Source organism: Trichosurus vulpecula, chromosome 8 (assembly GCF_011100635.1).
Source record: "Trichosurus vulpecula isolate mTriVul1 chromosome 8, mTriVul1.pri, whole genome shotgun sequence".
NCBI lineage: Eukaryota > Metazoa > Chordata > Mammalia > Diprotodontia > Phalangeridae > Trichosurus > Trichosurus vulpecula.
This window is the reverse complement of record NC_050580.1, coordinates 42782109-43070466: the sequence shown is the minus strand read 5'-3', so window position 1 is coordinate 43070466 and position 288358 is coordinate 42782109. Positions and strand designations below refer to the sequence as shown.

At 40.1% G+C, this 288358-nt stretch overlaps 3 protein-coding genes across 15 annotated transcripts; all 3 read right to left on the bottom strand.

Annotated features, from left to right (window-relative positions):
• Window positions 1-14454: 14454 nt before the first annotated feature.
• MARCHF8 (membrane associated ring-CH-type finger 8) lies at window positions 14455-122974 on the bottom strand. 7 transcript variants are annotated; one of them, XM_036734470.1, is made up of 9 exons: window positions 122848-122966; window positions 118956-119109; window positions 88015-88194; window positions 50310-50360; window positions 29529-29608; window positions 28407-29258; window positions 26501-26681; window positions 23013-23160; window positions 14455-19059 (listed from the first exon to the last, which is right to left on the bottom strand). In XM_036734470.1, the coding sequence occupies exons 3-9, from the start codon at window positions 88114-88116 to the stop codon at window positions 18752-18754; spliced, it is 1722 nt and encodes a 573-aa protein (XP_036590365.1). In that variant the 5' UTR covers window positions 88117-88194; window positions 118956-119109; window positions 122848-122966; the 3' UTR covers window positions 14455-18751. The 7 variants fall into 7 exon arrangements, with proteins under 7 accessions (XP_036590365.1, XP_036590368.1, XP_036590369.1 ...); XM_036734473.1 differs by having other exon boundaries at window positions 118990-119109; XM_036734474.1 differs by lacking the exon at window positions 122848-122966 and adding an exon at window positions 121807-122178.
• A 12071-nt stretch (window positions 122975-135045) lies between these two features.
• Window positions 135046-187891, bottom strand: ZFAND4 (zinc finger AN1-type containing 4). 2 transcript variants are annotated; one of them, XM_036736046.1, is made up of 10 exons: window positions 187654-187891; window positions 177774-178074; window positions 172093-172168; window positions 170900-170967; window positions 165572-165758; window positions 156483-156630; window positions 154116-155282; window positions 153577-153631; window positions 137428-137545; window positions 135046-135994 (listed from the first exon to the last, which is right to left on the bottom strand). In XM_036736046.1, exons 2-10 carry the CDS (start codon window positions 178033-178035, stop codon window positions 135859-135861), a joined length of 2217 nt encoding a protein of 738 aa, XP_036591941.1. In that variant the 5' UTR covers window positions 178036-178074; window positions 187654-187891; the 3' UTR covers window positions 135046-135858. The 2 variants fall into 2 exon arrangements, 1 of the variants encoding a protein (XP_036591941.1); XR_005008986.1 differs by lacking the exon at window positions 153577-153631.
• An 11600-nt stretch (window positions 187892-199491) lies between these two features.
• LOC118828120 (WASH complex subunit 2-like) lies at window positions 199492-248439 on the bottom strand. Of its 6 annotated transcripts, none has more exons than XM_036734531.1 (30): window positions 248167-248439; window positions 246614-246778; window positions 241155-241217; window positions 239443-239616; window positions 238526-238619; window positions 238345-238406; window positions 237450-237497; window positions 236423-236524; window positions 235774-235861; window positions 235297-235371; window positions 229863-229975; window positions 229382-229439; window positions 228726-228755; window positions 228308-228367; window positions 227728-227895; window positions 226203-226324; window positions 223974-224063; window positions 218270-218380; window positions 216475-216609; window positions 214940-215106; window positions 212719-212821; window positions 210697-210843; window positions 207786-207902; window positions 207587-207685; window positions 206884-207012; window positions 205573-205635; window positions 205017-205217; window positions 202667-203272; window positions 200705-200885; window positions 199492-199991 (listed from the first exon to the last, which is right to left on the bottom strand). In XM_036734531.1, exons 1-30 carry the CDS (start codon window positions 248269-248271, stop codon window positions 199849-199851), a joined length of 3819 nt encoding a protein of 1272 aa, XP_036590426.1. In that variant the 5' UTR covers window positions 248272-248439; the 3' UTR covers window positions 199492-199848. The 6 variants fall into 6 exon arrangements, with proteins under 6 accessions (XP_036590426.1, XP_036590427.1, XP_036590429.1 ...); XM_036734532.1 differs by having other exon boundaries at window positions 206884-207009; XM_036734534.1 differs by lacking the exon at window positions 205573-205635.
• Between the last annotated feature and the right edge of the window lie 39919 nt (window positions 248440-288358).

The following is a 288358-nucleotide window of genomic DNA, read 5'->3' as shown; positions in this document are numbered from 1 at the left end:
CACTGGCTGCCAGGAGGATGAGGAAGGATTCCCTGGATTAAAGGCAGGTCAGAGGATTCTGACAACCCCCCCATCTTGGGTACAGAGAGCCAAAGTGACAGGTGGTGGGTGGCAGATGTGGGAATCCAAGCCAGGACTTCTGCCTCCAGCCCAGCTCTCTCTCCTGTACGTTCCACTGCACCAACTTGGCTGTACTGAGGGCCTGGTCTTGGGGGTGCTATCAGGAGCAGGAAGGAATGGATAGGAAGAAACCCTGGGAAGGCAGGGACACATTTTGGACCTGACCAATGTAGGAATCTGCTTCGCTAGACTATGCGTATTTGTTATGAGGATTTTGTTTTTCTTTTTTTTCTTTAAAATTGGGAATGAGATGGGAGGGAAAGAAAATAAGTGCTTGTTCATTGAAAAATTAAATGAAAAAATTAAAAGAAAAAGAAATATCAGGATTTGGACTAATTGGATGTGAAAAGTAGGGGAGACGAAAGAGTGAAAGCTAATTCAGGGACTGAGGGTTGTCCCAGACTCTGTCTGGGGGGAGGGCTGGGGAGGTGTACACACATCTGCCTGCCTGGCAATCCATCTGCTGTCAATAGAAAGAAAGGAGACAAAAGAAATGGGTATCTTCTCCCTCCCCACACCTCTGGCCACACTCAGAGTGCACTTACCACTTTCTTCAAAGGCCTGGCAATCAGGTCATTCCTCAGGATGCTCCTCAAGCTCCCAGGGATGCGCTCGGCATCTTTAAAGAGTCTGGGGGCAATGAAGCCAAGCAGCACATCATAGAAGCTGGCATGTGGGACCTGGCAAGGGGAGGGAGGCAGCCTTCAGCCCGGGTACCCACTCAACATCTGCCATTCATGGCACAGAAATCACAGCTCCATCTTTTCCAGGGGAACCAGGCACAAAGTGCTCAACCAGCCTCTGCCTGAAACCTCATCCTGAACAGGAGCTAAGAGCAGAGGTGGAGCCCAGGCATTAGCCAGATTGGCACCAGGGTACAGCAACATGGGGCTGGGAGTCTCAAGGGCACAGGCCTACACCTTGGGCATCTCCTTCTCTCCCCCTTGGGCCAGGCTCCCATGGGAGCTTCTACGGGTCAGTGACCTTAGATGACCATGTATGGCGTTCTATCCCAGCCAGATGGGGAAGCAAGAGGAGGGGGATGGGAAGCCTTGGTTGGTGAGGTACTGACTAGGGAATGATAGTCCAGGCCCAGCTGTCCTTGGCCCCAGAGGAAACTGGGTCACTGGCAGTCAGTCTTCCAGCCTGAGTCAGGCTGAGATTGGCCTCTCCTGTTTCCAAGGAAGGGCTAATCACAACTTAGAGGAACCGCCTCAGTTGGCCAGCCTGGACTGCCCTCCAGACAACATCTGGGCCTTTGCAAGGTGCCCTGTGTGGCAGCTCAAACCTTTCTTGGAAGAGAAGGGGTTTTTTGATGGAGCTGGAGGGGAGAGAAAATGGCGTGATGAATAGCCACTGGGCTCACTCCATCTCTGCCTCCTCAGTCCCAAGCCTCACTTCTTTGTGACGACACAGGGAATGGCACCTGGCTCTTCCTAGGCAACAACCCCTTCCCACCGCTTCCACAAGAAGTGTCCCTAATGCCTTAAGCAGGGACCATTTGGTCTTCAAGCCAGTTCAATGCTGAGTCAGTCAGCCATGACTCAGGCTCCTCACTATTAAAGCTGTCTGTGTGGCAGATCAGGATAGGAAGGAGGAGAGATTAAGCCAGCATATATCCTACCCTCCCAACCCCCTGCACACCCTGGTCTCCTCCCCTCATCCCTCCAATCTGGCTCAGGGTCCGTGGGCCCCTCACTCACACCCACTCCCCGTAGCTCCTGGGGCAGGATGTCCCAGCTGGATGGCTGCTGGATGAAGGCGATCAGGCTGTCATAGGCTTCATTGAAGTTGCTGGGCTTAAATGAAAAGAAGAAAGATCAGCTCTGCTTGGCAGGGAAGGATCACAGAGTGACCCTAGGCCAGGCATCAAAGTCCGTTCTTGGGTTCTAATAAGCAACGGCACAGACAGAGAATTTCACAGGAAGAGGGTCTGCAGGCTTAGCGGGAGTCAGGAATGGGATGCAATTGGAGCCCCAGGCCTGGGCCCCTCCTGCCCCCAGAACCCCTTCAGGAGGGCCCACAGGGCTCGGGGCATTATCTCTGTCGAGCCCCAGGCTTGGAATGGTCTCCCCTCATCTCTGCCTTGAGGTTTCCCAGGCTTCCTCCAAGCTCAGTTAAAATCCCGTCTTCTGCAAGAACCTGCCCTGCCCTCCTGGGTCTTGGTGCCTTCCCTCAGGGCCTACCCCGACTCTAGCCTAGACAAATTTTGTTTGTGCATGGCTCCATTAGACCCTGGGCTCATGGGGGTTAGGGAATGATGTTTGCCTTTCTTTGTATCCCCGGGGCTTAGCACTGTGCCTGGCACACAGTGGGACTTAATAACCACTAGGTGACTGATTGACAACAGTATTCAATACCAGGGTTGGGGGAGGTTCCAGAAATGACCATGTTGTTAAAAAAAAATCAGAAAACCATCTAAACCAGCAAACAACAAAGGGTCCCGTAAAGTTGTCCCCCTGCCCATGTCCCCAAGAAAAGTGCTAGGTGAAAACCATAGGGGTTTCTGAAGAAGATTCCTGGAAGCCACGCCAGGCCTGCTCCCTTCAGGGTGACATGGATAGCCATCTTTGTCCCCACCTGCTTCTCCCTAGCTCTCTGGGGCTAATTTTCCACGTCTGGTTTGTCTAGGCTGGCTCCCCATAAGGTCAGGGCTTAGACAAAGACTAAGACTCGGCCATCAGAGGCATAGCCAGTGACTCTCAGGCCTCTCTGAGGGACCTTGGGGCCATCAACTTTGATCAAGGTGCTCCTCCCAAGTGCCAGGCACTGAGTGCTGGAGATTCAGAGACAAACCCCAAGAGGACCCGCCCTTCAGGAGCTTGTATTCCACTTGGGACCCACTCTAGGCAGCATCTTACCTCTCCACTCAAGGCGCAGGTGAGTCGGCAGAGCATGCTTTCACTGATGACACGAGCTGGACACAGCCCCCTGGGCCTCAGTGGGGAAAGCTGCAGAAGGCAGTATGATCTTTGGGGTCTCCACTGCTCCAACACCAAGCAGCACCCCTGCCCCCGGCTTGGAGAAGCCATTCAGTGCACCCCCAACAGCTGGCACAATTTCATTGCCAGCTTTGCCAAAAGTGAATTCAACTCTTGCTGGGCCCAGTCTCTGCCTGGCTTCGAAGCAGCCTGGCCCCAACTGCAGGTGGTGCTACAGCACAGAATGAGGGGACAGATATTCCTTGGGAGTCACTCGGCTGCTCACAAATTTTCCTCCAGCCTGGCCACATGCTGAACTGCTTAATTTTGGGCAAGGTGCAGGGAAAAGATCAGAAGATTGGGAACCAGAGGACCCAGGGTGACTCCTTGCTCTGCAATTTACTGCTTATGTGACCCTAGGCCAGTCACCTTACCCATGGGGTCTCAAGATATTTCCTCTTCTGTAAAATGAGGGGACTGCAATCATTTCTGGGCTCCTCTCAGTTCTAAAACCTGTAGGCCCATGACCTTCTCCTCCCTTCATTGGTTCCCCTGCAGAATAAAGGTGGGCCTGTGATGTCATTAGCATGGAGAAGTCCCAGGTGAGGAAACACTCTCTGCTGATGCTGGTCATATCTTCTCTGCAGCTTAGTCTTAGAGAGTTATCCAGAGCAGTGAAAGCCCAAGAGCCTTGGCCAGGGTCATACAGTCAGGAGTGTCCAAGCTAGGACTGGAACTCAGGTCTTTCTGAGCCCAACTCTCTGTCTGCGACTCTATTCTGACTCTCAGCCCCACAGGATTTATGGGATAGTCTTACTATTTATATCACACACACACACAGAGGCAGCCTGTGTGTGCATGAGAGTGTGTGTGTGCACACACACGTGCGCGCGCGAGAGACAGACAGAAACAGAGACAGAGAGAGAGAGAGAGAGAGAGAGAGAGAGAGAGAGAGAGAGAGAGAGAGAGTGAGTTGCAGGCATCCAGGAGGGGATTAATAAACATTCTTATGAAAGACTCTCATTTCAGCCCAATTTTGTTCTGGGGTTTCACTAGTACACGGAGCTCTTAGTGAGCAAACTTCCCCTCCCCACAATTAGCAACTGTCCTGAAATTTGTAATCTTAGGAATCACCTAGGACACTGAGGTGTCGAATGACTCGCTGAGGGGGTCACTTGGCCAACATATTACAAAGGGAGGGTTTAACTCAGGCCTCCCTGACTCTCTATTCCCTACATCCAGGATATACATATATACACACACATATAACCATACACACATGTATACACACCACATACGTGTATACATATACACACAGGCACACACAAATCTGCATCTACATCTCTCTCTCTCTCTCTCTCTCACAGTAAGGAGCAGGCTGAGACCACCATGTTAAAGGCAGGCTAAGAGTCAGATGCCTCCATAATTCCTGCCAACAGCTCTTCATGTTGCATGTCGATGACTCTGATCTCCAAGTCTTTAGCAATCCAGCACAAGCCATGGTGGCTTGACCTGGCTGGAAAGGCTTTATGATTCTGGCAATAGCTGGGTCTGCTTTCTGAGGAGAAGCCATGATGAGTGCCAAGGGGCTCATTACCAGGAGCCTCAGTTTGACAAACTGTCTGGCCATGGCACCCCAGGAAGCAGAGAAATGCACACCCCTCCGCTGCTTTTTGCAGTGCTGGTGGGTAATTTGTAGTTTTTAAACCCTTTTATCGATGTTAACGTAGCCAAAACTATTCTACCTATGAGATCCCAGGTTCAAGATCTTGCACTGGTTGCATGACCCTAGGCAAGTCTTGGATGGGGCATGTTGGGCATGGCGGGAGGGAAGCCCCAGGAGAATCAGAGCAGGCCTCAGCAGCTGAGGTCTAGCTCTTCAGGAAGGGAGATTCTACTTGCTGACCTCTGTCAGCTTCCTAAAGGCTGGACCTGCTTTGTGCTGAGCTTGGGGTACTGGTTACCCAGCCTACAGCTTTTAGGTCTGGGAAGCACTTTCTCGGGAGTGACCCATTTTACAGATGAGGAACTTGAGGGTAGAAAGGTCTAATGAGTTGTCTAAGGTCACATGGTTCCTAGGCACCAGAAGCAGGATTGAACCCAGGCCTCTTGACTCCCAGCTCCTTGCTCTTTCCATGGGCGGCCTCACCTCTGCGCCTTCAATGGCAGGTGTTTTGTTCCATACAAAGCCCACATTTCTGCAGAAATGAAGCAGGGCTGCCACGCCCTCAGGGGGCTTCTGACTCACCCCAACTGTGTGGAGCTCCTTGGTGACCTTCTCCCAAAAGGAGGACTGGTTGAGGGATGCCACCAAAGCATCATAAATCATAGTGAAATGGAAGGGTTTCTGAAAAAGAAAAGAAGAAGAAAATTATTTTTTTCACTAATAGAAACTTTCAGAGCCCTGGGTTGAATCTGTTAGAATGATATTCAACAGAGATAAGTGTAAAATCTTACAAAGGATTGAAAAATCAGCTTCCCATGTACAAGACTGGGAGTGGGGAAAGGGTGTCGTTAGCCAGTGGTGGGTCTGAAAAAGATCCACCAGAGTGAGTGGACCACAAGCTACTGGCTTAATTCTGGGCACCACACTTTAAAAGGACCTTGGTAATCTGGAGAGCACCTGGGGAAGGGGGGAGGGGGGACCAGCATGGTGAAAGGAGCTCAAGTTTAGTCACACGAAGAGCTGGGCTTACAAGGGACCAGATGGCTGTTTGCCAGTCATTCCAGGCCCTCATCTCTTGGTGTGGGCTGACCAGGGCTCAGGGCAACAGAGTCATCATTTCTGCCATTGCTGGACACTGTGCCCTCCTCATGGCCCCTAGATCACATCAGCTCTCTTGGCTGCCCGGGCATACTGTGACTCATAGTGAGCAGCCCCTTGGCCACACCTCCTGCTCCCCATCTTTTCAGATGAACATGCTACATAATCACACCCCTCACACCTTGTCCCTGGGAGCCTGGTATTGTGAACCCAAGTGGAAGACTCTAGATTTACTCCTGTTACACCCATCTTTTCCCCTGTAATCTCTGGGGAGCTCTATTTGTAAGAAAACTAGGAACGGGGCTCATTTACCTACTGCACAGAAGCTCCTGTCTTTTTATTTTTAAAGATGAGAAATTATGCCCTGAATGTGTCCTCACTCCACGTGTGGCTAAGGCTTGCTCTCTGCCCTGAGTTACAAAGGCCCAGTGCTGCCTTGCCATGGGCCTGGGGATGCCTGAGCCAGGAACCCAGGGTCACCTGTCTGCCATGATGAGGCCACAGAGAACTTCAGTGGAGTCTCCCTCCACAAGAGGCATCTCTGGTCATCCTCCACTCCTCTCCATTACCTGTCCATCCAGCATAATCAGTTTCTGTAGCAGGTGCTTTCCAGTGTCTATTAGGTAGGACCTAGTGGATTCTCTCATCAAAAGAACCTGCAAGAATTGATAATCACATATGGAACTGCCCTGCTGGTTGAAAGGCAGATACAGAAGGGGTTGGTTTGAGTTCTAAGCCACACTCCTCACCCTGCGACTGCCCACCTCCTTAGCAGAGAATTCAGAGAATTCTCTACCATTAGGAATGGCAGCATTGGCTTTTCCTTCTCTTCCTACCCAATTTTCAAATATTTTTGTTTTGTTTAATTTTTTTCATGGAAACGTATGCATCATAATAAACGAAGGTAGCCAATTCTTTCTCAATAATACCAATTTCTACAGCACCTTCTTCAATTGATTAACATGTATATTCAGTAAGTACCCACTGTGTGGCAGACCCTGGGTATATATAAAGACAAGAGAGTCCCCTGCCCTCAAGGAGCTTATATTACACAGAGGAAGATGATACGTGTCTATGTGGTTACATACAAAAATATACACGAATACAAGATAAATTTGACACTAACACAGGGGAACCTTCTAATTCACAACTTTGGGAGTTGTGAATTAGCTAGCTACCATACTCAATTACACAATCTTACCTCCCCAACACCCCTCTTGCCATCCCCCCTCCATCTCCCCCAGAGTCCTAGCCTTTACTCACCTCTACTCAAACCTTGACTCAGAAAACTTCAGTGCAGAGGGAACAAGCATGCATTAAGGCGCTGGACTAAATGCTTTACAAATATTACCTCAATGGGATCCCTGTTGCCTCCAGAACAAAGCACACCCTCAGTCTGGCATTTCAGGTCCTCCACAATCTGCCTCCCATGGACTTCAATAATTGTATTTCCTGCCACTACAGCCTTTACACATGTTCTGTTCCAGTTAAATTGGCCTGCCAGCTGCTCATCACACAGGATGTGTATGTTGGCCTCCTGTGCACAAGGGCTCCCTCTATTTCTGGAATAAAGCCCCTGCTCACGCAACCCTGGAGGGAGTCGCTAGCTTCTTTCAAATCACAGCTCATGTGCAGCCTCCCACTAGAGACATTTCCTGATTCCCTCCAGGTATCAGCACTCTCTTTTGAAATTGCTTTGTATTACAATGACTGCGACAATGTAAATTAAAAGGAAATCTCCAAAACTTAATACTGTGCAATTGTAACAACCAATCTTTTCCCTGAAGAATGGGGCAAAGGGGAAGGGAATAAGCATTTATATAGTGCCTACTGCACACCAGACACTGTGCTAAGCGTTTTTATATTCTCTCTTTTGATCCTGCCAACAACCTTGCCAGGTAGATGTTGTTATTCTCCACGTTTTGCAGTTGAGGAAACTAAGTCAGTGATTCGCCCAAGGTCACACAGCTAATCAAGCATCTGAGGATGGATTTGAACTCAGGTCTTGACTCTAAGCCCAGCACACCACCAGCAAGCTGTCTCTAAGAGAAGAAAAGAGGGACCCACCTCCCTCCCTTCTTTGCAGAGGCCATGGGTGTGGAACATTGTCTACACAATCCAACTGGGCTGATAAGTTGGTTAATTTTGCTGAACTGCTTTTTTCTCCTCTCAAAAAACCAACTTTCTAACTGATGGGTCTCTAGGTAGGGCAGGGGAGAGATATATTTGGAAATGAAAATAATATAAGGACAAGGGATGTCAGTGAAAATACAAAATCATTTTATACCAGTTTGTCCATATCTTCAGCATGTCACAATGGCGCCTGGCTCCTAACAGACACCCAGTAAGTGCTTGCCAATGGATTGATTGCTTATGGAAGAAGAGGGCTTTGTGGGTCATGTTTGTTTTTGTTTTTTTTATCTCCAGTCTAGCACTGTGCCTTGAACACATTGGCTGAAGAATAAAATGCCCAAAGCAAAAGGTTTATCGAACACTTTTGCCTGTTGCGTCCTATGAAATGCCACACAGAAGAGCTGCTGGGGGCTGATTTTAACCTTAAAGCATCATATAATTCTGAGTAATTATTATCATTAAACTTTTTTTAAAATAATCCAGACCAGGACCTGTGATTTCATCAGTGTAGACAATTCTCTCCCAATGAGGATCAGTACCTGGGCTGCCACTTACTCAGCTGAAAAGGTGAATGATTTGTGTAGGGCCCCACAGCCAGGATGCCTCAGGGGCAGGATGAGGGAGCTGGGTCTTCTTTCTATCCACCGTCTATGCCTCCTCTAAAGCAGCAGCAACTAGAAGGCCCCTGATGCTCCTTGAGGACTTTGCAGTTTGGTAAATTTTTTTTATTGATTTGCTTGGCAGTGATAGAGATATAGGCTTTGACACTAAATAGCAGTGTGACCTTGGACAAGGCATTTAGCTTTTGGTTTCTCCAACTGTAAAATGGAGATGATACGATACTTGCCCAGCTCATGGTGTTGGTAAGGACCAAAAGACAGCACGGGTAAAATTCTTGATAACTGTTAAGGTTCTTAGAGGTCAACTCTTATCCATCCTCCTCCCTCAAACCTCCACCCAATAATTCCTCTTGGTTCTCATCCTGGATCTCCCACCTACTAATAGACCTCAGGTGGCTGGGTCACTTCCTTGCTCGAGGGCCTCCATTTCCTGAGGTGTATTTTCCAGTTCCTGTATTATCGGAACTTACTTCCAGCGCCTCCCGGATGAAGTGCAGCTTCTCCTGCCAGTCCTCTTGGCTGAAGGGCTCTGATGGGGGGCCAGTCATGAAACTGAAAATTCAATACAGACACCTTGAGGGTGATGATGAGGCCAGCTTCCCGATCAAAGTGTACCAATCAATCCTAAGGACTCCCTTGGAGAGGTAAAGGGGCTGTCTCACTTGAGCCCGCCAAACCCATCTTGGGACTGGGCAGAAGACTCACCACTATCAGACTTTCTTTCATCTTCGGTGGAACCTGTACCATATGCCAATACTGGAAACTAATCACAAGCCCTTCCCAGAGAGAGTCAGGTACCACTTAACTGGGTCTTGAGAATCACTAGTTGTAAATAAAGGGGGGCTTGGAGGAGAGGGCTGTGGGCAAATGGGCCTCCAATTAAAAACTGAGCCTATGCTGTCTCAAACATTAAAAATGGAAAACTCCTGATCAAATAACAGTTATTGACTCAGTAATTGGCTTGATGACACTGGTCTGGTGTCTAGTTTTGGTCATTTGGGAAATACTCATTTCTCAGGAAAGCGAATGAATGAATTGGAGAGTTATGCAGGTTTTCTGGCAGTGAACAAGGCCAGACTTACCCCAGAAAGCATCCAGGAGCCTGGCTATTGGACAGTAGATGAAGGCACACTTATATAGGGTTAAGAAAGAAAAGCAACCTTCCTATGAGCCTTAATCCCATTCCTTTGCTTGGCCCCAGAAGGCAGAACTAGGAGCAATGGACTGAAGTTATAGAGGAAGGAGAAAATTCTTAACAATTAAAGCTGTCCAAAAGTGGAAGGCACCTTCTTTCCCTGGAGGTCATCTATTTATTTATTTATTTTCTTAACCACTCTTTTTTTTTTTTTACTTTTTTATTCCCTCTAAATTACATGTAAAAATAATTTTTAACATTTGTTTATAAACCTTTGAGCTCCAAATTCTCCCTCCCTCTCTTTCTCCCCTCCCCTCTCATTGAGAAGACAAGCAATTTGACATAGGGTATAAATGTGCAGTCATGCAAAACATATTTCCATATTAGTCATGTGAAAAAAAAATTGACCAAAAAAAAACCCCAAGAAAAAAACATTTTTAAGTCTGCATTCAGACTCCATCAGTTCTTTCTCTGGAGATGGATAGCATTTCTTATAAAAGAATTGTCTTGGATCATTGTATTGCTGAGAATAGCTAAGTCAGTCATAGATGATCATCATACAATCTTGCTGTTACTGTGTACAATGTTCTCCTGGTTCTGCTCACTTCACTTTGCATCAGCTCATGTAAGTCCAGGTTGATGAGTATCTTGCTCATCGTTTCTTTTTTCCCCACTTTTATTTAGAATTTTATTTTTCCCCAGTTACATGTAAAAACAATATTAACATTGGTTTTTAAAAATTTGAATTCTAAATTCTCTCTCTTCCTCCTCCTGCTCACCCTCCCCCTCATTGAGAAGACAAGCAATTCAATATAGGTTATACATGTATAGTCATGCAAAATATATCCATAACAGTCATGCTGTGATAGAAAACAGAGGAAAGAAAAACTCAAGGAAAATAAAGAAAGTTTAAAAAAAGTATGCTTCAATCCGTATTCAGACCCCATCAGTTCTTTCTCTAGGCATGGATACCATTTTTCATCATAAGTCCTTCAGAGTTGTCTTAGATTGTTGTATTTCTGAGACAATCTGCTCATCATTTCTTCCAGCACAATTGTATTCCATTACATTCATATACAACTTGTTTAGCCATTTCCTAATTGATGGGCATCCTTAAATTTTCAATTCTTTGCCACCACAAAAAGAGCTGTTAGAAATATTTTTGTACATAGAGGTCCTTTTACTTTTTTTTTTCTCTCTCTCTCTTATTTGGGGGGAGCGGGGAAAGGCAGGGCAATTGGGGTTAAGTGACTTGACCAAGGTCACACAGCCAGTAAGTGTGTCAAGTGTCTGAGGCTAGATTTGACTTGGTCCTCCTGACTCCAACGCTGGTGCTCTACTCACTGCGCCACCTAGCAGCCTCTCCTTTTTGTTTTTTTATCTCTTTGGGGTGCAGACCTGGTAGTAGTATTGCTGGGTCAAAGGGTATGCATAGTTTTATAGCCCCGAGGGCATAGTTCCAAATTACTCTCCAGAATGGTTGAATCAGTTCACAACATCACCAACAGTGCATTAGTATCTCAATATCCCCACATCCCTTCCAATATTTGTCATTTTCCTTTTCTGTCATATTGGCCATTCTGATAGGTGTGAGGTGATACCTTATTGTTTTAATTTGCATTTCTCTAATCAATAGGGATTTAGAGCATGTTATATGACTATAGATAGCTCCGATCACTTTGAAAATTCCCTATTCATATCCTTAGACCATTTATCAATTAGAGAATGGCTATTTTTTTAAAAAAATTTGACTCAGTTCTCTCTCTACATAGATGAGAACTGAGGCCTTTATCTGAGATACTTGCTAAAAAATTTTTTTTAGTTACAATTACTATTTCCCTTCATTATATTTCCTCCTGTTCTCTCTCCCCTTTCACCCTGTCCATTCTCAAAAGTGTTTTGCTTTTGACTGCTGCCCATGGAGGTCTTCAAGTAAAGCCTTGGATGACCATTTGTCAGGGATATGGTAGAAAGGATTCTTATTCAGGCATGGGTTGGACAAGATCGCTTCAGAGATTGTTTCAATTCTTGAGATTGTAAGCCCCAGGCCCTAGAAATCTCTCTGACTTGCTCCCCAGCCATGTGGCATCATGCATGGCTTCCTAGGCACCACTGACTCTAAGGCTAGGAACGACATACCTTTCCATTTCTGTGGTTCTCGACGGTTGGCTAGGAGGGCACAAGTACAGCTTCTCAGACACCTGCTTTCGAAAGGCCGAAGAAAGAATTAGTAGGCATGGAACAGACTTCTGATTTGGCTAATGGATCCTGCCATTGCAGTGACTTCAGGTGAAGTTAGGAAGACTTAGTTAGCTATTCTTTACTTGCAGAAGTTGGTTCTGTCCATCATCCCCTCTCAGCTGCCTGGCTTTTGTTCTCTGCAGCTTCCCTATCCTCCCAGGCAACCCCTAATCTGGACCCCACCCCAGCACAGTAACACTTAGATCCAAAGATCCCCAGGGTGCAAACCACCACCACCAGTTTTGAAGTTTGGTGGAGGAAAGTCCCAATTTAAATTAAGTCCTGGTTTTGTGCTTTTTTAATGCTATCCTGCCTGCATGAAGAGTTTTGACTCCAGAAGGAAAATCCCTCCTCCTCCTTAGATGCCAGGCAGAGACCAAGAAGGATATATCACGTGATGAGGTCAGAATTACTCCTCAAGCCCAAGCACTCAGGTACCTTCCAGGACCCATGAGATGCAGCTCTGAATTGGCTGCCCTTTTCCTAAGGCCAACTCTTGAGGCTGGGCCTTGTCTTGCTACGAAACCAAACCCTCATCTATGTTTTCCCCTCCATTTAGAGTGAGAGCTCCATGGTACAAAGTAAGAACTTAATCATAAATTCCTTCCTCCCTCCTTCCTTTCCCATCCTTCCTCTTCTCTCCCTTCTTTCATTCCTCTCTTCTTCACTGCCTCCATCTTTTTGCCCTCATTGCATATAGGGGTTCTAGACCAAGAAGTTTTTAAAGGAAAGATCCCATCTCATCATTTGGGGGGTTGGTGCAGTGACCAGCACCTACAGAGACTCCCTCTCATTAGTCTGAGATCCCTTCTCTAAGTCCTTCCATCTGTAGTTGAATGAGTCTTGGGTGCAGGGCCTTCTTTCCACCTTCCTAAAGACATCATGGTTCTTCCTCCCATGGGTCACACACCTCAGAAGAATCAACCAAAGATGGGGTCAGCTCTTCAACTGCCCTTGGTGGATGGGGCTGAAGCTCTCCTGTGCCTTGGTGCCAAGGGAATCTGGCCACTCTCAGCTCAGCCAGGAATATGGGCTCCCTTACCACGCTGGGCAGGGGGAACATGATCTGTTACTCTCACTTCTACAGCAGGGGTCAAATGAGAATAAACATGGCAGGAGATTGGTGATTTTTTCTGTAGTTTCAGTGTCCCAAGTCTCCAGGGACACTATTATGATGCATGGAATCATGGCACCAGAACTGGTCACCTGCATCACCAACCACAGGTTCTGGGGAAAATTTATCCTCTCTAGAGGGTCTCATTCTGAAAGATTCAAACTGAAACACTTTGGGTATGTTTTCTTTGACTTCAAATGTACAGATGGTATCATGTTGTTTGCCTTCTCAATAGGTGGGGGAAGGGCTGAAGAAAGGGAGAGAATTAGTAACACAAAATTTTTAAAAATGCAGGTTAAAGTATAATTACTAAAAGAAAGAGAAAACCAGACAGAAAAAAGAAATCCTTTGGGGATTCCTGGTTGACCAAAACGCTATTCAATGATACTGTATGGAAATGCTCCCTAGGTCATCAAACCTTATTGATGCTGGTGGTGAATTTCCTCAAAGTTCACATCAAGCAACTTTCTAGCCTACCGTATACCCCTGCTGACCCAACAGGAACACAGACAATAATTCATTTTAACCGAGAATGAGGGTTCACTGGGCAGGGGTTTTTGGTGGTTGTTGTCATCGGTTTTCTCCCCCTGTATAGGAGCAAGCAGATTACTGAAGTTCAGTAAATGTTTAAAAGGTTAGGGATAATTAGAGTGTACTGACTGTAAAATTACAGTACTCCATTTTCCATCCTCAGGTTTAACTTTGTTTTTTCTAAACATAAAACAGTGATTACTACCAGAATTTGAAGGCTTTAGGTAAATATGTTTATTGAATCTATTTTAGCTCTCAGCAGACAATACAGAAAAAAAAATATGACTTAGGTAAGTCACTTCAATTCCCTGAAACTGTTTCTGCCTTTGGAAAATAAGAGGGTTAGATTAAATAATCTCCGAGGTTCTTTTCAACTCGAGTCCTTATGATTTGGTCAGTCTCTCATACTGATTTTTCTTATAAAGTCACTGACATGCAGCAATTTTAAGAAGGATGAAGGCAGCCTGGTATACTGGAAAGAACATTGGCCCTGGAGTCAGAGGACCTGATTTTAAATTCCCCAGGCAAGGTCTTTATCCTCTCTGGGCCTTAGCTACTCCATCAACACTCAGTACAGGCGTTAGCCTGGAAGGCCTCTTATGATTCTTTCCTCCTTTAAATCTATGGTCCAATCACCTGCAGCCAGACAGGTACAAGAAAGAGCTCCTCAACTGGAATTCTTCAGAGGGAAAGACTTTGGAAGGGGAACAGGGAGGGAAATAAAATCCCCTAAGAACTGAGTTTTCTTCTTTTTAAGCATGCAAAGATCAGAAACCTAAAAATGCACATCTTCATGTGGCTGGTGAAAGAGGGAAACTTTTCTGTTCATGTGACATTTTCAGTTTCCTCTTAGAAAATTATCATGGCCGTGATCCTTTTCATAGAAATATTTTATTGCTGCAGTCAACAAACCTGTGTGTCACAGCACAAATAACCAATTACAGTTTAAGAAACTAAGAACTCTCCAAGTGGTAACACTGAGAAAAGATTAACATACATAAAAGGTTACAAAACTATACATTTAAATTACTAGAAATTTCCTAAGGAACTAAAAAAATTGGCGACTGTCAAATGTCTTTTATAAACTACATGACCCATGCCAGTGTAAATTCGATTTTATTAACAAGACACAAGTATCTACAAAGGTTGCACCTAAACATCAGATCAGCTGTAAAACGTGAGCGATTATTTCCTAGAGAAAGTTGAGTACTTTTTGTTGGGGGCTGGGCTCTTCCTTGGTCTCTGTAGATGCAGTAGTAGCATTTCAAACTAAATTCACACGGGAGACTTATGCCAAACGTTTGTCTACACGGGATAATGCCGTTCAACAAAAAAATAAATAAGAACAAAACATACTTGCTCTTGGACCTTCCTGGGCAACAGAATTCGGGACTCCAATGAGGGCTGTTTCTGATTTTCCTGACCCTCTCCATCTACCACTAATCCTGATTCCAAAAATGTCAGAAGACTCCTGAGATGTATGAAGATTAAGTGAGACTCTTCCTGGCTGAGCTACCTCGTGTGGTTAGAGTCTGGAAAGCAGGGCCTAACTCTGAAACTATACATCGAGATGACAGGATGAGGTGTCTTCTCACCATGGGATGGAATAGTAGTTGGGGCAGGGACTGGCTGCACACTCTGGTGACTCTGCCGCCGACAACAAACAATCAACAGTTGCTGTTGGGAGCACCTATAAGAGAGAAACCAAGGAAGCTGGGGATGGGGCATGTAGAGATCAGGACCAATAGCAGGGAGGAACTGTGACCCCCGTTTTTGTCCAATCACTCTTCACCTTTTCTAAAGCCAAGGGCTTCTGCTAAGTAATGAAGGGACTTTAATGCATTAAGTGGCTTAATATATGTACATATGACCTGTTAGCAGGGCGTAGACACACACAAAAAGGCTAAACGCACACACCTGAAGACAGTCCTGGATTCTGTAGCAGCCTGGTAAGCAAACTACAGCTCTCTCTGGCTGGTTTAATGGAACTTGGTCCTCTGGTGCTCTCCTCAGTCCAGTGAATGTCCCAAATAAAAACTTAAAGGGTTTATTACTGCCTGCGGGTTGATCCCAGTTTTGTGGATCATTTATAGAAATACATTTGGTGTGTCAGTCTCACCACTAAGGTCTGGTGTCTGTTGTGGGGTGAGGAGGGCAAGGAGAGAGCAGTAGTTCTAATCAATCAATATAACAAAATTAGGAAAACACATTTCTGGCCAGAAAAGTTAAGAAAGTATTCATCTTTGCTTCCATGAGATGGTGTCATGGTGAGGCATCGCTTTTGGGGGGATTAAGAACACTGTAAGCAAGTGGAAACTGTAGAAATGACCAGTAATGGGATTAGGGATTGTAAGTACCACAGTAATTTATGATCATCTCAGTGGAAAAATTAAGGAAGCAGGATAAGTAGGAGGCATTTTTTCACAGGCAAAGTCCTTTTTGGGGGCGGGGAGCCTACATCAAAGTCACAGGACAGTTATAGGCCTATGAAAAGATATGGGATATCTTGCCACACCTTGTCCATGCCAATTCTAGCCCTGACATAAAAGATCAGATTTACAAAGAAACCCTTTGTCACAAACATAAGAGAAGCTTGGATTAAGGTAGCATACTGTACTTTCCTAGGTTACCCAGCTCTGTAGAGCAGTGCTTCTCAAACCCCATATGGCTGAAGTACTGAAGGGGCTGTGAGTGGATAAAGTTTAAAATGCCTTGCTGTAGAGAATGTCTGATTTTTGTCCAAAGTTTATATGTACTTGCTCAAGGGACTTAAGAGGAAGAAAGTTCACAGGGCACAACATAAAGAACTTTGTTAAACTCTTTTAGAATGTGCCAACACAAGAGAGTAGGCAGGTCTCACCAATTTTAACCCTTTTTTCTAAGGGTTTATTGTCAGAAGTGGTAGAAAGAAGTCACCTGGGCTATGGAAAAGGTGGTTGTTTAAAAGGCTGAAAGTCTGGCAGACCCATCATTTAACACACCTGAGCAGACAATCTTTGAATCACTGTGTTCACAGGTCAGGCCTGATGAAGGAGCAGGAGTAAGGGCACTTTTAAACACAGAGTCTATACAAGCATAGATTTTGACTGGCCTGGGATAAGAGAAAGAGGACAGGAGAGGGAAGTTTCACCTGCTTTCACAAAAAAGGAATGAGAGGGACCAAGAGAGTCACTGCCAGGCCAGAAAAGAATCTGGTCAGACATATTAGCTGGAGGTTTGTGAAGCTGAAAGCATCCAAAGAGTAACGTGACTGAAACCGGGAAGCTCACACACACAGTGGATTACACTGGGAATTTGAAAGTCCTTTGTCTTCCTCCTTTCTTGGATGGCAATAAAACCATTTCTTCATCAATCAAAGGTCCAAAGAAGATGGGATCTGGTTTTTATGCTGTACTTTAAGGACGTAAGCTGTACTCTGGGATCTTTCTGTCTAGTCTGCCATTCTGTTCAAGTTGAGTTATAGGAGAAATTTTTTTTTTTTCCCAAAAAGCTGGATTTCAAAATGGAGTTTTCTAAGCAATCAAGTTTATTCCATGCTATGTTTTTTTCTCTTTTAAAAATACAAGGAGGGTAAGGACCAGGAATAGGCTGGATGCTCTATCGGCTATAATATATTTAATGGTTTTCTTTGATTCAATTTGGTCAAGGTACTGTCTGATCATGGGTCTTCTGTCCCTTCAATGGAGGCAACAGAAGTTGTCTTCCAAAACTGAGGTCTAGTCAGTTTGCCAGTCAATTTGATTCAAAACAATTGGCTTCCTGGTGTGAGCTCAGTCCATGTGTGCTAGGGTTAGTCATTCGGACATCATGCCACCAGTTTTCCATTTCAGGGTAAGAGCTGTTAGCTAAATAGTCTTTAGGAGGCCACTAAGCCAGACTCCTCCCTTCTCCATCATAATACCTTATCTGCCACACCCACAGAGGTCCCCAACTTCCCTCTTCCATAAACCTAGTAATCAGGTCAACTTTCAGAAGCTTTTTTCATTGCTTTACCTGCTAAAACACACATATGCACATTCACAGGCATGATAAACATTTACTTCTTAATTCAAATTCATTCTTCACAGTAGCACAAATTGGAGAAATTTGAGTACAAGTTAGCATCAAAAGAGAGTCAACCAACTTCTGATCATTCACTCCCTCGCCCTCCTGTAAGGTCACAACACACAATCTTTTATTTCTGTAGCTAAGACTGGATAGTCTAAAAGTACATGTGTACAGCTGTCATATATAATCTTGATAAAAGTAAGATTAAGCCCATAGGAATCAAAATTTCAAATAAACATCTTACAGCCATGAATTTCAATGAATTTGTTCATGTGATAGCTCCATGTTAGGGTTTGTTCCCATTATGGTCACAAAGATTCTGCGGGGATGTATTGGAAATCACAAACATTTTAGATATCATAAGGCAAAAAGGTCTGTAGAGCCTACAGGAAAGGGCCAAGTGTATTGAAAGGACTATTTTTGAAATGAGACATTCTTTCAAGTTTCAATCCAATTGGACACACATATTACAAAATAAAGATTTTTAAAAGTGCTGTTTGCTTTGTGAGTCACTCATCTTTATATGTAAAGCATGATCGTAACCTGACCACCTGAGAGAGATCTTAATGGCAGATATTAGCAGAGGCTCCAAGTCCAGATTGAAAGTCTTCCAGTGCATCTCTCTCAGGCTCTCCTTGGGTAATGGAGACATTGCATGACAGCTGGCTTTTTCCCAGTGTTCTTGGGGGTAGTATCTGATGTTAAAGTGAAAGAAAGGACTCTTTGGAAAATCCAATTCCGGCTTCATGGTGTGGCCACTCATAGATATTCTGTATTTTGCTTTCCTTCTATTCACCTTTTAGGTTTCACAACTTGGCTGACCATGAATGAGCCGGCAAAATGGCTCCCTCTCAGTAGCATCAGTCACCTACATTTTCCCATTCCTTCTCATAGAGCACACCCATAAGATACTCAACATAAGAGGTATGCCACCATGATAACATATTAAAAGATATGTCGAACATGATTTAGAAAAACAGAACGTAATAAAAAATTCAACTGCCCAGTCTAAGCTGTTGGCTGATTTTTTTCAAGGTATATAGTTTGTGGTAAACAGTGTTATCTCAGCTCTTCATGAACGTCTGGGAAAAAAATAAACAGTCTCAGACTTGAAGACTTCCCTTGTCAGACTTGAAGGATTTCTGCTCCACGGTCTTCAGGTTCTGTGTAATGGGAAGAGTTTGTGTCAGAGTGGCAGGCCCCATGCCGCCCATCTTTACTTTCGAAATTTGGCTCTGTTAGTGCAGGTTTTTCATAGATATTCTTTTTACTTGTTTCTGGACAGTTCTGGACATAGATCACTCTGTTATAAGCCTTAAGTCTCTTCCATAATTGTACGTATACTTTGCACTGTACGTACATAAAGAGAAGTCCACCAGTGAAGCCTATGGCCACGACTACCAGTTTAGTCCAAAAGGGCCATTCTAGAATCCCTGAGGAGAGAAAGAGCTAGGTTAATGAGTTATCAGAGCTAAACAAGACTCTAAACTCAATGATCTTTCTGTCAGCAAATGAAATTTCTTTAACATTTCTGCCTCACGTTTAGTCCTTTTACTACATTCTTTGTTGGTCTTGTCTAGCACTAACACTACCACTCTTGTCTAGCACATTCCACTTCTTGCTTTTGTCTTCAGTCTCCTCTACTGGTAAAAGTCTACTGATTAATGGAATGATTCATGGAATGATTCAGCCAGATTCTCAACAAGCTTGAAAACTAAGCTTTCTTCTTTCTTTCCTCCCACTTAACTACTCTGTGTATTGTTAACTCCCTTTCATTTTGTGGTCACAACTTACAATGATAAATGGTTAAGGTTTGTGAATGCAGGACATATGACTTCAAAATTGTGTTTCTGCCACCATCTCTAAACAGACCCCAAAATAAAGGCTAGATAAATTGTCCTTTTCAAACTTAATAAGCAATAACAGCATCAGTAGCAAAAATACCTGTAAAAGCATCTAAGACTTACTTACAAGTAATGCAGACCACGACATCTACAAGTTATTCACTGAGTCACACAATGCTTTATCAGGCACTGTTCTCTTAACCCCTATTACATCCCGCAAAGGTAAGCCACCATGTGGCTCATTCTAGTAATGGAGGAATTAGAGGTGTGAGATGTTTATTGCAAATGACATTACGTAGTCACTGCTCACCCAGCTTTTTGGTTACTAGTTCATACTGAAACACAAGGTACCACTGACCATAAATACCAGGTCCCACTGAGGGCTGTGGGAAACCTCATGTTCTCAAGACACAGTAAGATAGGCAGAGAATCTTGAAATCTATCACTTAAAACGTGAAAGAGACTTCGTATCTAAGTTAGTGAAATAAGCAAAAATGAAAAAGTTTCCCAAGGAATGTGAAGCATTTAAAAAATTCTCAGTGGATTTTCCCTTCCTCTTCTCCTACACTGTGATTTCTCTGACTTATATTATTCCTTGTGAATGCCTGTTGTGTTTAAAATAATGTAAGGTCAGTGAAAACCATCCCAGTATTGTCTTTCACAACTAATTAAAATGATTCCTGTCCAAAGGGATGTACACGCTGCATTCACTGCCCATGTGTAAGCAGTCGCTTGGGAGGCCATTAGAATTCTCCCTGACATCTTCAGAGGTTAAGTTTTTATATCTGGAGCTGCAATTTGGCTGAACAAGTCTAAATAGCAACTCGAACAGCTCCACAACAGAGACTTCTGAGCATACACTTAAAATATTCTAGTCTGATAATGACAATTTACACAATTTAGGATGATGATCTGGTGCTGTCCAATGCAGATGGATGGCATAGCCTGGTTCCAACGCCTGTGAAGTCACAGGGTTTGAAGGATTCTTAGGGAAGGAGAGTGTAATATGGAAAATCTACAAAGGAAGTTGGCAGGAGTGAGTCCTGATCTCTCTTCTAAAATGTGTGAGCATGCAACTCACAACAGGCTTTGGGCCCAGAATTTTCTTAACACTTTTTTTAAAAAGGAATTTTCTTCATTACAAATTGGGCTGCTAAGGACACAGAGCAAAGGCAAGTAAGATCTAATACTGGCCAGATTTTAAAATGGCCAAAGTATTTATATTTGTATTTAATAAAATAAATTTGTATAAAATTTAGCAGGTGATTAGGCCTATTAAGTAACATAAATTTGGTATCAGATAGTAAAATGTCCTTTAGACTCTGTCAAAGGTGGGGTTTGCCCCACCTCCCTCCACCAAAAAAAAAGTCAAAGTAACATTGTTATATGCATGCATTTAAATAAATATAATACTATTCTAGATCTGGGCTCAATCAGACGTCCCCAAAACACATAAATTATTATTTTTCACGTTGTTGCTGTTCTGTCCAACTCCATGACCCCATGGACCATGGCATGCCAATGTTGTCCACGAGGATTTCTTGGCAAAGATAGTAGAGTGGTTTGCCATTTCCTTGTCCAATGGATTAAGGCAAACAGAAGTTGAATGACTTGTCCAGGGTCACACAGATAGTAAGTGTCCGAGGCCTATTTGAACTCGTCTTTCTGGCTCCAGGCCCAGTGCTCTATCCGCTGAGCCACCCAGCTGCCACATTTTAAAAAATACATAAAAACTAACTGCATGGAAGAAAGGTCACTTATTTAACAAACATCCCAAACTCTGAAATGAGTTCCTGATTGGAGGATGGGTTGATCTAGGGGATCTGTGGGGTTCCTTCTAACTCCAAAATTCCAAGACTGTATCACAACCCAGCTTCCTATCCATTTATCTCTTTCATCCTCTGAAACTTCTTTTTGCTCTCATCAAGACATTTAAGCTCTTGACTTCTTGCTACTATTTGTGTGTGGCTTCATGTGCCTTCCTACCCAGCATGGATCTCATGGTCATTCATGTTTATAACATCCTCCCTTCTCACCCTAGAATCTCTTCCCCTTCAAAATTTCCATTACCCCTGCTCCTTGCAAATCCCCAGATCTAGTTAAAACTCTATCTCCATTCATTTTCTTTGTTCTCCCACCAGGTGCCAAACACTGCCAGGTAACACCATTAAAACAACCACATTGGCTTACCTATAAATTCATGCTCTTTACACTCAGAGGGTCGGTCTCTCAACACTAACAGTGTTCCTTTTGTTCCCCGATTTTTAGCTCTTCATGATAACAATCAAACCAAACATCCCACACCACTGACAGCACCTTCAAATCCCAGCCTCCCTCCCTGTCTCTGAGCAGTGGACCTCATCTCTTTCTTCCCTTGCTGAGATTAAAACTATCCAAAATGATTTCCTTCCACAATCCCTCCTTCATGTTCTTAAAATCCTCAATGACAAACTTCCCTGTACTTCCTTCCTTATTCCCTTCAAAGGCTAAACCTTGAGCACTTCATTCTGTCACCTTCCAGCTCTACTAGGACTTTTGCTGCATCATATCCCTCCTCTCTCATGAACCTTCTCCCTGGCCTGAAAATATATCCCAATTTTCTCTGCCCCACAAAAACCTTCCTTTGACCCTGCAATTCCCCCAAACTACTTTGCTCTCTGAAAGACTGACATCGACACCAGTAAGCCCAATAAGGCTCTTCCCAATCCTATTTCTCTGATTTTACTTCTGCATCTGACAGCCCTGACTACTCCTCTTCTTGGCTTCTCACCAGTTCTGCTCCTGTTGTTCAGTCACCTTCACTGAGTTCTTTTTGCTACTTCTGCCACGCACATGTCTTCAAACCTCTTATTTTCCTTATACATGATGACTTTTCAAATGTCATCCTTTCTCATGACTTCAAATATCAAATGTGTGGATCATTTCCCAATCGTTACCCACAACTCCACCCCCACTATTGTGCTCGAGACTACAGAGTGGACCTCTCCATCAGGATGTTTTGCCAACAGTCAAACCCCAAGTGTCCAACACTGACCTCCAAAGCGGGCTCTTCCTCCTCCCTTTGTGACTCCTCTTAGTACCTGGTTGGGTGTGCCTTGTTGCTACCTGACCTCTCAGATACAAGGAGAGTCTCATACATTTGGCATTACTGGTGTTGACACTTCAGTCCACAGCACACATTCGAGAGCTCCACCACCACAACATACAACTTAGGTCATTCTTTCCTTTAATGCTCACAACCAACCTGGGGAGATCTTAGGGAGGATAAGTATTATAATCCCTACTTCACAGATCAGGAAACAGCCTCAGAGAGATGACAGGGCTTTTCTGAGGTCAAAATGTTGAAGTCAAAACTACACATTTGGTCTCTGGGCTCTAAATTCAGGACTCTTTATGCCACATTGAGATCCATATTGTAACAAGCTTCAGGCTCAGCCTGAAATCACCATATGTCATCCAAAACATCTGTAGTAACTTAAAAGACTTTGTGAAACAGGGTGGGGGGGGAGGGTTGGTACTAAATGGTCTACATTTAGACATACCAGTTGTCTGTCCCTGCTTAATCTCTTCAGCAGTCCGGTCTATGAGGACATACAAGGACCATACCACACAGGTGATTGCAATGACATGGAATGTTACAGAGCACATAATCTTCCTCCGTTCACTGGATGTCATCTGCAATTTTTCCCACTGACGAGAAATAACAGAAAACAGCATGAAATTTGAGTCTTACATTGTGAGAATATTTCCTATAGGAAGCATTGCTTTCTCCCTTCTCCTTTACAAACAACATTCATTCTCCTATCAAGGAATAATCTATCTGCTTGTTAGTGTCCATTTTTGGAACTAATTTTCTGTATGATAAAAATATTAGGATTAACGAGGAAACAATACACTACTACCTGTCAAACAAAAATTTTCTCACTAACTAAAAATTACTCTTATAGATATCACTACATGGATCCCTAGATAATACTGTAAATTGGAATGCAATTTGCAGCTTGGGGTGGGGAGGTATCTTTTGGAGACTCCCACTTTTTCCAATGCCACAGGTAAATGAGAAGGGGGTGTGTGTGTGCGCTGAAGTGAAAACACACAAGTAAACTGAGTCACAACTATGCCACAGAGGTCAGTATCAAAAGAAGCTCACTTTTTTGTTCTCTATTACATTCACAATAAAAAGTAAACAAGCTTGCACCTGAAGCTAATAATCTCCAGACATGAATAACCCTGGCTCTTTTTATCCTTCTCCTGTCCTGCTTCATCTAAAAGCTCACTGATGTAGCCCAAAGTTATACTCTCAGTGGGAGTGGGGAATGAGAACAAAGCCTAAATAGCCTGTTGATTGTTGCATATTTATGTTAGAGTTGGCAGAGATACTAGAGATCGCTGGGATTGATACTGCTCATTTCACAGATGAGGAAACCAGAGAGGAATAGTACTTTACCCAAGGCTAGGAAGAGCTAGATCTTAAAACCAGATCCCCCAATGCCCATTCCTACAGCAACTTTCACTGTCCTTTTCCGTATAGGATTCACTATCATTTAGTGATCACTTTAGCTCCTAACGACTAAAGGTGGTACATAGTGAAATGAAAATGGATCCTCCTTTCTTTTCATTGATTTGAGTTTGGAAGGATCACATGATTTTGGTGATAGTTTAGAATCATGGTCAGTTTTCACCTTTGAGGGACATCTTTTTTAATGCTATAGTTTTAGTTCATAACCACTGAGTTTATTTTTTATATAATAATGAAACCAGAGCCTCCACCCCAAACTTCCCCTTTCCTCATTCTACATGTCAAACTTCCAGCTACTGTCTAGAACCAGCTACTCTATTCTAACCAGGCCAGTTTACTTAGTCTTGTCAATAGAACATGTTCAACGCCTGCCTTTGATCATATTGTTCCCTGACCTCAACATGGCTTTCCTCTCATCTGTTTCTCCAATTTTTCTCCATTTTTCTCAGGACCATTCTAATTCTATGTTCCCTATGAAGTTTTCCCTAATGATACCAACCCATAGCGATCTCTTCCCTCTCTGAAGCCCTCTAGTACCTGATAATGTGTACCATACAATTTGCATTTGATTTTATACTCTCCTGGCAGAGTTTTGTAAAAGTGCTTTAAGTTAGTGCCTTTGCTCCTTCAAGGCAGAGATCAAGCTACAGGCTGCTTTTACGTAGCCACAACACAAAGCACATTTTGGGACACAAAGGAAGTGCTCCATACACATTTGCTTACATAACAAATTTTGAGATAGGAGATGGAAATCAGAGGGGCAGTTTGGTTCTGGACAGAACAAAGAATATAGATAACATTTCAAATGTCTATAGTTTTTAAGGTTTACTAAACTTTTTTTTCACAACAACCCTGCAAGATGGATAGGTAGTAAATGCACAGTATTATTACTTCAGTGCTATTTCTTCTACCCCGTGTTGTTTTTTGTAGTATCAGTGTATTTCATTTATTTCTTAATTCACTAATTCATTCTTACTTCAACAAATATTTATTGAGTATTACACACTTTGGAGCTACTGTTTAGCTAGGACTTTTCTCTTTCACTTTAGAACAAGTGATAATACATGTTTATATTGCTACTATTTTATGAGTATGTAAATATGGTATACATACATATATGTACATATATGTGTGTGTGTGTGTGTGTATTAATATATATATATATATATATAAATACCTAACTTTTTCTCCCTTACTCTTACTCATGCATTTCTCTACAATCTTGACAAATGTCACAGAAACACATATTTAGAACTAGAAGAGAACTGTGAATCTAGCAAAGAATAAAAAAATTCAGGAATGGGATTAAGGTGGTTTCTGGATAATATCCCCAGATCCTGACCTTTAAGTCGCTTGCCTCTATATGAGGACCAGGCAGATGATGTACTTGTACGATGATAGCAGTGGCTCATGCTAAAAAGAAAAATACCCTTCTCTCCTAGGCATTGCCACCCCTTGGGTAAGGGTACTGGCCACCAAGCAACGAGTCTCTGCTCAGCCTATACACTGCTGCCCTACAGGGATAGCTCTATCCCTTCCTTTCACCTTCTCAGACTTGTTCATCTGAACTTTAGATGGTTTGCACAAAAGTAAAAATATGGAGTTTTTGGGAAGAAAGTATAAGCTGAACTGAGTCTCGAATCCCCCTTAGCTGTGAATGGGATGAACTTATACAACCTCTGTGCTGAAACAGACATATGCACTGATCACTTCCTCTCTAGTGATATACACCTCATACTGCTCTTTCCACGTACAATGAATGGATCTAAGTCCACGTATGAGTAATTCTGGAGGAAAATGATTTACTACCAAAGGAGCTGCAGAAGAGCTCAGCACCTCAGTAGTTTCAGCACTACAGACCCCTATGTCTTCAGAGTGTGTCCCTTCCTGTACCTTCTTAGCATACAGAGAATAAACAGAAAAATCTGTTTGGGAAAGAATGAGATGAACTAAATTACTGAAAAGGGAAGCAGACACTAGCCTTAAGACTGACAGTAATGGCAGGAAACAGGAGAGCATGTTTGACATGTTTTGGTTACAGGCAGAATAAGCAAAATGGCATTCAATAACTACGTAATGGACAAACAAACCAGTAGTTGGTGGGGTTTTCTCATTACGGCTGCTGTTTTAAAGCAACTCAGCAATTGTTCTGTACTTTTTAAGAAATGAAATAATTTTATCACTCAGTACAATTCCTTTTAGCAATCACTCAATCTATAAGCCAGAATGATAGTGGAATCAAGCTATTTTCTATTTAGGTAACATGATTCACTTTTCCATCACCAACAATATACTTAATTTGAAACAGCGGTATGACTTAGCAGGCAGAGTAAAAGGTAGGGAGGCAGAGGACCTTGTCTTGAATGCCAGCCTAGTGGGACAGTGGCCATAGCTTAGCACATCTCTAAAGCAAAGTTCTCTCAAACTCTTGTGGGGGTTTATTCATTTTAGTAAAATTCCACACATTCCAGTGGGGCAAACTTTCTTTTAAAGTACTATGCGCACACATACTTTTCTTAAAGGCTTTAATTTGGTCTCCATTATGAACTCGTATTTGCAGAGTTCACAGCATCGTGTGTCCGAACTTTTGATCCACTGCTGCAGGCAGGCTTGGTGGACAAAATGAAGACTTCCTGTGCAGTGACAGGGTGTAATAAGAGGATTCTCATCATCTCCTTCACAGTGACATATCCTGCACCAGAAACAAAATATATTCATCACAAACAAGCAGACTTACAGTTAAAGTGAAACTCCAGCGGGAAATCTAAGAAGCAGCTCTGTGACCATGGGCAAGCCCCATGTGCATTCTTACTCAATTCACACTGAAAAACACCTTCATGTGAAGGAACTACGGGCCCACATACAGGCACAGCGAGCACAAACACTGCTAGCTCCAATTCTCTCTACCTCACTGCCGTCATGCACAAGGCTTGGAGGGCATTCAGCAATGGTGAGGAAAAGGATGGTCTGAGGAATTATGATGCAGCCTTTCATTTGTTTTTAGAAGACTTAGATACTATATTGAGAGAGGCATTTAAAGCCATAAAGAAGTATTTCCAGGAACAAAATTCTTCAAATTCACAGATGTGATTTATTTAAATTAAAAATAAAATCAGCAATCATTCTACCTTACTCCCAAAACAAAATGTCACACTGACTAAAAAAAGATGATTTATCTTCCAGCTATGAAAGGGTACCCATAGCAACCTCTGTTTGCTTCTCCTACCAACAGGCAGCATACCTTATAGGATCAAAGATCTGAGGCCATCTAATCCAAACCCCCTATTTTACCATTGAGAAAACTGAGGTCCAGAGAAGTTAAGTGACTTGCCCAAGGTCATACAAGTAGGAAGCAACAAAGGCAGGATATGAACCTCCTCCTACCCTGCCCCCCCTTCAGAAAAGTTCTAAGCTGTAAGTTGAAACCCGCCCACAAAAAAAGTGGCTACGACTTAAAACCATTTCTTATGTCTAAGGCAGCATGCAGCACAACAGGATTACTAACCTCAAGTAACATGGCTCATTAAATGGATTTTTGAGAAGTAGAGAAGTGTTTTCTAGCAGTTGGAAAAACAAGCTAGGACGGGCACCTTTTCTGAAAGGGGTCCAACTGTGTGGCCCAGGACATTGCGCATTCCCTCTGATGCTGGCTGCTGATCCAATCATTAGGAAAAAAAGAAACTAGGAAAGAGTGGTGAATTGTGTGAAACCAGAAAAGGGAGGCTGATGATTTCAGGGTAGAAAGCTCTGGCCAATAATAATAAAAGACAAAGGAGAAAATTCCAAAGGAGTTTTGAGGAAGGGAAAGTAGACTTTGGAAAAGGCACTTGAGAAAGTTGGAAGGTAGAGCTATTGCTAAAAGGAATTAGGATTTTGTTGGGAATGGCTAAATCCATTTCATCATAAGGAAAGGAGGAGCTGCTGAAGGCACTTGCTCCATAAACAGGATATGCTTAAAAAAAAAAAAAGACATCCTTTAATAGTCATAAAGAGGTAAGGTTAGAAATGGTAGCCTTTGCTTGAAAATGAAATGATCTTTAGAAATGAATAAGCTGTTAAAAAAAAACTTGAGAAATCAAGTTGGTAACACTTATTTTCTCTCTTCTGATTTCTTTCAGCAAAAATATACTTTCAGTTTAGAAAGGTCAGCTTGAGCTTTAATATTTGTAGCTTTTTCTTTTGTTTTGGCATCAACAAATAAAGACAACTTAAGATTCATGGGGGTTTGTTGTTGTTGTTGTCATTTTAATTAAGGAATTTGGTCTCAACAAAATGTACTATCTATATTTTAACCCCGAATTGGTGGCCTTGTCCTTCATCTTTAACAAGAAAGAAAGACTGGAGAGGCAAGGAAAGCAGAACAAGTCAGAACTAACTAGAAGGGTGAATGAAGGAGGGTGGTTCTTGGTAAACCAACCTGCATGTGTCTCCTGATGTTGACACAGGGGATAAGGGGGTAAACTTTTCAGAGAAGGGAGAAGGGCAATCCAGGTCACTATCTTTCTCAGTGGAGCAGAGTGGTGCCCGTATCTCCTTGTTTTTCAGCTTGGAGGATACACTGTCCTCAAAGACATCATCATCCCCCATATCATCTGAGCAGAAGCCTGTGCTCCCCACCAACACACTGGAAGATTTAGCTGCCAGCAAGCCAGCAGAGCAGCTTTCCAGCTCATGGAACTTGTGCAAACTGCTGGTGCTTGAACTGTGAGAGAAGGAAAAGAGGTAACAGAGCAATCGTTTGCTTTTCAAGGCTGCCTCATTATCTGCTTTCTCTTCAAGGGATGGGATGGTGAAACTCCCTTGGTTGGCTCCTATTCCAAAGGTGCTTGAATGATTGGCTGAAAATGATGGGACATATGAGTGTTTATAATTGCCAAAAACAAGAGGCTTCAGATTGAGAATCTGTTTTTCCTTATGGTGAAATTTGTTCATCCTGAGGCACTGGTCTTGAGGTGGTGCTAATTTTCCTTCAGAATAAGTTCTTTCTACACAGTCAAAATTCTCCATAGTATTCTGGGCCTTCTCGACCACATCATTGAGGGACTTGGAGAACTTGAGAGTTCTTCTGGCTTTGGTATTCTTAGGAGGCTTTAAGGCCTGGATCCATTCTGGACCAGAGGAGTTTTTCTTTGAGGCCTGTAATGTGTCTTTACAGATCACTGTCACAGTGACCCCTTGTGTCAGAGAACTCTGGCAGAGAGCAGATTTCAAGACAACAGCTGACTGCACGGGACTGTGATGACAACATTCAGAAAACACTGCACTGGAACTGCATGCAGAACAGTGGAATAAAAGGACAGAAAGTAAAAACAATTAAAAAAGAGAAAACAGATATATCAAAGTGAAGAAATGAGAATAGTGTGATAACATGGCAAGCAAACAGTGCACAAAATCAGCATTAAAAGTGTGAATCAAATGTATACTGATCAAAAAGTTAGAAAATGATGAAGCAAAGCACAATGGTGCTTTTCAGGACATATTTTTCAAGAAGAACTGTCCTTCAATGTGGATCCTAGCGGGTCTACAAGCAATACTCTACCTGCAGATGTCTTGGTTAGATGGGGTAACAGATGTGCGAGAGAAGCCATGGGGAGCTGATGGGCATGTTGGACTTCCAGCCTGCAAGATAACATCACCAGTTAGCTTCAGAATCAAAGTAGAGAGAACAGCTCTCCTGACACCTTTTGTGACTGAAGTAGTGAACAATGCTACTGGGAACTTTTAACTCTGTTCAATAAACGATGTTGATATAAATGAGAGTGTGCACATGAACCTCTTTTCTTACCTCCCAACTTCAAGGGTATGGCTACTCCCTCCCACAGTTATGCCTTATAACCTCTCTGAGCTGCTGTAGTTGAAAAACAGCCAAGCTTCTGTGAGTCTCTGAACCTAGCTAGGCTAGTTTAATTCAGATGACACACCTAGCATCAGTCACCTTCATATCATGATCATCTGGAGCAGGGCTTTAGTAAAGGTAAACCTCAAGAAAATATGAAAAAATAACCCCAACAATATGATCACCTTTTATAACACAGAAAACCAACTGAAATCATGGAACACTAATGAAGTGTAGAAGATTTTAGCTAATTCTGTATAAGCCATATATAGGTTTTTTACCCTAGAAAATCTCAAGTTATATAAATCCACCCCTAAGTCAACTTAACCAATCCAGTTTTTATTAAGCATTTATATCTGGCTAGAAAATTCTTTTTAGATGGCAACGAATGGGAATCTGAAGGGGCACTCATAAATCATGGAAAGGCCGAATAACTTATGGTACATAAGTGAAATGGAATACAACTGTCCTGAAAGCAATGATGAAAGAGATAGGTTTGGAGAAACCTGAGAAGACTTGTGTAAACTGCGACAGTGTGAAAGAAAGAGAGTAAAGACAACAAACTAAACAATGACAACATGGTTAAAAATGAACAACTTTGTAATGAGCAACCATGATTCCAGAGCACTAACGACCAATCTCATGACAGAGAGGCAAAGGACTCAAAAGTGCAGAATGAGACACATTTGCGGGGGTGGGGGGGAGACATGGTCAATGCAGAAAGTTGCTTTTGTTTGACTATGTGTTTGTAACAAGGGTTTCATTTTTTTTGTCATTCCCACTGCGGTGGGAGGGAGAGAAGGCAATTTTTTTATTTGGAAAAATATATATATATATTATGATGCACATAATATCATGTATAAATATATTATTTAAGGACCTGCAAGCAATTTATGAGCACTTTATCTTAAAGATATTATTCATCTTTTTGCTTTTCAAATTTTTACTCCTTTCTTTTTATCTTTCTAAATATAGTACTCCCTTGTCCCATATCAGAGAGCCATAATTTAGGAACAAGAATAAAAAAATAGACAAAAAAGCAGTTGAGCAAGCTAATGAACATATCAACCAAGTCTGACAATATTTATAATGTTTTGCATCCACAGACATCCATCTCTTCAAAGAATCATTAATAAGGTCAGTATATTTTCTAATCTTGTAATCAGTGCCACTACTAATTTTTAAAATAAAATTTCATATTTACAAAATTCTGCCATTTCCCTCAAAACATGCAAGCACATGTTTCAACAATCCGGCTAGCAGCTTCTGTGGGGGTGTAAGATCCACCCACAGCCAGCACCACCCAGAAAGCTGCCAACAGCACAGGTTCTTTTGATCTTCTTAACTAAGGAAAGCAAGGCGAAGGGGTTGACAAGTTTACTTTAATCCAGCATACAGACAGCATTCACTTAGTTCAGGGGAAAAAGCCAGCATCCTGAACTTCAGAACAAAATACAAACAAATTACAAATATCAACAGACAGACCCAATACAATTCATAGTTACCAACATCTAGGTTCAGCCCGGGAGCTCAGAACAAGGGCTGGCCCAGAGTCACGCGCCACCACTGCTGTGGCAAAGAGCTCCAAAGAACAGACAGCCAACCCCTGGTTTTTATATCTTTTTCAGCATCAGGGGTGAGTCATACATGCGACTCACCCACGTGACCTAGAATCGTCACAAAGAGGCGATCTTAAACCCACGTGGTCTAAAAGCCTCTTCTCTCCCAGACATGTAAACTAGGCCCTCCCTGGAGTCAGCCCCACCTTGGGCCCCACCTTAGTTGCCAATCCACACCCACTAAGGTTTTACACCTAATAGGGGTTTGGGCCTGGGGCTTAGCACCTAGTAAAGGCTCAATGAATTACTCAAAGGGAACAAAAGCCAAACTATTCAAGGGCACTTGTTGAACTAAGTGCTAAGGAGCCCATTTTTGCTTACTAACACAGCACATGGAGAGAGGGAGAGGGAAAAGGAGAGGGAGAAGAGGGGAGAGAGAGAGATGGGGAGAGAAGGAGAGAGAGAGAGAGAGGGAGGGAGGGGGAGAGAGAGAGAAGCAGGCTTTCTCCTAGTTTTTCCATTCTCAGGTTTTCATATCTCTGGTCATATACTCTTACATACACTATTTCATTATATTATTAGTACTGAAAATTGATTTCAAGTCTCAGATTAGCTCCTTAACACGTGTATATTTTAAAATGCAAAGGCTGAAAGTCAACATATTTAAAAATATAATATAAACTATTACTCAGAAAGCACTGCATTATTGTATAGAAATAACTGCTTGCTAATAACTAAAATAATTTATCATGAAATAATTAACAAAGTCATAACAAAAAAGAATGCCTGGTTAAAGATTTAAAATTTCAATAATTTTATTTCATTCTCCAAGTATTGGGATAAGATGTGAATTGTAACTTTTTGAAAAACATTAACATTAAATGTATCTCTGCCGGACATCATTAATACATTAATGACTCCATACTCATCAATATGGACAGTGTTACCAGTTGTGTAGGTAATCCACATTTCATTCTCTAAGATTCTTGTCCATGTCCTTGAACAAATAATTATAGAAGACCTACCTAATGCACCCGAAGATAGGCTAGGTTTTAACACTGCTTGGGCACCAAAGGGGATGACGTAGGGAGAGGGAAGAAGCATTTATTGAACTTTACTACGTGCCTAATATGTGCTAGACATTGTGTTAAGATATTTACAATTATCTCATTTGATGAGTCAGGCAGTTAATAAATATTTATTAAACACTTATCTATGTGTCAGGCACTATGTTAAGCACTGAAGATACAAAGAAAGGCAAGAATACAGCTCCTGTATTCAAGGACTCACAGTCTAATGGGGGAGATAACATGCTAACAAGACATATACAGGATAAATTGGAGATAATCAACAGAGGGAAGGCACTAGCATTAAGGGAGCCCAGGAAAGGCTTCCTGTAGTCAAGATGGGATTTTAGCTGGGACTTGAAGGGAACCATGAGGCAGAAAGGAAGAGGCAGAGTCCTCCAAGCATGGGGGGGGACTAGTCAAAATATCTGGAGTCTGGAGATGGAGTGTCTTCTGGAAGGAACAGCAAGAAGACTGGTGTCACTAGATCCCAGAGAAAAGGATGGGGAGTAAGGTGTAAGAAGCTTGAAAGGAGGGGAAAGAGGAGGTGAGAAGGAGGTTTCAAGTTATGAAGGGCTTGGCACCAAACAGAGGATTTTCTATATGATCTTCGAAGGGATAGGGAGGCAGTGGAATTGAGTGAGAGTATGTGTGTGAGATGAGAGAGAGAAAGAGAGGGGGAAGGAGGGAGAAAGAGAGAGGGAAAGAAACCTAAGCTTTAAGAGAAGTGAAAAGAAACAGGTCATGATCAGAAAGGGGAATTTCAGAGTTCATGATCACGGAAGAAGTGCATTTGTGGGTGATGGCAAGATCAAGGGTATGAGGATCTCTGTGTGTGGTTGTGGTACAGTAGAGGAGCAGCTCATGGGAAAACAACAAATTGAAGGTCTGGTAGGTATTTGGGGGAGTATCACTAGCTGAAGCTCCCAAATATGAGTACTGACAGCAGGAATCAGAGAGTAAAGACTGTGAGTCAAGCACTGTACTCACTGAGGAAAGAAGGCAAGCATACAGGAAGCTGATAAAGAGCTACCAGAATTTTAACTGGGTGGTATATATAGTTGCATGAACTTCAAAGGTAGAAAAGTTACTGAATAATGGCGGTAGAAGATGAGCTTGGAAACAGCAATGGGGGGGCAGAGAGTGCTATATTTCTCCTGCGCTCTGACCAATAAGTAGTGAGCAATGAGTGAAAGTAAAACCAGGGCTGGAAAGGATAGCCAGAGAAGCTGTGTGATCAGGAGACTGGGAAAGGAAAATATTTAAGAAGAAAGCAGATGTTACTTCTAGAACAAGTATTACAGAGAGTACAATGAAAAAGGTGGGTAGCTTTAGAGGGAACATTGGGGAGCTTGGTTGAGAGAAATGGGAATAAGGGAATGGACAGTGTGGGACCAAGAAGGGGATCTGAGTAGTGACAGTTAGGCATTCAGTGAATTCACTGGGATGGGGAGGGTATGACTGGATGGAGTAGTTTAGTCACTGACAGACTAGGGGTTTGGCCTCAGATGGAGTCATTTGAGGGTGCTGGGCTGTTAAGAGGAGGGGCTAGTGAAGGAAGATGGAATGGCAGTGAACTCCTTCCTCTGTAGACAGGTCAGGTCAGCTCAGCACACAGGCAGTAGGAGAAAGATGGGATGGCTCTTCTCTGTCTTACGTTGGCAGAAGGGGTCTCCTTCCCGAAGTCAAGTAGGAAGAATTTAGCTTAGGAATCCACAAACAAAATGGCAGATTTTCAAGTATTTTTTTTTACTCCTTAGTAATATTTTTTAAAAATGTTCTTATTGATGTACTTGTTTCTTATATTACCATAGCTGCCCCAGTAATCCTTCCTTCACCTTCCCAGAAAGTCACCCAATAGTGTTATTAAGACAAAAGAAAAGAAAAAGAAAGGGGGGAAATGGCATAACTGATTAATACAATGAAAAAAATCTGAAAATATGTATAACATTTGTGGGCTTCCCAAGTCTACAAAGGCGTAGGATGTGTCTTTTCATATCTCTTTTACAATTCTGCAACATTCATTTTTGATGTTATCAGAGGTTGTTTTTTTCCATTTACATTCTTGTGGCCACTGTGTATATTTTTCTTGGCTCTGTTTATTTCATTCTGCATCAGGTCATGTAACTCTTTCCATATTTCTATGTATTTCATTACATTCATCATATCTTACAACACAGTAATATTTTATTACATTCATGTACCACAATTTGTTTAGCCCTTCCCAAATCAATGGTCATCTATTTGTTTGCAATTCTTGGCTATTATAAAAAGCACTGCTATAAATAATTTTGTGTATGTGGGAACTTTCTTTTATCAATGGCCTCCTTGGGGTATAAACTTAGTAATGGAATCTCTGGGTCAAAGGATATGGACATTTTAATATTACTCAATATCTTTCCCCAAAACCCTCCCCCCTCTCCTAACATCCCTATTTCTTGTCAAGAGCAATACCACCCTCCCAAGTTCTTCATGCTAGCAACGTAAGATGTCATCTTTAATCCGACATTATCTCTCAAGCCCCATATCCAATTTGTTGCCAAGGTCTGTTGATCTCAGCTCTGCCACATCTCTTAATATGCCTCCTTGTCTCTTCTAACACTGCCACCACCCTGATCCAGGCTCTGATCGTCTCCTAGTTACTGTTGCAATAGTCCTCTGGTTAGTCTGCCTGCCCCAAGTTTCTTCCCCATACTGCTTCCTCCCCCATTCATCCACCAAAGTGATTTTCCTAAAGTGTAGGTCTGATCCTGTCACCCTCCCTCTCTGCCACCTCCTACACCCACTGAATAAACTCTATTGGTTCCCTATTGTCTCCAAGATCAATTACAAATTCTCTGCTTAGCATTCAAAGCCCTTCATAACATAGCCCCACCTCCCTACCATTACACTCTTCTTACATCTTACTCCTTATCACCTATTCTTCAACCCAGTGACACTGGTCTCCTTACTCTTCCATAAACAAGGCACTCCCTCTTCTCAGCTCTGGGTATTTTCTCTGACTATCCTCCATGCCTGAAATGCTTTCCCTCATCATCTCTACCTCTCGGCTTCCCTTAAGTTTCAGCTACAAACCCATCTTCTATAGGAAGTCTTTTTTCAATCCCTCTCAATTTCTAGCACCTTCCCTCCTTTGATTATTACCTACTTATCTTATACACAGCTTGTCTGTAACTGGTTGCTTGTTGTCTCTCCCATTAGATTGTGAACGCCTTGAGGGCAAGGTCTATCTTTTGCTGCTGCTTCTTTTTTTTTTTTTAATCCTCAGCATTTAGCACAGTGCCTGGTGTATAACAGTCACTTAATCAATGTTTACTGACTAACTCTTACTTGTATGATTCCAAATTGTTTTCCAAAATGGCTGCACCAATTCACAGCTCAAGGTACTAGGACCATCCCACAACTCCAACACTATTACCGTCTTTGGTCATCTTTGCCTATTTGCAAGGTGAAAGGTTAGGATCGTTTTGATTTATATTTCTCTTATTAGTAATGGTTTGGAGAATTCTTTTATGTGGTCATTAACATATTATAATTATTCTGAGTTTTTTTGTTTCATATCCTTTTACCAATTATTGGGGAATGTCTATTGGTTATACACACACATGTGAATACATACATGTATGTGTATGTTTATCTTTTTTTATTAATTCAAATTAGTTAATGCTTTATCTGTTTTATTCTCTCTCCCCAAAAAAGCTCCTGGTATTATTTATTAGTTCAATGGTGTTTTTTACTTTCAATTTTAGGAATCTTACCTTTTATTTTCCGAGTTTCTATTTTGGTATTCAATTATTAAGGAGTTTTTAATTTCTTGGTTTTCTATTTTTTCAAGTTGTATGCCCAATTCATTGATCTGCTCTTTCTTTCTTTAAATGATGTAAGCATTTAAAGATAAAAAATTTCCCCTAAGTATTACTTTGGCTGCACCATACAAATTTTGGTATATTGTCTCACTGTAGTCATTATTTTTAATAAAATCACTGACTGCTTCTATGATTTGTCTTTTTACCCACCCATTATTTAAAATGAAGTTATTCAGTTTTAATTAATTATTAATTTATGCTTCAAAGGCTCTTTTTAAAATCTAATTTTTATCACATCATGGTCAGGAAAAGTATGCATTTAAGATTTCTGCTTTTCTGTTGCTGTTTGTCAGGTTTTTATGCCCCACTATATGATCAATTGTTGTGAAAGTGTCATGCACAGCTGAGAAATAGGTATATATACGTCTAGAGGGGCCAGCTCTGAGAAAGTCCATTCTGGGATAAGATACAGGCCAGGTTTTCCCTGAAGCCTGTTCTTACCCTTGGGCTGATAACTCAGCACATGGGCTCTCCAAACCCCGCCTCGGCACACACGTGCTCTCTCCAAAACCTCCACAGCACCATGTGGTAAACACCACCCGTGGGCTATTAACAAAATATTGTTTAAGGCAAAAGGGGAACAAAGCACGAGGAAGTCATGCAATGCAAACGTTTTCGCACGTGAACTTGTTGATCTGCTTGCCTAAAAAAGTATATAAGCTGATCCCTCAGTTTAATAAACGGAGCTGTCCTTTACTCTTCTGCCTAGCCCATGTATTCTTTTCACTCTCTGCGGCTTTTGGCCATCTCCGGCCAATTCGGCGCCACAGCCGCTGATGGCATATATGCCTTTCTATTTCCATTGATCCAGAGATCTATCATATCCAACTTTTCTAAAATTCTATTTATCTCTTTAATTTCTTTCTTCTTTATTTTATGGCTAGATCATGGTTAGACCCCCTGAGGGTCTTCCCCTCTCAGTTTGATTTTTTTTTTAATTAAAGTGGCCATCCCTTTTTAGAGGCCTATTCACTAAATGGGCATTACCTCACTCAAAGTGAGGCCTTAGCCTAAAAGGGCCAGGGTCTCCCACTGCATCTTGGGTCATCTCCAGTCATCCTGATACCTGGCCACTGGACCCAGATGGCTTTGGAAAGAAAGCGAGGCTGGTGACCTTGCACAGCCCTCCCTCACTCAAATTAAAGTCAACGCACATCATGTCATCATTTCCCTCATGTCATGGTCCTCTCTGAAAACAAAGGGCAAACACAACAACAATGGTTTGAGAGGAATAAATTGAATTCTCCCACTATTATAGTTTTATTGTCTATTTCCTCCTGTAACTCATTTAACTTTTCCTTTAAGAAGTTAGATACTATGTTGTTTGGTGCACATGTTCATTACTAATATTAATTTACTGTCTATAGTACCTTTTAACAAAATTTAATTTCCCTCATCACTTTTAATTAGGTCTATTTTTGCTTCTGCTTTCTCTGAGATCCTGCCACTTCTGCCCTGTTTTTCCACTGAAGTATACTAGCTTCTGCTCCAGCCTTTTATTTTAACTCTCTATGTATCTTTCTGCTTCAAATGTGTTTCTTATAAAACAACATACTGTTGAATTCTGTTGGATTCTAATCCATTCTGCTAACCTCTTTTGTTTTATGGGCAAGGTCATCCCATTCACATTCAGTTATGATTACTGTGTATTTCTCTCCATCCCATTCACTTATATTTATCCTTTCTTTTTTTAACCTTGTACCCTCTTTGTGAGTTTCTTTTGCTTCTGTTCATATATCTTGAATACCAAACTTTTATCAGAGAAACTTACACAGAGATTTTTTCCCTATTTGATTCCTTCATATCTTGGGTACATTAATTTTATGCAGAAGCTTTTCAGTTTTATGTAGTCAAAGTTCTCTCTTTTATCTTTTGTAACTGCCTCTACTCTCTGTTTAGTTAACAATATATCTCCTACCCATAGTTCTGAGAAGTATATAATCTGTTTCTCTTCTTATTTTTTAATACTATGATCTTTAATATTAGTCATATATCTATTTAAAATGTATTATAGAATACAGTGTAAGGTATTGGAGTGGGTCTAATTTCTGCCAGAATGCTTTCCGGTTTTCTCAGGAGTTTTTTTTTTTTAAAATCAAATAGGGAGTTCTTTCCTAAGTAATTTATGTTTTTTTCTTATCAAACACTAGGTTACTGAGTTGATTTTGTTTCTGTTTCTCCCTTGTCTAATCTGTTCCACAGATCCTCCTCTCTACTTTTAAATAGTACCAGATGGTTTTGATGACTGTTGCTTTTTAAAATACTCCAAAGTCTGGAAGTCCTATCCCCCTTTGTCCCTCCTATAGTAATTTCATATGTAATTTCTCTTTTTATCTCTTGCTGCTGGGTTTTACTGGTATTATACAGAAATGCTTATGATTTGGTTTAATTTATCTTACATCTTGCAAGTTTCCTGAAGTTAATAACTGTTTCAATTAGGATTTTCTGTTGTTGTTTTTTAGGGTTTTTAGGGTTAAGTACACCATCATTTTCATCTGCAAAAGTGATAATGTTGTTTCTTTTTTAATCTATACTTGTTCCTTTTATTTCTTTTTCTTGTTTTACTGTGATAGCCAGCACTTCTAGTACTATACTATACTGTAAGTGGTTACAGTGGACTGTTCATTTTAACCCTGATTTTATTGGAGAGGATTCTAGTTATTCTCTGTTACATATAATAGCAGCTCTAGGTTTTACATATGTGTGTTTAGCCATTTGCTAACTGATGGGTGTTCCCTTAGTTTTCAGGTCTTTGTCAATAGAAAGCGCCTCTAATCTTTGTATATGTGGGTCCTTTCCCTCTTTCTTTAATCTTTTTGGGGGTATAGGCCAGCATATTGCTGTGTTAAAAGGTAAATATATTTAGCAACTTTTTGGTCACAGATTCAAACTGCTTTCCTGAATGACTGTAACTAATTTTCAGTGCCACTGAAAGTGCATTAATGTGCCTAATTTCATTTTTTTGGAGGGGTCAGCTTCGCTAATCTGATGGCCAACTATTTAATCTTATAGACAAGGATCAGAGGACCAGAGATGTTATTTGCATAAGGTCACAGAGCTGGCAAAAAACTGTGGTAGGATTCAGTGAATTTTTGTGTCTCTTTTAGCATTTGACAAATTCTGTTTTTTAAGGTGTTATTTTTCTTCAGCATTTTTTTTTGGGGCCTCCTTTACCAAGCTGTTAAATTCTCTTCATAATTTTCTTGAATAACTCTTTAGTTGTAGTCAATGCATGTGTTCCTATAATTCTGGTGTCCTCATTCAACATCACATCATATAGGTCTTTCTATCTTTCTTTTTTAGCCTTGTAATTAGTCATTTCTATGTCACTGCTTTATTATATTACTTTATTAGTGATGGTGGTATTATGTGAGCTTGGAGGGGGCAATGGGGAGCAAGGAATATTCCAACTCCACCAATATTTGATTCCAATATTCAACTGCAGTGAATATGGGGGAATGAGTAAAAAGTGCAACCAATGCTGGAAAAGGGTGGCCAGCAAATGGATTCACAAGTGAATTCTACCAAACATTTAAAGAACAATTAACTCTAATACTATGTAAATTATTTGGGAAAATAGGCAAAGAAAGAGTCCTACCAAATTTCTTTTATGATACAAACATGGTGCTGATACCTAAAACAGGAAGAAGTAAAACGGAGAAAGAAAACTATAGACCAATTTCCCTAATGAATACTGATGCAAAAATTTTAAGTGAAATATTAGCAAGGAGATTACAACAATATATTACAAGGTTCATACATATGACCAAGTGGGATTTATACCAGGAATGAAGGGCTGGTTCAATATTGGGAAAACTGTCAGCATAACTGGCCATATCAATAACAAAACCAACAGAAATCATATGATCATCTCCATAGACAAAATACAGTACCCATTCCTAGTAAAAAGACTATTGTACTAGAAATGCTAGCTATAGCAATAAGACAAGAAAAAGAGATTGAAGGAATCAGAACAGGCAATTAGGAAACAAAACTATTACTTTTTGCAGATGATATCAGAGAATCCTAGAGCATCAATTAAAAAATTACTTGAAATAATTAACAACTTTAGCAAAGTGGCATGATATAAAATAAACCCACATAAATCATCATCATTTCTATATATTATCAACAATGTCCAGCAGGAAGAGATAGAAAGAGAAAGTCCATTTAAAATAACTGTAGACAATATAAAATGGTTGGGAGTCTACCTGTCAAGACAAACCCACAAATATGAAACACTTTTCACACAAATAAAGCCAGATCTAAACAATTTGAAAAATATCAATTGCTCATGGGTAGGCTTAGCTAGTAAAAGAAAAATGACAGTTCTACCTAAATTAATTTATTAATCATTGACACACCAATCAAACTGCCAAAAATTATTTTATAGACCTAGAAAAAAATAATAACAAAACTCATCTGGAAGAACAAAAGTTCAAGAATATCAAGGGAATTAATAAAAAAATGCAAAGATCTAAAACTACGTTATAAAGGGGCACCCATCAAAACTATCTAGTGCTGGCTAACAGAGTAGTGGATCAGTGGAATAGATTAGGTACACAAAATGTAACAGTAAATGACTGCAGGATTCTAGTTTTTGATAAGCCCAAAGACTCCATCTTCTGAGATAAGAACTTACTATTTCATTAAAACTGTTAGAAAAACTGGAAAACAGTAAGGCAGAAACTAGGTATAGATCAACATTTTATACTGTATGCCAAGATAAAATCAAAATGGGTAAATGATTTAGACATAATGGGTAATACCATAAGCAAATTAAGAAAGCAAGGAACAGTTTATCTGTCAGATCTACGCGGAAGGGAAGAATTTTTGAACAAATAAGAGCTAGAGAACATTATGAAATGCAAAATGGATAATTTTGATTATATTAAATTAAAAAGGTTCTACACAAACAAAACCAAACTTAGAAGGAAAGCAGAAAGCTGGAAAACAGTTTTTAGAGCAAGTAACTCATTTCTCAAATATACAACGAGTGAAATTTATAAGGATACAAGTCATTTTCCAATTGACAAAGCTATCTATAATCATATGAAAGAATGCTCTAATACCACTTCACTCCTATCAGATTAGCTAATATGACAGAAAAGGAAAATGATAAATGTTGGGCAGGATGTGAGAAAAACTGGGATACTAATGCACTTTTTTTTTTTGCAGGGGGCTGAAGGCAGGGCAATTGGGGTTAAGTGACTTGCCCAAGGTCACACAGATAGTAAGTGTGTCAAGTGTCTGAGGCAAACTTGAACTCAGGTCCTCCTGACTCCAGGGCTGGTGCTCTACTCACTGAGCCACCTAGCTGCCCCTTACTAATGCACTCGGTGGAATCGTGAACTAATCCAACCATTCTGGAGAGCAATTTGGAACTATGCCCAAAGGGCAATAAAACTGTTCAGACTTTTTGATCCATCAATACCACTACTAGGTCTGTATACCAAAGAGAACATAAAAAAGGGGAAAGGACCTACGCATACAAAAATATTTGTAGCAGCACTGTTTGTGGTGGCAAAGAATTAGAAACTGAAGAGATGCCCATCAACTGAGGAATGGCTGAACAAGTTTTGGTATATGAATGTAATAGAATACTATAGTGCTATAAGAAATGACAAGCAGGCTGATTTCAGAAAAATCTGGAAAGATTCACATAAATTGAGGCAAAGTGAAATGAGCAGAACCAGAAGACCACTATACACAGTCACAGCAACATGGTACAAAGACCAATTATAAATGACTCAGCTCTTCTTAGCAATTCAACAAGCCAAGACAATTCCAAAGGACTCATGATGTGAAATGTGATCCACATCCACAGAAAGAACTGGTGGAGTCTGAATGTAGATTGAAGCATACTTTTTTCACTTTCTTTTTTTTTCATGGTTTTTTTTTTCCCTTTTTGATCTGTTTCTTCTTTCACAACATGACTAATATGGAAATATGTTTTACATGGTTGCACATATATAACCTGTATCAAACTGCTTGCCGTTTTAGGAAGTGGGGAGGGGAAGGAAGCAGAGCTAAAAACTTGGGACTCAAAATTTTCTAAAAATGAGTATTTAAAATGGTCTTTACATGTAATCAGAAAAAAATAAAATATGATTTGAAAAATAAAAGAGTGGCCAGGGAAGCTGGGTCATCAGAGAGGAGGTCTCAGGGAGAGTGAAAAGACAGAAGGAGTGGGAAAGGAAAAGATTGAAGATGAAAGGAAGCATACAGTTATCCCTTCCTCATCACGACTTTCCTCATTGTAGTTTTGATATACTGCAGGTTGGCATAAAAAATGAAATGGGAATTTTGGAGGAGTTTTGTGGAAGCCACAGATGACATGCAAAGGCCAGCAGACAAAAAAGAAAAAGTTTAGAAACTCAGAAATATATAAAATACATGAACAGCACTGTATAATATCAACCCAAATTTTATAATAAGGTACTATAAGCACCCCATAAAAGAAAAGAAAAAAATCAGACTTCTTCTCTGGCATGGAGGGCCAAAAAATTTCATGTGGATTTTCCAGATTGCATGGACTGGACTGTCTATTTAATTATATGTCCTAATTTGAACAATTACTCATTCTTCATGAATGTGTTTTTTCCTATGTGTATTCTTAGTCCAGCTTCTTTAAAGTAATCATGAGTCTCCTCTTTTTCCTTCTTTGTTTTATTTGGTGACTGCTCACAGTGTCCAGTAAGATACTATGTATGTTGTTGTGCTTTGTATTCAAAGAGAATGAAAATGACATCACTATATTGAGGTCAATGTATAATGTGTCTGACTGTGACTGATCAGACCAGGTGGGCACAAAGCATCCATATGAACATTTGGAATGGAGACGTCTCTAAATTTGCACATGTCATCTTTCTTTGGAGCTGCAATTCTGCTTTGTCAGAGTACAGTGCCTTCTTTGATGCAGGCACTCCATGCTGGATGGTCGTGTACCAGTGTCTCCCATGTCTTACAATCAAAAGTTCTTCAGAGAGACCTTGAGAGTATCCTTGTATTGCTTCTTCTGACCTCCATGTAAGAGCACTTGCTTCATGTGAGTTCTCCATAAAATAGCTTTTTATGCAAACGTATGTTTGGCATTCAAACAACATGGCCAGTCCATTGAAGTTGCACTCTCTGCAATAGAGTTTGAATGCTTGGCAGCTGAGCTCAAGAAATGATTTCAGTGTCTGGTACTCTATTTTGCAAGGCAATCTTCAGAATCTTCCTGAGATAACTGAATAGAAACAATTCAATTTCCTGGCATGGTGTTGGTATACTGTCTAGGCTTTGAAAGCAAACAAACAACGAAGTTAGCACAACAAGCTCTGTAGACCTTCAATTTGGTAGGTTGTCTAATATATCTTCTCTCCTACACTTTACTTTGGAAACTCTCAAACACTGAGTCACCTCTGGTAATGTGTGTGTCAACCTCTTCATCTGTATGTACATCTCTGGAAAGTATACTGCCAAGGTAAGTGAACTCATCCACAACATTCAGTATTGCTCCATCTGCTGTAACCAATGGTTCCACATATGGATGGTGGTAAGGTGCTGGTGGCAGAAAATCGATTCATGCTTTGTTGTACCTTAGCCTCAGAGGCTGCACTGAGTACATAATCATCTGAGAACAAAAAGTCACGCAGCTACACTCCCCCTCCACTTTAGTCTTGGCTCGCAGCCTTTTCAATTTAAATAATTTACCATCAATGTGGTAGCTAACTGTGATGTCATTTTCATCGTTGAAGGTATCTGATAACATCACTGAAAACACGATGTCCTCTCTATTACCTTCTTTTGATAATACTGTCCATAATTTGTCTAATTATCTGGCATCCTCCCTGTTTTCAAATATCTTGAAAACTGACCCCTGCAATGCCTTCAAAATTGGATTATGTCTAGCGCCAATTTTTTCTATTTCACTGGTCAGGTCTAACCACTCTTCCTATTTTTATCTTAAATGACATCCACACTTCGTTAAAAAGCACAACGGGGACCAGGGGACCAGAAATCCTGGTTCAACAATTCAACAAAGATTTATCAAGCACCAACTATGTGCCAGGCACTGAACCAGGTGCTAGGGATGCAAATGTAAACATAAAATAGTCCCTGTCTTCAAGGAATGTATAGTCCACTGGTGACAGGAGGCACAATATAACATTTACAGAGACTAGTAAATGCAAAACTTTTTCTGGAGGGAGAGAAGGCTAACAAACTAGAGCAAATCAAGAAAGGCTTTGTAGGAGAGACTGTACTTCATCTAGACACTGAAAGAAGTTCATAGAGTATACTCCAGTAAAGAGCCTGCACAAAGACATGGAGACAGAAAACCAAATTTCAGGAATAGCTCTTAGGCAAGGTTAGATGGAACATGGTGTTTTTAAAGCCATAAGCTTAGAAAAGTAGGTCAGAAATAGATTGAGAAGAATTTTATTTGCTAGGTTAAGGAATTTACATTTATCCTAGATGACGCTGAAAATTTTGGAGCAGAGGAGAAGCAAAATAAAAAAAAAATGTCCTTGGGGTAACCTGGCTAAATTGGACCCCATGCCAAGCTTTCTATAGGCTTATTTTCCCATCTTTATATTCTAAATGTATGTTACTAGTGGCAGCCACATTCTTGGCAAATTAAAAAAAAATCTGCCACTCAGTGGCCAATTGAACTAGGTTTTAGGTGTTCATTGGGGCCTTACTCAAAACCCAGAACTTGTTCATTATAGGTACAGCTTTCAATAACCCAAATATAAAATAAGACTAAACTGTAACAGAAAAGAAACAGCTAGTTACAGATATGGGAATCACTTCATAATTAGGAGTAGTTAGACCACATACTTAAGGTCAAAGATAAAAATGTAAAGAGTCTAAAGAAAACAATACTGCATTCAGTTACAGCAATTCTAACTTCGAATATTCAAACAAGCTATTAATGGTGAAAAATTGGAAATGGACAAAGGAAAAGGTATTGGCATGGACGTTTACTGTCTCCTGTAGAACCCTATAAAGCAACTAATGAGATACAAGCCACAAGAGCCCAGGAGTCACCTTAACCACTAAAGAGTTTAATTTGTCAATCAGAAAGACAAGGCTGCCACTAGTAACATACGTTTAGAATATAAACATTTTAAATGTTGTAGAGAAAGACAGTGTAAGATTATAGGTGGTATCTTCTCACAAAATACTGGACAAAGGTGAAAAGGAAAATAAGTCTGTGGAAAGCTTGGCAGGAGGCCCAATTTAGCCAGGTCACCCAAGGATATTTATCTGATTTTTGCCACTTCTCTGCTCTATGAAAACAATGGAGTCATATTATGAGAGACTTTCTCTCTATATACTTACCTGAACCAAATCCCCCCAAATACATTATGATTAAATGAGGAAAGTCAACTCTTTGACAGTTTTAATAATGGTAATTATTAGTGAAGGGCAGAAATATTAATGAAACCTTCAAAAAGATACTATTATAACTAAAAGGATTCATTTTAAAATATCACTAAAAATATCTAGATGATGGTAGATGGTAGATAGAAATGGAACACAAATTATTTCTTTAATTTTAAACCACCTTCCACTAAAAATGCTGCCTCTCAGCTGCCTTGTAAGTAGCATGAAAAACTAAACTTTTTAGTTAGTTTTAAAATTTGAATAGAAATATAGTGCCTTTGCCTGGTGAGACAAAGACTCTTTTCACCATGCACTGATAAGCTTGTCTATGATAAACTGCAATGAGTAATCTTGCAAATATGCATGTTTCAATAAATTAAGGCAATGACTGCTATTCCCAGGTAGACAGAATTCTCTCTCCATATGCTTTCAGGCACTTGGAAACTTAGGCTCTTAATGTTATATATCTTAAGAAAACCTAATTTATAAAAAATATGAATTATCAAAACAGATAAAGTAGCATATGTGCTTTGCTATGACATATAACAATTCTCTTGTGTTTTAATACTTCCTTTGGATATATACTTTTCTGATATAATTACAGTGATTTGATCTTTTAAAATTCATTTTACTAAAAATTAAGGTACATCTCCACTACACAAAGCAGGGTATGCTCCATAACTACGTGTTAGTTGATCCAAAAGACAATAACTTTATCCTCTTTAATTAAGCATTACCACATTATCTAAAAACTTAAAGTTCATGAGAATCTTCTAAAGACAATATATAAAAGAAATAATCTCTACATTGTTACTGAGCCACTTTAAGCTATTAATCCAGCCCGAGTTCATGATTGTCATTCAAATAGGCTTAACTGATGGACCAGAACTTGCAGGCAGCACAAAAGCATTTCCAGAGGGCTCTGGAGTCTGTTGGACTTCTCCAGGAGACTGAGATAGTTCATCCATAGATACTATATTTTGATATTCTGCTTGGTATTTTATTCTTACAAATGAATCTACTAAATTAAATGAAAAGAATATTTATAAAGAATACTTCTTCACTTTAGTGCTGCCAGATTCATAAATTTAATTTCAGAGCTAAAAGGGATTTTAATTGAAAAGGATTATTTAATCCACTCCCTTTATATATGATCCAAAGAGTGACTATCACAAGGTCAAACGCAAGGTAATAACTAAAGGCCACATCTCCTGACTCCTATACCACTATTCTTCCAGAATATATGCTGCCTGCCTCACTTCTGCTACATAATTTTTATGACATTTTGGCGTCAGAAGAACATAGCATAATCTTTGTATAAAACCTGTAAACACATACCTGGAATCTGAGCTGGTTTGACAGTCAATCCTCTGAGATAGTTTCATTATTTCTCAGCCAAATAACATTAAGTAAGTCTTATTGGCCAAAAGTCATTACAGTTTGCTAGCCACTTCCATAATAATGTATTGTAATACAGGGAAACTTGGATCATTTGGAATCTGGATTCCAAAAGGGACTCCACTAGACTTTATCACTTGTTAGCTCCTTGGGTTAAAAGGCATAAGACCAAAGTCATCAATCAACCAATTAATTAGCAAGAATTTAAGTGCCTACTGTGTGCCAGGCCTGTTGCCAGGCAGTGGGAATACAAATCCAAAGAGTAAAAATATTTTTACTTGCAAGAAGCTAATATTCTACTCTAATGGGAGCTGACAAGTACATGTATAAGTAGTATATGCAGCATAAATACAAAGTAGTTAAATACCAGGTAGTCTAGGAAGGAGGACACTAGCAGTTGGGATCATGAAATGTTTTATATAGAAGATGATACTTAAGTTGTATCTTAAAGGAAGAGGGAGGCAGAAGTAATGAGTAAGGCCATTCCAGGCATATGTGATGACCAGTGTCAAGCCACAGAGATGAGAGCTGGCTAGTTTGGCTGAATGGCAGACTTGGATGGGGGACAGGTTCTCCACTGAGGCTAGAAAACAGATTGGAGCCCAATTGTCCAGCATTTTAAAAGCAAAACAGAGGAGTTGAGAGTAGCATCCCTGGTGGACTAATAGCTTTGTTTCAGAGTCCACAGACTATACTTCTATGTTTGGCAAACCATCTTACAAATGTGTCAAAAAGGAGGACAGGTAAGACATGGTGGATAGATGATCTGGGCCAGCATTAGCTAAGGCCAGTCTAGTATTTCAGGCCTGGAAATGAAACATACGATGTTCATGGACCATAAAGTGTAGTGTCAAATGATCAGTCAACAAGCCGTTCTCCCCAAGATGCTTATATTCTAATAAAGAAGACAATAAATATGTACATATAAGTATATTGGTTTTGATTTTCTTTGTATCCAATAGCAGCACCTAGCACAATGACTGCCATACAGTCGGTGCTTAATAAATGCTTGTTGACTTGATGATCTGACATACATAGCATGTGAAAGGTAATCTTAGAAGAGAAAACAGGCTAACAGAGGAACAACAAGTATACTGCGATATACATACATACAAATAGCCACACACACTGCTGTTCAATCTCTCAAGGAATCTTATACAACAAACATTTGCGGCGGCATTTTGTTGGAGAGGCTTTAAAGCAACATTTTATGCTATTAAATCAAAAGCATTTCAATAACTGACAAACAATAAGCATACTAGAATCTGGACCCTGCAGAACACATCCAGTCCCTTTCCACATAGCTGTCTTCGAATTCATGAATCAAATCTAGGCGGAGATGATGGTGACTGAATCTATATGACCACATCTTTCTAGTCATACAAGTGACTGTAAGGTACAGAGAATTTGAGATCCTTAGTTCAGAACAAGGAACTCGGAGTGATAGCTGGAAGTTGCTAGGGGGCAGATTATGGCTTATGTGTTGGCAAGCAAAATGGGCTCTTAGCACTCAGTTCAACCAAGTGCCCTGGAAGAATTTGGCTTTTGTTTCCTTTGAGTAGTTCAGTGTATTTTATTGAGTTTTACTAGGTGCTAAGCCCCAGGCCCAAACCCCTATTAGGTGCTAAGCCTAAGTGGGTGTGAAGCTCCCAGGGTACTAAGGGGAGGTGCTAACTCAAGAGCCAATCACAGGAGCCTAAGTTCTGGTCATTCAGATGACGTCTGAAATGCTATAAGAAGAGAAGGCAGGGCCATTTGCGCAGGAGTCTCACTCTTGATGGTGTGTGATGATGCAGAGACTCCAGGCAGCTGTAGCTAAGAGCCCTCCAGCTTGTAAACCCGGATATTGGGACTTTGTTAAACACTTGTAACTATGTATTGGGATTTGAATCAGACAAGGTCTGTCTGTTGATGTTTGTACTTTGTTTGTATTTTGCTCTGAAGTTCAGGGTGCTGGTTTTTTCCCCTGAACTAAGTGAATGATATTTGTATGCTAAATTAAAGTAAGCTTGTCAACCCCTTAACGTTGCTTTCCTTACTAAAGCAGATCAAAAGAACTTGTGCTTTTGAAGCATGCTGGCAGTGTTCTTGTTGTTGGGCTTGTGTTGGTCTTTCACCCCCACAACAGCTGCTAGCCGGATTGTTCAAACACTTATTATAAAGAAAAACTTCGCAATCTGTCCAAAATAGTATGCATTTCTTCTCGATGTTGCAAATTCCCCTTCTCTAGAAGTCTTCACAGGGAGGGTGAATGATTATTTGTTAGATTTTACTGAGGAATCCTGACCAGGCATAGGTGAATGTGTGGTGTCCTTCTAGCCTGCCTTTAAAATTCATAATCTGATCATGCAGCTGTTTCTTTCCAGTCAGAACAGTAGAATTTACATATGTTTTTTGAAAACAATGGATTTCCTGTAGTCTTAAATTAATATTCTCTTTTCCATAGTGGGGCAGGGTTATGACTTCACATATTTCCCTTTTAGTTAAGACTGTTCCTTCAAATTCTGTGTTCTACCTTATAAGAGGGCAAATAATATACAGAAATAGCATTTGGGAAATGACGAAAATTTTCCCAAAAAAATTCTTCCTAGAAAAGCTGAAATGAAGCTAATCATTTCTTTGTAATTGGGGAAACCATGGACAATCCCTTTTTAAATTGCTTCTTTCCTGGCTTTGATCACAGAGATCATAGGTTTAGAACTCCGTATGGATTTTAAGAGACTAAACTAAATGTCCTCTGAAATTCCTTCCCACTCTAAGATTCTTACATAAGAAAGGATTTATGTAAGAAAGGACTTCATTGTATCAGTGCTGTTAAAAATCAGAATGCTCTGCCTCCTTAAGTAAAGAAATCCTCATCCTTGGAGAAGTTGCTGAGAAGTTGGATTACCATGTGTCAAGACTTGTAGAAGCGATTTGTTTATCAAAGGGATTATTGGACTAGATGTCCTCTAAAATTCCTTCTAAGATTCTGAAATCTCTGGGATCCAGTCTCAATATAAAATTATATGACTCTTACTACTTCAAAAATTATTGCTTCTGTTATTCCAACAAAACTGTTGCATATCTAGTTTGCTGGCTTTAAAAAGTAAACATAAAATGTATGTTAAGGGTTTTATGTTCTTTGGAGGAAAAAATAGTAAAAACACATATTGCAGAAGAAAAAACTATCACAAGACCACAAAAGGAATTACATAGAAATAAATGATTTGACAATACCTTAGAAATATGACTTGAACAACTCATGGAATGCCTCAAAGTCTTCTCATTCTGCAAGAAAAACAGATAGATATTAGGGGGACCTTATTGTGGTAATATAAAAAATAAGCATACACTTATCAAATATGTTTTCAAAGTGATTTATGGAACCATTTATTACCTCACTCTTTGAGCCTACTTCCAACTGAACAATAAAAAAAACCTTCATGATAAATATATATAATCCTGCAAAAGAAATTCTCACATTAACCATGTCTAAAACTTATCTTATTCTCCATTTTAAATCCATCATCTCTCTGGAAGGAGGTAGGGAGTATGTTTTACCTTTAGTCTTTTGGACTTCTGATTTATCATTGGATTGATCAGAATTCTGAAGTCTCCCAAAGTTCATCAAATCATTATGAGAAAAATGTACCAAATGTTTTTGTATTCATTTCATAATTGTTCACTGATTACCTACCTGCTAATGTTGAAAGTACAGAGCTGGCATAATTTGGGGGATACAAAGATTTAACTCAAAGGCTAAGAAGCTTCTATTGTGCCCATGGCACTGTCTTAAGAGCCAGGTGGGAGAGAAAACTGGCATGGTCAAGACCAGGGGCCACCCTGGTCAAGACCATCATTAAGCTTACAGTTCAGTGAGGAGATACAATGTAAATAAAAATACTCGAAATGCATTTAAATACTTAAGAGGTATTAAAAAGTACTATGTGTAATCAATTAAAGTTTATTTCCAATATGTGGACTGAAAGAAAATCAGAAAATGCTTTCTAGGATTCTGAGTTGGAAGGATGGTAGAGAGGTCTAGTCTAATCTTTCACCCCTACCATTTTACAGATGAGGAAATTGAAAGTCAGAGAGAATGAATGAAGACATAAAAGTTTTGAGGCATGGAGCAAGAGAGGCGAGAGAACCCACAATGGATAGCTTTAATTTTCCCAGTAAGGAGAAGGGTGTTCAGGGAGGACCAGCACCTCTGGTATGAGGGCTTGCTGAGCCCTTTTCAGGGCTATTGATCTACCTTTGGTGGCCACCTTCACCCAACTCACTTGTGGCTCCAAGAAGCTGTAGCATGCACAATGATCACACCCCAGTAAGCCGTCTTGGCAGATGGGGCCAAACCAAGCTGAAGGTGACCGAAAGGCCTCAAAGCTGTCAATGAGCTAGGGAGATATCTACTCCAAGCATGGGAAGACTTTCCCCTGGAAGAATGAGTGGATGAGAACAATCTGTTCCAATGGCCACAAAGGTGGCTGAAGCAGGTGCTGTGGAGCGCTCAGAGCTTGGTCAGGTTATCCACTGCATCATGAGCCATGCCAGTTGTCTTGATTTCTGTCCTGCTACTGGACTTTGACGACTCAGGAAGAGAGCATGAAGCTGACAACTTTGTGCAACTCTGCCTCACTTAAATCCAGTTCATGAACACTCCAAAACATCACTCTGTGATGTCACTGGTTGTCTTCAAAAATGGATGAACAATAACACGTAGAAGGATATCTCCTTCAAAACAGGAAATGGCACTGCAGGCTTGGGGAGACAGGACTTTTCAAACAATCCTTTGAGGATTGAGGAAGAGAAAAGGCCCACTGGGCACCAGTAAGGCAGTAACTGGGACTAAATAAAATTAACTTTTGGAAATGCAGCAATGGCCTTCAGAAGCACAGAAGTAGAGCGCAGCCACAGCATGGCATCTGGCCCAGCATGGAAGGGGATGTGAAGGGTAACTGAGAACTGACAACGTATAAATAGTAACTACAGAGAAATGGAACAAAGGATTCAAAGGTAGGGTACAGTATATAGTTGGACTGATTTAACATTGCATGAGGGAAGAAAAGTGAGGCCAGAGCATGAGTGATAGACTCAGAGAAGAAGGGGCAGATGAATTAGAAGATGGAAAAGAGAAGTAAGAAAGAGGAAGAGACAGAAAGGAGAGGCAGTAGAAAGAGTCATTTTTTGGGAAGTAGAGAACCTGGGTTCAAATCCTGCATCTGTCACTATGTGGGTAACTTTGGGCAAGTCACTTAAATTTTTTGGCTCTGGAATAGATGGCATCTGAGGTGCTTTCAAACTCAAAATCTATGAAGCTATAAGACCATGGCCAGAGAGGGGAATTTAAGAATTCAAGAATATGGCTATGTTCAAGTCTTGGTGAGATGTAAGGGATGATCACCTCAATGGCTTGTTGAGGTAGAGCAGAGTGACTTGGCACAGAGCTAGTATTTAGTAAATGTTTGCTGATTTGAAAAGGAAGAGTTGGCATTTATATAGAGCTTTAGAGCTCACAAAGCACTTTACAAATCCCATTTGACCCTCCCAACAACCCTGGGAGGCATGTGTCATTAATGACCCCATTTTACAGATAAGGAAACTGAGTAATACAGAGGAGTGCTATGACTGAGGTCACAGTTCATAAGTGTCCAAGAAAGCTTGAACTCAGGTCTTCCTGACTGCCAAGTCCCGTGCTCTGTCCACTGAAGAGGCTGATGAAGAGGAGGAGATGTTGGCAAAAGATTGGAATGTTGACATTACCAAGAATAACGTCAGGGGTTTGTGTTGGTAACCAAAAATGGGCTCCTTAGCACTTAGTCAACAAGTGCCCTTGAATAGTTTGGCTTTTTCCCCTGAACTAATTGAATGCTGTTTGTATGTTGGATAGGAGTAAGCTTGTTGGCCCCTTCACCTTGCTTCCCTTGCTTAAGCAGATCGAAAGAACCCGTGCTTTCCTGGTCAACCCCTTCACCTTGCTTAAGCAGATCGAAAGAACCTGTGCTTTCCTCGGCGTACCTTATACCCCCACAGAAGCCGGATGGTTAAAAACAGCTTCCATTGGAGCCAGAGGCTGCTACAACTACAGCCACAGCCGAAGCTGAAGCAGGAGCTGCTGGTAGCAGAGCTGACCTATGCGAGGATTGAGGAGTGCTGAACAAGGACTTGAGGCCAGTGGGTAATCTTTTTACCATAGAGGGGAAGCATGTATATGATTTTGCTTTATACTATCATGCTTCTCTGTGGCCTCCTGGTTACTCTTGTGAGGCGGACTTATTGGGCCTGGAAACTTTTGATCAAAATATCAAAATGGGGATGCTGGTTTGTGGGTTGGTTACTGTGGAGCCTAAATATATGCTTTGATTCTTCTGCCTCCTACTTTGATGATTCCTTATATCTCGCGGTTCCAAACCTTTCAGACATATATATGATCCTCTTTGAAATTATAAACTCTGCCCTCCTATTACAGGGTTAGAGTAGAAAAAGAATGAAAGGAGTCAGGAACTAACCTTCTTAAGAAAAGAGGGAACGTGACCTAAAAATTGCTGATGACAGCAACAAGTATCTGGAATAGAGAATGCCAAATGCTGGAAGGAGCTTCAAAAGACAAGAATGCTGTGAAGAGATGAAGGCAGAAGGCGGATCCTGAGGCATCAATAAGGAACAAGAACCATGCAACTAACTCCTCTGAGTCTAGTATGGCAGGGTGCAAGGGGGAAGGAGCAACTAAACGGGCAGCCAGGGATGAAGTGTCTTCTGAACAAGGCCTGGTCAGGAAACAGAGATTAAAGAAAGAAAATCCACAGAAATAGAGAAGAAGAGACCAGAGAGGAAAGAAGACTGGGAAAGTACACTGTAACAGAAGGCGAAGCAGAAAGGAGCACCAAGGGGGGTGGGGGCGGGAGGGTGGAATGTGGTCAGCTAGTATTAAACACTGTAGGCAGGTGAGGGTTAATGAGGAGTGAGAAAAAGAGATTCAGGATCACCAGTGACTTCTGAAGGAATGGCTTCTGTAGCATGGGAGAGGTGGAAGCCAGACTTCAAGGGCTTGAAGAGGTTATTGCTTTGAACCAGGAGGCAGCAGAACCATGGTAGTTTAAACTTTTTTTTATACCTATGTCTAGCATAATGAATATTTGTTCTGTTGTTGTACTGCAGTGCATCACTAAACAGTATTTACTGAGGGCTCTCACAGACAAGGCACCTTGTCTTGCATTTTGCAGAGCATGGCACCATGCTTTTGCCAGGACCACTATCAATCTATGTCTTAAGTCTTACATGTGTAAAATAAAGATAATAGCTGGCTGGCAACAAGGACAAGTGACAATATATAGAACTGTTCAGTACTAACACAGCCAAGTGACTCATCTATGTTCTAGGTGCAGAGAGGTCTCCCTCCTTGAAGGGAGGGAGAAAGACTGAGGAATGTATCTCCATTCTCCAAATGATCAGAGAGAAATGTAAGGTTCCTTTAAAAAAAAAAGACCTTTGTAATGAAACCAAGGACAAAAACAAATCTAAAGGAGAAGAGAGGAATCTTGGCCTGTGTGTCAGAAAGCTGGAAAACAGAAGGATGTGACGAGTGAAAAAGGAGAACAATCCTTATAGCGAAGCAACAGATAGGATGTTCTTCCTGAAAAGGAAGGAAGTAAAACCTTTAAAAATTAGCTTCTTATTCACCGAGGAATGATGCTGCTGATCTACAGGTACTGTCAGGTGAGAAGTCACTCAGTAGGGGTAAGGGGAGAGGACAAGTAGTGGTCTTTAGTGATTGTGCTGACAGGTATTAACACTGAGCATAATATCTGTCAACTTAGCAGTAAAAGAAAATCTGTCATCTTTCCAGGGCACGTATCCAGGATGTGACAGGGAAGTTCCTGAGACTTGTCCACCAAACAACTAGTACTCACCTCTGGTGATTTGGATGTGCAAAAATGACATGGCCAGAAGGAATCTGGAAAGTACTACTAATATAAAGTATTGAGCATGGCGGGGGGGGGTGGTTCCTTTGTTTTTTTAAATCATTGCTGCCAAACAAAGCAAGGGCTTCATAAGAGAAAGGTAGATTTGAGTACTGCTGCCTAAGAAGATAGTATCTGAGAACAGAATGTGGACAGGGTCAAAGTTGGTCTAACAAGGGCTAGTAAGAATGAACGGCCTGGAGTCTTCGATTTAGAACTAAAAGGAACCTCAGATATCATCTGGTCCAAGCAGATGAGGAAACAAGCCCATAAAGGTTACTGCTTTGATGTACAACATGATCAGTCTGGGACCTGAACCCAGAACTAGGCATCTTTCCACAGCACCAGGGGAATCAAAACATTTAAAATGAAAGCTGGGAGGGAGGACAGCGGAGGGAAAACTGCCCATGGATATTAGGGTAACACATCAACTGCTTTCTAGCCACACACTCCCCCATCTGCTACTTGTCAAGTTGATTTTTTGAACCCAAATACAGGACTACATTTATCACTACTAAATTTCATTTTATTCATAAATTCTGCCAACGTTCTAGCCCATTAAATCATCTTTTTCTCTCCTGTCATATTATTTATTTGGTATCTCTTGAGGTTTTCAGTCATCCATAGCTTTGATAAGCTTGACTTCTGTGCCTCCACTCAAGTTATTGATAAAAATGTTACACTGTGCAAGGCCAACCACAGATGCCTGGGCCCTGGGCCTCTTCCTGGAAGCTTCCTTAGGAGTGAGGCCTGCCCATTCAACTGCTTCTTAGTCTGCCCAAGAGGTATGAGCCACTTGTCCACATGAAGAGCAGAAGTGATGCTGTCAGGTGATCTGCCGCATATACAGGATTCTCTAATCCTAACCATCTAACAGCCCTGCCAAAAAGGACGTGTAGTGAGTCCAACACGACCTGTTCTGGGGGAAGGCCTGGCTCTTTATGATGCCTACTACCTTTCCTAGAAGTTGTCTAACTGTGCTTCACATAATAAATTCCAGAATTTTTCTGGTCAGGAATCAAGATGACCTATCACTGGCCTGTTATTACTAATTAAAAGAATTAGAACTTTTGCCCTTCTATCAGACTGTTGTATCTTTCCTCTTCTCCACAGCTTTCGCCAGGCCCTGCGGCATGCTAGAACAACAAGAGATACCAAACCATACAAGATCACTGCTAAGGAGTCAGGAGAGGGACAGGACACTAGCAGCTAGAGACCCCAGCAATGGCCTCAGGAAGAGGACCACCCTCATGAGGAATAGCAAGAAGGCCAACCAGCTGGACCAGAGAGTGCATCAAGAGTAGTAATGTACAAAAAAGCTGCAGTGACAGATCAGGACCAAGGTATGAAAGGCTTTAAATACAACCACTTCAGTACCAACTTAGTCATTTTGATCGTCACGGTTCCACAATATCTGGTACAGGCCTCCCTTGTTCTCCTTCAGATAATAAGGAAGAGCTCTGAATTCCAAAGTACTCCACTATTAACATCATGTTATTATTTCTCAGGCCCTTGGTAGAGAAGGCCTTATTACAATCCAATGTAGGAAGCTTTACCCCGGGACACCAAGAAAGATAGAGAAGGCAAGTCAAACTGGTAACCACAGTCCTCACAGCTGCGATAATCCAGTCACAAAGGAGTCTCAACTCTTACTGTCCCTCCTTTCATCATACATAAGGGACAAGAAAAACAGTAAAATGATACAGCACAAAGAAAACAACATTAAATGTATGTTTACCAAGTGGCACAGAAGCTACCTTCTTTTAAGGGATGCTAGGCAAGTTGCAAAAAAAGATACTAAATAGTAGCATAATAATAGTAGATTTCAATATTCCTTTTCGACACTTGAATACAAATTAAAAGGAGGGAAGGACTGAGGGAACAGGCATTTATTAAGAACCTACTATGTGCCAGGCCCTCTGCTGTGCTTAATATTAACCCATTTGATCCTTACAACAATGCTCTGAAGTAGATGCTATTGTTAACTACATTTTACAGTTGAGGAAACTGAAGCAGACAAAGGTTAAGTTACTTGCTCAGAGCCATACACCTACTAAGTGTCTGAGACTGGATTTAAACTCAGTTCTTCTTGACTCCAGGCCCCATGCTCTAACCACTCTGCCACCTAGCTGGCTCCTTATCCTCTTCAGCATCAAATATAAAGTCTTCCAGTGTTCAAAGGCCTTTATAACTTACTCCCACCCCTACCCCTACCTTTCCATTCTTCCTACACCATGTACTCTGATCCAGTGACAGCGGCTTCCATGCTCTCCTCAAACAAGACATTCCATCTCCTGACAGGCCATTTTCACTATCTGTCCCCCATGTCCAGAACATTCCCTCCTCTTCTTTCTTTCCAGCCTCAGCTAAAATGCCACCTTCTACAGGAAGCCTTTCCTGATCCCTCTTAATTCTAGTGCCACCTGTCTTTTGATTACTTCCTATTTATTCTGTATACAGCTTGCTTGTACATATCTGTCTGCCTGTTGTCTCCTGAAGGGCAGGGACTGTCTTTTGACTTTCTTTGCATCCCTAGTACTAAGCTCCGGGCCTAACATGTACAGGCACTTAACAAATACTGAATGCCTGACTTGGTGTTTATATGCCAAGGAGCATCAGAAGATCATCTTCTGGCTATGACAGAATCAGAGAGTACAAAAGCTAGAAAGGCCCTTCGATACCATCTAGATCAACATTTTCACTTTAAGACATATAGTTAAGTAACTTATCAAAGGTCATACATTTGTAAAAGCCAAAAGAAGGGACCAGGCCTTCTGATGACAAATTCAGCGATGTTCTACCACACTGCTAGGACCTCCCCTTAGGTGGGTATGAGGAGCTGTGAACAAATTGCTGGATAAACCAGTTTGGATGCAGTGTAAACTTCTAAAAGAGATTACTAAATAATATCAATTTCTAGCAATTCTATGATACCATCACAAATCTGACCAAATGTTAAAGCACAAAGAAATCATAAAAGATTACAAAGGCATACATAATAACGACAATAATTACCAGCTCTTATATAGGGTGCCAGGCACCCTATATAAGCACTTAGTTAACTTGCCCAAGGTCCCAGAGCTAGTAAGTGGCTGAGGCTGGATTTCAACTTGGGTCTTCTTGACTTCAGAACTAACACTCTATCACTGTGCCACCTAGCTGTCTAATGAGCAAGTAATCTATAGAGTGTAAAAATAAAATTAGTAATGAATAAAGAAAATAAGAACAAAAGATATAAATGGAAACTAAGTAGTGGCATCAATCCTGAATAATGAATAGATCAAAGACTAAAACACAAAAACCACAAATAATGATGTTAAAGAAATTGATAACGTTGAAATTATATAACAAAGTTTTCTGGATACAACTAAAGTGGTTCTCAATTGAAAAATCTATATCTCTGAAAAATTAACAAAACAGAAAAAAAAGAATTAATGAACGGAGAACCTAATTTAGAAAATTAACAAATTAGATACTCTAAAAAAAGTACAAAGGATTAGTTTGTAAATTAAATAGAGAAACTGAACAACAAAAAGATTATAGAACTGATAAAAATAAGTGCCTTTATAAAACACTGACAAAAATTAAGAAAAAGAGGAAAATCAAGTTATTAAAATGAAAAATGAACAAGGTACATTTGCAACAGAGGAAATAAAAAGAATTATCAGAATTGTTTACTAAAGAAAATTATGTGCCATCAAAACATAATTCAAAGGAAATTGAAGAATATCTATGGAAAAACTTGCTATATTTGACAATCACAAGCGAAAACTACTCAGATCTATTAAAACTGGAAGGCAAACTGAAAAATAAAAAGAATCTACTACTTACTTCCTGAAAGAAACCCCAAAATGAAAACTCCCAGGACTGGCAGAGCCAAAATTCTCAGTTCTTATGTCAAAAGCAAACAAACAAACAAACAAACACCTGCAAGCATAGAAAGAAGTCAAGTACAGAGAAACTACAGTCAGCGTCACACAAGACCTGGAAGTTCCTAATATAAACAAGGAGATTGGAATATAGTATCCCATAAAGCAAAATACATAAATCTACAACCAAGAATAACCTACCACGCAAAGCCAAGTATAATCCCAAAGGGGCAAAAATGGATCTAATGGAAGAGGATGTCCAAGAATTCCTGATGAAAAGAACTGGGAAATGAAAAACAGAGAACAAAAGGGGAAGGAAAAGAAGCATTTTTTAAGTGACAAGCACTATACTAAGTGTACCATGCATTTTATTTCATCTGATTTTCACAACAACCCTGGGAGATATTCCCACTTTACAGTAGAGGAAACTGAGACAGACAGGTGAAATGAGTGCTTAGCATCACAGAGATATTATCTGAGCTTGGATCTGAGCTTCAGGGTCAGCTCTATATGAATACAGTGCAACATCCCCAGCACACAGCAACTTGTCTGGCACATAGTAGGCATTTAATAAATGCTTGCTGACAGACTGATCCAGCTCTTTAGGAAGAAAAAGAAAGAAACCTAGAAAATTAAATTTAAATGTGCAGCTGGAAGGGGCTGTAAGAGGATAAAGAGCTAACTTTCTAATGGAGGGAGAAGAAATGAATGTGCCTTCAGAACCATACTGTCTTTAAAAAGTACTGACAATGAAAAAAAATGCTCTAATTTACTATCAATGAGAAATATAAATTAATGCAACTCAGAGGTTCCACTTCACCCCCATTAGATTGACAAAAGAGGAAAATGCCATGCTGGAGAAGCTATGGGAAAATAGGCACATTGATGCACTGTCAGTGGAACTGTGAATTGGTCCAGCCCGTCTGGAAAGCAATTTGGAAAGTCACTAGACTTTGAGATAGCAATAGTACTACATACAGGGTCAATACACTAAAAGACATGAAAGAAGAAAAGGGCATATATGTACAAAAATACTTACAGCAGCTCTTTCTGTGGTGACAAAAAACAGGAAACTAAGGAGGTGTCTACCAATTGGGGAATGGCTGAACAAATGACAGCATAAAAATTGAATGGAAATGTGTCATAAGAAATGATGAAGGAAATACTTTCAGAGAAGCTCTGAATGACAGTGAGCAGAACCAAGAGAACAATGTATACTATAAAAACATAAAAATGAACACCTTTGAAAGACTTCAGAACTCTGATTAATGCAATCAAACAAGACGCCAAAGGACAGATGAAGAAGAACACTATCCATCTCCTGACAAAATGGTGATTAACAAAATATGCAGGATGGCAAACACATTTCTGGACACAGGCAAAGCAGGAATAGTTTTGCTTAATTGAAGGGCATTTTTCACAATGGGTTTTTTTTATTGGGGGGAGGAGGGAGGAAGGGGGCACGAAAGCAAGGGGACCTGGAAGGTGAGCTGGTTCTTTTCTGAGGGTTTTAAAAGAAGAATGAGAAGGGAGTATAAAAAAAGAAGCTGTTATTATAGAAAGGAGGAAGAAAGGGGGTGGAAATTCCTATTTCGCATAATTGGGATGCATGAGAAGAATACACAAAAACATGGAGAAGGGTTGGGGCAAGTTGGAAGTACATGAACCTCACTCATCCGAAACAGACAAAAGAAAGGTTGAACACACACAATTTTGTGTAAAAATACATCAAACTCAACAGGAAAATTAGCAGAGATAGGAAAGAATGATGGAGGCTAAATTGGGGAAGAGAAAGTAATAATCAAAACAAACTTCCTGACCTGAAGGAGGTATTAAAAAATGTGAGAAAAAAAACAAAACTAAGGAGTGCTGCCAATCAATGGGTGGAATGGCTGAACAATTGTGGTAAATGGATGTAATAAGAAATGATGAAAGAGATGTTTTCTAAGAATCCTGGGTAATATAAACTGACAAAGTCAAGTGAGCAGACAGGAGAACAATTTATATAAGGACAACGAGTTTATAAAGAAAAATATATCTGTAACACTTAACAACTCTGATCATGCAATGACCTGTTTCTAGAGGACTTACGAAATATGTCACCCACTTCCTGAGAGTGACAGATTCAAAAGGCAGAAAGAGAAACATTTGAAGACATATAAAACCTGTGGATTAATTTTGTTTGACTATGCCTATTTGCTACCTGTTTTTTTTTGAAGATGATATAAGGTATCTCATAGCCAAAAGAACTTGAAAAAGAGACTGAAAAGAAAAACTATCCGAATGCTATAATCAAAGAGAAATGCCTGGACATCATATTTCGAAAATGATAAAAGAAAACTGTCCAAATCTCTTAGAACCAGAGAGCAAAATGAAAATAGAAAGAATCCTCTGGTTATCTCCTAAAAGAAAACCCAAATGAAAACTCCAGAAACATTATAGCCAAAATCCTGCATTTCCAGGTCAAAGAAAAAATATTACAAGCAGTCATAAAGAAAGAATTCAAGTGCCAAGGAACTACTGTCAGGAATCATACAAGATTTAGCAGCTACTGCCCTGAAGGAATATACCAGAAAGCAAAAAGATAGGCAATCAAGAACAATTACCTAGTAAAATTGAGTATAATGCTATGTAAGGGAGGGGGAGAGAGGGAGAGGAAAAGGGAGAGAAGAACCTGAAAATGAAGAATGATGCCACCAAGTCCAAAGAGATGATGCCAGTTTAAGATCCGAAGGATAGCCCAGAAGTCACACACCCCAGAAGAGTCCTATATCCCCAGAACCCTGTCCAGGAATAATTTGCCTGAGTCATGTCACTGATTACCCATAATCATTATCCAGCTCCTCCTTGATTCTGATTGCGACAATGTGTTCTGATTCATGACCCCACTTGCTCTTACTCAGTTTTGTTCATTTGGTGTTGACTTCTGGCTCAAGTATATTCTCAACTACAATGCTCATCTAGCCCTCTGGTACCCTCTGTGTATTCTGCAGAAAGCCTTTTCTGAACCACATTGCTAAAGCCTTCCCTCTGATATTACCTCCAATTTACCCTGCATAAGTATCTTGTATATACAGATTGTCTTCTCCATTAGAAAACGAGCTCCTTGAGGCTCTTTTTGCCTTTGTTTGTATAGCCAGAGCTTAGCACAGTATCTCAAAGATAGTAAGCACTTAACAAATACCACTGACTGATCCTTAAGTTTTTTTTGGTATGTGACTGGTATTTTCAGTATCTGGTCTTCTTGTACCTTAGCTATTATCTTAGAGCTCTAAGGAAGTCCATCAGCAAGGTGCTGAGCTCAAGTGCTTCTGTCCTCTGTTGGCCTAAGGAAACTCTGGAAAACCTAGGAGTCCCATTTATGTTAACCTGATATCCAAAAGTATCAAAATTCTGCTTGGGTTCATGGCAATTGAATCACACCACGAAGCCGCCACTACAAATACTAACTACTGTACTGCAATGTGTCATCACAAAAAGACTAGAAAATGATCATGTTCTCTTTAAGAAGCCATGAAAATGTGTAATGCATTTTATATTTCCACTGAGAGGGTTACAAGAAAAAATTCTGACTGCTAGTCAGAAAAATTTCAGCTATCTAGAAAACTCCTGTCCATGGAAGATTTCCTTTCTTGAAAAATGCTGCAGAAATAAATTCTTCACCTTCTTCACTTTACCAGTATGAAAAGCACTAATTAGCAGGGACTAATATTTATTTGAAAAACAACCGCAAACTTAAGTAAAACCTTCATTAATAAAGAATATATACTTCAATGATGAAACAGAATAAAAGAGAAGGAATACTTTACTCAATGTCAGAAAATTGAATTCAAAAGACCAAATCTTTAAATAACAATGGCTAACATTACATAGCACGTTAAGGTTTGCACACAGTTTCACACACATGATCTTACTTTTACTGGGAGGTAGAGACTACAGGTATTAGTTATTCCTATTATATAAATAAGCAAACAGCTTAGACATTCAATTTTCAATTCATTCAATAAAGATTTATTAAGCACCTCCTATGTGCCAGGTGCTGTGCTAAGCACTGGGGGAAACAAATAAGAAAAAGAAAGACAGCCCTGCTCTCAAGGAGCTTATTTCATGGGATAAGGCAACATACAAAAGGAAACTGAAAAGCAAGTGGGATGGGGGAAACCAGTAAAGGAAGAATGGAAACCAAGCAGAGATGCTGATGGAAAGTGAAGAGTGTCCTGGAAAGGGCAGATCTGAGCCCTCTGTAAAGGAAGGCTTTGAGGAGAGAGGTTCAGTGACATGATCCCAGGCACTTAAATGTGTCAGAAGAATTGTAACCTAGGTCTCTCTGGACATTAAGTTCATCTCTCTTTCTATTACAATGCTGCCTCCTGACTTGAATGTTTCATAAAAACAAAATCTGCATCCTAAAATATCGGGACAGAGGACAGAGGACCTATCTGAACTTAGTCAAGGAGCTAAATAAGAAAATATGAAATATCTCATTTGAAAACCAACTAACCTGGAAAACAGATTGAGGAGAGATAATTTAAAAATTATTGGACTACCTGAAAACCATGATCAAAAAAAGGGGACTAGATAATCATATTTTAGGAAATTAAAAAGGAAAACTGCCCCAGTATCTTCGATTCAGAGGGTCAAGTAGAAACTGAAAGATTCCACGGCCAAGATTAGAAGGAAAGTAGGATACTGAGAAAAAAGTTTCTCTGAAAAAGGCCTCATTTCTCAGATATATAGAGAACTGATTCAAATTTATAATAGTACAAATCATTCCCCAATTAATAAGTGGTCAAAGGATGTGGACAGGCAGTTTTCAGAAGAAGAAATCAAAGCCTTTTAAAGTCATAAGAAAAATTACCTAAATCTCCATTGTTTAGAGAAATGCCAATTAAAAGAACTCTGAAGTATTACCTCACACCTATGAGACTGGCAAAAAATTGGAAATTGAAGGGAAGGCTGAACAAGTGGTGGTATGTGATTGCGATGAAATACTATTGTGCTTATAAGAAATGATGAGCAGGATGTTTTCAGAAAAACCTGGAAAGACTTACATGAACTGATGCAAAGTGAACAGAAGGAGAACATGGTACACAGTTAGCAGCAACACTGTACAATCATCAAATGTAGATGACCGAGCTTTTCCCAGCAATACAAAGATCCAAGACCTGAAAGACCTATAATGGGAAATGCAATCCACCTCCAGAGAAAGAACTGATAGAAAGAACTGAATGCAGAACAAGGCATACTTTTTAAAACTTTATTTTTTTTATTTTAGGGGAAAGGGGTGTGTGTATCTGTGTTCTCTTTTGCAACATGGCTAATAAGGATATATGTTTTACCTGACTGCGCATGTATAATCTATTCCAAAGTGTTTGTCTTCTCAAGGAGGGCGAGAGCAGGGAGGGAGGGAAGGAATTTGGAATTCAAAAATGATTTTTAAAATTGTTTTTACATGTAATTGAGAAAAAATAAAATTAAAACATTAAAAAAGAGATACTGTACACAAAATAGCTCTAATTAACATAATAAATGATATTGTCATTCAGTTGTGGAGTTGTTCCTGCTAAAAGCATCCTTATTAGTGTTGCCAGTATGAGTCAACTGTTCTTTTTGAATAAATAAGCAATCTTATTAATTCAGAACCGGAGGGACAGTGTAAAGAGAGAGAGGGAGAAAGATAAACAGAAGAAAATAGGACAGAGGGAAATTCAGAGTTAGTAATCCAAACTGTGAATACAAATGAAATGAACTTACCTACAAAACAGAAGTTGATAGCAGAATGGATTGGAAAACAGAATCCAACAATATGCTGTTTAGAAGATACGCATTTGAAAAGGAAAGACACACCCAGAATAAGGGACTGGAGCAAAATCTATTATACTTCAGTTGAAGTAAAAAAGGCAGGGGTAACAATCATGATTTCAAGGCAATCAAAATAGATCTAATTAAAAAAGAGAAGCAGTGAAAAATGACATTTTGAGAAAAGGTACCATAGACAATGAAGTAACAGAAAAATTTTTATAACAAGCTTCTCTGATAAAGGATTCATTTCGCAACTACATATGGAACTGAGTCAAATTTATAAAATAAGAGCCATTTCCCAACTGATAAATGGTCAAAGGATATGAACAGGCAGTTTTCAGAAAAAGAAATAAAGCTATCTATAGTTATATGAAAAATACTCTAAATCATTAATTAGAGAAATGCCAATGAAAAGAACTCTGAGATACCACCTCACACTTATGAGGAGTGAGAAATGTTAGAGGGGATATGGGAAAATAAGTACACTAATGAACCATTGGTGAAGTTGTGAACTGGTCCAACAATTTTGGAGACAGTTTGGAACTATGACCAAAGGACTACCCTTTGACCCCAAAATATCACTAATAGGTCTCTATAAAAGATCAAAGAAAAAGGTAAAGGAAAAGGATTTATATGAATAAAAATATTTATAGCAGCTATTTTTGGGGGTGGCAAAGAATTGGAAATTGAGGGGATGCCTAACAATTGGCAAATAGCTGAACAAGCTGTGATACATTATTGTTGTTTTTCATTTTCAAAGTGGACCACTGACATCGGGGTGATGTCTTGACTTCAACGTGAATGGAATGCAAGTGAGGCTAAGGTGCACAAAGTTGAACAGCCTCATTCTCTCTTGGGTGGCAGGGTAAAATCATGATGACTGGCGATAGCCCAGGATGCAGTGAAAGACCCTGGCATCTTTGATGTCAGACCAAGCTCTAAGCATTCCATAGCACCTGCTTCAGATATGATTGTAATGGAATACTACTGCGCTGTAAATGAAGAGGGTGACAGTTTTAAGAAAAACCTGGGAAGACCTTTATGAACTGATGCAAAGTAAAGTGAGCTGAACCAGGAGATCACAGTACACAGTAACAGCAATATTGTAATGATGAACATTTCAGATATACTTCCTTCCTAGTTCTACTTATTCTTCTACCCTAGATTAGAAGGCAAGATTAAGAAAGACTGTTGACATTGGTGATCTTGTTGAATTTTGTTAATTTCATTTACCAAGACATTTGGTGAAGTGTTTTCATTCCCCAACCTAATAATATAAAGGTTGGAATAATCTGTTCTGGACACCAGTATGAACTAACCAGCAGAAACCACACACTTGACTAGGAATCAAGAAATAGAAGCGTAAGATGTTAAAATTGTAAAGAAGGAGTTGTGGCTAATGTGGAAATAGATTTTGTAATACTTTGTATGTATAATGGGAAGAAAAGAATTTAGAAATGAAAATCAAAATAAAATATAAAAATAAAGAAGATGAATCCACAAACGCGGCCTTTACAAATATTTTCTCATTTGATCCTAATTGAATATAAATGTTAAATACCATTTAATCCTCTCATAAGCTCCTTCAAAACAGAGTACAAATTGTTTTAATTAATTACATTAGCACTTATTTGCAAATTACTCAAGCCTTTAACTCGGAAAGGTTTTTCCCTGCCCCTTACAAAAAAAATTCAGTAGCTTATCAATAGAAAAGAAAGTCAACTTACATAATATAAAAGTTCTGTAACATTAAGATCTAATCCCCACCCCCTATTTTCTTTTTAAAAAAATTAAGAAAAAAAGTCTACTAGTTTTGAAGGAATGGATTAAAAGGATACTCTCCAAAGTATAACAAAAGTTTTCTGTACTAAAATGTCAAATACTGGTTTTAAATGTGATATAACATTTAGACAATATCTTATCATTCCAGTTTAGCATGGAATAAAGTTTACTGTCAAAAAACAAAACAAAACATAAAAAACTCAAAATCTAAGTCAGTAATTTTTTAAAATAGCCTTTTCAGTATGTGGACCAATATCATTTCTGCAGACTAACATAAAACAGATCCACTAAACTCTGTACACTATCACTTTAGACTGCAAACATTCCCATGTGCCACTGTGTGAACCAATTCTGCTTATCGTGAACTCTGGTGACACATTATGATCAACTCCTACCTTAAAACATTAGGAAACCCCCTTCCAATCAATCACCCATGATTAGCACGATCTAGATGATCTTGCTTCAGGAGTATCATTTCACATGTTAGAACCAACTCACATTTTCATGAAACCAATTAACAATGTCAGATACAACACACTTAAATTTTCTTACTATGTTTGATGTATTTATCTACTTAATATTTAACCTCAATGTAAGACAAACCAATTTATTGGCAACTAGAGAAAGGAAAGTGAGGGAACAAAGCACTCCTTATCAAAACTAACTGTAATGCCAATTCACACTCAGCATTCTTAAATTTAAGCCAGAAACCATGAGTGTGGATTCCAGTTCCTAACCTCCAGCTATTCATATAAAATGTTTTAAATTTTTTTATTGAATGGTTGGCCTGTAACCATGACATTCTCAGTAACATACTTATAAATGCTATCTTTTTTCAAATACATTCTCATTTGAATACTGGTCTTCACTTTGTGACTATGAAATAAGTTTTTAACAAATTAATGATGCTTTATGTTCATTGTCGATTTAAAAAATGAACTTTAACTTAAAATCTAAAGTAACCATTTAATAAAGTAAACAGAAGATACTAATTTCAACTGTTCTTATGTTCCTAGGTAATGAATGGCTGATCACAAGCCTGCAAGTCATATAAAACAAAAATATGATAGTACATATTATGATAGATTTAAATTACAAAGTACAATAACTTAAGAAATTATAGTGCTGCACACAGATAAAAATTATATTTTTACAATTAAATAGTCTGAAGAAAGAATACAAAAATTCATATATATTATATGGCAGAACAGGGCATATGATCGTTTATCGATTTTGTAATATAGATAACGATGAATTTTTATATAAGTAGTATTTAGTAAATGCTAGACTTTTCAAAATTATAAATAATTTAATGATTTTTTTAAAAGTCCATCCCATTTGGTCCATAGTCTGCATATTCTCATCTTTATTCCCGGGTTCCAATAGGTCCAGGGTAGCACAAAGAGGGTTCAATCAGCCAGACAAAGCCAATGGCAAAGCAACTGTTAGAACATCCTTAACAAATGAAATTACACATCAGTGCTCAGCAAAAATAAAAAAAACACTTCACAGTGCTGAAAATAATACAACAGAACAAAGATTCTTTGGTTCTACCTTTGATAAATCTCCCATTCTTTTGAGGCTAAAACATCTCCACAAAACTAATACGCATACTATGGTCCCAAGTAGATTTAACTAGGTTCCAAAACCATGAACACAGGAATATCCTCTAGGCCACAGTCACCAAGTCTACAGCTGTGTTCACATCTATGAAGTGACTCATTTTTCCCTTAGCAAAAATCCTGTCTTTCAAAATGCTGATCTCAGGAACAATGCTCTTTAGAACAGAAGGCAAGTCTATTACAGAAAAAAAGCAGTCATTTATATTTTACATGGTTATTGACCTAAGTATTTTTAACATAACTTTAAAAAATACCTTTGTTAGCTATTTTTAAAAATAGAAACAAAGTTCATATTGGGAATGAAGTGAAACTATCATGCTTCTTCCTCTGTGAATCTTAATGTAGACTCTTGTGGCAGTGGGCCAGATTATACCTATTTATTTGACAAGGCTTAAGGGCATCCCTAAGTAAATGATAAACCAACATACTCTGGACCAGGCATTCTCCTACCTGAAGCTTCATCTTCCAGCACAAACGAGTCTGTGTATCTTTAATGCTGCATATCCTTGCGGCATGTCTCTTATAATCCAGACTAAAGGGATGGTAGCCATGCATACACAGCTGCTGAATGCCCTACGTTTGCCTGTAGATGGAGAGAGAGTTGGGACGATACTTGCTGAGGCTTGTTCGTGCCCCACACCATCAGTGTGATCAAACTGGACTAACTACTTCCTCCAGCTGACTTCAATGAAAGAGGGAGCGAATGAATAATTCATACAAATCCATTCCCGGCAACAAATTTTTTCTCTTCCACAAAATCCCCCCTCCCAAAGCAATCTGTAATGGAAAGATCCTAAACCCTGCTTTACTCAAATGAGAAGAGAGGAATTGTCACAATGCTCTAGGATAGCAGGGAATGTAGACTTTGTAACAGGCCTTTTTCTTCCTGACATGGTTGGTTTATCCCCTAGATTTAAATGTAATAGTCGAGGAGTTTTTTTTAACATAGAAAAGTAAATGTTTAACCACAGACATATTGCTAGAACAGAGTATTTTTTATCAAGCCACTTAGCAGGTTATTAATGAAGCAAAAACTACACTTAATGCCAGCTGACTGGGACCATTTATTATGCAAACCACTGAAAATTATCTAGGAGAGTGGGGAAAAAACCACATTAGATAGCCTGGCTTAGTAACTGACTACCTGCCAAACCTCACGTATGTCACCTCATCTCTCCCAGTCTTCCTTTCCTCATGAAAAAGGGAGTGGAGGAGTTGTTTAATGATACAACCTCTACAATACCAACAAGCTCTAAACCTAGGATGACTACGATCAATGGGAGGAAAGTGTAGGTTTAAAAAGGGACTGCTTGTGATTTTCCCAGTTACAAAGAAGTGCTTGGCTTCATTTCTGGTTTTCTAGGAAGATCCTTTTTTGGGCAAGACTCTCATTATATCCTAAATGGATCTCTGTAAGTCAGTTGCTCCTTTATAAGGAAATGTTAATTATAAATCATTCTCATCTATTAAATAAAAATTTGGTCACTCAATTGATCAATAAACATCTATTGGGTTTCCATTATATGCCAGGCACTGTGCTAAGACACGGGGATACAAATGAGTTGACATCCTATTGGGAAAGACAGCATTTACAAAATGTACAAAAATAGGGAACAGAATGGAAGAATGAAATAAGCATTTGTACGGCACCTACCAGGTGCCAGACACTGTGCTAAATGCTTTACAAATATTATCTCATTTGATCCTCATGGAAGGAAACGGAGGCAGATGGAGGTTAAGTGACTTGCCCAGGGTCACATGCCCAGTAAGTGTGTGAGGTCATTTTTGAACTCAGGTCCTACAGATTCCTGAGACCATGCTCTGTGCTCTGTGCCACCAGCTGTCTCTAAAAATAATACAAAGTAGCTTTGAGGGAGGTTCTTGAAGACAAGATCAAGTCCTCCTGTAGGAGGTAGCATTTGAACTGAGCAGAGAAAACTCGAGGTTCTGAGATGGAGGAGACATGAAGACGCACTCAGGTACAGGGGTCTGCTTGGGCAAAGGGATGGAGGGAGGAGAGAAGAATGTTGGGCAAGGAATGGCAACTGAACCAATTTTGCTGGACTGTAGGGAATCTGAAAGGATCCATGAGTAATAACATAATAAGCCTAAAAGGTAGATGGAGCCTGATTGTGAAAAGCCTTCAAGGTCAAACAGAGCAGTCTCTTAGAGGTTACTGGGGGCCAAGGCAGCTTGTTGTTCAGTTGTGTCTGATTCCTCATGCGCCCATTTGCCATTTCCTTGTCCAGCTCATTGTACAGATGAGGAAACTTTGGCAAACAGGGTTAAGTGACTTGCCCAGGGTCACAGAGCCAGTAAATTCTGAGTTCACATTTGAGCTCCAGTCTTCCTTACTCTAGCCAGGCCCACAGCGTTATCCACTGTGCCACCTAGTTGCCTAGTGCATAGGGGGCTGGGCCTGCATTTAAATGTGACCTCAGAAACTTGCTAGTTGTAGATCCTAGGAAAATCTCTTAATCTGTTTGCCTCAATTTCCTCACCTGTAAAATGAGGATAATAACAGCACCTACCTCTTAGAGCTCTTATGAGAATTAAATGAGATAATATTTGTAAAGTATTAGCACAGTCCCTGGTACATAATAGGTGCTTAATAAATGCTTGTTTCTTCCTTCCTTCCACAGGTGTTAATTATTATTAAGGGAATGACATGTTTATTATTATTAAGGGAATGACATGGTCAAATCTATGCCTCAGGAAAAACATCTGGCAGCTGTGTGGAGAATGAATGGAGAGGGGGGAGATCTGAGGCAGGTGCTGAATTCTGAAACTACTACAATAGTCCAGGCTAGAGCTGATAAAGGCCTGAGCTGAGGGGCGGGGCGGGGGGGGGGGCTGCATGAGTGGAGGGGAGATGGATGTGAGAGAGGAGACAAGAAAAAGATTCACTGACTGAACTCTGGAGGTCAGTGAGAGTGACCTTGGACCTGGGCAACTAAGAGGATGGTGGGCCATCAATAAGTTTGAGTTTAACAAAACTGATTAAAGTTAAAAAAAGTGATTTTTGGAGTTTATTAGATATATTAGATATATCGTTATAAATATGATCAGAGTTTGACTTTTCTAGTAACTATAATTCCTCCTATAAATGGGACATTTTAAGCTACGTATGAAGAAACTGATTAAGGATAGACAAGCATCATCACTGCTACCACTATCCTAGAAGCAAAGAAAGTTAAGAGCTGAAAGAGTCTTGAGTTGATCTCATCTATTCCTCATTTAATTGATAAGGGAACTGAAGCTTGAAAAGGGGAACTGATTTGTCCAAGATCAAACAGGAAGTTAAGGGCAAAGCTAATGCGTGAACTCAGATGTCATGACTACTGGGTTGTCTCCCTTTCCTTCAGCTGTCCACTGTCCCTATTCATATTACTTAAAAGGTAAAAGAAGGTAATATGAAACCATTTAAGGGGGAAAAAACACACAAAAAAACACTGCTACCCTCCTTGTAATTTTATTTTCCTTCCCTTAGCAAACCAGATAATTATGAATCAAACTACACTGTCTATAAACATTTTATATTCTAAGTAAAATGCATTTAATCAATAAAGCCTTCCTTTTCAGAAAAGCAATACAAAGGAAGCACAATACTATATGATTTTTCTCTAAAACTAGGAAAAGATGAGTTTCAGAATTTATGGTTAATATAAGAAACAAAAAAAAACCACTTTACAAGGAAAAATTTAGAAATATACGGTTAAATTCACATTCTTCTCTACATTTTCAAAAAATTATTTTACTTCCCCATATGATCTTTATGTACTCCAGCCAAATATCTGAAAATACTCTTCTTTAACATACACAATTATAGCTAAAATTGATGCAATGAGCAGAGATTTTAAACTTTCTACCCAATAATAATCACACCAATATAAAGTGTCAACTGGGGAATATTACCAATTCCAAATGACACTTTATTCCATCAATTTTATGCATAAATGCATAACTTAATCACAGACCCATGCTTTACTTAAACTTATCACATAACATTACTTTTGGCAATTTTTAAAAATTTCCTAAAATTTTCTCCTCCTCTCCCTTTGCTATTTATTTATTTTTGTGTCTTACCCTAACATTCTTATTTCAATTTCTTCTTTGGGACTTGGTATTTCTGGTTTCTGAATACCATTTTCATTCTTACTGTAAAACTATTTATTTTAGAATCACAAAATAGATATGGAATCATCTAGTCTTGCTGACTCAATTTACAGAAGAAACTCTGGACCCTTGATCTTTGGCACTTTTTTTTCATGCATTCTTCTTCTACTTGTTCCAAAGACATATATTGGCCCAGCGCCTCAAATCTTCCCTAATTCTGTGAACTTGACATGTTCTCTACTCAGACTTTCAATTGCTTCTTCATCCGATCCCTGCCTGGTTTACTTCCAGATACTTCCTGAGATACCCAGCTCCATGTCACTCACACTCAGGTATGAAAATATTTCCTTCAGCTAGAGCCTTGCCACAATTTCCACATCATGTTTGAAAAGGCCCCATGAGGTAGGAGCAGAATCTATTCACGGCAATAGAAGCACATCTAGAAACTCAGCACACATGACCTAGGAAGGCTGGAAGGTCCCTGCTATACGAGCTATAACGGCAATGAAACACTCCTCAAAACCTAATTGGTCCAGGAGACTAAGGCTTGAACCACAGAGTAGTTTCCTAGTTGTCTAAGGCATAAAAGCCATGAACAGGCGTGCCTACTCTGGAAGTTTGACAGCTTTCCCCCTGGGCCAACTCAATCTTCTGACAGAGTGTACCATTATGGCAAATGCACCAGACTGAACCAAGGCTACATTTGCTGACTACCCTTCCCTTGACATTACTGCATGAGCTTCCTTTTGTTAAAGGTTACATGGTCTACGAGTGCCTCATTTTGTTTTAATCTTTGGTTTCCTAAGTCATGCCTAGCCAAAAACATTTGATGCAGCCAGGATTGGTTAGGAATAATCTTGTGGTTGACCTTCATGTCTGCACAGCCTGACAGTGGAACTGGGAAACCTGTGGATATTGTGCTCTTGGCCTTATAAAGCCAGTGTTCTTACTGGATGAAAGAGGGGATCCCCACTGACCAGGAGGCTTAGCCCACCAGGTGGTTATAGAGAATAAAGGTACTGCCAAGGCCAACATTCCCTGTTAATGGCCCTGAAAAAAGCTGGATCAACAGCGTAAGGAAAATGAAAGTAAGTTGCATCCAGAAAATGGAAAAGGATGTGAAAGTGTTCTCGATCTTTAAGGACTATGTGTGCCCTGAAGGCAGAAGGACAACTCACTGACTTAATACATGTAAAAATAATCTTTACTACATAAATAAAAGGGGATGATAGTGATGGGGACAAAGACTAACCACCCACAGGTGACAAGTATGACATCCAACCTAGGAGTCTCACTGGAAAATGTACTGAACCCTGCTTAACTGAGGGCTATAGAAGAGAGTGGGAACAGAAATGAGAATAAGAATGGGAACCCACCTGAAAAAGAGAATTTCAGGCCTATTCTGTTGCCACCCTCTGGGGGGACAGGGTAGTTTCATCCATGAGGGAGGCAGAGGGTGAATTGGTTTTCACCTTCAAGGAACTTGGGAGGTTGCAGGACACATTTAAACAACCTGATGAGTCACTAGAAAGCTGGCTGCTGACCAATGGAGTCCACAGAAAGTTCCTCCGGGCTTAGTTACTAAGCCTTTGCAAAGTCAGGGCAGTCTGTCACAGGTCCTACACGTGCACCACCCTTTGTCTTTTTAGGGTGCTAAGAAAATGAGTTTCACATATCTTGGCCTTATAAAGCAATTGGTTTCCTTATGCGTCAGCAAAACAGGTGATGAAATCCTAAAATAAATGGATTTATTGACTGGTTCTAATCTCCTCTACCAGGGCACCCACACCCTATGATGAGCTGCCACCAGGAGCCTTAACTGAAAACCATCAGGCATTAGCCACAGGCCTCCCCCTCTGAACTGCCACACAAATATACAGATAGGCCAAATGCTGAAATCTGGGTGGGAGGTCACCCATCAACACAGTGACTGGAGCTGCCACCACAAGCAGTGAGAAGAGGGACTCTAGCTTTAGCTACATATTTTCTCTTTTGTGTTAATGTATTTTTGTATTTTTACATGTTCTGGAGACTTCCAGCAACTTCATGTTTTTGTATGTGTGCATGATAATAAGGAAAATGGCTTATGTTTAATCATCATTAGGTGTATAATAAGCCATTTTCCTTATTATCGCGCACACATACAGTATGAAGTCGCTGGAAGTCTCTAGAACATGTAAAAATACATTAACGCAAAAGAGAAAACATGTGGTCCTAGATTAACAAACAGTATGCTACAGTGGAAAGAGCATTAGCTCTGAAGTCAGAGGGCCTGGGTTCAAATACTGCCTCTGAAACTGTTGGACACAGTCACTGAACCTTCTTGGAGCAGTCTGAGCCTCTTCCTGTCAAACATGAGAGCATAGCACTGGATGGTCTCTAAGGTCCTTTCAACTCTAGGAGGAACCTCTGAGTTACAACATCTATGGTTCAAAGCCGTCTGATACAGACTAGCCTCCTACTCTCATCCCTCGGAGACAAATTACTTTAGCACTCAGTATCAGGCCTTAAGCATAGCCGCTAGTTACAAATAAAACCATATGTACAAAAAACAAGACCATTATGTGTGTATTAACCCGCTCTGTTATAAGAAAACATTCAGAGATCCGTGTGCTGGCAGTAATCAAATTAAATAATGTACTGAATGTATTTTGTAAACTTTACAGTGCTATATACAAGTCAGTTGTCCTCCTCCTTCTCTTTTCTAGTGTGACAATTTTATAAAGCATGATGACATCATAATTATTTTTCTAAGGCATAAAAAGCGGGGGGCAAAGTGGACACACTGCTGAACTTAAAATCAGTAAGACTTGGGTTCAAATCTGGGCTCTGACTCTTATCAGCTATGGGCCCATATGGCCACAGGCAACTCGCTTAATTTCTCAGGGACTGAGGGTAACCCCTTTCAGATTTTAATTTCTAGACAGGCTGCCATCTGTGGCAATGGAGGATCTATGACAAAAACAAAATAACTTTCAATTACACTCCCACTATACTATTTTTTAAAACAAAATTTTATTGATATCTTTTGTTTTTGTATCTTTTACATTCCTTTTGTACCCCTCCTCCCAGCGCCTCCAAGACAACCAGATTATCAAATAAGGCTGACATTTGGAGGTGTCTTCTCATATCTCTCTTTAGGGCCAAGCGTGGTCATCAGAATTTTGGAGCATTGGGTTCTATTGTTTTTTGTTTCTTCCATTTACATTGATGCATCATCATGTAGATTGTTTTTCAGGGTCTGCTTACTTCACTTTAGAACAGTTCATTTAAGTCACAAGTTCTTAACCATTTGTGTGTCATGGATAAGTCCCTGGGTTCAATTAGTATCTTTTTGATCCAACAGCAGTTTTTGGCTTTTAAGGATATTACTGTCAATATTCAATCAACTGTTTAAATAGATGTGGCCCGGAGTATAGTTCTAAGTAGAAATATTGATCCCTGGTCAACAACTATCAAGTGTCTGCATGCTCCAATTTGAGGTATAATCTGAAGATTGTTTTCTCTCAACCCCACAGAGAAGCTAAGGCATTATTTGGGACTTTTTTTTTAAAAAACAAGAAAAGCTCAACTTTATTTTTATAGACTCACAGATATGGAAATGACCCTAGAAATCATTTCATCCAACATTCTACCAACCACCACAATAATCCTTCCCACAATATCCCTGGAAGATGGTCATCTATCTTCTGAACAATTTTCAGTGAGAGTAAGTAAAGGGGGCACCCTATTTGAGTGTTAGCCAGCTAATTTTTCCAAATTATTCCTTATAAAGAACCAAAATCCTACTCTGTAATTCCTGAAAATCAGTACTAGTTCTGCCTTCCCGAAAAGCACATAATCGGAATATGTGCTCTCTCTTACATGGGGTGATATGAGAATAGCAATTTTGTTTTCAAGATTAGATATCTCCATCATTGTTTAACAAGATAAACCTTCAATAACTTCAAGACTCAACTCAGTCTTCTTCAAGCTAAACAGCCTCATGTCCTTTCAATTATTCTTGAAGAGACACCGGTTCCAGACCCGATTCCTGTTAGCTTCCTGTTATTTAGTAAATGAAAAGAGGACTCTTCATTGGAGTAAAGACTTCTGCAGATTCCAGGAGAAGAATGAAGACAGAACAACAGCCTGCTATATTTATTTTCCTTTACAGCTACAAATTACTTTTGTATATTTCTTGATTTTATCAATATGGTATAACAACAAGGATATTACAACTTTCCCCATTCTAAATCTATGTAAGATGCATTACAGGTACCTACATCTTTAACATTAAGGCAGAACCCATGAAAATAACGGACAAAACATTAATTAAAGTGCCCTGGCTTCAGCGGTGTATCAGTAACCAGGCTAATAGGTATAATGGAAAGAGGGTTGGTATTGGACATACCAACAGATGTACAGACATGAGCTGTAATTTGGTTTCTGTTGCTTCATCTTTGTGGCCAAGTTATTTATATTTTTTAAGTCAGTTGATAGATCTATAAACTGAAGAAATTGAATTCAATAAGCTCTCTTTCAAGCTTTAAATCTGTGATCTTACTATGCCATGACTTTTAAAAACAATTTTTTAAAAGTCTACGTTGCTGAGAATGGATCAGACATGGTTGACATGTTTTACTGAACTGATTTTTTTCCTTCCTTCTTTCTTTAAATCTTTCTAACAAAGGATAGCCCGTGGAGGGGGACATATTTGGAACTGAATGTGATGTAAAATTAAAAGACATCAACAAAATAAGAGAAAATTGCCTTTAAAGTCTACATGGCAAAGAAGGCCCAAATTCATGATCAGATCTCAATGTGCTACAATCTCATCCTTCTAGCAGCTGCATAATTAATACTATACACTTGGACTTAAACACAGTGGTCATTTTAAGCATTAAGAATTCTCTCTGAAGCAATGGCCTAAAAACTTGGATTCTCCTGGCAGGAAGTTCGTCAAAAGTAAAAAATATATATTTTAATGTCAGGAAGAGTAAGTAACTATAGCCGATGATGATAGCACTGTTACATCAATGAGGAGAAATTATCTGCCAAAATAATGCTACTGTTTATATCTAAATAATGTAGTTATGGTACACAGATTGGAAAGGGAGTAACTAGGACTTTAAGTTTGAACAAAAATGCCCTCCAAAATGCCCCACATAGCACTCAGTGTTTTACAAACAAATAAAGGATCACACTGTCCACATGAAAACTAGGCTACTACACGTGCTTCAAAAGAAAAAAAAAAAAACACTGGTAGGGAAATAATTTCTAGACCCTTTCTGGTTCCTCGCAGGTAACTTTCGCCTTGAACCAAAAGAAAGTATTTAAACTACCAGATAAGGTTACTTGCTCCAGTGACTCAGAAACATCAGTCAACATTAACTCCTTTGACTAAAGCCAGGTTAACCCAGACTTCTTAGGCTTTCAATCTTAAACCAGAGAAACACTGAAAACGAGGTCATCTGGAAGAGAAATTTCTGGAAAGAATAACAACAAAACCCAACAAGTTCTTTAAGTCCCAGATACCTCGTTCACTCTCCAATCCTCTAGTAACTTTCTGATCTCAGCAACACTAGCATTCTCTTCAAAAATACAAATCAAAGCTCCATACAAATCTTTTCCACATGCTCCCTAAAGTTTGCCATAAAAGATCCACCCTCAATTTCTCCTGACATTCTGAGGATACCCTCAAAGAGCAGCAGCTATCCATATGGAATCCCTCACTCTTTCTACAAGACTGGCTCATGTTCTTTACAACCTATTTTTATGACATTTTGATGAGAGTACGGCATGGTGAGCAAAGAGCTGGGCTCAAAGCCAAGAAAACCTGAGTTTGATCCACTTCTCACAAATACTGGCTGTGCAGTCCTGGGCAGGTGACATAAACTCTCAGTGTTCTGGGCAACTCTCCGACTAAGCTGTAGAGAAGGCGCCAACCTACAGAATGAAGGAATTCTTTATACCAATGAAATCACAGATCCAGTTCTGATACCTAATGAATCTTTATACCACTTCTTTGTAATCCCTTGCTTGTGCTGGAGCCATGATGCCTCTCCATGGCCCTTTAGATGATCCTCAACTTCAATTCTCAATAGACAGTAGTCTTCTGTAACTTGCAACCACACAAAGTCAACAGAAGAACATTAGTGTTTGACAGGTTTCAGGGAGAAGCTTGGAGTTAAAAAAAAAAAGAACTTTGCAAATTCAATGTACTAAAGAATTTCAGAATGAAAACATCAATAGACATCTAATTCAACTCATCTGAAAAACAATACTCTCTGCAATACACATTTGAGATATTAACAGAAGAAATCCATCTTGCCACATAATACAGGAGTCCCCTCTATAATACCTCTGACATGATAGCCTATTAGTCAAGTAATAAAGCCTCTTCTTGAACACTACCAATGAAAGAGAAATGTGGTGGGCTTCTCTCTCAACTGAAAAGTATTAAGAAATAGACATTTTTAATTGAGAATCCTTTCCAGACTTTTACCTTTAGAGGAATGCATAAAAGGTCAAGAACAAAAGCTAGGGCCCTTGCAATGGTAACCAAACTTAGAATAAGAGAAACATTAAAGAGTAAAAATGAGCAAGCAATCACAAAGGTCTAAGTAAGGATTAAGTGTTTATGTTCTCTTAGGGGTAGATGATACAAGTGTACCACTATATTAATGTCATTCCAGGGTCACAGAGGGAGTTAAATAAGACAGGGAGCCTAGCCATGTTCTTATTATATTTTAATGGTCTTAAAGAAGGAAGGGGGTGGGGGAGGAGGAGACTGGGAAAAGATAAAGGGCACAAAGAGTAATTATATAAATAAGGAGAAGGGAGAGAAAGAGAAAGGGAATAAGTATTTACATAGCTCCTACTATGTGCCAATCACTTTGCTAAGTGCTTTACAAAGATTACCTCAATTGATCCTTACAACAATGCTGGCAGGTGGGTGCTGTTATTTTCCTTATTTTGGAAATGAGGAAACTGGGGCAGAGAGAGGTTAAGGGACTTCTCCATGGTCACACAGTTAGTAAGTGTCTGAGACTGGATTTAAACTCAGATCTTCCTGACTCCAGGCTTCATGCTCTATGCACTGGTGACAGCTAAACCTCAATAAGCCTGTTTCTCCAACACCTTTTCTTCTTTCATTCTTGTCCATTTAGAAATAAATTTCTTAATGGTGCTTCTCTTGTTATTTTGTTTTAGCTGTTGCCCCTGGCTATCACATTTATTTACTTGTCTTGTATTTCTGTTGTCTCAGCTCTGGTGTTTTTTTTTCCTAAGAATGTATCAAACGCTTATGTGTTACTGAATATCTACCTTTTTACACTTAGGATTAGGTTTAGATTTGCAGGGTCTATTATGATGGGATGCATCTTAAGCTTTTTTTTTGCTTTTTGGAACACATTATTCCATTCCATCCTGAAGTTTCTGGTAGGTACAGAAGTCTTGTGTTATTCGAATTTCTTTTACTTTATATTTTCTGGGTAGCTTGCAGAATTAATTGTTTACCAGTAGAATTCCTAAATTTAACTATTATATATAGGGTTTTTAGGGTTTTTTCTGGAGGCAATTTATGGATTCTTTCAATTAGCACTGTCTTCTGTGTTCAGAAGTTCTAGACATTTTTCTTATGTTTTTTTCTTGTATGATGGGGTTCAGGTTTTTTGATTCATCATATCCTTCTGGGAGACCTATAATATATAATTCCTTAAGTTGCCTCTATACAGCGATATATTTTGCTTGGATGAAAATCATGCTTTTTTTTAACATTATTTCTTTGTGCTTCTCTTCTTCCAGATTGTCTTTCACTTCCATGAAATTGCATTCTTAATTACCTCTTTTTTGTTTCTTTGGCGAGACTTAACATTATGGATTTGGGTTATTCTATTTTGCCAATTACTTCTGCTTTTCCGGCCATAAATACTACTCTCACAATTCTTATTTCTCTTTCGACCAATCAGGGACATCCTCCTATAGTCTCATGCTCTCTTAAGAATCAACAGGTTTGGAAACTTCTGGGGGCAGAGCCAAGATGATGGATTATAGAAAGCAGCTTAGCTAGTCCAACAATCCCCTCAAAACAACTTTAAAATAATGCCTCAACTCAAATTCTGGAGTCACAGAGTCAATAAAAGGTGAGACATTTTTTCCAGCCCAAGACAACTCAAGAGGTCAGAAATCAAAAAGGAAAACTGCCCTAATATCCTAGAGAGGGCTTAAATAAAATGGGAAAAGGACCTACTTGTACAAAGATAAGAATGGCAGCTCTTTTTGTGGTGGCAAAGAACTGCAAATTGAGGGGATGCCCATCAATTTGGGAATGGCTGAACAAGTTGTGGTATATGATTGTAATGGAATACTACTGTGCTATAGGCTATAGGAACTGACAAGTGGGCTGGTTTCAGGAAAACCTAGAAAGACTTAGACAAACGGATGCAAAGTGAAGTGAGCAGAACAAGGGAAACATTGTACACAAGTAACAACAATATTGTACAATGACCAACTGTGAATGACTTAGCTATTCTCAGCAATACAGTGATCCAAGACAATTCCAAAGGACTTAGAATGAAAAATGTTATCCACATCCAGTGAAAAAACTGATGGAATCTGAATGCAGATTGAAGCATACGGTTTTTCCCTTTATTTTTTTCATGTCTTTTTTTTCACTTTTGGTCTGTTTCTTCTTTCACAACATTACTAGTATGGTGATGTTTTTACATAATTGGACATATATAACCTACATCAAACTGCTTAACATCTCAGGGAGGGGAGGAGGGAGGTGAGAGAAGGAGGGAGAAAACTTGGAACTTAGCATTACTTTTAAAAAATGAATGTTAATTGTCTTCCCATATAATTGGGAAAAATAAAATACTATTCAAACACAGAAAAAAAAGAGGGCAAAACAGAAATTGAAAGAATCCACTAATCACCAACTGAAAGAGATCCTAAAATTAAAATTCCTAGGAATATTATAGCCATATTCCAGAGCTCCCAGGTCAAAGAGAAAATACTTCAAGCAGAGCGAAAGAAACCATTCAAATACTGTGCAGTCACAGTCAGGATCACACAAGATTTAGCAGCTTCCACATTAAAGCAACAGAGGGCTTAGAATATGGTATTACAGAAAGCAAAGAAGATAGGATTACAGCTAAGAATAACTTGAAACTGAGTATAATCCTTCAAGGAAAAAAATGGATTTTTAATGTAATAGAGGACTTTCAAGTTATTCCTGATGAAAGGGCCAGAGCTGACATAGTTGAATAAATAGAACTCTCCTTAAAATGATAAAGCAATATCTAAAATCATCAGCAAGCATCTGGGGATGCATAATAGGGATAAGACAGAAGTCTTCCCAATAAGATCAGAGGTGAAGCAAAGATGCTCATTATCACCACTATTATTCAAGATCATCCTAGAAATGCTAGCTATGTCAGAGAAGAAAAAGAAATTAAAGGAATTAGAATTAGAATAAGCAATGGGGAAACAAACTATCACTCTTTGCAGATATGATGGTATACTTAGAGAATCAACTTCACCAAAGGTACAGGTTATAAAATAAGCCCATATAAATAACCATCATTTCTATATAATACTAACAAAGTCTAGCAGGAAGAGATAGAAAGAGAAATTACATTTAAAATAACTGCAGACAATATCAAAAACTTAGGAGTCTCCCTGCCAAGACAAACCAGGAACTATATGAACAGTTACAAAACACTTTTCACACAAATAAAGTCAGATCTAAGTAATTGGAGAAATATTAATTGCTCAGCAGGCTGATCAAATATAATAAAAATGACAATTCTACCTAAATTAACTTACTCATTCAGTACCATACCAATCAAACTATCAAAAATTATTTTATAAAACTAGAAAAAATAATAAAATTCATCTAGAAGAACAAAAGGGTAAGAATATCAAGAGAATCGATGAAAAAAATGTGAAAGAAGGTGACCTAGCAGTACCAGATTTCAAATTATATTATAAAGCAATAATCATCAAAACAATCTGATACTGGCTTAGAAATAGGATGGTGGATCAGTGGGATAGATTAGGCACATAATACACAGTAGTATATGACCATAGTAGTCTAGGGTTTGATAAACCCAAAGGTCCTAGCTCCTGGGGCAAGAACAAAACAGCATTTGACAAAAATTGCTGGGAAAACCATGGAGCTGTCTGATAAAGACTAGGCATAGATCAACACCTCACAGTGAATACTAAAATAAGGTCAAAATGGATATGATTTAGAAATAAAGGATGATCACAAGCAAATTAGGAAAGCACAGAAACTTTTACCTGTCAGATCTATGGATAAAGAAAGAGTTTATGACCAAATGAGACAGAGATGATCGTACGAAGTAATGGAAAATTCTGATTACATGAAATTTAAAAGGTTTTACACAAATAAAATCAATGAAGACAAAATTAGAAAGAAAGCAGGAAACCAGAGGGAAAATTTATAACAAGTTTCTCTGATAAAGGCCTCATTTCTCAAATATATAAGGAAGTGAATCAAAATTTGTAAAAAAAAAAAAAAAAAAGAAAAGAAAAATAAGAGCCATTCACCAATTGATAAATTGTCAAACGATATGAACAGGCAGTTCTCAGGCAAAGAAATCAAAGCTATTTACAGTCACATGAAAAAATGCTCTAAGTCACTACTGATGAGAAAAATGCAACTTGAAACAACTCTACCTCATACCTATCAGATTGGCTAACGTGACAAAAAGGAAAATGCTGGAGGGGATGTGAAAAAACAGGGACACTAATGTACTGTTGATAGAGTTGTGAACTGGTCCAATTATTCTGGAAAACAATTTGGAACTATGTCCAGAAGGCTTTAAAACTGTGCATACCTTTTTGACCCAGCCATACCACTCCTAGGTCTGTGTCCTAAAGAGATAAAAGATAAAGAAAAAGACCTGTACGTACAAACATATTTTTAGCTACTCTTTGTGGTAGCGAAGAACTGGAAATTGAGGGGATGTCCATTAACTGGGGAACGGCTGACAAACTGTTGTATATGATTGTTATGCAATACTCTTGTGCTATAAGAAATGACAGGATGCTCTCAGAAAACCTGGAAAGACTTACATGAACTGAAGCAAAGCGAAATTAGCAGAACTAGAAGAACACTGCATATGGTAACAGCAATACTGTATGATGATCAACTGTATGATGGTGACTTAGCTATATTCAGCAATACAATGATCCAAGACAATTCTGAAGGACTTATGATGAAAAATGCTCTTCACACCTCCAGAGAAAGAAATGATGGAGTCTGAATGCAAATTGAAGCATATTTTTTCTTTATTTTTCTTGTGAGTTTTTTTGGGCTATTTTCTTTCAGAACTCAAATTTTTTAAACAATGAATGTTTAAATAAATTGAAAATTAAAAAACCCTCAACAACAATGAACTGACAGGGTCTTATACCTCATTTAGGTATTGATTTATTTTCCTTGGTCTTGCAATATTTGTTTATATTTCTGAACTATTTTAGGTTAGCAGAAGGCTAAATTCCCTTCTGCTATTAATATCCACTTATCTGATTATGTTAAAAGTCTAACTGTTTTTCCTCCTGAGAACTTTGGTAATTTCAGTTTTTTACCTCCTGTTTTCCCCTAATGCTCACTTTCTGACTCCTTCCCTTTTGATAGTGATTTCCTTGAGGATGGGATCTCAAAACTCCTCAGCCTCCTCCCACACTACGGAATTCAAAGTTCACCAGTCTTGGTCTCTTCTCTGACATTTGGGGAACCAAAATTGGCCTCAGCTAGATACTGGGCTTTCCCTTAGGCTTAGTGGAGTGCCACATAATTAGAGCCATAGCCACAGCCACACACATCCTACTCTTTTTCCTATATTCTCTGGCTGAGTTCTGTTGTGACACTGAGCACTGTCATCACAGCCTAAACAAATTTCTGCTGTTTGGATCTCCACTGCATTTGAGATAAGGCAAGAAGAGTGAGAGTTGAATTCTGTCGGGTTAGTTTGTGCAGCACCAACTGCCAAGAGCATGGCGGTGGTGGGAGAGAGTACTAAGTGAATGTAAGGGACTCTTCTCTGTTGTTAATTCATCAGATTTCTGGGGTTTGTGTTCTTGGAAACACATGAAATTGCATTACCTCTTGCATATAATTCCTATTTTGGAAGATCTGAGAGATCATGAGGATTGGGGAAAATATTTAGTCTTCTACCTGGTTGGTCACATGATCTAGAAGTCCCAGTTATATGCCGATAAAACCAAAAAATTAAATGAAATTTATTAATATTTACAAAAATATAAAATGCCCCAAATGACACAAGAGATTAAATAATCTGGTCCAAAAAATTTTTAATAAGCCATAAAATGATCTCCCAAATAAAACACAACAAAAAGACAACAAAAAACAAATCCAGAATCAGATCAAGTAAATTCTATCAAACATTCAAAAAACAATTACAATATTATATAAACTCTTTGAAAAATAAAACAGAAAGGGATCCTACCAAATAAGGTCTTGATACCTAAACCAGCGTGAAATCAAAAAAAGAGAACTATTAGCAAAGAAGCTATAGCAGCATCACGAAGATTAAACTATGACCAGGTTGAACTTATGCCAGAAATGCAGTATTGGTTCAATATTAAGAAAACAATTAACATAATAGACTCTGTTAATAACAAGAAAAATATATAATTATATCAACAGATGCAGAAAAACATTACTTTTTTAAACACATAGAAAACATAGGAATAAGTGGGTCTTTCTTTAATATGAAAAATAGTATCTACTTAAAATCAAAAGTTATCAATATAAATATTGTAGATAAATTAGTGGCCTTTCCAGTAAAAGTAAAGATAAAGAAGGTATGCTCATTACCACCAGTACTACTTGAAATAGTGCCAGGAATGCTAGCTATAAAAATAGGACAAGAGAAAGAAATTGAGGGAATAAGGACAAAGAGAAAATGAAATTCTGCAAACGATCTAACGAGGAAATGAAATTCTACAAATGATATAATGCTATACTTAGAGAACCTTGGAGAATCAAATAAAAAATTAATTCAAACTAATAATTAACAATGTCAGCAAAATTGCAGGATGTAAAATAGATGTTAAGTCATCAGTATTTTTATATATTACCAAGAAAACCCAGAAGGAGGAGACAGAAAAATAAGCTATTTTAAAATAACTATTGAATGAATAAATCACTTATCAAGATTCACACAGGAACTATATGAACACAACTACAAAATACCTGCAAATAAAGACAAATAACTAGAGAAATGTTAATTGCTCATGGGTAGGCTAAGTCAATATAATAGAAGTGACAATATCACCTAAATTAATTTACTTATTCAGTGCCATACCCATAAGATTATCAAAAAGCAGAAATAATAACAAAATTCATCTGAAGGAATAAAAGGTCAAGAATCTCAAAGGAAATAAGGTGGGGAGGTGGGAGTGGTAGAGAACTGGGAAGAAAGTGAACCTAACAGTATCAGATCTCAAACTATACTACAAAATAGTAATTATTAGAATCCTTAGTCCATTAGAATTATTAGTCCTCATTAAAAAACAGAGAAGTTGATCAGTGAGAGAGATTAAGTATACAACATATAGAAGCAGATGAACACTGCAGCCTAGTGTTAAATAAACCCAAAGACCTTAACTACTGGGGTAAGAATGGACTATTCGATAAAAACTGTTGGGAAACTTGTAAAGCAATTTGGCAGATATCAAGCAGACCAACACCTCACACCATATAACAAGATAAGCTCTAAAAGGATGTACTAAATGGATATAAAAGGTAACATCACAAACAAACTGGAGGAGAAAGGAAGAAGTTACCTTTCAGATAAGAGAACATTCATGATCAAACATGGGACAGAAGGGACCAAGAAGATATAATGGATCATTTTGATTATATAAAATGAAAAGGTTTTGCAAAAAACAAACAAAACCAACCAAACAAAAAATAATGGAGGTAGAATTAGAATTGAAATAGGTAACTAGGAAAAAATGTTTGCAACAAGTTTCTCTGATAAGTATCTTATTTCCAAGATATATAAAGAATTGATTCAAACATGTAAGAAAAAGTCATTCCTCAAGTGATAAATGGTCCAAAGAAGAACAAGAATTTTTCAAAGGAAGAAATCTAAACTATCACTGATCATATGAAAAATGCTTCAGATCACTAATAATTAGAGAAATATAAACTAAAAACAATTAAGAAGCTCTACCTCAAACCTACCAGATTGGCAAAAACAAGAAATGTTTGAGGGGCTGCAAACCAGTGAATTGTAGAAAGCAATGTGGAACTATTCCCCTAAAGTCATCCACCTGGGCTTGCTACCTTCTGACCCAGTGATACCACCACAAGATCAATCACCCCCCCCCACCCCGCCCCAACATCAAAGAGATAAAGGACCCACATAAACAAAAATATTTTTAAGTAGCTCTTTTTGTGGTGGTAAAAAAAAATAAAACTTTGAAACTAAGGGAATTAATTGGAGAATGGCTGAACAAATTACAGTACATGAAAGTGCTGCAATGGAATACCCCTGTGTTGTAAGAAATGATGAAGAGGATGGCTTTAGAGACCTCAGTACGAACTGATTTAGAATGAAATGGCCAGAACCAGGAAAATATAATAACAATAATATCATAAAGACAATTTTGAAAGGACTTAAGAACTCTGATCAAGTCAATGACCAACCATGATTCTAGAGGACCAACGACGAAGCATGCTACCAACCTCCTGACAAGTGATGGATTCATTATATAATTCATATCATTATATGAAGCCTAATACTGATCAGAATTATATATGTGTATACACATACATACACACACATATTATTTATTGTAAGTTTAACCATCAATTATTATATTATATTATGATAAAGATGAGACAACCACGTCTTGTGCCACTCAGAAACAGGTAGGTATAGGTGGCGGTCAAAGACACCACCGGTTTAGTGTATAAGATTTTAAACCACATTGGCAGGAGAGAGAAAAATGACCCTTCAGCAAGCTTGGTCAGCATGAGATCCAACAAGGCCAGATTGTCCCAAAAGAATTTTTTGGATGAAAATGGAAGGTCAATAAATACATGCAAAATGAAGAAGATATTCCGGTGGTTTGTAACACTATAATCACATCAATGGTGACACTAGAAGCACTACCTTAGAGTGACCTAAGTAAGCATTCTGTAGGCATTATCTAATTTGATCCTTACAACAATCCAACAAGTCAGGTAACACAAATGTTATTCTTTTACTTTAGCAGAGGTAGCTGAAGCTTAAACAAGTTAAATGAAAGTGAGCATGGTACAGTACCCTAAGCACTCAATGCAGAGTGAGAAGCCTGAGGTCCAGACTAGGAGCCCTGGCCAATCCCTGCACTTCTCTGGGCCTGTATTCCCATCTCTAAAATGAAGGGCTTCGACCAGATGACCTCAGAGATTCCTTCTATCTCTAAATCTAGATCCTAGGACTTCAGTAAGGCCATGTGCATTCAAATGTCAGAACTCATGTCTTCTCAGTCAAAATACGGTGTTCTTTTCATGCTGCCTTCTCAACTAAGGAATAAATTAGCTTATAGAACAATTTTTTTTTTGCATCACATAAGTGAGATAATTATACAGCATTTATATTTAAAAATGAAAACATATCAAAGTACAATTTTCCCTAAAGCTTTTATCCCACAATCTTAAAATCTGTATGGCTTTGCACATTTGATCTGAGAAAACATTAATTATAAAAGCCTCATATTATATCTAATGAAATTTAGAAATAACTTAACATACCTGCTCTTCCCTATCTTTTTCTTTGGTCTTACTCCTGGAGACCCTGACAGAGGTAGCATCTCGAGCTGGAATGACAGAGATCTGATTCAGTGGCATGTTCATCACAACCTCTGGTTTGGTCTTCTTGTTTAAGGATGAGAATCTTCACTGTGAGGGTCATTTTGTGTCATAGACCTGAAGCTTTAAAAGAAAGCAAGAAATAAGACAATTTAAAACTCCATATGACACATCTACCACCCTGATGCAGGTCCTCTTCACTTCACAAATGGACTATTGCAGGTTGGTCTTCTGGACCTCAAATATATACCTATTGCAATCCATCTCCCACTCAGTTGTCAAACTGATCTTCCTAAAGGACAGGTCTGACCATATGACCCTACCTCTCATTCAATAAACTCCAGTGGATCCCTATTACCAACAGGCTCAAATATAAAATCCTGTCTGGCTTTGAAAGCCCTTCAAAACCTGCTCTCCTGCCACCTTTCCAGTCTTGCACTTTACACCCCTCCACATCCTCTGCAATCCAGTGACACTGACCACCTTGCTTTTCTCAAACAAGACACTCCATTTCCTGACTCCTGGCATTTTCACAGGCCCTCCCTTATGCTGGATCTCTCTCCCCCCTCATCTCTGCCTCCTGGCTTCCCTCAAGTTTCAGCTGAAGTACCAACTTTTAGAAGAAACCATTCCCAGACTTCTTTAATCTTAGTGCCTTCCTTTTGGGACTACACCCAATTTATCTTTAATATATCTTGTTTGTACAAGTTGTTTATGTGTTGTTGCTCCTAGAGAGCAGGGATTGTTTTCTGTTTTTATATATATATATTCCCAGAGCTTAGCACAGTGTCTGGGAAATAGCAGAAGGTGCTTAATAAATGCTAGTTGATTGACTGACTAGTTATATTTTGTAATTTATAAACAGACTAATATTTGAGGGATGATTAAAAAACCAGTCTTCAAAAATTTGTAGATAAAAATGAATGGAGCAACAAAAGTCTGTATTATTTTCCTCATGTAAGAGTCTTCCTTTAGAATCCTATTCTGGTGCCTCTATGGCACAAAAATGAACGCAGCCCTTTTTACATTTCTACTCTCCTCCACACACTCTATGATACAGTTGCACTGGCCGACTGGCTTATCCTCGGAGATGACGCTCTATCTCCTGTCTCCGTGACCTTTCACACTCTGTCTCACACAGATGAAATGTTATTTTGCCACCAACTGTTAAATTGAGTCATTGATATTCTTTTACTACAGGACTGTATTCAAGTTTTAGTTGGCTTTCTTGAACAAATCTTTGTTACAATGAAAAACAAGTATCAACCTGTAATGGCAAACAAAGTAGGGCCTTTTGCTGTTTTTTTCTTTTGGAGTGCTTCTCAGCACTAAGGCAATCAAGTGCCTTTGACTGAGTCTTCCCTTTCTTTGAACCAAGAGTCTTTGATGACCTGCTTGAGTCACATGGTTGTGATGCCCTCTGACCCTGAAGAAGCATGTGTGTGTGTGTGTGTATACTCAGAGGTTAGCATTTTGCTTTGGGGCTCACTCACTGGAAGAGTGTTCACGGTATTTGGCCAGAAGAGACTCTGGGTAGCCATTAAGGAGCCCCCGACTTTGAAAACCAAGATGTTGGTGCTTTTCTCTCTGATAACTATGTATGTACTGCTGTGGAGAGACAGAAGCACTGTCTGCTGATTTGTGTTATTTGCTCTATTTATATAAATTCTGTTTGTAATTTCTGTTTGTGTTTTCTCTGAAGTTCAGGATGCTGATTTTTTCTCTTGAACTAAGTGAATGATACATGTATGTTTAATTAAAGTGGGACTGTAAACCCCTTAAAGTTGCTTTACTTAGAAAAGCTGATCAAAGACCTGTGCTAGCAAAGAACTCTCCTGTGTGCTGGTGTTATTGGCCTTATACCTCCACAGCAGCTGCAAGCATCATTGTTGTTACACAACCTTTAATACCAATTCTGATCACAGGTATTTGCTAAGATTGTAGCATCCCTATGCTCGATATAACAAACATATATGAAGTTAACTAATTTATCATTTACATGCAATTAATAAGGACAGCCTTCTTGTCCTACTCTATTTCTATCCTCCCCGGCCCCCCGCCCCAGCTAATTTGATTGCTTCCTTCTGACCACCCTCACCTGGCTCTAACGTTTACCTTCTCTGCTAGCCTCGGTAAAGGCTCTTACTGATACAAGTGTTCTGTACTTTTAATGGGACAGAAACCTTAAACGAGGGTTTACTTGGAGCCCATGAACTTGGTTTTGTTTTTATTAGTTTATTTTGATAACTATTCCAATATATATCCTATATTGTTTTATATAATCCTATATGTTTTATTTTATACATTTAAAAATACAAAAAGGGTATACATGTTTCACCAGACTGCCAAAGAGGGCTGTGCCACAAAAAGATTAAGAACCACTGTCTTAAACCAAAAGAAGGGGTCTCTTATACTGATTTCAGGCATCATTCATCAAATGGAAGGGTTGAGGGAAGGAGAAAGAGGAAATGTCACAATATCAAATACTGTCTATCTATTCTCCTTAATGCCTCCAGAATCAAATACAAAAATGCTCTGTTTGACATTCAAAGCCCTTCATAACCTAGCCCCTTCCTGTCTTTCCAGTCTTCTTACACCTTATTCCCCACTATACTCTTTGATCCAGTGACACTAGCCTCCCGGCAGTTCCATGAACTGGGCATTGTCTTAGGCACTTCCCCAAGTCTAGAATGCTCTCCCTCCTCAACTACCTAATGACTTCCCTGACTGCCTTTAAGTCCCAACTAATCCCTTCTGCAGGAAGTCTTTCTCAATCTTTCTTAATTCTAGTGCCTAACCTCTATCAATTATTTCCTATTTATCCTGCACTTAATACTTTGTAAATATTTGTATGTTGTCTTGCCCATTAGACTGTGGGCTCCTGGAGGACAGGGTCTCTCTTTTGCCTTCTTTTTATATTCCCATAACTTAGCACAGTGCCTGGTAAACAGCAGGTGCTTAATACATGTTTATTGATTGCTTGATTATCCCTGTGAGAAAAGCATACATTTGTAAGACAGCAGGATAGGGTTAGGATACCATCAGCAAAATTGAAACTGGCTTTCTCAATAAATACAGGAGTGCACTGGTAAGTCAGGTGGGGCCAATGAAGGGAGGTCTGATTATATCCTGGCTCCCAAGTAGGCCCAAAACCCCTAGCTACTAGGTGCTAAGCCTATGTGGGCGTAAAGCCCCCATGGTCCTAAGGGGAGTTGCTAAGACCAGGGCCAATGGTGAGAGCTTAAGTTCTGGTCACTCAAATGACATTTGATGATGGTTAAAGCATGCATAAAAAGGGAAGACAGAGCTATTTGCTTAGGGCTCTCACTTTTGGCGGAGTGCTGATGTGTAGATTCTGGGCAGCTGTAGTTAAGAGCCCTCCAGCTTGTAAACCCAGATGTTGGGACTTTGGTAACTGGTAACTATGCATTGAGATTTGAATCAGACAAAGTCTGTCTGCTGATGTTTGTATTTGCTCTGAAGTTCAGGGTGCTGGCTTTTTCCCCTGAACTAAGTGAATGATATTTGTATGCTGGATTAAAGTAAGATTGTTAACCCCTTAACATTGCTTTCCTTAGTAAAGCAGATCAAAACAACTTGGACTTGCAGCGTTCTGTGTGCTGGTTGTTGTTGGTTTTACACCCCCACAGCAGCTGCTAGCTGGGTTGTTGAAACAAGGAGTAAAACAAGGATGCCCATTCCTCCCACTATCATCTGATGTAGTTCTGGAAAATGCTAGTAATAACAATAAGACAAGAGAAATAAATTAAAGGCATAAAGAGAAGCAAAAAGGAAATAAAACTAACTCTAATTGCTGATGACACTCTGGTATACTTGGAAAATCCTAGCAGCAAATCCACTGAGACAATTAACAGCTTTAGCAAAGTTGGCAGGCTACAAAATAAACCCTCAAAAATCAACAGCAATTCTACATTTTAGAAACAAAATTCAAGAGGCAATAACAGAAAAGGAAAATCCCATTCCAAATATCTACAGAAATGCATGAAGTATCTGGGGATCAGTCTACCAAAGCACACAAAAGACTTGAATAGATTTCAATTACAAAGTACTCCTAAAAGAAATAAAGCTATTACTCATCACCAAACATTTTGAAACTTTAAAAATTGAGAACAAACCAGATTACTGTCATAGTTCCTTGTTTTTAAATAACATTTTACTGCATTTTTTGTTCTTTACAATTAGGATCTTTTCTTGTGTCTCCATGTTTTATTTGTTTAAATACCTTTTGTTTTGGGGAACAATATGTAATTTTGTATATTTAAACTTTTGTGGACAAAATTCAAAAACTGTATAATCAGTCTTTTTATGTTATGTTTTTTATTGATAAATATTTCAGACTTTTCAATATGTAATTACCACATATTGCTTGATGAGTTTTATTGGAATGTAGGCATAGTTTTACTACTGAAATTAATTGTAACCCTGTTCACCAATATCTATGAACCTGATTATGAATTAAATTTCTCCTTTTGGGCCAATGATTAAAAAAAAGAAATAAAGAACAACTTAAACAGCTAGAGGAATATTCACACCTCCTGACTGGCTGTGCTGATATAATAAAAATGATTTTAAAAATACCAAAGATACAGCTTTAATACTATATCAATCAAAATCATCAAAGAGAACTTAATAGAACTCAATAAGATAAGAAAATTCATTTGGAAAAATAAAAGAGCTAGAATATCACAAGTAATGGTGAAAAGAGGTAGGGACAAAGGAATAGCATTTCTAGACCTCAAACTATTATAAAGCATCAGTCCTCAAAACTATCTGGTATTGGTTAAAAATAGAAAGATTAATAGAACAGACTAGACTAGGGAGAATCAGAAACAATGGAGCTCAAAAACCCAGTGTTCCACAAACCGGAAAATAAAAATTACTTAGAAAAAACTTTTATTGGGGGGGACAACAAACCTCTAGGAAAGCTGAACATCAGTCTGGCAGACATTGGGCTCAGTTCAATACTTTAAATCATATTCCCCAATCCACTCTGGATGAATGACCTAAATATTAAAGCTCATTCCATAAAAAAATTAGAAGAGAAGCAGATCATATACTTCTCACAGTTATGGATGGCATATGTATTCTTAACCCAACAAAGGAAAAGGCAATTACATTAGATAGAACAGGTAATGTTGACTACATGAAACTGTAAAGTTTCTGGACAAACAAAATTAATTCATTTAAGATAAAAAAGGAAATGGTAGAATAGGAAAATAATCTTTATATCTTATTTCTCTGATAAAAGTTTAGTATCTAATATACAGCAACAATTAGCACTTATGTATTGCATATATGTGTATATACATAACATATGTAATACATACACATATATTTATATGTATAACCAAAAGCCATTCCTTCAAGAGACAACTGGTCAAAGGAACAGTTCTCAAAAGGAGAACTGCAAACTATTAACAACCATATTAAAGAATGTTCCAAATAAGAGAAATGTAAAACAAAACAACAATGAAGTTTCACCTCACACCCTTAAAACTGGCAAAGATGGCCATGGAATAGAGTATGTTTCCATATTCTGATTAGTTTTGCTGATTTTTGTTTTTCCCTTTTTCATGAGGGATGTCTCTCTAAGATGAGGCAGAGGGAAGGATATAGCAGAATGTACAGGAGACGTAAAAACATAAGCCATCAATACAAATTTCCTTAAAAAAATAAACAATCTCTAAAACTGATCTCATTAGCATGACTTCCTATAAATGTTGTGGAGAGAAGAGACGGAGAAAACCAGCACACATAAAAAAACACAAGCTGAAAAAAGGCTAAAGCTAAAAAAGACAGTCACACCTCAGTGACACCTCATTGTCTCTAGGATCAAATGTGAACTTTTCCATTTGGCTTTTAAATATATGAACAATCTGACCCCAACCAACCTTTTCTGACTCATGCATTACTCACTCCCCGCGGTCCAGCCCAATGGCCTTGTTGCTATTCCTCACACAATTCTTTTCCCATCTCTCTGCTGCTGCATTTGCCATTCCTCATACCAGGATTGCACACTCCCTCCTCACCTCCACATTATAGAATCCCTCCTTCTACATGACACCTTTTCTGATGTCCCAACTGCCAGTGCTCCCCTCTCTAAACTATCTTCTATTTATCATGTAAATATTTAAATATATACATGTCTCCTCTCTACCCCACTAGAACTTGAGCTCTTTGAGGAAGGACTGTTCATTTTTCTTTGTACCCCCCCATGTCTAGCAGTGCCTCCTGGCATATAGGAGGCAATTAATAAAACTTGATGACTGACGATCAAAAATTCTGTCAGCACTAATATCCTTCATTTGTCCAAACAACCAAAAAAATATTACACCAAATTGGATTATGGGGTAAGATAAGTAACCAAAAAACAGGAAGCCAAATGTCCATCTCTTTTCTGCATATCATCTACTCAACTCTAGACCTGTGGTGAGTTGGCCATCCCTGCATATGGTGATCCTACTTCAAGTACTCTGAGGATCTCAGGGCTTTAGAGCAGGAAGATCAGGGTCCAGCCATATCATTTACTGATGAAGAAAGTGACACTTAAACAGGTGAAATATCTTGCCTAGAGTAACCCAGGTACTAAGTAGCACCCAATGGCTTTAAATCCAGCCTTCTTTCTGCTATAAACATGCTGTCTATTCATTACTCTGTGGAATATGAAAGGTCATTTCTTACAGTGCTGTGCTATTACACCCCGGAAGGTCAGAGGAGCTGGTGGTGGGCAGTTTCTCCACCACTAACATGCCATGGGTGACAATCTCTTGGCATGTTTAAAGAGTCAAACTAGCCATACCTATATGCCAAGGACAGCAGTCATCTCAATAGTTACATTTACTGCTTCGACTACGATAATCATTGTTACATCACTGACACACATCCTTGAAAATTCTAGGAAAGAGACACATATTTGCCAGAAAGTAGAATGGTATATGATAGTACCTAAAATGCCCACCTCTTGGCATACCAAGTGACAACTATGACCACAATACCATTCACAATCACCACCGCTAGTCTCGTAACATTTCCATCATTCCAGAATCCTGACCACTCTTCTGCTCCTATTAGGCAGTAGGCAGGACTACCATGACCATGGAGCAGTCAGCTCACCACTTCTAGGTGTCTGTATTTATAGTCCAGTCTAAGGAATTCGACAGGGGTCCAGAAGCACTCAAATCCAATAGTTTATTTTATAATCTTGAGACACTGGGATTTTTTCACCTATGCCTCTTCTCTACCACAGGATACGCACATCAATTGTTGCTGCCCACTTATTGTCTAGGAGGCATGGATAAAATTATGTTACTAAAGTATATTTAGGTGACAGACACAATGATTAAAAAAATAGACTACACAGTTACAAAAGCAATAAAGACTTTCTTCTTTAAAAGACCCAAATTTGAAATATTAGTCCAGAATTCAACATGATCATGAAAGCATTAAACAATAACTTTATATTCAGACTCCTAGGCCTAGCATTGAAGGCCCTCTTCAATTTGATTCCACTCACTCCCTCTAAGCACAGGTGGCCAGAGCAGATTTGGCCCTCAGGCTGCATGCAGTCTGTCCACTCTTAGTCCAGAACAAGGTTAACAAAGGTATTTATATGAGGGAAGTAGATGAAAGGCACAGCAAACCAACGCTGTACCACTACCTGTTCTTTTAGGAACGTTTTTTCCCCCTTACTAATGAAAATTATGTTTGCTTTCCAGACAGTCAAGATAAGAAAATGAAAAGAAGTGCCAAAGTGGAGGAAAGAACCTTAACTCCTATCCTCGACACAGGTTTTCATGAATTAGAGGGACTGGGCCCCAAGAAAACAGACAAGGAGCAATGAGTAGAAGTTCGAAAGTGGAAGACAAATGTGGAATGGGCAGCCTCAGGAAACTGCTAGTTCTCCCTCACTAGAGATCTTGAAACAAAGACAGGACGATCCCTTGTTGGGGCAATTACAGATGAGATTCTTTGAAAACTATGGTTTGCATTATCTGCCACTCTGGCCAAATCTCTTATCTCTCAGTCTTAGACTCTCCTGCTCAAGTAGATGGTCAGTTGATTTCTAGTCATACAGTGTTTTCCATGTTGATTGATCTCTTTACTCATGCAGATAATCTGTTGTGGCTAGTGGTGCAGGGAAAAGAGCCCTGGGTCTGGAGTCAGGAAGATCTGAGTTCAAATTCGGTCTCAGATATCTGTCTTCCTCAATTTCCTCAACTGTAAAATGGAGATGATACTAGCATCTACCTCACAGGATTGCTGTGAGGATCAAATGAAATATTTGTAAAACTCACTTAGCTCAGTGCTTGGCACATGGTAGGCACCATATAAATGCTTATTCCTTCCCTTTCCCTGAAGTGATACTCAGAGCCTGGTTCTCAAATGGCCTGTAGTTCCAAAAACACACTTCAAGATTTCTATAGGCTATATTAAAGGCTCCAATTAAAGGCTCCCTGGGCAAGCAAAGGTACATTTCTCATTGCTGCCCTCTGCTGGCCACTCCTCTCTCCTCTACCTTCCTTTATTATTCCTTCAATCTCATGTCTTCTGAACTTCTGACTTTCTGGGAAAAGGCTGGTCTAGTGGAGACAAAGAAAACTAGGCAAAACCTCCTTCATTTCTATTGAAGTGACTAATTTCTACATTTTTAATTTAAAAATGTAAAATAATTTATTTTGACTGCACCATGATGGAACACATGACTAATCAAGCTAAACTTCTATGGTGACTTTTGCCTTACCAAGTCTGGATAAGTCTGAATACTTACAAATGCCTCATTTATTTCAGTGTTGACTATTTACTACAAAACCAAGATGAAAAAAGGTTCAGAGGGAAGCCAAAATACATATTTCAAGATTTATACTCTAAAGCAAGGATTCTTCTTTTCAAATTTAATTTTTTCCAATTAACAAAAATATTTTCTCTCCCTCCTACCTCTCATCTCCATTAAAAAGGAAGAAAAAAATTATTGTAACAAATACACCTTTAGTCAAGCAAAACAAATTCCCACATTAGTCATGTCCAAAAAACATCTCGATCTATAGTACTTTTTATCTGCATTACAGCAGTTGCTTGCTGGTTGGTCTGCCTGACCACTCCAGTCCATCCTCCACTTATTGTCAAAGTGATCTTCCTAAAGCCCACGTTTAAACAAGTCACTCCACCTCCACTCACTAAACTTCAGTCAAATCAGTCAATGAACATTTATTAAACATTATATGGCCAGCACTGAGTTAGGTGCAAGGGATATAAAAAGAAGCAAAAGACAGTCCTTGCCCTCAAGGAGCTCACAATCTATTCCAGAAGACAAACAAACAAGCTATTTACAGGAGAAACAGGAAATAATTAAAAGAGAAAAGGCAAGGCTTCAAATAGAAAATGAGATTTTAGCTGGGACTTTAAAAATGCCTGGGCCAAGAGAGTAAATGTCTAGTTTGTGGAAGAGCCAGGAGGCCAGTGTCATTGGATCAAAGAATAAATGTTGGTGAGTAAGGATGTAAGAAGGCTAGAAAGATATGGGGCTAAATCATGAAGGACTTGCAACGGGAAAGTGATTCTGCATTTGATCCTGGAAGTTACGGAGAGACACTGTAATTTATTGACTAGGGAGGTAACTCAGTCAGATCTGTGCTTTAGGAAAATCACTTTGCTGACTGAATGGAGGATACATTGGAGCGGGGAGACTTGAGGGAGGCTGGCCCACCAACAGGCTATTGCAATAGTCCAACTGTGGTGTGATGAAGGCAAGCACCAAAGTAGTGGCAGTGTCAAAAGGAGAGAAGGGGGCATATTTGGAAGATGCTGCGAAGATGAAATTAATGGGCCTTGGCAACAGCTTGGCTATTGGGGGGAAAGGGAGGGGTTAATAAATAGGGAGCAATCCAAGATGACCTAGGTTGTAAGCCTGAGGGACTGGGAGGATGGTGTTGCCCTCAACAGTAATAGGAAAGGGAGGGGAGGGGTCTAGCATAGGTTCCCAAAGTGGTCAATACCACTCCCTGGGGGAGCTGAAAGGATGGGGGGGGGGGGCAGTAGTAGTTTGAAATGACATGATTTAAAAAAACAAAACATTAAAGGTTTTTTTAAAAAAGTAGCTTTCCAGGGGGTGCTGAATAATTTTTTTTTAAAGGGGACTGTAGGGCAAATAAGTTGGGAACTTCTGGTAGGGAGAAAGACAATGAGTTCAGTTTTAGACATGTTGAATTTAAGATGTCTACTGGACATCCAGTTGGAGATATCTGAAAGGCAGTTGGAAATGCAAGATTGGAGGTCAGTGGAGAGTTTTGGGCAAGACAGGTAGATTTGACAAATTACCAGTATAGAGATGGTCACTAAATGCATTGGAGCCGATGACATCACCAAATTAAGTAATAGAGAGGGAGAAAAAAAGAGGCCCAGGACAGAACTCCAAAGGGACTATGATTAGAGAATTACAAAAAAGTCAAGAATATCAAAGTAAATTTTTTTCTAATGTAAAGGAAGAAGGTTTTGGCAGTACTACATCTCAAACTATATTATAAAGCAGTAACTATCAAAACTATTTGGTACTGGCTAAAAAACAGAAAGGTAGGTCAATGGAATAGAGTAGATATACTATTTATGGCAGCAAACAAACATAATAACCTTGTATTTGCCAAGCGTAAAGACTTAATATTTTGGGATAAGAATTCACTATTTGGTAAAAATTATTGGGAAAACTAGAAAGCAGTATGACAGAAATTAGGCATAGATCGATATCTTACACCATTTACCAAGACAAGGTCAAAATGGATATATGACCTAGATATAAAGAGAGATTTTACAAGAAAATTAAAAGAATACAATACAGGACATATTACTCATCAGACTTATGAATGGGTGAATAACTTATGAATAAGAGAAAGCAAAGTTATGTGTAAAATACATAATTTTGATTACATTAAATTTAAAAGTTTTTGTACAAATAAAACAAATGTATCCAAGATCAGAAGGAAAGTGGGAAATTGGTTAAAAAAAAATTATAGACAGTTTGTCAGATAAATATCTCATATCTAAAATAAAGAACTTTATCTAACCTATAAAAATATAAGTCATTCCTCAATTGATAAATCAATTGATATGAACAGGAAGCTTTCTAATGATGAAATCAAAACTATTTATAGTCATATGAAAAAATGCTCTAAATTTGTGGTCAGAGAAATGCAGATTAAAACAACCTTGAGAAATCATTTTACACCTGGCTAAAATGATAGAAGGGGAACGTGACAAATATTGGAGGGGATGTGGAAAAATTGGGACACCAATTCATTGCTGGTGGAACTGTGAACTGATCCAATCATCTTGGAATCATGCCCAAAGAGTTATTAAGCTACCTATATGCTTTGGCCCAGCAATACCACTGCTTGGTCTGTTTCCAAAGATGATCAGGGAAAGAGGAAAAGAACTTACATGCTCTAAAGTGTTTATAGCAGCTCTCTTTGTGGTGGCAAAGAAATGAAAATTGCAGGGATGCCGATCACTTAGGCAATGGCTGAACAATTTGTGGTATATGACTGGGATGAAATACAACTGTGCTATAAGAAATGAAAAGCTCAATGATTTTAGAAAAACATGGAAAGACTAGCATGGAAGAATGAAGAGCAAAACAACCGTAATCAAGAGAACATTGTATATAGTAACAGAAATATTATTTTAAGAACAACTCTGAGCAAATAAGTTACTTTGACTATAAATAATCAAATTAACTACAAAGGACGCAGGAAGAAAGACACTATCTGCATCCAGAGAAAGAAGTGCACACACACACCCCTATTTGTGTCTAATGGTAGCCATTTCCAGGGTAGGGGGATGGAAGAAAAAAATTTACATGATAATTTTGTTGTGTATTTGAAAGGAATAGCAAGTTAAGCATAGTAGATTTGCAATTTCATGTGTAATCATCTTTTTTATTGTGCTATGTTATAGAAATGCTTATTTTACTCCATAAATTAAAAACAAAATAAAAATAAACAAAAGGAGTGTTTCCTCCCTCCCCCACCAAAATGGAGTTACAATGGTTTCCTATCATCTCTAGGATCAAATATAAAATCCTGTTTAGTATTCAAAGCCCTTTATAACCCAATCCCCATTACCTTTTCAATTTTTTAATACTTTATGCTCCATCCTATATAGCCTTCTGGCTCACCATCCACATATGCTGTAGACACTGTAGACCTTATCCAAGATAAAAATTAACAGGCTAATGCAATATGTCCAAATATATGTCGCAATCTGGGAAATAAAAGTTATTCATTCACTTTGGTTTTCGAATGTGCACAGCCAGACTGAGCTATTAAAAATGACTATGAATACAACATCACTGTGGAGAGAAATATTTAGAGATCTTCACCATCAGTAAGGAATTGTTCTACTGTTTAGATTATGTGCCAGACCCAGAGAAATTTGTCTTTTTACATGGTCAATGTAGGAATTTGTTTTTGCTTGACTATACATGTTTCTAATGGGGATTTTGTTTATCTTGATCTCTTAATTGGGAGGGAGAGGGAGAAGGAAGATAAGGTGGAACTTCATGAAAATCAAATCCAATTTTTAAAAAAGTAATTATAAATAAGATTTAAAAATCCTATTTCGATCACCTCATGAAAAAAAAAAAACTCCTAAATGAAAACTCCTGGGAATATTATAGCCAAAATCCAGAATATCCAGGCCAAAGAAACAATACTGCAAGCAGCCAAAAAGAATTCAAGTACCAAGGAGTCACAGTAAGGATCAAACAAGATTTAACAGCCACCACTCAAAAGAAGTGTAGAGCTTGGAATATGATATTCCAGAAGACAACCAATCTAGACTTACAAATAAGAAAAACTTACCCAGAAAAACTGAGTATGACCCTACAAGGGAAAAAAAATAGACCTTTAATGAACTGGGGAACTTTCAAGCATTCCTACAAATACGGGTATTGAGGGAAATACGAATAAGCAATTATAAAGGATTAAACTAGGATAAGCTATGTACATTCTAATACGGGGAAACAACGTGTCTCCTCAGAGCTCTATCTTTATCAGTGGTCACTGAAGGCGTCTAACAAGACAGAGGATATGGGAATACTTTTGTTATGTCTTATGAGGAAAAGTAATAACTGGGTAGGAGAAATGAAGAGGAAAATGGGAAAAATTACAACATATAATTTGAGTGTACAAGAAGATGACTCTATAAACAAGCAAGAAGGGTTAGAGGGTGTAACAAACAGTTAACCTCACTCTCATCTGACCTAGTGAAAAGAGGAAATATACACACACATTTGAGTGCAGAAATGCATTTTACCCAACAGGAAAACACACAGGAAAGAGGAGAAGGGAGAATAAATTAAGGGAGGGATGAACCATCAGCAAAACCAACTTTAACCACAGACGGTGGATCATGAAGAACAATTTAAAAGGAAAGAAAAAAAGAGTAAGAACCTGTATTTGGATTCTGGGCAAGAGAACTTCTAAAAGGTAAGGGAAACAGAAGCATATTGCATCATACCTAGAGTACTCACTTGTACAGAAGACATTTCTTCTTTCTCACCATGCTCGTCTTTATAAACTGATCAACGCAATGATTAATCATGATTTCAAAAACTTCGGATGAATCATTTCTACCTACCCTCCTGACAGAGAGGTAGGTGATAGACACATGTAATGTATACATGGTGTATACTGAAATAGTACCTTTCTTTTTCCATGGAGTATGGGAGGCAGAAAAGTAGCTTTTCATTGATTAAAAAATAAGATTAAGGTTTGTTTGTTTTTTTAAAAGGGTGTAGGTTGGATGCAACTAAGATTAGTATGGAAACAGATAAGCAGAAAGACAATCTTTGCAGCAAGTTTCTTTAACAAAGAAAGGTCTCAATTTCAAGATATACAAGAAACTGATTCAAATGTACAAGTATAAAAGACATTTCCAAACCGATAAATGGTCAATGGGTGATGAAGCAGTTCTCAAATGAAGAAATCTAAGTTATCAATAGTCATATAAAAAAATGTTCCAAATCACTGATTAGAGAAATACAAATTAAAGTAGCTCTGAGGATCCAATTTAGACATATTTGAAAGGCAAAGCTGACAACAAAAAGGAAGATCACAGATGCTGGCACCCTAATGCACTGTCAGAAGAGCTATGAACAGGTCTAACCATTCTGAGAAGAAATCTGGCACTATATGCCAAAAATTACTAAACTGTGTGTATCCCTTGAGACAGTAATACTGCTACTAAGCCTCTATCTCAAAGAGGAAAAGGATTCATATGTACAAAAATATTTATAGTGGCTCTTTTTGTGGTGGCAAAGAATTGGAAACTGAAGGGATGCCCATCAAGTGGAAAATGGCCAAACAAGTTATAGTATAGGCATGTGATAGAACCTACTGTACTGTAAGAAATGATGAAGGGGATGTTTTCAGAAAATAACTGCCAAGTTTTATATGAACTAATGCCAAATGAAGAGGGAAGGACCAGGAAAACAATCTCCCCAGTAAGAGCAATATTGAAAAGATTTGAAAGATTTAGTGATTCTGATCAACACAATGACTCGCCACAATTTCAAAGCCCTCAAAATCTAGAAAGGGTTAATGAACTGACTGCAATTAGGAAAAAACCAACAAGTAAGTCCCAAAGTTGAGAATTTTGAAAAATATGTGGAAAAACAGATAAATTGTGCACCAACTGATAAACAAACTAGTAGTTCTTTGAAAAATATGAAAACAATGTACTCTCAACTATTACTGGTTAAAGGGGAAGAGAATCAAATTATTTCAAAAAATTGAGCAATGTAAAATCCTAAGAGGAAAATTATTATTAGGCCTACATATGCAATTACATACCAACAAAATGCAAAATGTCTAAATTTAAAAGAATGTGAAATAGAAATGTTAAGCAATTCAATATCAGAAAAAAGAGCAGCTAGGTGGCACAGTGGATTTAGCACTAGGTTTGAAACCAGGAAAACTCATCTTCCTCAGTTTAAATCCAGCCTCAGACATTTACTAGCTGTGTGACCCCTCCACAAGTCACTTAACCCTGTTTGCCTCAGCTCCTCATCTGTAAAATGAGTTGGAGAATGAAATGGCAAATCATTCCAGTATCTTTGCCAAGAAAATTCCAAATAGGATCACAAAGAGTTGGACAGAACAACAACAATCAGAAAAAAGAAATATGATGAGCCACAAAGGTGAAGGAAGAAATCCTGGTCCGGATGGATTAACAGGAAACTTCTATAAAACACTTAAAGAAAAATTAATATGTTATAAAAACTGTTCTCAAAAAATTAAGAAGTCTGCTATACTCCTTATATGGGACAGACATAATCCTAATAACTATAAGAAGGAAGGACAAAGCAAAGAAAGAGAACTACAAATCGATATTACTAAAAAATATCGATTCAAAATTTTAAGACAAAAATCCTAGCAAAAGGACAACTACAATACAGAAAAAAATTATTCACTATGGTCAAGCCAGACTTATAGCAGGTATGCTAGTGTGATGATTTAACATTAGAAAAACAAATTGGATGCGATAATATCAACAGATGGAGAAAAACCACTTGACAGTATGCAATATTCATCTATGATAAAAATCCTACATGGCGCTAACATACGCTCATTAAAATAATAAAAACATGATAAAAATTATATATCCAAAATAAAAGACCAATATTATTTGCAATGAGAAAACACTAGAAGCTTTCCTAATCAATACAGGAGTACAATAAGAATCCCCTTTCCCCCACTGTGATCTGACATGGTTCTAGAAATGCGAGTGATAACAATACAACAAGGGAAATAAACTGTTAACTACAACTAAATGAAGGATCACATTCAAAATTACTTCCTGTTAACCTGAAAATCAATATCTTTAGTTATAGAAGGACAGGCATTTTTCTTCTCAACAGTATTAAGCATTTTTCATTTTGTCTGTTTTTTAATCTTCAGCATATCCTGATATGTTCTCTGAAGCTACTTGGATAATAATGGAACTCATATATACCACTTGTCCATTCACAAATGAAAATTTCACCTCATACTTCAGTAAAAACAAAACAAAACAAAAAAACCTGAGACTATTTGAAAGCTTAATCTTCTCTCCTCTTCTCACATTACTCATATCACTTCATGCGTCGTCACCTCCCTCACAGCCACTATCTCCTCCTTACATGAAAGGCAGCTGTCTCTTTGCCAAGGCAAAACCTATTTAAGTGCCCTAGTTCCCATCTTCTCCAGCAGACTGTCCCCACTACGATCCTCATCTTCTCTCTAATTATCAATCCCTCCCAATCCAATGGCTCCTTCCCAGCTGCTGGTAAACACATTCAGATGGACTGTCCCACCCCTCTCATTCTTTATTTAAAACAAACAAAACCACCACCCTAACTGGACCAACCATAGCTCTCCTACCTATCATGGCTAAATTCTTGAGGAATGCTGTCTACACTTGGTGTCTCTACAATTTCTTTCACTCTCTTCTGAACTCTCTACAATCTGGTTATTCTACTGAAATAGATTTCTCCACAATTACCAATGACCTCTTAATTGCCAAATCTAATGGTCCTCATCCTTTCTGAACTCTAAGAAACCTATGACACTATTGATTACCATCTATTTCTGGATCCTCTTTCTTCTCTGGCTTTTCATGACATTACCCTCTTTTGGCTCTCCTGACCACTCCTCAACCTCCTCTGCCGAATCTTCATCCAGGTCACACCAACCAGGGGTGTTCCCCAAGGCTCTAACCAGGGCTTCTTCTCCCCCTACACTATCTCACTTGATGATCTTATCAATTCCCATAAGTTCCATGACCATCTCTATGTAGATGATTCCTAGATTTATATTCCCATCTATACACACACACACACACACACACACACACACACACACACACTCACACTCACTCTCTCTCCCCACCCCCCCACTCCAAACCTGTTATTACCAACTGTCTTTTAGTTATAGCTCCCATGGATCTCCCATAGGCATCTCAAACTCCAAATCTTCCCCTCTTTCCAAATTCACTATTACTCTCAAGGACAAAACCATCCTACCCTCATAAGTCATCCAAGTCATCCAGGCTTTTTAATATCACTGTCATCCTTGATTTCTCACTTTCATTCACTCTACATATCCAATCTGTCATCAAATTTTGTTAACTATATTGTTAAGTATATTTCTCATGTATTTCCCCTTCTCTCCATTCATATTCTCTCCACACTAGTACAGGTCCATATCACCTCCCACCTGAACTATGACAATTGCTTTCTAACTGGTCTCTCTGCCTCAACTTTCTCCTCACTCTACTCCATGCACTACAAAGTCATCAGAGTGATTTTCCTAAAGATCAGAGCTGATCATATTACCTCCTACTCAATACATTTCACTAGCTTCCTACTACCTCCAGGATGAAATCTAAAATCCTCTGTGTGCATACAAAGCCTTTCACAAAGAAAAAGAAATAAAAGAGGGTCATTGAAACACGTTTTTGAAGTAGGAGGAAAAGACCAGAAGGCCAAAAAGGAAGAACAATCAGGCAAGGAAGCTTTGAAAGTAACTTATTGAATTTACTGTATAATTAAAAAGAAGGGCAAGCTGTACAACACAGAGACTCAAGAGTTTCATGGAAAACTCTTTCTGTTGTACTCTGTATATAGAAGAGTTAATTTTAGTTGATGTTGGTTAAGTTCAGAAGGGGGAAAAAAAGCTTTTTTTAAGAAAAAGAAAAAAAAAAATAAAGCCTTCCACAACCTGGCTCCTTCCCACTTTAATGTTCTGTCTACACTGGCTACCTCTACTTCCTCTTCTCTCAGTCACTCCTCAACCCTGTGAAACCTGACTTTTGATATTATCACTCAACTAAAACTATTCTCTCCAAAGTTACCAATGATCTATTAATCACCAAGTTTTATGGTCTTTTCTCACCTTTCTCACTTCTAATATTATTCCCTCCTTCCAAGAAGATAGATTCAAATCACCCAACAGTGATATAACATGACTTTGATATAAAATCTACATGATCTCAACTCCTACTGTCCTTAAACTACCTTGACTTTATTTTGTATTTATTCTGTACTTAGGTAGATGTTGTTTCTCTTGACAAAATACAAACTGTAAAAGCATCTGTTTCATTTTTTCATTTCGTATCTTCCAATGCCTAGCACATATAGTACATGTTTATTTAATAAACACACCTTAGTAGGAAACAAGAAAGTCATTCAGGAATCTTTCCCATAACTAACAAGACATACACCAAAGAAGGACAGCCAACAGCCTACTCTGGAGCAGGTCTTACTTTTGCCCTAGCCCCTCACAATAATTCTTTGAGGTGAAGGATTGGGGACAAAGTAGGTGCAAACAGGTATAGCAAACGTAATTCCACTTCTACCTTCTATAGCTTAAAGAAAAAACTGTCAAGGAGCCGCCACCCCTACTTTCAAATGAGATGGCTAGGGTAGACTTTCAGGCAGTTACTGTGCTCCCTCTCGCACTGGACCATCTCCTAGATTCAGAATTGTGGAAGAAGAGAGAAGCCTCGTTCTAGGGTAGCCAGGTAAGTGATAGCGATCTGATGACCATAGAAAAGGAGTTCTATCTGCTGCTCAGCAATTAAATTCAACATTTATTATTCACTTACACTTATTAAAGCACTTCTTAGTTCTAGGGAAGACACAATGTTTAGATGAGACACCACCAACATAGAGCTTATAATCTTGTGCAGGTAAAACTCATACACAGATAAACTAAAATACAAAATAACATAATGAATGTGAACTATATCCCAACAAAAACCCTAATGAAAAACACAGTATTAAATAAACGCAAAACCTATCACTCAAAGAGAGCTATAAAAATATTTTCTCACCAAAAAGGAGGAAGAATATTGATAAATATTCTTAGAGCATATGATCTAATAAACAGGTCAAAACCTAATGAAAATAGTTTTGGAACAAGCAGACCACTTCAACAAGCAAGAGTAAAGGCTGAATCAGATTTCTTCAATTTAGCAGCAAGTAGTTTTACCTCCAGATGGAGCCTATGGAATGAATAATAACCCCAGATGTCCTCCCTCCACAGGGGACATCTGAAGAAGCACCAAACAGAAGAAGTCATTAAAAGTTGCTTGGAGAATGACAGGGAGAAAGTGAAGAGAAAATAAGACAACTAAAGAAAGAGGGCTTATAGAATACCTGCCTAAGATGGTTGGGAAGAAGAAAAAAGTGCAAGGAAAAGAGGGAGAGTAGTTGAGAAATAGGATAAGAACCAGGAAAATGCATCTCTCTGAAGCCAAAGAGAAAGCATTACCTTCCCTCCCCATTTCTCCGCCCCACCTCCGCCACCCCACCCCAAAAGGGTGACCTACAATATCGGATGCTTCAGAGAGGAATACTGTCTTCTCAGTCCTAAGGGCAGGGACTTTCACTTTTGTGTTTGTATACTCAATACTTAGTACACATAGTAAGTGATCTCTGCTGACTAATGATCGGCCCTCAATCTGTCTCATCTATCATTATACTATCTGAACAAAAATCCCTTCTACAGTACAACCTACAAGTGGTCATCTAGTCTTTGCTTGAAGATCTCTAGTGATGGGGAATCCACTGTCTCCCAAAAGAAGTCATTCCACTTTTGGATAATAACCCTATTAAAAAGAAAAATTTTCCAAACTGCAAGCCTAAATTTGCCTCTTGACAACTTTTTTCGCTGAAAAATTGGAGGCCATTTGCAGAGCACTCCCTCTCAGTCTCACATTACTCAGATGCCTTCTGGCACTATTAACCTCTGTTTCACAAGAAGAGGAGACCATGCTTCTGGCCAAGGCTAACAAGTAATCTGAGACCACCCCATCTTCTCCCAACAGATTACCCCCCCCTCTATTATCCCCACACTCTCACTTACCTTCAACCTCTCCCTGTCTATGGACTGCTTTCCTACTGCCTACAATCATGCCCATGTCTTCCCCCTATCATCAAAAACTGCTCACTTGAACCAACCATTCCCACTATCATCCCATCTCCCCCCTCCACTCCTTTTGTGACTTAACTCCTTGAGAAGACTGTCAACAATCAGTGCCTCCACTGCCTTTCCTTTCACTCTCTTCTTTATTCTTTAGTCTGGCTCCCACATCATCACTCAATTAAAACTGTTTTCTTCAAACTTACTGGCTTTTTCTCAAACCTCATCCTTCTTTGCAATCTCTGATACTGTTGATCATCTTCTCCTCCTCGATATTCTCTCTAGGTTTTCATGATAATGTTCTCTCCTGGTTCTCCTCCGACCTTTCTGACCACTCCTAATCTCTGTGGCCAGATCTTCACCCAGATTATATCTGTAACTATAGGTGTTCCTCAAGGCTCTTTCCTGGTCCCTCTTCTCTTCTCCCTCTATGCTATTTCATTTGATAATCTCACCAGCTCCCATGGATTCTATCATCATCTCTATGCAGATGACTCTCAGATCTACTAATCCAGCCTAACCTCTCTCCTAATCTCCAGTCTCACATCTCCAACTGCCTACTAGAGATCTCTAACTCAGTGTTCCCTGGACATCTTAAACTCAACATAGCTAAAACTGAACTCCTTCTCCTTCAAACACTCCCCTCTTCCTATCTTCCCTATAAATGCCAAGGGTGCCACCATTCTCCCAGTCACTGAGGCTCACAACTTAGGTATCACCCTCACTCCTCACTCTCGCTTCGCCCCATCTACTCACTATTACTATTTGATAAACAGAAATTAAATCAGTAGAACAAACCAAATAAGCAAAAACCTGAAATAAGCAAATACAGCATTATAGCATTTGGTAAAGCTAGAACACAAATTATTGGGGGAAGAATTATATTCAGTTAGGACAGCTGAGAAAACCAGAAAGCAGTTTGGCAGCAATTAGACTTAAACCAGTATATTATACCACATACCATAGTAAGTTCCAAATGTATACACATCATAAATATAAAATGTAAAATCATGAAAAAAAAGAAATAGAAGATAATGGGAAGATGAAGATTATGGGAAAACTTTTTTTTAACCAATCAATCAAGGGATAGTGATGATCAAGAGAAATAAAATAGGTATTTTTAATTACATAAAATTTAAAAGGTTTTACCTGAACAAAATCAATTCAGCTAGAATATAAAAAGAAACTGTTGTGGTGTGAGGGAATTTTTGCATTAAATTTCTCAGAAAAAAGTCAGTTATCATTTACTGTTTGTGTTACCATAGTAAATCCTTTAATCTCTCTCAACCTTAGTTTCCTCATCTGTAAAATCAGGGGTTGAACTTGATGACCCCTAACATCTCTTCCAATGCTAAAGTTATGGTCCTATAATTCCCAGTTACTTAAAAACAATTTCACTTCTCTCCTTCCCTTACCCCCACTTAAGATCACATTCTGATCTACGTTTCTTCCCTTCAAGTTTCACACTTCCCAGCTCTGCTGTCCCCTGAAATCTTCACTCAATTCTGGGATCATGATCTCTAAAATTCAGTTTTACATTATGACAACTCCTGCCTCAAAGTGGCTAAGAGTATATTTAAATACCAATATATTTGGGGGGGAAGGAGAAGTTTTGCCACAGCCAGTCTTCCTCAGTTTCTAAAGGGATCCATTTAATTTGGTCCAGGCCCAAAGTAGCAGAGAACCTTCCCAGGGCACCAGCTTCTTCCTCCATTCTACTGTACTTCCTGACCATTTCTGAGAAGCAGAGATGTACACTTCAACACTGAGACACTTATCAAATCAGGAAAAAAAAAAAAACATCTTAATCTCATGATTCAAGTTTCCTTTCTCCTACCACAGAAGACCTTTATCAAGAAAATAGGCTGGAAAAACTTAGAAAAGAATCTCTATCTCAAGGATTTCTGGCTGGTAAAACTGGATAACACAGTTTTTTACAGTACTTCATTAATAATCTACAGTAACAAATTCCATTTACATATACTTAACTTACACTGTGCTGTCACATATAAATATGAAGAAATATAGTCCCTCCATTTGGAAGGTTTGAAAATTCATATGAAATGTTCCAATTCTCTAACTCCTTTTCCACACTCAAAACTAACGAAGGACTTAAAACTTGTGTGAAGCTAATTTTTTTAAACAAAGAATCTTTACAGACTTCCCATTTTAATATTGATTTCTCTTGCAAAAAAAACCTCAAGCACAACACTGCTGTAACAAAAAAGGAAAAAAACAAAACAATGATGCTTAGCTTCCTCTGTTCAAAGGTGAGTTTTAACAAGGTGTATGCCATCATCATCACCACCTCCAGAATAAAATCAGACTCTCCTATAAGGACTTTAACATCAAAAAAGAGAATACAGTATTTGCCTTTTTGTCTATAAACAAAAAGGAAAAAGATTTGGGATTTTCCTTTTGGGGATCAAAATCTATAGAAGTTCAGATACAAAAAGCCTCTATCTGGATTACTCAGAAATTAAAAGTTAGTAAGCTCACATCCTTCAAAAAAGGCTGATAGGAAAATCTCAAAAAGTTATACCAAAATAAACTATTTTTTAGTGTTTTATGAAATGGCAGAACATAAAGTCTACTCTCAGTACTCATATGGCTTTATTAAAAGGGAGCATGTAATGTAATGAATATAAATAAAAAAACCAACATTAAATGCACAAACATCACTGATTAACTTTTATTAACTTCATTTCTCTCTAATATCAATAAACTTAACCACAGCTTTCATTGAAACATAAGCATTCTCACTAGTATGTTCAAAGCTATTCGCTGATACTTTCAAGATAAAGGAAAATTTTAAAACAAGTAACTTCACAGTCCTTGAGAATTAAAATTCCTATACGTGACTTGGAACTTGTATTTCCTTTTTGGCTGGAATCCTAGAAGCACAATAATCCTAAGCATGAATAAGGCTTGCTGCAGTCTTTACCTGAGTATTTGAAAACCACCAAATTTATTGGTACAATTTAATCATCCCGAAGGTTTCCAAGTTAGGGATGGTCTGGTTAGCTTTAATTTTAATCATTAGAAATAACACTCTTTCTACCTGTAATGTTGATGCTGCATTGTATCTACAAATACTGAATAACTTAATTAATTTTTATACAATGCATAGCATCAAGAACCAGTCATACATGACATAATCTTGTAGCTAATTCAACCTTTTAAAAACCAATGTGTACTTTAAAAAATGACAGAGACAAAAAGCACCTGCCCTACTTTCCTCTATGGCATTTCCCTGGGATGTTTACCCAATAGTGTCTCTCACTAATTTTTTTTTAAATAAATTATTATAAATTCAAATATATCACAGAAAGGCAGGCAAACATAGTACAAAAAGTGAACTGGAGAGCAGGAGACTCAGGTTTGAATTCCAGCTCTGCCAGTTTGGGCAAGTCACTTCAACTCTCTCCTGACCTTTAAAAACGAGGGGAGACTGAACTGCTAGACCCTAAGGTCCCTTTCCAAGCTCTAGCTTCTAAATGTTTCTATGGGTTAAGTCCAAATACAACAACCATTCTCTTAATCAGCATACATTAAGCACCTACTATTTGCCTACTGACACACTAATAAAACAATCCCTATTCTTGGCAAGGAGCTCACATTCTAATGAAGAGAAGGACATACAGAGGTATACACATAATAAATTTAAAGAATACAAATATAAAGTAGTTAAATACAAGGTAGCTTGGGAGGAAGAGCACTAACAGCTGGGTGAATGATCAAAAAACGTATAGAAGGTAGTAACTGAGCTTCTTAACCAGCGTTAACAAGTGGAATATGAAGCAAGCCAAAAGAATAATCTAATTCTGCAGACAAGAGGCTTGAAACACCTTCTCTTTCAAAAAAAAAAAAAATCAAGATGAAAGCCCTAAGTGAACATAACTCTTAATACCTAAGGCTAGTCTCACACAATCACCTACCACTTCAGTAAACACCCATTAACACAGAAATCCACTTCATGACCCTAAGATAAACAGAACCATTCACATGAAAAGCTAAACAGGAAGAGCTTGAGTAGTGAGGCTAGCAGTATGTGGTAGTGCATACCTGTCTACTGCTGTTTGTGGGGTGCTGCTGGTACCACCACCTGCTACCTTCTGTTCACAAGTTCTGAGCAAACGAACCATTAAAAAAATATTCTTAATCATCAGATGCCACCTAAAATTGTCACACATCTATGTGCTACAAAACCAGTTACCACCCAGCACTAACCACACCTAATAGTGCTCCTCCCGCAGCACTCCCTGCTGACCCTGCCTTCCACTCAGCAGACTGCTGACTCCCATGCCTAATTAACAATGAAGCATCCATCAGCTAAACAGTAGGCAAAGGCGGGGGGAGTTGGGAGCACAGCTGGACAGCAACAAGGGACTGCAGGAGGAGAAAATGGTGTCAACTGGTAGCAAATAGTCAGGAAAGAAGACATTAACCACAGAGGGGGAAACACTGCTGGAACGTCATTTCATTTGGTACGGTCATAACACAGAGAGATGAGGCAGTTTCATAAACATGCAAAGGAAAAAATCACACAGGAGGTGCTAAGTTTAGGAGACAATGAGGGAATCATTGACTTGACATTCAAGCTCCAACTGTAACCCCAGGGAAGGAACCTAATAAGGTATAGCAACACCTCTCTACAGGCTTTATTCCTCAAGTTTTATAACTTTGTAAACATAGGCACACAGAGTCTGTGTGAAGAAGATAGTATTATCACTACTATGCGGCCTGGTAAACAGCTCCACAAAACTTGGCAGCTTACCTACCAACGAGACTGCCTGTCTCCAAACAAAACCCAAGAATCCCTCCAGCTTCCGGGGTCCACCTGGGTCAAATGGAATATGTGAGGTGAACTCCTGCCCTGATTGCTGCAAGGCACAGAAAGGACCCAGTTTTGCTTCTCTCAGATGATGACCTAGCAGAAACCTGATTCTGCCTCAGTTACAACCCAGTTCTGACAAAGCTAAGAAGTTGGTTTCCACTAAAATTAAAAAATGAGCTGTATAGTAGAATGGGGGTCCTACATTCTATTCCCAGATTCACTGCCTACTACATGGGGAACAACTGGTAAATAATATCTCAGAGCCTCAGTTTCATCATCTCTAACATACATAATGCCTGCCCTGCATTAGCCCACTTCAAGGGTTGTAGTGAGGATCAAATGAGATTATATAAATTAAAGTACTATGAAAACTAGAAAGTACTATGCCAAAAATGCCTGTAAAAGAAAAAAAAAACTTAATATTGTAACCCATGATATATTTTCATCTCTGAATATAACTACAGACAATAATATGTTCAATTTCCAAAGGTCAGTTCCCCAAATCATTTAAATAAAGGAATATTCCAGATTTCATGACTCTAGAATTCAAATAGTCAAGAACAAACTGAAAACAAATGACTGTTTAGGTAAAAATGCTTATTTTCACTGATTTAAAAACAAAATGTACTGGTATGTCCCATCATTAAAAAACAATGTTACTGTTTAAGGTGATTTTTTTCTAATTGATTTTAAAATATTTTAGTTGTTTCATTTATAAAAATGATTTAAAACACATGGAAAAGCATGTAAATTTCACTATATCTCCATTTGGAATACAAATACTATATAAATACATTTTGTTTTATAAAATGCACATATTTGGGGCACTATGAGTATGAACTTCCATTTATATCATTTCTCATTTTGTCCTAGTATGGAAAACTATGGGCAAAAGAGGTTTAAAGACAAACTCATTTGTAAAACTCTACAGAAGAGAACAGCTGAAGACCATGAGCAGTATTGCCTCATGCAGCTCTAAGGCAGTAGAGAGAAGAATAGGTTTATGAAAAGCTTGCCTAGAGAGGTAATTATGCCAGATAATCCCAAGAGTATTTAAAGAGCAAACTGAAAGGAGGAAAACAGACCCCAAAATGGGAAAGATCATTCTCAAGTACTATAACAAACTATTTTCTCCATTGATGACAGTGAAATCACCAGACTTAGGCTAGTATCCTACGCCCCTGAAGCTCTGCCTGAGGAAAAGGCAATAACTGAAAAGAAAACAGAGATGAGAAGAACAGCTAGACCAAACAAGTATATGTGTATATACACATGCACATACATACAGGCACACATCCACAAACAGGAATGAGGTCCCTGCTGGAAGCAAGATCATTCTGAGGGTGTTCAGGGGCCTATTTTCAAGATCTACGAAATATACTAAGTGTTTGAGAAACAAATCAAAGGCATTACTAATATTAAAAAAGGTAACAGAAAAGATCTTGGTAACTACTGAACCACAGGCCTGTTTTCCCATCTGTACGAAATTTCTGTGAAATAATTTACATACACATCTTTAGCAAACAATATTCTATAACAGATTACGCCTTTACAATCAGATCTCTACAAATGACTGAGTTGTAATTTATTGCCTCTAAAAAGTAGTTGATTCAGTAGAATCACCTCAAAGGCTATCCTTCATGATTCCTTGAAAGACACAACACACATACTGTCCAATCGTTTTTCAGTCATGTCTGACTCTCCATGACCCTGTTTGTTGTTTTCTTGGCAAAGATTCTGGAGTGGTTTGCCATTTCCTTATCCAGCTCATTTTACAGATAAGGAAACTGAGGCAAACAGGGTTAAATGACTTGCCCAGGGTCATACAGCTAGTAAGTGTCTGAAACCATATGTGAACTCAGGAAGATGAGTATTCTTGACTCCAGGCCCCAAGCTCTATGCATTATGGCACCACCTAGTTGCCCTAACAACAGAGATACTGTGGTTCAAACCCCTGACATAAAACAAGACATAGGCTCACAAGGGGTGTTTGCCGCTGTCATTTATGGTATCCAGCACAAATTCTAAATGGGAAAGAATTACTACAAATTATTTCAGATGCTCTTAATTGCAAATTATAATGTACTTAATGCTGAAATCTCCTAACTTGATTCAAAAATCCCTCAAAGAATTAGGTCTATCTACACAGGAAAAACCCAGTGGATTAAGAATGCCTCTTGTCCAGACAATATGCAGCTCATAGAGCTGTCCATCAGTCCAAACATCTTGTACAGTAGGCAGACAAAGTACTAGGCCCAGAATTGAAGAGGAGGAAAAGAGTAGGTTGGAATGCATTTGGGAAACTATGTGGTGCTTTTAATGGGACCAAGCTACTTCCTAAAACAAAAGCCCATTTTTTTTTCCCTTAACAGTAATATTCCTCTAACGAAGCTATAGAAGTAGAAATCCTGGAATGCCAATGTCTCTTAAGAATAAAGATTTCATGTCACCAGAGGGCAATGGAGAAATGCATAATGACAAGGTAACAAGGCTGGAGCCTATCAACAACAAATGAGTGCACATAAGAAGTGGCATAAAGGATACCCAAGAGACAGATGCCTAGCTAGAAAGGAGGTGGGCAAATCACATAACATGAGAGAAGAAGAGGTGGACAGATTGTGTGCTATCCTGCTACTTGAGTAATGTCAACAGACAAGCAGAAAGTCCATCAGCATGCTAGGTAGAGAGCCCTTGGTGGAGAATTTATAGGAGGGCATAAACATGCCAAAGCATGGATGGGTTACTACCCACAGGAGGGAGTACACGCAGAAGAAATTCCTTTTGAGAAAAAATAAAAGTTTTTCTCAACAGTTGTTCATTTTTGGATGCTTCGCCAAATGAGAAAACAAGTCTAACAAACAACATCATATATATCGTATAGATTAAGTAGCCATCAGGAAACTATGCCTAACCTAAAACAGGCTGTTACACCATATGGATTTTGATTTATAGAGAAGTACTATTTAGAAACCACTTATTTTCAAAGAATTAGAATACAATAAAATATGCTTGGTGCCAAAACAAAAATGGACATAAATGAATTTTTCTTTTATGACTTTAGCAGGCACTTCAGGATCTTGAAGATATGCATCTTGGATTCAATATGACAAATATCAATTATTATCATACTAAAAACGTATAAAAGGCTGTTTGAGAGACTGCTGGATAAGAGATTTAATTGTAGGTTAATATTTTAACTATTGCTCTTCACAAATGCCTATATTAAAAAAGAAAAACATCATAGATCCCAAAATGTCTGTCATCACAGGCAATACTCTATAGGCCTAACTTTCAAAAGGTCATCTTTTTTTATTAGCTCCTTTTGAAGTTAAAAAGCCGGAAATCCCAACTAAAAATAAATGATTACTTGAGAATATTTTAGGGTTTCAACTGAGGTTGTTGAAAACCAAAAATTACAAAAAGAATAAAGATTTTTGTTATATACTGGCGAGGAATTTGAAAGAACCTCTGGTCTACTGCAATGATCACCATGAAAATTTTCCTTTATCTTTTAAAATAAAGTCCGATATGAAGAAAGTCATAGATTTTTAGAGTTGAAAAAAATCTGAGAAGTCATCTGCTCCAACTTCCTCTCTTTGCAGAAGGGGTTACTGTGAACAGAGAGCTGAACTGACTTGGCCCTGGCCCCACAGTGACCTGCTATTTGCAATATTTAGAGGACTTGTCTCCTTAATATTTCAGTGTCTGAAGAAAAGACTGAAAAACATCAAGTATATAAAATATTTAAAATGAAATAATGATTAACAGTTTTCCATTTTTATAAAAAACCAAGAGAACAGGCTAAAACTGAAATGAGAATTATTACAAGGAAAAGTCTAAGGAGATTGTAGAATACCTTTACTTGTGGACCTTTAAGAATAGGTCATCAGCTTTCTCAAAGAGAAAAGATATGCTTTCTCATTGAAATTAGGACTGTTGTGTACTGCGGTGAGTAGTTCTGTTCATCAAATCTTGTAATACTCTTCTTCCTGTAATAGATCTAAGTTTAGCACAAAAGAAAGTTTTGCATATGGAACTAATTTAATTATCAATCAGTTGATATGGAAAATTTTATACAAATAGTTGATTATTAAGGCTAATTATTTAAGTTGTGGTATAGGTTGATAAGAAATTTTGGATAACATGCTGAATACATGATGATTACTGAAACAAACAAACTAGAATGTTTGCCCTGGTTTATGTATTCCTGGAGACAAAGAACTGAACTGAACTAAAAAATCTCCTGAGGTCACCCACAGAATCACAGAATTTAAGAGATTCTAAAGCAGCCTGTATAGAAAAAAAAAAAGCGGGCGGGGGGTAGGGAGAAATATGATTAGGTTTAGATTAATTTTTTAAACTATGGCAAAAATCTTTGCTTTCATACATATACATAATTTCATTCAATATTATAAATCTAAATAGCTCAGATAATCATTATAGCACTGACACTAAGATATATGGATTAAAGTCTGAAAACGACAAAAACAATTTTCAACTCCACTATCTCTGCGCTAGACACAAAGAGGAGTCTGGACTCGTTAGCACAACTGGTTTAAAGCACTGGCCAAAGTAGTGAGTTTAGTAGCTAGACCAGAGAAACCATCCCACAGACCATACCCCTATTATTACCCAGCTGTTTTGAAAATGTGCAGTTAGGGTAACTATGAATGGCTCGGTTCAGAACTTATCATGACTATGGAAAAAACAACTAAAATCACCTGTCCTACAGACAAAGGATAAGTAGTATCTCGGTATATATGAGAAACAGAAAATGAAGAGACAAAAATGCTTTGTTATTTTCAATTCAAAACATAAGAACTGTCATACTGGATCATAGCTGTGATCTATTCAGTTTTTAGGGTCTGTTTTGACAATGGCAACAAAGAAATATGAAAGAGGATGGTTCTTTCCAAGGTCAGGGCCATATTCCAAAACATCCCAGTTTGTTTTAATAATCATCATGTATTCAGCATGTTATCCAAAATTTCATATCAGCCTACACTACCACTTAAATAATTAGCCTTAATCATTCACTATTTGTATAAAATTTTCATATCAACTGGCTGATAATGATTAAATTAGTTCCATATGCAAAACTTTCTTTTGTCCTAAACTTAGATCTATTACAGGAAGAATATTACAAGATTTAATGAACAAAACTACTCACCACACGACACACTAGCCGAAATTTCACTGAGAAAACATATCCTTCTCTCAGCCATCTTTGCTAGAACCAGAGTCCTAAACATTTTAAATTGGCCAGTTTAGAACAGCCCTCCCATCACCTTGATCACTTTAGTCACCTTTCCCTGGACATCTTTTTTTTTTAGATATAGAAACCAGAACTACACAAATAGAATATTTTGATTAGGCTTCTAATTTCTGGCATCAGAATTTCAGGGCATATAGTCTAAGAAGGATCCCACATTAAAACATTAGAGAGGAAAAGCACTGAGTAAATACACATTGAAAGCAGTCATGTTACAACCTAGATATTTTTAGTTACTGCCTATTCACTTCATTTAGAGTTGAAATCTATCTTAGAATTCATTCTCGTTCAACTGCATTTTGCAGATGAGAAAATGAAAGCCCACTTCAATTAAGCAGCCATTAATTACCTATTATTAAGGTAGCAAAATAATCTGGTGGAATGAGCCTGGGTCAAGAAGACCTAGGATGAAGTGCTACCTCTGACATGTGCTGGTTCTATAATCCTGGACAAGTCACTTAACCCCCAGGTAAGATTATAAATTGTGTAAGCTGCTACTCTGCATTAGAGGAAGTTTGTTCCCTACTCCAATAAAATCACACATCTGCCAAAAAAAAAAAAGGGGAAGATATTTCCCAAATCACAAACTTGTCTTATTACATTATTACATTACAAACCTCGGGATACATTTCACATGAAGAACCAGACAATACTGGTTCCACATACTGCCTTATAGTTCCTAAGGCTTTTGCCTAAAAGGTCACTCTTGAATCTACTGTACACACATCCTTTCACATCTTTCACATCCATCCCCTTCTTTTTACTCCACAACTGTCCCCATCCTAGGTCAGCCCCTCATTACCTCTTCCCTGAAGCCTTGTGGTAGGTCTCCCTACCTGCAGTCTCTTCCCTTCTCTAATCCATCCTTCAAACTAGAGCCAAAGCAAATCTTCTGGAGGAACAGGTCTGATCACATTTATTCCCCTGCTCAACACGCATCTGTGGCTCCTGAATGCCTACAAGATCAAAACAAACAAATAAAAGCCTCTTTAGCCTAACATACAAGACTGCACTACCATCTATCCCTGACTTTCCTCCCTCCCCAAAACCATTCCCTTGCACTACTTATCCTTCTCCAAATGTGTCCTGCCTTTCCTACCTCTGCATTTGCACTGGCTGTTTCCCCACCTCCAAGTCAGCAAGACTCTCCTCCACATTTCCATCTGATCAATTCCACAAATATTATTAAGTACTTTCTCTAAAAAGCATTTAATTTGTTAGAAACTAAGAAAAATAGAAAGTTTACATAAGTCATGATGATTCCTTCCATCAAGGCCCATCTCACTTGGTACCTACCCCATTCCACAAAGCCTTCCCCAAAAAGCCTATGCAAAATTTATCTGGAGGTTTTAATGTTTCTATGGGACAAATCTCTCATCTTGGTCTATCTGACTTCTATTACCAGAAATTGTATGGCACATGGCAGAACAGAATGGATTATGAAGAAAGGAGTCCAGAATTCAAAGTCTATCTCTCTGACAATGGGCAAGTCACTGATTTTAGGACCTTAGTTTACCCAACTGTAAAATGGGGATACAACTACTTGACTAAAATTTAACCCACAGGAGTGTTTTGAGGAAAGCACCTAGCAAACCTAAACTCACTATGTCAGTGTGTTATTATTAACTGTATTCTAAATTGTATTGCAGCCATTTGGGTAAGTCATTTCACTAACTTGTAAACATTATGTTCATGTACAAGCACTTCTGCCCACCTCTGTATTTTCTGAAGCCCAGCTCAGCATCTTGCAAGAGGCAAGACACTTAAATATTTACCCAACTGAAAGACTCTGGAATAACAATGGCAGACGTAGAATCACAGTAGCGGATTTAAAATTCTGCTCATGAAATAATTTGACTCAACAAACACTTATTAATTAAGGGAGCTCCACAAACCACTAGTATTTCATAAATCAATAAGCATTCTGTGCTAATGTATTCGTATCTGGCCCATTTCATGAGAACATTTCCTGTCTCACACACTGTTAATGTCAGGGCCTAATCTGCCTCCTGGAACCTTTATTCCTTCAAAACAAATCATGTAGCAGTTTGCCTTATCCAATTCAACATCACTGGGGCTAAAACACGAAGTTTAAAAGTTAAAAGCAAAACTGATACAGGTGAGCAGGATTTCAAACAAGTTCACGCAGAACAGGGATTCTTCACCTTTCTTGTATACTGGACCCCTGTGGCCCAATCTGGTGAAGTTCATGGAGCTCTTCTCCATGTTTTTAAATGAATAAAATGAAATACTTAAGATTACAAAGGAAATTAATTATACTAAAAGTTATCAAAATATAAAAAAATCACAAGTTCACAGACCACCAGGGTCTCTGAACAAAATGACAGAAAGAGAGAAAACTATTAATTTTTAAAAATGAATCAGATTTCCTAAAAATCATCACAAGATCATAGATTCAGGGCAGGAAGGACCCTTACAGTCATCTAATCCAATCCCCTCATCTTACAGCTAAGAAACCTGAAGCCCAGAGATGTTAACTGACTGGCTCAAAGTCATACAGGTGGTAAATAAAAGAGCCAGGATGCAAATCTTGGTCCTCTGGTTCCAAATAGTAGGTGCTCTTTCCAGTGAGCAACAGTTTCTTTGAAGACCAGATTATAATATTTTAAAATTAAATAGAACCTTGGAAACAGGTCAAAGAATCTCAGAGCTGACAGACCATGAAGAAGCCAATGGGCCTAAGCCTCTATAAAATTTCATACAAATAGGAATACAGTCTTTGCATGAGACCCTCTAGGGAAAGGGCGCTCACTTTCCTTGAGGCAGCTCATGCCACTTGAGGATAGTTCTAGCTATTAGCAAGGTTTTTCCATATAGAAAATCTCTCTCCCTCTGCATCACCCACGGCTTCTAGTATGCTTGCTGGGACCAAATGGACCATATCTACTCTCTTTTACACACGACACAATCCCTTATGATAATTGAACACTGCTATCCTGTGCCTCACTCCCCCGAAGATTTTTTTTCTCCAGGCTAAACATCCACAGTTCCCTCCTGCAATCCTCCACTCAGATACCCTCCAGTTCCCTCACCATCCTAAATAGCCTCTTTTGGCCTCCGGGTTCTCAAAGATGAGACAGTGTTTTATGGTGGACAGCACAGTGAACTTGGATCCAGAAAAACCGGACATTCCATACATATTTGAGGCCTGCCTTCAAACCCTACATTTCCTTTGAAGTAGGGATTGAAATGTTTGTCTCCCAGCTCTAGCAACCAGGATCACTGGAGCTGGAAGGGATCTCAGAGGTCACCTGGTCCAATCTCTTCATTTTACAGATGTGGAGTCTGAGAATCAGGGGAGTTGTGACATTAATCATTTGACCCTGAATAAGGCATTTAAACTCTCGGACAGCATTTAACGAAACTGTAAAATGGGGACATTCGTTAATAGGTCTGCTGTGACAAAAAGCTTGAATTGTTAGGAAGTTCGAGTCTAAAGCATTTAGATCCCTTCTAAGCATTCATCCAAACTCCAGGGAAAGGTTACTCACTCCTTCCTGAAGCACTGCTTCCAACCTCACTTTGGGAGTAGGTAGAGATGAGTTTAGAGCCTGAAGTTCTGGATTATGATTATTGCTAATAATAGCTAACATTTATATAGCCTCTTACATATTATCTCATTTGATCCTTACAATAGCCTTGGGAAGCAGATGCCATCAGTGTCTCCATTTTACTGATGGGGAAACCGAGGCACACAGCAGTTCAGTAATTTGTCCAGGGTCACACGGCAGCTAGGATCTGAAGCAACATTAAAACTCAGCTCTTCCTGAGGCGCAACATTCTCTCCACTTCACCACTTTGGCTGTTTCTGTGGCCAGGCATCCTTCCATTGCAAGACAGCCTGAACATTTATTAATCTGATCGATCCCCGGCCTAGTCCAAGGGGCATTCTGGATTTTAAACCAGTCTAGAACCCGGGTTCACATCCTAGCTCTGGCACTTCCTGTGTCACCCCTTTCTGAGGGCTCTGCTCCTTTAGCTGCAAAGGAGAGTCAGTCAGCAAGCATTTATTAAGTGCCAACTGTATGCTAAGCAAGCACGGTGGATCTAAGGGAAAGCACAAGCCAGTGCCTGCCCTGGAGGAGATGCCAGTCTAAAGGGGGATGGGAAACAGGGAGCCGGGTGCTCCCGACAAGCAAGAGTGGGGGGCTCGGGGAAGGCTGCTCGTGGGAGGTGGGGTCTCAGCTCGGACTAGAGGAGGGAGGGCCTCTCCGGCACGGGAGGCAGCCTGGGAAGGTGGAGAAGCAGCAAGGAGGCGGGTGACCCTGCGTGGCAGAGGGGACGGAGGAGGAAACGGAGGACGGCCCCTGGCTACTCCTGGATTCCGGCGTCAAGAGAGCCGGGTTCAGATGCGGGCTGTCACTCACAAGCTGGGTGACCTTGGCCCAGTCCTCCCTCTCTGGGCCTCAGTTTCCCCGTTTGTAAAGCGCCGTTGTCCGGCCTGTCGGTGGTCTCCGGGCCGGCAGAGGACGGCCACGGTCCCCGGGGCTCGGGGATCGCACCTTCCGGGTAGGGGGTGGGAAGAACCGGGCAGGGTCTGGGGCGGGGCCGGCCCAGCTCCTCCGCCCTCTCCCCCCGCCTCAGGCCCAGCCTGGGGGGCGGGGCCGGGGGCGCCCCGGGCCGGTCCCCGGGGGAGGGGCAGGGGGAAGCCGGGCAGAGGGCGGCAGCGTTACCTCCGGGTCCCGGGCGAGCGCGCTCCCCGCCGGTTCCGGCTTCGGCTCCGGCTCCGGGAACTCCGGTCCCTCATGACGGACCCGGGGACGGGCGCCACTGCGCCTGCGCTGCTTTTCACCTCGGGGGGGAATAAAGGGACCAGCCGGGGGGCAGGTCCACCTGGGAGTCACGTGGTGAACATCACGTGGCCGCAGACCGGAGGCGGGGACAGCACCAACTCCAAGGCAACAGCTTGCCCACCGGGGCCTAAAGGGGCGTATCCCGAGCATGCGCAGAGTTCTTCTGAAGGGGCGCGGCCGGCGTAGAGGTGATCGATGTTTCACTCCCCCACCCACCCCTCCATCCAATCGCTGTGCGCCTGCTGCGGGTCACCTGGCGTGGCCGCCCGGCGTGGGCGAGGCACGGCTCTGCCCTCAGCTGCCAGGCGTCACGCGGTCTGAAAAAATTCCCAAAGCGCTTGGCCCGCCTTCCAGTCCGCCCCGCGAGGAGGCGCCCCGGAGCAGCGAGCCTCCCAGCAGCCCGGCTCCCGCTAGAACCGCGAGTAAAGCCCCAGCAGACCCGCCAGCCATCGTGGGCCGCGTGGTCGGGTCCAGTGGACGCTTTTCCCTGTGCAGCAAGGGACCGCCCTCGGCAGCACCCCCTGTAGGCCCCCCACTCTGCAGAGATCCTCCCTTTGGAGCCTACGTTAACCCCACTTTACTTCGCACGGGCGAAGTGACTTAACCCGGGGTCCCCGCACCAGGTTTGAGGCAGAATCCGAACTCAGGTCTTCCTGACTCCAGGCTCAGGGCTGCCAGCTTTCTCCACGAGCTCTTAGACCTTACCACCACCAGTGGTGTCAGCCTCATCGGAACATAGGAACCCCCGTGGGGCCAACCTACTTGGTTTTAAAATGTAACATTATCTCTGCCTTATTGTGTTCATATTTACTATGTTTGATCTAGTTCCTGGCACTTAACGGGGGGGGAGGGGGTCTCCCACCGCTGCCTTCCTCCACCCTCCCCTTGAGTCCTGTGACTCTGGCCTCCTGGTTGCTGCTCAAGAAGACCCTCCCTCTCTTGTCTTGGGGCATTTTCCCTGGCTATCCCCCATTCCGGGAGGGCTCTGTGCCTCCTGGCTTCCTTCCAGCCCCTCCCCTTGTATAGGATGCCTTCCCCAACCCCTCCTCATTCCAATGCCTTCCATTCTAATTATTTCCTATTTACTCTGTGGCTGGTTTGTACCTATTTACATGATATCTGCCCCGTTAGATTGTGAGCTTCTTGAGAGCAGGGATTGTCTTAGCAGCGCTTAGTTGGTATTTAATAAATGTTCATTCGCTAACTAAGATTAAACGGACAAGCATTTATTAAGCACTTGCTGATAGCTGGGATCATCATGAAGGTGGCCGGCTGCATCTGGAGTACCAATAACTTCACTGATCTGGTCCCTCAAACCTCTGTAGGCTGTTTTCTCTCAATAGAATGTAAGACCCTTGAGGACAGGGCTGCTTTGGTCTTTGCATCCCCTGTACCTAGCACAGTGCCTTCAGTCAGATTTAGAGTTTGGAACTTTAACTTGTTCTCTATTAAATAACATATTAATGGACTTTGTCCCACAGCTAGATCTCTTTGGCTTTGACTCTGTCATCCAACTTGGTGGTTATTCCTTTCAGCGCCATAGCATGTCACTAAACTCCAGATCTTTCACTATCAGTCAATCGATCAATATTTATCAAGTCTCTACTATGTGCCAAGCAGTGTGCCAACCACTGGGTATACAAAAAGAGGCAAAAGACAGTCCCTGCCCTCAAGGCCATTACATTGTAATGAAGGGAGGTGACAAGCAAACAAATATATAAAAGAAACATTCTCTCTCTCTCTCTCTCTCTCTCTCTCTCTCTCTCTCTCTCTCTCCCTCCATATATATATACATATATATTATATATAATATATATGTGATAAACAGGAAATAATTAGCAGAAGGAAGGCAGTAGAATTAAGAGAAGTTGGGAAAAGCTTTCTGTAGTAGGTGGCATTTTAGCTGGGATTTGAAGGAAGCCAAGGAGTTCAGTAGTGGGAGTGGAGGAGGGAGAGTGTTCAGGCAGAGAGAACACCAGGTGCTTAACATAAGAAATTTGGATAATACGACACTGCTGCCCTGATGGAGCTCAAAGTCTAGTAAGGGGGATGCAACACATGAAAATAACTATAATGCAGAATATTACAGAATAAAAAACCTTGGGTACAATATATTTGAGGTTTGGGGAGGAAACTGTTGATAGCAACTTTGTAGTTTGGGTTAGGAGACTCAATAAGGCTTTAAGGAACATCTAAATTGGGTAGGAATTCAAGAGGTAAAAAGGGAAAGGAAGGAGATATGCAATCAGAGGTACAGACAAAAGGACAGATGAATGGATGAATGACTATATGGATAAATCCTAAGCAACAGGGCAGCTAGATGTTGCAGTGGATAGAGTGTTGGGCCTGAAGTCAGGGAGACTCATCTTCCTGAGTTCAAATGTGGTCTCAGACACTAGCTGTGTGACCCTGGGCGAGTCGCTTCACCCTGTTTGCCTCAATTTCCTCATCTGTAAAATGAGCTGGAGAAGGAAATGGCAAACCACCCCAATATCTTTTCCAAGAAAACTCCAAATGGGGTCACAGAGGGTTGGACAGGGCTGAACTACAACCAAACTTGTTTGGAAGGGGGGAAAGAACAGAAGTGGGAAGATCTGTCCAGAGACCACTACAGTCAAATAGGCAGACTGAAATGAGGGATTATTAGGGAAGGAGCAGTAAGGAACAGTGAGGAGGCAACAGATGGCAGAGGTAGTGTGGAGGTAAAATTGACAATCCTTGATTGATCTCCCTGACTTCCAAGCATAGCTGAAGGCATGATGATTTCACCCACTATAAATGTGTAAGGCATAAGTTCACTTTGGCCCTAAATGTTGCTCAACAATTCTCCTATTCTCAACTCAGTTCTTCCAAAACTTGTCACCAACTACACCCTCATCCTACATACTTATTGGAGATGAGTCAATCCCTTACTTCATGGACAAACTGAGATCATCTTCTTCAGCTCCCTCAGCTCTCTTCTTCCAGTCCTCAAAGACAGGAGCTGGTCAGCTATGATGCTCTGCTGGAGGACCAAAGCTGCCTGTGGACTGTTTGTGTGTGGCCAGTGAGCTAAGAATGGTTTTTACATTTTAAAATGCAAATCTCTAGTAGTAAGAACACAGACATAGAGCTAGAAGGTCATCCAATTCAGTGGTATCAAACTCAAAACAGAAATGGATCTCTGTGGGCCCCATAATTGACTTAGAATAACACAGATGATCCTTCTCTATGCTGTTGTATTTTTATTTATTTTTTAAATATTTTCCAATTACATTTTAGTCTGCTTCAGATACTCAGGAGTGGACATTAAGCTAAATTTGTATCTTTGCAGCTTCTATCCCTCGCTCCTAATTTTGCCTTCTGGGGCCAAGCAGTACAAATCTAATCACTCTTCCTCAATAAATGATTGAAGAGGGTTATTAGGCCCCCACTAAGTCTCTTCTTCTCCAGGCTATTATATGCAAATACATTGGAAACCTGAAGTGGACAACTAAAGAAAAATACAAAATGCCAAAACTGATACAGCAAAAAGGAACAGATTAAATAAGTAAGCCAACAACAAAGATGAAGAAAGAAAAGTTATTAAAGCCCTTCTCCTCCTCTTCCTGTTCAAGTACAGAATTTTCCTAACAATAACTCCTTCTTGATTAAATTGTTTCTAAACAAAGAAAAAGGTGATGTGACCCAAGTTAATTTATGAGGCAAATATAGTCTTGATTTTAAAACCTAACACAGATAATGCTTTAAAAAAGTATAGGCCAATTTCATTCATGAATTGAAAAAGTGACCATCTAACCATGTATGTCCTTCTCTTCTTAGGTTGCCCTTGCCTCCACCAGGATCTCCTACCTCCTCTGGGAAGAGGATGGCCTAATAAACATTTTTGCACCTAGTCATACCCTTCACATCCCAGTGATTTTGATTATCTTCCAAACCCAATACCCTACCCCCACCCCCATCACAAAGCCCTTTCACTGGAATGCTTGCTCCATATGTATCAAAGTTCTCTTTGTCTTTGATCTTTTCGTATTCTACTCCTTCCATCTTCTAGCTATTACTGAAACCTGCCTCCCCTATGATGACACAGCCACCATGGCCACCCTTTCCAGTATTGGCTCCACCTTCACCCATTCTCCTTGACTCACTGGTTGTAATATCAATTAAGTTGGGTGTCTTTGATTGAGTCTTACTAGGTGCTAAACCCCAGGCACAAACCCCTGTCTACTAGGTGCTAAGCCCATGTTCGCGTGAAGCCCTCAGGGTCCTAAGGGGAGTCCCTAAGACCAGAGCCAATAGTAGGAGCCTGAGTTCTGGTCGTTCGGATGACATTTGATGATGGCTAAAGAGTGTATAAAAAGAGAGAACAGAGCTATTTGCTTGGGGCTCTCCCTCTTGCAGGTGTGTTGATGTGGGGACTCTGGGCAACTGTAGTTGAGAGCCCTCCAGCGTGTAAACCTGGATGCTGGGACTTTGTTAAACCCTGGTAACTATGCATTGAGATTTGAATCAGATAAGGTCTGTCTGCTGATGTTTGTAATGTCTGTGTATTTGCTCTGAAGTTCAGGGTGCTGGCTCTTTCCCATGAACTAAGTGAATGATATTTGTATGCTGGATTAAAGTAAGATTGTTAACCCCTTAACTTTGCTTTCCTTAGTAAAACAGATCAGAAGAACTTGTGCTGGCAGCATTCTTGTTGTTGGGCTTCTGTTGGTCTTCCACCCCACAGCTTTTGTTGTGTTGCAACACTGGTTGAGGAGGGGGAGTTGGAATACTTCTTGCTCTTCATTGTCACTTTTAGGTTTTCTGCCTACCAAGTTCTGGAGGTAAAAGGGTATGGAGTGGGCACAGACATCAGAGGTGATCTAGTCCAACCCTCTCATTTTACAAGTGAGAGAAACTGAGCACCAGAGACATTGAGTGATTTGCCTAAAGTTACTCAGGAAGGCAGTTAGCAGACCTACACTGCGTCTTCAGATCTGGTGTTCTTGCTACTGTGTGCTGCCCACGTGGCTGGAATGTGCCTCCTGTTATTTGGGGTGAACACCAAGCTCCACGGCTCAAAGGCAACGTCAATCAGAAACTGCTAATGTCTGGCCTTGTTACAGAAACATGCTCAGCTAGCGTTTGGGAAACCTGTTGTTGGTGCATGATGTACCCTCTTGGGCAAACCTAAGATGCCTCATCCCCAAAAGCAACTACTGTAGTGGTAGCTGCCAGGTAGGAATATGATTGTGGCAACTAAGTGGTGCAGTGGATGGAGACCTGGGCTTGGAGTTAGGACGATCCGAGTTCAAATTTGACTCCAGACGCTCACTAGCTGTGAAACAAGCGATGACAGTGAAGGTCAGTTAAATAATGGAGTTGGTTTGGTGTGAGAACCTATCAGATTCTATCTCACGAACATGGACTCCATCTTGTGACGCCATGTGTATCATCTGCCATCTTGCTGTGTTTCTGCAAATCATCCATGGGAAACAGATGGTATAACAAGCCATCTATTGTTTCATAAATGCAGGTACACGCAATTAATCAGCATCTCTCAGTTCTGGGAAAAGAAACCTACTCACCCTGTCTCTTAACTACTGAAATGCACTCTTCCCTCCTCCCAACTCAGAAAACCCCTAATTTTCAATTGGAAGTTATATCATCTAATTTTCTCTCTTGGTTTGTATGCTATTTTCTTTTAATTAATTGGCCTTACTTGTTTTTAATACATAAGAATCTGTCTCCCTCTTTTCAAGGACTTTGGACTTGATTGGAGAGTCCTTAGGCCCATTTATTATGCCTGTTTTGTTAACAAGTCAAATAGCTCAGATTGTGTTTCCTCGATTACTATAAATTATCCACTATACCCTGGGCAAGTCATTTAACTTCTGCTTCAGTTTCGTCTGTAAAACAGGCATAATAGCATCTCCCTCCCAGGGCTGTAGTAAGGCACCTCGGAAGCCTAATAGTGCTACATAAATGCTAGCTGTTATTGGGGATGATGACTCATCCAGAGTACCTTGTCAGATCAGCTCATGGTACGTCTTGCTTGTTGTTCAGCTGGTTTAAAGAAGTGATTTGTGTAACTAGCCAGAGTACCATCCTCCCAAGAGTATTCATGAGTCTTTGTGCTGCTGGCACCCAGTAGGAATATAATGGGCATATGCTTCTGGCCTTGGTAATTCGTTGGGGCATCTCACCCTGTCCTTTGCCTGTTGTGGTAGGAACAGCATCCAAAGGCTCTATTCCATGCAGTATAGGCTAGCCTAAAAGGTACTGAAAACCGTCTTCCAAACTTGGCCAAGGGGACTAAGGTTTGAACCACTGATGTGGATAGCTTCTTGGTGGCTAACCACAAAAGCCAGACCAGGAGGAGGGGGAAGCTTCTGTCTCAGGCTTCTTCTGGCTAGCAGAGCAGTCCTGGTCAGGGAAGCAGTACTCGACTGAATCCATGTTGGATCCTCGTTACATAGCCTTTCCCTTCTTTTGTTTTTTTTTGTTAACTATTAGATGCCCTATAAGTATCTCAATTTCAGCATAAACCTGAAGAACCAGATAGGCCTGAATGAAGTCCCTCCTACAACAGCTGCCTTGTCTGGAGTCCCAACTGTTCAGTTCACCCTGGAACAGCCTTAGGTCTCATTGTTTTTTAGCCTCTATCATATAGCTTTAGAATCTTGATATCTTGACCAATGTTTGAATAGTCAACAAAAAAGCAGGGGTGGGGGGTGGAGGGGTAAGCCACAAAGGGAGGTGCTAATCCTTAAAACATCATCAGGGTCTACTGAATCAAGGGAGGCCGAATCTGGCACTCAGGAGTTATTTAGCAAAAAGATTTATCTTGGCTGAGCAAGTTAGCCAGGGGGAAAAAACAAAACAAAAACATTCTATTAGAGTACTGTTTGGGTTTAATCTGCTATCAAGTATCTTTACACACACACACACACACACACACACACACACACACACACACACACGTAAAATCTCATACTAATTAACTTCTGAATTATCAAGCATTAGCCATAATAGTGTTTATCAACCAAGAATATGTCAGATTTTTTTCTGTAAAGACTAAAGCAATATGGTAAAAGGTAGAGGAAAACCCTACTAATTTAAACTAATGGGGGCAGAAGGGAGAAGTCCATCAGATTTAGGAAAAAGTGAATTCAGTCAGTCAGTCGATCAACAAACATTAAGCCCCTACTATGTGCTAGGTGCAGAGAACACAATTCCTGCACTCAAAAACCTGACATCCCACCCAGAGATACACAATTCTATGCCTAAGAGGATTCAAAATCAAAAGGTAGTTTTGTGGGGAAGGTACAAGCAGCCGGGCATGGGGTATGAGCAGAAAAGGCCTCATGTAGGAGGTGACATCCAGCAGAGCTTTGAAGCAAATTAAGGTGTCTAAGTGATGCCCCTCAGGCACAGAGGACTGCCTGTCCAAGGCATGGGTTGGGGAGAGCCGTCACGTGTAAGGAAGAGCAGGTCCAGTTTAGGAAAGCCAAGGGTTCTCAACCTTTTTCAATTCACATACCCCCTGGCTTTCAGTAAACCTTCCCATAATCCCAATTCAACATAAAGGAAAAGAAATTCTAAAGTTTACATAGGCATTATGTGCATAAAAGATTGATTTTTCACAAGGAAATTATTTGTAACAACATGTAGCCTCAGTTGTTGAGTGTCTTGTTAGAACACTAAGTAGGGAAAGATCCTGTCTCTTGTCAACAGATAGCTTTATTTTCAATAGTTTTTGAAAGAGATAACCTTACAGTGTGTTTCACTTCCAGGCTGAGAATCATGATTCACAACAATAAGCAGTTATAAAGCAAATTAAACCTTGTGAGCATATTTAAGTAAGACTGGGATATGCTTTGGCATCAGAAAGGTTGTAACTTCATCGATTGGAAACCAATTCAGTTACAGGTTATTACAGAGCTCAGTTAGCTAAGCTTTCCCTGGACTGTTGCTGAGTTTCTCTAGTAACACATGAAGGGTTTTGTGTCCAACCTTTGCTTACTTTGGGCAAGCAGGAATTATTCCAAGTGACTCAGAATTTTCAGATGTTCTTTCTTCCATTTCCACCCTTATCCCTTTCTTTTCACTGTACTCTCTACGAATCCACGTTTTTACTAACACCACTATCCCAGGAGTATTATTTCAATAGTTTAATATCAGAAGTTCCCAAACTTATTTGACCTGTTGCCCCCCTTTTAATAAAAAATTGCTCAGCACCTCCCAGAAATTAACTTTCTTTAACCCTCTAACGGTTTTTAAAATTTGTGTCATTTCAAAAGATATATTTTTAAAATCATGCATTTTAAATTTAATAACTCATTGTAAACTTGTGGTTTTTTCATGCATTGCAGTTTTAATGATGCAATATTGCATGATGTCCGTATATGGTAAACAAGTCATTACACGCACATATTCCTGCTGATGTATGCTGGACTTCCCAACAATGTGCAGCATGCTCACCTGTCAACGCTTGCTTGTTAAGACCTGTTGGTGGACTTGACCACTGACCAGTTATAACTTGCATTTTGTGTGTTTATTTGGAAAATAATGTAATCATTATGACTTTAACTGTTACACAACGGATGAAACATGTACAAACTGTTTTTCAAAATTTTCTTTTCCTTTCCTTATGTTTCCACCACCCCTTTATTTTTATTCAGCACCTCCCAACTGCACCTGAAGCTACTACTGGCCCCCTTCCATTGTTCCAGTGCTCCCCAGAGGAGGGTATCGCCCACTTTGGGAACCTATGTTTAATATATCTACTAAATATTCCATGTATCCCCTTGACAAGCTCCTAATAGCCCCTGGGGTATGTGTGTCCCAGGCTGGACCCTCCTGAGCTAAACTCTAGATTATGTGATGATGGTAATGTACGATAAGACTGCAAAGATAAGTTGGAACCAGGTTGTAAACGTTCACTTGGTAGACTTCTGAAATTCTCTCACTCAATGGGAGGGCCTCTCCTGACACCCCAACCCTCCCCCAATGTCCCAGTAGCTAGTGGCCTATCCACAAAAATTAATTGGACCATTTTGTTTTTATCTATGTATAGGTGCCTAGGAAATGCTTGCTTAATCTTGTTTTTCTAGTCTATATCCAGTACCACTTTTCATCATTATTGCATAAATTTTGCAATCTGGTAGGGGCAGTTCTCCTTCCTTTTTTTTTGCTAGCTCTTTTTGAGATTCTTGCTCATTTCCTCTTCCCCATTAATTTTATTGTTTTATTTAATTCCATGAAGAGGCCTGTTGACATGTTGCTTGGTACTGCATCAATCTATGACTTAATATATTTACAAAGTTGGGAGCAAAAACCTGAGGGCCAGCTGGTATACAACCATCAAGAATCCCTTCTATGATATAAATTATCAATGAGGAGCCATTCAATCCTTGTCATAAAAGGACTTAATATACTTTACCTCAAGGCAGGTCACTTTGGGGTCCCTATAATTGTTGGGATATTTTTTCTTACGTTAAGCCAAAATTTCTTGTCATTGAATAGCATATTTAGTTTTGCTGGAAAGCTGACTATGGGTTTGCAGTCCTTGGGTTTTTTTGTTTTATATATAGTATGTCAAATCTCCCTTGCCATTCCTGGAAAAACAATGTAATATTTATTGACTGATGTCCTTTGCCCTGTCACATCTGTCTTCTTGTAGCATGCATGATCCTTCCCCCCCCCATTATGCTTAAGTTTAATAACATGGGAGACAAATTGTAAGCTATATCTCATTTGACATTATATATAATCTATAAATTATTTTAATAGCTGCAGTTTTCCTTAACTGATATTTTTGGAATATGGTGTTTGTGTTTTGGGTTTTTTTTTTTTGTCTCTATGACAGTAGTTCTGAGATTGTATCTATCTGTCACTTGGTCTTCAACTTTAGGGCCTGTGCTCTTTATTCCATCCATAGATCCAATAGTTTTCCTTGGAGGATGAGGTGAGAGATTATTTTTGAAGATGTCCTTAAATTCTTTGGAAAATTTATTTATCCACTTGGGGATTTCTCAGGATATTTTATTGTTTCTTTTTCCATCTATATTTCTTCTAGTGTTGTTTCATAAGTTGGTCACTTAAAAACTGTGTAGGTTCTTCTTGAGTTTTCTCATTTTCAGTTTGTTCAACTGAATTTTGGGGAGTGACTTTCAGTTTCTTAAATGGCTTTTTAGCAGTTTAGCTTTTCTTAGTTCTTACTGATGAGGGGAATGTAAAGGGTCCCACTTCCCTCACAAGCTTACTCCACCAATTTCAAAGAAGACTTTATATTATTTACTCCTATTGTCCTTATACATGACTATATATGCATACACATGTATATATACATTTCAAAAAAGAAAACTCTAAGCTTCTTAAAATAATTTTTCTCCTGTTATTAAAAATGCTTGTGACCACATATGTAGTGTATATAACGCTAACACTTTATTATACATGAAGCATGAACTAGTTTCCTTTTCTGTACAGAACTGAAAAAGTAAAATCAACAAATTATTTTTTCAAATTGAATCCCCCATAACCAAGTATTTGGACCTTCTTTTCTTTTTTTTTCTTTCAGAAAAAAATATTATAGTTCCTCTCATAGCTTACTGTTCAGGGAAGAGACTCGCATAGGGTCACAGACTATTAAAGCTACATTTAAAATAATATGGTCATTCCTGCATCTTGTTTATAGTTATCAGTTTGGGGGTTCTAGCTTCCTACATTTACACGTTAAAATCTTTACTAGCAATGCCTTTTCCTATTTTTTTTAAAAAGCAGAATTTACAAATGGAGTTGTAAAAAGTAATGGAATATTTTATCCAATATTTTCATTACAAGAAAAAGGTATTTTCTCTTAAAAGTGAAAAAAGAAACACCTAAGAAGAAGTGACTCCTTTCCATGAAGGGTGGGTCAGTGAGGAAAAATAATTCTAAGTTTATCCTCTTTGAGGCTACCAAGGGAAGTCTCTTCCACAAGATGAAACCAGGCCTTTTGCATTTTTATACCAAACCTTGTGTCATCTCAAGAATAGACATAACCCTTTTTCATGGTTTGTACTAGAGGACAAGTCCAGCCTTTGACACCTCATTAAATAGAACAAATCCAGTTTCTATTATTTCTTTATAAAAAGCACTTTTGCCCCACAGATAAGAATCTATGAACTTTATTCTCAGGAACATGCTAGTCATGAAAAGAAATTCTAATGGGACACAGATGAAGCCAATCAAGAGAAGAAACCGACTGAGCTTTGTAATGTTTGATACATTGAATTGGTCTAGGATTATGAAACCTAAACCTGTCATTGAAAACAGGAAGCTGTATCCAAGTCCTTCCATCATTTATTGTCCATTCTATATAACTTTCCATATCTATATGGTCTCTAGTGTCAGGCTCATCTGTCCTAGATCTAACACTGGGAGGTTCTACAATGATCTAAAGTGTAAGACATCACCACCAGGGCATGCATTAGCATGGATGAAGGCATGTGAGCGTGAAGCTTCTCTAGCTTCATGTTAGGAGTCACATCTTTATGCAGGCAGCTTTGGATGGCTGCCTATGTAAAGCCACACCATTGCTGCCCCCTCACCCCACCTGGATTTTTATTTTCTTCAATGTTCCCCTTCTTCTACTTTCTTCCTAGCTTTTTTCCCTTTCCTACTTCGTGGATCTTTTCCCTAATGTCTTGGGGTGTGGAGAAGGAAGAAGTTCTGGGGACATGGTTAATCAAGAAAATACTAGTTAACGTGAGAAAAGCTAAACTAATTGGCATTTAGTGGTAAATCAGCAGGATGCATTTGTAGCTGACAAGATGCTTCTTAGCTGCTTGGCAAAGTTGCCCTTCCCTTTATATTTACACATCATCTCATTTGATACGGTAATAGCCCAGTGAAGTTCTAAACCCAGTTGGACCTTGGTATTTTAAGTAGTCCAGATGCATAGAAATATATTTCTAGTTGCCCCTTGGGCTTAATTGACCTGTTTCCAAGAATGAATTTAATGATAAAGGTTGATTATTTTCCAAGTGTTTTAATTTCTGCATTCACTTCAGATTGGCTTATATAAAAATTGAAATTACTGAGTTATTTATAAAAAATGCATCAGACCCATAATAAAATTGAATATTTATTTGAATTTCTCTTGGTAACAGTATTCAACATCTTAGCAAAACAAACCAAGTTGTGAAGTCTTAAAAAAATCTATCCATTACAAAAAAGTTAAAATAAGCTGTTTTCTGTATTTCATGGCAAAAAGTGGGACATTGTCTATTTAAAAAAACTGCCATACAGAGTTTTAAGAAATATATATTGTGATTCACATGATATGTTTTGTAGAATGTATACACAATATCTGAATGCCAATCTGAATGGAAGAGAAAAATGTGTAATAAAACACCACATAACAAATTGAATGCTCTTAAAATATGGTTTGAAGGGGGAGCTTCCTAGTGTATTAACTTATGAGATCACCCATGGGATTAAAAAACAAAATAAAATAAAACAGTAACAGGTAGGATTGAATATAGAAGACACTCCATGACATGAAGACCTTCTATGACACTCTCATTTAGCACCCCCTCAAATCTAGTTGGTTCCACAGTAAAATCAACTTAGTAAAGTGCATCTTTTAAAGACTTGTCTAGTGAAACAGCATTTTCAAATATAAAACACTTAACACAAGACGTGCAATAACAAAAGTTAAATCATTATAGTGTAAATTTTTAAAAACTACTTTTAAAACTTTTGATTCACTAAAGAATAAAGATGTTAATGACAGTAGTGTTCACATTACTCTCCAACAGTATGAATTGTGTACTTTTTGTTACTGGGCAAATCATTTTTTTTGGAGTCGAACAAAATTAATTCAGTCTAAGCAATACTTCTTCTGTCATTAGTAATCCATTTCCTCTGGCAGTGCCACCATAGTTAGATTTTTGGAAGTTTTGGTGCACTGACAACAGGATTTGCCTCCTGTAAATATCTCCTTCCTGCACTCTTGTAATCATAAGTGCAGCCGTGTGTTTCTGCGTATCGATGAGTTGCACAGAAATTGTTTCCACATCTAAAGCACAAAGAAAGTGTGTATGAATAGTCACATTTCTATGACAGGCACATGAAAGCAGGGCAAGAACTCCTAGCAGGCCAAATGGAACCTCTGGTTTTCTAGAGCCGTGTTGGAGCTGCCATTTTCTTCCCACTTAGGAAAACTATAACCACAAAATCATCCTCAAACCCCCTCACTATGCTAGCTCAGGAATATGACATTTTAAACTGAAACATTTTTCAGGTGATAGAATGGGGGTCTAATCTTCTAAAAGAATATTAAAACCACACCATACTAAAACAATGTTCAAAATTTCCCTTGTAGTCTGTAAACTTAGAAGAAGGGTAGTATCTTGGGGATTTGGTTGCGGGTGAAAATCAAATAATTTAAAATCTACCCAACACTGACATTTGAAATGTAAAATACATATATGAGATGGCTTTTCAAACATGGCTCAGTATAAATGAAAAGATTGCTAAAAGTAATGGCAAAAGTAATGCTGAACCCAGAAAACAGATCTTGAAAAACACCTCCCCACGTTGGCAGGGGGAAAAGGGAACCTCTGAACTCAGTACTTGTATACCCTGTCAGGGGCAGCCACTGTATGGATTTTGCTTAACTGGTTCTTTGTTATAAGGGAAGGTTCAATCTGGAGAGAGGGTGGGAGGGAATAAGGCCTCTTCAACACAACTTTTTAAAAAAGAGGGGTGTGTGTGTGTGTGTGTGTGTGTGTGTGTGTGTGTGTGTATGAAATCCTGTTAAGCAGTCTCAGTTACATAGCCTGAATGAGTCCAAGGGAGGCAGTTCTCATTGGACTAATTAGTGCTTATTTGGATTAAAAAAATAATAATCATCATGAAAAGAAAAATCAGAATTCAATACAAATGCAGAATTAAAATGCACTTATTTTCCCACCCTTCAGCCTTCATCTCTGATCTCTTCAATAGGAAGGTTCATTTTTCAAAAAAGAAAATATATTGTCATACTAAGTTTTGAAAAGATAGAAATTTACATTGGGAAAATAGAATTGGAAAATAAAAAAAAATTATGAATATGCTTCCAAAGTTCACAAATGCAATTTTCCTTATTTTCACAAATTGATTATCAGCTCTACAAGTTTCTTCTCTAATACAGCATATCTTCCTATGCTGAGGTCTGGGCTAAAAACTAATGCCCTACATTCTTCTGTTAATGCATCTAAGAGTTTCCAGGGCCCCAGTCGCTTTTCAAGGACTTACACATTCTCTCTGGCTATTATTTCAGGCCAGTGATGAAGGCAGAACATTGTTTGATTAAGGTCACTTAATTTAACATCACCTAACAATGGAAATGTAAATAGTTAAACTTGAGCTTTTGGGGAGTGGGGTTTGAGGGGTGGGAATGGGGCAGCAGAATCTCAAGCTGGATCACTCTACACAAAATATTTCATTTTTTCCAACTAGGCAACCTGCCTGCATTCATAGCTGGTGGCTAGTCCCGTTTTCTTGCCACAAAGAAAGCAATGCTTCGATGTTTTCTTTTTGGTCTGAACAGGGGCTTTCACAGGGGGAAGATGATGAGTATTTTCACCTGTTTTGAGAGAAGATATGTAGATTAGCTTAAGATAAAACAAGATTATCTTAAGATCCCATTCAGCACAACGTACTTTCTGAAAACTCACCTAGCAGTTTCAAAGTTATGGTAATCCTTTTACAATGTAAAAAATCATCAATTTATATTATTTAATTTAGCCTAAAATGATCTGAATGAACTTACACATGATTTTAGTATAGAACTCACTCTACATTTTCAGAAAGATTCCATAAACTAAGAACTGCATTTCTTTGATAAACTAACAACCTTTGATTATCCATTTCCAATGCTTTTCAGTTGCTGGGAAACATCTGGAACAATGTTGCCTGAGAAACAACTCCTCAATTCTATTCCATTCACATTTATTACGCATCTGTGTGAGAAGCACTGTTATACCTGGAAACACAAAGATAAAAAATACCAGCCTTTAAGGAGCAGACAGCTGACTGGGAAGATAGGCAGGTACATAATACAGCAGAAGTAAGACACCAGATAGGGTGTGATGGGGCAGCCCCAAGTGTTGACAGCCTACAATAGAAAAATGTGAAGAGAAGGAAACCTTTTCAGGAGCATGTGTCTGTTTTGTGTGACTATTTCTAGGAACTGGATCAGAGAGAGCCTGACTGAGGAGATGGCTCTCGAAGTAAACCTTAAAGGGTAAGGCCAGTCAAGATTTGGGAACTAACACTCTAGGTAGGGTGTGAAAATAAACCTGAACTACGGCTAGGGAGGGCCTTAAAAAGGGTTGATGCCATCTTAGAAGGTAACTTCTGAAGAAGATAACCGCTGAAGGATTTCGAGCAGGTATGCCACATGGTCAGACTATGCCTTAGGGAGATTTAGAGTAAGACCAGGTAAGAAGCTGTTACAAAAGTCTAGGCAAGGAAGGAGGAATGAATGAAAGAAGGGAAAGGAGTTATAAAGGGCTTCCTAGGGGACAGGCAGTATGTAGACTGGAACAGAAGTATAAGAGAATCCCATGATCTCCACATGAGAGCAGACAACACAGAGGGAGTGGTGAGTCTGAATGAGGGTGGAGGCCGTATGAATGGAGAAGGAGGAATGTATGGAAGAGATGTGATTGGACTTTGCAGCTGATGAGTTATGGGGCTACAGGGGAAGAAAAAGCTGATAATGGAATCTCATTGACAGGGGATGGAGGAAGAATTTAACACATTTAGAAGTGTTAAGTTTAGGAGGCTGATAGGTCTTAGAGATGACCAGCAGGCATTTGGAAAAAATTCAGGCCAGGGCAGATTTGGGTTGGATGTATGGATATGGGAGTTATTGATGAAGAAACTGAGTCCTGGGGAGTGCATGAGAATCCTAAAGGTGAAGGTATAGAAAAACAAAGAGGGGCTAAGACAGTCTTAGGGGGCCAATGACAATTTAGGTGGCTACAGGAGTCTGATGAAACAGTGAATGAGACAGAGAAGGAGCGGTTAAAAGCTATCTGAGGAAAGCCATGAGAGCAGCATCACAGGAGCCAAAGAAGGAGAGAGCATCCAGGAAGAGGAAATGGTCGATAATGGCAAACAAAGGAGGGTGAAGCCTGAGAAAAAGACCAGTGGATAGAAATAATTTTATATTTAAATGTAGACTGAAGGATAGCTGCATATACTAAAAATCCCGTACAAAGCAAAATATTAAACAAAAAACTATGCCTTAAAAGAAGCTGATACTGACTACTGGTCATTTCCATGCTTTCTCCCACTAATGTTTTATAAACATCTGCCTCTGGGTGCCCTTGGATTTGATGGTAAAGCCTAACAAAGGAGCTCTGCCCTGGACAACCAAAGGCCTCTTTACAGAATTGTCTTCCTATCCTCACTGCACAACTTAATCTGGGCAAAGCTGGCAAGTCTAGTCTCAATCTTCTTGACTTCAGGTGTACATCTGAATGATGGAGATATGGATTTTGCTCTTCTCATAGGATGATGACTGTGAAGACTAAGAGTATATAGGAAAGAATGCCATGAAATGATAAAGAATCATCATACACGTATAAAGGAGTCGCCGTCATTCTGATTCAGCATTTTACGGACCATATATGCTCAGAATACCAAAGAACATCTTTCCAGAAAGGCTTAGTCATCAGAAGCAGCTGAAAAGGATTCATTTCAGCACTATGCATTCTTTTCCCAGTCTTTGGAGTTGCATCTCATTTAATGTTTCCCAAAACTTTTTATTCCACAAATTAGGAAGTGATTTTGCCAACATGCAAGAGTAAGGATGAGAAGGTAGTGCTTCTTCACCTAGTTAACCATCCATCTATCCATCATTCATCATCCACTTAAATATTTACTGACTGCCTACTCTGTGGCTAACACTTCTCTAGCATGTGTACTTCCATTTCTACCCTTCCACATTATTAATAAGTCCAGGCTACTGTAACACACCCTGAACCTCTTTGGGCTTGTGACGCTGTCCTAAAATACCAGAGCATTCCAATGCATTAGGGCTGGGAAAATGCAGCCGAACAAGCACCCCTTGAACACTTACTATGAGCTCAGACATTTGCTGGGCACCCTCAGTGATAAAGTACCAGTACTAGTACATGAGGCCCTTGCAATCCAGGTGAGGGGATAAGGGACACATTTCAGGGGGAGAAAGACCCCAAACAGAAGTAGATAAAAAAGGAGTATGTATTTTAAGAGGTTTTTAAAAGCATGTTAATTATATGTAAATGAATCTTTAAAACCACTCATTAACACTGATTTAACAAAACCTATACTTGACAAAACTAGGTTAGTGACTATCTGGAGTTTTAATATGCATTTAACAGCTTTATTTTAGCTTAGTCTTTTTCCCAAATTAGTCCAAATTCATGTGGCTTTACCATTCTATCTGCTTTTACAATTCTAGACTTGTGGCTTATCATGACACATTAGGCAAAGTCCTAAATGACTAAAAATTTATAGCATTTAAATCTCCTGATTACAATCGCTGATTACACTCAAAGTCAGTGACAAATTGATTAACATTTACCTTTCCTCAATTTTGAATAAATTGCTCCCTCCCCAATATTATTTACTTGGGTTGCTGAAGTTGGCAGGATCTATGCCAAAAGCTTAGGAATGGCCTGTTTTTTTTCAAAGGCAGAGAGCACCTGTCACTGAAATTTAACTTACTTGCATTCTCTTATGAGGCCACAAGATGGAGTTTATTTCCAATTAACATGGAAATACTAACGTGTCCAGATTTTGTTGAATTAGGTGGATCTTCAGGTTGGAAGGGTCTTCAGGAAGGTCATTGCATCTAGCCCCTTACTTCAGAGTCTCAAGAGTTGGAAAGGACATGAGAGATCATTCAATCTCATCCCCACCTGAGGCACAAATCCCTTCTACAACATCCCTTTCAGGATGGAGCAAATGTCTCATGAATCTCCTTCTTAAATAATATTCTGTAGTCTAAATAACATCCTGGTCCACAAATGGGATCAAGTGAAGTAACTTTAAGTATAGGAAGATAGTAAAAATGTTCGAATTTTGCTTCCTTGAGGCAAAATAGAGAAAATAGCTTTGTTGGATGGTTCTGAATTCATTGAAGGTAGAAAAAGATGAAAGACCCAGATAGAGAAACTTTCATTTGTTCAGTTATGCACTCATCTGTTAGCAGTAGGTGACATATGTGATACCGATGTGATACCTGTGAATATATGAGAGGTTTCTTTTATGGGAACCTGCACACACATACCACAAATCAACACATCCCCAGAAAGAATGGGCAGGAGATGTTGAGTTCCCCCTCATAAGAGGTCTTTAATTAAAGGCTAAATGACTGTCCAGTTATGATATAGAAGGAATTCTTTTTTAGGTACAGAAACTAATTTGGACTAGATAGCTTCTGAGATCCATTCCAATCCTCAGATTCTGGGCTTCTTATAATTCAAGCTAGAGACTTGGCTTACACCTGCAAAAGGTAGAAGCTGTAAAGTTGCTTAAGTACATCAGTTTCACCAGTATTGGAAAGCTATTTAGGAGGTAGATATAGTTTAGCAGTAAGTTCTTGAAAAAATAATTTTTATTAGCTACTATCTAGACTCCAGTTGTATCTAAATTTGAAATGCTAAGGCCAGCCTGAAAATACACATGAACTAGGAAGTTGCATTTGCTTATGAGGAACCTTTTGTCATTCCAATCAGCACGGGGGTGGCAACCAGAGGCATCTCTGGATCTTTCTGCAAAGGTACACTTCCTGAGAATCCAATCCGAGCTGCTCTAATTTAGGCAGCGTATTGATGTATCACTGCCCTATGTTGCTTAAGTGATTTTGAATTTGCCAAGGACTTCAACAGCAGCTGCCCCTTGTCAGCCATGATCCCACACATCACCATTTTCTTGAGCCCTCCCTTTTTCCCCCAGTTTAAGCCTAATGCTTCTGCGAAGGTTAGCACGATCTTCCTTTTACTCTTTGCCTTCTCCCAGAGGATCGCTCTAACTAGCTCGGCTATGCTGGGGATAAACATTGCTGCTCTGCTCCCCTGGCTCAGCTTGTCACTAGAGAAATGTCTCACTCTTTCAAAAGCCCAGGATTCAAAAGTGCAGAGGCTCAGTTGTTTCCATGACTGGGCCTCCAAGAGAGAAAATACTAGGGTTTGCATGCCTGCCTTTTCTCCCTCCAAATCAGAGAATTGCTCTCATCCTATTCCTAGCTCTCTTCTCTGCTTTAAAGGTATCTTGCTATTTAACCATCTTCTTTCACTTCTGAGCAGCAACGTAGGGCTAAGGATAGGGCACTGCAGTTGGAGATCTGTGTTCAACTAGCTGCATGTGTCACTGAGGCAAGTCCTAGAAAGTCTCTAGATTTGTTTCCTCAGAAGAAGCTGGACTAAATGATCTTCAACGTTCCTTTCAGTGGTAAAACAATGATCCTACAAATCAGAAGCATTACTACTATTAAGGATATCCCACCCACTGCCACCCTTATTTTGTGATTTCCCTAACACAAAGGTCTGACCATGCGTAAACTCTAGTAGCTCTCTATTGCCTCTAGACTCAGTGAAAAGCTCCTCTGTTTAGTCTGAAAAAACCTTTCCGACCTTAGTATCCATTACTCCTCTTTCTCACTGATGACCTTCCATCTTTTACCTCTGGGCCTTTGTACTTGCTGTGCCCCCTGTCTGATATACACTCAATCCTTCACCTTTGACCCTACAGAATCCCTTGGTGACTTCAAAACTCTGCTCATGTTGAAGCTTCTACACCAGGCCTTGGCCAATCTCAATAGAGGTACAACACAGTGTACCTTGTATTGATGTTGCATAGACTTCTTGCAGTACATACAGGTTGTCTTCCTTGACAGCCTAAGTTCTCCTAGCACAGAGATCATTTCATTGTTGCCTTTCTACCCTCCATGACTACCAGGTCCTGATATATTGTAGGTGCTTATTAACTGCCCATTGATTGGTTTTCTGGGCTTTTTATCCTTTATCTTTTCGATCTCTTGTCACTTCTCAGCTCTCCTGTGAAAAGCCTGGCCCTCAAGAGCTACTGACGATCAGAGTATGTTGGACAGAAGCTTTAGGCTGTTGGATCTTCTCAGCTGGATTCACAAGGTTGGCTCCAGACTGCTTCTTTGTTGCCAAAGAGGTTTGGGGTGTTTTCCCTTCAGCCACTTTCAGGTTCTGAGCCCTTCTAGAAGTCTGAGGGTTCAGGGAGGCTACTATCCAGAGTCAAGGCTTGACTATAATGTAGCAAACCAAAAATGGAAAGGGAAAACTGGGGCAAATTCTTTGTAAAAAATGAATATTTAATTCATTATCTTGCTTTTTAAGTCTGTATTTTTAGATCTACTTATGGGTTTCCCTGATATCAATAAGACAACTAATAGAACAATAAAGATTCTCTGAAATTATCATGTAATTTTATCAGAAAATCTGATTTAATCTACAGAAATCAAGTTTACACATCACATTTCAGAGTACCTTCTATACTTTTGTGTATATACACACACATAATTATGTAAAGTATTTTTGGCTAGATATATTATTTCACTAGTTTAGAGAAATCCCAGTGTAGAAACTCAAAGATCAGTACCTTCTCTGCAAATGATAGCGTAAGAGAGCTGCCTGGGGGCACTGAGAGGTGGACTGTCTTACTCTAGGCTTCTGAACCCAAATGGGTCAGAGGCAGGACCTGAATTGAATCTAGGTCTTCTTGACCTGAGGACCACCCCCCGCCCAACCACTGCCTTTCTTGATACATATACACATACAACATGTGATGTAGAAAATGGGGACCACCCCCCCAACGGCTGCTTTTCCTGATACATATACACATGACATGTGATGCAGAAAATGGGGTGCACTTATGTAAGGAAAGGAAAAGGCAAGTATCCATAACTTACATATGAATCCTTGAAAGCTACAGATTTTTAGGATTTAGAATCGATTGATATTTTTCCAGATGGATATTTCCATTTTGGGGATAAATGCATGATCATTGTTTTTCTTTTGACTCCTTGCTCTCTTAGCACAGCACCTGGCACAGAGAGGGAAGGAGAGAAGGAAGAAGGGAAGTAGTGAAGAAGGGGGAAAGGACAGAGGCAAGGAGGGAGAGAGGGAAGGAAGAAGGAAAGGAAGCACTTATGAGGTGTCTACTATGTGCCAGGTACTGTGCTAAGCACTTTACAAAAACCATCACAAAATCATGTTGTGATCCTCACAACAACGCTAGGAGGCAGGGGCTATTCTTTATCTGTATTCCGCAGTTGTGAACACTGAGGCAGTGAGTTTAAGTGACTTGCCCAGGATCACACAGCTCTAAGTATCAGAGGCTGGTTTTGAACACAGGTCTTCCTGACTCCAGATTAAGAGAGTGGTGGCAAGCTCAAATAGAAATGGGGGCGGGTGGAGAGGAGAACAAAGCGGACACGAGGATCCCTATGGGCCACACACTGACTTACAAAGCCTCGTGCTAATATTATTGATGTTCTAGTATATTTTTATTTACATCATTAAATGTTTCCCTATTACATGTTTATCTGGGTCCAGGTACACGCAGCCCCACCTGTGTTTGACATGCCAGGTTTAGGAGGTTCTCTCTTCACCAGAAGAAAGGTGTTAAGAATGGAAAGAATTCTAACTAAGCTCCATCTCTGGCTCTGTCATTAGCTAGCTCCATAATCTGGGGTTAGACACTTTTTATTCTCCAGCCCTATTTCCTTATTTGCAAAATGACAGGGTTAGACTAGATGCTATCTAAGGTTTTGGCTCTAATATTCTAGAATTTTAGGAGCTATATTCTAAGTTATAAGACACAGTCTAAGGAGAAGCAAGAACATTTCTCAATTCAAGTTAACTAATAAAAAGAGTAAATTAAAACTCAACTTTAAGAAACATAGAATTGCTCTGTTCCAAAAGTCTTAGTGTAATTTTAAGCTATAATAACTTCAGAAGTATAAATATTACAAACTTACAAAAACTATTTAAAAGGTTTAAAAATACTGATGTCTTACTAAAATTCAGTATCATTATCTTGTATTTTATAGACTGCACTACTCAATTTTCAAATTTTATAAAAACTTTCAGCAGCTGCTCCTCCTCAGTGACTGAAAAGTTTGCATTTGCAATCTCAGCTTTAAAAAGATCATCCAAAGAGAATGAGGTTTTGATGGGTATGTGACAGTTTGGATGTGACCTCCCCCACCCCCACAAGAACAAGTGTAATGGAGATAGATCGGGGGCCAAGCACAAGGACCTCCAACTGATCTACCAGTCTGAGAAAGTGTCATCCAGAAACCACGTTGTGCAAATGCATAATGGCAGGCTGCCCTATCCCTCTTGTTAAAAAAAAAATTCACAATGCTTAAGTAAGTGTAGAACAAATGTAAATAATTGAGCTTTCCAATGACTTTTGGGTATGTGTGTAGCATTTGAACTTCTGAAGTTATTAAAGTTTAAAACTATACTAAGACTTTTAGCACATCCAGTATTTGGTAACAATGCACACATGCCACAAAATGCTTCTCAATAATGGGCTTGTCATATCTGGAAGTGATGTTACAGTGGGTCCAGCTTCCTTATTTTACAAATATGGAAAAGAAGGTGAAATGGCTTGTCTTAGATGACAGGGCTGGTAAATGACAAAGCCAGGATTTCCAGTTAGGTTTCAACACCCCAATGTGGTGCTCTTTTCACTAGACCAAAACCAAAGAAATCTACACTTCAAAGAATAGGTTTCAAGAGGAGAAGTAGCATTAATACAGGGTGTGAACTTTAAGGTTAAAGTGAGAGATGAAAAAGAGAAAGAGTGCAGGAAGGGACTGGTTTCAAACTGAGACACAAGAAAGAAGAGGTGGGCAAAGGGAGGACTAGATGAATGTGGAAGCACAGCTGTATCTTTGCTAGAAGTGAAGCTCAAGATTTGATAAAATTATAAGACTAGATCTATGATTTGTTAGGTTACAGGGAAAGCCAAATGTGGGAGCTCCCTCTTCAAATGAGATGAGCACCTGCCTTACAAATCATAGTCTTAGATTGGCTGGTGAGCATGGAGAGAAAGGTCAAATGACTTAGTCTGGGGCACACACCCTGGGTTTCAGAGACAGGACCAGGTTTTCTCAACTCTGAGGCCTGCCCATTATCTCCCATGCTGCCTCTCAACAGAAATGTAAATAGGTATATAAAAATGGAAAACAAATAAACATAGATTGACTTCTGGTGGATAAATTTAGGATTTTCTGGCTATTAAGCAGATCAACAAAAATTACCATTTGACCTTACCAGCAAAAGACAAGAAATATCCAAAAAGGATGACAGAAATATCATTAGCTATGGGAAAAATATAGCTCATAAAAGACTTGAGAAATATAACAGACTCTAATGTTAAATTTGAATGCCCTAAAGCTCCTCTAAAAAGTTATAAATTGAATTAAAAACCCAATCCAACAATACACTGCTTACAAGAAAAGGCAAAATCCCACATGGAGACCAAAATGAAAAGGGTGGAGCCAAGATCTGTCAGGTAAATGCAAGTACATGAAAGGCCCAGATTTCAATGAGTGTCTGATGAGGTAAAATTTAAACCAAAAAAGCATTAAGGGTAAAAAAGGGAAAAGATATCCAAGTACCAACTCTTCCTTCCTTCCCTCTAACCTCTACCACCACTGGCACCAGATGGGTTTACCAGAGAATTTTTTCCAAACAACAATAGTCTTTATGTTACATACGTGACTTTTAATACAGAAAAATATGGTATATGGTATAATTCATTTCATGAGGCAATAGTGTTCAATTCTAAAACTTGATAAAGACAACACCAAAAACATTATAAACCAATTTCGCTCATAAACAGAAATGGAAAAATGTTAAATGTAATTTTTCCATACAAAATATAGGAAATACATTAAAGGTATTACTCATCACAACCAAGGATGCTTTTTTCCCCAGGAATACCAGATGGCATTGTGTAAGAGAATATGATTAATATAATGTAGGAAAAAAGGAAAGAAAAAAAATCATTTGCTATTATAAGCTGCAGAAAAAGTATTTAATAAAGGTGAAAATCCATCAATGACTAAAAATCCCTAAAAGTAGTAAGGTCGTCTTCTAACATGACAGAAAGTATTTACTTGAAACCCAGAATGAACATTATCCCCAGTGGGGGAACCTTATCCCTTAAAAACAGAATGAAGCAAGAATAGCCTGCTGCCATTTCCGTTCCACACTGTATTGGAACTATCATCATTTGCAATGATGTATGAAAAAGAAACAAGGGATTTCATGATTAGGTACTTAGGAAATCAACAAAAATTTTATTAAAAGTAATAAATGAATTTAGCAAATTCAATTCACTTCAAGCCAATTTGGTTGAAGGTTTTAAGATAAAAATGCACACAAAATCCAATCACATCCTTGTATACTATCAATAATCAGGGAAAAATAAAATGAAAAATAAATCCCTTTTATAATAATAACCAATAAAACATGTTTCAGAGCAGTAGAAGATTTCTCTGATATTCAATACAAAGTCAACTTAATAAAACATGCTATGAAGGAGGACACAGTCTACTAAAGAATTTTGAAGCAAAGGAAAATTTAACATCCTTCAAGAAAAATGTACTAAGTGTCTATTCTATTTAAGGCACTATGACAAATGCTGGGCATAAGAAAACAAAAAAAAATGACAAGTGTCCTAGGTCTCCTGGTAAGGGAGCAATTTGTAACTATGTCCCCCAAATGATGAAACTGGGCTCCAAAACACCGGTACTAGGCCTATACCCCAAAGAAATCAAAGAAAGAAGAAAAGGACCTACATATACAAAAATATTTATAATAGTTCTTTTCATAATAGCCAACTGAAAATCAAGGGAAACCAAGTCCTCCTATGGGAAGTTGGCTAAACAAATTATAGTATCTGAGAGTAATGAGATAAATCAAGAAACAGACAAGCTTTCTGAAGAAACTGGGAAAATATCTATGAAATGATATGTGGTGAGAAGAACTAGGAAAAAATTACATTACAGAGAAAAACAACTTCAAAAGACTTTAGAACTTTGAGCAATACAATGATAAATCATGAATCCATTAGACTGAAAATGAAACATGACACTCACCTGCTGCCAGAGGGGTGATAAAATTAGAATGTGACAGATACATTTTCATGCATGACCAATGTGGGAATTAATGAAGGTTTATGATGAATGTTTTGATTATGCATGTATATGTGTGTTTTCTCAACTAGAGGGGCAATGCAATGAAAAGTACACAATATAAATACATTTAAAAATAAATGAATAAATTTATTTTCTAAAAAGAAATCTCTGTTCAATCAATACGCTTATAACATCAATGTTGTATACTTGGCACACAGGCATTGCGCTAAGTGCTCTGGGTACAAATAAAAAGCAAACAGGCATTGCCCTCAAGGAAATCAGAATATATAAGATTAATACAGAGAGAAGATAACTTTGTAGGAGATGGCATTAGTAGCTTGAGGGACCAGAGGTTGGAGCTTAAGCTGAGTCCTAAAGGAAGCCAGGGAATCTGAGTCAGGAATTAGGAGGGGGAGCATTCCAGGCAGATGAAACAGCCAGTGCCAAGGCATAGGGATGGGAGGTAGAGTGTTGTGAGGCATGGAAAGTAGGCTAGTGGGGGTGGATAGAATGTAAGAGGGTTGGAAAATTAGGAAGAAGCCAGAATGTAAAGAGCTTTAAATGCAAACAGAGGACTTCACAGCTGAACCTGGAGGTAATAGAGAGCCACTGGACTTTACTGAGTTTATTGACCATTTTCTTATACTTTAGGAAGAGTATTTTGGCAGCTGAGTAGCGGATGGACTGGAATGGGGATGGGGAAGGATGAGGCTTGGAGACCAACCAGAAGACTCTTGCAATAAAGTAGGCTACAGGAGGTAAGGGAGCCAAGTAGGACGGTGGCTGTGTGAATGGAGAAGAGGAGGCACATACAAGAGATGTTATAGAGAAAGAAATGACAAGATCTGGTAACTGACTTGCTATGTGTAGTGAGTGAGAGGGAGTAGTAGAGAAGGACACCTGGGTGCCTGGAAAGATGGTGGAGCCCTCAAAAGTAACAGGGAAAGAGACCAGTTAAGATGGTGGAGAGGGAGGAAGCAGTATAGTCCTGATCTCCCTCACACCTAGTCCACAAAGACCTAGAAACCACATAAGACCAAGTACCAATTGGGAAATCCTAAGGAAAAACCACAGTGAGTCATTTTTAAAGCTCAGGTTGGCATACAGAGACAAAGCTCTGTGTACACTGGGGATGGGGTCTATCTAGGAAGGAACCACACAGAGCCTTCCCTTAGGATTGAACTAGGACATGCCACTGTGTACTAGAGAAAGAAAAAGCCCCAGATCTAGCATGGGTGGGGGTGGGGGTGCACGCTGTGCAGGGAGCAGGAACAAGAGCAGTCAGCAGCTTGGTCACAGATCCACCACATCAGGGTCACAGATACAGTGCAGATTGAAGTGGGTCCGTGCCCCCAGGGGTGGAGGACCAGTGCCAAGATAGTCCAGGGCAAGGAATGGTCAGTGCCTGAGGGTAGGTACTGGACAATGAGTAGGAATAGAATGGAGCAACATCTGTGGGGTTCTGAACCTGAGAATGAAGCAGGGTTTCAACTTCAACCCCTAGCCCAGGCTGAAGCCTGTAATCAAATGACCAGATAAAAGTGTATCATGCAGAACTTGCTTTACAGTGGTTGGGTCCAGCAGCAGTCTACTGCAGCTCCAGCCAGGAGCAAGCACTCAGCTGTGTTACTCAGAATCAACTCTGGTCAGGAGCTTGCAAACCTCGACCAGGAAGGCAGTGAGCAGACTTTGTCCTTTGTCCTTTATCAGACAGCTGTGGGTGCAATGAAAGCTTGCTTGAGATTCACCAAGAACACTGAACTCTATATTCAGAGAAAGCATCAATAAGACCCAAAAGAATACAAAACAGGACCAATTACAACCCAACCACTGTCTCCAGAAGGGCTGGAGCATGGCCTTAACACAAAGCCAAAGGCCAGGGACTAAGATGAGAAGGCATGAACAAATAAAGAATTCCTCAATAAAGAGCTATGATGATGACAGGAATGTCTCTAAAACATCAACAAGCAAAGCCTCAAAGTAAACACAGATTAGGTAAAAGTTGTATTAAAATTCCCAGAATAATTAAATCAAGAGTTTAAAAATGATTTTATAAATGAAACAGAGGAAAGAATTGGAAAAGAAATGAGAGCTAAGGAGGAAAGATAAGAGAAATAAAGTTAATAACTCCATGATACAACAAGAAATGTTAAAGTCAGAAGACTGAAAAATACAAGAAAATGTAAAGTATTATTTCAAAAGCAAGTGACTTGGAAAACATCAAAGAGAAAGAATTTAAGAATCATTGGACTAACATGAGCAGAACAAGAGCCCTACAGATGGCTTCAGCCTTCTTGGTAATTTAAATAAACATTCATTCCTCAATCAGCCAATAAGCATTTATCAAGTGCCTACTTACTCTGTGCTGGGCACTGTGCCAAGTACTGGGGTACAAAGCTTAAGACAGCCCCTCCTCTCAAAGAGTTCACAGTCTAATGGGGGAAACAACATGCAAACAACTAAGTACTAATAAGACATAGGATAAGTTGGAGGTAATCAACGGAAAGAATGCACTGGCACTATGGGGGCGGGGTTTGGAAAAAGCTCCAGAGGCAGACATGAGGAAGGAGAGAATTCAGGGCATGGAGAACAGTTAGTGAAAATTCATGCAATCAGGAGATGGAGAACAGCAAGGAAGCATGAGTCACTGGGTCAGAGTGCGGTGAGCAGATGGTGTAAAAAGACGAGAAAGACAGGAATGGGCCAGGTTAGGAAAGGCTCTGAATGCCAGACAGGATTTTATATTTTGATCTTGGAAGTGACAGGGAGACATTGGAATTTATTGAATAGGGAAGTAGCATGTTCAGGCCTGCACTTTAGTGGAGGATGCACTAGAGGTGCCAATCAGCAGGCTATTGCAATAGGACAGGCATGAGGTGATGAGGGCTGTACCAGATTTGTGGCAGTGTCAGAGGAAAGAAGGCAGCACATGTTTATTACGAAAAATCAACAGGACTTGGCAACAAACTGAATATGGAGGGGGGGCAGTGACAGTGATGAGTCAAAGATGAAAGTCTAGATCACTAGGAGGATGAGAACAAGGGAACAAAGAAGAGAGTTTGAATAATACAGCCAGGGCAGGGCTTCAGAATTTCTGGAGTGGGGAGGGTACAACCAGGTGGAAGTTTGTCGATCTTTGACATAGGAGTTCAGATGGGTTATCAGCATCCTTGGGGGTCTGGCCTCAGCATGGAGTCCTCTCAGGATGTTAGGCAGGTTAAGCAAAAGGAACAGTGGGGGAAGCCAGTGGAGTGGGGATTCTCTCCTTTCCCTGCAGGCAGATCAGGCCAAGCTAGGCCAGGAGACCAGTAAAGGCAGCATGATGGAATGATGTTTCGCTCTGTCCATATATGCAGGAACCACGAGACAAGCAGAGGGAGCAGGATGGAACGGTGTCCTTCTCTATTCCCGGGGTGCAAGGTACCCAGGACAACAACACCACTACCACCACAACCACAAACAAAGAAACCTAGTCCCAGCCCTCAAAGAACTTACACTATACTGTAGTAAGAGGCATAGGAATGAGCTGAGATGAAAGTGCTAAGGGTGAAGTTGGGGCTTGAGAAGTGAGGGAAAGTCTGAAATAACCATTTTTGGAAATATGATAGGGAGATCATACAATTACAAATTTAGAGCACAAAGGACCTCGGAGGTCACCTAGTCTAATCTCATTTTACAAATGAAGAAACCGAGGCTTGGGAAAGTTAAAGAACTTGCCAAGGTCCCAGAAGATGTGTAATTCCATTTATAATAAAATAATCCCTAACTTTAAATGTTTCTAAAATAAACAATAAAAACATATTACTTTAAATAGCAAATTACTTTGATAGAAGAACGGATTTATCAAATATCTTATAAAATGAAACACAGCAGCTTCATTTAATCCATCTTGTTATCAAAACACTTAAGCATAACTTGAATTAGGTGCTAACAGGATTCAATCAATAGGATTGAACATATTATTTTGATATTAGTGGGAGATACATAAAATATCCAAAATGTTAAAAATCTTACTGACAAATATTAAATGAATAAACTAAGGCCTAGTTAATTATCTTCAATCATGAATGAAAAGACTTTGTATAGAACTGTTCATGTTCACTCCTTTGCTTAAAAACCTTCACTAGCTCTTTGTTGCTTAAAATGCTGAGCATTACTGAGCAATCGGCACCCGCCACCTGCCACCTGCCACCCACCACCCACCTTTTTAGTCTTATTTCATATGCTCCCCTCATCCATGTGATCTATACATCAGCCAAAGGAGACTCTTCTTTGTTTTCCAAATACACCTTGGGCTTTTTCTGCCTCTATTCTTTAGGCTTAAAATGTCTTCCTTCCCTCTATAGTCCCATGTTAGATTCCTACCTATTTTTAAAAGTAACTCAATACCTTCTTCCTGAAGTCTTGCCTGAAAACCTGCTAACAACTCTCCCTCTTCACTTCATGTTGTACTCTGTTTCAAACCCAAGACATTTCTAACATTTTTGTGTATTATAAGTTATATGCGTTCGTGTCTTATTTCTCCACCAGACTGTAAGCTCTGAAGGAAAAGACTGTGATTTAAATATCCCCTGTAACTGCCCCAGCTATGGGCACAGTGTTCTATGCAAAGAAGCCCTTAGGAAACATTTCTTGAATTATTCCTCATTGGAGTATCGGGCAATTGTCCTAAAGTTCTTGGATCTATTTGACTGGTTAAGTGATCAATCTGAAAACAGTAGACATTTCAGCAGTTAACAAAGGCACAGTTTAGGCCTGAGTCTTTGTAGCTAGCTTAGAGTCTACCGTTCTGTGGATCTCACTTTTTTCTCCCTGAGACAGTAAGGCTAGGTATTTATCAATAGTTCTTTAGAAGCAGCAACACTGACATGTGACAAAAATGATCACAATAACAAAATTAGCTTCAAGTCTGCTATATCACAGGTCATTTGCTTCCCGCTGTGATGACACAGCCTGTGTTCCCTAGAGTTCCCAAGTGGACAGGAAGTGATAACTGGTCAAAGGATCTTCTGAACATTACTGCGGCCACAGTCACGGCCACTACCACCACCACTGCTGTGGTTTGCTGTTACTCCTAGGGAGACCAGCTGGGTTGGGGTGCGGAGCGGGCAGTGCATGCACTTTTTGAGGGTGCGGGAGGTTCCCTGTATTCTAAGGCAGCCCTAATTTGCCTCTTGGCTTGACTTTAGGAACCCACACTGCCAACGTTCCTTTGTATCATCGTTTGAAATAGACTAAAAGCACCTTGAAGACAGGGCCTTGTTTACTCTGTGTTGTACCCGCACTCCCCCCGCTCTCTCTTCAGACGAACACAAACAAACACATCATTTTAGCCCTCCGTGCTGCGGGATGCTTTCCTCCTGCCGGCTCATTCAGTCACGTGACACAATCACACCCTTATAGCGCCTCTACGTTCTCTTGAAGGTGCTTACCTACTCTTTTCCCTGCTGATGGATTATTTCCATTCATTCCAAGCCCATGGGGAGACTACAATTAAAGAACAAAACAACATCTACAGAAGTGAATCAGTGGGAAGAGGAAAGCACATCAAGTACCAATATTTCATATTTACAGTATTGTCAGGCTTTTAAAAATAAAACAATGCCCATGAAAGTTAAATGTAGCCAAACTATCCATAAGGCTCTAGATGTACTTCATTTAAATTAACCCAGAACAAATCTATGAATGCACTTTGATTTTTGAAAACATTTAATGACTAGATAATATACTGAAATGTGATGACCTAAAAGGAGGTTCCTGAAGTGGAATAAAAATAAATGAATTCTTTTACACTAAATTATATAACGATAAATTTGATAAACAGAATGAAATATAACTTCATAAACACTGCTTAATATTATTTAATTGGAATTTAACCATAAGCCTCCTTATTCAATTATAATATTAATATATTTTCCAACTCTATGCAAATTAAGGAAGGAGGGAAAACACTTGGAAAGTCAATACTTACTAGAAAAAAGTCAGCAGGTTCAATTTGGGGAGAGCTTTTCCTAAGACTTTCTTCCTGAAAATGCTGGAGATTTGTAGATAGTGTAATGGCAGAAGTCCGAAGCCTGCCAGCCCCACACGAGCTCTGTAAACTGTCTCTGCTTGCACTTCGTGCCAGTGAAGCAAGAAAACCTATATTGTTTACAGAACCCACAGGCTCTTTGGATGCCTTGTTAGCCATTTCTGTGATGTCCCTAGCCTCGCCTTTGGAAATAATATCGGATCTTTTACCAGGTGAGTCGACTTTAACACCACGAAATCTAGTAGTCCTAGGAAAGGAAGGATCTGCTATATTTCGGACATCCAATGATCGAAACACATTTTGTGAAGCAGAGGACCTCAGGCTGCCAGTCTCAAAGCATTTGGACTGTCTCTGTGGTTTCACTAGAGAAGTGTGATGTGTCAGTGGTGCAGAATACCGAAGAGGTGACAAGAGCCTGTTCTTTTGTGGGCTTAATTCACGAGGGTTCAGAATTGAAGTTTCCATGGTCTCTGAATTCAACATTCTTGCAATAGGCTTATGATGCTGCTCGGGAGTTTTAATATCTTTATCCCCATTGGTCAGTACAAGGTCTTGGTTTACCTTCTCTGTGCCATCCAGATCACCGTATTGTTCCATCACACTTCCTTCTGCTAACAAAGCAAATGCATCCATTTCAGGTGAAAGAGAATCTTCAGTGGCACACAACTCCACATTTGGAAATATGATCGTGTCTTCCTCTGTTTTAGATATTAAATTTTCTGAAAACATTTCTGTCTGTGTGGACAGAGGTGACACAAGAGGGAGGACAGCATCTGGGATGGACTGTTTGGTGCTTTCTAATTCAACCTGAGATACTTTAGCTGGTGATTTAATGCTACTGATTGAATGGGAAAGTGTGGTGCTCTCCCAGTTATCGCTTTCCTTAGCAATAGACGGTATAGGTCGACCAGCGGTGGCCAAAGTAGCCAAGGCTGAAAGTGTGTTCTGGGAAGGCTCAGCAGGATATGAATTTCCAGGTGGAGGCAGGCAAGACTGTCCAATGTGGGGGAGTACTCTCAACAATCTGTGACGAGCAGCTGCCATTGAACCACTGGAAGGTCGAGGAGCCATAGGTGGACGAGGTTTTACCTTGACAGTTTTCTTAGGCTAAAAGAAACAATTCAAAACATAATATCTTACAGATATGCATGGTTATTAGCTCTGTCCAGTTAGCAAGAACAATTCAATAAGAAAGAAGTGACTTACCAGCTTGTATTAGCTGATACCTCAAATTAATGTTCAAAGATATGAATATCCCAACCTATTAATAGCAGTTTGGATTACATCACAAAGACAATGGAATCTCCTGTATTAAAAATTTGTGGAGAAAACTGCATTTTTCTTTTAAACCATTTTGATGCTGTTTTGATTGACAGGAAATAGATAGACTGGGTCAGATAGTTATCTTACCTATTTTAAGTACCTAAAAATCAGATTGACTCAGATTAACTAATGGATGAGTCAGGTGACCTCTAAGAGGCCAATTCACCATGTGAGTCACATAGAGAGGCTTAAAGGTCTTGACTCTTGTTTCTCCTAAAAATGTGGTCACTTTGGATATGGAGGAAGATCTATGACAGCCATTTTAAGTAACTTACTATTCTCTTTAGAGAAAAAGCCACTTCCTCATGTTGCTGAGATTTTCTACCTGACTTAGGGTGCTATGATAGCTTCAAAGATTCCAATATGGGAGTTGAGGGCAAGCAGCTTTGTCTAGTTCCAAGTTGGCACCCTTAAAATTTAGGGACCTTCAGAGAGGGAAGCACAAAGAATATGAGTCTTTCTGTCCTCACTTTATTCCCTTAAACAGGATTGTAAAGACCAGCCTGGTCAAAACAGGAAGGAAAGAAGATAGGGCAAAAGTTGCCCTAGGCAGATGAAAGAGCATCCCATTTGAAATGTAGGATTTAGGATCCGTAACAAATGTGTTTTGGGACAGCATTTAAGAAAAAAATAATTTCAGTTCTGGGCTAGATCTAGAGATATAGTTCTATAACCCACATAGACACATGCAAATCATTAAGTAACTTAAATGACAAATGTAGCATATAGTCACATTAAAATAGCACTGTCAACAAACATATTACTTTTAATATCTTAATAAATGACAGAAGCCAATAATCCAAAACAATGATATCTAAACATAAATATATGTATACAATAAAAACATACATAAACACATATATTTATTTAGGTAATATAAACACAAATAAAAATATACAAAAGAATACAAACAATAGGATGGTGTCTTTTAAATTTTGCTATGGTAAACAATGGAAAAGCCTGGTCATATGGTGACTGCTTCACCTTTTTGCTGAGGTTCATGGTCTCCATTTTTGCTTTCAGCAGCTTCATTTTGTTCATAGTGATTGAATTTTCAATTATCTGTTGCCCAGAGGGAGAAGGTTCAATTTCTTCATCATCATCTGTATATAAATTATAAACGGAACCACCACTACAAAAACAAAAACACAAACACCCTGTTATCCAATGCACAGATAAAATAAATTCAGCTGCTAGTACTGTGTAAACAAAAGGAGTATTTTTAAAAGTAAGTTTTGGGAGGAGAAAAAAAATTAAATGAGTGTTGAGACCATGAAGTAGAAATGCTAAAAATATAGGGTTAATTGAGCTTCTGGAGTTCTTTTACAGTGTGATTTCTTCTCCTTTGCACTCACTATAGTATTCCCACAGAGGCAAAATCCAGTTCCACAAGGGTCTCCTGCTGGCATGGCCAAAGCTGTTAAGTGTGAAACCCAGACCACAGGCTGTTCAGCTTTTCATTAACCAGACGGTGGCATGGAAATCCAAATTTCTATCCATTCCGAGGGGGTTGGCACCATATAGGAACTGACACTCTCGTGTGGATATGACATTCTATTTCTACTCTAAAGAATAAAACAAAACAAAACAAAAAAAAGATGGACAACTTAAGGATTTCCTAAGTGTTACTTGGATATGTAACCAACCACCCAAAATGCTCAGGATTTTGAAGCATGAAAAATTTCAACCTTAGCAATTCATGACTTGAATCATGTGAAACATTTTTTTTAATGCTTTGATGGAGAGAGTGGAATAGTGGAAAGAGCACTAGATTCAAAGAGTCTGAGACCTGGGTTTGAGTCCTGACCCAAATACTTACAAGCTGTGTGACCATGGCCAAGTCACTTGACCTCTCTGATCACCATTCTCCTCATCTGTAAAATAAGGACAATATATGGACCTTCCTCACAGGACTGCTGAGGAAAAGTGCTTGTAAACCATAAGAGATTAAGACTAATCTGAAATATTATCACATACTGACTCTAGGAACACATTAAATGACACGATCTCTGAAAACAGAGTTTGGAATAAAGTATTACTCCAATGTCTTATTATGCTATGCTATGAGACTGTAAACTCTAACCCATTCTGCCAAGACGGAGAGGCTTGGAGTATGGACATAGCAAGAGAATACGACTAAATCATTTAAGGACTAGCTAAATTTCAGAAAGGCTCATCCACTGAAAGCTGACCACCAAGTGAATTTATCTTTGGTGGGGGGTGGGGGTGGGTATGCATAACAGCTCATAAAGACCACCATCTTGTTTATTAAGGTGTGAAGACTGTACTGTCTGCAACAACGGTATGAGTGCCCATGATGACCAATTCGTGGTTTTGCACAAACTTTTAAATAAAAATCATCATAATCCTCATTCATAACTTTCTAAAAACTTCACTTTGGTTAAAACTCACTGTGCAGGAATCTGCTTCCAAGCCCAATTCAACTATTAAGCTGGGGGAGACTCCATTTAGATTTTTCAGTACCGAGGATAGACAGAAGAAAAGAGGAAAACCATGAAGTTTGGTTTAACAAGGAAATATGCAAAGAGATATGAGAGTTCAAATTGATAAGGAATGGCTAAATTTTAAATATACTGGAATGGAACTGAGTAGGTATCAAGTTTGGTTGCTTTTCTTCTTTAGAAGGATCACTTAAGAGTATACATCTGCGCAAGAAAAGTTTGCAAATGCAAATTTCATTATCGTCTATGGCTGAATACGATAGGATAGTGGCCATAGGCCACTAAAGGCACATTAGATAATACTTCTGAAGCATTCACTTTTACCCAAGGGAGGAAATCAGGCAGCCCACTTCCCTTATTTCCATTTAGTGAAAGTGATAACGCCATGTCTAAAGAGGACGTGTTCATCAATTTTCCAGAGAAGGTGAGAGGAAAGAGGACTGCCCTACCAGTTCATATGTAGAAGTGGTAGCAAAATATGAGAAAGGGGCATGAAATGGTTGAACAACCCACTTCCCGGAAGTGGAGGTGATATGGTTTTCAATTTCGAAGGAAGTGATCTCAGCAGCTATTCTGATGTACAACGGCTTTCTGAATCATAGTTGTTACTGCTCATTTGGTAGCATAGCCTTGCAACTGTTTCAAGGCTGCTGCAGGCTAAGTGGCATTGACCAAAGATGAACTAGACAATGGTCTTTAAAGTCCCGCTTTGTCACTTTTGTGTATTTCACTCAAGGCATGGGGCTTGTAGCATGTACAGCTACTTCATTTCAGTTTCTGGGAACTTCTGTATCGTGGAAGGGGATTGGGGAAAGATTTTCTCCTATGTAGTTCAGATTCATTCTGTGGAGTCAGAAAAGAGATGTTTTTAATCACCATTTAGAATTTGGTGCTTAAGTTCAAAATCTGTTAAGAGTTTCATCTTCGATGATGAAATTCAGGCTGTTTTGCTGTTCCTAGAAAAGGAGATATGGGTATATACCATATAGATGCACATGAAGAGGGAAACTGCATCCCTCCAACATGAAATATACAGCATGCCAGAATATTAGTAACATTCCCACAAATTTGCTTCTTTTGGAAACAGCATGATTTCTGAGATCCTTAGCAGTTGTGAAGAGCACAAAATTCTTTTACATAGAGGAATGTTGCTACTTTATTTTCACACACTGGTAAATAATCAAGAGCTAAGAAAATTTTTTCTGCCTACCAAATATAATTTTTTTAAAAAAACTTGTATTTGAAAATACAACAAAAAGAACTGAGGTAAAGGACATACAGTCTCATTGAATTGGAAAGATCTAATTATTAAATTTACATGACCCAGAAAGTTTTGCGAAGCTTCTATTCATACAAGACCATCTTTTCACAATGTCAGATGGTCTTTCAACATGGCTCTTATGGCCAAAAACTTAAGATTTTTTTCTCCACTTAAATAATGAAATCATTAACATTTTGAAGCAGCAAATTAAGTACCTTCTCAAAAAAAAGGGGCTAATTTTGGTCAAATTTTAGACAGAATTAATCAGGCAGAACAGAATCACAGAAGTTTCTCATTTAGAAGAGATAAAGAGCATTTAGACCAATCCTTTAATTAAATAGAAGAAGAAATTGAGATCTTGAGAAGTTAAGTGATGTAAAGTCATGTTAAGTGGCAAAATAAAGATCGTTAATCTCTTAGGATCAAAAATCATAGATTCAAGGCCAGAAGGAACCTTAGAGTTCAAGTTCAATGCATTAAAGATGAGAAGTAGAACTAGCGAACTGCCTAGAGCACAGAGCCAGTAGAGTATCTGAGGTGGGATTCGGAGGTCCAGTGTACAATGACATACTGCCTTTTAATAAGCATCTGGTTCTCCCAGATTTTTCTAAGAAATGCAAAATCACCAACACCCATTTGACTGGAATATGAGTGTTTTCTAGGTTGTGATCAGATAAAGATTTCAAGTACTTTTTAAGACGTCCCTACCAGCTCAGAGAGTTACAGACTTGGTAGGTTAAAGAATCCTTTGTGAATTAGATCATCGAAACGCTTCATTTTACAGATGAGGAAATTGAGACCCCAACAGATCAAGTGACTTGATAATGTCACACAAGTAACAACTAGCAGGAAAAGGGATGTGAATCAAGGTTCTCTGAATCCCTTTACTTCTATGTCTTTCCCCTTTTTTGTTATGTACTCCTGATCCTGTGGATCTGGGTCAATTCTTATAAATGAAAGAAAAGGGAGAAGAGGAAAAAAAAAGGTCAAATAGTATTAATATTCAAGGAACAACAATACAATCTTAGCATAAAACCTGGTATGAACCATATATTTATAAAGGCAAACTGTAGGAATATCATTTGTAAATACCTATTTGATTTTATTTCATATCCAATGGCAGTAAATAGGAAAAACCATTAGATCTTAAGTGCAGAAGAGCCTGTTTAGAAGCAGATGGATAGTTCTGCTAACCCAGCAACACTGATTCTTTCATTCGTCAACATTTATTAAACTCCTACCATGAGAAAAGCACTGTTCTGGTTACTAGGGGAAGACACATGAATTAAGTAATAAGTGGTCCCTGTGCTTAAGAGCTCAGTTTGACAGGAAGACATGACACATTCATAAATAACTGTAATACAAAATAACACACATTGAGTGCCTGAACAAGTTTAAAGATATCAACAAATGTTTCTCTCCTGTCTTATCTTTAATACTCCTTTCTATAAAGATAATACAACAAGGAAAAACCACTTGGGGTGAATGGTTAACTTCTGTAAAATCAGATCAGATAAAGATTAAAAGTAAGTTCAATTATGAGAATAGAAAACAGTGGCATCCCTGTTCAAGCGCAACTGTTCCATTAGAGTCTAGCAACACCTACCAATTTTGGTAGTGAACCACTTTTTCTGGGCAAGTCTATGCCAGTCATATGTCACGATCATGGCTGGTATTCTCACTAACAAAGTGGCCCTGGCCCTCTGCAAGATAGATGACCAGATGCTGTAGCCTCATTATGTTGTCTTCACAGGAAGTTGTGTGAAGAGGAGAGGATATTACTACTACTGATACTTGTTGTGAGAAAATATGGCCAAATTACACCTGTGGACATCTATGTCCAGAGGTGCCCTGGCAAATATTACAATCAATAAAATAAATTTACAATCCTTTCAGATTATTTGAACCCCAATAAGATCTAAAACCTGATTTAATCATCCAAACTGCTTTGCTCTACTCTAAAAATGCCCTTTCTTGTGTCAGCAACTTCAAAGACCAGATAAGACTGACAAGGGGTATCTTTCCTGTTGGTGATCCGAAGTCTGCAATCAGAACTGTGGGATTTCTCTTATCTTGATATTCTAGGGACATCTGCATCTTGGGATCCTAATCTCTAACTGACACTACCTTGTCAACTGTCTTGTCTAACTGTATCTATGACTCATGTGACTAAGAAACTTCCTTTCTTATATGGAGACCATAAACTGGAGTTGGGATTGTTACCTAAACCTTGTCAATCTTCTTTCAGTCAATCAGAAGTTTGTTTCTGATTCCATGATCATGTATCTGCTAGCATTAAGGGAATAAACAATATGAATTTATATATCACCTAGCCTGTTTACCTCCTTTGACCAAACTTTCAGGTCGACAAAATCAAGCTCTGATTTGTAGCATTTGTTGATTTCTGAGGTATAAATGCTCCCAATGAAAATTTAACAAGTAGCTCTTGCTGAGCTGGCTCTGACACAAACATCTATGTCCTAGACTGACCACCCACAGCTGAAATTCCACTCTACCAGGATCCTACAGCTTCAGAAGATCAAAGCAGAGAAAAGCCTCAGAATCTGGAGGTAGCAGCTTCTGTTTGTGTCAAACAGTTATGCCCCCTGGCCAGGAGTGCATCTATTTATTTGTAATAAGATGCAAGCTGCATGAATATCAATAAAATGTCCTAGATAACAGATGCTGTTGTCTCCACTTGGTAATCCTAAGATACCAAAGGGCAGCACAGAGCATTCTTCAGGCCACGCCTCACATCATCTGGGCTCTGCCCCTTGGGGAAGTCTCTTAATTCTGGGACTCATTCTGTCTTCTCATCTACAGAATTAAGACACTGGATTAACTGCCTCCTAAGGCCCCTTGAAGTTCTTTAATCTGGGCAGGTCTGTGCTAATTTCAGACATATTAAAGAGATCAGGATCACGAGATGCATGTAGCTGCAGCATTTCTGGGATGTCATCTTGTAAACACGAAGAGGTCAATGGGCACTGGGTGAGAACAATACATCTCCCCTGCGCCAAAAAAGAAGTTGTGCTGTGACCAGATGGCCATGATGACATTCACATTCACATTTGATCCCCACTAAACACAGGCAAGAATGTGTCCTCCTGAAGGGACTGGACTGAGAGTCTACAGATTACAGGTGGACTTCATTTATATGATGTGGGTAAATCAGAGGTTAGCTGCCCACAGCCCATAGCCCGTAAATACAGCCACTGCCTGTTTTTGTACCTGCCTTGAGCTAACAATGTTTCTTACATTTTAACATAAAGTTTTATTTTATCTAAAAATGTAAAAAAAACCCCCACCACATTCTTAGCTCAAGGCCATACAGAAATAAATGGCAGTCCCAATTTGGCCCTCTGGCTATAGGCCTCCTGGTGTAAACTAAAATGTTGTCAATCAAATAATTCTAATGTGTACCAGGAGAGCTCATAGTTTCAAGGAATCATGGTGAATCCTTTCTTAAAATGAATTTGATATAGCAGAAACTTGATAAATGCTTACTGGTTATTAAAAAACATATACAAAAATTTTTAAATACTAAATTCAATTATTTCCACAAGAGAAGAAACCGACTATTCAAAGTAGATGAATCTTTACCCAAAACAGAATTCACCATTAAGTTTCATTATGAGGTCACAGTGAAACTTCCTTTAAAGTGATAAACAGCTATAATTTAACATAATTGTTATCCATCTTAGACTGAATATAGTACTTTACATTAGTGTTTTAGAGCAAATGGCAATTTTAAGAAATGTCAATATTTGAAAACCTCTGGGACTTTCCCAATGGAGTTGCTTGCTCCAAGGAGATGCTGTTTCTAAGCTTTCCTGCCTTAATGAGTGGCTATGGACAACACATATTATTGCCCCACAGAGCACAAACAGGAGATGGCTGGGCTCCCACATGGAGCCGCAGATCAGAGTTTGTTACTATGCTGTCATGGCTTGTAAGGACTCACTTGAAGATCATTTCCATGCTTTCATGAAAACTTGGTGAAATTCAGCATGGGGGGCTGACATTAAAACAGATGGAATTTATTGAACACGAAGTAGGTTAGTAAATCTGGTCACAATTATTTTCAAAAGCCTTTAGGTAACAAGCTTTCTAGTTCACCACTAGCCTTGTGACATCCCCAGGCTAAGTACATCAACAGAATATAGTCTTACTTCCAACAACACCCATCAGCATATGGCCAAAGCAGTGCCAGTACCCAAGTCACGATGTCCACGTGAGCTGACAAAGATTCAAACTGCCACAGTCACTGTCACACTGCATAGCCTGCGTAGAGAGGTGAGGGTGCTCCCTGCTTCTCATGGGGCGCTGGTTTCCTGCAGACAGAGGCCCTGCCAAGTGTCTTATGAGAACGATCAGGCTCTGTGAGGGGTTTGCAGCCTGTCCCCAGAGCCTTGCTGCTTATTCGACCCTTGTCCAGTCAATGCAGTAATTCAGTCCTATGCGCTCAACCCACCTGGGGATTTTAATAGGGAAGAGGAAGGAAGGAGAGGAAAGCTTTGAGAAATGAAATGATGCCGAGAAGAAAACTCCAGTATTAGGCTAGGGAGGGAAATGACAAGAAAATAAGCTCATATCCAGGTTTTACTACTTCTCACCTTGCACTAATGCAAAAGCCCCTGCCAAGAGTATTTTGTCTCTCCAAGCCATCTTATACACCACCGTCAGAATAGATCTGGCTAACACCCAAGTCTGATCATGCCATTTCATTCCTTTGAAACTCTTCAATCATTCCCCACAAGGCACTACATGAACAAAATTCAAGACTCACTAGCTTGGCATCAGAGCTCCTGCACAACTCATACTTCCAGCCTTTATGCACACACTCATGTCCTTTTGTCCAAAATAGCCGATTTATTACTCCCTCAACAAATATATTTTGTCTTTGAACTTTTGCTTATACTTTTCTTATACCCAGATTTCCTCCCTCCTGATGTAATTTTATTCATACTTAGAGGTTGAGCTCAACTGTCATCCTCTCCATGAAACCTTTCCTGGCCACCCTAACTAGAAACAGTCCCTGCCTCCTAGGAACTCTCGAGTGCCTTCTTCGTGTCCTTCTCTGCATTTACAATCTACTTCATTTTTTAGCAATCTATGAAAATATATCTTTTCCACTATCTGACACAGAGCCTTCCACATTGTAATATGTACTTCTTGTACATCCTGTGGCCAGAACACATTCACCCCAACTTCTTTCACACTTATACACATAATGAAGATAACCAATGTTCATATGTATAACCCAGAAACGCAAGGCCCTCAAATCATCAAAGAAAAATTCAATTATGCTCCACATATTGGAATTACTGGAGAGATAAGATATACTAATTTTGGAAAGACTTCAACAATTAGGTTTGAAACTACAAGGTTTTCTAGTTTATCCTTGGAATTCTGGTTCTGTCAAATAGTAGATGGAGAACTTTGGGTAAAACATGTCACCCCTCTGAGCCTTGTCAAGGGAAGCATCTATAAAAGCTTAGAGCAGATGATCTCAAAGGTCCACTCTAACTCTCAACCCTATGAACCAGAGGGTTTATTTCACCCTAACACCTAACCAAGATAGTAATGTCTCACAATTCTGTTTTCCAAAGAGCTTTCCTTAAAGGAGGCATTGTATTATTGAATCTACTTAATGATTAAGGAAACAGAGGCACACAAGGTTAATTAATTTGCTTTTGAGCACATGGGAAAGTTGTTGGGGCTGGCATTTGAACCCAAGGCCTCCAACTCCAAAATTAGTCCTCTTTCCATAATACCATCTTTTACAAATGTCTCACCTCTTTTGAGGTTTTTTTTTTTCCGAGGTGCTTTTAATAGAAATCCACTGGTCATTCAGTACTTACTGAGCACTTGATGCATGCTGATCACAACAGAGCCCCCTTTATAAGACCAGTGAAAAGAAATTCCCTCTTTGTGAAGTGTGCTGAATTTAGCTTTTACTGAATAACATGCTCTGATCCAAAATGTATCTGAATTATGTAAAAATGCAACCTTTTCATAGTTTTTCTAAGGGGATGGGAGAAGGGGAATCGAACTTAATGAAACAATTTCCAGGTTAGGTTTTCAAGTACCTTTCTAAGAGCCCACTATAAACCTTCAGACTAAAGAGGCCAGCATCAACATTAACATAATCTAAATTAGCAAACTGACAGTATGCCTGGAATTTCTTAAGCAATTTTATTCCTTGGGCAAAAGTGAACAAAAATATCTATCCATATAATGAAATTATCTGGACAAATCTCAGTAAATTTAAAAGATTTATCATATATTTAACGTTCTACTAACTTCCCCCTTTCTGAAGCAGGCAGAGGGATCCGAGCCCATTTTACCTTAAGGATTCAGATAATGGTGTTAAAGTGCCATCTCCCCTATCTACTACTCGGAAGAAATTCAACTGATCTCCTTCTCGGTATACCAAAAAGGTGACTTGTTTGTTGCATGAGGCCTTCTCCCAGACCTCATCACGACTGGAATCCATGTATTCAGCCATTTCCCTAAGAGGGTCTTCCATTGGAACTACAAGGGGAAAAAAGAATGATAAACAGGCTCTCAATTTCTCTTTGGTTTAAAGCATCTCAATACACTCATGAGACCTGATAAGAAGCTCTATCGAAATAATGTCTTCTTGTACTTAGTACACATGTAATACTCTCGTCTAAGCAAGTTTATGGCATTTGGGACCTTAATACAATGTCCTCTACATTCCACAATGAGAAAGGTAAAGTTATAATTTCCAGTTCTCAGGTTCCATCGGTAGCATCTTCAGGCACAACAGGTTTCATTATGTCAGTGCAGTGTCTAAGACAGAGTGCCTAATAGGTCAGTACAGATGATAATTTTAATAATCATCTCGCCCCTCCTCTGTCACTGGAAGTAAATCCCAGTCACCAAAAAGCAATATGTAACATACCATGTACATTATGCTAGGGTACAGATATATGGAATCAAAAGAAGCAATGGCTCCACAACTTTGGCTTACTTTCTTGAAGAGCCTGGCAGAAAGTTATACAAATGAGAAGATGCATTAGTCATATCAGGGTCCTGTTTAATGCAAATGAAGCTGAAATGTAGTAATTAGTCAATATCCTAGTCAATCTCTGTTCTGCCTCACGGCTGGGGAGGGGCCACAGGAAGGGGATGGAGACTACCACAAGCTGTCCCCAGGGAAGTTTATCAGGGTCTGCTTTTGGTATAGGGCAGTCTTGGAGATTCTTTCAACGGCAGAGTAACCAAAGGGAATCTGTTCCCAAGGTCTTCAGCCATTGGAGGTTTCAAACCAGTTAAGAGAATTCATAGGCTGCACTGTCCTCCCCAAGTCTTATAACAGATTATTTCTATGAGTTCTATAACCTAAAAGCTAGGTTTGCGGTAGAACTGCGGAGAGCTTTTGTTTAGAGCCGGAAGGCCTTCCAGCTTAAAATCCCAGGGTTTGCGATTTTATGTGAGGATCTTGGAAAGATGTTCCCCCAAAGCACATCATTACCATGGATACTTTGTGTCATGCTGCAAAAGGACCACTGTTGTAACTGACTCTCATGTTGTGGCAGAAAGTGTTCAATGACTAAATTTCACCTATGTGGCACTGATTTCATTTCGAAAGAATTAACATGATTTCCAAAGATGCTTCTACGCTCTATTCTTTTTCCTGAGGATTACTCTAATTCTAAGGTCAGAAGTCATACCTCATACTTGAGGTGGGGATTAACATATTGCCACTTGGCACTACTGGCCTTCTTGGAAGCTGCTTACCCAGCCTCAATAAAGAAAGAAGACAAATGGATTCATATATTGTAATACAGCAATAGCACAAAATACCCAAAAAGCACACAGCTTCCTAACAAGGCACAGGATAAGTGAGGATTCATGCAAGAGAGAATAAGTTCTTGTTTTTCAATGACAGGCACTGTTGATTTCCTGCACATGCAATCCCCTTGAGAACTCATTTGGAGTGTCAGGACCAAGATGTTATTACCTTTTTAGCCATTATCATCCTCTTGGAAGGTTCTTCTATCTGGAAGCTGTGCTAGTAAGATTCGTAATGCTGACAAAATCTTTACAGAAGGCTACACAGGGCTGTGACTGAGACTGGTCACACAGGCAACATTAAAGGAGATATGGGGACATTATATTGAATTCCCAGCACCTGGACAGCAACCCTCATAGGCTTGACTGACTAGGACCATGGATAACAGTTATAGTCATAAGCCTAATTTACATGTAGCTCTACCTGGCAGTCCACATATGTATAAAATCAAATTTTTGCAAGAAGATTTTATAATCTGAAACATTTAATAATAAAAATCCCTTAAATTCTTTGAATATAAGCAAACAGAGGCAGGTGTCTGAAGTCAGACCTGAAGTCAGAAGGACCTGAGTTCAATCCCAACCTCAGACACTTATTAGCTGTGTAACCCTGGGCAAGTCACTTTACCCTAATTGCTTCCAAAAAACCCAAACCAAACAAGAAAACAACAAGGTATCAGCAAATACATTTTGAGACTCCTTGTCCAACTCTCTGAAGGGCCCACGGGCCTTATAGGCACATGGGGGAAAAAACCTCCATCAAACACAATATACATAACAAATAAACCTTAACAGATAAAAGAATTATTTTAAGAAATTCAAGTGTCTAGATTCAACATCACTTATGGATAACATCGCCAATAACCAAAAGGATAGACTTATGGTTGCAATCTTTCAAATGAACAGTAATTAAAGAGATAACTATCTTTTAAAGATACTACATGTATTTCTGAGTTGCTATGTATCCCACAAATCCATTTATTATTTTAATGCAAAAACATTTTTATTTATTACAAGGGTGGTTTTTATTGGCATGGAATAGACACAGCAGAAAACAATCATAATGTGAAAAGCATAAAGCATGAATAAAACTTTCTGAAAAACAAATCATCTTATTTAGCATATATAACTCTTACTTCAATCTTTCAAGAGTATAATTTAATCATTTAATTGTGACAAAAGCAAACCAACCAACCAACCGAACACCACAATTCTTCCCCTAGCCCTGCCCCTTTTGGCACATCTGGCAGAAGCCTCTCCACACTTAGTTGGGCAATAATCAATCCTATTACAACAATCTATTCCAGAGCTTGTAGTCCACTAGCCTACCATCCTAGAACCTAGGGTTATGTCTACTCTGTCATGAGCCAATGGAGTAGAGAAGGTTAGCAATTCTTAAGAGCTCTCTAATTTTATTGATGGATACTGGCTCCACCAAAGCAATTCATCACTGGTCTTGCAGAGTTGCTATGACTGAAAAATTCCTCACCTTGTAGTCAACCTGTTGTTGAGCATCTTCAAATGTAGCCAGGCTGGTGCTCGGGTAACAGAGACAGCTTTTCCAGCTTGGTAGGACCTGCCCAAGTAGGAAGTCTAATGGCTCAGACTTCCAGAACCCAGGGTCACCTCCAGGCACAAGGAAGCACTTTAGTGGAAGTAGGAATGTGTACAAGAAATGAAATCTTAGTGCATTCTCAAGGAGAAATCAAAATTTGGGGAAAAAAATTTCCCTAACTGGCCCAAGTTTAAAATGAAAATTGCTTAAGAAAACTCTTTAAGGTAACAAGTGAAATATTAGACAACTATTTTAACCATAAATGGAATTCAAAGAAGATAAATACATGTGTATCCAAACCAAAGAGGAATTGAAGACTAAAAATGGTATTTCTTAACTGTAATCTTTTACTGGTACAAAGATTCGGTATTCATCAAGGAGAATTCCTGTATCTATGTACAACTTTTACACTCAGCCAGGTTTATACTCAAGTATGGTTGGTCTAATCTCTGATTTAATTTATGTGGGAAATTCAAGTTTTTACTCCGAATCACAGAAAACATGCCATGTAAATAATCTCTAACTGCTTGCTGAAACACTTATCCTTAATTAAGTCACAGGAAGCTGCAGGGAATATGCATAACAGTTTGATGTTTCAAAAAGTACTTTCTGGTCTTGCATTAATACAGGAGAGTAATTTTGAACATGCTCACAGGATGAGAGATTTAGAACTGGAAGGAACTTTAGAAGTCAACCAGCAGAATCCCTCATTTTAAAGATAAAGAAATTGAAGGCAAGAGACGATAAATCAACAAGTCAAGTCAACAGGCATTTATTAAGTGCTTACTATGAGTCAGGCATTGTGCTAAGTGCTGTGAATACAAAAAAGACAAAAACCAGTCAAAGGCAAAAAGGTGATCTCAAGAAGCTTATGGACTCATGAGGGAAGACAAAATTCAAACAACTACACATAAACAAGATATAAAGGAAGCCAAAATTTATTAAGTACCTACACTGTGCCAATCACTTTACAATTACGATGTCATTTGATCCTGACAATGACCCATTATCATCTCCATTTTCCAGTTGAGGAAACTGAAAAAACAAGTTAAGTGACTGACCCAGGGTCACACAAGTAAATGTCCGAAGATAAAACTCACGTCTTTCCAACGCCAAGCCCAGCACTCAATCCTAACTGCTATTTGTCTGTATATATGATATAGGTGTGCATATACACACACATATGTGTGTACATATATATATATGTAATGTGTGTATAAACACTGGAAAATTACAGATAACCTCTTTCCTGACTTTCATCTTACACCTCTTATTAGGTATCTTGAACTACATACTCCATGTATAACTTTGTAATATCAATTAAATTGGGACTTTTTTACTGTTTTAGAATGATAAATTAATTAAGTGTCTTTGATTGAGCCTTACTGGGTGCAAAGCCCCAGGCCCAAACGCCTATGTGTGCGTGAAGCCCTCAGGGTCCTAAAGGGAGCTGCTAAGAACAGACCCAATAGTAGGAGCCTAAGTTCCGGTCGATCAGATGACATTTGATGACAGCTAAAGAGTGTATAAAAAGAGAGAACAGAATTATTTGCTTGAGGCTCTCACTCCTGGAGGTACAGGACTCTGGGCAGCCCCTCTTAAGTGCCTTTCAGCTCACCCAGATGTTGATGGTTTCTTGGTAACTATGAATTATATTTGGTCTGTTTATACTGTATCTTTGTAATTTGTTTGTATTTGCTCTGAAGTTCAGGGTGCTGGCTTTTTCCCCTGAAGCAAGTGAATGATATTTGTATGTTGGATTGAAATAAGCTTGTCAAACCCTTAACGTTGCTTTCTTTAGTAAAGCAGATCAAAAGAACCTGTGCTGGCAGCGTTCTTGTTGTTGGGCTTGTGTTGGTCTTTCACCCCCACAGCAACTGCTAGCTGAATTGTTGCTACAAACTTAAATTCAGTTCGTACAAAACACAAGTAATTCTCTCTCCTCCCTCCAACCTTCGATTTTTCTAATTTCCCTGTTACAGTCAAGGGTCTGTCATAAGAAAGGGGAATGAAACTTGTTTTGCTTAACCCCAGAGGTCAGAACTAGGACTGATGGGTGGAAGATACAAAGAGGCAGATTCAAGCATCACATCCCAAACGGGGTGGGATGGAGGGGCCTCCCCTTACCAGGACTCTACACAAGGGCTGGATGGTCACTGGTAGAACATGTCCCGGGGGAGTCTTGTTCATGTGCAAGTTAGATTAGAAAGACTCTGAGATCATGTCTCAAGCTGAAATTCTATGAAAACTAAACATTTTTTAAAATTCATATTCAAATTGTTTTACTTCATGTGCCTACCTCTTCTAGTATTTATTGGTCCACCACGCATAGCCAATACCAGTTTCAAGGTACAACCTTCTGAAATGCTGTGGATAAAAAACAGAAGAACATATCACCAAAATGTATTTAATGCTCAAAATACACATAATATCATGCTGGTTGGCCAGACACAGTACCTATCTTTAAGAAATTTGAACTAATATGTTTCAAGGTAGAAAAATAAAAGTATATGTGTTCAACTGCTTGAACATCAAAACTCAAATATGATTTGTATAAGTCTTTAGTATTTATTTGCACTGGACCTGGGATTTCATAGGAATGCCTGGTGAGGAAGCTCCCTGTATCAATGCAAGTCAGTCAGTACCAGCTCTGCAGCTTAAGGGTCTCTTAGGGGATAGACTGGGTGACTGAAAGGTTGGGGGAGGTAGCCAGGGTCACAGCCAGCATGTGTAAGTGACAGGACCTGAACCACAATCTTCCTGACACCAAGAGCCGTTACCTTATGCAGACTTTTAAGTATGTATATTATGTTAGTGCTTCAGCAGGGAGAAAGGCAATGGGAGTCTTTTCTTTGAAACAGTATTAAGTGCTGAAGACTGAAAGGTTTTATGGAATTATCCTTTGACTACAATAAAAGGGAAATAACTTGGCTACCTGTGAGCAGGAAGTCATTACAGACAAATTTCTAGAAAATAAAAGGATCACAGACTTGGGGGTGGAAGAGACCTTATACAAGACCCACTCCAATCCCCTCATTCTACAGATAAGGAATCTTAGAGGGAACACATGGGTATAAAGGTAGGATGAGCTGGCAAAAAGAGTGGCCAAATAGTTTTACAAAAGTGAAATGCAAATGACTGAACATATATAACCTGTATCAAATTGCTTACCAATCTTTTGGGTGGGTGGGTGGAACTTCGAACTTAAGAAATTTTAAAAAAATGTTAAAATTTTCTTTACATGTAATTGGAAAAAACACTATTTAAAAAAAAAGCAAAATGAAGTCTGAACACAGGAGTAAAAGATGAATCTCAAGTAAAGGACTTGAACCTTATGACAAATCTGGATCCGATGCCTAGAGGAATTGTGAACCTCTGTAAAAATGCAGGAGGAGCTGGGGAACATAATTAAAGCAGTAGAAAGAAAAACAAACTGGCATCAGTGTGATTACTCTTCAATACCATCAGAATTTTTTAAAAATGTGCACTCACTTGTAATCATTCAAGCAATAATCATCTTCAAGCTCCATGCTATTCCAAATTAAATGTTGCTGACAGATAGGAATGCCTTAAAAGGAGAAAAATCACAATGGTTAAATAATTTGATACCATTTCCAAAACAAGAGGATAAAAAAGCAATTTTATTTATAGAATTATATATGGGCAACATTTTTAACAACCTTCATATTTTCTTTATTTTCATACTGCCTATCTCTTTCACATGTAGGTATTATGGCAGCACTCCCGTGGCCCTTTTGAAAAACTAGACTGCCAATCTTAAAACCATGTGTAAAGAAAGACAAAAGGTTCTCTGATCTTACTCACAACAACAAATGCATCTGTATCTTGCTTCATAGTGCACAAAGCATTTCCCTCAAGACAATACTGGGGGATAAGTAGTACATGAAGTCTTCTCTGTACTTCACAGATGAGGAAGCTGGCTTAAAAAGATTCATGCCTGCTACTCATGGGCACATGGGTTACTAAGAATAGTTGAGGGGACTCAAGACCAGATTTCCTGACTTCAAGTTCAGAACTTTTCTACTCCTATGATTTACCCTGGATTTAGCTATTTCAGCTACTCAGAGACCTTTTTGGCTTACTTAAAGATTTTTAGATTATGTTCCAGATGTTTGAGAATTATGGGAACTCTAGTCTCTGGGTAAAAAGGGATTACATATATATATATTTATTCTACCTCAAAATTTAGTTTGGTTCAAAGGTGCACAAAGTTAACTAGTTAGAATTAATGTTAACTAGTATTTTGTGAATTACTTACCAGGAAAAAAAACTGATTCAAATATTCTCAAACTTTAACTTGAATCAGCCTAATACTTCATTTGGTTTAAGTCTCAGTAGTCAGGGTCTATGGGATTACTTTATACAGGACTATATTGTTTTGAGTTCTACTTAACAGCTGCAGGATTATTGAATAGGTAAGTTATAAGAAAATCCAAGATGTAATCCACTGTTTGCTGAATTAAATTCTGTAGCAGTAAAGTTCCATTGTGTTTCCAACCCTAACCCCAACAATTATGAAGAATTAAAATCAGTTTATTAGCAAAGAAATACTCATTTCTCATTACTTACACATTTATTATCTGGGGAAAGAGACAATGGATAAAAGGCATTATTAATTATTATTAGCCACCCAGTACTTGATCTGTTGAACTGGGACAAATGTATTTTTAATACTTTGTATTGTTCAGATCTATGATTATACTGGTGTAGAGAAGTCACAAAGCAGATCACCAATGGTTCTGCAACATCTAGTCCAGTCTTAGCCCAGCTGCCAAGCTCATTGAGGCACTTGCTCACAGTTACAGAGCCAGCATATATCAGAAGCAGAAGCTGACATGGGCTATGAAATAGGCTGCCCCTGGACATGGGAGTTTCCCTCTCCTTTGAGGTCTTCAGGCATGGCCTGAAGTGACCAGGCTGATTAAGTTATCGTTAACTAGTAGACTAGCTGGAAAGGACCAGACTGAGGGCAGTGAAATCAGGGATGGAGTAAGAGTCAAAACCAGGTATCAGAAGATCCAAGAGGAGGCCTGAGGAGAAGCATGGCCGAAGTTTTAGGGTCCAAGTGTTTAGGAGACAGGGGAGGGGTTGGGCTAGACAAGAAATAAGAATGTAACTTGCCACACAGAGGTTCAGGTGAGTACTAATCTTCCACTCCCAACTGACACCCAAAGCCTTCCTCAGCCAGAAAGCTGTTCGTGCCACAGCTGTCCTCATCAACAGCCCCAGGAACGGTCAGGTGAGAGAAGTCCTTCACCAACTCAGAGGCATGGATGATGTGAAACACACACTAACCCTTCTCCTTTGGCATGCATCACTGCATCTTCCCCATCATACCAACACTGCGGATGGCCCCAACATAATCCCTACTGTAGTGGGTCGACAAATGGAAATAGTGAGCATGTATCTAGTAGACACAAGGCCACTGGACAACGGAGCAGAGAATAGGGTAGCCTGTGCACAAAGTGAGTTGGAGATGGAGGCCATTAGATAGATTGCCCAGACAATGTAGAAGAGTCCAATTAGTGAATTTGCCTGTTGCTTTGAAGTTTGTTGTGTGGAGTTTCTGTGTATTCAGCTAAACCTGGTCTGACATTTGCAGAGTCCCCTGGAGTTACATGGATAACTGATTACTGTAGGCCACACTTTGTTCATATGTAACTTCTCTTGTAAACTGGCCTATGTTTCCACTTCTATGAGGGACAAGTATAGTTAGTAAGTCACCAAGGATTTATTAAGTGTTCACAGTGTACAAGGCAGTGAGCTAAGTACTGGCAACACAAAGAAAGGCAAACAACCGCTGTCCTCGAGGGGCTCATATTCTGTTAGGAGAACAAACAAGATACACAGAGAGAAGCTGGAAAATAACCTCAAGAGTGGAAGGCAATGGCAGCTGGAGTACTGGAAAAGAAGGAAGGAAACAAGTGTTTATTAAGCTAAGAGCTTCATAAATATTACCTCATTTAATAACTAACTAACATTCAGAGTGCTTACCATGTGCCAGCCACCGTGCTAAGTGCTTTATGAATATTATTTTGCATGGTCCTCATGATCTTCTTGGGGGGAGGTAGGTGCCACTTCTTAAATTTCCATTTTGTAGTTAAGAAAACTGAGGCAAATGGAGATTAAGTGACTGGCCCAGAGTCACAGCTCATAAATATCTGAAGTAAGATTTGAACTCAGGTCATCTTGACTCCTGTGCTCTACCCACTGTGCTGCCTAACTGTCCCTGAAGAAAGGGGGATCAGAGGTGAGTCCTGAAGAGGCAGAAGTGAGAAGGGAGATCATTCCAAGCAAAGTGGGGCAGCAGTGCAAAGGCAGAAAAGGGGAACAATGCACTGAGGGGGAGCAACTGGATGCTGGCCTAGACTGCAGAGTTCATGGAGAGGAGGAAGACGGAAGGAGACTGCAAAGGTCGGAAGCAGCCAGGTTCCTAAGAGATTTAAGTGCTAGATGGAGGGCTTTATGGGTGCTCCTAGAGACAAGAGGGAACCAGAGTTTACTGTGGCCTGGTTAGATCTGTGCTTTAGAAAAATCATTTTAGCATGTGATGGAGGACAGACAGATGGATAAATGGAAGGAAGGAAGGAGTGACCGAAAGGGCAGAAGAAAGGAAACACTCATTTATTAATGGACTGGATTAGGAAGAGCCGTGAGGCAGGGAAAGGAATTAGAAGCCTAGAGCAATAGTCTGGTGGTTGTGGTTCCTCCATGACATCAGGAAGGTGATGCTATGACTTGCACGTGAATTGGATTCAAGTGAGGAGGCTGTGCAAAGTCACCAGCCTCACTGCCTCTTCCGGAGCCACCTGGTCCAGAGGCCAGATACAGATCAGAACACCTGGAGACGGCCCCATAGCAACAGTCTAGGCAGGAGGTGAAGAGGGCCCGAACTACTTGTGCAAATGCAGAGGAGACATGTGAGAGAGCTAGTGTAAAGGGAGACACAACAAGATTTGGCTAGCCTCTATTGGCTTCAGTTTCTTCATCTGTAAGATGGGGATAATAATAGTACTGACCTCCCAGGGTAGCTGTGAGGAGAAGATGAGATGTTTATAAAGCACTCTGTAAATGCCGGCTACTATTACCTGTGGGAGTGACTCAGAGTGCAGAGCTGAGGATGACTCTGACACTGTAAACCTGGGTGACCGAGAGGACGGAAGTGTCCTCGACAATAATAGAGTTCAGGGGAGGGTGGGTTTGGAGGGAAAGACGAGTTCTCTCCACTCTGAACATGCTGAGCTCGAGATGTCCAAGGGGCAGCGAGTGATGCGGTGCTAGCACACAGGACAGAGTCTGGGGGCTGACTCAGTATCACAGAGAAGTGGAAGCCTGGGAGCTGATCAGACCACCGGATGAGACGGCACAGAGTGAAGAAGAGTCCGGCAGGTTGGGGCACACCCACGGCTAGTGGGTGTCACACGGATGGAGATCTAGAAAAGGCTACTGAGAAGGAGTGGTCCGATGGGCAGAACGAGGAGGGAATACTGTCATGAAGACCAGAGAGGAGAGGGGATTCAGGTTAGGTGATCAACAGCATCAGATGCTTTGGCGGACAAGGCAATTCAGAGATCAAGGGTAAATTTGAGAGCACAGTCTCATACAGAGGGTTAAGAAGAGCACGAGAGGACAGTAAGTGGAGACGAGTGGTACAAATGGCTTTCCCACAGTCAACAAGCATTAATTAAGGGCTTGCTTCGTGCCAGACACTCTGGCAATCATTAGGAATACACAGAAAGGCAAACACATGGTCCCTGCCCTCAAGGGGCTCACTAGCAAACGGGGGAGGAAATAGAAGAGCCAACATGCATATAACCATGGACAAACATACCAGATATGTACACAGGATAAAGTAGAGGTAAGAGAAAAGGAAAAGTGAGATGTAAGTGGAATCTTTTTGGAAGGCAATCAGGATTAAGTGACTTGCCCAGGGTCACACACTCTAAGTGTCTGAGGCCAGATCTGAACTCCGGTCCTCCTGACTCTAGAGCCGCTGCTCCCACTTTGCCACCTAGCTGCCCCAATGCAAGCTGAATCTTGAAGGAGATCCCTTCCAATTCTGAATCCTCTAAACCTAGCTGTGAGTTTACAAGTGCTTATTCAACAAAAATGTCTAAAAAATACTCGCTCCTGAGACTATGTGTAGATTATTAAGCTCATCACAGGAACCTAAAAGCAAAATGGGATTATTATAGAATTATGCCATTAGATCTTAATAGTTAAACAAAGAAAAAGTTTCTCATGTTGCAACTAGCAAGTCCAGATTGTACTATCTAGAAGAAGCCCAGATTTTCTCCACCTCTCTCTGCTCAGGTGTCAAAGTTCTCTTAGGAAAAGGTGACTAAAGTCCCTCCCCCGTGAGCCCCGGACCTCTGACAGAGCTGGAGGAAGACTCTATTACTTCTCCACTCTAGAACCAGAGCTGGCTGCACACACACTGAAGGAGGAAGCAAGGAGGCCACTGATGAAGCTGATCCTACTTAATCTGATGAGAAAAACATGAATTCTTACGTCCTTTTCAGTAGCATGCAGAGTCAAGAGAAATGTTTCAGGAACTTAAAGGACATATACAAAAGCTAGAAATTGGGGGTGGGGTGGGGGTGTCAGGGCCTAATGACTATCCCAAGCACATAAAATGTAAAAATCAGCAGTTGTAAATGGCAAAAAAGTTTTGACAAAATGTTTCAGAAAGCCACAACTTTTTCTTGGCACAATTCTAAGACTATTTCCATTAAAAGTGAGCCAACAACTGAACTGGGTTTGTTAAAGCAGTGCATTTAAAAAGAATCAAAAACAAGATATTTACTATGGGGTAATAAGATGAGGAAATAAGTTATTTATTATGGGCTCATTGCAGAGATGACAGGCAGAGTGAAAAAGCAGACACAATGGCCTTGGAGCAAGGAACACACATTCAAGCTGTATCTCTGAGACCCTGGGCAAGGCATGTAACCTCTCAGGGACCCAGGCAACTCTGCTACTCTAAGTTACAGAAAATCTGCTGAAACTTCGTTGGTGGAAGGATCATCCCCTCTGGAACGTTCCTCTACCCCATCCACCTACATCACTCCACTTCAAAAACATTAACCTACACTGATAGCGTGAAATGAATTTTCATCACTCTTAGTAATAAGAATTAAGAATACAACTACCTTCTAATCTTTGAATTTTAGCTTTCACAGAGATGACAGTTTCAAAAGGTGAAACCCTCAACTCAAAGCATGTCCCCGTCAGTGTCTCAATGAAGAGCTCCATAGTCTCGTAGAAAGGCAGCTTGTAGTAAAATGGTCCCACGTTATCTTCATTAAAGAACGGAGGTTCTTTCTTGTTAGCCATTAGATTGGCTTTTCCGATTCCTTGTGGATATGCTGTCGACAATTGTATTCCAGTTCTAGCCAAATTAGTTCTGAACATTGGCTATGTATCTTGTTGGTCATGTTTTGAGTTCTGCACCTAAAACATAAGAATAATGGTATCAGTCCCATCTCCAGCCAAGCCCCTCCTTCCAGCACTCCTGAGCTTACTCACGCTCACTTTTCAGACATCCCTAAACCCACCTTCCTGCACAAGTGATGAGCAGGCTGGTTTCCAGAACCAGACAAGAATAGGAGGCAAGACTCCTCTGGATACTGTGGACAGGAGGCAGAGAAAGAACTGGAGAGAGCCCTGGGAAGCCAGAGAGCGAGCTAAGGCTGTGGGAAGGGGAGTGGCTGCCCCAGCTGCAGCAGGAGAGGGAGAGGCGCTGGGGGCACAAGTAATTTATGTGATTAAGTCATTTCTAACCGTGTTCATAAATTGGGCAACTTCTTTAGCCAAAGCTGGGGGGGAGGGGAAGGGGGGGCTGGAGTTTAAGGTTCTCAAGATCCAGGCCAGTCATGATCAGGATTTGGGGGGCACAGAGGGACACTGGAACTAGCACGATGCCAGAGAGAGAACACTGTGTTTTAAGGTCAAAAGACAGGAATCAAGACACTGGCTCTGTGACCTTTGCAAGTCTCTTCACAGCAGCAGCTTCCTCATCTGCAAAATGAAAGAGCAGGACTATGCTGGACCCGAGGTCTCTTCCAGCTCTAAGTCTTTTGATCCTGATTCAATGATTCCTGGAGAATCTTTGAGGGTTGGGAAGCTTTCATTTTTGTCTTTGTAATGTCAGCACTATAAAAAAAGCAGGTACTTACTAAATGCTTTTTCAGTTGAATTCTATAAAATTCAAGCAATACTGAGGGGGGAAAAGGATCTAGTGGGAAGAGTGCTGGATATGTAGTCAGAACATCTGCATCTGAATCCTGGTTCTGCTATTAGGATCAGGACCCAGGGGACCTTTGGCAGGTCACTGACCTGGCTGAGACTGTTACTACATCTGTAAAATGACAGGACTGGTCACATTCCAGTTCTAAAACCCTCATGCCCCTTTCCTCAAGAACTGGGAAGGGGAAGACTTAGTGTTACCATACTGCTTTGAGCTTGACTTTTTGGCAGGATGCTCAGTTCTACATACAATGACCACAGTCAGTAATGTGCCACAGAAAAGGAAGGACACCAAAGAAGTCGGTAATCTCCAAGTAGTAGAAAAAAATCAAGGAATGGATGAACACACCAATGAAATGGGTCCACAGGGAGAAGAGGAGTGGTCTGAGTAGAGAACCTTGGCTGTACTGGAGCAGCCATGATGAGGGAGACATAACCAATTAAATAATAAAGGAGCAAGGCTTTATGTAGGCCAAGAACCAAGAGGTCTAAGTGACAGATGCAGAAAAGCAGTGATTGAGAGCAGAGCAACAAGCAGAGGCAGCAGCATTAAGAGGAGGTCTTTGTACATGGCCACAAGCCACAGCAACATTTTCCCTCAAAATGTGTCCCTCCTCTGGCTTTTTGAATCCTGTGAATGCCAATACCACTCTCTCCAGTCAGCCTCAGTCACTCTGTATTCTGTTCCACACTGCACATTTTGGAAGGATGAGGGAGAGGAGCAGAGTATATACAATAGGATCCGTTAAAGAAATGGGGCATGTTTAATTTGGATACGAAAAGGCTTAATGGAGAACATGGTAGCTGTCTTCAAATATTTGCAGGGCTAATGTGTAGGAGGGTTAGATTTATTCTGTCTGGCCTCAGAGGGCAGAACTAGGAGCACTGAGAGAAGGTCCAAAGAAGAAAATAAGGCTGGATGTGAGGAAATGCTCCAAAGGAGGGGTCCAAAGTACAATGGGCTACCTTGAGAGGCAACGTTGGGCTCCAAAGTAGGAAGGATAGCCTCAAGAGGCAACGACCCCTTGACTGAGGCCTTTAAACAAATGCCAGGTGACACTTTCTTGGATATGCTAAAGAAGGGTTTCTCATTATATGGTGGATCAGATGGCCAACTTGCATATTTCGTGATTCTTTGACTGCCAACACTCATCAATGGGAGCTAAGTCTTTGACTACACATCTGAAAACTCCTTTCTTTTCCTGCCTACTGCCAAAATTCTAGTTCACTCTCAATTCAATTCAATTCAAAGCAGTTCATTGAAAGCATCTTATATTCAAAGCACTGTTGGAAGACACTGGGGAAACAAAGATTTAAAACAGAAGTGTCTATCCTCAAGGAGCCTAAAATCTAATACACGTATACACTGAAGGAAGGACTAGAAGGAAACAAGTATTTGTTAACTGCCTAGTACTACAGCGTACTAAGCACTCTACAAATACTGTCTCCTTTAATCCCACAACCACCTTGGGAGGTAAGTGCTATGATGTCATCCTCTTTTTACAACTAAGGAAACTGAGACAGCCTGCAGCTAAATAACTTGCCCAGGGTCACAGAGCTAAGAAATCTCTGAGGCTGGATTTGAACTCAGGTCTTCCTGACTCCAGATTCAGCACTCTATTTACTCTATTATTTAAAATGAGAAAGTCCCTGCCCTCAAGAAGCTTACAGTCTAATGAGAGATAGGATATATATCCGGGTAGTAGTGAACAGGAAATAAAGTTATGGTCTGAGAAGTCACCAAGATGGTGAGTGGAAGAAAGTAACCTATTAATGCACTCTTTCAAGTGAAAATGGTAGTGCTGATTTGATCATAGTTTTCAGAGAAAAGGGTTAGGGCTGCCTGGGAAGGTTGTGAACGGCTGCAGTGGATATGAGGATGGATGGCCCCAGGGAGCCTAGGTATGGCCTCTGGTGGTCTGCTTTGGAGGCTGGAGGCACACGGGCCACAGGAGCAGCACTATGGAAGATGGACAGGGTTGAATAAGGTCTCAGTTAAGACAAAGGAAATATTGGAGGAGAGGGGAGAGGGTGATGCTTACACCAGGGAAGCTGAGCACCATGAGGAAATGAAGGATTTCAATAGGCAAACACAGCAGGAAGGAGTTCTAGGCCTGGGGGACATTCTGTGAGGAAGAAGACAAAATAAAAAGGAAGCAGTCCATTTTGGATGAGATGTATAATAAGTAAATAAGACTGAAGAAAAGCTGAAACAGTAGATTAGAGCCAGACAGAGGGCAAACTTAAATTAGAGTCAGGCTAAGTTCTTAATTTACCCTATGGGCAAATAGGGGCTCAGACACTTCCTAGCTGTGCAACCCTGGGCAAGTCACTTAACCTTGTTTGCCTCAGTTTCCTCATCTGTAAAATGAGTTGGAGAAGGAAATGTCAAACTACTCCAGTATCTTTGCCAAGAAACCCCCAAACAGGGTCATAAAGAGTGGCATATGACTGCAAAAATGACTTAACAGCAACAACAAAAAGGACAACTGGGAGCTATTGAAGGTTTATGACCAGGGGAAACGTGCCCAGCTCAAAGCTACTCCAAGAGTCTGTTAGTGCTCATCTGGATCATTGTAATAACCTCTTCACTGGTCTCTGTCTTCAGTTCTTCCCAGTTCAGTCCTCTCTACAGTACTACCATATCAATCTTCTGAACGAGCAGTTCAGTTAATGACATTCCTTAGGCTCCAAACAGCCTAGACACACTCCTGCAGGCCCTCCAATGTGGCCCCACTCTGCTCCAGCATCTTCCCTTCCGCTCCTTACTTTATGCTCTATAGTCTAGACAAAGTGAATTACTCTCAGTGAGATTTGTCTCATTTAGTTTAATTCTATGCCAGCATCCTTCATCACAAGGATTCTTAACCTTTTTTGGATCATGGATCCTACCTCTTTGGCAGTCTGGTGAAGCCCATGGACCCCTTCCAAGAACATCACTGTATTTTAAAATGCATACAATAAAATATATAGGATTACTTTAAAAAATTATACTGAACTACAGTTATCAAAATGTTAGAAAAAAAAGTTCTTGGGTCCAGCCTATGGGCATCACTAGGGCTATTTCTACCATGGACATGTGCTTCTTTGATGTTTTAATAATCTTGTGAACTTGGGATCGTTTAACTCTGGCAAAGGTGTGCTCTTGGGACGACTGTACCCAATGACTCAAATTTTCACGTGTCATTTTGAAAACAGAAGTATAATATTTGTTTCTTTTCAGAATATGCTAATAAGCTCAGAAGTATCATTAAGGACCATACCTTAGCAAAGAAAACAGGGACAGTGTCCTGCTAGATTCTGGTCTGGGAATTACAGCATGAGCCTGTATAGTTTTGCTGGGTCTAATTTCTTTTAATTTCATTTTGATTTTGGGCAGAGCTTGGACTTTTTTTGTGCTACTAAAAGACATACAATGTTCTGTCACCATCACCATGAAACATGCTTCTTGCTAATCCTTCTCCCCATTCCTAAACATCCACTTGGGTCTGATTCAATAGAAAGCTGTATTACTCAGGGCCATTAGCGCACTTTTTCTGTCTTTCTTAAGCAAGTATTCCAGTAAGAAGCATACCAACATTATTTGCTGACTCTCTGTTAACATCCTACATATTCTTGTTTCCATGTTTTTGCTTCTATTCCTCCTTCTCTAATTCCCTCTCCCTCATCTCTGCCTGCTTTCAAGGTGAAACTCCAAAGACTTTCACAAAGCCTTCCCGGGTCCCCAGGCCAGAAGTGATCTCTCTCTCTTCTGGGCCCTCATAACACGAAGTATCTTTCTTATGCATTTAGTGTGCTCTAGGAAGTATTCCAGGTATTTATGCATGTATTCTGTCTGCTCTCGATGGCTTGAAGCTCTTTGTGGGCCGGGTTTGTTTCTCACACTTCTCTGTAACCCCCTCGATACTTAGCTTAATGTCGTGTACATGGTGAGCACCTAAGCCAAGGTTGGTTACACTGATTTCTGGTGGTGAAAACACATTGTGCCTGGGCATGCAGCCCATGTGCAGCCCCAGAGATGAAGGTTCATAAGAAGATGCAGAAAGTGGTGAGTAAAAGGGGATACAGTCATAAAGGACGATGGACAGGAGCAGCGATGTAGAAGGTGAGCTGAGAAAAACAAGCCTTCCCAAGGGGTGTCTCCATTTGCAGGCCATGTTGCACCAAGTGGATGCCATGCTGAAGCAACTTCTAGGTTCCAGATAATTATCTGAAATAATAAATCAACCCCGGTTTGTTGTTTATCCTTTGTGTCTTCTGATGGTGGATAGAATGCTCAGTGAAAAGGAGTTGGTTAGATTTATGCAGGAAGTCTGTATACATCCAGGTAATAATGCATGACTCAGCAATTAAAACCTGCATAAAGAAAGTGAAAAACTTCCTTTTCTTTACCTTAAACTTAAAAAACAAAACAAAACAAAAACAACTGCTTAAAGAAAGATGAGGATGAGGCTGCCAGCTTCCCCCTTAACGATCACCTGGTGACTTGATCCCTGGGGTGAATTGACATCCAAGTACTCTGAGCTATCCATGATGCATGGCAACAGCTCTGCTCCGATTCCCTCCATTCAGCGTGGGCTTTGCGAGGGTTATGGAAAGAATGTTTAACAGGAAATTCTATTGGAGGTCAGGACTGATAGGTGTAACAGGCAGACCTCCCCTAGCCCTGGGTAGTGTGGAGCAGCAATAAACCAATGATTACCTCAATTGTCTCGGCCCCCAGATTTTTCCTAGCAAATCTAGAGGGACTGATCATACCCACTTGAGGCAGAGATGACTGTAGCAGCTAAACAAAACATAAAATAAGGAAAAGGGGAGGGAGAAGCCATGGACCTACATGATCCCAAAGCTTACTGGAACCCCAAATCATCAAATTATTGATAAATGGAGCTTGAATACATGACAACTCTATATCCTCCAACCTCAAAAGTTTAAATTTGAACATTTCATTATGGTAAAATCCAGCAAAATAATCCAGAAGGGCAGAGTTCCTGTGAGACTGAAGCAGCTGATGGCCCTGACAGAGCCCATGATGACCCCAGCCTCAGAGGGGAAAGAACATGTCCCAAACTGAAAACACACTTTCCCAAGGAAGCAAGGTCATAAATGGTGGCTGGGGTCTATAGTACTACTGGGTAAAATGGGTTCTTTCAGACTGGCCTAGGAGCTTGGATACCATTTCTAACTCTCTGTGGAAAAAAATACATTCAATGTTTCAAACCACAAACTGGAACTGAACCCAATCCTAAGTCATTCACTAAGGCCCTTCAGCCTCTTCATTGGTTGTATGAATCCGACCTATCCAAAAAGTCTCATTAGTCTTCAAAACCTTCCCTGCTCATGTTAGCCAAGAATGTATTCTCTCAGCACTAAACTCTTTCGGAACAGTTTGCATTACTTGTTTGCTCTTTCCGTAAATGTGTATTGTAGAATACCCTTTCAAGTTTAGAGGCTTTACCTATACTTAAATAATTTGTGAGCACTGTGGTTATTGTTCAGTCGTTTTAGACTCTTCATGACCCCATCTGGAGTTTTCTTGGCAAACATACTGGAGGGGTTTGCCATTTTCTCCTCCAACCCATTTTACATATGAGGAAACTGAGGCAAACAGGATCAAGTGACTTGCCCAGGATCACACTGCTAGTGTGTGAGGCCAGATTTGACTTCTGGCCCAGAGAACTACCCACTGTGCCATCTAGCCCCTATGAGCACTCAGTGGTCATAAACTTGGAATGAGGAGCCTGGCTCTAAAACCCACAAGTTTGAGGCAGTGCAACTCTGGGGCTTCAGATGCCTCATGTGTAAAACAGAGGTAATAATAACAAGGAATCACAACTGGCAACATGTAAGTAACATTTTAAAATCTGCAAAGTCCAGAAGCTCTCCAACAACGCTGTGAGGTGGCTCCTACAGCTGTTCACAACTGCATCTTACAGATGGGGGAAAATGAGACTCAGCAGCCAGGAGACTTGTTTATGGTCACATATAAACAAAGCGGGGTCTTTCTTAAGGCAGGTCTAGGCCTCTCTCTACCATGCCACAGGAACAGAGTTGCCCTAACCTAGCTCACAAGATTACGGTAAGGCATACATCTGAAACACTTCAATGCTTTCTAAATATGTGAGTTACCGTTACTGCAGGTTCTATGCCCAACACAGAAATATCCGAATAACCATTAATCCCTAGTATTCATAGCTTCTTACTTGGAAGTATCTTCCTTCTCTGAAGGACTATATAAACGAAAAAGCTGGATGAGACAAAAGAACTACAGGAGAATCTGAGTGAATGTGGATTTCAAGCACACTCATATCACAGAATTCTGCGTACACTTTAGTAACTATTCATTATTTGTCTCCATCTCCAACTAAGAAACAGCAGAATCTACCTTATCTATAAATATTCCCAAAGAATATTTCCTCACCTTTCCCCATTCTAATCTCAAAAGAATAATCCGAACCAGCAAAATAAAGACAGCCAGGTACAGTGGAAAGAACTTGGGTGTGGAGCTGGTTCAAATCCCACTTCTGGTAGGTCTTGAATGGGCCTCAGTTTCCAGTTCTATAAAGTGAGGATTTTGGATCATATGGTCTCTGGGTGCCCTTCTAGCTCTAAGAACCTAAGATTCTAAATCTTAAGTCAACGTTTTATCAGGATGGAAAGTAGCCAACCATTATTCTCCATATCAAGTTTTTTTGTTAATGATTTTCATCTGAATTCTGGAAGAACTGCTGGTCCTCACTGCTTTTGGTTTATTAATAAGCCTAGCTTTTCTGGACTACCTTTAAAGATCTCAGGAGAACCCGAAGTCCTCCAAATCCCCAAAATGGACATTTTACAGTTAGTTTAAAATATCAGTGCACCTTCCCTGTTTGACTGGAGAATCCTCCAGGGACTTATTCAAGATTACTTTCTCATTTTTTTTTTCTATAAAGTGGCCAACGAAGCCCTTTGTAAAGTCCAGAACAAACTCATTAATTCACTAGAATTGCTAGAGAACAGGGGTGAGATCGTTCAACCCAACTACACATTTCAGGGTTAAGAAAGGTTTTGGGCTAGGCACTGGGGATAAGAGAACAAGCCTGCCTTAGGAGAAAGAGGATTCCATTCAGAATCAGATCTGGTTTGAATCCCAGTTCCACGTGCACTAGCTGTGGGACCTGGGTGGGATTTCCTCATTTGTAAAATGGGGGATAACGACTGCACCATGTACCCCACAGGGTTGGAGCCCTAAATGCACGCCCTAAAAATGGGCTATTTTGCTCTACAGATGTGGTATGTACCCCGAGGAAGCAGGGAGGTCTACAGAGGCAGATAAAAGAGCATTGGCCAGTGAATGTCCCCAGGCACCCAGGTCATTCTCTTGGACCTTTCCGACCGAGGGGGCCCGGTGCAGCCAGCCCTGGGAACCAGGCAAATCACCTCCTCTCTAGAGGCTTCAGTTGCCTCCTAGGTAAAAAGACTTACTGGGTCCTTCCTAGCTCTCTACAAACCTTTATTAAATGCCTACTATGTGCAAGGCTCGAGAAGCACCAGAATGCACCAGCTAGGGCTCGCCCCAGGCGCCTGGCTCCCACCTCTCGTCTCCACACGCGGTGTGCCCGAACAGCTGCATGCACCGGCGGGGTCACCGTGCAAAGCCATCCCTGCGCTAGACACAGGTGATGGGCCCGGCGGGAGCCTCTGCCCTCGAGACCTGCACTCCCGAAGGGCTGGGGGAAGCAGATGCACAGTAAGGGGCTGAGGAGGGCTCCAGGAAAATCTCAAGTCCCTAAGGTTCCCAAGAAGCGATCGAGGAACGCCAGAGTGGAAGTGCTCCCCAGGGGCCCTCCGGGAAATGGGGCGGCTAGTCCCGCGGCGGCGGCGCAGCGGAGGAATCGGCCCAAGGGGGCCACCTGCCCTAGAGAGGCTCAATCACCGCGGGGAAGGGACCTGGGGGAGGCTGGTCCCCCGCGGGCCAGTGCAGGTGCTCCTGCCCTCGGGGGGGCTGCACGTGTACATTAAGACCGCACCGCACCGAGAACGCGGCTCGGGAAGGGGCCTGGGAGGAGGATGGTCCCCCGCGGGCCAGTGCAGGTGCTCCTGCCCTCGGGGGGGCTGCACGTGTACATTAAGACCGCACCGCACCGAGAACGCGGCTCGGGAAGGGGCCTGGGAGGAGGATGGTCCCCCGCGGGCCAGTGCAGGTGCTTCTGCCCTCGAGGGGGCTCACAGTCACGGCGGGGAAGGGACATGTGTACATTAAGACAGCTCCGAGAACGCGGCAGGGAAAGCGGACTTGGGGGTAGGGGGTGCGCTTGGTTTGGAGAACGTACCCCGAAGGGAAGAGGGGTCAACCCAGGCCCTGAAGACCTGGGCTTCCTCTTCGAGCCTGCGGTGGCCGAGACTGGCCAGGAACGCGATCCGACGGACTCGAGGGGGTGCTGAAAAGCAACTGAGCCTCGGTTTGCCCACCAGAACCGTAAAAAGACGAGTGCAGGAGTTCCTGCCATCTCTTGGCCTTTACGATCAGCACCCTGGGGAGGACTGCGGTCGGGGAGAAGGTCTCAGGTAGGAAAGGTGGACTTGGATGCAGCACACGGACCGGAGGGGAGGAGCGCAGTGGGAGGGCTAGGGGGCGGGGCTTGGCTCTTGTGTGAACGTCGGGGCTGGCGGTGGCAGGAGGTGGGCGTGTTCCTTCACTGCTCTTGGGCAGTGCCAGGCCGGCCGAGGGGCGGGGGCGGGGGCGGGGCCCCGGGGAGGACGGAGCCGAACTAGGGCGGAGGAGTGGGGGGAAGGGCTGCTCACCTGCGCAGACCCGCCGCGGCGCCCAGGACTCGTCTCCTTCTCAGAAGGGAGAAGCGGCGAGACAGCCTGGGGCCACCTGCTCCCCGGGTTTAGTCGCCGGCCCCATTCAGCCCGGCCCCCCGGCGGAGGCAGCCCCTCGGACACTCAGCTCTCGGTTTCGCTCCCGGAGCGGAGCCGGAGGGGGGACCGGCCAGGCCAATTCTCCAACCCACTCCCCGCTCCCACCTACCCCCTTTGTGACATCCCTTACCAATCGCGGGCCCGCGCTCACAAAATCGTCCAATCAGCACCGGGCTAGGGAGGGGCTTCGGTGACCGGCGCGGGTGGTTGCTCGAGGGGCGGAGCCCCCGTTCTACCTCGGAGGCTGTTGTCGGTTACGAGAGGCCCGGATGTTGACTACATCGCTAACAACAGAAGGCATCTGACCTGGCGTCGCTCGCCCTGAGGTCAAAGGCCATGGGGGTTGAAGGCCAGTTGTAGCCCTGGGATTGGGCCTTCCGTCTTCGCTTCTGGTCGGAGTCGATTACCCTCCCGGGTAGGTGACCTCGACTTCTCCCCGAGGACCCTCACCTTTCCGAGCTGGGGAGGCGTAGAGGGCCAAAGCGGCGGCCGTAGAAGGCTTCCTGGAGGAGTTAACTGCGCTAAAAACGACCTTGGACCTTGGAATCAGCGTTACTTTGTACCTAAAATTGAGGGGCTCCTCTTTTTTGGAGTTCCAGATTCCCTCCTTTCGTCCAGCCCCTCCCCACCATTGAAAAGGCGAGCAACATCGCCCGCATGACACGCAGGGATTCTGGCAAACTTATTTTAAATTGGGCTAGATGACGCCCTCGGTTCCTTTGCATTTCCAAAGCGCGTTACAAATCGGATGCCCTTTGCTCCTCACTACAACCCTGGGAGGTGGGCGATAGTGAGCCTCGTTTTACGGAGGAGGAAACTCCCAGCGTGAATCGCCCAGGCTAACGGGTTACCATAACACGGCTGGATCTAGGGTCTGACTCGAAGGCTGGGTTGGGGGGGCAGCCAGCCGTCCCTCTCGGTTTTAGCCCCGTGAACCCGAGAAATCTACACCGCCCTTAACCCAAGAAGAGGAGAAACACTAAGGACTTGAAAAAACCCGCACACGCACTCTGTAATGACCTGTTGCAAAGCCCTAGCTCAGACAGGAAGTTAAAGAAGTGACTCATTGGAAACCACAAAGAAAACCTTCAATATACTGACAAGATAAACAAAAAACCCTTTGTGGTCAAAACTAGTATAAAAGGGTGTGCCAAATTTTATTTTCTTTTTTAGCATTTTACAGCAAGATGATGGAGAATCATCTCACCTGCTTTCGAAACAAAACACATTTAAATAAAATATTATGAAGATAACCTAATATCCAGGCTAAATCAGTATATTTTCCTTGTACAGTTAATCGGCTACCTTATTGGGCAAACATTTAAAAAGTCTTCAAGTAGAGGGTGGAGTATGTAGTCAGGGATATTGTGGGGAGGATTCCTGTTCAAGTATGCATATTAGACCTTTCAGATCCTTTTTAATGGAGGGATTCTTAATGAAGGGAGTTGTAACATAGGCTTGCAATAATCTTCTCAAGACCCATTGTAATTTGTCATTCTGTTATTGTGACCCATGGGTTCTCGAGGGCTATACGAGTTACATACAAGCTCTAGTAGGAAAGGCTTTTTGTATGGTCCCAGTGATGGACTATTATCTGATGATGAGTTTAGACAATTTGGAGCTCATCTTGGGGATTCACCAAAAGATGAAGAACTTTCCACTGCAGCAATTCTGGGAGACCTTCTACTAAAGTCATAGAAAATATGTAGGTAAAGAAGTATGCCTAATAAAATTCCAGAGCCCAAGACTCAGCAGAGATAGAAGTTTTCCCAAGGGGCGCTGGCAGACACCACTAAGTCACATATTGCTGCCAATGAAAGAAATACAGATAATGAGAACTCTTTTTGCCTAAATGAAAGGCTTAGCCCAATTAATGGTTCAGGCTGGAACTTTTCCGTTGATAGAATATATTGAACTGGTAAGGACAAAGAGTGCATATTGACTTAGCTTAAAAATACAGTATCTATTTTTATTGTATTTTTTTCTGTATTTTGGTAAATATTTCCCACAAAACATTGTCTGCTGTGGGGAGCCAGCTATATCCTGTTTAGGCCTCTTAGACCTCTGCAAGGCAGGGTCAATGGAAAATGGGCCTATGCATGGCAAGGCCAGTTTTAGGATAAGAAGACTTGGCAAAGAAATTCTGCCTTTGTAGCTGATTACCCACATGGGTGATGATAGAAATGTTTCAGCCTGGTTATCTATATGCAAGAGAACATAAATGTTTCCATTTTGTTAGCCTTGAGTAAAAATAGTGTCTCACTCCTAGGAACAAGGAGATAAAAAACTTAAATCAATGCTTTATTGTACTTTTCTTTGAAGTCAGGATGACTCAGTAATTAACCTGTATAAAATACTGTCAGTAACTCCATTAAAATCAGTCTATAGCTTGACTATATGACTTGCCTAGCCCCATGTCTTTGTCTTTTTGTGTCAATTACTTCCTCATATATTCACGCCACTGCAGGCACAGTTGGTGCAAGGAACAGGCACAAGTCTGGGCCTTGAGATGAAGTAATATCTTACCAATACAGGCTCCAGAGCATACTCAAATAAGAGGTAAGAGGATTACTCCACTAGGCTTACTGGGGGATTGTAGAAATTTTAGAGATTTAGAGAGTTAGAAAAGTAGATTTAGAAAATTTAACCATGGGACAGATACAGTTTAAGGATAGGGATCTGTATCTGCAAGTATTAAGAAAAATTGTAACAGAAAGAGGTTTTTGTATAACAAGAGAAAAAACAAGAAGGTACAATTGATTTAGAAAGATGGGAGATGATTGAAAAACAAATGAGTAAGAGATTAAGGGAGGATGGACCAGAATACTTCCCAATGTCAGCCTTTTCCATATGGAATATTTTAAAAATGTCTTACTCCAGAAGGAAAAGTTCCTATGGTACAAAGAATAATTAAGCATGATATTGGGGTTCGGGAGAGATCTTGTGAGCCTCAGCCCAGGGATGGATGACAATAACCCACTGTGGGTAGACTAGCTAATTGGGAATTATCAAAGTAGAAAGGGAAAAGAAAAATGCTGGATTTCTAGAAATCCTTTTTGTGCGTCCTGTCATTTTCTATCTGTATCTGTTTTGTGTTATGTGTCTCTGTGTGAAGAGAGTATGTTATCTGACTCTTTGTTGTTAAAGCTGTTGAAATAAAGAAAATGCTCTTTCTTTCTCCCTTCATTCCAATTCTGGCCAAATTTGGAATGTGAAGAGAGATAAGAAAGAAAACAGGGATCTTTTCCACTTAGAGTTAAGTGAAATGTGTTACTCCTAAATTTGATGTTTAAGATAAAGTCAGAATTTATTATACTATTTGGTATTAAGACAAATTTGGAAAATGCATAGATGCATAGAAGGGATGAGGCACCACTGGATCTTTTCCAGAGTCCCACTCACCTTGGCTGGAGGATTCAAGGTTCTCACTTTCAAAAAAGTTTTTAAGGAGTAAACACAGAAGTAAAATTTACTCGACTTAAAATTAGAACCATTAAGATCTTTTCACCTGTCTTGGACTAAGCCAGGGCTGCAATAAATGTTAGAGCAGCTAAAAATTTTTTAGCAGATTCTGTCTACCATAGATAATCTGATGAAGCATATGAAACCTTTTTCAAAATAATAATACCCTTATGAATGTGAAGAAAATTCAGTTTAAATGACAAAAGGTACATATTTTTATAAACCCCTCCAATCTATCTGTAGACTCCTTGGGGGGTTAAGAATTCCAGCTCAATGTCAGAAGTATATACAAAGGTGTTTTATTTTTTGTGTGGTTAATAAGAATCACCATGAGACTAGTATAAACAAAAAACTGGAAAAAGGACTTTAAAAAATCAAGAACGTGCTTTCCCAATTTGTACAATTAAGAACTTTAGTAATGATCTTATAAACAGAATTGGAAAATATTTAATAACATAAAGGTATTAAATAAATCAGTAGAGTTAATAAGTAGTTTTTTTATATACAACTACAGAGATCCTTATGTGCAATTTAGTGATCCTCATTCCTATTTGAGTTTGAAACAAGTGGCTTAAAGCTTCCAAAATAGAGAAATAAAAGCAGAGAATGAGAGCCAATTTGAACATATCTTACCCAAAAGACTGTTACTTACTACATTCCTGAGAAACAAAAATACTTCTTAGAATAGGAATTATCTCAATAGATATATATTTCTAGCTTGCTATGATCTTCCTAAATTTGCTACTTGGAAAGTTTAAAAAGTGATTCAGCTGTGAATATACAATAGAGAGTTGGCTCCTTTTCAAAATAATTGCCGTTTATTAGCTGCTTTTTCTTTTTTAGGCCCTTTATTTTGATGTTTTTTCACCTAAAGTCTCAATGTAAATTAAATTATAACATTGAAACTACAAAAATTAAAACATGTTGCTACAAAAGCTCTACTCCTTGTTCTCTTCTTTGCTACTTTGTTGCCTTCTCATACCCCACTTGACAACAGCCCTGGACCCCCGGAGGCCCTGACACCCACACTTCTAGGCAAGCAGAGGAACCTCTCCTCTCAAACCCCCAAGTCCTTGCCCCCACACCACCAGAGCCTGGAATTTTTGTTCCAAGTTTCCCAAAGCCCAGCAACCCCTATTAGGAAGCAAAGGTTCCTCACCCTCCTCAATGACTCCTCAGATCTTTAATTCAGGTGCTGGGCTCTACAGCTTCCCAGCACTCCCCGGTCCTTAGTCTCCCTCCCCTTTCCCAAATCCCTGGCTTGACCACCCCCAGTCCACAGCCAAGCTCTGAAACTGTGGGGAGAGAAGAAAAACCTCTATGCTTGGTAAGCCCAATATATGTAATGATTTGGGAATGCAATTAATGTCATCTGAAATTTTTCTGTTTGTATTATTATTGTACTTCTAAATTGTAGTAAAATTCTCCTATATTGTAAAACTTCAGTGAAAGTTGTGAGGTAAAAATAGTGTTAGACAAAGAAATTTTTAATCTGAATTTTGTTGAAACTAAAAAAATGAAAACAATTGTGTAAAACTGGTTAAGTTACTTTCTCAGCCCCAATAACCCTGTCTTATGTTTTACAATTGCCATTTAGAAAACTAGGTATTCCTACCTTTACCTGTAGTTAATAGAAGGTCACAGCTAAAACAATTCGGCCAGCACTTTTGAAACTTGTAAGATTGTTAACTAGGTTTTTTGGGATCACTGTTTTAATGTTAAAAACCAATAAAGTTCCAGAGAGAGAGAAGGAATTATGTCCTCCCACCTTTCGGGCTAGATTCGTGGGTGGGTTCTATTAAATCTTATATGGATGTTGATTAGGGTAAAGCTATTGATTATTGTGAGTTATTATTATTACTGTTCAATTAACTATCAACCCCCTCTGCCTGGAAGGGAAACTGACTATACCTTGTTAGCAATGAGTCAAATTTCTTAGGCTTCCCTTTTAACTGGGCCAAAAGAAGTAGTTAGAATATTAGCCCAGCACATTTAAACTGACTTGCTTATAATAGGTGATTCGAAAGTGTTTATAAAACTTTCCCAAGAAAAATCTGAATGGAACTTAGAAATGTATATTGAATAATTAAAAAAGGGGTGCATATTGTTATTTGGCATTGAGAAATTTATTAACTATATAACCCCAAGAAAATTCTATTGTGGTAATATTGGATAACTACCGAGATTTACTGATTATGACATAACTATTGAGACTTACTATGACATAACGATTGTGACAGAACTATTGAGATCTACTGGTTGTGACATAACTATCATGACTTACTAATTGAGACCATTACTATTACTATTAATGTAAATACTAGTAAAACATTATATATATATGTAAAATTTGAGACTCTGTGTTGTCAGAAAAGCAATTTCTTTTATAATCTAAATGTTGTTAGGCTAAGAATTGTACTGAGTTAGAAAACTTTTAAGTCATTCTAATTGACCATGTCATAATATTTTGTAGTGTTGTAATTTAAAAAATCATAAATTACCAAATTTTGTCCTTAATTGTTTTGCTATCATTTAGGAAATTTGTGAGATTGTTAATAAAGCTTAACTCTAGTATTTACAAAATTATGTTTAGTTTTCTCTCTTTTTTTTTCTCTTTATGTGGAAAAGGTTTGGTGATCAAATTTAAGAATTGTTTAATACTTAGAAATTAATAATAATATCAGGATAAATTGTAAGCTGTTTCTGAGAAAGAGAAATAAGTTTATGAAGAAAAGTTTTGTAAAATCCTTTGCATGATTTTTAGAAAGCCTCGACCTTGAATAAGTGTGCTCAGAGAAAAGGCAAAAGATAGCAGAACAGGCAAGGTTTTTCTATTAACCCCTTCCTGAGATCCATGTTACTGCTCCTTATTTTGTAAAATTGCCAAGACCCCTGTAAACCATGTCTATGGGCTAGTCATCAGCCCCGGAAAAGAACTTGTTTGATTTATGTAAACTCTAAACAATGAACTTGACTTGCTGAGAAATTGCAAGTTTACCTACAATAGATAAAAAGGATTCTAAGAGTAGCAGTATTTTTCCTGTGATCAGTCTCTTACTGCTAACAATGTGAGATTCTGTTACAATACCTTTTTGATTAAGAAACTTTGTGATATCTAAGAATTTTGTAATAACCAGAAACTTTGTTACAATACTCTGGAATTAGTGTTACTTAAGGACTTTTTCACCAACTTAGTGAAGTTTTATCAACAAGGGTAGAAATGCATGCGAGCCACTTAGGGCTTGCTTTGTAAATGTTCCTTAAGCAATGTGAGAACGTTATTTTGTTATTTGATTAATATCATGCTTGTCTAAAGTTTTGTTAAAATTAATGATGTAAAAAAAAAGAAGAAAAAAAAAGGAAAAGAGGTTTGTGGTTTACTTTGTAAATGCCATCAAAGAAACATGGCATGACTAAAAGGTCAAGATTCTATATGCATTGTGTTAAAAAATGACAATTTAATGTATTTATGTATGTACTGAAGCCTGTTATTAACTCCTTAAGTGACATCTCATCCTCCTAGTGAGGAAATTAATAATGGATGAATGTAAAGCATAAGACGCTTGCTTCTGGTGTGAATTTCTTAAATATGACAATTGGCCATGGTTCAAATTTTGAGTTTGTAAAAATGATCAGGGTTATAAGGATTAGCAATGGTAATTTAAAATTGTGCTAAGATCACTCTTGTAGGAGAATGGACAGAAAGCTGATTCCTATAAGAAGACAAGAAGAAGATGCTGTGCTGGAGATGGTGGAACAGATACCAAGGACCAGAAGATTGCATTGACGATGATCCCTGCCAGACAGCTGCGTAAGAAAAGACTTTCTGAATCTTAAAGACAATTGCATTTTTTTCTTTTTGAGTCTATGTATCTATATCCATACAGGGGACTGCCCCCTTTGATTTGTCAATGCATCAATCAATCCTTCCCATATTTACTTAATTGGTTGATGGTTAAGGGGAAGAATTCACATGTATCTATAACGGTGAAGTGTCTACAAAAGAGAAAGGGGGGGGGGGATTGATTGGAATGCTGAAGTAGTGAAACGCCCCTTTTCCAGGTATTGATCCAGAGGGGGTAGCAAAAACAATTATCGATATTTTCAAAAAATTTAACTCATTTAATAATATATTTTTGACTATTTTCCATATACTATCTTATATTCTTTGTTTGATCATACTGATTTTTTGTCTACCTTGTGTCCTTGGGATAATGAACGCTATGTTTAAGCCATTTAAAATTACAGAACAAAAAGGGGGGAGATGTGGGGAGCCAGCTATATCCTGTTTAGGCCTCTTAGACCTCTGCAAGGCACGGTCAATTGAAAATGGGCCTATGCACGGCAAGGCCAGTTTTAGGATAAGAAGGCTTGGCAAAGAAAATCTGCCTTTGTAGCTGATTACCCACATGGGTGATAACAGAAATGTTTCAGCCTGGTTATCTATATGCAAGAGAACATAAATGTTTCCATTTTGTTAGCCTTGAGTAAAAATAGTGTCTCACTCCTAGGAACAAGGAGATAAAAAACTTAATGCTTTATTGTACTTTTCTTTGAAGTCAGGATGACTCAGTAATTAACCTGTATAAAATACTGTCAAGTAACTCCATTAAAATCAGTCTATAGCTTGACTATATGACTTGCCTAGCCCCATGTCTTTGTCTTTTTGTGTCAATTACTTCATCATATATTCACGCCATTGCAGGCACAGTCTGCAGCACTACTAGCCTCAAGTCTTTTGTGCCTCATTTCTCTTGCATCCCAGAGGAAGCATGTGAATAAGGTTTGAGCTTCCTCAAAATCTACTGTTGTATACAAAATTTAAAATTGTGATTTCCTTAAGTTTTTAAAAAAAAATTAATTTAAAATGATGTGATGCCAAGAAAATGATCATGGCAGGCTGATGTAATGGGATCAGTGCCATTGGTGGCAAGTTGAGGAAGCCACAGCAGGTCACAGCATTGAGCATCAGTACTTCATTTAGCCTGAGGGGCTTCCATGCTGTCCTCCCAGCATGGACCTGGCCCTCAGACTGATCAGTAATGGCCGGCCCTAAAAAGGGCTTGCTAATTTTTCCTTTCTGAAACTCCTCTCGTGCCAGCCTGGCTGTTCTAAGTAACTATTTGCTCAGATAGTCGCCCTTATCCATTCTGCTTATCCCTTGATGTTCATTCACTGGGCAACATTTAGGTCTGGGAAGTACCCACATACCTGTCCTAAATTATGTTCTGGCCAGGAAGATTTAGTCTGTTCCCTAGGGTCCAAGATGTCCAGTGCCATACAGATATTGCTTCTGTGGCAAGTTCCTCTCCTAACAACTAAATTCAACACAGGTTCTTAACTGCGGTCTATAAACTTTAAAAGGGGTAAGGAGCTGGCCAAATAACATTCATCCCCCAATGTGGCCTAAGAAGCCTAAAAGTATCTCTCATCTCACCCCCCTCCCCTTCCTACAACTATTGTAATTTAGGAAAACATCAACAGTCTTGAGTAAAACAAACATAAAACAAAAAATATCAAGCAACATACCAAATTCTCCCATCATCACTGTGCTTTGCACTTCAGGTTAAGTTAAAAATGTGTAGGACCAAACGTACATCACTTCTCTTTGAGACAGGGAAACACAGATCAAAATCCATCCACTTGACATTCCCCCTTTTTCTTCTTTTGCTTACTGTTAACACTGATTGGACCTATTTCAACTTGGATAAGTGATTTCTTTCAGCAAAACGAAAGCCTAATCATTTCTGGGAAGTTTCTGGTAGAGTCTTTCATGTCTTTGCTCAAGCAAGTCCTTAGTCTTTTTGGGACCTCCGTTTCTTCATCTGTAAAATGAAGGTGTTGAATCCTATGGACTCCATTTTTCAGCTCTAAAATTCTATGAATCAGTGATTTAGAAGGGAAGTTTACTCAATTTGAAGATGGCAAAAGCTAGACGGCATAATGAATACAATCTGGAACATAAGACCCAAATCACAAGGTGAAATTAAATAGATAAAGGTAAGATCCTTCCTTTAGGTTAACACACACACACACACACACACACACACACACACACACACACGCTACAGGATGGGGGTGATTGGCATAACAATGATACATGTGAAAGGAACATGCATATGAACAGTGTAAGGCAGCTGCTAAAGAGGCTAGTGACTATTAGGTCAAACCAATAAAGCTCCTGTGCACATTGTGTACGTATCATGGTGGCCACTTCCACGGCACAGGTCAGGCCACATCAGGAGCACTGTGGTTAATACTAAGTGCCACAGTTTAAGGACACCAAAAGGTTAGAGTGATTCCAAAGGATGGTAACAGTTCTGGAAACCATGTAATATTAAGTATGATTGAAGAAACTAGGGGAATTGATCCTTGAGAAGAGCAGACTAAGCAGAAACATGATGTAGGCTTCAAATAACTGAAGGTCTGGTGTGTAGACTGGAGCTGTTTTGCTCCCGAGGGCAGAATTAGGACTAACAGGTGGAAGTTACAGGTAATCAGATTTTATATCAGTATAAAGAAGGTTCTAACCCTAACTGTCCAATAATGAAACAGGTGTTCTCCAAGTGGAGATCTCACAGCCATGCGAACTGTTCAAGCTGAGGCTGAACGAGCATTTGTCACAGATACACTAGAAAGGATTTCCATGTTATACCAGAAACCGGCCCCTTTCCTCAAAACAAAATGGGGAAGCTTGCTACTAGGTAAGCCTGAAAAGTCTGCAGGGACAGAACAGTAGCATAATGAACAAATAATGTGGGCAGCTGGGTGGTGCAATGGGTAGAGCTGCAGGCCTGAAGTCAGGAAGACTTAACTTCCTGAGTTCAAATCTGGCCTCGGACACTTCCTAGCTGTATGACCCTGGGCAAATCACTTCACCCTGTCTGCCTCAGTTTCCTCATCTGTAAAGTAAGCTGGAGAAGGAAATGGCAAACCACTCCAGCATCTTTGCCAAGAAAACCCCCAAAATGGGGTCACAGAGTCAGACATGACTGAACAACAACCAAAAAGGCAGAATTAGAGAATATTAGTCCTGAAGAGAGAAAAAATAGCCAGATATTTAATTCCTTTAGAATAGTGGTATCAAACTCAAATAGAAACAAGGGTTTCGAGGCTCCTAATCTGTACATGAGGATCCTCGCAGCCCGCCTATTGACTTAGTTTTAAAATGTCCTATTTCCTATGTTTTATCATATTTATTTTGTTAAATATTTCCCAGTGACATTTTAATTTGGTTTGGACCTCCCTCAGGAGTACTGTGGCTGCACGTGGCTGGCAGCCTATGCCTCTGCTTTAGAAGACCCCAAGTTATGTTAGCATCAGGGTGTTGGTAGGGAACTACCAACTGAAGATCAAATTTTGGAAGGAGCAGCAGTTAACAGCAACAGGTTATATATTCAGTCTCTCTATTTGATGATCCTGGAGAGAGAAGGGGTCACCAGGGAGCTTTTCTGTTGGTGTATGCATTGAAGAAAAAGACAAACAGAGCCATGCATAAGGTAACTGGTGCACCTAAAACCAAGTGTGTGTATCCCTATTTAGAAGCCAAGTTGGTTTGTGCTGTCTTTGATCAGGAGTGGAAATTAGCTACATCGAAAGCACTTGAAGGCTCCTCACATAACCCTGGGCAGTGGGTGTTATTATTACCTCCGGTTTTACTTATTAGATGAAGAAACTGAGGCTGAGAGATGGTGAGTAACTTGGCCAGGAACACCCAGCCAAGAATGTGTCAGGCTGGATTTCAGCTCAGGGCTTCCTTCCTCCAAGCCCAGCACGCCGTCCATTTAATACCTCATTGTCTCGAGTGTGATTTAAAAGCACTTAACTGTAAAATACCATTATAAATTGTTAATACCGAGGACAATAACGCATTAATTCTTTGTGCTATACTAAGAAAAATGAACTGGTCAACAGTTGGGATTTACTGAGAATGTTCTTGTCCTTCATTGAATGGCTCTGCTTTCCTTTTCTCAATGCCCCCTCTTGGTACCTGAAGCAGCCAGTGATTCCTGGGGGATGTCTGGTTAATACCCAGCAGCCCTTGAACACAGGATCAGGGTGGCAGTCAAACGAACAGTTGCACCAAGGCAGAATCAAAAAAAGGACTTTCCTCTAAACTCAGTGACCCCTTTATACCAATGAACATGAAGGTGGGAGACAACATTGCCAAGTCTCCGCCTTTTCAGGTTTTTTCAGAGTAGCTCCTGATAAATTCTGGCTGTGATAACTTAAATAGACATAACAATCACACAAAAATAGTTTTTAACAATTTATATTTCACCATTTTAACTCTCTTATTTCTGTTCGATAAAAGAAACAATGTTCTATATAATAGAGTACATCATTGCATGTATTGCACAGGCTAATTAGAGTTGATCTGCACATAACCAAAAGTATTTTAGAATATCTATTTTTTCCCTTAATATTAATTAAGCATGATTAAAACCAGTGCAAAAATAATACTGTTTATATTGAATAAGAGAAGAGCCTTTTCCAGGATCTGCTTTCCTTGCTATAGTTGTTAGAATATAAGGGTATGATAATAAACCAAGAAGAGATCCTACAATGATGAAATCCCCACTTCTGCCACGGTCTTATGCATGTATGTATCCTCTACTGGCCTCCCAAAGCATTCAGAGGGTCATCAAATGTACTGGACACCTTGGTTTCTAATCTTGTTTCAGGTGTTGACTGAGTGGACTGGCTTTTTGGCTTGGGCATCTTGGTAAGGCCGCTGCTAGATGAGAAAATATCATCTTGAATAAAAGAAAAAGAAGAGATGTTAAGTAAAACATGTCCCACACAGAAACCAAGTACCTTCTCCAGGGCCAAATTCCTGAAAGCAATATGAAACAGGGCAAAGAATCCCAAGCTGACAGTCACGACACTCAGATTCTAGCACTGGTTCTAAACCTAACTAGCTACTCGACCCCATACTCTGGACCTCAGTTTTGGTTATATGAAGAATAAAACAATTGCTGGAAGCCCAGCTTAGTGCTCAGCAGCCAAAATGCCTCTTACCATCAAGAAACAAAGATAGGAAGTCAAGACTTGGGTTACTGCTGGCCCAAACTCTACCATGTCTCTCAGTCACAACACTCTTAGACTTAATGGATATCTTTCTCCTGGACCTTCTTTGTACTGATTCTCTCCTCCTGCCTCCTGTGGCTCCAAATACTTGTTATTCTATGGAAAGTTCTTCGTTGATCTGACCACTATGGTGTAACCCCTTATGTAGTCTTCTTTTCTCCAGGCTAGTTCTTTCAGTAGTCTTTGATTTTCCGACTTCTGAATAGAATGTTATAAAAGTAGAAGTAGTAATGTAATTACACAATGCCCAGAGAAAAATGTACCCATAGTACCTCAAAAATTCAGCCAAAAAGAGGAACGCCAGAATTGAGTGGATGGCAAAGATTCTCCATGTGTTACGTTCAATGTAATTTGTTCACCTACAGTAAACCACACTCACCCATCTCATCATCAAATATTGACTTTGGCTCCACTTTCTTTTTTGACTTCTTCTCTTTGGGTTTTATAGTTAGGTCAGCAAAGATGTCAATGTTATCATCAAAAAGGTTGGATTCCAAGGCTTTTTCCTTCTCTTTTGTTCTCTGTGCTGGTTTAATTGCTTCCGTAGCAAATATGTCATCCTTGTACCCCACCACGAAAGAAAAAGACAATTTTAAATTAAGATGTTTTTCTACTTTTAAGTAAATGCAACAAATACCTAGACTGTAGAGCTGCTCAAATTGACTGATGTTGGTTATTAAACTTGTCATGTATGTGTTATTATTTAACCTCTGAACTAGAAGTTTAGAACCTAGAAGTATTTTATACTACAACTTTAGAACTTGGTTGGTTTTTTGTTCTTACCTTCCCTGCCTCCTCCTGGGAGACTCTAACATCTGTGTTAGAGACCCAGGGACAAGCTCATTCCTTAAGACCTCACCAGCTCACAAAACCATGCTGTTTCCAAAATTCTGATCTTCAAAACTGCTTGTTCCTAAACATCTAATATTCTCATGCACATTACATTTGTTCTTCATTTTCATTGTGACCTATGGCCCTTGGTGGGTTATGGAATGAAGTGCAAAGAGAAACAGACTTAGAGTCAGGAAATTCTGAATTCTAATCCTCAGATGCTTACATGTGACCCTGGGCAAGTCAGGACCTTTCAGTCTCAGGTGCCCCAGGTTTAGAGAGCAGCTAGTAGACCAGTTGGGCAGGAATGTAGAGGAGAATAACTAGGAAACAGGATGGAGATATAACTCCATTATGAAAGGTCTTAAATGCCAGGTTTAGGCATCTGTATTTTATCCTATAGACAACTGGGAGCCACAGAACATCTTTGAGCAGGGGAATGAAATGGTCAGAGATGGACATCTTGGGAAAATTACTTTGGCAGTTGGGTAGATTGGTGAGAAAATGGGAGGGGCAGGAGCTCAGTTAAGAGGCTATTTCAAAAGTCTAGAGGAACACCTTAATGAGAGTGAAAGGAAGGGGGAAGAAGTAAAAAGTGCCATGGAAATAAAACTGGCAAGCTATCACAAGTGATCAGATATGGGAGGTGAGGGAACAGAAACAGCCTCGGATGACTACAGGTTATAAACATGGGCCAGTGAGAGGACGACGTGCCCTCCAAAGACATCTCACAGAAGAACAGACCGAGGAGGGTAGATGGAGTTCAGTTTGGATGGTGAATCTAGGCTGCCTATTGGCCTTTATCCTAAAGGCCTTTATCCTTTAAATCCCAATTCAAGCATCACTCTCTCCATGTGAAGTACTACTTGATCTCCGAGCTGGTAATGATCTTTCCCCTCCTCAGATGGCACAGAACACTTTGCTTATCATATGCGGTTTTACATTTTAGTCTGTGAGCACGTATCTTCCTATCAATACTTTCACCCTACAGAAACGACGACACAATCTTTGCCTTCAAAATCTGAAATTCCACTGGGAGAATTACAACATGTACTCTGCCTTCTACAAATTTTATATCTCCCCTGTGATTTGTATATAGTAGATGATGAAAAAATGTTTACCTAACTAGGAGGGTCTTAAAGTAGAAAATTGGGTTTTTCATCTAAACTGGATATGCTTTGGGAAATTTTAAGCTTCTCTAGATTTCATGGATCCAAATCTGAGCAGTCAGGTCAACTCTGCACTTAATGTGAAGACATTCCAGGGAGCTAGCTACAATACTGTTTTAAGGGTAATCTAAAAATCAAGATCTTCTCCATTTTTTTGTGACCAAACCAAGGTTGATGCAACTCTTAAAGAGCAGGAAGTGCCTCATGCGCCAATTGATAAGTTAATTCACACAGGCAGATGTCAGCTCCCCATAAAAAATGAGTAAGACCCAAATAAATGAACGGGCTATTTCTGTGTCAGGACTCTTAAAGAAAAATGCACCAACTTAAAGACTAATTACCTCAAAAATATCTTGGTTTTTTGAGACAACATCTTGCTGCCAGAGAGGTTCTGATGTCTTTTTCTTGGCTTTCTGGTTTGTGAAGAGATCATCTTCTCCCTCTAGGAGAGAAACAGTATTTTTTTTCTTCGATGGTTTCTGTTTCACAGATTGAAAGAGATCCTCCTCAATCTCTGGCTCATCCAGCATTGGAAGCAAAGACTGCTTTTCTTCTTTGCCCTGGGGCTGGGTGGTCAGGTCCTCTGAGGCCTTCTCCTTGTCCTTTGCTCTCTTTGTTGTCGACTTTGACCCAGAAACCTTTGCAAAGATGTCACTGGAATCAAAAAGGCTGTCCTCAGTAGTCAGGTCCACAGGAATTCTCTCCCCTCCAGGCACTAGGGCATCTTCCAAAAAGGGAGAAGGAGCTGCAAAAGTCTTTTCAAAGCCCCTGTTCTTGTCTACTTCTCTGGGATGATGCTCTTTGACAGCTGGGGAGATGACATGGTCTCTGCCCAACTGAGGCCCTTCGGCATCATTCATATCCTCAGCCTCACTGGATTCCTGGGCAGCCAGCCTCCGGGCAGCTCGGGTTTGGGGCCTCCGTTTTCCTTTCATTGTGATTCGGCTCTGTAGTGATAAAGGAATATTCTCAGACCACAACCTGAAATTTTGTCCACACAGACCACATTACTTTATACCAGGGGTGTTTTTGTCACGGACCTCCTTTGCAGGTCTGGGGAAATCTACAGACCTCTTCACAGAACAGTATTTGTAAATGCATAAAATAAAATACATAGGGGATCACAAGGAAAGCCAATTATATTGAAATACAGTTGATAAATTAGAAAATTAAGCCCACGCGCTGCAGGATAACAACTTCTACTCTGTACTACTAAACACAGAGGTAAATCAAAGAATTAATAAACTGAAAAAGGTTACTGTAATTCCTTTCTCTTGTCTCCAATGACAGCTAAGTGGCCCAGTGGATTGAGCCCCAGGCCTGGAGTCAGGAAGACTCATCTTTTCGAGTTCAAATCCAGCCTCACACACCTACTAGCTGTGTGACCCTGGAGAAGTCACTTCCCCCTGTTTGCCTCAGTTTCCTCATGTGTAAAATGAGGTGGAGAAGGAAATGGCAAACCATCCGAGTATCTTTGCCAAGAAAATCCTAAATGTGGTCATAAAGTGTCAGACATGGCTGGAAAAAAAAAAAAGGACTGAACAGCAAAGACAATATTATCTTGCAGGTCATTTGATGCTTCTACTATATTAAATATGGTCAAGGAAGGAGATGCCTAGTCTTCTCTAACTAAATAAGTCTAAATCTTTTGTTTTTCTCTTACATGTTCTAATCCTTTAAAATTCTGACCTCCCACTATAATTTAAACACAACATTATATACAAAGGGTGTCCCTCTGACTCCAATTATTATACAAAAAGTACCTTGATCTGATAACTTGTGAAACTGTAGGTGATAAAAACTATGTGCTCTGTATACCATGTTGGTAATACTCGCCAAATTATGTAAGACTCAAATTTATTTTTAAGAATAAAATTCTCAATTAATTTTATGTAAAGATATATACATTAAAAATGTTAATAGCTAAGAAACCAGAATTATTAGTAGCATCAGTTTAGATTAAAAAGTAGTCATTATCACATATTTTCCAAAATAGAAAAAGGTACTGCTTAAAATGAATTAAATTTGGGGTTACAGGGTACAGAATTTGTCTTCTTACTAAGAACTCGTATTGTTTGTCTACTTCACACAAAGGGCAAGGTGCTACTGGGTGTCTGCCAAGCAAAGGTAACTGGTGTGGGGCAGTGGGAAAAGGCGTCAGGAGATCTGGGTCCTCATTTGGGTTCTTCTGGTAAGTGGGCAGTTAGAGGACTGGATGAGATCAAGCCTTCCCAGCCCATAGGCTGTAGACCCTAGCAGCAATACAAAGTGACTATGAGAGATCTACTGAATGACTCCCTTTGATAAACAGGTAACATAATTTCTGTAGGCTGTAAAATGTCTCATGCACTTCATGATGTGATTGATAAAATTCATTTAAAAGTGTTCCAGAAGTCTGAACCACTGGAATGGATAGATACCTCTGAGATCCCTTGTGGGTCTACACCTTTATGGTTCTACGGAGTAACAAATGAAGAGAATGGATCCCATGTTTTCGTTTGCTCACTAGAGGGCAGCGGGGCTGTGCCTGGGAGGGGCAGGGTTGGAGTGTGTCAGACTAGTAAGGACAAGCAATGTGTTTGTAAAGCAAGGCTGGTGATCCCCTGGATAGCTGAATGTGGCTGAGAAGAATCTTCGATGCCCTACAGAGGTGTCTGAAATACTTCAAAAGGGAATAAAGTGATTCATCACCTTGTTTACACTGTGTAAGGTATCTGCTCGGGCTGGGTCCTCAAAGCTCACGCCTGTCTCACCAGCAGAAGCTGTCTCCACACCCCTGACTCCATCGGGCTCAGATGCAGTAAAGGCAAACCCTGGCACAGCAGCCTTCACCCCAGAGATTTTGGGAGCTGTCCCCGGTAGCAAGGTCGCTGGATTAATAGCTAAGTCTGCCTGGGGAATAAAAATGAAATTGGCTGTTTCTTCTTATCTGTATCCAGATCACAACAGTGCTAGGGAAGATGACAAGTGACTAAAAACACTTAACGAGAGCAGGGCACTAGACGGGCAAGGAAAAATAGATGCAAGGGAAGGTTCCAGAGCCCCCAGATTCAGACAGAGGATATGCAGCCGTGCCCACAATCACTGCCACAGGAAAAAGAGGAAAGGTGACACAGGCCTAGCATCATGTGGGAAGCAACAATGGGGGGAAATGCCAGGGGAAGAGCTGAAGAAGAGACAAGATATCCAGAGATTAAGGAGGCCCCACAGTGGGCAATGAAGGCTCCCAAAGTGTGGCAAGAATTACTTGTAGTTTCCCGATCCGAGAGGAAGGCTCTTTGATTTTATGTGGAGGGAGGCCTGCAGAGTCCTGTGTGAAATGACACTGGATTAAAAACCAGTATGGAGAAATGGGATGGGAAAGGTCCCCAAACTGCAACACTAATTAAACATTCATGTGTGACACACATTCCTCTTTCCTTTGCCCTAAAATGAAAACTGCTTTTGAGGATATTTCAGGAGTTTCAGATACTTTCTCCAGAGGCTTTATTGGTCCCTCCTAGCTGGGGGAATGTACCCTCATGCACCTCAGAAATGAAGTGGCCAATGGACAGACAGTGTCATCAGGCCATGAAAAGGCAAGCATGGCTGAACCGAACAAATATCTTGTTGGTCTCCAAGGCATATGTCTAGGCACAGAAGGAAAGCCTGGGGCATCTCCAGAGAATGGCCCAGCTCTGGCTCACTTTTCTGGGCATAGATTCACATTCCTAAGACAAGGAATCCTGTATTATTTGGACTACAGTTAGTGGGTCATACCCCCACTGTGGAGCATGACCACAGATCCGAGGTGGACCAGAAAGGAGCGGGGAATGCTGAACCAGACTCTGCCTCCATACTGGAAAAGACGTAATCCCAAACAAAATTTTAGAAGTCTGTATAATAGGTATGCATTTGAACGAATACCCAGGGATAGCTATGCTGGTCTAAAGGTACATCAGAGATCAAGGCCTTCAAAAAGCCAGGGAGGAAAGGTAAAAAGTGAAGTTAAGAATACCCAGTGTATTCTTCCTCAGCATTAGCTTATTCAGAAGTACTCTCTGGGGAATTCCTAAATATAGGTCTATGCCACGTTTTTAAAATTACCCCCAAGGGTCTTTTATCTAAAAACAACCATGAGGTCAGCTAGAGGCACAGTGGATAGAGCACAGGCCCTGGAGTCAGGAGGACCTGAGTTCAAAAGTGACCTCAGACACTGTGTGATCTTGGGCAAGACACTTAACCCCAATTGCCTCCAAAAAAAAAAACAGAGGCAACCATCACTATTTGTGAAAACACCCAAGAAATCTACAAGTATATTAAGCCATTCAGTATGCCACAGAGGAGTGTTAAATTCCAAACAGATAAAACTTGCACTTTGCTCCTCTACACTGACTACAGTTTCACCAACAAAATGTGAAAAGGAAAAACAATTACTGTGGCTTAACATCATTCCATTTCTTCCTTCCCCAATTCAAATATGGGAATTTCCACCAAAGAAACACTCTGAAAGGGCACATTCTCTCCAGAGATTTTTAGCTATGCCAACAGTAAACCTTCAAAGTCTATTTGTACTAACCTGGGCTGTTTCCAGTTTCCACATGTCTGTTTCCTGTTTGATACTGGGAGATGATTCGGCGAATTTATGGCTTTCAAGAGGAGGACCAAAATTATCTTTTTTCACTACTGTTTTCTTTTGGGCTACCTTCTAAGAGAAGAGCAGGGCCAAAATTCACAATCAGGTATAGAAATCATCCATCCTAAGGAATCACAATGTAACAAAGGGATCTGCTTTTTTTTCCTCTTAAGTGAAATGATAAGATGAATAAAATGAAAAGATAAATATCCTCAAATTATTCCAAATCTAAAGAAGTTATATTTGTTCCTTTCAGATATGTAAGAGTTAAGAACACACTTCTCCTGGGACAGGAAACAAATGGTGCTGAACATCCAGGCCTACATTCAAGATCTGAAACCTTCATAAACATGCCTATTGTATTACCATATTGAATCTATTAATTCTTCAATAAACTACTGAAAGAGCCAAGCAATAATATACTAACTAAAAATGCTAGATTAACTTGAGATATTTGCTGTTTAAAAAATTAAGCACTATTTCGCTAGGGAAAAACAAGGGGCCTTAGTGTTCATTTATTAGTAGGTAAGCATTACTCATATCTTCTGGCACCCTGAAAGTTGAAGACTTTAAGCAACCATTTCCTTTCCAAGAAGTTTTTCTCTACTCCTCAGTTTTTGTAATAATAAAAAAAAAAAGCTGGTACCGGAGGCTGTGGTTGAACAGAAGTGAAGAAATCATCATCATCTTCTTCATCCCCAAAAAGGGCCTCTTTGGGTGGGGGACCAGCTCGCTGCTCTGATGACTAAAAGAAAAGGACAAATCCTCTCTGTGAGAAAGCAAAGGCAAGAAGATCCTGTGTTGCTGAGGCAAAGATCTCCTCTGACCCAGACACAAGAACTGACCCTGGCAAAGAGGTCAACGTCAGGATCGTTGTCCTGCTGGAGCTTATGGCTGAAGAGGAGCGCTTCATCCTGAAAGACACCAGTGGTAGTCTTGAAATGGGCACCAGGACTGGAAGGCTAGGAATAAAGGAGAAGGGAGGTCAGTTGAGGACCTTTAGAGCCATCTGCTTCAAGCAGCCCAGGAAGTATGGTATGAGGAAACCAAACATTTTAAGGGGAAAAGCAGGTTTGGACATACAATTAAATATCAAGCTATCTCAATTCATCTGCCTCCTGGGAATTACACTGCCTCATTAAAAAGATCAGTCATCATTATAAATCACTCAACAAAGTAGATGCTCCAGCTCAAATCAATGTCTGTGCAAAGTCTCGTATCATGTGGTTTCCCAAAAAAGATCCCTGCACGGCCTCCCGTTAATGTGACAAAACTGAAGGAAAGTCCAGCTGTGGGTGAGATAGTGTTCAGCGACACTGATACCTAGCTGGTGTCTCTAGACTCCCTCTTCTACCTTCAACATCTGCTATCTCCTATTCTCCAAACGTTTTCTATCAACAAAGGGAAGGATCTGGTACCAGTTACAATCGATGGCTGACTTGATTACATTTATGTATGAATGAATTTTGGTTAGTATTACCATAAAGCATGCACTTGCATTTTAGGTCTTTTATTTCTAATTACCACATGAAAAACCTTTTCTTCTGTTAAATGAAATCCAATTTCAGGCATGGGCCAAACAGGCAGGCCAATTATTGGTTTATTTATGTTTTGTTTCATGGGTTGCCATGACCAAAGAGTTAATCACCAAGTGGGCTTCCTACTGGAGAGGAATCCCACTGTACTTAGGCAGGTTTGGTGCTCATACCATTCTCTAAGCCTTTCCTCCATAGTAGACTCTATCATACCATATGTTCCTCTGGCAAAAGCTCTGTGAACTCTGGGTGGCCTCTACACCATGATGAATGAAGCATCAGAATAGTATTTTGGGAAAGTGATGCTGTATGGCTATTAGTCACCAAAGACCACAGTAAATGAAGAATTAAAGTTGAACATTATCCACCTGGAGAGCCATGTAGTGGATATGAATAGTCAGTTGGGTCAATAAACATTTGTTAGGCAGTCTACTCTGTGCTGGGGATAGTGCTAACCCCTGGAACAGGCCACAATCCATTAGTAACCTAAGAACTAAAAATGAGAAATGGTATGATGGAGGTCATCAAGCTGATGTATCACTAGAAAAAAAGATGGGAAGGCCATCAAGCAGGAATCAAGGATAAGTGATGGAGAAAAGAAATATTCTACTGGCAGTCACATAATATTAAAAACACCAGAGAAAGGCCCCTGACATGTTGGGTGGCCTGGGGTGTAGGGCCCACTGGTACACACAAACAAGAGCTATGGGAAGGCATGGAGGCATGTGGTGGTGGGGATGGGGTACGGGGTTGAGGGTAACCTGAATGGCTAGAGGGAGCTGTACCTGCATCAATGAAAACAGTGATATACCCCAGGGTATAGAATGTATAAGACTTCATATTATATAAAACTTCATATGTTTGATTCTGCCCTTTACCTCTCTCTCCAGTGGAGACAATGGAGAAAATAAATTTGAATTCTTGATCATCCTTAAGCAGGTATAGAGAAGGGACATCTCCAGAGAATGGCCCAGTTCTGGTTCAGTTTTTTGGGCATGAGTTCAGACTACTAAGACAAAGAGTCCCACATTATTTGGACTATAGTTACTGTGTCATGCCCCCACTGTGGAGCATAACCACATGTTCAAAGTGGCACAGAAAGGGTCTAGGAATGCTGAACCACAGACTCTTTGCCTCCATCCTGGAAAAGATGTAATCCCCTTAAAAATTTTGGAAGCTTCTTAATAATACACATTCATTTGAATGAATACCCTGGCATAGCTATTCTGGTTTAAATGTACATCAGAGATCAAGGCCTCCAAAAAGTAGGGGAGGAAAAGTAAAAAGTGAAGTTGAGAAAGGCAGAACCTCAAGTATGAATACCCAGCATATTTTCCTCAATACCAGCTTATGTAGGCTTACTCTTTGGGGGATTCCTTTAAATTGAGGAAAGAATAAGAGACAGTGGTCAGTTTGAAGTTGCAGATGTGGCAGCTAGGAATCAAGCACCATGTCTATGGCACCCCATGGTTGTGTTGGTAATTCAATCTGTAGGCATTATTATAGTCAAATCTCTACAAAGTACCACAATGAGCTTTTGGTTATTTGTACAAAAGAAAGGGCTCACTGACATATAAAATCGAAAACTGCAAAGGGACTATGGCTCCCACTGACTTCTCCCACTCAGGAGGAGTAACAAATAACTAGAAGGAGTTCCTAATACATACAGACAATACAAGTGTGGCTAACTGGGAACTGATTATTTAGACAGTTAACATTGCTAGAAGGGACAATAGAGGTCATCTTGTCCCTTGTGATCCCCTTGCTTCCCAGTTCCTCATTTGGATATTGTCTTCTCCACTTAGAATGTAAGGTTCTTGAGGACAAGGGCTGGTTTTGTTATTTAACAACATCCAGAGAAAAAAAACATGTTCCTCTCATTTATTCTAATTCTTCTATACAACATGACTGATGTGAAAATATGTTTAATAGGAATGTATGTGTAGAGCCTATATCACACTGCATGCCCTCTTGGAGAGGAAGGAGGGGGAGAAAATTTAAAATTTATGGAAGTGAATGTTGAAAACTAAAAATAAATGAATTAACTTCCTTAAAAAAATGCCTAAGAGAAAATACTAAGGATTGCAAAAGAAACTAATTATATTGGAATAAAGTTATCAAAAGATTAAAAAGCAGGTCCCCAGACTTCAAATTAAAAGACAAGACTAAGATTAAACATAGGAAATGTTATAATTGTAACCCTAAGAAAATAACATCTCACCTTTTCTTCCTGCTTGACCACAACAGTACCCCCAGATGAAGCTGACTCAGCCTGCTTATCTCCTGGCTTCACAATTCCAAATGGAGCTGCTTCTTCTTCCTCATCACTAAATAATGAAGGCACTGCTGGAGGGATTTTCTCTTTTTCCTACCAAAAAGTAAAAAACTCCATGAAATTCCCACAAAAGGTATGGATGGTGTCTAAGTGACTGGCACATTCAATGCATTCATGCAACCAATCTCCTGAGTGTTCAGAGGTTCATTATGGCACCTCAAATCCTTTTTGGAAGGGGGAGATCATGTATAAATCACAAACAGAAATACAAAGCATCCAGTTCTTTAGATGTACATCCTAATAGGATATGACTGAGAATATAACTATCCTTTAGTATAGTGTTTTTTATGGATTTGACTTCACTTTTGTTGGAAGTGAAAATATGAGAAAGTGGTAGGGTGGGGACAAATCCCATGGGGCCAGGACGGCTGGAAGTAGTAGGCTTACCAATGAACACAGCAGGTAGGCAAGCAGCCTTGACTTTGTAAATGGAAGATTCTATGAAGGATGTGGACTTTGGAAGGTATTCTGGAGTGAGATTTAGGGAGGCAGACCTGTAGCTAACCTGGGAAAGCTCTTCCAAACATGGTGGTAAATTAAAGAAGCAAAAACACAGTTTCACTTCACTGAACCAAAGGGAGCAGGGCCAAGGGGATAAGGAAAAGAAATGAGTGATACAGGAAATTATAATTAGGAGAACACTGAACTTCAATTTGAACTTGAGATAGAGGGAGATAAGGTCATGAAAGACTCTAAGGAGAGATGTGTAAATTCTAAAGTGATGAGCTCTATAGATAACCCAGTTACGACCTCAGGCAAAAGATTTGTGTGTTCAGGCAACTTATTAATTCTATTCATAATAACAGTGATTTAAATATTGTAAGATGTGAATCTAATTATATGAAAGTCTCAAAAATGTTTTTTGTGATGCTTCTTTTTTGAAAGGTGTACATGTGTGAACCAAACTCTGAACTTTCCACAGTCTGAAATACTAAAGGATCTTTTGGTGTCCAGAAGCACCTACATTTTCCATGTGGAAAAAGTTACGTATACAATTAATTTGATCTCTTACTTAATATTTATAGCCTACAAGCTTCACCAGAAAATCATGATGCTTACAGAGTGACCTGCAACTGTTTAACTATCTCTCACAACTTCTCTGGTCTTAAGAATTTCAAAAGTACATTAAATTAAACCTCATCATGCTTCTTATTTGTCATTTACAAATGGGAGAAATGGAAGTCCACAGGCATCAGTGAAAATGTTAACCCACTCACCATAAAACACTCTCTTAAAGAATTATCATAGTTTTATTGCGAACTGTCATTTTTGTGAACTAAAAAACTTTTTTTCAATTTTATTAGTATAAATAGCCCCGCACCAAACAAGAAAGTTTGTGAAAACTTTGTAATACTTGTAAAAACACGGCAACTATAACATTGGGGCATGGTGTCGTTGGAAAAAACATTTTCAGAAAGGGAACTACTGTCCCTAAGATTATAGTTATTTCCCTAGAGATGAATCTGATCTTTACCTTCTTTATATCATAATCTATTTAATAATGAGATTCAAGATCTGAATTTTATTCTTTAGAATAAGGTCCTAAAAAGGGCACAAACTGTATCTATCTCTGTTTTCTGTTATCATAACACTATACAAATGAGAATGCCTAATAAATATAAGCAGGTGGCAATGGAGCCCAAGAAAGAGAATTAATGTGTACAAATCCAGAGATTTGGGCTCTACTATTCAAATCTGCTACCCCATGTACTATGTATAAGTGAGTCATTTTAATCAGTCTATAAGCCTGTTTCACTGACTGTAAGGTAAGGGTTTGGAAATGTACTAGCTTCAAATGGGCATAACAAATGTCCATTTGAGGTTCTGTCCACAAAGCCTGATCTTGAGTGCAGAATTTTAACTCATGTAGTATGGAAACAAAGTCATATCTAAGCTGATTAAAATTACCATTTTTGCAGGAAGAACAGATGGAGGAGGAGAGCCAAATAGAGACCCGCCACTATCAGCATCTTCTTCAAAAAGGAGTGAAGCTTTAGGAGCCTTTTTCTTGCTATAAAATAAAGAACAACAAAACCCTTAGAGTATTAGAGTCTAATTATAATGAATCAGAAAAAAAAAGGCAGAAATTTTTGGGAAGATAAAGAACAACTGCACTTGGTACCTTCTTGAGACCAAATTAATAAAAATGAAAATATTGGAAATAAAACTTCAATAAGAAATATTAAGAAATCCGAGGTTAAGTGAAAGAGGAAAGGGAAAACAATTAAAAAAAAAGAGTGTTTCAGGCAAGTAAGACCAAGCAACAAAGACAGATAACAAAGGTGTCAAAATTATTAAGAATCCTGTAAAGGGGAAGGACACAGATGGGCAGGGCAGACATTTTCATGTTAAATCTGTATTATCAAAGACAAATCAAGCTGTACAGAGTAGAAAAGATATAAGGGAATAAGAGTTTCTGTTTCATATATAATCCAATTTTTTTAAAGGTACATGTTTGCTTATATTTATTAACTTCATAATAAAAAAGAAAAAAATTTAAAAAATATACTGGAGTAGTTTGGCCTAGGCAGATGAGGATAACCATGGGTTGGGTCCCCTCCCTGCCCCCATGCTACCTCACCTCTCCATCATTCCCTGCTCTCTCTCTCCTTTTGTTTCAGTCTCTAACAAGTAGGTGACACTTCTTGTCAAAACCACTCTTCCTATTTACTTTGTCTCACTCTCTAATCTTTAGACTCTCCCCATCTAATGGCTCCTTCCCCTTGCCCCAATCTATAATTAGTTCTCCATTTGACTCCACCATTCCCTCAAATTCTTGTCTTCTATCTTGCCTTCTTTATACAGGCAAATTCCCAAAGTTATCTCCTACTTCCTCTGGCTACCAACCTCACCACTCATTCAACTGATATGTACTTGGAGGTCTCCACCACCCCCACTGCCAGATGCAATGGGCCCATCCCCAATCCTTACCTTCTTCTCCCTCTCTCCAGCATTGATTCTGCTAGCCCCTCCCTGCCACTATGGGTCCTTTGTCTCTTGGTCATCTTTTCAGCTTCCTTGGGGTCCACTTGTCATCCTGATGCAACTTTAGTTTCTCCTGGGCTCCCAGACCACATCACTAACAGTTTATTGGACATTTAGAACTGGATGTCCTCTAGGCATCTTGACCTCAACGTGTCAAAAAAAAAGCACGTATCTTTCCTCCTCAAACCCACTCCTCTTCTGAACTGTCCTATTTTGGTCATAGGTCCTAGTATCCTTCTATGTAGCCAGCCAGGATCCGACCTCAGTGCCATCCATGACTCCCCACTCTCACCCTACACCTTACCCACTGGCTGCCAAATCTTGTCTTTTCTATGTCTATGTCATCTCTTGCATCTGACCCCTCTCTCTGTTCACATGGCTACCACCCCAATTCAGGGCCTCATAATGTCTCACCTACACATTGCAATTGCGACGTCTCTGACAAAAGTGACGTGAATACACCTCTTCTATGAGCCCTTGCTCCCCATCCCCCAACTAGTTCACCTTGTTAAAGATAAACACCAGTTACCAAAAAGATAAACATCAGCAGCCAAAGTGTAGGTCTGACCATGCCGCCGCCTTGCTCAGTGAGCTCCAGCGACTCTTTATTGCCACTAGGATCCAAATTAAAATGCTGTACTTGGCATTTAAAGCTCTTCACAACTCCTTGGTCAATGGAACAAAGGCTTCACGTTGAGAGTACTAACAATTGATGTTCATGTAGTGGAAAAATATAAATTCTGGTCAAACTCATTGTTCTTAATATGACTACTGTTTTACTGTAATAAGTCTAATTGGATTCTGAAGACAACTCATTGGGAAAATGCTCCCAACAGTTAGCCGTGTCTAGAATACAAAAGGTGCTTAATAAAATGTTGCTGACTTGGCTTTGCACATCTACAAACAATGTGTCCTTGTAACTGTGGTGTTCCCCTGTAACACAGTGAACTAGTCTGGGGTGGTGGTGGTGGTGACAGCACAACTATCATTGCTTCTTTGGATACAAAAAATAAAAAGCCTCAGTGGCCTTCACACTACTGAGAGAGATGCTCTCAGCTTGATCCCTGAAGTTTATTACTACCCGCAGTCAATCTCTGTGCTATTCTCCACACAGCTGTTCGTTTTGCTGTAGCAACATCATTACCTGTCTTTAGCAACAGCAAATAAATCCTCTTCATCATCTTCTTCAAACAGACTTATCTTTTTCACATCCTTCTCTATGGGATCCTGCATTGTTCCAGGCTTCTTAAGTTCCTTTATACTGTTGTCAGGCATCTTACTGGTCTGTGAATCACCCATGCTCCACTGGTCCTAAAAAAGAAATTAAAACAGTATTTTATCCATCAAAGGAACTTTAGAAAGAGACTTTTGTCCACTTCTCCCTGTCAAAGGTAATTCAGGTGAAGGTACATAGGAAGCAAAATAAGACTAGTTATTAGTTGCACCTTCACTAAAGTCTTCTTCCTTCATGCCTCTTAGTCATGGAGGTAATCTGGCGCTATTGAGAATTACACCAAAGTTGCAAGGCTGTTTGGGAGGATGATGCTTCTCTTGATGACGTCTGCTATCGAGGGTCAGAAGGAAGGTAGCATTAAGGTTGCTGAAGAAATCAAATGAAAATGGATGCAGTGATGGGCTCAGTCAAATAAAGAGGAGAGAAAGGCAATTATGCTGAAGCCTTTTAATCTAAGTGACTTCTAGAAATGCTAGTATGCCTAGGATGTGCATAACAACCTTCTATTGTAGCATTTGCTTTGATATTTACTATCTATATCTGTTTGTATCTGTGTGAATGTGTGGGTGTTTATGTTGAGTTTACTCGAGAAGAAAATGTTTACTTTATAGAAAGTGGTACCTAGGATACCTGAGTTACTATAACATGTATTTTTCTGTAAAGTTAGGAGACTGAAATGGAAGTTTACCTACACTCAAAGCCAGTTTTTGCCAGACTGCCTCACTGCACAAAGAAAACAATTCTGAGTGTCCTGAATAATGAGGCTGACAAACTTGCATTTTCTGGGTATACGTCGAGGTTAAAGGAAAAGTTTTCTTACTGAATAATGCTTAGAAGCTAATTATTCAGGGAGATCAAAACTAAGGTCAAACACATATTATATAAATCATGCTGTTATTCTACTTGATATATGCTTATTAGCTTTGGAAGTATTGGGGTAAGAGAACCTTAAAATATTCAAATAATGCAGTTTGCATGTATCAAGTGGTTCTCAAAAGAGTTTTGGATATTCTCATTTGACAAACTCCAACAGCTCTAAGAACTGCACATATGTGTCTGAACTAGGGAAAAAATACTTAAGGCACTGTGACAATCTGATATTGATTTTGTCAAACTAATTTTTTCCTTTAAGAAGAGTTATGGGGGGAGAGGGAAGACAGGATGGGAACCTGTGGCCTTCTAGGTCCTTAAGTGCAGCCTTTTGACAGAACTATAAAATTTGGATTCAGTCAAAAGGCTGCACTTAAGGACCTACAAGGCCACATATGGCCTTAAGGCTGCAGGTTCCTCACTCCTGAGTTATGCTGTTTTCCTGATTAGAAAGCGAGCTCCTTGAGAGCAAGAACTGTCTTATTTCTCTTTTTGTATGCCCAGAGACTAGCACAGCCTTTTGCACATAGTAAGCTTTTAATTGTATCATTCACTCAAGATGGGGGCAACTGTACCTCCTCATCACTGCTGAACAGCAAGGTAGGTGTTTTTTTGTGCGCCTCAGAAGGTTTTGTCTTTTCTTGAGTTTGCTTAGGCAGAGATGATGAAGAAGATTGTTTCTTAGCAGGTGTTTCCCCAAAAAGATTTTCCTGAAAAAAAAAAAAGTTCCCCAAAGTGCTGAGTAAAACCAAACCACAAGAGTCAGGAATCAAGGCAAAGTTCTGCTAAAATGTTAGGAAATGAGTTCGACTGTAAGTCAACCTAGTGACAATTGAGAACAAGAGACACCTTTCAAAAATCACTAGATCCTAAAACAACTACATATTTCTGTCATGATATGCTCTGAACTCAATTTTAGTACCAAATTAAGGGACAGCTAACACAGGATGGGCAATGGGAAAGAAAGGTCTCCTTAATTAATGGAGCAGCAGCGATTTTGGTGTTCTTTGGAGTTCTTACTGCATAGAGCCCCAAACTATAATCTATGAAGGCTCTCCAGCAGGCACCACAAAGAGCTGAGAATGTGCCTTTCAGGGACAGATAGTTCCTTTCCCACTGTCTCAGGTTTCAATCTGAGCAAGTGAGGAAAAAATAGGATAGGGCCAAAGTAAAGGTTTTCCCCTTTCTCTGTATGGAAAATGCTCATCCTTTAGATGGGGAGAGGCCACGATAAAGAAAAAATGACCTTTAGGTTTTTGTACTGTCAAAAAGATTTAATAAATATAAGAAAGTTTGTTGAAACATTCTATCAATCATCTAGTATAAATAAAATGACATTCTTTGAAGAAAGGTCTATTTTCTTTTTTTTTTTTATAGTTATTGAACTCAAGTTTTATTCATCTTCTTATAGCTTTCAGGCATCCTTTGGAAAAGTCTGTTGTGTGTACGCATGCTTAGTCCATTCCGTTTCATGAACCTGAAGCACCAATTGTGTCCTCCTCTGAAATCAGTAACTTCTTTTTCGTCAGAAATTCTTCCTGCCTCATGCTGAACCATCTTTGTGGACATAGGAATTCCAACTGCCCTTTGCTCTTCATTCCATATCTTCAATTCCCTCTCTAAATCAGGCCATTTTGCTGACTTGCCTCTCATGGCCTTCTTCTGCCATGGCATTTTCAGTAGGGTTTCTTCTTCCCGTAGCCAGTCTTGGATTCTTTTCAAAATTGGAGGAGGACCAAACTTAGGTTCAGCAGCACAATTTCCATTCACTTTTGCAAACTGGATCACTTTTAACTTGAATTCAGCACTGTATGAAAATCTTTTCTGAGCCATTTCTGGGCAGAACCTGGCAAAATGTAACACCCATCGAAGCATATGGAATGGAAGAAAGGAGTTGTGTAATTCCTCAACCTGTAGATCCTAAAATCCTCCAGAAGAATTCTTCCCACCTAGGTCCATTTAACTTTTGTGACACCTGTTTTCACAAGTGGGCCAGATTCAGTCTAAGCTGAACTAGACTAAATCTGAGCCAGGTCTATTTTCTTAAATGTGAATTTTTAGTGTAAAATCCCTAAACCAAAAACAAGCAATCCAAACACTTGTATAAGAATATCTGGTGATGAGGCTACTGATCCAAACACGTAGTCTAATTCTCATACTGGACCAAGAATTTCGCAGTACTTCCTCTTTTAAAGCTAGAGAAAGTGAAGCAAGGACTCATTAAAACCGACATAAAAATGTCCATGCTATGTGATCCTCAAACATCAATATTCCTATTTCCTAAAAACAGCTTTCGGGCTTGCCCTGCTCCACCCACCTCGTGAGATTGCAGGTTCCCTAGTCTTTATTGTAAAGATAGCAATATTTTACCTCTTCATCGTCATCATCAAAAAGAGAAAGTGGTTTCTTTGTAGTGAGTTTGCTGGAATGGGGAGCTACAGCTTTTGCCTTACTCACATTCGGAGCAGAAGAAAACAAGTCCTGTTGGATCCAAAAATAAAGTTACAAAGAATAGCACAAAAAAGACAAGCAGTTGAGAGAATGATTTTATCTTGTTATAAATAGTTACCTCTACAAAGTCTACTCTGATGCCTCTTTACAGCATGCAAGTAACCTTTGGGCCCTGAAGGGTAGCCAGCAGAACACAAAGCTTGAACCTAATCTACCATTCTGGAAAGGCTTTGGATGCAGTCCTGGCAAAAACTATACTTGCTTTCTGAGGACCTGTAAGCTAATGATAGTGAAAAATGGAAAATGGAGAAATGGATATTTATATGCACTATAACAATTTCCTAAAATGGCTTAACTAATGTGAACCAGCTGCCATAAAAATACCAAAAAACCCCAGAGAAGTCACTTCATCCAGGGAAGACCTGACTTCTTTGTCACATGGATAGATATGGTAGTTAAGAGCAGCACCACTTTAAAATATAAAATCAAACACAAAATCTTATGGAAAAGAATGCTAAAAGATTCTAAACAGTTGCCTCTTAGCTCAGAGAGAAGCAGTGGAGAGAAAACAAGTTTAAAGAAAACTTAGTAGGAGCCCCATTTAAGCAAAGTCATCTCGAGTCTATATTTAAAAATGAAACCTGAAGGATAACTAAGAGATGAAAAAGGGCAAGGTCTATAAAGACTTTCATATCAAACTCTCTTCACTATCATAAGGAAAGCAGACCCCTTAACATCAGTGTTACATGTGGAAGCTGAGGGGTAAGCTGGACTGAGCACAGGTTCTGAAGGAGTCGCACAACTCAGGTTCAAATCCTATGTCTGATGATTTCTCTTGTGGGACTCAATCTGGCTGGGCTTCTGTTTTTTCATCTGAGAAGTAAAGGAGGGGGCTGGAAGGCTTCAGAAGCACCTTCTGTGTGCTGGATGAGGAAATCAAAACAGTACTGCAGAAAACACAGAGAGGAAAATCTGCTGGACTAGACTCAAATATACCATGAAGAGGCCCATGCTAGAGGTGAGACCATTTTGCTGGTTTCTGGAAAAGGGGAAGATACTGAAGGTGTGGGGAAAATTTAGATCTTATTTTTTTCACCCCCTTCCCCCATCCCCAACAAAAAGAGGCAGACTACCAACAATCAGCAACCCCTACTGTATGAATGAAATACAAACTCTCGCTGGTCAGTGTTCCCACTCTGGCTCCAACTTATCTTTCCAGACTCAATTCATGTTACTGCACCTCACATGCCCTTTCCAGACAAGGTAGACACAAAGCTCCATCTCCTGCCTCCTGGGGACAGTGTGCACAGGTTTCTGTTAAAAGCTCAAACATTATGGCTCCCAGCGTCTGTCTGGTAACTGGTTACAGGTTCTGGCATGTGAATTAAACTCCTGGGTCTGAGGTGTGTAAAGGGCTCCTTATGGATCTGTGGTGGCTAACTCGCCAGCAGACGCTGTACAGAAAAAAGTAGGCCTCAGTGGTTCTAGGTATAGCTTGCAAATTAAGTGAATTAGAACTGTTTTGAAAATCTGGAGATACCACCTTGAGATAAACTCAGATATTCTGGAGTGTTAAGCATTCTGCTAGAATGATGTTAAATGATTTCTGAACAGCTATAAAAAGCTAGGTTACAGCACAGAAACAGAACAGAAGCTTCGTGAATGGTATGTACTAGAAACATAACTAGGACAACTGTGCCCTGGGGGGAGAAACCTAAATGTAGATGGCACATTTATTCAGTAAAGGAAATATTTTACAAGGCCTCCTTGGACTGTTTCTTTGCTTTGGACCTATCCTCACCAAATATAGGACTTGTTACTAATTTATTCTTATTTAAAAAAAAAAAACACTCCAAACCTTATTTTAGACTCTCCAGTGTCAGTCTTTCTTCATGCCCTCTCTATCATGCTCCAGAATCAATTTCCAGCTGCCTACTGGATGGACACCATTTAACTATCTCACCAGCATCTGAAATTGAACGTATCCCCAAATGAACTTACTGTCTCTCTCCAAAAACCTGTCCTTCACTTTCCTATTTTTGTTAATGGACCACTCATTATTCTTCTAGTTGTACTGGTCTGAAACCATCTTTGACTCTTCTCTCCTACATTCAAATCAATTTTTACAACTGGAATATTTCCCACATATATTTTCTCCTTTCCACTACCTTGGTCCAGGTATCCATTAACTCTTGTAGCCCATAACTTCTTAAGACTTGCAAAGAATGTTCTCTCTAACCAAAGTTCCTAGCCACTATCAAATAGTACAACATCAGAAAAAGATATGGTTTTATCACTGGGAATGATATAAACCTGCAGTCTCAAGGCCACTGGGCCTTTTTCTTCTGACTTGGAGCTGAAGGCTCCTCTACGTGTTGTCCACCCTTTTATGTGCACTCTCTGAGAGCAGGGACTGACTCGCTTTCCTTTTCATATTCCCAGTCCTGGCACAGTACATACTTAAATGCTATTTCATTCTTTTATTAATTAATTCACTGCTTGGATGATAGCAATAGTCCCCAGACTAATTTCCCTACCTCCAATCTTCCTCCTATTTCCATCCATCCTTCATACTATTGTTTCCCTAAGCATAAAAGTGATAAGGTGATTCCTCTGCTCAAAACAAACCAACCTTTAATCAGCTCCCTACTGCCTCCCAAGAAAAGTTTTAACTCCAGACCCTGGCCTTTAAGGCCCTCTATAACCTCATGCCAGTCTATTTTCCCAAACTTATTTAGCATTATTCCTGTTCCATGTACTCTCTTACTCACCTAACCTAAAACATAACCTGACCTTTGGTCTCTTCTTCACACCATTCTAAATGCTTGGAATCTGTCTTCTCCCAGTGAAATTCTACCCTTCTTTCAAGACTCAGATCAAATAACACCTGTTCCCTAAAGCCCTTCTTCAATCCCCATTCCTGATGTTAGAAATGACCTTTTCTTCTTTGAAGCTCACATAACTAACTTTGCACTTTTCAAATGCACTTAAAAGTTCTATTTTGTATCTCATTTACTTGTGTACATGTATCCTAATTCCTATGCTAGACTGGATGCTCCTTCAGGGAAGGGATCATGTCTTATCTGTCTTTATAAGGTGCCTAGCACAGTGATCTGTGCTGTGGTGCTCAGTAAATATCTGCGCCACTTAAAGCACATGACAGTGTTTCCAAAATGAAGATGACAGAACAACAAGGGAGCGAAATACAAGTAGACAGCTTCTGATCACCAGGCCAGGAAACAAGAGAGACTGGGGAAAATCTGGAGACTGAATTTCCACAGGAGACTCTCTTGTGCAGGAATCTCTGACAAGTCACCTGGAAATCATTTTTCCTCCCTCCCTTGGCCTGCCCTGAGACAGCCAATGCGGGTAGCACTTAGCATCAGGAGCCACCAAGAACTGGGGCTCTCAGGTTCAGTGAGAACAGAAGCCAAGGAGACTAGTTCTGCATCCAACCGGAAGTGCATTATGTCCGTGTTTCAGTTAGTATTAAAGAGCAATTTCTCAGTATAAAATGTGTGTGTGCGTGGGAGAATCTCCTGTTCACCAACATGCTGACAAGCATGCTGTCTTCCCAGGTGGGTATCTAGCATATGGCTAAGAGAGCCTTTGACATCTGTCCCAATATAACTGTTACTATCCATTTATAAGGGGCACCACAGTGCATAGAGCACTGAGCCTGGAGTCAGGATGACTTGAGTTCAAATAGCCATGTGACCCTGGGCAAGTCACTTGATCCTGTTTGCCTCAGTTTCCTCATCTGTAAAAAAGAACCCCCAAATGGGGTCACAAAGAGTCAAATTCAACTAGAAATGAATCAACAACCTCCTCCTACCCCATTTCTCTTTTGGCAAGGCAATCTAGGTTAAGGGACTTGCCCAGGGTCACACAGCTAGTAAATGTCAAGCGCCTGAGGCCAAATTTGAATTCAGGTCCTCCTGACTCCAGAGCTGGCGCTCTATCCACTGTGCCACCTAGCTTGTATTCGTGCATGGCTGACATGACTGGATCTGCACTTTAGGAAAATCCCTTGAGAGGCTGAATGGAGGCAGGCAGACTCCCAGCAGCTATTGCAGGAGTCCAGGTGTGAGGTGAGGGGCACCTGCACCAGGGTGGTGGCCATGTCTGTATGTTTGGGAGTCATCATTAACGTAGAAACAATAAGGATCATCACTGCTCTACGCTGAATGTTGGAAATTGAGACAAGAAAAGAGGAGGTGCAAAGACAGTATCTAGGCAAGAAAGCTGTGTCAGAGAATAGGATTCAGATTTCAGGTTTCTGAACATCAAGAGAGTGTAGCTAAGGAGGAACAGGTAGACATGCGCTCAGTGACTTGTGGATCTGATCAGGAGGGTTTTAAAATGGGAATGGAGAACAAGGGTGAAAACTGGTTAAATCAAGCTGGATACAAGAGTAAGTGTCAAGACAAAGAAAGAAGGGCAACACTGGAACCATCCAGAGATATGTAAGACCCAAAAGACGATAATATTCTTAGACTTAAAGTACAGTTAAGAAGAAAACTAAGCTAGGCTCTTAACACAAGGAAGTAAATAGAATCCCCGGTATCAATCCTTGAGACTCGGTGGGCTAAGACCCGCAACTACAATACCAGTACACTAGCTATTAGTACCTTATTCCAAAGGAACAGAGAGCTCGGTGGTCTATCAGGAAGAAACAAACTCATGCAGAAGGGATGGAACGGAAGGGGGAAGCATGGTGGAAATCACTTCCGTGAGGATCAATGGAATGAAGGAGAGGCCAGACCAGTGTGAGTGTATTACACACTCCCCAACCAAGTGGAGGAACAACTGCACGATTGGCTCTACAAGTCGGCCCCAAGCCTGACAAAGGCACAAGATCAAGCAATAATGGGGAACCTAAAGGATCAGGGCAGGTGCTGGAGGTCTTGCTCTGCTCAGAGAATGGCAGCTGAGAAAATTCCGAGAGAGATTATTTGTGACACATGATCATACAACAACTCTATTCCCAGGGATTTGTACTCTCTGCCCGAGTGGAAGATACATTTTTAAAAGGTGACCATCCAATAGGGATTTAGAAAAGCTCACTTCCCTCAAACAACATGCTTTGAGGTGCCAAAGCTGAGTGCAAGGAAACAAGAGAAAGATTTCTGAAACCTCTTGTGCAGTCAACTTTTCTCTTCATAAATACATTTTTTTTGTATCTTTCCTTTAATGCCCCCTTGTTACTTTTTAAAGAAAAACAAACCAAACAAGCCCCTACACAAGGTCACCATCCTCGGCCCCCAGAAGCCCACCACCAACAAAGGCCAGTTGTGGCTGAGGGGCCTGTGCTGTACACCACAAACAGGAGACCTGGATGTAAATGCCCCAGAACAAAGCATCAGACACTGCAATGAAGGGGCTGATATCCAAGAATGGGACCGAACTCAGGAGCTTCAAAACCTCACAGTAATAAATTCCAGAGAATCATAAAACAAGTAACATCAGTTATTCTCACAGGCTCAACAATGAAGGAGCAGGAGGTACCCTTAGTGAAAATGACCAGATCCAGGTTTTTTCCAAATCTTCTCTCATGAACTCAAGCTAGTGAACATGATCTAGCTTCAGGGGAAGAGCACCCAGAAATATATGACCACCTCACCTCTGAGTCCTCCTCATCTGAGAACAAGCCTTTTTGTTTCTTGGAAACTTCTGACAAGGCCTTGAGATTTTTGCTGGAAGGTGGCACAACCTTTGTCAAAATAAAACACAAAAATTGGGGGAACCACTTAAGATACAAGACTTTCATTAAATATAAGACCCTAAATCTAAGTAAATAAATACACATGTACTACTGAAATCCAGAAGTTACATTTAATTTCTTAAAAATTAGGATAAAATTATGATAAAAATTATACTCTACATATAGAGTGCCTACTATTTACCAGACACTGTGCTAAGTGCTTTACAAATATTATCTCATTTGATTCTTGAAACAACCATGGCAAGTAGGTGCTATTATTACCCCATTTTACAGTTGAGGAAACTGAGACGGGCAGGTTAAGTGACATGCCCGGAGTCACACAGTGTTTGAGGCGGCATTTGAACTCAGGTCTTCGGCACTCTAATTCACTGTCTCACCTAGCTACCTTAAAAGAGAAAGTAACCCTTCTGAAAGCATTAAGTGTAGAACTGCTTAAAAGCAGCTTTGTTGTATTGCTTTAAAACAGTAAAACCTGAATTTACATACACTTAAAATGAGGGAACAAAAACCTCCAGGATTGGACTCTACAAAAAGCTGCCTTCAAGAACTGGGACCGTAACTTTCTGTGGGGAGTGTTCTGAACTGTGTAGCGCTGTGAATCTGTCAAGTTTTGCCTGGACTTTTTAAAGGTAGAGATTCTAAATTGCCTGCCAACTGTTAGTGCCAAAGACCTTTAAAGTAAAGCAGAATTTTAGCATGACGTTCTCTTCCATGAGCATTAGGTAGGAAGAGTGTTACCATGTGCTCTCAAAATAGGTCAAAGAACATGTCAACATGTATGCTTCTAAGTCAAAGTGCACATGGAAGTTTCATTAAGAATAAATCATTATTACCATTTTTTCTACAGTAGGACAAAGCAACATGTTAAAAAGGAAGAACTGATGCAAGAAGGAAAAGAAAGATGTCAAGCCCACACTAAAGGACCACCTTCTAAAATCGAGCTTTCCTCTGGGCTGTGCGTCCCTGAGTAACAGGCTTCATCCAAAGTATACATGGTGCAGGCATTGGAAAGGAATAGAAATTCGGCAAGGATTAATGGATAGTCAGACCCTGGCACAGCCTGAATCCTAAATATGAAAATTAATTGGGATTTAGGTAAGAAATAGAGGAATCAGAATTCTTCATTTACTCTCCAGTCCATCCCTCTGCTTCGGTCACTGCAGAGGCCACAAAACCAGGAACAATGGCCTGTTTCAATCCTCTCCGGGCTGCAGCCCAGCCTTCTTTTGCCCCTCCCCACCCCTCTGCTTATGGTGTCTTCTCCCTTTTGAATATAAGCTCTTGGAGGGCAAGGACTTTCTATTTCTACTTGTACATCCAGCAGTATACTAGCTGACCGAGATCTGTAGAGGGTCCCTCACCATCACCTTTGAAATGGACGTGCACTTAGGAGAGAAAAAATTCTTCTTTGGAGGTAGTTAATTCCCCAGCCCTTCCATTTATTAAGTTCTCAGCTTTTTCCTTCCCTTGTTGATTTGCAGCTTATAGCTGACCTCGTCTCCTGGCTTTTGGTCCCAGGCATCATTCCCCCTGGCCAGATGAAACTGGGGGAATGAGAAAGCAGCTGTGTCTAATGCAGAAAAATGGAATATTTAGGGAAATGCCCAGTTTTAGTGAATGGGAGGATATGCAATAATGCTCTAAGGAAGTTCAATTCAGCAAACAGTTATCAAGTACCTACTGTGTGCACTAGACCCCAGGGAAGAGGGAAAGCTTAGCTAACAACATGGTCTCTCCCCTTTAGAAGCTTATGCCAGTGGAGGACGCAGGAAAGATTCAGAATGAAGAGAAGCTCAGGGCAGTGGAGGGAATGAGCAGGCCTGGGTGGACCTCAAGAGCAGGATGAGTGAGGTACAAACCACATGACTGTACTTTGTGTTTATCTTGTGTTAGAACTATCTGGCTCTTGTCTCCCTGCCCAGACAGTATCTTTTCTATCTCTGCATTTCTCTTTCGCCACAGCACAATGTACCACCCATGGTAGGTGCTTGATGAACCTTCTCTTAATTGAATGTTAAACCTATTTAATAACAGTGTTCAACTCAATTTAATTTGGTTCAAGGTGAACTAAGTATAGGCTACCCCAAGAAAAGCATCAGTGTGTACACCCACCCCCTCCTCCATCACCTTCTCTGCTGCCTCCTTGGCTTCTGGACTGAGAGAATCAGTGGAAGGAGTGGCTGCTTTCTTTTTGAAGAGATCTTCTTCCTCCTCTTCCTCCTCATCAAACAGATCAACAGTTGGCCTGGCTTTGATTTAAAGAAAAAGTTGTTCTGAAAAACTTAGCATGCAAGTCTTGTAGGTCTGCAAGAATGAGGCTTCATTTAATATTTAAGAAAACATTGAATTACCATGAAGAGAAGGCAGCTCAAAATATGGGAAGGAGGTGGATTTTTTTCTCAAAGGCCTGAAGGGACAGTTGTGCAGCTTAAGAGGGAGCCTCCATTTTCTGACTACAACTTAAGCGGCCTTTCTAAGTCATCGGTGGTATTCTCTTTAGCTTGGCTGCTCTATTAGTTCACAGAGCCCTACGTGTGTAACGAATTAAGTTTGTGCTCTTCCTATGTGTCCAGGCAAAATAATTTCATTACCTCTCATTTTCTCCTTTTTAAATTCAATCACAGTAATAGATCATAGGATTGGGGTAGCTAGGTGGCGCAGTGAGTAGAGCACCAGCCCTGGAGTCAGGAGGACCTGAGTTCAAATCCGGCCTCAAGACACTTGACCCACTTACTAGCTGTGCGACCTCAGGCAAGACACTTAACCCCAATTGCCCTGCCTTCCCCTCTCAAAAAAAGAAAAAAAAAAGAGATCATAGGACTTAAGAGCTGAAAGGCAACTTATGGATCATCTAAGCTAACTGCCCTATTGTGCAGATGAGGAAACTGAAGCTCAGGAGTGTGAAGTAGCCATCCAAGATTACACAGACAGCGAACCACACAGCCAAGATCTGAACCCAGGCCTCTTGACTGCAAATACAGTGATCCCCCCACTATGTGGTGTGAGAAGAATCTAGCTCTCTGCTTCTCATGCTGAGGGCCACTCTTGAGGGGCAATGGGGAAACAGGGGAGAAGGCACAAATTAATCCCTCTCACTCCCCCCAAATTAGCCAAGACTGAAGAAGTCATGCAGGCAGGGGGTAGTTCGAGTTAACAAGCAGACTGATCTGGGATCCAATTGGGGACCCTTTAGTCAAGAAGAATAGAAAAGTGTTTTTCAGACCTTCAACACAGAGAAGCTGAGGGCCTAGGGAAACTCCCTGCCCACTGTTGTTAATTTTCTTCCTGGCAGCTTTAACTGTTGTGAATTGCTTTTTAACTTCCTCAGGAACTGCTTTTCTCTTGGGGTATCTGTATATATTTTTATTAAATGGATTGATAATTCGAACCTTAGGTTCTGAATGATTGACTGCACCAAGAGGTGAACCACGACTAGGATCCTGATATTGGCAGGAGCTGTTCTTCAAGCTGCTGAGGACTGTCTGCTCCTTAGATGGTATAAACTAGGGCAACAAGCAGGCAGTCCTAAATAAATCTCTCTGGGACCTGGACGGTTCAGAATAATAAGCAGAAGCTTGCCTTAGCCTTCACTCTACCTGGTCAAAAACTATTTCAAATAATTCGCAGGAAAAAAGACAGAGGCAACACACACCTACATGTACTGGTTTGCTGTTAGATGTAACAAAAAAGTCATCATCATCGTTATCAAAGAGGCCTGCAGGGGCAGGACTATGTGGTGTTTTTCCTTGTGTGGACTGTGGAGGCTTCCGGGGCTCTTTTGGTGATTGAACTGAAGAAACACTGAACACATCAGGATCACCTACAATCAGAGGAAGATGAAACCAATAGGAGTCAGAGGTCACTAATTTTCTTCTAAAGTCATTAAAATTTCAGCTTTTTCAGAAATACTTCCCCTATGGCAACAAAATGCTAGAGCCGCTGAATAAGTCCATGCAGGAGTAAGGACAGTCCAAATAAATTCCCCTTAATAAAAATCATCTATTCTTTGGGAATCTATTTTTTCAAACAAGTCTGTATGTAAAGGTTTGTTATCAGAGGCAACAACAGTATGCATAATGGCCGGCCTAATAAATAAACTGGCCCCCTTAATGAGAACTCTGAAATCCTGAGTTGATCACTATGTGCCAGGCTGATCTCTGAAGTTAACATTTAAAAAAAGATGTATTAAAAATGAACAAAGTAAAAAGATGTAACCTTAAGAATGGATATACCTAAGAACAAAGACACAGCTCCTGCTGGTATCTTTTTTCCAGGCTTGGATGATGAAGCCTCTAGAATAAGAAAATAAATCATTAAATTCACCTTTTTGCAAAGTCAAATTGGAGAATTTTTTTTGGTGGCTGAAATTAATTGATTCTACACATGCTACTTTTAAATTAACAATTTAATTTTTTTAACTCAACACCACACAATCTAAGGACACCTTTAAAGTGAGATTAAAAGTGTTTAATAGAATTTTAATTCTGCCCAGGTTATAAATGTTATTTTACAGTGATCTCTTAATAGTATAATAGGTTTGATATTAGTAGTCATTTCTTGCTATTCTGCCAGGTCAAGGAGGAAAAAGGGAAGACCAGAAGGCCCTGCAGGCTTGTTACTGGATAAAGCTGTGGGGGCTACAGTCCATACCTAAAAGTACTTTCCAATAGTACTTCCATTCTGAAGAAAGAACAGACAGATTAAGAACTACAGGAAGGAAATGTGTGGATAACAACCATGGAATACTTAATTAGAAATGACCATTCTACTTTCTAGCAATGGTACTAGGAACTGCCTATTCTGATTACTCAGTTTCCTTATTTGTTAATGGGGAGAATAGTTCTTGTGCTATCTACCTTACAAAGTTATTTTGAAAAAGGTGCTTTGCAAATCTTAGAATGCTGTCTAAGCATAAGTTATCATTATTCACCAACACTACATATACAAACAAAACCTCAGAAATACTCCTTGGAATACATTTGGTTTTACCCATATTCAATCTTTATTATAAGTCACTTTTGTTGTCAGTCTTTGGAAGGTGAGGAATCAGATTAGAGAACATTCCCAAGCTGCTCACACTGATGGACTAGGTTTGAATACACAGTTACAGACAATGCACTTTTTTCTTACAGCAATAGGAAATATCTGAATTGGATTGCTTTTAATTGGACTAACAATTATGTCTAAGAAAATAATTTCTGGGAACAAACTAAAGAAAATTTAGAGCCCTAAAATAGGTTAAAAAAGAATCTTGAAAACCTTTTCTCCTAGTAATACAAATAAATTCAGACCTCATTCATCCTTACCTTCGTTAACTGGGGCTTGGTTTTCATTGTCTTTAGGGGCTTCCGAAAAGAGGTCACTCTGATTGATGGAAATCAAATGGGTAAAAAAAAAATATGAAGTATTAAACACCGAGATTTCTTTGTAACTAGAGACAACTAAGACCTTTACTACCCTGTATAGAAAAGAACCCTTGCAAAGTCCAGGGTGCTCTATATAATTTGGATATGATTTGACCTACTGAATTAAGGCTGTTGAGCAATCACGAACTTGAAAAATCATAGTCTGTCCCAGGAGTTAATGCCTATAAATCAGGAGTATCACCTAGGGAGCATCACAGAGTCTTCTGCTCAGAGAAGCTGCAAATGACTCTCCTTTACACAACAAAAGACAACACGATAGCCATCAAAGTATGAAAAGGAAGAGGGACTACCTAAGGTAGAGAATTATTTTAGTAGACGGGGAAACAGACTAGTCCTTTTCTGCCTCCCATCCCCAACTGACCTCATCATCATCGAAAAGTCCTATTCCTCCACTAAAAAGACCCCCTCTAGAGCCAAATGGTGAGAAGTCTTCATCTGTCAGTTTGGGTGGTTTGAACATGTCATCTTCTTCATCTGGGGCAAAGGAAAACAAAACACAATTCTGAGAAATGGAAATAAATGCAGAGTCCTACTTTGCAGCCATCTCAGCACATTTTTCAGTAGGAAAGCAGGATGAAGATGGCTAAGCCCCGAATTCAAATTCTAGCAGCTACTACTTCCACATGAACTGCAACATTTTCCAAATCATCAAAGCAATTTGTTTAAGGTGCTCTGCTTGGTCCTATATAAAAGCACATTAAATGACATTGTCCTTGCCCTCTGGGAATTTGTGGCATAAAACCAAACATCAATAGGAAATCTGCAACTTAAGGAGCTTACAATCTAAGAGGGAACATACACATATAAACATAATGCAAAATAGTACTAAGTGTATAGAGAAGTATAAAGAAGGCATAAAGGCCTATGAAGGTCAGAAGAAAAGATCACTCCAGCTAGAGTCCAAGACTGAGGGAGAAGAGGCGGCACATGGGATGTGCCTTGAAATGTGGGTGAAATTTTCACAGATAAGGACTGAGTTGGGCTGGGAAGGTGTGGGCTGAGGAGAGGGTAAGAGTATTCCAAGTAGCACACTTAGGTCGGATAGGGACTGACAAAAGTACAGTGATACTTTTACTTCTTGTGAACTGGATCGTTAAACTTCTATGAGGAGGAACACCAGAGGACTAGCCCATACTAAGCTTACGAATGACTAAAATCTGGTCATTTTTTTCCACATGTATTGCTGCCAAACTAGGTCTCCACCATTCTATACTTACACAATTGATTTTTTTTGATTTAAAAATACATTTTTATTTTTTTTTGCTTGATTATACATATTTATTTAATATATTTAGTTTTCAGCATTGATTTTCACAAAAGTTGGAATTACAAATTTTTCCCCGTTTCTACCCTCCCCCCACTCCAAGATGGCGTATATTCTGGTTGCCCCGTTCCCCAGTCAGCCCTCCCATCTGTCACCCCACTCCCCTCCCATCCCCCTTTCCCTTCTTCTCTTGTAGGGCAAGATAAATTTCTATGCCCCATTGCCTGTGTATCTTATTTCCTAGTTGCATGAAAAAACTTTTTGTTGTTGTTGTTGTTTTTGAACGTCTGTTAAACTTTGAGTTCCAAATTCTCTCCCCTCTTCCCTCCCCACCCACCCTCCCTAAGAAGGCAAGCTATTCAACATGCGTATCATTATGTAAAACCCTTCCACGATACTCATGTTGTGAAAGATTAACTATGTTTTGCTCCTTCCTAACCTATCCCCCTTTATTGAATTTTCTCCCTTGACCCTGTCCCTTTTCGAAAATGTTTGTTTTTTTATTACCTCCTCCCCCTTTCTTCCCTCCCATCATCCCCCCTTTTTTATCTTCTTCTTCCTTCTTTCCTGTGGGGTAAGATACCCAATTGAGTGTGTATGGTATTCCCTCCTCAGGTCAAATCTTCTGAGAGCAAGATTCACTCATTCCCCCTCACCTGCTCCCTCTTCCCTTTCTACAGAACCACTTTTTCTTGCCACTTTTATGCGAGATAATTTACCCCATTCTCTCTCTCCCTTTCTCCCTCTCTCAATATATTCCTCTCTTATCCCTTAAATTGATTTTATTTTTTTAGGTATCATCACTTCATATTCAACTCACCCTGTGCCCTTTGTGTGTGTGTATATATGTATACATATATATACACACATATATACCTACATATATACATACATACACACATATGTGTATATATATGTATACACATATACATACATGCATATTCCTTTCAGCTACTATGATATTGAGGTCTCATGAATCATACACATCATCTTTCTATGTAGGAATGTAAACAAAACAGTTCAACTTCAGTAAGTCCCTTATGATTTCTCTTTCTTGTTTACCTTTTCATCCTTCTCTTGATTCTTGTGTTTGAAAGTCAAATTTTCTATTCAGCTCTGGTCTTTTCACTGAGAAAGCTTGAAAGTCCTCTATTTTATTGAAAATCCATATTTTGCCTTGGAGCATGATACTCAGTTTTGCTGGGTAGGTGATTCTTGGTTTTAATCCTAGTTCCACTGACCTCCGGAATATCATTCCAAGCCCTTCGGTCCCTTAATGTGGAAGCTGCCAGATCCTGTGTTATCCTGATTGTTTTTCCACAATATTCAAATTGTTTCTTTCTGGCTGCTTGTAGTATTTTCTCTTTGACCTGGGAGCTCTGGAATTTGGCGACAATGTTCCTAGGAGTTTTCTTTTTGGGATCTATTTGAGGAGGCGATCTGTGGATTCTTTCAATTTCTATTTTACCCTCTGGCTCTAGAATATCAGGGCAATTCTCCTTGATAATTTCTTGAAAGATGATATCTAGGCTCTTTTTTTGATCATGGCTTTCAGGTAGTCCAATAATTTTTAAATTATCTCTCCTGGATCTATTTTCTAGGTCAGTGGTTTTTCCAACGAGATATTCAACATTGTCTTCCATTTTTTCATTCCTTTGGTTCTGTTTGATAATATCTTGATTTCTCATCAAGTCACTAGCTTCCACTTGCTCCAATCTCATTTTTAAGGTAGTATTTTCTTCAGTGGTCTTTTGGACCTCCTTTTCCATTTGGCTAACTCTGCCTTTCAAGGCATTCTTCTCCTCATTGGCTTTTTGGAGCTCTTTTACCATTTGAGTTAGTCTATTTTTTAAAGTGTTGTTTTCTTCAATATTTTTTTCAGTATTTCTTTGGGTCTCCTTTAGCAAGTCACTGACTTGTTTTTCATGGTTTTCTTGCATCATTCTCATGTCGCATCTCAATTTTTCCTCTACTTCACTAACTTGCTTTTCCAACTCCTTTTTGAGCTCTTCCATGGCCTGAGACCAGTTCATGTTTTTCTTGGAGGCTTTTGATGTAGGCTCTTGGACTTTGTTGACTTCTTCAGGGCATATGTTTTGGTCTTCTTTGTCAGCAAAGAAGGATTCTAAAGTCTGAGACTGAATCTGGGTGTATTTTTGCTGCCTGGCCATGTTTCCAGCCAACTTACTGGACCCTTGAGTTTTTCGTCAGGGTATGACTGCTTGTAGAGCAAAGAGTACTTTGTTCCAAGCTTGAGGGGATGTGCTGTTGATTTCAGAGCTATTTCTATACAGCCAGCTCTGCCACACCAGCTCTCCTCCTTCCTTAAGAACCACCAACCCGGACCGACACAAATCTTTAGCAGGCCCTGCACTCCTGCTCTGATCCGCCACTTAATTCCTCCCACCAGGTGGCCCTGGGGCTGGAAGTAACTGCAGCTGTAGTTCTGTAGCTGCACCTCCCCCGTGGCCCCTGGGGCGGTGGCCGAACCACGAACTCTGTCCCCGGAAGCTTTTCCCACTAACCTTCTCTGTTGTTTTTGGTGTTTGTAGGTTGAGAAGTCTGGTAACTGCCACAACTCACTGATTCAGGGTACCAGGGCTTGTCCTGCCCGGCTCCTGGTCTGGTTGGTCCTGCTGCCTCCCACGCTGAGCTCTGCTTCCCCTCCACTCCGTGCATGATAGACCTCGTCCAGCGACCATCCAGGCTGTCCTGGGCTGGATCCCTGCTTCCCTCTGCTATTTTGTGGGTTCTGCAGTTCTAGAATTTGTTCAGAGCCATTTTTTATAGGTTTCTGGAGGGACGTGGTGGGGAGCTCATGGAAGTCCCTGCTTTCCAGCTGCCATCTTGGCTCCACCCCCCCCTACAATTGATTTTTTGAACCTAAGTGAAGGACTTGTTATTTATCTCTGGTGAATTTCATCTTCTTGGCTTTAGCATTGCACTTCAGACTTCTGAGATCACTCTGAATCTTGATTCTGAAATCTATACAAGCTATCTTCAAGTGTCCAGTCATTTGGAAACATGATAAGCATGCCTTAATCCAAGTCATTTACAAAAATGTAGAGAAGGACATAATCAACCACAGAGTCCCGTGACATGCCACCAGAGGCCCCCCCTTCTATGCTGACGGAAACATCAATATTCTTTGGGCACCACTATTAAAGTACCTTCAACCACCTTTGAACATCATACTAACACACAATCCCTATTTTACCACTTTAACTCCATGGAACTCAAGGGAGCTTTTGTCAAATGTTCTCTAGAAAACCAAATATAGTAAATACAATCCATTCCTGATTGAGCAATCCAGCAACCATATCATCAAAGCATATGAAGTTACCATAGTTTGGAAAGACTTGTTTGGAATGGATTCTTAGTAAATCCCTGTTAATTTATATATCATTGCATTATATTAGAAATATCTGTAAATCATCTGTTAGTAATCTGTTCTAAAATTTTGATGAGGATCCACCTCAAAATGAACAATCCAGAGTTACTTGGATATACCCCCCACCTTTTTTTTTAAATTTGGGACATGGCCTTCTGGAGCTTTCCTGAATTTTTCAATCCTACAGCGACTCTGAGCAGCAAATTCTCTCAGCATAATAATCATTTAAAATAGCTACACGCTCCTTCCCCTCTTTGAAGAAAAGGGAGACAAGGAATGGAAAAACTGATATGTTTTGTCAACTGATTTCCATGCCCCTTTCCTCCCCTCAATTCCTTTCTTTTTCTCCAATACAAGGATGGCCAACTGGGTAGGGGAGGAGAAGAGATACATCCTAAAATGATATTTAAAAGCAAAACAAAACAAAAAACAAAAGTGCCATACTCTCTTACTAGAGGGTAGGACAGCAAAGGAGGAAAAGGGCTGAACTTGGCATCCAGTATCAAACACTATCCCCATCTGTGTGATTATGGGCAGGTCACCACTTGTCCAAACCTCAATTCCCTCACTTATAAAACAGGGCTAAAACCTACAATGCTTATTTCAGAAGATGTTCGTGAGAATCAGTATGTGAGGCACTTCTCAAACCTTCAAATTCTGCTGCTCTTCTTTTGACCTCCTTACCTAATCTTGGATCAAACTCCTTCCTCACACCCTGCATTTACCCTTTCTATTCTGAAGACATTCCCCCTCAAAGTAAAATTGTACCTGAGTAGCTGCCCATCCTCTTTAGTTTTTCCCCCTTTGGAAGATGAAGACAATATCTGGCCACGTCCAACCCCTTGATGCTTCCCCATTCTCTAGTACTGGCTGTCTTACTCTTCAGGGTCCTGAAGGACCCTGAGGCACTGGCTTAACTTGAAGAGGGCCAGACAATGGCTTTCTGGTGCCCCTGATCTGTTTATGCCTAAAATGAAGACATGCCCTCAGGGCACAGGCACTCTCTTCTGGATGCTCTAACCAAGCAATCAAAGCCAACTGTTTACAAACAGATACAAAGGCTACTTTGGGCATTTTTTGAGTGACATTCTGGGCCCCAAGGCCTGTAATTCAATATAAATGAAACAGAGAAAGGCCTACCATCGGAGGGCACTTTCCTGACGTCTTTCTTCTCTTTCACGGTTCTCTTGGTTTTTGCTTCCCCAGAGGCTGTGACTTGAAAAGAAAATTTCAGAATTTATACAAAGACTTCTCCATAGAAGGCTTTTATCTTATGCAAGTGTAAGAGAAGACTGAATGGTAAATAAAATTAGGTCAAAACCAAAATTTAACTTTAGTATTTTTTCTGCTCTCATATACAACTGAAATGCATTGCACGTTATTGTTATTAATTGAGAAGTCACCCCAGTTATACGATCTCTGGCTGTTTTCTTTTAACACTGTCCATAAGCTGGATAAGAAGTTTTATTTTAATTAAAGCCTTACAGACTGTCCAATTCCATCAATGAATAAAAGTGAAAAATTTTGTACCTGACAAAATCTAGGGAGGGCAATCTAATCTTTTCCTTTTTGGAGAGGGGAAGAAGGAAGTTTCAAACACTAAATGCCCGGGCTTACTTGTCTGCCCCTCATACGTTCGGCTTGTTACATCTCCTTTGATTCTTGCTGCCAGCTCATCAGCAAATGAAGTAGGTCGATTTCTTTTCTATGGGTCCAAGAGCGACAGATGAGTACCTTCTTTGCAATGTCCTGAAAACAACTGACAGCTTTCAGTTCACTTCTAAACAGGAGACTTACTAAAAGCTCTATGGGGTCAATGATAAGTAAAATGAGAGGGATATAAATGGGACATAAACACAGAACTAGATCAATATACCCTGGGCAGATCACCAAAGTGGGAAGCACAACCTATAAGATATTCTGAGGCACAGTAAGTTTCCAGTTCTCCTCTGCTCTTATATGTTACTGCCCAGATCTGTAGACAAGGGCACTGCTTGAAAGGAACCTCTTTGGTGGGGAATAAACATCTCGTGCCTTAAGTTCCTGGCATGGCAATAAACGCTTGATGATGCAACTTTCAAAATTGGGATGGTAAGACAAGAAGATGTTTGTCAAATGGTTGATGTTTGAACCACTTTTGGAGAACCAAATATAATACTGTTTTCTAAAGATACTGTACAAATGTTAACTGTAAACTACAGGACAAGAAAAGAGATGGATAAACAGAGGAAAAAAATGGCCCCAGAATAAGCAGGAGTTCTCTTACTGGTCTAGCATTTTCTCCATTGACCTCTTCTTCTTCCTCTTCCTTTTCAGAATCACCAAAAAGATCTTCCTCCTCTTCTTCATCACTTATCAGTGCTATGTGCTGATGAGCAATATTAGAACATTCCAGATTAAAACTTGACCTCTCTAGGGTACTGTGCTCAGGCCGTTAAGACAACAGACACTGGCAGTTTAAAGCTTTAGTCTTCTCTCTAAAATGAAACGTTTTCAACTAAAAGGTAAAAAAGGAGCTGATTAAAACAGTTTCTCTGATTGTGTCATGCCAGTATTAGGCACACAGAATGCATATCTCTGGGATAAAGCCTTTTCATTACTGAAAGCGCTACACCTTATAAACAGCTTCTATCCTCACAACCTGTTCACAATTGGCTTGAGAAGTTTTTACAAGTCTTACTACCTGTTAGAAGTAAACAGACCCTCTTAATGAAGGTGCAATTACTAGACTCCAAGCCAAACTGAAATAACATACGTAGTGTGCTTTGCAAACCTTAAAGCACCAAATAGATAGTTACCACTATTACTATTTCTTTTACTATTAAATTTGTGAACCCATTAATAGGAAATACAAATAATGTTTTTTTTTTAAAAAGACAAATACTAAGAAGAGTTTTAAATGACAGAAGAGGCTTAAAACACACTTTCCAGGGGCAGCTAGGTGGCACGGTGAGTAGAGCACCGGCCCTGGAGTCAGAAGGACCTGAGTTCAAATCTGGCCTCAGACACTTGATACATATACTAGCTGTGTGACCTTGGGCAAGTCACTTAACCCCAATTGCACTGCCCAAAAAACAAACAAAAAACCCCACACTTTCCAGTCTTATGGATCATTTAACAGTTGGAAAATTCATTTCAAAACACTTTTCCTAAAAGGGAATTCTGTAATCCCTGGTAACCAAATTAACCAATGGCAAACTCTTTTGGTAGAGGACAAACATTAAATCTGGTTAAGTCCTAACTTCTCTCATAAGCCAGAAAGGATCTGAGTTATTTCAAGATAGTAACCTTACCGGCTTTTGGTCATTTTCACTCTGATTGCCAAAGTCATCATCTGAATCCTTGAATAGAAACAAGCCAATTTTTGTTAGTACAAACTTTCCATGTCACATACTTTCAAATTATAGGCTACTGAGGCAGGTTAATTTATAAATTTAAGTGACTACATTTTTGTAATCTATTTATGATTTCATATGACACCAACACACTAAAAACATGCAGAAAGATTGCTAGCTGGATTGTGCTGCCAAGATTTCAAATTATTTTTCCCCATGGAGTTTAAAATGCCTGATTTTAAAAGTTCCTTTCAGAAATGGCTATTGATTTCTGTCAATCTGTACTATCAATCTTATATATCTCATGGCTAAAGAATTCCAGGTTTAGAGGTAATGCCTGCCTTTTACTGATGTGGGGCTTTGGCTCAGAGCGGGTGAAACCTTGCTCCCAATCGCACAGGCCCTAAGGTCAGAATCACGCCTCTGGCTCCCTGGCTGGCTTTCCCCACTCCCTGGGCCTGATTTCTCTGGACCTAATTCTTCACCTAAATCACACTTTGTGTGCAGTTGGCCGTGAGGCTCCCCCAGAGACAGAACTGAACCCGGTCCTTGTGACCCCCACTCCAAGGCTCTTCATCTTATTCTAAATGACATGAGAGAGCTCCTTGGTAGTTTAGCATAAAAGTTCTAGCACAGGTACAGTTACATGAAGACTCTGAAGCAGCTATCCTCAAATGACTCAGGAGAAGAAGAATTAAGCTGCTTTCCATACTGAGTCTACCACTGGCAACATCTGCAGTCCCAACTCTGTCTCCAGGGTATGACCTTTGTCCTTGTTGAAAGCTATAACTTGTCATCCACTACTTCACAAAAAGCTCATCGTCCCCATCATGGTGCCCTCCATGGATCTTACCTCTTCATCTTTCTCCTCTTCACTATCCAAGACACTATCTGGATCACTGTTTAAAGAGCCTTCTATTTAGGGAACAGAGAAGATGAGTTACAATGCACCACAGAAAACCAAAATTATCAAAAACCCTTGTGACCAGCACCACCAGAGGTTTTAACAGGTTAGGAACTGGTCTTAAACATACCCTCACTTGAAAGATCTCCAAGGCCAACATCTTCTTGCTCCATAAACAACTGGGAACCAATCAAGTAGGGCAAGGGGCGATCTATATAGAGATCCTGCAAAGGATGCACCGAGTTAAAGCTTTAAAGGCAGACTTCTTCAGAGACTTAGAAATAAGCGATGCCACTTTCCCATCAGCCATCCTGTTTTCTGAATCCTTCCTGCCCCATTCGCATTTTAAATTAGAGGAGAGTGTAGCAATAACCGAACATTTTATAATCCAAAGTGTTACAAAACGAGGATGCATGTCTGAGATTAGTCGGAGGAGTTACAGTTGAAGCTACAAAGGGTAAAACTAAGGAAGAAGCCAGGCTAGAGTAAGCCAACTCTTGCCACCGAAATGATCCTAATAATGAGGTATCGGATGGTAGGTGAGCATGAGCAGCCTGAGGAAGCACAGCACAAATGCTAAGACTATAACTGTGATTTTGAGTCAAATGCTTCCCCACATGACTTTTTTTTGCAAATGTGAACCTATGCTGAATTTCATGCTTGCATTAGGGGTTTTCTGAAAAACATTTGTTAATATCAGTTAAGTTTAATGTTTACTTTCCCTAACATTATAAATGACTGGGGGTCCAAAACATTAAAAGCCAGTTCCAAAACTTGAAAACGATCATTTGGGGAAATCATAAAGGTCAAAGCAAAAAAGAGAACGAAGGGAAATTCGGTCTGATTCTACTTCCAAATTAAATATCAGAATCATATAAACTTGCTTTTATAAACGTATAGACTTGTGATATTTGCTGCTACCCTTAGTCCTCTGGTGCTGCTCATCTCATTTCAAGGGAAAGATTTGGAGCCATCCAAAAGCAAAAGGAAACAAGACCAGCTACCTAAAGACTGTGCCAGTCTGGCCAAGGGTCTGGGGGCCTTCACCTTTGGTTCAAGGATCAGCTCTACTCTTTCATTTGCTTCTTCTTCTTCAGAGTCTGAATTTCCAGCTTTTATATCAAGTTGTTCGAATGCACTGTCCAACACCAGCAACCCATAGTTGACAGCTTCCTGGACTTTGGGAATCAGATCTGCTTCTTTCTGTTCCCGGGTTTTCTCCTGTAAACAAACAGAAATGGTCTATTATATTTCTATTCTGAGATGCTGTGATAAAATTATAAGCAGTGACAAAGCACAGTAGGAACTGTCAACATGGTGAACATGTCCCAAAGGGATGCCAAAATACTCTTTACAATCTGAGTCTAGATTAATGTGAAAGTATGTTTAATACAAATGTGTATGTAGAGCCTATATCAGATTGCATGCCGTCTTGGGGGGAGTGGAGGGAGAGGGAGAAAATTTAGAACTCAAAATCTTATGGAAGTGAATGTTGAAAACTAAGAATAAATTTTTAAAAAATCTGAGTCGAGAATTGCAAAATTTTAGGGAAAGCGAGTTGTCAAAACCCAGACCCCAAAGACTGGCTTTTGTCTTCCCTTAAATGAGAAGTGGGTGCATGGCCATCTGCCATAGTGCTGTTTCCACTGTCATCCCATGACGTTCCCTGCTCCCTCTTGCCCTGGGTTAATGACCACTTGGACAATGCTAGAAATGGATCATCAGATGTATGGGACTAGAACAAAAAGATCTTGGTTGAAATTGCAGTCAAAGGCATGGTTCATGTTAATAGGTTTGCAACTAGTCTTCCAGCCTCCAGCATCTCTCCAACTCATCCTGCATATCTGCCAATCTTAAAACTTTGCTTTATAGACATCAACCTCTATTCAAGAAGCTTGAAAAGCTCTCCATTATCCGTAAGATTCCAACTTCTTACCCTGACACTCAAGCCCCATCACAAACTCATGCCGCCCACTTCTCTACACTTATCTCTCTACATTCTCTACATTTATCTCACCACACTAGCCCCTACTCCCAAACCTCCCTTAGTTCCAGCTTAACTGGACTTTTCACTGTTACCTCAATACCTTCCTATAGACTTCTCCCTGTCTAAGTAGGCCCTCTCCTCTGCAGATTCCTTTATGGCCCAGTTCTCTACCTCCATGAAGCCACTGCCTCTGGCCTCCCTCCTTCCTCTGACCTGCTATCAAATTCAGTGCTTAGCTTGTATGGCCTGGAAGTGTTACTCATTTTTCTATGTTTATGTTTTAGATCACTGAGTAGAGGAAGGTTCTTGAGTACAAAGATCCTATCTTGGGCACTCAGTGCTAACCATGATGCTTTGAATTAAGATGGCAATCAGTAAATGTTTGTACCAGTGCTTGCGTATCTGCCTAAGTCTGAGTGAGCACTGTGTCATGAAGACTCAATCCAAGAAAATGTTAATCAATCATGGTTCTGTGAAAGAGTACCCATGGATTTGCAGGCATCACACATTTGTGCTAAAAGTTACTAAATCACAGCTGTGGTTCTGAAAAGCTGCTCTAAAAGATGTCCACCTCTAATCCTCAAGCACCACTGGAGCTCATGTGATACCAACCACACTAAATGTAGTGCAAGCAAGACTGAGAATCACTTAACAAATCACTGATGGGCCTACACCAGAAACGACTGTTTCCACCTTAAGAACTGTCTGCCATGCCTGTTCCAGTTTAATAACTAGGCTGGAGGATTCATAAATGATTGGAGGTCCCACATACCTGTTCGATTTTTTCCGCTTCAGCCTTGGGAACTGGCTCCTCCACTTCTTCATCATACACTCGCTGGAGAAGGAAGCAAATTAATTAAGTTGCAATTCAAAAATCCACCTGGCAGCAGCCAAGAGCAAGATTACTTAAGTAGTCAAGTAGACATAATTATTCCCTAAAAGGCTAAGTTTCAAAGTTACCTCTAAATAGCCCCCCCCCCAAATACTGTTAATTGAGATCTCCAAGTTTTGCAGAGGCGCTACTTTGTAAAGATAATTCTGCTGTGAGTTCTAGGGGATGCAAGTACACTTACAATTTATACTATACTTTAAGGCAATAAAGAAATGACAAGGCACAGATACTATTATGCAAGGGGAGTTTTAAAAAGAGAAAATGAGACCCTTATACAGAGTAGTCCAAAGGTCTAAGTGCAGTTTTATTACAGTTATTCTTAAAAACCACACTAAGACTTCTGGACCACCCTGTCCAAATGAGAAAAAGTCTGTACTGTACTATGCCAAAAGCTAAAGCTATGAAGAAGAGACTGGATCCAGAGTTGAAATATAAAACTAAAGAAAATTATCTTTCTAGTAGAAACAGCAACAGGTCATTGCCATTAAAATGAGTGCTTCCTGCCTGAATCTAGGTTTCTCCTACCTCTCGTCACCAGATACAGACACAACTCACAGCTCAAGAAGCTTATGTTGAGGCAGCCAAAGACTGACTTGCCCTAGTCTTGATCTCGCCAGGGACAGGAGCTGTCCACAGGTCATTCTCATTGGACACCAGCCTTTATTAGGGGTTCAGGTTTTCCACAAAGATTCCTCTGGCTCTGATCTCTACTTCTTGACTTGCTGTCTTTGAGTTTGTTGGCAGCATCAGTTCTCCTCATGGTAATAATGTTCATTTGAAAGAGGAACAGTGAGTATGAATCAAATGAAAGTAAAGAGCTGTCAGAAGCAAAAGAGCCCTGACACCAAACACTGTGTAATTGCCAGAAAAATTATCTTCCCTTCATCACTCTCTCTTTTAACCTGGCCATGTCCTTGCCCACAAGACTCCACTTTTTCCCTGGCAAATGGCTTCAGCTCCACATCTGCAGGGCTCTTTCAGGAGTCCAGTGTGTCACCCCCTGACACCTGCAGGATGGTGTTAGACAACAGTAATCAGCATTTCTTTTCCCCCAGGAATTTCCTTCTTCCTTCCTGTCTCCCTTGGGAAGAACTCATACTAGGGACAGTCCTGTCATTTAATCAGTCACTCTGAATACCAGGTGCCCTTTTGATATGACCTGGCACAGTGCCCAGAGCACTGACCTGGGGGGTCAGAGAGTCCTGATTCTAGCACAGACTGACTTTGTAAGCTGAGCTATATGACTATAACCTCTCGGCCTCAGTTTCCTCACCTGAAAAACAAGGTTGGGCCACATGACTTCTGCGGTCCATTCCAATTACTAACATTCTGTGATTCTCTTTCATTAGACATGCACAATGGCTCTTGACCTTCCAACTACCCAAATTCAGAAACCCATTTCTGTTCCTAAACATCACACACAGCTAGGTAAGCATAAAAATGGATGTGCCACCAAGAAAACATGAAAAATATAAGGTGAATTTCAAGTCTTGCTTTGGCTCAGCTGGGATTTTATCAGTATGGATACTTACCCTTACTTGCTTGCCCCCTTAGGCCTTCCCCCGCCCCCCACTAATTTTCATAAATCCTTCACTGAGGAGTTGCCCAATAGCCTGGAGTAACTTACTTTCATGTGATTTGGTTCATTGGTCATTGGGATTTCCCACTGAGAACACTACCGGTTAATGAATATTTGTAGAGAGCCTAATATTTGAGAGTCTTCATGTCCTCTGCCCATCACTGCAGAAGCAGAGGGGACATTTTCTGTTTGTCCCTTCTATCAGTAGCCACTGCTAAACATTTCATTACTTGGTGGCCAACCATCTGATGATGAGAGAGGAGACAGCCACCCTAAAAATGGAGACTCAGAAAACAAGGAATAAACCCTGACCAGTCATGTTATATAGTAGTACAGCTTTTCAAATCCTTTCCCTGTCCCTCTGGAACCACAGTGTGGGAAGCAGAGAAGAGGGGTAAGAGCCTAGCTTATGCCCTTACGTATACTAATTCAGTTTTAATTCACCAAGCCCTTATTAAATACCTACCGCATGCAGGGCACTGTAAAAGATATGGAGCATTCAAAGACAAAAAGAGATTCAAGCCCCTGCCTTCAGGAATTTATGTTCCACTGAGAAGATACAACATGTACATCGGTAAAGAAAAGAAAATTTTTGAAGAAGTAGAAAGCACTAACAATTGGGGGCACCAAGAAATGCTTTCTGAGCTGAACCTGAAATGAATCATTAAAATATTTATGAAGCACTTTGAAGGCAGCTAATAATTCTAGGCAGAGGAGGAAGGGAAGAAGGGATTTGGTTTTCTCTCCTTGGACATCTCCATACAGAGCCTGGCTGACCACTTCTTGGGTATGTTAATGTAGGTATTGTTTTTCAGGAGACTGCAGAAGCTCGTTCCAGCTTTCAAATGCTATCCTTCTGAGTGGGTTCCAGCCATGGGGAACAGATGAGGCTAGGACTCAGAGGGTGGGAGATGGAATGGTGAGCTGAGGGAATAGTCAATGGGCCAGGCAGGCTAGAACACAAAGTATATGAAGAGGAGAAATGTGAAGTGAGTCTACAAAGGTAGGCTGGAGCCAGACTGTGAAGTCCTTAAGAGGAGAAGTCTCTTGAACAGAGGAATGACATGGTCAGATCATTTGTGCTTTAGGGAAATGATTTTGGCAGTTATATGAAGGATGGATTGGAGAATGGAGAAATTGGAAATGGAGAGACCAATTAGGAAGCTATTCCAACAATCTAGTCAAGGAGTGGTAAAGGTCTGACCTTGGGTTGTGGCCATGTGAGAGAAGAGAAAGCCATGAAGGGACAACAGACAGACCTGGCAATGACTGGATAAATACAGGGAAGGAGGTCAAGGGAAATGGTAAGGATGAATCAAAGATCAAGTACCTGGATGACTAGAAGGATGGAAAAAAGTGAGAGCAGTAAGACTCCCTGGAAGATCAGGCAACCTGATGGCTTCCTCCTTTCAAGATGTCTGATTAGGATGAACTATGTCACTAGCCATAAAGTAACAGTAATGGCTGACATTAATCATGCTTTTCAGGATTTGTAAAATGCTTGACACATGATCTCATTTGTTACTCAAACAACACTGGGAGGTTGGCAGTACTGCATTCTTGCCTCCATTTTTACAGATGAGGACTGAGGCTCAGAGGGTCATACAGATCTGGGTCTCTCCTGACTCCTAGTCTAGGACCTTTCCCACTAGACCCTGTGGTCTTAGCCTCCCTATTATGACCAAAGAAGCTACCATTTTAGCACTGGACGGGACCAGGAGCTGCCTGTTCTGAACTCAGGCACCTTTTCCTCTGTGTTGGATGAACAAGTACCAGAGGGAGGGAATAGCAATCTTGTAATAGCCATTCTCTCAAAGGCCATAACAAAACCAATTTAATATGGCTACCATAATAACTGTATGTTATATTCAGCCAATCTAGCTTCTGAACATGGTAACTGAAAAAAAATATGTTCAAAAGGAATTTTCTTTGTCCAACATAAACACATGTACTCAATTCTCAATCACATATATGAATTAAGGGACATTCTGTCACAGACTATAGAAATGAAAGATTATTTGTTCAGCTGTAAACATCTCAGTTACTTGGAGCAGCAACTGGGCTAAGAGTGTGGAGAGCAGCAAAACAGAGCACTGAAGTTAGTCACAGAAAATCATACTTTGAGAGAGCAAGAACTAGAGCTTTTCATTTTAAAATTACATTCTTCACAGCTCCTAAGGGTTTTAAAAAATTGTTTCCATATCCAACAATGAAGAAAAACCAGTAAGTATGTGAGACCAATTTTACATACTCCCAAAGAGGTATTTTATTATATTTTCTATTTCTATTTCCTAGAACTATTAAAAGAAGCATAAACTAGTAAGTATCTATGTGGATGTATAATATATATTCAATTGTGAATTCAACTGTGAAACTGTCTACTGTATAAGCATGAAGATGGAGTTGTTAATGCTGCTCTCTCCCTCTCCTCCCCTTTTTCTTTCCCCATCAAATACATGCCTTGCTTCATCCTTATGATTGTACAATAGACAACTGCAAACTGAAAAACTATGACTTGAAAATTCTTCCCTCAAATTATTTGAAATACTTTCAAAGACTCATACTTTTGCAATCTTGCAAAATCAGTGTATATTTAAGTTACTTCTCCTAGCAATTTTGTGACTTTAGTCAGTATCATAATCTTTACTTCAAAGATGAGGAAATTTGGGGATTCAGTCGTCAAGTAAACTGCTTGGAATTGCAAATCAAGTTAGATTTGCCACATGAACTTTGCTAACTATCTCTCAGCATCTGAATTACAGAAAGACAGCATATAATACTAAATTCTTGAAAAATAAAATTCAAAACCTCACTGGTAACAAATTTCTTTCACATAGACAATCAGTCAACAAGCACTTATTAAGCTAAAGATTTAATACATCTCTGCCAGGCTGCTTCCTCAATACTTTGAAAGGTCCATGACTTCTCTGGCTTCACTAATATAGACCATAATGCCTCAGTCGACACTTTCATGAGCTGTGGCTTGGCCTAAAGGTGACAAACCTTTCGAACTTAGCTAAGCTGATGCATGAATGACTGGTGACATAGTACACAGCAAGTCTCTTCTCAAAGAGGACCTGACAGTAACACATTTTGTTTGATGTGCCAGAGTTTCAAAGGCCAAATTTCAGACTGGAAAGACTACTGGATTTGGAGTCAGAAGAACTGGGTTCATAACTACTGCTTACTACTCTGTGAGGGGCAGCATGATAAGTGGGTAGAGTGCTAGATTTGATACTAGGTGTGATCTTGGGCAAATCACTTAACCTAACTCTGTGCCTTAGTTTCCTCATCTGTAAAATTGGAAAAATAATAGCAACAATCTCTCAGAGGTGTCTGAGAATCACATTATAAAAAGTGTGTTAAGCCCACTGAAAATCCTAAAGTGCTATGTAAAGGTAAACTATCATTATTAAGTCATTTAATCTCTCTGGGCCTCAGTTTCCTCATCTGTAAAAGAAGTGAGTTAGACTAGTGGACTTCTAAGCTCTGAATATGATTACAGTACCCTAACAGGTGGTCACTCTAAAATTCAAGGCAGAACTCATTCATGACCAGAGATGTGGCACACTCAGAACCTCAGTTTTTTCATCTATAACAGGGGAATAATTGTGCCAGGCAACTCACAGGGCTGTTACGAAGAACATGCTTTGCTAATCTTAAAGTACTATATAAATATTAGGTTTTTTTTTTAAATTCATACCAGAACAGCTATAGAAACAAAAATGTCAAATTTAACATTGGTATTTGAGAAACTCACATTCTCAATGAACTGGGTATTAGAAAGCATGAGGAAGTCATTGAAGACATTGTGAAGGCGACAATCTGCAGCTTTTGTTTCATGAATCAGTCCATCCACTTGTTTCTTGATTTCATGTGTCCTAGAGATGGTCTGCTGTGAGAACTCCTGAAGAAACTGTAAAAGCTATTTTCAAAAGACACAGTGACAGTTGCTTAAGCTTAAATTTTGGCTGGCAAAGCAAGTCTCAGAATCTGTTCCCCCCCATCCCATATTGGTTGTGAGAGCAACATCTCACTGGGGAGGGTTCTCTTCCTTTTGTGACACTGGGAAGGGGGGGGGCGGTTAGGGCTAGCATATTCACCATCACGAAAGGTGACGAAAAGCATTGGGATATGACATAAAAACTAAAATAACATCCATGAAATCATCCTTTGTAAAAAGTCATTTTTGGTCAAATTTTCACTAATTTGGTAGTCATGGCAACAGAGATAAATGTTAAGATTACAAAACAGAAGCAAAAGAAAAAAATGGGCTGAAAGACCTGGATTTTGTGCTTTCCCTCCTGCGGAGCCATATGGTTGCACTCTATTACACTTAGGTAAAAACCTTTCTCTTGTCTTGAGCAGAACTATGTAAACTGATGAGATCCGGACTTATTCCTGGTGGAGGAGCCAATAATCAACTGTGGACAGCTCCCAGTGTTTGAATCATGGAGGGTGTGAAGGGAAGCCTTGGAAATAATGAGTTCTCTAGGATAAGTGGGTCAATGTCTAAGCCACTGTCTTTGTGACTACCTTGAGGAAGGACAATGAGGAGAAAGAACAAAAAATTTTCTCTAGGCTTCCTTGCCTCTCACCTCCCCCAATCAATCATCAAGCATTTATTAAGCACCTAATATGTGCCAGGCACTGTGCTAAACAGAGAGACAAAGAAAAGGAGAAGACATTCACTGATCTCAAAGAAGTTTTTTTCCTCAAGTCAAACCACAGTTTAAAATTGTACAGAAAGCAGGTTAAAACCAAAATGGAGATTTCAAAGACCTTCACAACCCGGCCCCTTCCTACCTTGCCAGTCTTCTTTCTCCCCCTCCCTCCTCTGCCATCGGGAGACTCGGGTCTCTGCACATGACCTTCTATCTCCAGACTCCACGTGTTGGCACTGGCTGTCCCCCAGGACAAGAATGGTCTCCCTTCTCATCTCTGCCCCTGGCTTCCTGCAAGTCCCAGCCTGAGTCCCACTTTCTCCCGGAAGTCTCGTCCTTCTCTCCATTAATTCGTCCCATTTACCCTGGTTAGGGCTAGTTGGTCCCTAGTTGTTGGCATGTGGTCTCCCTCACTAGGCTGAGGGCTCCCCGAGGACAGGGGCTGCCTCAACTTTCCCGGTATATAGTAGGTGCTTAATAAATGCTCATTAACTTCCCTAAGGGGCCCTCACTTTACCTCTGGCCGTGGTGCTCCCGGTGCTCGGTTTCGGGGGAAGGGGAGACAGGTAAAAATCTCACACAAACCCGGCTCGGCCCGGAGTTCGAGTCCCGACCCCCCGCCCGCGTGACCCGGCCCAGCCCCACTCACACCCGCGTCCGCAGCCAGGGACCAGCTCTGGCTGTTCTTGCGGATCTCCTCCAAGGACCAGGGCCGCTCCCACACGGGCCTGGGCCCCGGCTCCGGCCCGCTCATCGGTGCCAGGGACTGGGGGCCCGGCCGGCCTCCGCCTCGACCTCCTCCTCCTCCTCGCAGACACCAGCCCCGGCTCTCGCAGGGTCCAGTCCCCCCGGAGAGCGAACCCAGCCTCTCTCAGAGCCGCAGTGCCGGCTCCGCCCCCGCCTCACGTGACGGCCCGGGCCACGTGACTCCGCGCTCACGTGACGAGTCTCGCACGCGTGTCCCCGATCCGGGCACGTCGGGGGCTGAGTTAGCGAGTGATCACTGCGCCTGCGCTCTCAAAGCAGTCTGTAGGCACAGGCCCTCCATCTGCCAAAATGCATCCTAGTCCCTTACTAATCAATCAATTAACAGGCTTTGACTGATTGATCCCCCACTGTTAACGACAGCTAGGTGGCGCAGTGAATCAGGAGCTGGGAACACCGAGTTCAAATGCAGCCTAAACATTGTCTGCCTGTGGGACCCTGGGCAAATCACTGAGAGCCTCAGCTTCCTCATGTGTAAAATAGGAATAATAACTGCATCTTACCTCCCCAGGGCTGTTGTGACTCTCAAATGACACGATTTACGAAGAGCACTTTGTAAACCTGAAGGTCCAATATGATTATTATTATTATTAATGCAAAGCATACCAGTGCCTATTCAGCTCTCAAATCTATTGGTCCAGATGAGTGGCCAATCTGTACCGGTGAAGATAGTTTCCATATAGGGATTTCCCCACAGAGATGAAAACTGCAGTCCAGACTAAGAAAAAACTTTTATTAAGCATCTACCATGTGCATAGACTCTAGAGCAGAGACCTTAGGGAGAATCTATCCCAACCTCCTCATTTTATAAATGGGGAAACTGAGACCCCCCCCCCCCCCCCCCCCGCCCCGAGGGAAAGTGCCTTGACAGCTCTCATAAGCAGTAGAACCAGGCGGTCTGACTCCAAGTCCTGTGTTCTTTGAGGTATTTTGAACTGGATCTGTGATTTTATTGAACTCTCATTGGGGATATTAACTCTCCCAAAGTGGACGCCACCTCCCCTGCCATTCAGTGGCTTAGGACAGGGTCCCACAGTCCCCATGGGTGAGAGGTGAGGTCTCCCTGCCTGATCAGGACCGTCTCTCTATCCATTACACCAAACTGGCTTTCAGCTCTGCCATGATGCAATTCAATGTTCCTTGGGTTCAGTTCAACAAACTTTTATTATTTTTCTGCTTTTAAAATAGCAATTAATTAATTTTTAGTTTTCTCAACAAACTTTTATTAAGCACCAAAGGGTTGGTACTGAGGGCATGCAAATATACAAAATGGCAGAGGTCCTACCCGAGACATTTGGCAAGCAGCAGAACCCAGGGCTTCTCACTTCCAAGTCTATAACTCTTTTCCCACAGTGCCTGATTATCTACCTGCACCTGCCAAACTCACTCTTTTCTTCCCTTTCAATAGCAAGCCCACAACGTGGCTCAATGGTGCCCCCTCCTGGTTATATCCATGCTGCCACCTTTTTTTAATGGGTTTTTCCATAGCCTGGTTCGGGGAGAGCTGGACACACAGGTTATTTACTCTTGCTCCCAGGAAATAGAACATGACCTTTTGGAGGTATTAAATTTTTTTTGTTGAAATATGAGGCACACCATCAATACATCTTTGTGCATGAGCTATGGCTAATCTTTGTATTGTTCCAACTTAAGTAGTACATATCCTGCTGAAAGGAATGCCAGAGACATTTTAAAAAGGATTTGCTGGGAGATACAACAGGCAAGGAAGCACAAAAATTCAGGAGGGAATTTAAGCAGTGGAGTTATCATGTTTTGTGGATCCATCATCTTCATTATCATGACCCCCGTCTTACTTTGGTGTTCATATCCTTTGGTGGTTGGTATGTTGTGTGGTACATATCAAACATTTAATAAATGCTTTTCCTTCAATCATTTATCCATCCATTCATTCATAATGTACGTGAAAGAGAGGAGGATGCCAAAGGCTGGGGGGGGGTAACCTCAAACTTTATTGCTAACTCACAAAAAGGTGGCCAAGAGAATATTAATACCTAATGATCCATAGGCCTACTTTCTCAACAATATAAAATTTTTTATAAGAATAGTCTATATACACATTAAGGGTACCCTTGATGAAGATGTGAGAAGAGAATAAGCAAACTTCCACAAACAAGCTACAGCAAACAACATTTATAGTCACACAACTGACTGAAAGGTGTGGAGAATAGGGTCTTTATCCCACTGTCTTCAGTGCTTACTGAATATTAAAAAAAAACAAAACAAAATCAAAAAATCGATTCAGTAGAGCAAAATATCACCTTAAAGGCTCTCTTCCAACAAGGGGTTCCCCCTGCATATGTTGAAATCATACGAGATTCTAGGAAACTTTTAATGATTGAATGATCAAAATAACTGCTCCACCTCTGATGATTACATTTAAACAAGAGGTAAACAGAGAGAGAGAGAGAGGGCCACTGAAGGTATTTTCTGTCCATCAGAGAATCCAAACTGAAGAAGGATTTTCTAGACGCTAGGTCCTCCAGAAGCTTCTGGTTTCAGACATTACATTGGTTGCGTCAGGCCCTAAGCCATCGTAAAGTCTCTCAATTTAGACTCATAAACACTGAAAAGGGTTCAGTTTAACTCTTTCCACAAGGAAAATCAAGTTGATGTTGAAAGTTTATTACCCAGATTATGATATGCAGTTGGATGGGTAATTCATAGATTACTGCATTAGTACATGGGTCTTGGATAGAAACTGGCCATGCACAGTGGGGTGGGACCACTCCGGGGAATTGTGGAGGGCTTCAAATAACCCCAAACTTCTCTCTGAAACAAAGGCTCATCTTTTTGCTGCCATGTTTTTCCACTTAGCGCTGTATGACTTCAAATCCTGAGCTACTATAGTTTTTGAAGAATTAACGGATGAATCACACAGATATCCATGGAGAAAGATGAGTGTGGTTGGTCTGAAAAAGTTGCATTACATTACCAATGAGAGACTGTGCAAGAGAAATGGTTGAAAGATATCATCAGAGAGGTGATTGGTCACCTCCATTTGAAGACGCATCCAGCTCCACCATGGCTCACTTCTTTCTTCCCTCAGCTTCTGGCTCTCATGACTCTTCCACCTCTAGCCTAGCATTCTAGTCATGGGTGGGGGGAGGGGGTAGCCACTACAAAGTCCTAGAAATGGGAGATGGAAGTTCATGTGTGAGAAACAGTAAGTTGGCCAGTATAACTTGGTTACTTAGTTTAGTTTTTTTTAAATTTCTCTCTCTCTCTCTCTCTCTCTCTCTCTCTCTCTCTCTCTCTCTCTCTCTCTTTCTCTCTCCCTCTCTTTCATTCTCTCTCTCCCTCTTTCCTTCCTCCCTCATTCTTTCTCTTATTCTTTCTTTCTCTCTATCTCTTCCCTCCTCTTTCTCTCTCTGTTTCCCTCTGTCTCTTTGTCCCCCCCCATCTCCCTTTCTCTCTCCCTGTGTCCCCTCTCCTCTCTGTTTCTGTATCTCTTGTCTATCTCTCTCTCCCTGTCTTTTTTTCTATCTCTGTTTCTCTCTCTCTCTCTCTCTCTCTCTCTCTCTCTCTCTCTCTCTCTCTCTGTCTCTATGTCCCTCCCTCTCTCTCTTTCATCCCCCTTGCCTCTTTTCTTGGAGTTTTTCTGCAATAAGATTAAAGGCCCTATTTTCCTAGCTTCTTCACATCTTTTTCTCTTTAAACTATCTTTGTTCCTGTCAAGATATTAGGACACATCCTGTTTTCCAGAGCTAAGGCCAAGAAGCAGGCTGTGCCCAGAGCTTGGCATAACAAGTGCTCACTCTCTGGGTGATCTCACCCTCTGGCAAAATGTGTTGCTTTGACCAGCACTGGGTGTTCTCTGAGGGATTTATGATTTTCATATTAATCAATAAATATTTAGATTTGTTGTAACTTCCCTATTTCCCAGGGACCTGAGAGCCAGAGGCAACCCACATGCTGCAGCAAAAAGCCATCAATCAGAATCTCCTGATATGATGCTAAGTGAATCAAACCAGGTGTTTCACTCCTGTTCCCACTATGCCAACTCTGGTTCTGTACCCACTGAAACAAGGCTTAACGATTCCAATAACATAGAGCCTGTTTCCACAGGACCCAAGAATACCTGTATTGTCCCAAGAAATGCCAGCTGTGGGAACCATTTATTCAAGACTATGTTGGGTCCCACCTTCTTGTGGTTTTCATGTATAAAAGCCCTACCCCAGCCATAAGTCATAAACCCTCCTTCTAAGGAAGGTGGACTTCCATTTGCAAGTGTTTTCCTCATTTTGAAATGAAACTTACATTTGATTCCTGACCTCTTGTGTCTCTAGACTGCTTCGTTTGGCTTCGGCCATCTACAGATTAGACTGGTTCCTGTCCAGTTGACCTCTGGTTTAAAATGGGGAAAAATTCAGCTGTTGAATTATTCTGGCCTCAGTTTGGTACCTTTGACTGTCATAAGCTGAAAGATTTAAGGTTAATCATAGCAGGTAAATACCTGAAGCAGTTAGATTATTGGTCTTTATGGAACAATTTATAGAATCGGTTCTCTGTTCTCAATCATCTGATGGCATCTTTTGTGTTTTAGAAGCTGTCATTCAAGATTGTAGGGACAATGTAGTTTTCAGTAGACAGCACCAGCCTTTCAGCTTCTCCAAATTCTTCACTTAGAGAAGTAATGTTCCTGGATTTGATGAGGAAGGTGGAATAGTCATAGATTACTTTAAAGCCAACTTAGAGGTTATAATTCTTCTGGAGAGGATGTAACTGATTTAATGGTGACTCTACTCTTTGTGGGAGAAAGATGAAACATAGAAGCAACAAATAGGTTAGCCCCAGTGGAGGGGCAGTTCCCCAGTCCCAATGACCTCCCCATTTGGCTTTTACAAGACCCACATTGGGACCCATTGATATGGATGATCACATTAGATTACAGCAGGCCAGGTAATATTTGCTTAAGGGTATGAATGATTATGCAGCACGTCTAGAGAACTGGAATAAGTTCCAAGAGATAGGGCAAGAGGAGGTTGAGAATCCTAAGCATTTTTATGATAGGTTGTCCAAAAGTGCTAAATTGTATGGAAGACCAGACCCCATCAACCTGAAATATGCATGTATTAACATAGTGTTATTAACACATTAACAAATGTTAACATATTAACATGTAACATTGATATATAAACATATGTTAATCATTGTTTGAGATAAGGACAGTTTCTGTAAGGGATACCCTGGATGGCATGAGATACCCAAAGGTTAACTTAAGGGCATTGTCATACTTGGTTATGAAGATAGAGAGAAAGAGAAACAAGAATGGGAAAAAACAGAAGAACAAACAGGAAAACGAGAAAGAATAAGCTGTTACTACGTTAGTGCCAGAAGCTTCAACCCAAACCTTTGGGCTGTTTCAAAGGTTCTCATATAGGCAATGCCAGGGGCAATCTCAAAACCTTGTGATTCACATGAGTATTTTTACTGTAGGAGGCAGGGCCACATTGCCAAAGACTGCTGAAAGAAAAAAAAATCGGATCCCAGAAAAAAGAAAAAAAATAGCCATATGAAGCAGTAAGGCAATGAACACAACATCAGTGATTATTGTGAATATGCCTATGTAGTACTGTATTGCAAAGTATGAGAGACTCACCATAGAGAAGGTAAAAGAAATATAACATTTATTCAGGCACCAGAAAATCATATCCCATAACCAAATGTTCAGCTCCCACAACTAGTCAGCCTACTTTATCATAACAGCAAGGAACTTAAAACACTGTAGCACAGCTTGGAAACTCACCATACCAAAACCTCTCTGACTCCCCACTGGGGTCTTCCCCAAAACAAACTCATAGTACAGCTAAGTCAGCCTGTTTTTGATCTATTCTGTATATACCATTTCCATTTAATTATGCTAGCCTCTTGCGCATATCCAATTCTTTGAGATGCTGGGGTACTCATTATCCAAATCATAATCAGTTTTCCAGGCCTTAATATCACTTCATGTCCCAGAGTCAGTTGTTCAGGCTCCACCAAAGCCCAATATTCAACCAACAACTGCTCTTCAAAAGGTGTATATTATAATCCAGATGAAGGTAGTTTCCTTGTCCAAAATCCTAAGTGTACGTTTTGGCTTTGTTGTTTCTGCCATAAATTCCAATTCACATAGTCATCTTGTACAGTCACTTGTAATTCCACCAGTTCACTTTGCATAGGCCATGAAGCCAGAGTCAATTGTGTAGCAGCTTTAGAGTCTTCAAAAGCTTTACTCTGTTCAAGTCCCCAATGAAATTCCTATTTTTTCCTGGTAGGTTTTATAAGGGTTTCAAAATTTGTCCAAGATGTGGGATGTGGTGTCACCAATATCCAAACAGTCCTATGAACTTTTTGTGCCTCCTTCTTGAATGTCTGTTCTTAAAACTTTGAGTTCCAAATTCTCTCCCTTGTTTCCTCCCTGCCCACCCTCCCTAAGAAGGCAAGCAATGCAACATAGGCCACATGTGTATCATTATGTAAAACCCTTTCATGATACTCACGTTGTCAAAGACTAACTACGTTTTGCTCCTTCCTAATCTATCTCCCTTTCTTGAATTTTCTCCCTTGACCATGTCCCTTTTTGAAAGTGTTTGTTTTTTATTACCTCCTCCCCCTATCTTCCCTCCCTTCTATTGTCCCCCCTTTTTATCTTCTTCCTCCTTCTTTCCTGTGGGGTGGGATATCCAATTGAGTGTGTATGGTATTCCCTCCTCAGGTCAAATCCTATGAGAGCAAGATTTGCTCATTCCTCCTCACCTGCCCCGTCTTACCTTCCTACAGAACTGCTTTTTCTTGCCACTTTTATGCGAGATAATTTACCCCATTCTATCTCTTCCTTTCTCCCTCTTTCAATATATTCTTCTCTTATCCCTTAATTTTCTTTTATTTTTTAGATACCATCCCTTCATATTCAACTCATCCTGTGTCCTCTGTCTCTGTCTCTGTCTCTCTCTACATATGTATGTATATATATATATACACATACATACATATATCTACATATATACATACAGATACACACATATGTGTATTTATATATACATACACACATATATATGCATATTCCTTTCAGCCACTATGATATTGAGCTCTCATGAATCATACACATCATTTTTCCATGTAGGAATGTAAACAAAACAGTTCAACTTTAGTAAGTCCCTTATGATTTCTCTTTCTTGTTTACCTTTTCATCCTTCTCTTGATTCTTGTGTTTGAAAGTCAAATTTTCTATTCAGCTCTGGTCTTTTCACTGAGAAAGCTTAAAAGTCCTCTATTTTGTTGAAAATCCATATTTTGCCTTGGAGCATGATACTCAGTTTTGCTGGGTAGGTAATTCTTGGTTTTAATCCTAGCTCCACTGACCTCCAGAATACTATATTCTAAGCCCTTCGATCCATTAATGGGGATGCTGCTAGATCCTGTGTTACCCTAATTATTTTTCCACAATACTCAAATTGTTTCTTTCTGGTTGCTTGAAGTATTTTCTCCTTGACCTGGGAGCTCTGGAATTTGGCAGCAATATTCCTAGGAGTTTTCTTTTTGGGATCTTTTTGAGGAGGAGATCTGTGGTTTCTTTCAATTTCTATTTTACCCTCTCACTCTAGAGTATCAGGGCAGTTCTCCTTGATAATTTCTTGAAAGATGATGTCTAGGCACTTTTTTGATCATGGCTTTCAGGTAATCCAATAATTTTTAAATTATCTTTCCTGGATCTATTTTCCAGGTCAGTGGTTTTTCCAATGAGATATATCACATTGTCTTCCACTTTTTCATTCCTTTGGTTCTGTTTCATAATATCTTGATTTCTCATCAAGTCACTAGCTTCCACTTGCTCCAATCTAATTTTTAAGGTAGTATTTCCTTCAGTGGTCTTTTGGCCCTTCTTTTCCATTTGGCTAGTTCTGCCTTTCAAGGCATTCTTCTCCTCATTGGCTTTTTGGAGCTCTTTTGCCATTTGAGTCAGTCTATTTTTTAAGGTACTGTTTTCTTCAAATTTTTTTTTCAGTATTTTTTGGGTCTTCTTTAGCAATTCATTGACTGTTTTTTCATGGTTTTCTCACATCATTGTCATTTCTCTTCCCAATTTTTCCTCTACTTCTCTAACTTGCTTTTCCAAATCCTTTTTGAGGTCTTCCATGGCCTGAGACCAGTTCATGTTTTTCTTGGAGTCTTTTGATGTAGGCTCTTTGAGTTTGTTGACTTCTTCTGGTTGTATGTTTTGGTCTTCTTTGTCACCAAAAAAAGATTCCAAAGTCTGAGACTGAATCTGAGTCCGTTTTCACTGCCTGGCCATGTTCCCAGCCAACCTATTTGACCCTTGAGTTTTTCAGCAGGGTATGAGTGCTTGCAGAATAAAGAGTACTTTGTTCCAATCTTGAGGGGATGTGCCCTTGATTTCAGAGCTATTTGTATACAGCCAGCTCTGCCACACCAGCATTCCTCCTTCCCCAAGAACCACCAGCCTGGACCTGACCCAAATCTTAAGGAGGCTGTGCACTCCTGCTCTGATCCACCACTTAATTCCTCCCACCAGGTGGGCCTGGGGCCAGAAGCAACTGCAGCCATAGTTCTGTAGCTGCACCACCTCCACTGCCCCTGGGGCAGTGGCCGAACTGGGAACTCCTTTCACTCTGTGCCCCGCAGCTTTTCCCACTAACCTTCTCTGTTGTCTTTGGTGTTTGTGTGTTGAGAAGACTGGTAACTGCCACAGCTCACTGATTCAGGCCACTAGGGTCTGTTCCACCGATCTCCCAGTGTGGTTGATCCTGCTGCCACCCATGCTGGGCTATGTTCCCCTCTACTCTGTGCACCATAGACCTCATACAGCCACCATCCAGGCTGTCCTGGGCTGGATCCCTGCTTCCCTCTGCTATTTTGTGAGTTCTGTAGTTCTAGAATTTGTTCAGAGCAATTTTGTATAGGTTTTTGGAGGGACCTGGTGGGGAGCTCACACAAGTCCCTGCTTTCCAGCTGCCATCTTGACTCTGCTCCCTTGTGCCTCCTGCTTAGTAGTGAGGATAGGAAAATCTTGAATCTTTTGTCAATCTTATGGAAGAATTTCTTGCAGTCCTTTATTCCACTGTATTACCCCAAAACTTTACAGTTTGAGCTGGTCCTTGAATCTTTGCAGGGTTTATTTCCCATCCTTTGCTTTTCATATGCTCAATTGAAAGTATCAAGCTCTTCTCCACTTCTTTTGCAGTTTATCCCTGTATCAAAATATTATCTGTGTAGTGGGCAAACTGTACACCAGTTAACTTTAATTCATCCAAATGTTCAGCCACCATGCTATGACAGATAGCTAGGCTGTGCAAATATCCTTGTGGCAAGCATGTAAAAGTATATTATTAGCCCTGCCCTGTGAAAGTAAACTGGTTCCATTGTTTGGAGTCTCTTGGGATTGTAAAGAAAGCATCGACCAAATCAATAACTACATACCAAGTCACATTATATTTCTGGATCTTTCTATTAAGATAACAGTTTCTGGAACAGCAGCATCCAAGGGATGAATCACTTTATTCAATTTTCTATAGTCCACTGTCATTCTCCATGTTCCATCTGACTTTTGTACTGGCCATACAGGATTGTTCTATTGATTGGGTGTTGATAACACTCCTGCTTCAATATATTCTTTTATAGTGTTGGCAATTTCAACTTGCCCACCTGACTTACAATACTGCTTCAAAATAATTACTTTAGAAGGCTCAGGTAAAGTGATTGGGTCCATCTTTACTTTTCCCACCAAAACCATATTAATTCCTATCTTCCTTACTGCAAATTGATATCTCCCCTCAGGCAAATTCAGAGTCATGCCTTTCAGTATTCCAATGGTGTATTCAGGAATGGGTACAATGACCACAGCATATTCTTTCTTAGGCAATTGTCCAATTTTCATCATCAGTTTCACTTGTTTGGCTGATACTTCAGTCCCTCCTAGTCCTGTGATAGTGATAGGAGTTCCATACTTAAATTGGTCAGGATTTCTATAAATCAGGCTGGCCTCTGCCCCAGTTTCAATCAGTGCTCTAGTGATAGTATTTGATCCATTCTTCCAATATATAGTTAGATTAGTATGGGGTCTGTAATCCTATCTGTGTGTTTCTTTAATGTGAGTGGGGGCTCAGCCTATTCCCTAGTCCCCTTGAAGGTGTGACTCACTTAGACACAAGGGTTCAAGATCCGTAGAATTTGTAGGGGCAGTTCTCACTTCTCTATTCTGTTTGCTATTAAGCTCCTTATCTTGGTACATTTTGTATAGCTCATTAGTTGGAATACCATCTATTCTTCTAAAATCTACTCCTGATTTCAACAGAGCAGTAAACGTTTCTTTCTTTGTCACTCTATTTGTTGGACATTGAATCTGTTGGCTGTGTACCCTTCTTTCCCGAGGAAACTTATTAATTCCCCAGTCTCTCAAGTCACTTAACTGTGATATCTTATCCAGCACCTCTGAAAGGGGGTTCCCTACTTCTGCAATCAGCAGAGTCAGAATCACATGTTTATAAGTGGGAGTGGGGTGCCATCTTAACTATCAAATTCCTATGAGAGACTCCCAAAGTAGTTTCATGATAAACTTCGGTGTTCCCCAACATAATAGCAGTCTTCATCATCTCCTCCTTTAACTTTCTTATACAGTCCCTAATTGAATACCAGGGTCTATCCACAAAAGGCCACATGGTATCATCAGAATAGTCCCCTTTACAGCCTGTCACAGCCAAAGTCAACAAATTGGTTGTTTGATTAGTTCTTTTCAAATGATAATCCCTAAAAGCTTGCTGTACAAAAGAGTTCTGACTAATACTTATGAATCTCATGCAATCCTCAGAATCTACAGACACTCCTGCAGCTCCTTCATCACTGATTCTCCAAGGTATTAGCGATTCTTCCATTCTCTGGGTGAACCTACTCAAGATTTCTGATTTCCTGCTGTATAAAATCCTTTCCAACCAGTATAAACTAAGTAGCAACACCTTTTGTTTCCTGCCTCCTCCACTCTATAGGGTGCACTTGTCTTTGAGAAATCTGGTCCGATACAGTAACACTCTGTGGTGGCTCAGCAGTAGTATGCAACAAAGTATTGCTTTGTACCAGAGATTTTGACATTGTAACCTCCTGTCTACAGTCTCTGCCCCTGTTACCAGGGTAACCAGACCGACTGCTAGATTTGACCTCGGCTGAACTGAGGTGCACTCTTGACCTCCTTGGCTCCCTCTGCCTTCTAGCTGAATTTACAAGGCTGTTAGCTTCCGGCTGTTCTGCCATCTGAGTTTCTCCATCTTGCTGTGGTATAGGCTGAGTATTTTCAGATGTTTCAGCAACTGTCTGAGTGTGACCTCTCTCTCCTAATAGTCTGTCTCTGTGTTCACATCCAATATGATAAGCTGTGAGTAAAATCCAGCCTTGTCTAGAGATTGCTCTTGGGATCTCCATTCTTGGCTCAATAGTAACCTCTCTGAGACATTGTTCCAAATCTCTGGGGTCCTCCATCCTGTAGCTTCTGCTTCCAGTCCTCACAGAGACCAGTGCCCTCAGACCATTCCCTTGCTAGGGAGCAATAAGTTATATCTTCCCACCTGGGACAACCATTTCTTCTTCTAAAGCCCTTCTACCCCTAAATAGAGATCTTATACTTTGCGATCCCATCCTTTTAGTTGCCAAACGAAGCAGTAAGGCAATAAACACAACATCAACCATAATTGTGAATATGCCTATGTAGTTCTGTATCACAAAGTACGAGAAACTCTCCATAAAGAAGGTAAAAGAAGTATAACATTTATTCAGACACCAGAAAATCATATCCCATAATCTAATGTTCAGCTCCCACAGCCAGTCAGCTCACTTTATCATAACAGCAAGGAACTTAAAAAACTATATCATGGCCTGGAAACTTGCCATCTCAAAACCTCTCTGACCCCCAAAACAAACTCACAGTACAGCTAAGTCAGCCTGTTTAGTTCTAACAATCATGAGGGCAGCCATTAGCAGCCACTAGGAGCCATAACATCTTTCTCTCTCTCTCTCAGCATTTTCTGTGACATAACTTCCTTTTCCTGTCAGGAAGCTCCTCCCACCATGTAACTTAGGCTTCCAGTGATGTAAGCAGGTCACATGGCCTATTGATGGATGGGAAAGATCTTCAAATCAAAATTGCTACTACACCATGGAAGTTCTTAGAGGAACAGTAATGTAAGAAGATGTGGGGGAAAGAGCAAGGGCTATGGATCTGGAAGAAAGACTTTTTGTTTCCCTAGAACCCAAGGTCCTAGCCCTAGTTATCCTTGTCAATTCCTCTTCGCAAAATGGTGAATCCCATATCACCATGCAGGTTTTGACCCAGCACTTTAGTCCTTCTAACTGTCCCATGGCTTACTGCTGTGCCTGGAGTGCTGAGAAAATGAGACCCTTTCTTGTATTACTAACACTCCTTGACAAAGGGTGGGGGGAGAATTTAAAAGAGCACTTTTTGTTTATAGTGTCAACCAGGTGAAGCCCACTCCTCAAAGTGAAGAGGAGTCCAAGCTGGGTTGAAAGCAGAAAAATTTATTAGGAGGAAAATTAGGCTCTAGTGCCAAGGCCCCCAATACAAGGCACAAAGGAGCCCACAACCCAGGAGAGATAGGGGAGATTTATGCTGGGGAACTCCAAAGGGAAGGTTCAGGAAGGGGTTGGGAGAAAGAATTGCAATCTTTCCCAGGAACAGGTAGACCTAGAAGTAGGATGTTTTGCAGGAACAGTTGACCTCAGAAGTTAAGTGACTTATTTAAGGCCTCAAAACTAGTAGCTGTCTGAGGTAGGATTTGAACTGAGATCTTCTGATTCTCAGTCCAGTGCCCAGTCTGCCTCTTGATGCTGTAGTATGTCAGTCAAGATGCTAATGCCAACATAATCCTGAGGAATTTTGTGTCATTTTAACTGCTCCTCTATTTCTCCTAAGGGCTCAAGAAATTCAGAAGAGAAAGAAGAGTGTGAGAAATTTCTACCCCAAAAAGGTGACTCTGGGGGTTGAACCACCCTTTTACAACCAAGCACATTATAAAAAGAGTATGACTATGTTTTATGGCCACTTTCAAAGCTTCCATTTGGATATGAGATACTCTGAGAGGAGAAGGAAAAGATACTATGATCCTCTGTTGCCCAGAGTGAGCTGCTGTCTATGAGATGCAATGAATCCCATCAAGCACCAGCCTAGGCAGCCAGTCTTTGTTTTTCCACCTTCCTTTGTCCCTAAAGAGCAAACACTGTGTGAATCCTTCTGCTTTCTTTTATTTTGTGGGCAGCAGAAGTACTTGAGGATTTTCCCACAAATAAGGATGGTTGGGGAAAAGGAAAGGGAAGATAGAAATAGGGACACCTAGCTTATCTTGAACAACTGCCTGTGTGCAGGTAGATGACTATTTTTGCTCTACTTTCATTTTTCTCCTCATAGTGACCCATGTGTTGCTTATCTGAATCACTGGGTACAGAGGGGAGAAAAATTGAGAGAATGAACTCTATGCTGATGGAGGAGGAGGGGCAGAACCAAGATAATTGCAGCAACTACTCTAATTTTTGATATTTCATTAATTGTTATTGGATGTGAACGTCGGAAAAAATAGCAGGTGCAGGTGGGAAATGCCCTTTTCTTTTGCAAAAGTCACATAGTTGGCAGGCAGAGAGGAAAGAAGTTTAGGTATTGAGTGTACTCCAATGGCCTGAAGGGATTAGAGTCTGTTATGATGCCCTCAAAGCCTGACCCAGACATGGAAGCAATAGCTCACATAGAGCACCACCTAGTGGCTGAGTTGGGTATTGTACACAGAGCTACTTGAAACTCCTTGACTGGATGGGGAGATCACCAGATCACAGATTTGCAGCTGGAAGGGAGGGACATTAGAGGTCATCCAGTCCAACTTCTCATTTTACAGGTTAGGAAAGTGAGGCCCAGAGAAGTGAGGTTCATACATGTAGTGACAAAGCCAGGATCTGAACCTAGGTTCTCTGACACCGTACCTCTTTATGCGGCAGTCACCACCTCTCTTTATGTTTAAAGAAGGCAGGACCAGCCAGACAAACGTGTAGTAAGAGAGACACGGTGTCTGGAACTAAGGATTAGACTATAGTGCTCTGCCCTGGTCAGACCCCATCCAGAAGAGTATGTTCAGTTCTGAGCTCCATATTTTAGGAAGGACACTGGGGAGCTGGAGGATATTGAGACAATGGCAACTTGGGTGGTGAAAGGTCTCTAGCAATCATCATCATCATCATCTATATAGAACATTAAAGTCTGCAAAGTGATTTACAAATATCATCTCATTTGCTCTTCTCAACAACCCAGGGAGGTGGGTGCTTTTATATCCCCATTTGACAGATGAAGAAACTGACCCTGAGAGAAGTTAAATTACTTGCTCAGGGTCACAGCTAGTAAGTGCCCAAGATGGGATGGGATTTGAAGCCAGGTCTTATGGACTCCAAATCCACTGTTCTGTACCCCTAGAGCCATGAAGCAACTGGGAATGTTTAGCTTTAAGAAGAAAACATTTAAAGGAGACAAGACAGCTAAAATTTCTTTTTTTCATATTTTATTATTTAATATTTTTAGTTTTCAATGTTGATTTCCACAAGATTTTGAGTTACAGATTTTCTCCCTATTTCTACCCTCCCCCCTCCAAGATGGCATATATTCTGATTGTCCTGTTCCCCAGTCAGCCTTCCCTTCTGTCACCCCATTCCCCCTTCCATCCCCTTTTCCCTTACTTTCTTGTAGGACAAGATAGATTTCTATGCCCCATTGCCTGTATATCTTGTTTTTCAGTTGCATGCAAAAACAACTTTTTGTTTTGAACATTTGCTTTTAAAACTTTGAGTTCCAAATTCTCTCCCCTCTTCCCTTCCCACCCATCCTCCCTAAGAAGGCAAGCAATTCATCACTGGTCACACATGTATCATTATACAAAACACTTCCACAATACTCATGTTGTGAAAGACTAACTATATTTCCCTCTACCCTGTCCTGTCCCCCTTTATTCAATTTTCTCCCTTGACCCTGTACCTTTTCAGAAGTGTTGCTTTTGATTACCTCCTCCCCCATCTGCCCTCCCTTCTATCATCTCCCCTTTTTTATCCCCTTCCACCTACTTTCCTGTGGGGTAAGACACCCAACTGAGTGTGCATGTTATTCCCTCCTCAAGTCAAATCCGATGAGAGTAAGATTTACTCCTTCCCACTCATCTGTCCCCTCTTCCCTTCCAACAGAACTGCTTTTCTTGCCATTGTTATGTGAGATAATTTACCCCATTCTATCTCTCCCTTTCTCCTTCTCTCAATATATTCCTCTCTCACCCCTTAATTTTATTTTAGTTTTTACATATCATTCCTTTGTGGGGCGGAGCCAAGATGGTGGCCGGAAAGCAGGGACTAGTGTGAGCTCCTTGCTGAGTCTCTCCAAAAACCTATAAAATATGGCTCTGAACCAATTCTGGAATGGCAGAACCCACAAAACAGCAGAGGGAAGCAGGGCTCCAGCCCAAGACAGCCTGGATGGTCTCTGGGTGAGGTCTATCCCACACGGAGCTGGGAGCTGGGAGCTGGGAGTGGAGCGGAGCAGAGCCCAGTGTGAGCAGTGTGGACCAACCAGACTAGGAGCTGGGCAGAATGTGCCCTACCACCCTGAATCAGTGAGCTGAAGCAGTCACCAGACTTCTCAACCCACAAACACCAAAGACAGCAGAGAAGGTTAGTGGGAAAAGCTGCGGGAGTGGAAGGAGCTCCAGGTTTGGCTACCAGCCCTGGGGGCAGTGGAGGTGGGGCAGCTACAGCTGCAGTTGCTTCCGGCCCCAGGCCCACCTTGTGGGAGGAATTAAGTGGTGGATCAGAGCAGGAGTGCACAGCCTGCTGAAGATTTAAGCCCATTCCGGGTTGGGGGTTCTTGGGGAAGGAGTAGGGCTCGTGTGACAGAGCTGGCTCCCCCTCAAACGTGGAACATAGAACTCTCTAGTCTACAAGCAGTCATACCCCACTGAAAAACTCAAGGGTCAAGTTAGTTGTTTGGGAATATGGCCAGGCAGCGAAAACGCACCCAGATTCAGTCTCAGACTTTGGATTCTTTCTTTGGTGACAAAGAAGACCAAAACATACAGACAGAAGAAGTCAACAAAGTCAAAGAGCCTACAACAGAAACCTCCAAGAAAAACATGAACTGGTCCCAGGCCATGGAAGAGCTCAAAAAGGATTTGGAAAAGCAAGTTAGAGAAGTAGAGGAAAAATTGGGAAGAGAAATGAGAAGGATGTGAGAAAACCATGAAAAACAAGCCAATGACTTGCTAAAGGAGACCCAAAAAAATACTGAAAAATACACTGAAGAAAACAACACCTTAAAAAACAGACTAACTCAAATGGCAAAAGAGCTCCAAAAAGCCAATGAGGAGAAGAATGCCTTGAAAGGCAGAATTAGCCAAATGGAAAAGGAGGGCCAAAAGACCACTGAAGAAAATACTACTTTAAAAATTAGATTGGAGGGGGGGCGGAGCCAAGAGGGCCGCATGAAGGCAGCATCTTACCGGAGCTCTCTCACAAGGTCTGTCAGATTCCCATAAAAAAGTGAATTTGAGCAGATTTGAGAGAGTCAGAAACCGCGAGCAGTGTGCGTGGGGGAAATTTCCGAGCCGGGAGAGATTGAAAGGCCGGAGGAACGATCCTGTAGGCTCGGAGAGCGCTCGGCTCGGAGCTGCTCCAGACCAAGGCGGAAGCGGCTGACCGGGAAATCCACGTGGGAGACGGGCTGGGAGAAAGCTGGGCGCCCGAAACCGGCAGAGATCCCCAGGCCTCCCAACACAGGACGGTAGTCTGTGGGAGCGACGAGAGGCAGCGCAACGCCACCAGCCGTGAAAACACCCAGTCCTGACGCTTGCAAAACCCAGGAACTTGGCTTCTTGAACTTCTGGAAGACTCAATGGCCAGGTAAATGGCTCTAATCCCTCCCCTCCCCACCCAGAGAATTCCTCGGGGGGAAAAAAAAAGAGAACTGAAACAGAGGTGAGAGTAGCAGGGCCTCACAGGACAAATACTAGAACCTCATCAGTCCCAGAGGGGAAGAGTCGGCAGGGGTCAACGCCAGGAGCCCAGACGTAATCTTGCTCCCCCAGGGGAAGCGCCAGTCATCAGCTCAAACAACAAACAGCTGAGACCATTGCTGAAAAGCAAGTGCTGGAGAGCACCCACAGGGAGTGAGACACCAGGGAGCCAGACCCCTCCCCCACACCTCAGGAAACTGAAGGTTATAATTCTAGACTCACAACCCCCAGAGTAAGTAAGCTGGGACAGAAAGCCCTGAGACCCACAGATAGAAATTCATTCTAACGCCAGGAAAAGGGAAAACAACAAACATGAAGAAGAATACAAAAAAACCGAGGACAATAGATTCTTTTTATGGAGACAGGCAGGATCAAAATATCGATATGGAGTAGGAAGGCAATGACACGGTAGATACATCAGATACCTCAAAAGCTAATATGAACTGGTCTCCAGCCCAAAAAGCACGGCTGGAAGAGCTAAAGGAGGATTTTAAAAACCAAATTAGGGAGCTAAAAGAAAATATGGAAAATATGGAGAAAAAATCCACTGATGAAATCAAATCCCTAAAGAATAAGATTGGCGAAATGGCTACGGAGATTCAGAATCTAGAGAGAGAAAAGGACACCCTGAGAGGTGAAATCAACCAATTGAAAATGGAGGCTCAAAAGCAAAATGTAAACACTAACTCATTTAAAATTAGACTTGAGCAAGTAGAAGCTAATGAATCTATGAGGCATCAAGAAGTAATAAAACAAAATGTAAAGAATGAAAAAATAGAAAAAAATGTGAAATATCTGATTGGCAAAACAACTGACCTGGAAAATAGATCCAGGAGAGACAATTTGAGAGTTATTGGTCTACCAGAAATCCACGATGAAAAAAGGAGCCTTGACATTATCTTCAAAGAAATTATCAAAGACAACTGCCCAGAGGTCCTAGAACCAGAGGGCAAAATAGTCATTGAAAGAATTCACCGATCACCCCCTGAAAGAGATCCCAAACTGAAAACACCAAGAAATATTATAGCCAAATTTCAGAGCTATAAACTCAAGGAGAAAATACTGCAAGCAGCCAAAAAGAAGCAATTCAAATATCGTGGAACTACAGTCAGGATCACGCAGGATCTCTCAGCTTCCACATTAAAAGACAGGAGAAATTGGAATATGATATTCCGAGGGGCAAAGGAGCTGGGACTACAACCAAGGATCAACTACCCAGCAAAACTAAGCATAATTTTCCAGGCAAGGTGATGGACATTCAATGAAATAAGGGAATTCCAGACCTTCCTGATGAAAAGGCCAGAACTCAATGGAAAATTTGATCTCCAAATACAAAACTCAAGAGAGACATAAAAAGGTAACCAGGGGGAAAAACCCCACAAACCTCATTAACCAATAAGCTTAGGTTGTTTACATCTTTATGCGGGATTATATCATCTTATGTATGTTTTTTATGTATATATATATATATATATACATATACATATACATATATAAGTCATTCTTGTGAATGGTACAACTATTATGACAAATGAAAGGGATATACATAGGTTGTGAATGCCTGTATAAATAAACTGATGTAAAGATATAAAATATAAATAAGAGAAATAAAGGGAGGGCTATGAGGGAAGTGGTAAGGAGGTAGTAGAAAAGGGTAAATTACACCAAAGGAAGTGGCAAAAAAACATATTATAGTAGAGGGAAAGAAGGGAGGGAGAAGAGCAGTATTTGAGCTTTACTGTCATCTGATCTAGTTCAAGAAAGGAATAACATACTCTGATAAGTTTAGAAATCTAACTTGTCCTACGGGAAGTGGGAGGGAAAGGGGGGAAAAAGGGAGGGGGGAGGGCAGAAGGAAGAGGAGAAGTAGCAAGTGGGTAACGGTAAGATAAGGGAGGGGAATAAAGAGGGAGGGTTAACTGAGGAAAGTGGCGGTCAAAAGCAAAACTTTGTTGGGGAGGAGAAGGGGAAAGGGAGAAATAAAAGCATAAACAGGGGGAATTAGGATGGAGAAAAAGACACAGATAGAAATCATAACCCTGAATGTGCAGGGGATGAACATTCTCACAAAACAGAAGCAGATAGCAGAATGGATTAAAAACCATAATCCTACAATATGCTGTTTACAAGAAACGCATCTGAAACAGGGGGATACACATAGGGTTAAGGTAAAAGGCTGGAGTAAAATATATTGTGCCTCAGCTAAAGTAAAAAAAGCAGGTGTAGCAATCCTAATCTCAGACAAAGCAAAAGTAAAGATAGATCTAATTAAAAGAGATAAGGAAGGACATTATGTCCTGCTAAAAGGCACCATAAACAATGAAGCAATATCATTGCTTAACATGTATGCACCAAGTGGTAAGGCATACAAATTCTTAGAGGAGAGGTTAAGGGAGTTACAGGAAGAAATAGACAGCAAAACTATAATATTGGGAGACCTCAACCTCCCCCTTTCTGAACTTGATAAATCTAACCTCAAAATAAATAAGAAAAAAGTTAAGGAGGTAAACAGAATTTTAGAAAAGGCACATATGATAGACCTCTGGAGAAAACTGAATGGGGATAAAAAGGAATATACTTTCTTCTCAAAAGTACATGGCACATACTCAAAAATTGACCATGTACTAGGGCATAAAAACCTCACAATCCAGTGCAGAAAAGCAGAAGTAGTCAATGCATCCTTTTCAGATCATGATGCAATAAGAATCATTTTTAATAAAGTACCATGGAAAAATAAGCTAAAAACTAATTGGAAACTAAATAATTTAATTCTAAAGAGTGAGTGGGCCAAAGAACAAATCAGAGAAACAATTAATAATTTCATTCAAGAGAATGACAATAATGAAACAACATACCAAAACTTATGGGATGCAGCAAAAGCAGTTCTTAGGGGAAGTTTTATATCTCTAAATGCCTACATGAATAAAATAGGGAAAGAGGAGATCAATGATCTGGGCATACAGCTGAAAAAGCTAGAAAAAGAGCAAATTGAAAACCCCCAATTAAATACCAAATTAGAAATACTGAAAATCAAAGGAGAGATTAATAAAATTGAAACCAAGAAAACTATTGAATTAATAAATAAAACAAAGAGCTGGTTTTATGAAAAAACCAATAAAATTGACAAACCTTTGGCCAATTTGATTAAAAAAAAAGAAAGAAGAAAATCAAATTACCAGTATAAAAAATGAAAAGGGTGAGGTCACCTCTAATGAAGAGGAAATCAAAACAATAATTAGGAATTATTTTGCCCAACTGTATGCCCATAAATTTGGTAACCTTAGAGATATGGATGTATATCTACAAAAACATAAACTGCCCAGACTAACAGAGAAGGAAGTGAAATTTCTTAATGACCCCATATCAGAAAAAGAAATTGAGCAGGCCATCAACGAACTCCCTAGGAAAAAATCTCCAGGGCCAGATGGTTTTACATGTGAATTCTATCAAACATTTAAAGAACAACTAATTCCAATACTTTGTAGACTATTTGGGAAAATAGGTGAAGAAGGAGTCCTACCAAATTCTTTTTATGACACAAATATGGTACTAATACCCAAACCAGGTAGAGTTAAAACAGAGAAAGAAAATTATAGACCAATTTCTCTAATGAATATTGATGCAAAAATTTTAAATAAAATATTAGCAAAAAGATTGCAACAACTCATTACAAGAATAATACACTATGACCAGGTAGGATTTATTCCAGGAATGCAAGGCTGGTTCAATATTAGGAAAACTATTGGCATAATTGACCATATCAACAACAAAACTAGCAGAAACCATATGATCATCTCAATAGACGCAGAAAAAGCCTTTGACAAAGTACAACACCCATTCCTATTAAAAGCACTAGAAAGCATAGGAATAAGTGGAACCTTCCTCAAAATTATAAATAGCATCTACCTAAAACCATCAACAAGCATTATTTGTAATGGGGATAAACAAGATGCATTCCCAATAAGATCAGGGGTGAAACAAGGATGTCCATTATCACCCTACTATTCAATTTGATACTAGAAACACTTAGCTGTAGCAATAAGAGAAGAAAAAGAAATTGAAGGAATTAGAATAGGAAAAGAAGAAACTAAATTATCAGTTTTTGCAGATGATATGATGATTTATCTAGAGAATCCTAGAGAATCAAGTAAAAAACTACTTGAAATAATAAACAACTTTAGCAAAGTTGCAGGATATAAAATAAACCCACATAAATCCTCAGCATTCCTATACATTACTGACAAAGCCCAACAGCAAGAGATAGAAAGAGAAATTCCATTCAAAGTTACTGAAGGCACTATAAAATATTTGGGAGTCTATTTGCCAAGACAAACCCAAGGCCTATATGAACATAACTATGAAACACTTTTCACGCGAATAAAATCAGATCTAAATAAATGGAGAAATATCAGTTGCTCATGGTTAGGCCGAGCTAATATAATAAAAATGACAATTCTACCTAAATTAATCTATCTATTCAGTGCCATACCAATCGAACTACCAAAAAATTTTTTTACTGAGCTGGACAAAATAATAACAATATTCATTTGGAAAAACAAGAGGTCTAGAGTATCTAGGATATTAATGAAAAGACATGCTAGAGATGGTGGTTTAGCCACACCAGATATTAAACTGTACTACACAGCAGCAGTCATCAAAACTGCCTGGTACTGGTTAAGAAAAGGGGTGTGGATCAGTGGAATAGGATAGGTACACAAGTAGGTGAAATCAACAAGTTTAGCAATCTACTCTTTGATAAACCCAAAGAGGCCAGTTTCTGGGCTAATAATTCACTATTTCACAAAAACTGTTGGGAAAATTGGAAAATGGTAGGGCAAAAACTGGGCATAGACCAATATCTTACACCATATACCAAAATAAAGTCAAAATGGGTTCATGATTTAGGAGTAAAAGTTGATACTCTAAGTAATTTGGGAAAGCAAGGAATAGTTTACTTATCAGATTTGTGGAAAAGTAAAGAATTCATGACCCAACAAGAGATAGAGAGCATTACAAAATGCAAAATGGATAATTTTGATTATGTCAAATTGAAATGTTTTTGTACAAAAAAAGCCAATGCAACAAGAATTAGAAGGGAAGCAGAAAATTGGGAGAAAATCTTTGCAACTAGTATCTCTGATAAAGGCCTCATCTCTAAAATATACAGGGAGCTGAGCCAAATATATAGGAATACAAGCCATTCCCCAATTGAGAAATGGTCAAAGGATATGAACAGGCAGTTTTCAGAGGAAGAAATTAAAGCTATCTACAGGCATATGGAAAAATGCTCTGGATCGCTGCTGATTAGAGAAATGCAAATCAAAACAACTCTTAGATACCACATCTCTCCTGACAGATTGGCTAAAATAACAAATCAGGAGAATGATAAATGCTGGAAAGGATGTGGGGAAATTGGAACATTGTTGCATTGCTGGTGGAGTTGTGAGCTGATCCAGCCATTTTGGAGGGCGGTGTGGAACTATGCCCAAAGGACTATAGAAATGTTCATACCCTTTGACCCAGCAATACCACTTCTAGGGTTATATCCCAAAGAAATCACGCAAGCGGGAAAAGGACCCATATGTACAAGAATATTTATAGCAGCTCTCTTTGTGGTAGCCAAGAATTGGAAAGCAAAGGGATGCCCATCAATTGGGGAATGGCTGAACAAGCTGTGGTATATGAAGGTGATGGAATACTATTGTGCCATAAGAAATGGGGATGACGCAGACTTCATAACAACCTGGAAAAACCTACACGACATAATGCTGAGTGAGCGGAGCAGAGCCAGGAGAACGTTGTGCACAGCCACAGATATGTGGATTCCGTGAGGACCAACCCTGACATACTGCGCTTTTCTCAGCAACCTAAGGGGCAAGGACAACTCCAGGGGACTCACAATGGAGAATGCTATCTTCATCCAGACAAAGAACTGCGAAGTTTGAATACAGACTGAGGCACACTACATGCTCGCCTTTTCTGCTTCTCTTTTGTTTTTGTTTTTGGGGTTTTTTTTTTTGGTTCTGTTTCTTCTTTCTCATGATTCATTCCATTTGTCAAAATTCTTCTCCATGACTTGACTAGTGCATAAATTAATTCAATGCAAAGTCATTCATGACAGTTATATGAGACTCCATGCCGTCTTGGGGAGGGAGGGGGGAGGGAGGGGAGAAAATCTGGAACTCAAAACTATGTAGAACCGTGTGTGGTAAACCAAAAATAAATAAAGAAATTTATTAAAAAAAAAACAAACTCAAAAAAAAAATTAGATTGGAGCAAGTGGAAACTAGTGACTTGATGAGAAATCAAGATATTATCAAACAGAACCAAAGGAATGAAAAAATGGAAGACAATATGAAATATCTCATTGGAAAAACCACTGACCTGGAAAATAGATCCAGGAGAGATAATTTAAAAATTATTGGACTACCTGAAAGCCATAATCAAAAAAAGAGCCTAGATATCATCTTTCAAGAAATTATCAAGGAGAACTGCCCTGATATTCTAGATCCACAGGGCAAAATAGAAATTGAAAGAATCCACTGATCCCCTCCTCAAATAGATCCCAAAAAGACATCTGCAAGGAATATTGTCGCCAAATTCCAGAGCTCCCAGATCAAGGAGAAAATACTGCAAGCAGCCAGAAAGAAACAATTTGAGTATTGTGGAAAAACAATCAGAATAACCCAAGATCTGGAAGCCTCTACATTAAGAGATCGAAGGGCTTGGAATACGATATTCTGGAGGTCAATGGAGCTAGGATTAAAACCTAGAATCACCTACCCAGCAAAACTGAGTATCATGCTCCAAGGCAAAATATGGATTTTCAATAAAATAGAGGATTTTCAAGCTTTCTCAGTGAAAAGACCAGAACTGAATAGAAAATTTGACTTTCAAATACAAGAATCAAGAGAAGGATGAAAAGGTAATCAAGAAAAAGAACAAGAAAAAGAAATTGCAAGGGACTTACTAAAGTTGAACTGTTTTGTTTACATTCCTACATGGAAAGATGACATGTATGATTCATGAGACCTCAGTATTAGGGTAGGTGAAGGGAATATGCATATATATATATATATGTTTATGTATATATATAAGTGAATGTGTATGTATGTATATATCTATGTGTGTGTATATATATATATACACATATATATGTGTATATATATACACATATATATATATATATATATGAGAGAGAGAGAGAGAGAGAGAGAGAGAGAGAGAGAGAGAGAGAGAGAGAGGACACAGGGTGAGTTGAAGATGAAGGGAAGATATCTAAAAGAAATAAAATCAAATTAAGGGATCAGAGAGGAACATACTGAGAGAGGGAGATAGGGGGAGATAGAATGGGGTGGATTATCTCACATAAAGGGGGCGAGAGGAAGCAGTTCTGTGGGAGGAGGGGAGAGGGCAGGTGAGGGGGGAATGAGTGAATCTTGCTCTCATCAGATTTGGCCTGAGGAGGGAATACCATACATACCCAATTGGGTTTCTTACCTCACAGCAAAGAAGAGGGAAGAAGATAAAAAAGGGGGGGTTGATGGAGGGGCAGGCAGATGGGGGTGGAGGTAATCAAAAACAAACACTTTCGAAAGGGGACAGGGTCAAGGGAGAAAATTCAATAAAGGGGGATGGATTGGGAAGGAGCAAAATATAGTTAGTCTTTCACAACATGAGTATTGTAGAAGGGTTATGCATAATGATACACATGTGGCCTATGTTGAATTGCTTGACTTCTTAGGGAGGGTGGGTGGGAAGGGAAGAGAGGAGAGAATTTGGAACTCAAGATTTTAAAAACAGATGTTCAAAAACAAAAAAAAAAAGTTTTTGCATGCAACCAGAAAATAAGGTACACAGGCAAAGGGGTGTAGAAATGTATCTTGCCCTATAAGAAAGGAAGGGAAAAGGGGATGGGAGGGGAGTGGGGTGACAGAAGGGAGGGCTGTCTGGGGAACAGGGCAACCAGAATATATGCCATCTTGGAATGGGGGGGAGGGTAGAAATGGGGAGAAAATTTGTAATTCAAACTCTTGTGAAAATCAATGCTGAAAACTAAATATGTTAAATAAAAAAAGAAAAAAAGTGCCTAAAAAAAAAGATATCATCCCTTCATATTCAACTCACCCTCTGTCTGTAAATATGTATATTCCCTTCAGCTAATTTTGAGAGAATTTTCATTCAGGGTTGGGTTGATCTCTGTGACCTCTGCAACCCTTTCAACACAAAGGTTCTCAGGCAGAAAGGATTCACAACATTGTGACTGGTGATGGAAAGGAAATTGATTAAAAAATCAGTTAAAATATCAACTTTTTATTTTTGTGTGACTTAGATTGCCAGGCTGACACTCCCTCCCTTCAACAAAAAGCCCAGGGCTTGGTAGGTTGAAGGCTATGGTTGCTTTTGGGGTGGGTTTTCCAATCCAGGTGCATAAAAGTGAGAGTTCTCACCATAAACTCACACCCAAGTTTTCAAGGAAGTTTCCAGAGAACTGTTTATTCTTTAGAGAGATGGATTTGGCTCCCCACCCACAACCGGATGGTAGAATCCTATTTTCTATGATTTTGTTAGTGACGAGTGATGGTTTTGGAAGAAGGGAACTCATTCAGGGGTCATCTTAGTCTATATAAATTTTCATTTTTCTGAAATAGCCCTTGTTAAATGAGTTTTTTATTTGAGAGGGTTGACAGCCTAGCAAGTATGAGTATATAGTTTTAAAATATTTATTTTTCTTTCTATTGGTTTTACCTTTTGATGTATTAATACTTTATCTCCACTAAGATCCTCTAGCAATTTCTCACCATAGCATGGAGATGGCTCTGGGTTCTCAACACTGTCATGTCCAAAACAAGACTTTTCCCCTAAACCTAGTCATTCTGAACTTTTTGCTTTCTGTTGAGGGCAGTACCATCCCCCAGTCACCCAGGTTCAAAAGCACCTTTCCGGTGACTTCTTCCTAATGGGTGGCATCCTGGAGAGAGTAGATCCATTTCTTCCACCCTGAGGCCTCCAAGCTGGACCATCTATCTGTAAGATCCAGAATATATTTGACTCCTAGACCTTTGGAAACTTACAAGGTTATAGCCTCCAATATACACACACACACACACACACACACACACATATATATATATATGTGTGTGTGTGTGTGTGTGTGTGTAAATATATATAGTATGTGTGTGTGTGTACATATATATATATATACATATATATGTATATGTATATATACATATTTATTTTATTCCCCCCCCAATATTCTTTACTGAAAATGGTAGAACGGAGACAAGGAAAAGAACAGAGGCTCATAATCATGGGCTACCTGTTGGCCTCAGACAGAAGGTTCAAGGCTTCATAGTATTATATCTCTTCTCTCCCCAGAATGCCTAATTGGGAGAACTCACAGGAAGAGAAGGGGCTGAGGTTCTGGTCTGCTCCTGCCTTTTGAATATAGCCACAGCTCTGTCTATACAATAGCAGCCAAATATTACCTGACTGGAACTAGTTACTGAAGTTCTACCTGTACATGCTCCAAATTTTTACAAGGCATTTCCATTACATGTCATCAAGATTCTCCCAGAAACAAATTCTTCAGCTTCTTCCATCTGGAGAACTGTATGAGTGATACTCTGCACATGTAAATAAGGACTGGGCTCAGTGGCCAGACTCCTATCACACTCATAATGGGCTCTTGGCTTCATTCTAGCTCCTGTTGAGAGGGTACCAGCCCTCTGTTACATAGCTATATAAATGGGCAAGTCTATACTATTTGGATCTATCTATCTATCTATCTATCTATCTATCTATCTATCTATCTATCTATCTATCTGTCTATCTATCTATCTATCTATCTATCTATCTATTTATCTACTTGACTAATACTCAAACCATATAATCTTTAAGAAAAATCTCATTTAGTACCTCGAAGATACAACTATCATAATTGTAGAATACTTTATGTACATCTGGAATATGGTGACTAGAATGCCCTTAAATTCATGGTAGATGAGAAGCCATTGAAAAGAACTGAAGATGTTATCCTGATGAAGAGAAGATTTAGGGAAATCCTAACATAGACAGTGATAGCTGTCTTCAAATGTCTGAAGGGCTGTCATGGGGAAGAGAGAGCAGGACATTTAGTTTTGAAGAGCAGATTTAGGACTGATGAGTGTAAATTATGGAAAGGAAGACTTCAGCAATTAGACAAGTCTAGTGATGGAATGGGGTGACTTGTTGAGATGGTGATTTCATTGTCCCAAGAGGTGTTCAAGCAGAGGTAATATGATCACTTGAAGATATTTTTAGGAGAATTTATACAGTGAATCAGGGTGGGGGTATATTAGACATTAGGTGGTCTCTGAGTTGCCTTTAATTTGATCATTTCATGATTATAATTGTTTTAAGCAACTATTTTGATGGCTAATGACTTCTGTGACGTAGTAGGGGGTCAGACTAATTACTCCTGGCCATAGGATCATAGAATTAGAACTGGAAGGGACCTTAGAGGTTATCATATATTCTTTTTTTATAAGTGAGGAAACTGAGATATAGAAAAGTTAAGAGATTTGGCTGGTATCATTCAGGTTGTAAATGGCAGAGACGGGATTTGAACCCAAATCTAGTACTCTTTCCACTGAGCCACATTTCTGCCAGTAAAGATTTTTGAATAAATAAGTTAGTGAAGTGATGACATATGTTTGTGTACATATGTATATATGTGTGTGTATGTATACATACACACATATATGTGTATATATACACACACACACGTATATATAGTGTATATATATACACACACGTATATGTGTGCGTACATATATATGTATATATATACACAGTGAACAATTTTTGACAGATTAAATATGATTAACTTTGTCCATAACCACACTGAACCCACTTCCCTCTCGGCACTTGAAGAACCTAGGTGAGCCAAGCAGGCTCAGGGAATTCAAGGAACCAAAAGGCTTATGGCTCGCCTTAAGTCAATGTTGTCCAATGATTGCAGACCATTGGCAGAGCACCTACTTGTACAAAAGTGTATGAGCTGTGTGGACTCCCTACTTCCCTGCCATCTTTGGATCCTTACTTTGGACTGAGAAGGGGAAAAAACTTGTGTGCATCTGTAGCTGAATCTTAGGAAGCTAGTTTGGTAAAGGCAGCTGGCTGGTTATGGATGACCTATAGTTAGGACACTGTGAACTTTTGCCCTGGCGGAGGAGACAAAGGGAACCAGAGCTTTTTATGAGCACATAGTTTTATTGGACGTAGATCAAGCTAAACATGCCCTTGGATACCAGGACATGCTGGAACCAGCTTCTATTGGCTTCTGAAAGAAGATTGCTAAATTTTCAATATGAGCATTAACATTTCAGAAATCAGCAAAGGCTACCAATTAGGCCTTGATTTATTGTTTTGTTGATAGTCAATGCTTCAAAAAGTGATGGAGAAATATTAATTATACATATTAAATCTAAAAGCATCTTGTATACGTTTTCCCCCAGACCACTGCTAAAAATTTACCAACATATCCCTCACCTAATTTTGCTGTCTCTGCCCAATTTTCATCTTCTTCCTAGGTGGGAAGGGGCTGATATAACAGATTTGTACCATTTGAGGGGAAAGTCTGATATGAATTTGCTTTGTCAGAGCAGAGACAATTCCAATTCAATAAATGTTTATTAGGGATCTACTGTGTGGGGGGCACTGTGCTTGGTGCCAGAGAGCAGAGGGTAACCCTGACTGAAGGGCTTACTACCTCGAAGAGGTAACTAAATGTATGTGCAAATGACTATGGAGTGGAATATAAGAAGGCCTTAGAAGTACACAAAAGATTCTGGAAGAGTTCAAGGGACCAGGAGAGGCTGCTTTCCTTGGGATGGATGGGTGTGGGTGGGGCAATCAATGGATGAGGTGGCATTTGAGCTGAGCCTCCAAACCTGGGCTCATCAGGTGGACAAGAGGGTGGTGTATGTTCCAGGAAGAGGGAACATCATGAGGAAGGACTCAGCTGTGGGAGAGTACAGATTGTCCAGCAAGTGGGGAATAGTCCAAGCTTGACTGGAATTTGTAGCATGTGGCAGACAATCATTAGCACAAGGCTCCCAGTGTGCCAAGGCCTTTACATTTGTGATCTCGTTTGAGTCTCATGACAAGCCTGCTGGGTATGTGCTGCAGGTGTTATGATCACCCCCATTTTAAAGAGGGAGAAATCAAGGATCCAAGAAGTCAGGACACTTGCCCATGATCACCCAGCCAGAAAGTGTCCCAGGCAGGATTCAAATTCAAATGTCTAGCAATCTCTTCAATGCTTCTTGGATTATCTTCAAACACTTCTGGAGAATGCACACTTGCCTGGATTGAGACAAGTTTCCCTTGAGACTGTGCACCATAATGAATGGAGTGTTGACTTGGGATTAGAAAAGACATGGGCATGGCTCTTGTACCTGCCCCTTCTCAGCTACATCGTCATGGGTTCTTGGAGCCTCGGTTCCCTCATTTGAGTTTTGATGAGCCTCAAATGAAATAATGCATATGTGGTGCTTGGCAAGCTCTAAATCATCATGTAAATGTTAGATATTGTTATTATTGTTGTTTTCCTGGAACCCTTCTCTTCTGATGTTAAATTCTGGCTCTAATACTTCCTGGTGTATGACCTTGGGAAAGGTCTTTTATCTCCTTAGGCATTAGCTCGCTCTTCTCTCAAATGGGGATCGTAATACATGTAGTGCTAACATCACAGGTTTTTTTGTTAGTCTCAAGTGAGATCATGTATATTAAGTGATATAGAAATTCAGTTATTGTTATGATTACCACCTAGCTGGGTAGTGGCTAGAGTGTTAGCCATTAAGTCAGGAAGACCTGAACACAAATTCCTAAGTTATCTGGAAATCAGTCAGGAAATGTAGGTGATATGAAAAAAAAAATAGATTAAGCCTCTCTACGTGCCTTCAAGGCTCAGCTCAGGAGTGAGCTCCTACAGAACACCTATCCTGATCCTCTCAGTTGCTAGTGCCCCAGTAAGGGAAATTGAGGCAGCTAGGTGGCTTGGTGGGTAGAGCACTAGGCTTGGAGGGGGCAGTTGCATGTGCTCAACCTGCCCCTTCTTACCTTTCTCCTCATTGTTACTTTTTGAATTTTTTTGTCAAAATGCTGTAAATTTTGTGGGTTTATTTTGTAGCCTGAAACTATGTAGTCTTCAGCTATTTCTTTGAATCACTAGCGGCTGAAACAGGGCCTTGAGTGAGGTAAACTCTTTTTTCTGGTTTTTTTTTTTTTTTTTGGCAGGGCAATTGGGGTTAAGTGACTTGCTTACACAGCTAATACATGTGTCAAGTATCTGAGGCTGGATTTGAACTCGGGTCCTCCTGATTCCAGGGCCGGGGCTCTACTCACTGCACCACCTAGCTGCTCTTAATAAAGTACTTGTTGGATTGAATTTGTTGAATCTTTCTGAGTTTTACACAACTCTGTCTCCCACTGCTGTGTCTATGCCCCGGCTGTCCCCATCCCTCCAATGCACCGCCTTCTCCCCTCCAACCCCCAGAATCCCCTCGGTGTCCCGCAAGACTCAGTTTAAGCATCGCTTTTCTTGACCTCCACAGCTGCTAATGCCTCTCCCTCTCCATTACTCTGTCTTCATTTTTGTATATATATTTTGTTTGCCTTTTGTCCTCCTTGATAGAGTGTAAGCTGCTTGAGGACAGGCTCTGTGCTTATTTTTGCTTTTCTGCTTATTTGAACCCCACTGACTAGGCCTAGCCCTATTGCCTAGCACGCAGTTGGTGCTTAATAAATGCTGGTTGATGGATTATATGGAGAACAAGGATGGCCTTAAGCCTGAAATGAAACTTGAAGAAGAGGCAGTCAGTGACAGAAGGGTTAAAGGAATCATTTGCCTTTTCTCTCTAGGCCTCTCCAGTCGAAAAGGACCTTTGGGGATCAGGATTAGTGAGAATTGCCAGGAACAAAACTGCTGCCATCAAAGGCCTACTGTAATTCCCTCTACTTTGTAAGAAAATCACTGTGACCTTTGTTTTGGGAGGCTAAAGTCACTGGGCCACAGCACAGTTGCCCCAGGTAGCTCAGCTCCCTCTAAACTTGGTAATTACTTGCCTCCTTGCCATGATTGCATTGAAGCGCTTGGTACACATTTGCTAGTCAAACAGCTGTAAAGCCACTAGACAAACAACCATTCCTGGCCCCTATTTAGGTGCCTACTTTCTTCTTTATTTTGAACACTTTTGTACAAACCTTGTTTTTTCCAGCCTAAGTAAACCATCAGATTGTTCTGAGACAAAAGCGGTGATTCACCGGCTGTCTTACTGGTAGCTGTATTTCTCCTACTGCCACTGCCCAGTTGGGGATGTTCCCTAGCCTAGGATTACAGAAGGTATTATTGGCCATCTCTTCATGCTGCCCTTATTTGATAAGATCTGAGAATGTAGTCCTGGAAGGGAATGAAGACATTATTTAATCCAACTAAAATATTCTGCAGATGAGGAAACTGAGGTTCAGAGAAGAGGCAACTTTCCCAAGTTTGCCCAGTAGAAAGTAGCAGAACCAGTCAATCAATCAAACAGTAAACATTTACTAAACAACTACTGTATGTCAGGTATTGTGCACAGGCACCTACTAAGTGCTGGATATTGTACAAAGTACTAGGGATATAAAGATGAAAATGAAACAGTCCCTGCTTTCCGGGAGTTTACATTCTACTAGAAATAACACAATAGTATTTCTTTAAAAATATTTCTTTTAGCCTCACGGATAGCCATTGGAATCCCCCCAAATATTAATTATTATATGACGTGTTTAATTTTCTGTGTGGGGCAACTAGGTGGTACAGTGGATAGAGCTGAGAGAAATGTTTGTTATTCTCTTGTATTTAATAGCTAATTATTGCATTGGGACTAAGGTTTTCCTCTTTTTTTACTTTCTCATCCAGAGATCAACCAGTGTGGGAAATCTTGGGCCAAGACTTACTCAGGCTAAGATCTAATCAAATACAGTAAAAGAAATTCTAAGTTTAAATGAATGGCTACAGTTTTGCTCATTGTGTTTACTCAGGCCTGGAAAAATGGGGATTCTCCCTTTGGTCAGACAGACAATGTGGAAATTGATGTCTCTTTGACCAAGATTTGGGTGCTCATTGTCACCTACCTCAGAACTCTCATTGGAATATAACCCACCTCTCATTATAATATTCATTCTCTCATTAATTGTTGACCAATCAGAGTTGATTGCCACCATCAGGAACATTCACTTTTCCAAGGGCATATAAACTGTGAGTCCACCTCCACGATTGATCTTTGGCATTCAAGAGTGTCACTGACCCTTTTATTAATAAAATTCTAGCATTATTAATGAAATGACTAATCACCCAGAAACTATGTCTCTCAAACTTTTTAAATGTCACAGAGTGGGGGGCAGCTAGCTGGTGCAGTGAGTAGAGCACTGGCTCTAGAGTCTGCAGGACCTGAGTTCAAATCTGGCCTCAGACACTTGATACACTTACTAGTTGTGTGACCTTGGGCAAGTCACTTAACTCCAATTGCCCTGCCTTTCCCCTTCAAAAATAAAATAAAATAAATGTCACAGAGTGCTGGGCCTGGAGTCAGGAAGACTTCATGAGTTCAAATCTGGCCTCGGACACCATGTGACCCTGGGCAAGTCACTTAACCCTGTTTGCCTCAGTTTCTTCATCTGTAAAATGAGCTGGAGAAGGAAATGGCAAATCATTCCAGTATCTTTGCCAAGAAAACTCCAAACGGTCATGAAGAGTCAGATGTGACTAAAAACGACTTAACAACTACAAATCCTCTGTCAACTGGGAAGCTAGTTGTATGGGATGATATAAAGATAAAATGGATAAGACTTTGCAACTGAGAAGATGTAGGGTGTGAGAAAGAGGAGAAAAGTCAAGAATGACTCCAAGGATGGAGAACTGGAGGATAGGAATGACGATGTTACATCTACAGAAATAAGAAAGTGCAGAAGAGTGAGTCCAAGTGGGAAAGATGAGTTCTGTTTCGGACATGTTGAGTTTGGGATGTCTATGAGTCACTGGGTGGTTCTTCCTCAGTTACTGGTTGGATTAGAATCCTCCTTTTCATCTTCGATATGTCGAATAAGCATTTAAGTACTTACTTTGTGTCAAGCCCTGTGTACGTAAAGAAGGCAAAAATAGGGCCTTCCCTCAAGGAACTTACATTCCAGTGAGAGAGACAATATGTAAATGATTTTAACATATATTCTTGTATATTCACATATACATCAGGCAGCTAGTGGCACCATAGTGCATAGAGAGCCTGGCATCAGGAGGATTCATATTCCTGAGTTCAAATCCAGCCTCAGAACCTTATTAGTTGTGTTATCCTGGCCAAGTCACTTAATCCCGTTTGCCTCAGTTCCTCATCTGTAAAATGAGTTGGAGAAGGAAATGGGAAACCACTTCAGTACCTTTGCCAAGAAAACCCCAAATGGGGTCATGGAGAGTTGGAGATGGCTGAAACAACCGAACAACACCACCACACATATGTATGCATATAGACATCTCTATATATAATATAATATAATGTAATATAATGTAATGTAATGTAATACAATATAATATAATATAATGTAATACAATACAATACAATACAATATAATATAATGTAATGTAATGTAATGCAATGTAATATAATATAATGTAATGTAATGTAATACAATATAATGTAATGTAATGTAATGTAATATAATATAATATAATATAATGTAATGTAATGTAATGTAATATAATATAATATAATGTAATGTAATATAATGTAATATAATATGATGTAATGTAATGTAATATAATATAATATAATGTAATGTAATGTAATATAATATAATATAATGTAATGTAATATAATGTAATATAATATAATATAAGATAAGATAAGATGTATATTATATTATTATATATACTGTTATATATAGTATATTATATAACATATCATATTAAGGCATTTATATATGATTACATATAATACCTAGAGAGTAGATGGAAGTCACCCTCAGAAGGGAAGACTTGAGCAGCCAGAGGGGGATGGGGAAAGGCTTCTTGCAGAGTATAGCATTTGAATTGAGTCTTTGAAGAAGTCTGAGAGGCTGTGAACTTCTCTCCCCTATTAGAATGTAAGCCTCTGGACTGTCTTTGAATCCACAGTCCCTGCTCCCTTGACATAGGGGTAGGATAGGGGTGGGGATAGGGCCTGGATCTTCAATTTCTTTGGTAAAGAGAACTCTCAGATGAAGAAACTCTCTGTAATACTAATAGCTAATTCATATATTACTTTGAGGTGTGCAAAGCACTTTAAATAGATTTTCTCATTTGATTCTCACAGCTGTTCTGTAAAATAAGTGCTGTTGTTACCCTTTCATTTTACAGATGAAGAAACTGAGGCTAAGAGAGGGTCTGTGGCTCGCTCAGGGTTGAACAAACATAAGGATTTGAGGCAGGATCCGAAATCAGGTGGCCAGGTAACACAGAAGATAGAGCACTGGGTCTAGAGTTAGGAAGACAAATTAGGCTTCAGACACCTAGCTGTATGACCCTGGACTTAATTAGTGCCTATCTCAGTTTCCTCCTCTGTAAAATGGGTATAAATAGCACCTACCTCCTAGGATTGTTGTAATGCTCAAATGAAATAATATTTGTAAAGTGCTTAATGCAGTACCTGGAACATGGTTGGCACTATGTGCATGCTTATTTATTCACTCCCCTCCATGTGTTCCCTTATACATAAACAAGCTGCCTTTAATGATGCAGGTCAGCACCTTGAACAGTTACTTACATCACAGAGATTAAGGGACTTGCTCAAGATTGAGTGTAAGGGTGTGGCCAATGAGGCCAGTCCTTAGGAGAATGTGCAGAGTGCTCAGCTGCCTCAGACATGCCCATGTGGGAGAAGCCAGGGAGGGTTCTTCCAGAGAATCAGGATGACATGTAATGGAAACACCTTAAAGAGACTTAGGAGCACGTGTAGACCTTCTGTGACTAGGTCGAATCTCCCAGCATGTAGTGCCTGTTGAACTGGCTTCAGCTGTGGAGCTGGAACTGAGGGAACATTCCACAAGTCAGTGAATTTGGATGTGAACTGGTCGGACCAATGTTGTGTAGAAACGGTGTTAGTTTTAAGCCTCACTCCAGAGACTGAGGTGGTATAGGGGAGAGTTTGCCCTGCAGTGTTGGGGGAAAGTGTTTGTACTTCGGCTTTTACTATATAGCCAAAGTAAATATCTCTCTTAAAAAGCTAGTTGATATTGTGGTTAAATGAAATGAAGTGCTAGTCACTGGAGGTTAACAATGGGAACTGTCCTGGAGTGGGAGTTCAACCTAAAGAGACAGCCTAACTAACCCCTCAGGGCTACCTCTAGAACCCTGAGGCAGAGATGTAGTCATGATATACAGGGATGCAGATTATTATACTCAATTTACATTTGGTCCAGGTGCCCCTGGAGAAATTTTGGTGTGTCTTATATAGAAAGGGACACATCGAAATTTTGTCCAGATCCCAGTCGGATGGCTTTATTTGCTGAGGGATCCATGGAAGAGTTTTCACTGAGGACAATTTCTACTTACCTGAGGATGAGGAAGTGATTTCCAGTCAACTTCAAGTCTTCAGTGAGGAGAGTCCCCTAAATTTTGGGATTGCTGTAGAGACTCAGCTTACTTTCTGAGAGAGAGGAAATTTCCTTTTCTTTTTCTTTGGAGTTACTCAATGATAAAACCAGCTTTGTGAGTATGGGAACAGAGTGGAGGGGGATCCCTTGTGGAAAAGAGAAAGGAAGAAGTGTCCTAGTCCCTTTAGATCTAGAGCCCTTCAGTTTACAGGGACCAAGCCAAATGGTATAGGGTTTAGTTCCTCACTTGAGGGTGGGGGGGTGACTACCAGCTGACTCCAGCTCCTAAATCCTTTTAGGGAGAGCTCCCTTTGGTTAGGACAGCTCTGTAGGGACCTCTGAGACAGGAAGCAATTTTTCTTTGCATTTTACTTTTCTTTATTTTCTTTGGTTGGATAAAGTTATTTCAAACACCATGACGGGTTCTTGTTGAATGTTAACCAAGCATTAATCCTTGGCAAACTTTGTAAAATCTTCTTTGCTTGTCCAATCTGCATAACTTTGTATTTGGAACCACTGGGATTTTTGCCACTAAATGTGGAATCTTACAATTCCACATGTAAAAGATTGTGTTCCATTGACTGTTTTAAGACTCTTTCCTTATGGCGCTGGGGAAGCAAATGAAAGGACAATGCTTATGTTTTTAGAGGGCTTTTTTTTTATCAATCAATCAATTTTTATCAATCAATCAATATTTTTTGAGCCCCTACCATGTTCCAGGCACTGTGCTAAGGTGTGGGGATACAAAAAGAGGCAAAAGACAGTTCCTGCCCTCAAAAAACTCATAATCTAGTGGGGGAGATAATGTGCAAACAAATATATCAAAACAGGATATATATATATATATATACACGTATATATATTTATGTGCCAGCAGTGGCGCAAGTATATGATGAAGTAATTGACACAAAAAGACACAAACATGGGACTAGGTGAGTCGTATAGTCTGGCTATAGACTGATTTTAATGGGGACAATGACAATCTTTTCTACAGGTCAATTGCTGAGTCATTCTGACTTCTCAGAATGCATTTGTTAATATTTTTTATCTCCTCGTTTCTGGGAATGAGACACCAGTCTCCTACCGGCCAACCAAATTGAAACATTTCTGTTCTTTCCCATATGGGTAATCATATTGAAACATGTCAGTTCTTTCCCATGTGGAAGTATACATTATATAAACAGAACAAATAAACACGAATCAGCAGACAGGCTTCTAGCTGTCTGTCCAAGCAATACATCAACAGTTACCAGGGAGAGAAGCACCAACATCTGGGTTTTCAAGGCGGGGGTGGGGGTTGGGGGGGTAGGGGTGGGGGGCAAGGAGGGGGCTGCTTGAATGGCTACCCAGACTCTTTCAATAAGTGTGTCCCCAAAGGCAAAATGCTAACCTTTGAGTTTATATACACTTCTTCAAGGTCAAAGAGTGTTACAACCATGCTACTCAAACTCATGTGACTTAGGTCTTTTTGTGACTTAAGCAGGTCATCAAACACTCCTGATTCAATGGAAGATTCCTTAGTCCTGAGGAGCACTCCAATACAGAGACAACAAAAAGTCCACTTTGCTTGCCATTACATTTGAAAAGCAAAACTCATCAAAGGTACTTAATTAAGTACCTTTATGATAATTATCTCAGCATTCCAAAAGAGAAAACAGTAATAAAAAGTCCAACCCTAATTACCATAACAAGGGCTCATCAGAAAAAGTCTAATCCCTCTTTCATTTGGTATCACATTCAAATACTTGAAGACTATCATGTCTTCTCTTCTCCTTCAGATTAAATACCGCAGATTCCTTCAGTGGGTGTATCATGGATCCTTGAAAACTTTGGCTTTTGTTTCCTTTGATTAATTCAGTGTAGTTCATTGAGTCTTACTAGGTGCTAAGCCCCAGGCCCTAACCCCTATTAGGTGCTAAACCTATGTGGGTGTGGATTGGTAACTAAGGTGGGGCCCAATGTGGGGCTAACTAAGGGAGGCCTGATTGTGCTCCTAAGTTTGCCCCAAACCCCTAATTACTAGGTGCTAAGCCTATGTAGGTGTGAAGCTTCCAGGGCCCTAAGGGGAGGTGCTAACTCCAGAGCCAATCATAGCAGCCTAAGTTCTGGTCATTCAGATGATGGTTGATGCTGTCTGAAACGGTATAACAAGAGAAGACAGAGCTATTTGCTAGTGGCTCTCACTCTTGGTGGCGTGCTGATGTGGAGACTCCAGGCAGCTGTAGTTAAGAGCCCTCCAGCTTGCCCAGATGTCCGGACTTGGTTTTCTTGGTAACTATGGATTGTATTTGGTCTGTTTGTAATTTGTTTGTATTTGTTCTGAAGTTCAGGGTGCTGGCTTTTCCCCCTGCACTAAGTGAATGATATTTGTATGCTGGATTAAAATAAACTTGTTAACCCCTTAAAGTTGCTTTTCTTAGTAAAGCAGATCAAAAGAATCTGGGCTTTTGCAGCATGCTGGCAACGTTCTTGTTGTTAGGCTTGTGTTGGTTTTTCACCCCCACAGCAGCTGCTGGCGGGATTGTTGAAACAGTGGATCCTCATGTGACATGGATTTACGTCCCCTCACCCTGCATATCTCAAGAAATACTGTGGAGTTTGACATATTGATGGACCCTAGATGGCAAAAGGGACTCCATATTTGGCTGCTCATTAGCCCGCCTGTCTAACCACTGATTGACCTGGGAAGTTCCTATGTTCCCAACAATTGCTTTGGTTGGCTAAACTTAGAATTAGGAATTTGAGCTTAGCAAACTTCATCTAATCCAGGTGTGTAAGGTTAGCAAACTTTCCTAGTCACAATGTTCTTGTGATTGAACAGGTGGGGGTCAGTCCAGACCACCTGCTGGATGACTACTCCTCAGGGCCCCCTCCCACTCAGGCCCTGTGAATGAGCCCAGCAACAGCAATCAGCTATAAAGTCAGTGACCCAGGAGATGTGGGATCTTGATGGGGATGCACTGCCCAAGCCCCTGAGGCATCTCTATGGGACTGAAGAGTGAGGAGCCACACACACTTACATAGCTGTGAGTAATAAACAACCTGAATTGTGATTTTTCCTTCTTGGTACCTCCTCACCATACTATGGTTTACTCTGAATTTAGCTGAAACCCAGGAAAGGAAGCTTGAGGTCACTGTTGACCCTGATGCTGTGGATATTGGCCCCATTTTCTACTGTAGCCAAAATCGTCAACAGATGCTGGGCCTAAAATGCCCAGCTTGGCCTAGAACACCCTCCCCATCCTGGCCTGTGCCTACCTATCCAGTGCTCTCCATGCCCTCTACAATCAGGCAGCCTGGCTTCCTTGCTGCTTCTCCCCCAGGACCCTCTATGGCCCGACTCAGTAGCTTTGTACCGGCTGTCTCCCTTGCCTGCAATGCTTCTCCGCTCCACTGCTTGCTTGCCCTGGCTTCCTGCAAGGCTCAGTTCAAATTTCATCTTCTGTAGGAAGCCTTTCCAAGTCCCCCTAGCTGCTAGGGCCTCCCCTTTGGGTTCCCTCCAATTCATCCTGTATGTGTCCTGTTTGTATATAGTTGTTTGAATGTTGTCTTCTCCCTTATATTGTGAGAAACCTTGCAGGCTGGGACTGGTTTTTACCTTTCTTTGTGTCCCCAGCACTTAGCACAGTGCCTGGCACACAGTAGCTGATTACTAAATACTAATTGACTGACTGACTGACCAATCTGAAACCAAGCATAATTATTTTTCATATCTGGTGACTTTGCTTCAAGAAAAGCTAGAAGAGCTGAGGCAAATGTAAAGAATGATCAAGAAGATGGGGCCACTTCTATGTGAGGGACTAAAAAGTCTTCTCCTCAGCCTGGAGAGGGGAAGTCTGAGTGTCCTTGGACCTCCTCAGTTGTTCACTCTCCTATAAGACCTGGGGAGGCCTCAGAACTCTCTCAGACATGAATCTGTGCCCTGAGCTGAGTCCAGCTCTGTCTGGTGGCTGCCAGCCCCGGAGGAGAGGAAGATTCTGGATCAGCCTCTAGACCCTTGCAGGAGACACAGGCCAGTCAGAACTTCCAAAGGATCTCAGATGCTCCTCTAGAATCTAAGACAGTAGCCCAGAAAGAAACGTATAGACTCCTAACCCAAGGCAAAATTGGTCTGGGCCACTAGACTCTGAAGTGCAAAATTCTGCAATCAACAGGTGCAGATATAAGCTTTCCTAGTGCATTTCAGGCAGCAAGGCAGCACACTGGATTGTTTGAAGAAAGGAAGACCTGAGTTCAAATTCTATCTCAGGTATTAGCTGTATAGCTCTGGACAAATCACTTAACCTTTGTGACTTTGAAAAATCTCAGTTTCCTCATCTCTCAATGGACATAATGCTAGTACCTGCCTTACAAGGTTGTCATGAGGATCTAATAAGATAT

What these genes read in the sequence shown, in the direction of transcription:
- MARCHF8 (XM_036734472.1), bottom strand. Translation starts at nt 88,116, where the DNA reads ATGAACATGCCACTGAATCAGATCTCTGTCATTCCAGCTCGAGATGCT. An exon ending in AAAAAGATAGGGAAGAGCAG is followed by an intron (nt 50,361 to 88,014) that starts GTATGTTAAGTT and finishes TTTTTCTTGCAG; the next exon opens with AATGAGAAGACTTTGAGGCA. An exon ending in TCTAACCAAGACATCTGCAG is followed by an intron (nt 29,259 to 29,528) that starts GTAGAGTATTGC and finishes TTCTGCATGCAG; the next exon opens with TTCCAGTGCAGTGTTTTCTG.
- ZFAND4 (XM_036736046.1), bottom strand. Translation starts at nt 178,035, where the DNA reads ATGTTCAGAACTAATTTGGCTAGAACTGGAATACAATTGTCGACAGCA. An exon ending in CCATGAACCTCAGCAAAAAG is followed by an intron (nt 155,283 to 156,482) that starts GTGAAGCAGTCA and finishes TGTTTCTTTTAG; the next exon opens with CCTAAGAAAACTGTCAAGGT. An exon ending in AACCTGCTGACTTTTTTCTA is followed by an intron (nt 153,632 to 154,115) that starts GTAAGTATTGAC and finishes CTTTAATTGTAG; the next exon opens with TCTCCCCATGGGCTTGGAAT.
- LOC118828120 (XM_036734531.1), bottom strand. Translation starts at nt 248,271, where the DNA reads ATGAGCGGGCCGGAGCCGGGGCCCAGGCCCGTGTGGGAGCGGCCCTGG. An exon ending in ATACCCAGTTCATTGAGAAT is followed by an intron (nt 241,218 to 246,613) that starts GTGAGTTTCTCA and finishes TTCCTTCTCCAG; the next exon opens with CGAGTGTATGATGAAGAAGT. An exon ending in CTATTGGAAAGTACTTTTAG is followed by an intron (nt 228,368 to 228,725) that starts GTATGGACTGTA and finishes TTCTTATTCTAG; the next exon opens with AGGCTTCATCATCCAAGCCT.